The sequence below is a fragment of the Homalodisca vitripennis genome, chromosome 4 (assembly GCF_021130785.1).
Source record: "Homalodisca vitripennis isolate AUS2020 chromosome 4, UT_GWSS_2.1, whole genome shotgun sequence".
Classification (NCBI taxonomy): Eukaryota; Metazoa; Arthropoda; class Insecta; order Hemiptera; family Cicadellidae; genus Homalodisca; species Homalodisca vitripennis.
Genome location: NC_060210.1, coordinates 7,153,623 through 7,436,724, shown reverse-complemented (window position 1 = coordinate 7,436,724; position 283,102 = coordinate 7,153,623). Strand labels below are relative to the sequence as shown.

Below are 283,102 nucleotides of genomic sequence, written 5' to 3'. Positions count from 1 at the left end.
TACTTCATACAAGATACTGTCAAAAATAATACAGGAAAAGATTAGAAGTGTACACAGAAGAAATAATTGAGGATCACCAGGCAGGATTTCAAAAAGGAAGGTTGACCATCGATCAAGTATTTGTTCTAAAAGAATCAATAGCCAAGCACTGGGAATTTGATAGAGCATTGTACGGATTATTCATAGACTTTCAGAAAGCTTATGACAGTATCAGTCGAAATAAACTATGGGAAAAAATTGAGCAGTATGGAATACCTACAAAACTAACGAAAATGGCAAAACTTAGCTTAGAAAATTCCAAATGCAAAGTTAAAGTGGAAAATGAATATTCACCCGAGTTTGAAGTAAAAACAGGGGTGAGACAGGGAGACAGCCTCTCTCCATTACTGTTCAATTTAGCCCTGGAAGAAGCGTTGAAAGAAATAAGAAATAGGAAACTAGGTATAAGCATTGGAACTAAGATAGGAGCACTGGCATTTGCGGATGACGTGGTGTTTGTTTCCAATGACAGAGATGAACTGATGGAGATGACAGGAATATTAATAGACAAAACCCGGTCAATAGGACTAGAAATTAACGACGCTAAGACAAAGTTGATTTATTTTAGGCGAAGAAATAATGGTAGAGAAGATTTGGAAATACTGAACCATAAATTCGAACAGGTTGAAAGATTCAAATACCTCGGAGCAATAGTTAATTCAAAGAGTAATGAACTAATAGAAATCCAAAATAGAATAAATTTGGCAAATAGAAGCATGTACGCATTAAATAATATTTTAAAATCAAAATTACTGTCTTACAAAACAAAATTAAGAATTTATAAGACTGTTATAAGACCAGTTCTTCTTTATGGAGCAGAGACATGGATTATAGATAAACAGGCAGAAAAGAAATTGGTTACATTCGAGAATAAAATTTTGAGGAAAATTTTCGGAGATGGAGATGGATGGAGAATCAGGCACAACCAAGAAATCAGAGAGATGTTTCAATATCCAGACGTTGTAGGAGAAGCAAAGAGCAGGAGACTTCGGTGGGCAGGCCATGTGATGAGGAGGGAGGATGATAAATTGATTAAAGAGGTTTGGAAACACAATCCAGTTGGAAGAAGACCTCGAGGTAGACCCAAAAATCGCTGGAAGGACCAGGTGGAGAAAGACTTGCGGAAATTGAGAGCGGGTCAGGGGGATTGTGAAGACAGGGAGAGATGGAGGCAGCTGGTTGGCGAGGCCAAATACCACCTAGGGTATCCATGGCCATGGGAGTAAGAGTAAGTAAATTGTTCTAGGTAAACTAGTTTCTTTGTTTGAAGGTTATTTTTGACGATGGAAGGATTGTGAAGGAAACAGGATTTTTTTATTTGCCTAAGGATGGCAACGTGAATACGGATGCAAATAATAAAAATGTAATCAACCTCTCTTCAAAAATCCTGAATGAAGCGGAAATATCAGTCTTATCCAAGGGTTTAAACTTTTCTGTAGCACAAAAATCGGTAAAGGCACTGGATTTCGTAACTGGAATCGAATCGGCTGTTTCACAGTTACCTGAGGAACAGGGTGACCGGTTTCGTTGTGAGGCCAGTCTTTTACTCAGAAAAATTCCTCCCACAAAACCCAATTTGACAATAGAGGAGAAAAAGGCCAGGTCGATCCTTGGGAAAGACGACACGGTCAAAATCTTACCTGCCGACAAAGGCAACGCTACTGTGGTACTTGACTCAGTAGCGTATAAAGAAAAGATTGCGGAAACTTTAAATACTGGCAAATATACAATTTTAAATAAAGACCCGACTGATTCATTTGAACGCAAAGTAGCAAACACCTTAAGAAAACATAAAGAATTTTTTTCAGATAAATTTAGATCTAAATTAACTCCTCACCACTCCAAAATCCCCCATATGTATGGCCTTCCCAAAATCACAAACCTACCATCCCTCTCCGGCCCATCATTAGTTCTCGTGATTCACCTTGCAGGGAATTGTCTAAAGTCCTCTTGGACATCTTAACGCCATTGGTAGGAAAAACTGACTATTTCGTCAAAAATTCCAGGGATTTCGTAGAGAAGTCAAAATCTCTAAAGTTGACTGAAACTGACAAACTGGTAAGTTTTGATGTCGAAAGTCTATTTACAAATGTACCAGTTCCAGAAACTCTCGGAATTATTAAATCACGTCTCAAAGAAGACCAAACATTAAAGGATAGAACTAAACTTCCCGTGCCAGTAATTATGGAACTGTTAGAACTATGCACTCAATGCAATTATTTTGAGTTAGAGGGTAAAAATTACCGTGAAGATGAGGGGATGGCAGTGGGTTCTCCACTGTCTCCTATTTTCGCCAATATCTTTATGGAGGAATTCGAGCGAAAAGCTTTGGCTTCAGCTCAGTTCAAACCGAAGATTTGGTGGAGGTATGTGGATGATACCTTTGTTATTTTTTCTCATGGAGACATTGAATTAAATAATTTTTTGAATCACATTAATAGTATTTCTCCTTCCATCCGCCTCACAATGGAAGTGGAAGTCCAAAACAAGCTTCCCTTTTTGGATGTGTGTGTATTAAGAGATAGGGATGTCCTTAAGACAACTGTTTTTCGAAAGATAACACACACAGGAAAATATTTAAATTATCATTCCAACCATCAAAAATCTGTCAAAGAAGGAGTAGCCTACTCGTTGTTTGATAGAGCAAAGAGCTTGTGCTCAGATAAAGATGGACTAAAAGAAGAATTTAAGAAAATTGAATCGGATCTCAGAAGCAATGGATACCCTCAATTAGTAATTAATAAGTGCAAACGAACCAGAAGAATCATTCCTGAGTCAGAAAAACAGAATTTTGATAAATTTGCGTTTATGTCAATCCCTTATGTGCCGGGATTATCGGAGAAAATTAGAAGAGTTGGTAGAAAGTACAACATTAGAACCGCGTTTAAAACACACAACACTCTTAGACAAAGTCTCGTAAAAACAAAACCAAAAAATGGCACACAGGATTCCAAAAACTGTGTTTACAGTATAAAATGTAGCTGCAATAGGGAATACATAGGCGAGACAAAAAGACCACTAAACATAAGGATAAAAGAACACAAAGAAAACACGAGAAAGGGTTTCACAGAAAAGTCAAAAATTGCAGACAATTGTTGGTCCGAAGACCATCATATGAATTTTGATGAAGCCCACACAATACATCGGGAACCACATTTCTTCAAAAGGAAATTAATTGAGGCAACATACATTAAATTGGCAGACCAACCAATCAGACAACCATCAGTCGAGATTAGGCCGCTTTGGTTGCCAATTCTAAAAAATGAACTAAAGAGAAAACCAAAAGTAGTATCAAACAGATCGGATATTTGTAATAAACCAATGCGGAGTCACAATATGGTTTTAAGAAGTTCATCTCGCATGAACCAATAATAACGAAAGGGCCCATTCCTGTCCCCCTTCCCTTGTATTTCCGCCATCTTGTTTTAGCCAGCCGTCACGATTACCATTGGCTAGTCCCTCTGGTCAGTCGTAGGTGGTTAGTAGACGAGTGAAGACGTATTGTGACCTGTATTCCGTAGTTTTAGTTTTAATGATTAGTGTTTGGTATAGTTTTGTATTAAGTGCATGTCTTTAGAGTTAGTGAAGTTGACAAACAACATGTAGGTTGTGATTCCTGACTTAGGCGTGCCACAACGCTTTGGTAAGATTTGTTTATTTTAACCTAGTTTGTAATTATGTATTAGGTTAGTTCTTTACCTGAAGAAGAGATCAGATTGCAGATCTCGAAACGTAGTGTTACTGATTTCTTGTTTCACTAAACTAGTTTCAATATGCGTCACTCTTTTCCAGTCCACTTCTGCCAGTTTTACTACAGCTTCTTCTACATTAAATTTAGAGTAACCATGGTAACAGATTAGCTGTGTTATGGCTTACCACTTCCATGGACAGCAGGGGAAAACATGATCAAAACTTTTCAAATTAAAAATGAACCTTATCACTGAGTTTTGATAACGGCAAATCAAGGAGCAATTCATTCTAAGGAGGATGAACATATAACTAATTTTATAATTTTGTAAACACACTAACTATAAGAATATCCATGGAAACACAATAAGAAATATTAAATAAGTCGTTATTGTTTATTCCCATGGATACCAAGTGTTTTCATAAAATATTTCTGCTGCAGCTAGAATCCTTCATTTTCTTTCTATTTGAATAGAACGTTCAGAAAGTAAGGTTTATTTGGAGTTCAGAAGGAGCATCAAGAGCATTCTTATTTTCAAGTGTCACTTTGTTGAACTCAAACTACTAACAAGAAAGTTCTCCTGAAACACCCCTGGAATGAAATAAATTTTCCTATAGCCCAAGAGCCTTCTCAGAAAGAACCAACCAAAGGACTACAGCAACCACCACAGAGGTTGAAATTCATGAAAGAAGTCTCCAGAAAATCTTTTATACCTCTTTACCCATTTTCCTGAACATCAATGCATGAGAACTTTTCAAATCCTGCTTGCAGCTACCAATATAAACTACATTCTTGTGGCTGTTAGAAGAATGTGGGGTGCTGTCTTGTCAAAACGAATATGTGAGCGATGCCGAATTTGCTAGATGTTGACCGCGTTGGGCTTGGTGTAACGGCAGGACATCACCAACACCCCGCCCTCATTTGACCCCCATATGAAAAACAAACTGCACAGATTAAATATGGGATGCTAGTATGAGAAGGGGAAACGGGTGGCACTTTCATACGTTCTCCTTCTTCTATGGGGCAGCCTATTGCCATGCACTTAAGCCTCAAGGGCCTTTTGCACACCCCGGAAGCACACCATGAGGCCTACCAGTCTATGGATTCAGCAGTTCCACAAACTGCTGAAAAAAACCTATCTGGTCCTCCGGGGGATATTCAACACTTGTCCAAACTACCAAAGATGGCATACCGCTCCCTTGCTATTGCATGACAATCAAAGAGCAAGTGTTCGGCAGTTTCCTCCTACTCATCACACATTCTACAGAGCGGATCCTCCCGAAGGATGCTGACTCTGTGAAGATGCTTCCTCATGTGACCATGTCATAATCAGACCTATAACTCGAGAAGTCATCATCTATTTAGTGAGAGGTCATACGCCACTACCTGGACTATATTTTCAGAAACATTTGAATATGGTTGTAGCGAATGTCGTCATTTATGAGACTTAGTTTGGTGTGATAAACAAATGTTGTAGGACAGGTTAACGATTAAGCTGCACAAGGTCAAATCTTCAAGTTAGCACTATTCCAAATTTAATAGTGATCTCTAAGCTTTTTCAAAGTTTACACTTCTGTTAGGTGTATTGTTATATTATGTCATGAACTTAGTATCAAATAAATCTTAACTGCCAAGGTGAATGGAAAGAAACTACAACTTGAGGTTTCAAAAATAGTGATCTGTATTTCGTAACAATACTACATGCGACCGACTGTCTTTAGGCCGAGAATATTGAAACATTGTTTCATCACTCTAGCAGTCGCTTCTGTTAACAACAGTCTGTCCATGTGAACCTTCTTGATGTCTCCTGGAACAAGAGGGGTTAAGTCAAAATAATTCATTCTACAACTCAAAATAAAATACAAACACATATAGCACAGAAAATGTAGAAAGTCACTGGAATACTGTTCAGAGTTTTATCTAACAGCCAGACCTAGGACTACCATTGGCAGGATCGCTAGAATGAATACTGTTGACTGTCCTAATTTAATAACTCCGACGAGATGCCTGATTTTGAGTTATCTTAGCTACGTAGGCCTAAGAGTTCTCTACTCTATTCTCTTTAATAGTTTTAAAAACGTTCCTGTTAAAATACTTATGATAAAGAAATATAAATTCTACTCTAAAGATACGAGTTTTTTTGGAAAGTGCTGTTCATTCGACTTCTCATAAATAATAAAACAGACAGTAAAAATATGCTTTTCCCTTATATCTTTGTCTATTAACCTTTTACGATCAGCATCATATTCATATGATTGTCCTCTCACATCATGGGATATTCTCTGCCTCTCTCTGCCAGTGATTTATGACTAGGGCCTGTCCCTTTGCATGGCGAGCCACTCCTAGTGGCCCTTGCTGTTCAGCTCGCCAGACCACTAGGTGTGGCCCACTGTATTACGCAGTTATTAAATTCAGTCCTTTCCCAGTTGTGGCTAGAAAGTGCTGCAATCTCTCAGTCAAATAAGTAACTTAATTAATATTTATCTCTTTGCAACACATACCATATTGCAAGTAATTCTGAATTAATTTTCTATTCGACGTCAGTAGTATCACTGTAGCTGCCATAATGTATCCTATCTACTTATTAAAATACCAGAGCATTTGGTGGAGACGAAGCTCAAAATATGGAAATGAGTTTATTTTCTGTTGATACTAGAAAACTAATTGAGACGGGTTGTATTTTTATTCTGCGAATAAAAATATTTTTAAAAAAGATCAACTTATAGCATGAATTGCAAATTACTTTTTTCGTTTAAAAGCAAATAATAAATACAATCGATAAAATTTCAACCTTGAAGCTAATAAGCTTTGTAAATTATTTGAGAATTTAATTTAAATCTCAGTCATTTAAACAAGCATTTTAAAGCAAAGCTTTCTCCTTTTACATATTGGTCATATTGAATAATGATGACGCTATAATGCAGCCTGGTAATTTCTTTTTCTCTGATTCATCTACGAGTCTCCTTTTTGCGACCTTTTGTCAACAGAAACTGTGTACAGGATGCAGACCTGCATTATGATCCACAAGGTTCTATCCTGTGAGGAGACACAGTAACTGAATGGGAGGCTCTCGTACCGTGGGAAGGTCCCTAAATACGGGTTTGGGGAGGAGCTTATCCTACTTTGGTCCTAAATCGTTTAACAGCCTCCCAACCAACTTCAAAAACTCTTTTATAAATGTTTTAAATTTAGAATTTTGTGCACAATTAGATTTTAAAATTACTAAATTAAATTAATTATAAGATTAATTGGAACCATTAGTAATTTGTTGTCAAATTTTCAGTTTATATTTGTGTAGTTTTAAGTTATTTTATACGTATTTATTGATCTGAGTTCTTCTGGAAAGCAGTCTGTAAACTGAGAAATGATAGGAAAAAGTCAATTTTATTGTTATATTAAATTTACAGTAACAAATGTTTAGATAACGTACCTGATGTAGAATCCTTTTCAACGCAGTAACAGTTGTCGTAGAACTCTGTGAATGTGGAGGCGATCTCGTACAGATACTCACAAAGGCTGTGGATGTACAAGTCTCTGGTGATCTTAGTTAACACTTCTGGAAACCTCAGCAGCACCTGCCCCAAACACATATTGCTTAAATCCAATAAATTTTTTTATATTCAAGAATTCGATGAGCACACTGTCTAATGAATCGTTAGGTCTGTGGTAACAAGTACATTCTTTCTGTAACCATAGTTAATATGAAAAAAATTAAAACAGGGAACAATTTAACCCTTCGAACACCACTAGTAAATCCATTACCTTTCCTATAACGCCAAGACAAGTAAAAGAATATTCTTTTTTTTTAAGTTCAAAGTTAATTTTTACTATAGCTAAATTATAAAAGGTAAAAGCAATAAAAGTATAAAACAGGGCATTTTACTTAACACTTTAAATGCCAAGTCGGTCAGAGTTGACCGACGCCTATGATGTTTGTACAGATAACTGTCGGCCATACCTGACCGACAGCGTTGCTACGCAACAGACAACCATTATGCCCGTCCTGTATAATGCACTACACTCTAGCGGAAATTATCAAAACTACGTGACCTAGAATGACATTGGCTATTTACAGAACACTGTTTCAGTTCAGATACGCTACAATAAAGTGCTGTTATATGGCTCGAAAGATAGAGTATTTCTTTAGCATCTCGTCGGCCAAAGATGACCGACAGATGTTTTTGTAATTTTGGTGTAACATAATTTTTGTTATTTTATTGTAAAAATAGTAGTGATTATAGCAAATACTATTACCCTGTGTTGCATTATAAAATTTAAAGGAAATCAGCAATTTGTATGGTGCTTTTCTTGTTTTTTAAGATTTAAAGATGTTGTTTGTAAAATAATATACGTATTATGCTGTAATAAAATATACGTTTTATTATTACCACACAAAAAGTGTTAATTAATTATTAATCTGTAACCGAGAAGGTTACTTACATGAATATCATAATGTACAGTATTATTTAGAATTATACTGTCAGGAATAAAATATTCATACATAATTCAGAACATTACTACAAGCTTTCTTATAGCTTCTTGTAAAGTTGGCTTCCTTATACCTAAATTACAAATATAATTAACACTTTGTGACATAAGGTTTTTGTTAACTTACCACAAATGAATGATCTAATTTTAATGTCATTTCTGTATTACATAGTAAATTTTTCATTTGTGAATGTCCTTGAAACATGTTTCACATAAAAATGGTTTGTCAGGACACACGCTACAAAATGTAGTGACTTTTGTCATATTTCTTGCTACACTGCGGCCTCTCTGTTCGGACAGTTTTTGATAACACATTTTGCAAACTTTCCTAACTCTGTGTTTTTTTGCACCTTCTCCAACCATAGCAGATGATGTTAGATAGTGATGCCCAGTCCTTGATACTTCAGGAATGCGTGGCGTTTCCTGCAAACACATTAAGGAGCAAGCTAGCTGTTCTTTGAATTTTGTAATCGAAATTAAGTGCTTCTTTTTAGCATTGGGAGGTTTTTTTGTTTTCAAAAATGTATTGTATGCCAACCAGCTGTTAACCACAGAAGTACCAAGAACGAGTTCTTCACCTACTTTGTGGTACCATCTCATAGTCTTTCTCACAGCGGTGCTGTATGAAGACATCTGATCAGAAAGATCTATGCCTACTTTAGCCTTATTGTAGGCTGTGACAACAAGTGGCTTTAGTACAGACGGCTTGTCTGGGTTTTTGGATGGAATTTCTACATATTCCGGTTTGTGCACAGTTGACAACATTAAAACTTCTCGTTTATCCTGCCACTTAGTTATAAGGACCCCTTCATCATTTTCTAAACAAATCATTTCTCCTTTCTGGATTTTTTCTTTTGTCAAGTCTTTTGGAATGCCCTTTCGGTTTCGTCTTAAGGTTCCACAAAGATGAGTTTGTCTCGATAACAAAGAGTTTGCTAGTTGAACAGAGGTATAATAATTGTCAACATATAGGTTGTGGCCACTGTTCAAATGGTTTGCCATGAGCTCCATTACTACAGAGGTAGCTACTGAGTTGTCTGTTGCAGCAACGGTACCTTTCCCCATATAAACTTTTATACCATAAGTATAGCCAGTTTTGTCACAAAGTTTAAATATTTTAATACCGTACTTATGAGCTTTGCCAGGTATGTACTGGCGGAAAAGTAACCTACCACGGAATGGTATCATTGTCTCATCGATGACAAGGTCTTGTTCGGCTTCTTATAGGTTAAAAAACATACCATTTATAATAGAAAGCAAGGGTTTTATTTTGCCGATACGCCCATCTCTTTGCAGATTGTTGTTATCATTGAAGTGCCAAAAGCGTAAAATTAATTGGAATCTATTTCGGCTCATTACTTTTGAGGCACCTGAGAAGCTGTATAAAGCATTTGTGGACCAATAATCACTTATTCGGGGAAGTGTTACTAGGCCCATGTACAAAAGTAGGCCTATAAACTTTTTCATTTCTTCTGGATTGGTGTCTCGCCAATCTTTAAGCCTACTCTTACGGCTCAATCGTAATTTAGAAATTACATCGTGAGCATTCCGATTTGTTTCTGTGACCATCAGATCAATGACATCGGCATTAAGACACTGTTCAAAGAAGTCGATCGGTTTTGAATCATTAGTGGTAATAAATTTGAATGTAGGCCTAGAGTTAAACTCAAAGATCTGCTGTTTACCTTCAAAACTATGCCAATTGTCACCTTCGTCAGGAGTACTGTTAACTGTCGTTATGGTATTATCAACATCGGCGTCTGTGTCTTCGTTTGCAACCATAAACTCATTTTCAGCAGCTTCGTCCGAGCCATCACTTGGTTGAAAGTCAGGGTCTGAATCCGTGTCGTCAACCACACTATAGTCCATGTCCTCAACACTTTCATCTTCACTTAATCCCGCAAATAAATCACCTTGAGATGAGGGAAGGTCAATTATTCTGTCAATTTCCGATTGTCGCAAAGGATCGCCCATTTTACGAACGCACTTCCACTTTCTAGGCTAAAGCTTCAAAACAATAGCAGGTTGATGAGGAAAAGGCGCGAAAGTACAGTGAGGTGTCGTCCGAGAGTGATGTAATACACAGCTGACTACAGCTGCAGTACAATCCAGTGAGCTATTCTGCACTACCAACCACAAAAACGTAATATCCCACACCTAATATTGTGTCGGTCATGTACGACCGACGGCATATTTTATAGTGTACTATGTAACTGTAAATGATCGTGTCGGCCAGGAATGACCGACGATGTAAAAACGTTATATATACAAAAAAATTATCAAATCACAATGGTAAGTGACCAACTAACAGAAAAAACATGAATAGTTCCTAGTTTTAGCCACGGATAATTTTGGCACTATAACGCTAAAACAGAATATTTAGGCTTGGCATCTAACGTGTTAAAATTACCGTATTTATTGATAAAAATAAAAAGAACTATTTACAACACATTTTATTTCAAATCATTTTAAAATTTCATTGTATAATGTAATCAAACTGAAAATTTAATTTCATTTTACCATAAAAACAAGATAAATATTTCAAACTAATCACAACACTACCACACGATGATGAACAACAACAAGATGCGTAGTAGATGCATGCGCGAGCGCACGCTCATGACAACTGAGGAAGCAGTATTACATGCCGCGGATATGTTTGGTTATGGCTCTGTAGGAGACACAGAACTGACGAGCAGGTGGTCAGAGTTAGAAACCAGTATTATTATTAGCTTCTATTGTAAGGAGATTGTAACAGATCATAGATTTAAAACTAAAAAATAACCATAATTCAAGTCTAAATTTTTACATCTAAAATAATGCTATACAACAAAAGCTATAAAACCAGGATATACAGGAACCAGTATAAAACAAAGCAGGAAAATTCCAGAATAATTTTTTTTAAAAGTAGTTAGATGGTGAATCTTTTAGATAAGGAGTGGGGGGGGGGTGAACATAGAGAGAAAAGGGTTCCCTCAGGAAATAATGCCTGACCAATCTTAACCCTTATAACGTCATTATATCTTTTCACGACTTCCAGCAAACGGCACAATATTAAAAAAAAATTTTTAATGTGTAAAGTTCATTTTTATTTTTACTTTCTATAATTATGGTAAGTATAAAAAAGTAAAAATTTTAAAATTATCTCGTACGTACATATATTTATGGGACATTAAATTGTAGATATAAATAAAGTCAAAATAAAAGGCACACAAAATTTTATTAGCTAAACTATAAACATTACCAGACAATTATATAAATATAATTAAAATAAATTATATATAATACAATTAAAAATAAATAAAAACCATATAAACAGAAAACACGACGAAGGAAACCGACTCAGCGATGGTTAGACACGCACTACCTGAAGCCAAACTGCAAACAAAAGCGCGCGCGCTGTACGGCGTCTGTGCCGTGTGGCGGGGAGAGTGTCTAGACACCACGTCTATTGTTTCAAACAATGTAACGCGACAGCTATATTTTGACGCTTGACATAGGTCAATAACCCACACACATGGTTGACGCATACCGTTAGTGACATTGATCGGATTTAAAAGGAACTTAAATTTGCTATAGACGCAGTTTTGTGTCGATGCGCCGTACCGCGTCTTTGCCGTTTGGAGATAGTTTGTCTATGCGCCATATGGCGTCTGTGACGTTATAAGGGTTAAAAAGAGTCCTATTCATCCTTATTTAAGAATATTGGCTCATATTATATTTTATATATATATATATATATATATATATATATATATATATATATATATTTTAATACAAAAACTCTGTTAATATTGATACTAAGTTATTATCATCATGCACTTAATTTGCTGATATGTCACCTTCATCACCAGAACAAATATTTTCATCATCCAATAGTTCACATTTTATTATTGAAACTATTCCTATTTATTTTTACAGGAAGGATTAACATGTTTGCTTTTATAGTTTTTTTTTTATTACATTTAGAGATCTACACCAGATCAATTTTAAGTCATTACAAAGGAAAGTACTAATATATCTAAAAACTTGCTACAAGTTGTTAGTGATACCTTTGCTAATTTCCATTCCTTTTCATGAGTAACGGCCACTGCAGTCGTGTTGGCAGCCTGCTCCAGCTGGGCCACGGACACGTTGGCAGTCCTGGCTATCGAGCAGATTCGGGTGTAGGCGTACAACAGGTACACAGCCGTGTTTCCCTTGTCCTCCAACATCTGAACATCATCACTTACAGTATGTGCTGTACTATGGCAAGTATAATCTGTGCTTTGTTGATGTTTGTGGGTTATATCTGGATGTAAATGACAGCCTTTTTTATAATCAAATAACAATGTAAATACTGAAAAAATCTGTTAAAAATTCAAATTGAAAACTTATATATTCACGTAATAACAAACCGTCTAGAATTTACATTATGCGCAAAAGACAATATTTATAATCTCACAAAGACTATAATCTGAGAGTGGAGAAAAGTTCTACACACTATACAAATTGAAAAGCTATACGGATTTATCTGATCTTTACATCAGACTATACGACACATTATCAAGGTCAAAATAAAACTTTTAGCCAACAACACAGCAATTTGGGGAAGGTCCAACTAAAATTTTAATAAATAAATCACAATTTCACAATACTAGTTATACCACTACATTATAAAAATTGATTCGTTTGTTTTTGAAGATGAAATGGTTGTCTCTTCCTCAGTTGATAAATAACCCAGCACGTAACTAAAATCTAGGTTAAAAAAGATAAATCATACCAGTACAAGTCAGAAATTACAACAACCATGTCGTGTGTCAGTCCGTGCAAACAAACATTAGTTATCACCACTTAGTTCTAGTGGCTGGTTGCCCACTGCGGACATTTCTAGGTCTGTGTTCTTTAGTTCCGATTTAATAATTATTAGTGTCTGTTCTGTAATGCAGAATTCGTTTTAGCTGCACAAATAATTCGAGAAGTAAAAAGGACTTTTCCTTAAAATTAAAAATATTTTTATACAGCTGATTAATTCACCCCAGGAGAGTTAACTTCTGGCTGGTTTATACCTTCCAGTTGAACCCACAGTGGGTACAGTTAAAACTGATGTGTCACTTAAATCTGGGCAACCTTATGGATGTCCGGGAGTGGCACATCACTAACTGCAAATATCGAGATTCTGGGGCGCAAGGGTAATGCAATAGGTCTAACCTACTGTATAAGATGACTGTTGGAGTTGGTGGGGTTTGTTCCCTAAGAGTCAAAGGTTCTTGCTAGCCTATACATAAGGGTGTGCCACCCCTGCCTGCTTTGACTGGAGAGGCTGGTTCACAGCTGGCTACTCCTTCTTCCGGGAGAACATGACTTTAGATTAAGGCCCTAAACTTTTCCTCATCTATCTCGACCCCTACTCCTAACCTTACCCATCCAAAATATCCTGTCACTCTGGAAGCAGTGCAAAGGTCCTTATAGGGCTATGTGTAATTTTCTAAGCTCTTGTCCTAAAAGAACAAAAAAATTATATATGTTGATGACATTAATATTAAACTTTTTCTTTCTGAGGGAAAAAGGACAGTTTGTCCCCGCGCTTAGTCCTAAAAGGACCTTTGCACCTCCCTTACTTTAATTTTGTGTTCTCAAAGTCCGAGGACACATAGTTTATATGTGTAATGTATCAGTAAAATAAAATGCTCTCACAACGTAAGAACTCTGTTTTTTATTTTTCTCCAGATTTTGGTTAGTAGACTTGGTCTATTTTCCATGAACATTCCAATTGTTATAAAATTCTTGCAGTAAATTTGCAATCTGTATTGTAACATTTTGTATAAATGTTCTTTTTTGTTTAAAATGAAGATTGTATAAAAAATGGAAAGTTATCTTCATTTTAATATTTACTTAATTTAAATAAGAAATTACACTCTTCAAAAATGTATTGTAAATAGTTCCTTATGTGAAAGGTGTGTAAGCGAGTAAAGCAGGTATTCTTTGTTTAAAGTTTGTTATTGACGATGGAAGGTTTGAAAGGATAACATGATTTTGGACATTTATCATCATTATATGTTACAAAAGGTATGACACAACGTTTCAAATATTGCAACAAACAGTATTCCATTTTCACAAATGCTGGTGTGATGTGTGATTGTGATTCTGTACTCGTAATTTGAGACCTGGACTGGATTCCAAGCATCTTTCGGGTATATTTTTTCTTTCCCTTCTTTTCTTCTTACTGTTCTTTATTTTTGTTCTTTTTTTTTCTTAAATTTTGTGTCCTCAAAGTCCAAGGCTTTTGCAGAAGCTGATCATTTGAGGGCTCCTGTTCTCTGATATCCTTGGGGCTGAGGAGATATGCTTCCAGGTATCTTTTCCGAGTTTCTAAGATGGCAGGACAATCTAACAAAATGTGCTCTGCTGATTGCTCCTCTTCTCCACAGAGTCTACATTCGTTAGTCTGGCTAAGGCCTACCTTCATAAGATGTTTCCTTAGGAGACCATGTCCTGTCAACATTCCTAATATTAGTCTTATATCCTCCTTATTCTGATCTAAGAGCTGTCCTCCCTTTAACGTAAGGAGAGATAAACATTTTGGATAGTCTTAATCCTGAGGCTCTACTCCAATTAATGTTTCTTATCCTCTTTTCTCTAATTTTACATTAAAAATGGAATAATTTTGATATCTTATACTATAACTAAACATAAAATTGAGTTTATTAAAGGTAGAAGTCTCTACATGTTAACCATCCAGTTGGTGTAACTCGCCAAGTTATTCAGCCAGATGCTGGCTGTCATGGTATTTCAACTCCACTTAAGATGGAATTCTTAAAAGTCTCAAACTCTTTCCACTTTAATGTCAGGGAATACAATATGCAACAAAGACACACACACGAGCTCTGATGTCGGTATAGCCCTATACTTGACATGCCAATGTATTATGATTGTATTTAGAAGACATAGGCTTCTACGAATACTATGAAGGCGACTATCATTGTCCTTTGACACTTGCCTACTTGTTGCCTCTAGATTGCTTCAGAACCATCTACATATAGTTTCACTGCAAAAATACGTTAGTCTTAGATATTGTTGTCTGGTTGCTTGTTAAATAACTGTTAACCCAAACAGCCGTCATCTTTCGTTAATGTTCAGGGAAGGTTTTTTTTTCCTTCTTAGGACAAGAAGCTTATAAATTGCACTTAGTCCTGTAAGGACCTTTGCGCTGCTTCCAGAGTTATAGGATATTCACGATGGGTAAGGTTAGGGAGTAGGGGCCGCCTCCTATCGAGATCCATGAGGAAGAATTAGGCCACTACATCTCAAAGTCAACCCGGAAGAAGGGAGGCCAGTTGTGAACCAGCCTCTCCAGTCAAAGTAGGCAGGGGGTGGCACACCCTTGTTGAGGTTAACAAGAGCCTCTGAGGTAAGGGAACAAACCCCACCAACTCCAACAACCATCCTCCACAGTAGGCTAGACCTATTGAATTGCCCATGAATCCCAGAATCTCAACATTTGCGGTTAGTAATGTGCCGCTACTGGACATCCATAAGGTTGCCCAGATTGAAGTGGCACATCGGTTTTTGCTGTGCCCAGTGGTGGGTTCAACTGGTAGGTATAAACCAGCCAGAAGTGATCCCTGCTGGGTGGTTGGGTTTGCTTACTGTACAGATGTATTTACCCTTGTATTATTTATGTGTTCTGTTATTATTGATCATTTTATTTCCTATTTATTTTATTTTTGGTATAATAGTAATTTTAGAAAAATAAAATGAAAGATGACATTGTCAATCTTTCATAAAATCACGATAGTGCTAGTCAAACCTTTGCTTAAAAATAACATCTTTCTATGAATAAAAATGCTATAAATATAATTCAAAATATAACAGGTTTTTTATCTAAAATCAAGCTAATCAGAAGTTGATGAAATGAAAGAAATACTTTTCAGAATAAAACAAAATATTCAGTTTTCTAAATTAAATTAACCTGACCATTAAATAAAATATTGTGGCAGAAAATATATAATTTATCTACAACATTTCAGAAGCCACTAACTTTAAGACATTCAATTTTTGAAAAACTTTTATTTTTGAAAATTGCCTTATTTATTTTAATCCTAAAATACATTCTAGAAGTACGCAGCATGTAATTATATACATATTAAAATAAAATCTGCATCGATTGACTCACCTTATCAAACGAGAATACGTAATCATTCACTCTGTTGTGGCTTAAATCAGCATATTTAATGCAGCCGTAAGCCACAGCCTCCTGGGCTTCCTTCAGCTCCTCAGGTGTGAGCACCTCATCTCGCCCTTTGGCCTTCAGAGTCTCCAGTGCCTTCTTGAGTCCTACACATCAAGTAATTTGGTATTAATATAATATGAGTATTTACTGTATTGTTTGCCTGTACTTTTCTCTTTTTCATTAAAACTTTCAAATTCTTAATCGAAACTCCTAAACTTAACCTATACTTGGTAAAATATTTGAATTAAACATTAAACAGCAACTTCATTTTTACTTTGTCCAAAATAATGTATACTGTCAAGAACAATTTGGGTTTATTCCAGGGGGAAGTACAATCAAAGCAGTAGAGACTGTAATTGATAATATTCTAATGAGTTTTGAAGAGCGTATGACAACATCTGCTATGTTAATTGACTTAACTAAAGCCTTTGATTGTATAGATCACAAAATTTTAGTGGATAAGTTTCACAGTTATGGAATTAGAAATAATGAGCTTAATTTACTAAGGTCATATCTGAATGACAGAAAACAGATGGTTGTACAACGTAATGATAAATCTAGCTTTAAGAATATTACCAGAGGTGTGCCTCAAGGCTCGATCTTAGGTCCTTTTTTATTTGTAATGGCAGTCAATGATTTCTCATTCAATGTGACATGTAAGTCAGTGTTATATGCTGACGATACTACTCTGATTAACAGCACAAAACATTTAGATGAATTAATGGACAAAGAAAATCAAACATTAAAAATGGCATTAGAATGGTTTGAAGCAAACTCACTTGTTGTAAATAGTAATAAGACGGAGAAAATAGTTTTTTCTTTAAACAATCTATTATTAGAAGAGAGTACTTCAACTGCTAAGTTATTAGGTATTTGTTTGGACAGTAAGTTGGATTGGGCCTATCATATTGATTACCTTTGTAAAAAACTATCTAGAATAGTTTATCTTCTAAGAAAGTTAAGAAATTATGTATCTATTGAAACATGGTTATTAGTTTAGTTTATAATGCCCTTTTTCAATCGCAATTAAGATATGGTGTAACTTTATGGGGAAACAGTACTAGTGCACAAAGAGCATTCATATGGCAAAAAAAAAGCGATTAGGTCAATAAAAAAATGTATCAGACAGAGAAATTTGTGTTCCTCTATTTAGAGAGTATAAAATTATGAGACTGCCAAATCTTTATATTTACTGTTGTTTAGTAAGTGTAAAAGAAGTCCTCCCCAGCTTTACAATTAGGGAACAAGTACATGGGTATAATACGAGGAGGAAGTATTTTATAGATCTTCCTCAAGTAAGATTAGAAAAAACTAGAGGTAGCCATATTTTTATGAAAATTAAACTGTTTAACAAATTACCACAAAATGCATGGATTGTACCTTTAAACAATTTTAAGAGAGTATTAGAGAACTGGTTCAAGAATAATATTTATTACTCAGTCTCAGATTTCTTAAGCAGCGATATTACATGTTTATGCTTTTAAAATTAATATTCGTTGTGTGTCCCATTGATTTGTTAAATTATAAACCGTAATTGTTTGTTTGTATTTGTTTTATTTATTCGTGATATAGTATGTGTTTTAATTTATTAACTTATCTGTATATACATAAATGAATAATTTTTTAAATTTTGTCTCTCAATGTATTTATTTATTCAGTTATTTATTATTTATTTAGTTTTAATATTGTTGAGTTTTAAAATTTTATCCATGTTAAATGTGTTAATAGTTATTTATTATTGTTAATTTATATAGATCTGTTGGTTGTTTGGTTATTATTGTTATTAATTGTATAGATCTATATATTTGCTGGTAGGCTGGATTGAGTAGGTAGAATCTGAGTAGTTTGTTTTTAGTTTTAGTTTAGTGTTTTAGTTTAGAATATTTTAGTAACTTGACGAAGTCCATTGCACTATTGAATGTGTTTAAAGACCAATAAAGATCTTGAATCTTGAATCTCATTATTTACCCTCATCTAGCAGCTCAGTTAGACGTACGGTCTCTCCCGAACGTGTCTTGAATCTCTTTTTGTCCTCTCCTAGTACCACGCCAAACCCTACAAAGTCCATCCTGACTTTGGCTGGGTCGAGGAAACCTGCTCTCTGGGCACATCCGTTCAGCACAACAAAATGGGTAGCCTACACAGCACAAACATACATAATGTAATAGTACGTACTAAGTAACTAGATAGTATATACTAGGGATAGTTTACTTCAATTTGAAAAATAAAACTTGGTACAAGGGTCATTAAACAAGTAGTGAAAAAATCAAAAGTATAACGTTATTTGAATGGAAAGCAGAATTTCTTAAATTTATCATTATCATAATATGATAAAAAAACTTAAACAATATTTCAAGGACTGATATCAGATCTCTTCTTGAAGAGTCTTAAAACTAACACACATTAAGGTTAAGCATACATGATTAGCAAATTAACAAAATATTGCAATGAAAAGTTAAAAATCATACTCAACAATAGAAAAATTATACAGGCTGGCCACTAAAAACCTTTTTTCCAAATTCCCTGTTTTCCCCGGTTTTCCAAGTGAAAAGTTTCCGATTCTCTAGTTCAAACAAATATAAATAACTGTAATACTGTATTTATTCCTTACACTAAGTGTCAATGTGATGGGTTTTAGTCACCAGCTGTAAATACAGCTGTTTACTGTATATGTTGGGAACATTGCCAGATTCCAAGAATTTAACTGGCATCATACAAATGTAGGAGATGCAATGTGGTGGGTTTTAGTCACAAGCTGTAAATACAGCTGTTTACTGTATATGTTGGGAACATTGCCAGATTCCAAGAATTTAACTGGCATCATACAAATGTAGGAGATGCAATGTGATGGGTTTTAGTCACCAGCTGTAAATACAGCTGTTTACTGTATATGTTGGGAACATTGCCAGATTCCAAGAATTTAACTGGCATCATACAAATGTAGGAGATGCAATGTGATGGGTTTTAGTCACCAGCTGTAAATACAGCTGTTTACTGTATATGTTGGGAACATTGCCAGATTCCAAGAATTTAACTGGCATCATACAAATGTAGGAGATGCAATGTGATGGGTTTTAGTCACCAGCTGTAAATACAGCTGTTTACTGTATATGTTGGGAACATTGCCAGATTCCAAGAATTTAACTGGCATCATACAAATGTAGGAGATGCAATGTGGTGGGTTTTAGTCACAAGCTGTAAATACAGCTGTTTACTGTATATGTTGGGAACATTGCCAGATTCCAAGAATTTAACTGACATCATACAAATGTAGGAGATGCAATGTGATGGGTTTTAGTCACAAGCTGTAAATACAGCTGTTTTACTGTATATGTTGGGAACATTGCCAGATTCCAAGAATTTAACTGGCATCATACAAATGTAGGAGATGCAATGTGGTGGGTTTTAGTCACAAGCTGTAAATACAGCTGTTTACTGTATATGTTGGGAACATTGCCAGATTCCAAGAATTTAACTGACATCATACAAATGTAGGAGATGCAATGTGATGGGTTTTAGTCACAAGCTGTAAATACAGCTGTTTACTGTATATGTTGGGAACATTGCCAGATTCCAAGAATTTAACTGGCATCATACAAATGTAGGAGATGCAATGTGGTGGGTTTTAGTCACAAGCTGTAAATACAGCTGTTTACTGTATATGTTGGGAACATTGCCAGATTCCAAGAATTTAACTGACATCATACAAATGTAGGAGATGCAATGTGATGGGTTTTAGTCACAAGCTGTAAATACAGCTGTTTACTGTATATGTTGGGAACATTGCCAGATTCCAAGAATTTAACTGGCATCATACAAATGTAGGAGATGCAATGTGGTGGGTTTTAGTCACAAGCTGTAAATACAGCTGTTTACTGTATATGTTGGGAACATTGCCAGATTCCAAGAATTTAACTGACATCATACAAATGTAGGAGATGCAATGTGATGGGTTTTAGTCACAAGCTGTAAATACAGCTGTTTACTGTATATGTTGGGAACATTGCCAGATTCCAAGAATTTAACTGACATCATACAAATGTAGGAGATGCAATGTGATGGGTTTTTAGTCACAAGCTGTAAATACAGCTGTTTACTGTATATGTTGGGAACATTGCCAGATTCCAAGAATTTAACTGACATCATACAAATGTAGGAGATGCAATGTGATGGGTTTTAGTCACAAGCTGTAAATACAGCTGTTTACTGTATATGTTGGGAACATTGCCAGATTCCAAGAATTTAACTGGCATTATACAAATGTAGGAGATGCAATGTGGTGGCCTGGAAAACTTTCTGGCTAGCGGTTTAAAAGTTAATTCGGTGACGATTTATCACTACCATTTATTTTAAGCTACTTTGTTTACATCTCTCTGTCTTTCAATGAGTCAACATAACATTGTGAGTTACTATAAAATTTCCCTGGAAAACATTTGTATCCAACAAGGAAAAATATAAATAACAAACAATTACTAACACAGTACTACCATGGCTAGACTACAGTCTAGTATTGTGGGTCAGAGGTCCAAGAATTTACGGTACGAGACCATGATTTTTTTGGTTTAGTAAAAGCAAAAAGTAAACAAAAAAAACTTTATTTAAACACAATTTTTAACTTTATTTATCCTTTTGTGGTAACAAATCTAAGAATATCACGCTATTTCAAAGAAATTTGCAGAGGTTCAGAGAAACGGAGATATATATATATATATATTTAATAATAAGTCAGATCCCCTACCATCTACTTTTAAAAAAAATATGACAGAAATGGTACATTTGATTTGAACAGTTCAAATTGTCCAATCGATCATCATGTATGCTGGGAAGTCGTTCAGACGAATAATTGATCAGAAACTGATCCATCAGATGTCACTCAAACAATGCCTCTCTGATAATAAAATCCAGGTGAATATTTAGTTTAGCTCCAGTTCACCTTCCTTTTATTGCAGCATCTGGTATCTAACACCGTCTCAGACTTGACTCTTGGAATTTGGAGTCATGTTCCTCTGAAGAGATCCAAAGAAAGTCAACGATGAAGAAGCTCAAAAAGAAGAATTCAAAGTTTGTGTTATGAAATTGGCTGGCTAGCCATCTGCAGACTTGTGAGTGTTGACAATATAAGTCACAGTTTGGATGTGACTGATATCAAATCATAATCCCAATTTGTTTGTTTTAACCTATGTAATGTGACAACCAATTGGAACATGTGTTAGGAGCAATCATTCACAAACTAAACACACAATCGAACGACCAACTTCACTCATCTTTTAAAATCTGCTGTCCACACACTCTGTAAACCATTTGGCAATGTCATTACCTACATGTTCTCAAACTTAATTCACAATTGCATGTATCACATCGCATAAAATACGATATGCGACGTGAGCTGTCAAATTATTTCTTAATTTCATATGTTATTAGAGATAGAAATTTATTTTTGAGATTCTCCCAGTCCTATAGGGAGATTACTGGCTTATTCCTGGTGCTTCAGATTCCCGGTTTTCCTGATCAGGTGACCACTCTGTTATATTTAATTGAATCCAAGAACAAAAGTCTGGAGAAGTAGAAAATAAATATTACGCAAGAACAACTACAACGTTATGCATTTTCTTTGCACCTATTTCAAACCGATATGCACCTATTGAATTCCGATATGAACCATTTTCAAACCAATATGCACCTATTGAATCCTGATATGAACCATTTTGAAACCAATTCATTGCTTAAAATAAACAGCAACTGCCAACTTACTTACTCTACGCGGATTCAGTGAACACGTTCACGACACAAGCGTTTTTCCAGACTTTTTTATTTGCCGTTGAATGTTTCAATAATAATGGCAAAAAAACCATTATCGGTTTTTTTAAGTCAAACATTTAAGTATAACAAGTAAGGTATGTAGACTTTACAAGTTTTGTACAAAATCAATTATTTAATTATATTTTTTTCAATTTTTTGCCATGCACCCAAGAAATACCTAAAAAAATTCATTTATCTTAACAATTAAGCAGTCGTGCGCCCGAGAGGGTACACAATAGTCTGAGGTATTTATTCAAGTGTGGGATCAAATTTAACAAACCACCAAGACAGGAAAACAATAAAAACAAAGTAATAAAATTCATACCAACATATACCCTATTGGGTGCACAGCGTGCTTTACTTAAGCCTGGTGCATACCTGTTCGGGTACACGACGGCAATTGTGAAATATCCTGTGTACCCGATGGGGTACACATCGTCGTGAACGTGTTAACTATCTTCGTTTTACCCAGCAGGGATCACTTCTGGCTGGTTTATACCTACCAGTTAAACCCACCACTGGGCACAGCAAAAACCGATGTGCCACTTCAATCTGGGAATCCTTATGGATGTCCAGTAGCGGCACATCACTAACCGCAAATGTTGAGATTCTGGGGTTCATGGGCAATTCGATAAGTTTAGTCTACTGTGGAAGATGACTGTTGGAGTTGGTGGGGTTTGTTCCCTTACCTCAGAGGTTCTTGTTAACCTCAACAAGGGTGTGCCAGCTCCTGCCTACTTTAACTGGAGAGGCTGGTTCAGAGCTGGCCTCCCCTTCTTCCGGGATGACTTTGAGATGTAGTGCCCTAATTCTTCCTCATGGATCTCGATAGGAGGCGGCCTTCTACTCCCTAACCTTACTCATCCTGAACATCCTGTCACTCCGGAAGCAGCGCAAAGGTTCTTACAGGACTAAGTGCAATTTATAAGCTTCTTGTCCTAAGAAAAAAAAAAATCCACTGCTTTTTTGCTTCTCTAATACTGAAAGGAAAAACCTTAGTGTTAATAATTTTCACAGAAAGGTCAATACATTTTTAGTTAAATTTAACTTTACAATTACACTTTGTCTAGTTGGACTGACCTGCCCCATGTCCACAACATAGATGACCCAGTCTGCCCCGCTCTCCTCTATCCTGTACTTGAGGGTGGCCATGTCCGAAGTGTCATATGTGAAACCACCGTCGGACTTGACTATTGTAAATGGAATCTGCTCCTTGTTCAGACCCCACATAATGTAACGCTGCTCATCTTCCTCCAACAGTCCTGACAGAATCGCTCATTAAATCATTCCATTTCTTACGTAACTTTTAGTGAGCCAAGAATAGACACAAGCATAGACAAAAAATTGCAAAATACTATTATTTCCTTGCTAACATCCTGTACGTGTCATCAATATCACCAATTGAACCATTAATGAGGAGGTAATAATCAATAGTAGACAAGAGCTCAAACTTATTGTGAGAACGGAAAACTATGGATGGCTATCATTGCTGCTACAAAGCCAATGATGTTCACCCGTAGCCAGGGTTTAAGCTGAGATTTTTTGTAACATTCTCGCTATCATTACAATTTTGCAAAAACGCGACAAATGCGATCGCAGCTTAAACCCAGCCCGTAACACTCTCAATCATTCAGCGGTCACACCTACCAATAAAAGGGGATGCAGGGTCCTCTTCCCAGAAAATTTGAAAAATTAGTGGCAAATGAAGATTTTTAACAGGTTGACTGCCACACTGATATTGTGTCCCAAAGCTTGACCGCCATGAGTATCAATTTTCATCTGTTTACTTCCACAGGCCTTGAGTATCATATGTGATACTCACAGGTCTAAACATATGTTAGTATCTAAATGTAAAAAAATGTGTTATTTATTGGTAATTTTAATATATTATTAAACATATTTATTATTAACTATTATATATACTATTCCTTAACCTTAGCCACTTTTTTTTGCTGTACTGGCTTTGTTTACAACACATGTTTTGGTATCACTGCAGATTGTTTTGGTCAGGCTTATTTGAGGTTATAATAGTAATTAAAAGTTTCATTACTGTTGTGGTGTGTATTGATTAACCATGGGTAATAAACTTTACGATGAATATATTTTAAATGAAAGTTTAAAGACTAATAATGGTTCTTTAGACTATGACAGTGACAACATACTTGAAGTGTTTGAAGACGACACAGATTCAGACCCAGACTTTGTGTGTGAGGTTAATGAGATTGAATCAAGTGATGATGAAAATGTGTTTTGCAGGCCCCTCAACTTCAAAAATGGGTAGGTTTTCTACTAGTACACACCAAAAAAGACTAGGCCTAATTCAAAAGTACTGAGAGGTACTAGGCCTACTCAACATAACCTATCAGATTTAGAAGATAGTGATGTCGAAAGGAATGGTGACATCACACAAACTCAAACAGGTCCTGCTCCACCTAATACATCACATTGGCAGCCTATAGATTTAATTTTCAATGTATATCCATACAACCCTAATAATGAAAAATTTGGTATAAATCCAGATTTTGCAGAAACTTTGAATACAGCTCCACCTAATGAGTTTTTTCTCCTTATCTTTTGACGATGATATAATCAAACTTATAGCTGATGAAACAAACAGATATGCCAGACAATGTGAGAACAACATTTTAACCCATTCACTGCGGCAAAAAATTTTTATTTTAATGTTCCCTAGGTACTAAAAATTTTTTTTTCTTACAGAATAATACTTACCATATGTACCAGTGGTTTAGGCCTGGAATAATGAATGTCCAAAAGTGGTCAGAAGTCACTCTTTCCTCTTCCAGATGGCCGCCAAATATTTGGGACACCATGGGTCCCAGCCGCACCCCCGCGAACGGCCCAGTTGTGTAAGTGTCTATTAGAATCCACTACCTAGCCGCACCCCGCGAACGGCTCAGTCATGTAAGGTTCTTTTAGTATATTACACTAAACACTAAAGAATACATGTTTATTTTCATGTTTTAATTTATCATGATATTTACATGTGGGACCCATGGTGGTCCAGTCCGGCACCCCGGCGAAATGGTCCAGTCATGAAAGTCTCTTTGGGAAGTCACTACCAGCCGCAACCCGCCGATATCAGTCAGTCATGTAAGTTCATCTAAACACTAAAATTAGTTTTATTTACATGATATTTACATGATGTTTTTCGATGATTCATGGCGTGCCACTTATCGAAACAGGCCAATGCACACAAGCCTGGTTCGCCATCACACTGTGCACAGAAATAAATTGTGCGTGTTTCGCGGACCTATCTGGTTTGACACTGTTTGCAGCGTCTCCTGGATATACACGTGCTTTTGTTGGTGCAAGCTTGGGGATTTTAGAGATCACGTGCCGGTTTTGGTTTCTCTGGACAGGTCGCAGTAGAAGTCGTTTCCTATTGGAGGCAGCAAGAGCATGTACACAGGTCAATCCTGAGAAGTCATACAGAGATTTTTTTTGTGGCAGGGTTGGAACATTTTATACCAGTCTGAATGCGTTTTATGAAACCCATTTGAAGAATGTGGACAAAAAACCTTTTTTGTACCACCTCAAGGGACTTGGGTTCAGCCGGGTAGTACGCCATCAATCTGGTCGTGTCTGGTCCACTTCCGACATCTCGGCATTATAGTGGATAATCGCCAAGGGTTTCTGCCTAGGTTGACCATATCCTGTTGTGGGTAAAACTGCCCATTTCATTCTCAAGACTTCAGTAGAAAATTATAGAGCCACCTGTTTCGCTTATCTTTCCAACTTTGCGACAGCTATCCCCTGGTGCATATCTTGCCAACAGTTTCTCCTTTTTTCAGGACCAGCTGTTTTGACCTCCTCCGGCAAGTATATTGGCGGTCTGCTCTCAGGGTGCCTGTGCAGTAGGAGTGGACATCCCTCACAATAAAGTTGCGGCCAGTGAGGGGAACACTGTTGTAATAGTTGTGTTCCATGTACAACGAGTGGCCCACCCCCAATCTGTGCCTCATGATATGCATTACAACTTTGTTGGTGTGGCCAACACCACTCAGTTCACCACCTTTTCCAGAATAGATCGTGAACCTAATACATAGGCCATCGGGTTCACACAGAGAATAAAACTTAATACCATACTTGTGTTTCTTATTTTTAATATACTGGCGAAAAAGTAATCGTCCCCGCCACAACATCATACTTTCATCAATTGACAACTCTTTTCCGGGATAATAGACAGTACTCATTACGCTGTTGAAGGTAGAAATCAACAGGTCCACTTTTTCAAGCCTATTGTCATTTTGTTCGTTGACATTTGACTTGGGCGTTTATTGAGTAATAGAGGTTCATATTCATGATCAAATAGTCCATCTAACTCGGCTCATCTGTTCCCTGATTTGCCTCAAAGATTAAATCATCTATGCTTGTTCCAGTAATCACTCATATCTGTTTGTGCGGAACAGTACCGCCTTATGCAAGAGTACACCAATAAAAGTTTTCAACTCGGGTACTGTCAAATCAACCCATTTATTAATTGTGTCTAGGGACTTTGAGGTGTTCAACGTGGGCTAGCTAACGAAAAACTGTCCAAGCGTAGGCGTTTGTGTAGGGAACAAATTTTCTCCAAAGCAAGTCGTTCAAACAAAACGGAATAACCAGTCTATTAGTCATTGTTTCCAGGTGTAGGATTATAAGACATTTTTATTCTCTTTAGTAAAAAGGAATGTTCCTCATACCTATCGTATTCGGGCTCCAATCGGAAGTCGTAGTTACTTACTCGACATCATCGTGTTCACTTTCATGGTCGTCAGGCAGGGGCTCATGATGTGCCTGTGGGCGTCAATGAGTCTCTGTCGTCTGATAAGGGCCTAGTGCGTCCGAGTCTAAGGTCACTGTCACCAGCTCATGGTATCTCTCGTGAAGTACCAGGTGAAATGAGACATAGTTACAAACAAATAAAAACAAAACACTAATAATAATAATAAATCTTAAGAAAACATTCACACCCGGACGACACGGACGCACACATGGAACGCGCGCCGAAGACGCACCACCACACTAATATGGCGATCAAACTTTCCTGAGCCAACACTTTAACTGGGCAGGGTCGTTCACTTTTAACGCTTTGGCACGATACAGTAAAACCGACCGTTCTGAGGGCGCTGCCGATCCCTCAGGGATGACGATGGCGATCGGAATGACCGTGCGCGGGACCGAAAGGTCCCGAAAAGCAAACTCGTAGAGTAGTTTATCGGCCTGGGACCCATGGGGTCCCAGAGCAGTGAATGGGTTAATGGGGGGGGGGTGGGGGGGGGGGGGGGTGGGGGGGGGGGGGGGTGGGGGGGGGGGGGGGTGGGGGGGGGGGGGGGTGGGGGGGGGGGGGGGTGGGGGGGGAACTTCTCCCACCAGTTTGAAGTAAATAATGCCATACTAAGCAACCATGCATAAACATGTAGCTAACTCCCTAAATTATATTGCAATTTGATGTCATAAGTCATATACAAAAATTTGCTGCAGAATTGCTTTTGTATAAAATCACACCATTTTCTATAAGAACACATAGACCAAAAAGTCATCCATTTTTTTTTTCTACGTGAAATCTGTAAAAATCAGTTACAAGTTTTGGTTATATTGTTAGATTGTTCTTTGGTAAACCTTTTGTATTCGTTCAAACATAATATCAAAACTAAAAAAAAAAGCTTTAGAATAAAAATGGTTTGTTGTACTTTAACAATAATCTCCTTGTTTATTAATGATATAATCAATAAAACTAAAAAAATAAGACTTCCAACAATAAAATCAAAGGAATTAGTTTTGCTTAGTTTGGAGTAAATAACATAAATATAAATTTTTAAATTCAAAGCTAACTTGAACCTGAACAAGCCAAACAAGTGCCAAATCATTCAAAATGGAAATGGATAAAGGTATATGAAATCATATATTGCCATTATGAGAACAAACAAAGGACATTTTCCTAGTCATTTTTTTGGTGAGAGAACATTTTTAATCTTGATTGGAGTCTAAGAGTTCTGGGATAACATGCCTTTGAAATGGCAAGACTTCATTGTCCCTCTTTTTTTTGCTGTACCACATGGACCCGGAATTGTTTCACTACAGAAATTACCCACAATTAGGAATTTTTTAACTAAAGAAATTACCAATAAACACGAATTGTTTAACTACAGAAATTACTAATTAACAGGAATTAAACAACTACAGAAATTCTCAATACAAGCAGGATAGATTTCCCTAATTTAAATTTTTTACTGGATCCTATTATTAAGTATTAATTACTCTGTTTGACAAAAGTAAATGGCTAAAATTAAAGTTAATTTTTAAAATTCCTTTTTTGACTAGAGATATGCGTAAATCTTGACTTCCAACAATTGCAGATTAGGATTTTACTATATTTTTGTGAGACGTAATTGAATACCAAATGCTATAATTAGCCTGAAAGATTGGGATAATATATTATTACTTGCTGAGTCGTAAGTAGCATGGTAATGTGTTCTAGGCACCAGGGCTGTACTGCAACGAGTATCCCCGGTGTAACCTAGGGCAAGGCCATAGCCAACGCCATTGTGACCCGAGGGGGGGAGGTCCGTACAACCACACTCAACTGATTTGGCTTACATCAACCTTTTCACCTACGCACAACAGTTTCTATGGGGCGGGAAAAATGCGGCAACGGATTTCAGGTATATTTTCATGATATATATTACTGTACACATGTTTGTTTTCATAGAACAGCCAGTAGGGTTAACTGATGATCATTCCATTCATTTTGGTTTCATCAAACCGTTTGAAGAATCAAACATCTATTTAAATTGTTTTTTAAAACCTCTAAATACTGTAAACAAGTAGCGCATGGACCATAAGTTACGTTGTTTGAACTTAATTACCTGTTGTTTAATCAATTGTGTTCCATTCTCTCTGTAACCCTTTGGATGCCAAGCAAATTTCAAGAATTCGTTTTGGCTTGAGTAATATGCCATGCATGTGGAGCTGTGGGTGTTTTCCTGAGTGCCCAGTGGTAAATGGCCTATAACAGCCAAGTGTGCCAAGCAACAAAACAGCTAATTTTTTATATGTTAGATCTAAAAAGTTGTATAACATCCCAATCCCTAATAATACTGATAAATGGACAATTATTTTTGTGTTTTTGTAGGTTATCGAAATATTACTGTTATTTTTTGTTTTTTTTTTTTTTTGTTTATAAACAAAGTTTACTGACGAATAATCATCCAAAAATAAAAATAAGTAAACTAAAAAAAAAAATAAAAAATTTGTTTTTCTTTTTTAATTAGAAAACTTATATTAATCTATACTATTTTATGTAAACATATGTTACATTTTACATTATTATGTTTTTAATAAATTATGAACCAATATAGAACAATTTCAGAAAGAAATAGATTGACGAAATCAAAAGTTTTTATGAAAGATTTTTAATAAAACTTTAACATTTGGACTAAAATGCTAATAATATTGACAATTGTAAGTGTAAGGGAGATGTTATTGTAAGGGCTTTTCTAAACAAAACTATATTTATTAAACTAGCATTGAGATGGTTGAAAAACATTGGTTTAAGGACCACTAATGCCATGTTCACAAAAAATAAAATCAATGACAAATAGCCTATTTTTTATATTATTTTGCTTTTAGACTGGTACCTCGAAACTCTTCTCAACATGAACACAAAAAATCATAGCATCAAAACCACAAAGACAAGCGATTACTCGAAACCTCTCAAAAACTCATCAGAAAAATTCAAAAAACTCAATTACTCAACAGAACGTACAAAATTACTCACACAAAACTAAGCCTCCAGAAAACGAGCATCAGCCACAACTCTACTCACTCACTACTCCATAACACAAACACCCTTACATTCCCCTCACCATCGCGAACTCAATTCCAGACATTCCTCCTCCTTCCAACACTCAACAATCCATCACTGCCAATCACTCCTCTCAATACCAATCTCCAAAATACTCGAACTCTCACAGAAGTCAACTCCAACTACGAAAAAAACAAACTTTTCAGCTCTAACAAATCTGTTACCTGTACTCCATCACTCACTCAAACACCACTACTCCAAACTCCAAAATAGCTCAAGGGCACTCGCTAAACTCTCACCGTCCTCAGTTACTTCAAAGGACAGAAAAAGTCCAATCTATCAATCACTCACTATTTTTTTATGTTGCCTATAGTCTATTAAGCATAGGCCTATTGAAAAATGGTTACTAAGTCTATAAAAAAACTATGCAAAGAAATGTTCTCCTATATACAATATAATACCGATCTGTTACATAAACGTTTCTAGTCTATTTTTACACTCGTGGCGGGGGGAAGGAGACAGTCAAGGTGGCAACCCCGGGTGCACTTTGACAACAATACTGTCCTGGACCTGATATATATATATAATATATATCCTGTCCAGACAAAATTATATATCTTAATCTTGTTTAAGTAACTTCTTCCCCTTTCGTTTGGATGTATCTGTTATGGAAGATTCGCTTAACTATATGGGGGGGGGGGGGGGGGGGGGGGGGGGGGGGGGGGGGGGGGGGGGGTATTTAAAAAAAATAATATAATCCGCAAAGCCCGTAAAATATCGGCCGCAGCGGGCACACTATCGTGTTCAAACGTAATGGGGCCGAAAAATATCGGCTCTCGGCACGCTTTGGGTTAAATCAATAGTGAGCCGATAATATCGGCCCCCCCCATGGCACCCAAAGGGTTAATAGCCACAGCTATATTTTGAATACAGTCTCAAACCTCAATGTAACAAATTTCCTTAGATATAACGGAAATTTTTTTTAATCCCCTAGAAGTCTCCCATAAGAATCAACTGCAAATTTCACCTCTACATAAACGAATAAAGCATACTCACAACCTCGATATAACGAATTTTTAGTATTCCCCTGGAAATAATAAAATCACTCCTCCGGTATAAGTGAATTTTTCGTACTTAGAACCTCTTGTAGTGGAAAATTCACCTCTATATAAATACGAATTTTCCCACGGGGACTGGCAAACCTTTGTTGTAACAGAACTGGTAAATCAAATGTCACAACGGCAACAAAGGACAACAAACAAACAACCGTGGTCCTCGACATGAAATATTAGTCAAAGCTACTCCCCCCCCCCCCCCCCCGGGGGGGGGGCCCCCCCCCCCCTGCCTGGTCTGAATTGCTAGATCAATGAGTTTTATTCACAGTTTGTACCGTGGAAAGTTTGGATTGTGCGGTACTTATACAGAATTAAGTTACAGTAGTTTTAGTGGACGATTAGACGCCAATCAAAAAAATAGAAACGGCACGCATATAAAACGTTGAGTGTAAACGAAAAATTATCAAATGCTGTTGAAGATAATCCGGGCAGCGAAAAAATGGACATTGTGATTGAATTTGGCATTCCGCCCAGCAACTTTGAGCAATTTTTAAAGAAAAGAAAGAGAAAGTTCTATGACGAGAAGTGTAACTGTGTTCAAAATAATCAGAAAGATTAAAGTTTCGTGTTGAGCTGAAGGTCGTAAGTAGGAGTGGTGTGCTTAAATGGATTGAAGCAATGCCGAGGGACAAAACATATTTGCAATAAGTTGGACACTATACCTTGCAAGGAAAAAGCCCATTCAGTTTTGGGCTTTTTGAACCTGGGTAACTTCCGCGAGCTAGCAATGAATGAGTTGCGAAAACTTTAATAAAAAACAAAATGAACTTATTTTACCGAAAAAGTGGTGGCGGTGAAAGTACAAAAGTCCAATGATGGGTGTTTGTACCTGAGTGGTAATGGATAAAACTTCTCCCCGAGCTAACCGAGGGATATGAACCACAAGGACATCTTATAAAGCAGGTGAAACTGGAATGTTTTTCAAATGTTTTTACCTGACAAAACATTGTCAATTTAATCGGGTGATTAAATGCTAATGGTGGAAAAAATAGTTGTAAAACACTGTTTTAACAGTTTATGCTGGCGAGCAATCTGTAACAGGGATCTCATAAATTAAAAGCCTTTAGTTAATTGGAAAAGCGAAAAAAAATCAATTGTTGGTTTTTATAAAACGTGAATGAAACTTTCTACAGACTATATAGGCCTTGGATGAATTGTGGTGCTTTCAAGTGCATGGCTTCAAAAGTGTTATGAAATTATATGAATAAGAATAAAAAGAAGAAAATTCTCATCTTCATTAATAACACGGCTTATGGAGACATTATCCCTCAGGCTGAGCTAACATTAAAGGTCAAATATTCTATCCTCCAAACTTAAAAAAAAAAACAAGCCTCCAAACTGCAACCGCTTGACCCAGGGCATTATACCAAAGTTTTAAAGTAAATTATACGAAAAATAGGTACGTAGACAACAGTTCCTTTAAAAGACATGGAAAGCCCAATATTACCTACAAATATCAATGTCTTGAACATCATGTGGATGATTCACAAAAGCGTGGAGTAAAAGTTGATGGAAGAACTACAATTTGTAATTGTTTACAATGAAGAGTAGAATTCACTGTCAAACAGCACTCCCGGAGGAACAATTCAGACCACGCCTCCTACACAAGAAATCGAAACACTGCGCGAGGGTTGGGGGGGGGAAACAGTCGAGAGAAATGCATCTTAGAACTACGAGAAAGATGCACAGTTTCGAAGACTTTTGTTACTTTTGATGGACGATGTGGCTGTGTGGGGAGTTGACGGACGCTGATGTAATTTCTTTTGTGAACCTTTGTTCCGGACAATAAAATGTGGCTGCCGAAGATGACTATGACTCGATGAACCAGACTGTGTAAAGTTCCCGAACCCCGGAATTATACTTAAAGTTACATGGTGGGCTTGTGTAAGCCAGTTGGTATTCTAAAGTGTTTTTTCTTAAAAAGGGTGGTTTTGAGTGAAAGTTGTGGTAAAAATCTATAACTTGAATTGGAATATGCTCATTGGATATTATCAACGTCACATCACGTCAAAAACAAGACTACTGGTTACTGACTTTTATCTCTAAAAAAACACGGGTGAAACAATTTTGCATTATATAATGCATGCACAAATTGAAACAACAAAAATGTAGAATTAGGCCATTTAATCTTTAACGAATTCGTAATTTTTAGTTATAATAATACTGTACCACGATACGAGTACTAGTATTTTTATTCTTACTGTATTTTATTACTAAACTGTTAGAAGTAAAGATTTTTTAAGTTTTGTTCAGGTCAATGTGTTTACTTATTTTCACACTTTTCTTTGTTAATGTGTTTTCAAAGTACCAGTCAGCTACTGTATTACAGTTTTTCTGTTTTACATACTGTTATTCTTAATTGGAAACAAAAATAAAGTCTTCATTGTTCCAATAATAAAATGGCATTTTATTTCGTTTTAGTCCACACTATTTAAATTTACAGTACAAGCATAACGATTTCACACGTTTGTAAACACGACCCGACGCCGATGCGTCTGGTGGTAAAACCTCGACTGGTAGCAGAAAATTTTACCTAACCTAAACCTCAATGTAACGGAACCTACACTATAACAAAATACTCGATTATAACGAATTTTCTGTCCGGTCCCATGAGGTTTGTTATATTTGAAGTTTTTTTGGACTGGTAATTTTTATTTGTAACCTTATTAAACGCCTGCACCAAAATAATGATGGTGGGAAAACGTACAAAATAATATTTGCCTTAAGAACTACTGAGAATCCTAGAGGATGAAAAGCTGTATTGCAAAATATGATGAAAAAAATTAATAACTTGGTTATTTTTTACACTACATTGTCTTGTCTCACACACTAACTTAGTTCTTAATTAAAATTAGCTGCAAGAAGAAAAAAAATGTCTCTTACATATAATTATCTTTAAGAATATATGTATAGTATCATTTTTTATATAAGCCAAAAACCAATAAGCAATTTTATTCTTGAGCACCTTACCATATTACTCAAAATTAATTTTATGTAGCCAGCATGGTTAATACAAAATTATATTGATATCTCTCTGTGATAAACTTTTAGTAAAATTACTGTAGAAACTCTAACTATCCGGACTCCAATTATCCGGAATCGATGAGAAAAAAATTTAAAATCAGAGTTTTAAAGGCACTTTATCCTGCAAGCAGTGAATAATGCAGGAATCATGCTCAATAGTTTGAACCGTTTTCTAACTGCGGAAACATAGTGCAGCGACGATAGCAGAGTTTGTGAGGGGGAGGGGCTAGCAAAGCAAATGACTGTAACTCCACTACAATCTACTATTGGTCAGTCAGTGCATTCTTCAAACCTGCAGTAGGGTGAATTGATAAGTTGGTACTTTTGTGTTTCTTCGTGATTTTGATCATCGTGTGCTGTACTACGATGGAGTTCTAAGAGGAAACTTGTTAGTGGTTATCAGTTGGGCCGATTAAAATTAAAAATTATCGATATAGTTGGACAAAGGTGTCTCGAACGTAAACATCTTAAATAGGTGACCATCACTGCCTATAAGGTATGTTCACAAACTAATGTATTTTAACTGTAAATTTAGTATTGTTTTGTTATATTATGTAATGTATACATTGTTATTGACGTTTTTCATAATAAATACTGTAACGTAAAATGTTCTCCTATTGTGTTGTTGTGTAGGTTTTTTTTCTCTACAAATAGCCTTTTTTTCGAGAATACATCCATTTATCCAGATTTTTTTATTATCTGGATCGGGTATCATTTTCCCAATTTAATCTGTACGATTGGAGTTTTTACCTACACCAAATCGTAAATGTGGGGGGGGGGGGGGGTGGGGGGGGGGGGGGGTGGGGGGGGGGGGGGGTGGGGGGGGGGGGGGGTGGGGGGGGGGGGGGGTGGGGGGGGGGGGGGGTGGCGAAATTGCGAAAGCTATATTAATTTCTAACTATACTAGACATTTTAACACAAAAAAAAAGATTACGGTTTTTTCTACTATTCTACTGTTTTTTAAAATATTCTACAGCGAACAAAAAAAGGTTGGAAACTGTCGTCGTGATTGTGTTAGAAAAACAAAAAGTTATAATAGGAGACAAGACCTTGTCAACGCCTGTAGACGGCTAAATGTTTTTTAAAAAAATCTGGTTATCAATTTAAGATCAACTACTTAACATTACTACTAAGTTGTTTAGCAATCTAAAATGTTTATCTCTCCTTATGCTAAAGGGTGGGCAGCTCTCCTAGATCAGAGTAAGGAGGATATAAGACAATAGACAATAGACAATAGACAATAGACAAATCTCTTTATTTCATGAACTTTGAGTACAGAAATGTCGTCAAAAAGTTTGCAAGAGTTGGAAATTGATGAATCCATGTACGAAAAATTAGTTTTGATTTTGAAAAAGTCGGGTCTTCCCTCCACCGAATGTACTCGTCGATTGAGTAAAAGGGGTCGAACTAGGAGCCAGTTGATAAGCCGCTGTCTCATATTTCTTGATTGGGCCCTGGAGTTTTCAGCTCATCAGGCAGGTAGTTGGCAAGTTTGGCACCGATGTATGAGGGCTTCTTCTCATAGAGTTGCCAGTCTGTGATTGGGAAGAAGAACATAGTCGCTAACCGTTTCTTGTGAAAATGGTTATGTAAGTTGTTTCTTCTGGGGAGATCTTGACGTGCAGCATGGAGGATTACCTCAAGAATGTAGAGAGCTACCACTGTGAGGATTTTTAAATTTATAAAAAGCTCCTCGGCAGGACTCCCTGAGGGACCTAGACCCAGCATGGCTCCTGATGATTTTCTTCTGGTGTAATCAGTTACTCTTTGGAGGTTTGTTTTGGAAGAGTTTTCCCCATAGTACAAGGCCATATCGAAGATGTGACTCAGCAAGAGCAAAGTATGCTGTTCGGAGTATGCTCTGATCTTCTGTGATCGATTTGAGTCTTTTTATAACGAATACACCAGAAACTGAGTTTAGAGCATACCGTATCCACATGGAGACTCCATGACAGGTCTGAGTCAATGGTGAGGCCTAGGTGTTTAGCATATTCGGATTGGTTTAGTCCAGGTATTTCAGTTACTTGGTGTTTTTTTGATCCAAAGAAGAGCTGTGTGCTTTTACTCTCATTAACAGCCAAATCATTGCTATGGCAGTACTCAAGTGCCATGTTAAATGCTATGTATGCTTTAATTTCAAGTTCTTCAGGGGTTTTTGTACTATTTATAAGAACTGTGTCGTCTGCATACATAAGCAATGAGCAGTGCCGCTCAAGGAAATTTGGCATGTCCGCTGGTGAAAATGATGTACAGGGACAGGGCCCAGGACTGATCCTTGCGGGACACCTCTATCTAGCTTTTGGCTTTCCGACCGAATTGTTTGCATTGTCCCTTTGTGATCTGTATGACTTATTTCAACCACTTGGGTTCTGCCTTCCAAGTAACTCTTAAACCAACTTGCAGCAACACCGGTCACTCCGATTCCCTCTAATTTCTTTAAAAGCATTTCATGGTTAAGGCAATCAAATGCCTTGCTGTAATCTAGGAGTATGGTTGTCACAGTGTTTCCTGCCTCTATATTGTCTATAAGTCCTTCTATTAGGCTGATTAATGCTGTTACTGTTGACCTACCCGCAGTGAAGCCATGTTGATGAACTGTAAGCATATTAAAGGTTTTGATATGTTGTAGGAGTCTGTTCAGTACTATTTTTTCTATAATTTTAGAGAAAGCTGACAGAAGTGAAATCGGCCGATAGTTTGATGGTTGCTTTTTATCACCTTTCTTATGTTTTGGTAGCACTTTAGCGATTTTTAGCTGAGAAGGAAATGTGCCCTGTAAGAGAGACTTGTTGACAATATTTACTAGTGGTTGTTGCAAGTTCGTCTTTACATCGCTTCAATGTTTTTGGTGACAGTTCAATCTATTCCTGAGGAGGTTTTTGATTTCATTGACTGGATGACTTGTTTTACCTCTATTGAAGTGGTTGGGTGAAGTACCAAGCAGGGACAGTTAGTAATCCTGCTCGTCATTGTGTTCTGTCTGGGCTTAGGTTGTTGTGCTAAGGTTGTTTTAGCAACACTAGTTAGGTAGATATTCAGTTGGTTTGCTATATCCATAGGGTTATAGATTATTTTTCCGTTCACTTCCAGCTCGGACAGTGTGTTATGGTCTTGCTTACTTTTCCTTTCACTATTAATAATTTTCCAGATAGCCTGACTTTTGTTTTCAGCTTCATCGATGATCTTTGCAGTTGCTTCTTTCCTTCTCCTTTTAAGTAGTTAGTAGTTTAAGTAGTAAGACTGATATTAGGGATCTTGACAGAACATGGCCCCCTAAGGACACATCTTATGAGGGTGGGTCTTAGCCAGACTGACGAATGTAGACTCTGTGTAGAAGAGGAGGAATCAGCAGAGCACATTTGGTTAGATTGTCCTGCCATATCAAAAATTCGGAAAAGATTCCTGGGAGCATATCTCCTCAGCCCAAAGGATTTTAGAGAACAGGAGTCCTCAAATCTGATCGGCTTCTGTAAAAAGCCTTGGACTTTGAGGACACAAATATAAGTAAAGGAGGCGCAAAGGTCCTTTTTAGGACTAAGCGCAGACTAACCGTCTTTTTCCCTCACGATTTAAAAAAAAAAGTTGTTTAGGCCTCTGACGGCCAGTGAAGAGTGCACTCAACATCTGCACCAATCACAACAACATAACAATTTGGAATTCCATTGATTTAAAAAGGATTTAATTTTAAAGTACTGAAACCAAATTCTTTAATTGGTTGGTCAATAAAACTGGCATCTTCTCTGTTGGGTAGCTTCTGGCATGTCAAATCAAACTCTGATTTGTAATTGGCTAGACAACCGCAATATGAGAATAAATGTTATAGTCATAATATACCAAAGAAATAGTACTCAGGAACGTAACGGGTAAGTGATATTACAATTTTACATAAGAACTGTTTATAATATAAAAGATATGTAAAACTAGCAAACACTGATTATTTAATAATTTTGAAATCAAAGATAGTTTAACCCTCCAACTGATGACCGACGGCACAGACAAGTATTATATTATATTATTACATTGTTATTATATTATATTTATTACATTGTTATTATATTATATTTATTACATTGTTATTATGGTATATTTATGGATATTACACTAGTTACTGTAAGAAAAGTAAAGTAAAGCCAAAAGTAAAGAATTGTGCTATGGACTTGAGCTATAACTCAAGCCACTGATGCCCTGTTTTGGAATTTTTGTGAACTGCTATAATATTATTAGGGTAAATCCTGTTTTATAGCATGTAAATAAAATAAAATAAATAAATTTGTATTATTTTAATATTTTCTCTGGTTTCTAACAAAAAACTTTATACATAACACTTATTACTTAGCATTTAGCACATATTTTAAAAAAATATCCGAAAAATATGCTGCGTAAAGACAAAAAACCAGTCATCATTCTGGGAGTTTCTTATTATCAGTCGGAGAGTTAAATACCGCATGTTTCACACAAAAGTGTGGAAAAATACCTTTGAGGTAGGTGATCTCAGTGGCAGCGTCTTCTTCCTTGGCTACAGCCACCACGTAGTAGTCGTCTGTTCCCAGGTTGTATATCTCGGACATGAATGGTATCAGGTTGTAGTTGAGGCCAGCTGTGTACACATCTCCTGCATCGAACACGGCGACATCGGCAAGCCTGGACATCACAAAGCAATACGTGTGTTACATCTTAGTGGCTCAACTTGGAGAAAGATATGGTGAAACTGAAAGATATGTATCTTAAGCGGTTAGCCGGGCCAGATTCGGTCTGAGATGCTGTGGGTGTGACACTGGTAGAGGGATGAATGTGATATTGTTTATAATATACTAATATAATAACTACTTTACTTGTATATTAAAAGTAAAGTAGCCACTACTTTACTTTACTTTATTTAGTTTACTACTAAACTACTTTACTTTATTTGTATATTAAAAGTATAATTTTATTTTATATGTTTTAAGAATTATAAAAGTAGTTAATTTATTAATTTGTTGAATTTTTCATTTTTAAATATTATAATGTTTTAACATTTTAGAATATATTAATAACATATTAATTTCACCACATTATTTCAATGTAATTATTTCTTAAAATTTTTTTATTCTTAAGGTAATATATAATTTTTTTAAAATTTTATGTTGTTGCAGGTAAAGTGTGAGAAAAGGCCATGCGGCCCTAACTTTGCCTGTATTAATAAAGAATTTTACATTTCATTTCACTCAATTGTTAACATCTCCTTCAACAGTACACGTACGGCGTCAATGAGGAACCAGGATTTACTAATGTGAATAACAGTATACCATATGAATAATATGAAGCCATCTTGAAGAAGGAAGTTAACAATTTTATAATTTGTGAAACAATTTGGTAAACATAACTTGATTAAATTTTAACATTAAGTTGGTGTTGAACTATAAAAATGCTGCATACATCCTGATAATGAACACTTCAATTTAATCCCTATAAGTAACGATTTACAATGACTAAACTTTGAAAAATCACACAGATGTTATTTGATCTCATAATGAACAATGAGAGAAGTAGGAGAATGAGATGGGCTGGCCATTTACTAAGGAAGGAGGACAACTCCTTAGTCAAGAACGTCCTTGTAAACAATCCGGAGGGCAGAAGACCACCAGGAAGGCCCAAGTTGAGATGGCGAGACCAGATCAGAAGAGACATAAGAAAACTGGGAAGAAGAGGCAATGGATAGAGAGATCTGGAGGCAGTGTGTTGGCGAGGCAAAGTACCACCACCTTGGGTACCAAGAGCCACGGCAGTAAGTAAGTAAGTAATGAATAATTAATTACATCATTGGAAAGAACTGTTTTTGTTGATCTTTCTGTTTTCAATAGATGTAGGAAATTATGGTTTTCAAATTTTGAATTATATCAATTAGCTGTGCATTAGGATTATTGTTATGGTAAGAGGTTGATAGAAAAGACTGGGTTACAATTTCACTTACAAACAATATATTACAACATTTGGAAGATGTAAAGTGCTTAATTCGCTGTACAGTTGCTTTATGGAAATTGCATATAATGTTTGTTATATAAAGAATTTTGTATGTACATGTCAAGATATCAACACACCAATATTGATATAACTATGCAAGTGTTATACATGAAGTGGTATCAGAAAGTTCCCGGACTGTACAAGCTGGCGTGCCAGTAGCCTCTGCCGTAATACCCGCTGAGTCATTGTGCTGAGTTTCGTTGTAGTGAGTGGTTAGGTTATGTCTACAGGTAGTTTTGTTGGTGTGTGTTATCATTACGTAACTACTTTGTAGTTTTATAAACTATCTGTTAAATTCTATTTAGTATTTATTGATTAATCTAATATATATCCATGGTAAACAATTAAATAAAACAAATTATTGCAAAAACAATTAGTAACTTGGCTTTTTAGCGCTAGAAAAATGCTTAAACTACCCAGTTACTAATTGTGTGTCATGTCCAGTGTTAATGACATTGTTGAAGTTGTTTAACTTTCATGTATTTAACATTATGAATAAACTAGAAAATGGTGGAAAATAAAAATTGCAAATTAAATATTCTGAGGAAAATTGTTCTAAGAATAAATTTATTCAAAATCACTTATAACAAATGGTGGTCAGGACTTTGACAGATTGGGCCAGGCAAGGTTCAGAGAAAAGCAAACTTTTGGATCAGTACCAAGAGAATTTCATGTAATTATATAGCCTACTGGAGTTCGAGTTTCCAGTTCTAACATTTCTTACATCATATTTCGTAATAAACAATTTGGTGAAGAAACAAATTTAATCATCTCCGTTCTTTTCCAAATGGTGGTCTAAAGTGATAAGAAATAGTTTTTGTTTTTATTGCAACTCATGTGAAATGAATCCACTCCAAAATATAATTTCTTTGTAGATACTTGTGACACAAGCTTTCAAATGATACTATGCATAATCATTTAATTTTCCATTTATTTTTTTGAAAATAAAAAAAGTTCAAACAACATTAAACCTACAATGTGACTTTTGAATAAAAAAGATTGTGTTCCTAAATTAATATTTGTTCTTGGTTTTTGAAGAATTAAAAATAAGAGTTTAACTAAAAAAAGAGAGCGAACACTATGAAAAATATAGCTAAATTTTTAATTTTTACTTATGTAATAATTGTATCTTAAATCTCAAGGCTAACTACTGATGTCTTACCCATTTGCAATGGCTTGCATACAGTTGATCTGACTGTGACCCTTGTGGCACACCATCTCCGGTTTGAGTAGCTGGGCCTTCAGGGCAGTCTGAAATACACACGATAGCTCAGGTATTGGTGGCAGTAGCGCTAATATACTTTCATTTCTTGTTGTACTTAGTGCAAAATTAATAATGCTGCTTTTTTCGTTTAAGCAAAGTGTAAAAATAATTCTTGTAGGTCAAACTGTTACTAGAAAAGATATATGAATAAAAGTAAATTTTATAGGAGGTAAAAATTAAAAGCATCAAGAACACAAATTGATCAACTTTGCTTAAACTTGGTAAATATGCCTTATACAGTGCTGTATAAAAAAATCAAATATTTAAATCAAAGAAATTAGAAAACAGAACTTTTTATGAGAATTCAAATAATGTTTGTAAAATTTTAACCCTATGTATAGCAGCAGAAGATAGGTAAAATGCCACAAATACATGTTCATGAATTTTTTTATAACAGTCTATAACATGCCTAGCAATATTACTTTGTCTGAAAAACAGCTACCACTCCCGCAATGAGAGAGAATTTACGTTCCCAGGGTAAAAACTTTTTGAACTTTCCTTGTTCAGTGCGCTCTCTTTGTGAGAACAACACCTAAACAGATTTAGATACAGTATTATAATTTGTAGTCCATTGGATGTCAAACAAAATGAAGCAGGATTTAATCCATTATTAGTCAGAAGGATTAACCATTCACATGTTTCTACAATGTCTAGGATTTAAATAGTATTGATTTTTGTTAGTCCAAGTTTATTTACGGTATTGATAATTTTACCTTAGAGTATTAGCTAATCTTACTGATTGTTGACATTGTAATAAAAATTGTTGATCTATACAATACACATATTTGATTATTGGGTGCTTAAAAAACTCTAAGAATGATGATAATGATTGGAAAGTAATCAACTCAGCAGTTAGCCTAACTTTCTTACCCTCATTTTGATACACTTCTCTTGCTCAGGGTCAGATGTGACACAGAGGGTCATGCTGTTGACAGGACACTGCCGTATCCCAAGGATAATATCCAGGTTATGGCCCAGGTATCCAGAGTAAGTCTGGGTGTTCTCATCCAGAATCCTCAGGTCCTCCGCTGCATCCTGCCATGAGAAATAGGTGCTATAATGAATGAGAACAACATATGCGGAGAAACCACATATTGATAAATACATTTGTATGTATAAAGGCAATTCCAAAAGTAAATGATTTCAAGAAATGTTTCTGCAAAAAAGAGAGTGGTGGACGAAGGCATTGGCTAGTGTAGGGTGTAGGGGGGTCATTCTACATCAAATCATCCACGAAAAATTATAATTGTCACCAACCATCTCAGATTTTGATGAAACTTGGAGATTATGATCTTCCTACTAAGATATGAAAACATTCCAAGTTTTAACTTTTTATTTCCAAAAGTTATTGATTTATAGCATTTCAAAGTTTTGAAAAAATTGGTGTTTTTGCTCTCTCCGAGATTTAGAACAGTGAATATTGTCAGATACAAAATAATCTGTATCTTAGGAATTTCTGGTTTAAATCTCTGGAAAAATCAATACTGTCATATTAACTATGCTGATTAGAGAAAAAATTATTATGTTACTCTATCTTCATTCAATTAATGAATAAAACATAAGTTTGATTTATTTTCTGCATTTTTTTGGGTGAAAAAGGTATTAAAAAAAAATTAATATCTCCTAAAGGCAGAATGATAATCAAGTCAATTAAAAAAAATTGATCTACCCAACATGATCTATCTGAAGAACTAATAAAACTTGGAGAGTACTTTAAAGAAGACCAGATTGCAATTATAGTTGATTGACTCATGGTCTTGAAAATGTCAATGTTGATAATTTGGTTATGCAAACCATGGGGCTCAAGCCACAACTAAAGCAGATTTATGAGATCTTAAAGCTCAAAAATGTCCTAGGGGAATATTTCCGAAGAGGTATTTTATACTTGCTATACCACTCAGTTGTCAGCCGCCTTCAAATAAATTTCTATATAAGGGTGAATCTCACAAAATAGGAGAAAATGATTATGTAAAAGAAATAAAAATAATTAAATCAGAAGTTTGTTATTATTGGTGTAACTGTTAGTACGTATTGTAAGGAATAGTTATTTGTGAGTAGCAGAGCTAAATTTGAATAATTTCTATTTTTTTTCAATTTTTACAAAGTTCAAGACACCATATTTTTACAAATCGGTAACGTTTAAAAATCTACGATAAAATTGTATTAATATTAATTATTACCAATAATTAATCATTGTTTTAAGATTTGAAGTCCTAAAACTATGAAAGCAGTTACTGTCACAAAGTTTGTAATAATTTTTGCCATTTTTAATGCCTTTTAAGTGGAACCTGTAAGCTATCTAGTCATTTACATTGCAAACTTTGCAAATAAAACCCGAAATTCTTTAAGTACTTTAACTAGCTTGTTAAATATGAAAGGATAAGTTCTTAACACTAAACAATTTATAGGATTAAAAAAATAAGAGATAAAAATAACCTCAATATTGCCGATTTCACGAGCGTCACCGATTTGTAGCAGCCGTCACCGATTTGTAGCAGCCGTTACCGAGTTGTCGCGAGGTTACCGATTTGTATAATCAAAGTGACAGAACGAATTCTAATGATAAGGAGTAAGAAAAAGCACGCAGTGAGTTTTATATGTTTATAATCTATAACATATACTCTCAAATGACAATAGTCAAGATGATGTTTTTTAAGAATATTCTGAGGGAAACTAGATGACAAAGTGTTATAAATTCAAAACACTCTATACAAAACCCCATTGAAATAATTATAAACTAATAACTAATATGATTATCTTAAAAGGATATGTTACATAGTTAGTACTACAGCAAATAATAAAATGTCCTATGCTGTTAACAATATCTGGACATAAATTGTTTGAAAAAACGTCTTACTTAGTGTAATATTTAATATCATAGTTTGAGAAAAAATGGGTAACAGAATATTATAAATTCAAAGCACTTGATATAAAAAAGTAATGCAATAATTATATCTTAGTAACTAACACAATTATCTTAGAAAACTATGTTGCATAGTTAGTATTACAGAAAATAATAAAATATCCAATGCTGTTTACATCTTGACAAATTTTGCTTGAGAAAAGTTTCTTTTGAATGTAGTGTAGTATAATAACAAATTAGAAGGATATTTTGTTACAACTCATACAATAAAGTGTGTTACTATTATTAACCTGTGTGATATTAAAATCCTTCATTGAAAACAAACACTTAAAAACTTAATAGTAATATTTAAAAAAATTAGTTAGTCCACATTTGCTTTTTTAAATTTGTAAAAAACCCGATTCCCTTTCATTACTACAGTTGGGGTTGGTAATATGGCCTTAATTTGATCACCATGAACCGAAACAACATCTTTTTCATTAGCAAAATATAATTGGTTATCTTTGTTGCAAAATTTCAAAAACATCACGGTGACATCTTCTTGAGAGAGGTCGTTCTGACATACACCAATAAATTGTTCAATCTTCGATTTCTTTCCTTTGTCAATTTTGTATTCAACCAAAACATGAACTCCAGAAGTAACTTTCTTTGCAAAATCTTCCTTGTTCGTGTTACATTTATACATTTGGGTCAAATCCTTTTGTTCCTTTAATTCAGGTTGGTCATAGTGGTTGCTATACTCTTCGTCTTCTGAAGATGTAAATACGTCATCAACTGACAATTTTGAGGGGTTTTTTTGTTTTGAATCGATCTTATTTTGAGTAATTAATAATTGATCATCAGTTGGCAAGACTTCAGAGAGTTTGTAGTGTCTACAGGATGTTTCTGCTGAACACTCAAAACAAGAAAGTGTACGACAATACATAATGCCAGTACAAAGTCCACAAGTTACCTGATGAACCTGCATAATCCCCTTTATAAGGGGTATGCTGAGGTTATTCACTTCCAACTTTAAGTCTTCTATAACTGCTGATGGGATTTCATACAAATCAATGTTAAAACTACTAAGAGCATCCACAAAATCTTTGGCACAAGTTATGTCAGATCCACGTAACACCTTTTTATCAGCTTCCCTTTTAAGAGTACCGCCCACCCCGTCCATTGGCCCCTTACCATGACCGGCCTCAGTGAAGTTCCAGGTGAACGATTCCATTTGGGTAAAGTATTTTGGCAGAAGAGTCTTCAGTAAATAAAGGTTTATCCTGTTTCTATACTGACTAGATGGACTGTCAGTAAATATATGAACAGCGGTAGTTGCAGGGAACTGTTGGGATGCGTTTAAAAAAACAGGTTTCATGTGACCCCAAACGGCGTGGGCTTGGTGGTCCAAGTTATCGGAGGCAGAGGCAAAACATGATGTTTTTGTGGTGTCACCTACTTTAGCATACCACACACCAGTATTTAAGGATAGCTGCCTTTTACTAGCACCAAAGTGAACCGATTGTACTTCCTTTTCGTACTTGGCTACATAATTTTCAGAAAAATCTAATCTGAAGAGAAGCTCTCCCTCTGAAAGATTTTCAATTTTGTTTTTTAGAGCACCTGCTTGGTGTTTTGCGTAAAAAACATGTTTTTTAAAGATAGCTAACTCGTTTTTTAAATACGTTTTTAAGACAGATACTTTAGCTACTTCTTTCACCTTGACAGTTTTCTTAACAATTTTCTTTTCATTTTTTATTACTTTTTGCTCTTCTACCATTTTCCACTTCTGGTATTTAACCAAAAAGTCTTCTTCATAGCAGAACTTGACTTCATTACTTTTGCACTGTGAACACATATTTAACATGCATTTTTTGCTATCAGTTGAACACACAACAAATTTCACTACTTCAGCAGGAGACCGCTGCGCTATAACATTAGTTAATTTTAATGCTTTTATTAGCAAATCCATATTTGCGTGTTTTACGCAGGCACATGTTTCCCTGTCAATCATTTTGGGAAATGTAACCCAAAAGGGTCTGGAACGACAGAATGATGCCTTCGAAATATTTCCATGAGTCTCCTTTTGAAATTTTTTGTGAAGATTAGATAAAGTGTCCAATAGAATTCTTCTTTGTTTTTTAATGCCACCCTTTTTAACAAACTCCTTTTTCCCTGGGCACATTTTGCTCACACGGTCGTCTTCAAAAAATTTCATTAATTTTTCAGACAATTCTTTAGTGATGGAAGTTTTAGTTGGCTGTGTATACTCAAAAGAGGTACTGGGGCTGTTTTCGATCACTTTGTTTGCAGTATAAGGCACTATATCTCTGAAGTGTGTTTGTACTCGGTATTTTTTCAATATTTGGTTACCGACCACTTTGTGTAATATTTGATTTTTTATTTTTGAATGTGCGACTTCCTTTGTTTGGGACTTCAGCTGTTTTTCCAGGGCATAGCCCAAGAACAATTGTTTCCTCACTCGCGGGGAGACTTTTTCACCTCTTAGTATATTACGTACTTCTTTTCTTGGAGATGGGGATGAGTCAATTAAATGTTTTTTTTTCTCTCTGTGCAACCGCTTTTTATACTTTCCTAACTTTTTTTCTAATTCTTTAATCTTCTCTTGTTGCTTGGCTATAGTTCTATAGGCCTTTGCTTTGTCTCTTCGGATTTTTTTGCGCCCTCTTCTTTTTTGTTCAGATTCCTCTCTCACGTCCTGTAAAGGAGAAGCTGGGGGAGTATCTGTAACTTCTTTCAGTGATTTATTTTTCAGGCTTCTAACAAGATTTCTTTCTTTCCAATACTTTCGCATTTTTCTTTGTTCTCTAGGAGTCATGTCTGATATTTTCTTTATTTTATTTTCTGCTTTCAATCGAGCAAGACGATCTCTGTCATACTTCCTCTTTTCTTCTTTCTTTTCTTCACTCATTCGTTCTCTATACCTTCGCTGACGTTCCTTTGTCAATGCTTTCTGTCTCTCATACTTTTCCTTTGCTGATAGCTTTGAGGAACGTACCATGGTTCTTCACGACCTAGAATCAAAAACAGAGAAAAGTGTTGCAAAGTTTTTAAAAACGTATGTTTTAAATTAAAAATAAATGTATTAGAGATTTGGTTAATTTAAGATTTTTGAGGAAAATCAAAAGTTTCTATAATTACAATATGCCAATAAATAGTAATTTAACAAATTTGTTGTTAATTTATAATCCAATTGTTTGTTCTAAATCAACATGCTACAGAGCATATGAAAACTGTTAAAGGCTGTTTATACTATTCGTAGTAATCACGTTAATTTAGAAAAAGTAAAAGTAACATTAAAATGAATTTTAATCATAACTTTCAAACATTATATAAATAAAAATTATTTAACAACAGTTATTGCAAGTCACACAGTTTAGAAGTGTATTTCCAACAAATCGATAACGCTATACCTCATCGTTAACGTCACCGATTTGTGCGTCACCGATTTGTAATATTCAGATATAACCTAGTACTGCCGTGTTTAATGTTGAGAACAAAGGTTAGGAGATTGAGGGTATGTTCGTTACTAATAACGGCGGCATATGATAGCTTTCAGAAATGTTTTAACTGTATAGTTTACAAAAAAATAGCGTTACCGACTTGTTGAGGAATTAAGGTACTGATAGTTTCTTACCTGAATATTAATTGTTTGAAGCTTCTGGATTCGATGCAATCTTCACTAAAACAGCAAGTAAACTCGATACATTCACCTCACATACAAAGACGTAATTTTTACCGCTCAAATCAAGTCTTGCTAACTTTTCGCGGGATCGTAGCTTAGTGGTCGTTGACGTAGACTTCCCCGGTGACAAGGACCAAAGGCAACTGAATATTATTAATGAACTAAATTTCTTTTGTAGGACTTTGGTTTCTCTGAGCCACTGTCTTTAGCTGTATTGTTGACTAATAGTTTTTATTTTAAACGTACGTTTTATGACTTATATTTTGAGGTGAATTAGCAGACGATAGCTCAAAGACAGTTACCGATTTGTATTTTTCTTCCAATAAGAAGGCATAATTAAGTAAATCATATGAGTTATTGTTTTAAATTATTAAAGAGCTAAAGAAAGGTGTTTAGGTAAATAAAATAACAGACTTTTACCTAAAATAATATATTTATTTATGAAAAAATTGCCAAGGACTTAAATTACTACATTTGGTGAGATTCACCCATAAGCCAATGATAATAAATTGTCTCAATAAACGAATGTTTTATTTCATTTCTTTATTTTGTTTCTGAAACTTCAGTAATAGTTTAATAATACTTGAACTACTCTTTTCTTCACTTCTGTCTCCAATGGTACCGAGGCTAAAACAGGATTCAATGCTAAATCAGAACATGTGCTTCTCACTCAACTAACTTCTCAACTCAGAATTTTGAGATTCAAATTTTATTCTGGATTCGTAAATTCACAGTCAATTTATAAACAAAACAGAAAACATACCTGAAACATGAGATTGTGCTTGAGGCCATATCGAGGAGCGGACTCAAACATGTGGAACTTCTTTAGCTGAAGATTGTTGGTGTCATAAGGAGGATTAGGCTCGTAGTAGTTGTTGTTATTGTTGTTGTTGTAAATAAAAGTGCTCTCTGTGGTTGTTGTGAATTCAGAACTGATGTTGAATGGTCCTCCAAATTCCTGTATAGCTTTCTGTAAATTAAAAAAAATTATAAGCTAACTTAAAATATTTCTTTTAGCACAATTAGTCTTATGAGATAAATTACAAGAAAATAAGATCATTATACACAGTTATACTCCCTCACTTTTCACAAATTTACTTTGAAGTAAAATATTTAAAACAATTTTACCTTATGTGTATTTCTAGGTCAAGTACGACAAAATTAAAGGCGAAGTAAAAGCGTGATTTATAGCAAAGTGCTTTCAGTTTTATTTTAAGGAATGACTTGATTTAATAGTCATTACGCATGATACATTTTAGTGAAATCTTTTGAATCTTTCCAACATCATAATCTACTAAACTATCAAATACTACAACCAGGTTGATAAAATTTATCACTTCATCATGGACTTTTCACCCATATTAATAACTGCTCATATCAGGTCTGTGAGGTGGATGGAACAGAACATTCTATCAAAAACCTTCTACAGTTCTGAGCTTGTGGGAACATTGAACATTTTGCCACCATCAAATAGCAAAAATTTTGGTATTCTAAAAAGTTTTGAAATTGTTTTCCAAAAATGATTTGTCAAACCTGTGAATATTTTCAAACGTGTATATATAAATCAAATTTCTATTTGTAATAGATGTCTTTTACTTCCTTAAACTTTTGAGAATCAGACATTATTTTAGTTTTGTGTAAAGCTGCTCACTACCATTTAATTGGCAAGTAAGCTAAAAATTTCAGGCTGAAAATGGAAATTAGGTTGTTGTTTGGTAGAATATTATAAATTTCATTAGTTTTCATGAGTTTTTTATTAGTTTTATAAAACACTTGTAAACTTCTATATATCAATGTCTGCCACAAATAGCCTTGATATATCGAATTTTCATTATATCAAAACTCTCGATATATCGAAATGTTATACTTCCCTTTGAGGTTCGATATATTGAGGTTCCACTGTAATGTTATATTTTTGTATTAACTGTATACGGGTTGTCTAGTTCTATTGATTTTTAAGTTTTATACAGTTAAATATAGATAAGTGGTGAATAATAAAACAGAATACGGTTCTTCCACATGGTCTCATCTTCACTGAAGCACCACTATATTATACATCTACAAGCAGCAACTATTTTCACCAGCCTCAGTCCAGCATAATCAACAAAATGATAGTTCTAACACCGCTAAAATGATATAAGTAAGGTAAACATAATTACTTATAATTTTCTGCCTTTGTTACCCAACTGAGTTTCTAATGACTTTATCTTAAAACTATTTCTATTCACATAAAATTCAGTGAATTTGGATGTTAACTTCGGTAGACATACTTCCTATTTAGCATGTTGTTTGCATATACTCAATACTTCCCAAACACACAAAGTCAATAATTGACACTCAATACTGTAACGAGTACCCACTCGGAAAAATCGTTGATAGCGCTGCCGCTGCTTGATGTTCTTGGCTGATGACGTGACGACAGCGTGGGATGGCACTTTACCCCAATTGCATGTCTGGAAGTCATCCACAGGTCTGCGTGTGCCATCCGTGCACAGCAACTCGAAGTTGTCCTTAGTCTGACCCACTGTTAACAACATCCAGCTAATATAAACTGAGGATCTCAGAGTGCGTATAACCGTATATTACATTGAGCATGAAAATTCCTGGATTTCTCACGTTCAATAGATTGTAGTCTACTTTTGATCAGAATGAAATATTACCGAAATTCAGATTGTGAGCAGTCATCTCGTGGACAGTAGTGTGCTTGAGAAAGGCCACCTCGCCCACCTCCACCAGACACTTAAAGGCTCCCTCGAAGTTGGCGTAAGGGTCTGCGGGAGTACAGCGTTCTCCTGGTACACGTCCGATACACAGCTGACACAGCTTGTCTGAGTTGTCACCTGCAATATGTATCAGTAATGCGTTACTACACATGAACATGAATTTAAAAACTAACAGTTACAAAAGAACTGATAACATCCAATAATTATGGTGGATGAGACAGACAATAGAAACTGTCTTACCGATCGGGTTGTACTTGTCTATGAGAGAGTTGACAGCACAGCTGGGACCGAAGTACTTGATGGCTGACTTGACATGGTTATTACAGTCTACTACATCCAGGCCTCCAGATTTCATGAGCTGTGTTAACAAATTACATTTCAATTAGTGTATGTCACAAGGAACAGATAAGAAACTTACCTGGAATAATCATGTTGATGAATTAAGCTATAAACTCTGCTACTTTTGCTCTCAAAAAAGTGAAATCCATTGATACTCCTGAGGCAATAATTATAGGTTAGCATGCACTTTTTTGACATTAAGTATGGTATAATTGGAGAAACAGTTCTTGTAAAATCTGCAAAACATCATGGTTCTAAAGAAGAAACCTCTGAGAATCATAGCTAATGTACTGCCATATGACAGCTGTAGAGAAACGTACATGAATCAATATACTGATTGTTGTATCCCTGTATATACTCGATGTCATTTCATTTGCTTGCAATTTTTAATTACCAAAAGTCGGAGACTTTCATGAACAGCCTACACAACATGTAGTGGATTTCAATATTCCATTCCACAGAATTGATGTGTTTAAAAGAAACCTTTAAATGCAAGGGCAAAGCTCTTAAATCTACTTCCCGTGGAGCTGAAGACATATATGTTGAAAAATGCTAAAAACAACACTGCGAAAATAGCTTGTGGGAAAGTTCAATTTACACAATAAATAAGTTCCTGGCTCACTGCTAAGCTTAATGATTATCAAATATTGTTTGTGCTCATGTGTTTGTTAATTAAAATTATTGTATTGTTTATTGACACCCATTCTGTACTCTATGTTCAAGAACAAAGCCTTCAGATTCTGATTAAGTCAACCCAGCTAATTGAATTTCCAAATGTTGATGGATTAAAGGATTCTACTAGTTTGTTGTGATAAAATAACAGTTCATCGATACATTAAAATTTCATTTCAATATATAGATTTTTACTTTAATTTCATTTAATTTTGTATCGGTTAAGCATTTTTGCTATTTTTTTTTATTTAAAGCATAAGTTAATTGTATCAAACTATTGTAAATTTTCTGTATACAATATGAGGTTGAGTGGTAGAGGATTTGATAGCCCTAACACCGCTTCTTTAATAAAGACATTTTTCAGTTCAAAATAGGTCAAACCCTTCTTAGAAAACTTGGTTAACTCTTCTCCTTGGAGAAGTCTTGACTAATATTTGTTATATCGAGTTTTGTTGAATTTTACATTGGGAGGTTCCATCTCAGAGTAGGAGTCTTTAGAAATAGATTGTCTCTCTGATAGTGAAAATGTTATGAACTATGCAGTCAATATTTCTATATTGCATCCGTAAGCATCAGGTGTACAGCCTCCTCATAAGAATACACGGAAGAACAGCATTAAGCCACTGACAGAATGGGTACAGACTTTAAACAGCTTCTGATAAGATATGGCATGAGGCAGCTAAGAACTAAAAATGAATGGTGAGGTTAATCAAAAAGGCCTCTCTAGAACTGCGAATAAGTGTCTGATGCTTGATCCAATTGCAATATAAGTTTATTTATTGCTGGTTAAGATTCTTCATAAAAAGTATGGATAAAAAGTGCTCCGATATTATAACTAGCACTTCTTCTAATACAAATACAATGACTGACTGATACCGAACTTTACAGTAATCAGATCTCCCACTGCAGTTAAGAGTGGTGTAAGAACTATTATAGCATCTACGTTCAAATATATATTAGTCTCCTTAGTTCTTTATGGACCATATTAACCCATTCGTGACTGAATAAATTACTATAATTTTTGGACTACAGAACTGGATATTTTCCATGCTTTCGTGTAAGTACAGGTGCACATTGCATAACACTTAATGTATAACATGCTATGAATATTATACATTTACTCTAGTTATTCCTTGTTATTTTATGAACACAAAATGTTAGTTTTTTTATATAAATATATTTACACCATCTACAAATTTTTAATATACATCTTTAGAAGTTGGTTCGGGTGTGAAACACCTCAAAAAATGTTCCCAGATGAAGTGGAACATGACACTTTTTACATTGGTACACTGTTTCACTTCTTTTCCCCTGTGAGGCACAAACTTTACATTTTCTTGAGGGCCTGGCTTTGGTGGTTGGAGGTATCTTTTCAATAAAATGCCCCCAAACTTTCCTTGAAGGCGCAGTGGTGATTCTCCACAAGCGGGAAGCCTACCAAAGGGTTACCTGAGCCCAACAGGTTTCGTCACAGAAGTGATTGAACACATCTGATTCAGTGCAGTTTTCTCTTAACTACCTCGAAATGATAGGATTTATTCCATCATTGCCGGTAAAACGCATTTTACTAACAGTATTTGGTCCAACACTTCACGCAAAATCACAAGGCCTAGCCGGTGGGTTATCGTCACTTTCATTATCACTGCTGTCAACGTTTGTACCATCAGACATTTAATTATTTTCATGTATCATGTCATCTTGTTCACTGTCACATTCCTCATCACCACTTCATCTAAAACATTACCAACGTAAGCCGCAAAATCATCCGAATTTACGAACACATCATTCCGGTCGCGAGACGCCATCTTGACTGTTTACAAACGAAAGAAAGCTGTTTTGCCAAGATGATTTGAGGCAATATCAGATGATTTTCATCAACGAAGAAGAAGAAAAACATAGACTACAATATTGAGCAAATGTGAATGCCTCTGCGATCTATCGGCAATATATTCAACTACGTCGATGTCGTGTCTAGCGGACGGGCGCGGCCCGTCTTCAGTCGTTGGGCCGCGCGAAGTGAAGGACGGAAACTGCCCGTCCAATGTCTTGAATGGGTTAAGGAGATCATCGATATAGCTACATGAAAGGCATCTATAGTATTGTCTGTGCGCCTAAATTATTTAGTGCAACTGTGACTGTATTCTTAACAGTTTTGTTAAAACTTATGGATTTAACGAAGAAATTGAGTTAAATTAGTATAAGCTACAATAAAATTTATCAGAAGAAACAAAGTAAAACTTGCCGTATGAATTGGGATAGTCCAGCCTGCCAAGGAGCCGACACCAGGGAAGCAAACCTTTTTACCTCTCAGTTGTCGAATACTGTTCAAATCTGGCAGAGTACCTTTCTTGATCACAGCTGTGGCGTAGTAATGGTATTGTGGCCTGTACAGTAAAAATATTTTAGTGACCCATATTTACATTTCAGAATTAGTCTGGAGAACCATCAATTTTATGTTTAATAATAAGGTATATCACAATTTGATATCAACAAAAATGTCCGCACTCCACTAATTACATTTCCTCAAAAAAGATTAACTGGAATTTTGGAATACTTTTAATTGTTTAATGACATTAAAATTACCATTTTCTTATTTTAATATAGCAATAACAATATCACCAGTTTGAGTAAGAGATGAAGAGTTGTTTGTTACCTGGGAACTCCAGGGTAAACCTCTTGCATGATGGGAATGAGACTGTGGTAACGACCACCTACGAACACATCTCCTGCATCCAGTGTCGTGAGATGAGCCCTCTCCTGGTCCAGCAGAGTCATACATTCTTCTTTGTTGAACCCCTACACAGAGAGAGAGCTCAACATGAGAGTTGTTACCTTGAACCTCTTGGGTACACCTTTAGCATGATGAGAATGATACTGAACAACTAACAACGAACAATATAGTATTTGTTCTTTTTGTCTTCAAATAATAAAATTAATTTAGTTTTGTTAATTGAACTGGTTCAGGAACTAGGTCAGGAGTAGTTCATGAAAAAGGTTAGGATTCGTGTCAGAGGATTAGTTTTTTCTATGAATGGAATCTACGGGCAGGTTCACTATGCTTTTCATAAGAAGAATGTTCCACTTAAGCAATCCAACTGTTATAAAATTAGTTTATTGCACTTATATCTTATGCAATGAGGTTATATGGGCAAAGTATAAGGAAAACCTACATAAAATCAAAAGTTGAAAAATGTCCAATGAATAAATCAATTACTCTATTAATTAGTTTAAGTTATACTTACCCGGACACATTTTAATTCCAGGTAATCAAGACCGATAAAATCTTTGTTCCGTTTAACTGCTTCTGAAAAATTCTGACACTTCGCCATTTCTTCTACTGATACGGCACACCAAATTATGGAATCATCGCCCATGTCAACAATTTTATTTTGAGCTGAAAAATATTAAGATTATAAATAATATATTCTTAAGAATATTAAGGGTATAGTTTAATTAACCCTTTGCGATCGTCATCTAATTCATATGATTGTCTTCTCATATCGCCAGGCTACTAAATGTCATCCACTTTAATGCACAGTTTTAAAATTCAATCCTTAACCAGTTCTAGCTCAACATTGTTGCAACCTCTCGGACAAACAAGTGACTAAATTAATATTTCTTTATTTGCAGCATATACTTTAGTAAACACTGTTCAGAATTATTTTTTATCCGACTGTCAGTGTCACTGTAGTGTACCTTATATACTGTACTTGTTAAAATACTAGTGCATTTGGTGGAGACGAAGCTTAAAATATGGAAACAAGATAATATTCTGTTGATATTCAAGATATAGATGTGACGGACTGTATTTTTATTCTGCAAATCAAAATACTTTTAAAACAGATCAACCTATAAGTTAAATTGCATATTACTTGTTTTGTTTAACAGCAAATAGTAAATAATCTATCGTTTAAATTTCAACCTCGAAGCTAATAAACTTTGTAAATTATTGCAGAATTTAACTTAAATCTCAGTAACTTAAAGAGCCGAAGGTCAAATGCATATTTTTGAGTCCAAATAAAAATGATGTACATGGTTAAACAAGCACCAGGTGGTGACAGAACAAAGCCGGCTATTACGCATGGCCCAACGAGCTGAAAGAGGACAACCACCTGAGCAAAAATGTTGAGGCCACATTTATGGCATCCCAATCGCAAAGGGTTAAAAATAATTTAGGTTACATAAAAATTAAGAGCCGACTCTAGTTAAACGAGTTTTCCACATAAGAATAATGTTAAACCTCATGCACTTTTATGCCCTTATTTGAGACCATAGCGTTATGGGTGATATATATCTCATGTTAAAGATATAAAGAACATGCATCTGAGTAAAGAATGAGTAACAAACTAAGTGTTATTAGTTACTTATTTAAAGTATATAGGCCTACTTTTAGAATGTTTAAAATATGAAATACGAAAAGCTTTGAATAACATATCAAAATATTTTATTATGGATGCATATTAATTATATCTTTAAAATGTGAGACATTCCATCATTCTGTGAATTATAAAAATTAAGTTGTAAAAATGAACGAGGTTTAAAAAACGCTCATGGGGCTATAATTACATGGCTGCCAGTACAGCCACTCCGTAAGAACTTTTTCTGATATAATAAATATTAATTTTTGTATCAATTAGTTCTGTTGTACAAGAGTGATAAGAGATTAATGACTTTTTGTAGATGTCAAAAAAAGAAGACAGAGAATAGGCTATGAGTGAAATGCATTAGAACATTTTGAATTCTTATAGTTAGGCTATATTGACAGCTATGAATATTTTTATAGGAAAAATATTGCAGTTTTAAACAACTATTCAGTTCAGCTTAAATTATTAGGCCTACATAGTGTTTAAAGTTTTGGTACTATTTAGCCAATAAAATTGAAATAAATATTTCTGGGTGAAAAGTTAAAAGTTAATGTTTTATATTAGTTAATAAGTTTAATTTTCTAAATATTAATAATTTACAACATTCGTTGTAGAATAACAAAAAGATAAATTTTTCAATAAAAATGTTTGTAATGTAGACAACACATTGGAAGTTATACATTTTTTATATGAAAAGTCTTAGTTATTTTAATTTAAATTTGTTTACAGTTATATTTATTATTTAAATATAACTACTGAAAATAATTGCTAAGAACAATAATGTGAATAGTTTTAAAACCTGTTGACAGTTCATGAAATAACAAATTAACAGTCTCGAGAGTAAGATTTGGTTCTGAATGTAACAACATGTGATGTATGTCTATGTAAACAACATGGGCAAGTTAGAACATGAGAGTACAATATGAAAATGATGTGTTAGGTGAGCTGTTTAGATGTAAAAAAACAGAAACAGAATTTTACTTATATTACTAAGATTTCAGATTGCATTAAGGGGAAGGTGAAATAAAGCTAAAATAAAAATTTACATGACCATAGTTTAAAATTTTATGTAGGTCTATTGAATTTTTTTTTTGATTAGTATTTGATTCTTTTGACAGCTTGATATCGAACTGAAGCCATATTTGCCTTTATGTTATTCTTATTCATATGCAGATTGATCTTAACTGGTTTTGATAATAGTCATCTAGCTATTAATTTGTACTGTAAGCCATGCTGTAAAAAGTTATCACTTAAAAAAAAACTTTGTCTTTCAATACTAGGCCTGTTAAAAAATTATATTGCTTGTGGTACTTTGGTATTATATAGAGGCCACTATGTTTGAAAGAATGTTTCTATCCAAAGGACCTACAAAAATTACATTAATAGAACCAACAGACCTTATTTGGCTTACTTTAAAAATTACATGTAATTATGACGATTGGTTCAGGTTTTATGCCTCCAAAAAGAAAGCGTTGTCGGCAAGAAGGAGGCTACTCTGTCCCTATCTACTATTTGTTATTAGGCTGGTACTATCTCTAGGGAGGTTTTCTTTTCTCACCAGAACTGCGGGAAGGCACCACCAAAGGCCTCACTGATGGCCAGGGGTATTTCCAATCAATACTTTCCCGACCTTAGATCATGACAGATCGTCTAACATTTCCGATGTCAGATCATGTAGGACAATGATACTAACTAGTATAATTGTTATGTTTCATTCCAGTTATACTCCTCTTTAGTTTTTATAATCCCACACCTAAAGCCCTGTCCCCTAACATGATGGGAATTGAGATACAACCTGAATTCAAACAAGTTAGTAATTTTAATGTAATGTATTAATATATCTGTCAGCGCCTAAATAGTTATAGAAATAAACGTATACAATTGGCTATAGTATAATAAGCGGCCACCAACACAATCGGATTATATTTATTGATCTAAAATATTGATACTATCAAATACGACATTTGACCTATAGCCTAGATATTCATAAGTAATCATTGCCAGCTTTCTTTATTTATACTAGTGACATCATGACCGGCTGCTCCTAGTGACAACAGACACAATGGCAATGAATATGCAGAAATTGGCTCAAAATAATTTTATAAACACTGAACAATGTTTTAAATGGTTACAAGACCTTGCTCCTTTAAATCCGAATTGTCCAGTTTGTATTGAGAGATGAAAACTAGAATTAAAGGGTGAAAATAGAAGAAAAGTAAGAACAAACATGACGTATCTAAATACGATCTTGAGAAGACTTTTTTAATATTCTAAATTTGGTATTATGAATATAATGAAAAACCGTGTACTATTTTAGTTGAAATCAAACAAACTATGACTTTTAATTATTAATAAATGTACTTTTGACGGCATCAGTACCTGGAAATGCCATTTTAGATTGGCTACAGTAATTGTAAGTACTACAATGCTTAAACGTTGATTAAATATAGTTTAGCTATTTTATGCAATCAGAAACAAATACATTTATTTTACATATAAAAGTATAGCTTCACCATAATATGATTTTAAAAGCATAAAACTTAATTGAGTTCGCTCAAAATTAATTCAAAAGTAAAATCATGTTTGAAATACATTTAAAATTAAAATCATGTGTTTCGTTACTGACTAATGATGGCAAGAACTGTTTCACAAGCAGTCACGTTTATCCTTGAAAATACATCAGGTAATGAAATGTTATTGTTTTTTTTGTAATTATATGAATGATATATTAATCATTCGATAATCATAATCACTTATTATACTGCAGCCATAAAACTTTTTTTAAATGTGGACAATAGTTTTAGATAATTTTAGGTGTGTAACTAAACATTATATCATATCTTTATTTTTAAAATATGAATATCCCGGACTAAATGTTATATTCCAACTTGTGCAATGTGTAATACTAAGTATTAGGCTAAAAGCCCAAAACAAGGTTGAACTCCTTTTAGTATGTAACCTATGTCTACAAGAAAAGCAACTGAATTTAAGCTCTCTCTATAGATATTAAAAAATAATGAGGTGTTTGTTTAATAAAATGTAATTAAACAACCAAGTATACGATCGCTACCAATATATTAACTATTTTGTATTAATATAGGCCTATTAGGGGTTAGGTAGGCGTGCCCAGACGCTATAAACAACCCATCGTATTATAAAATACTCACCAGAACATTGGCTTAAAATAAATATTGTTATTAAAACTAAACATAATATTAAGTTTGTTCTATCCATATTGTAAATTATTTCCACTATGCATTAATAAAAACAAAAGTTACTTATGTAAATAAATAACAAAATGACAATGACACTCGTTTGGTTTTGTATTTGACTCATCTAAGAGAGCGCTAGAATCGCTACATATGACACACCCACCTTTTCATCTGAAGACAGGTTCAAAAATAATACAAATGTACAATCTGTTTTGCATCAGCGTTATATTAGTCCATAAAATTGTTTACCTAAAACTCTAAAAATCAGTTAAAGATAGAGGCCATCATATACTGATGTTAAATAAGGATACCGGTTTAAAATTTGGAACACTGGAGTGAGTATTAATTTTTTAAATTGAAATTTTATTCTTTTTTAATCTATTACTACATTACAAATCATTATTTTTATAAGATATAATCGAAGTTATAGAAGGAAAGGGAGTAATTGTACTGTGTGCTTTACCCCAATTCCCTTCGTATATTATCTTGCCCAATATAATGTATTTCTGGTTTGATTATTACCAATGGTATCAAAAGTAAATTAGTTTTCATATAGGCCTACTAATTCTATATGAACATTAACTCACAAAAGCACTTTTGGAGGTGTAGTAACTTTAGTACATCACTACAATATATAAACCTTTAAAAAGAAGTTTTAAGATGCTGTAAATATAACATTTAACTTTTCTCTTTCTTCTGAAGTTATCTCTGGTTTCCTTTAAAAACAAATACATTTGCGCCTTTTAGTTATTACTGAATGGGTTTATGTGTCTAATTTATGCTATTTGTTGTTATTTGTTCATGTTTTATTACCTTTGTCTTTAACTTTAATGCAGCTAGATTTCTGAAACATACGATAACAAGTGCACGTTTAGGCTATATTTCTTGATTGAGACTGGAATTGCATTTGAAATAAGTAAAGATACGTAAATATCCACCTTTTTCTGTAAGTATTTATTCTCATTACTTATGTTGTTTAATGTCGGTCTCTTGTTTTTTTAATTATTCAAATAAATATGTGTATTGAAGTCTTAAAACAGTGTAATTAAAAATATAACAAATTTTGACTTATTCTATGTAACTTAACATCATTTTGAGAAATGTGTTTAAGAAGAGCTGATGGATGATAAATCCACCGTGAATAGTTTTATTATTGGCAGAGTCAAAATCACATTACTCCCGTGACAGCAGTAAGTATTTCTATGATAAAGTAATCTCTCTACCATATTTGCAAATTTTATCTCACTTATCGGGCTTAAAACAGAAAGTTTCTTGTTATACGTCGGTTCAAAAGAGGTGGCCATTTTGATCAAACAAAATTCTGTAACAAAACGACTTAATATCTTGAAAACAAAGCAATCTGGTCTCTGGAAAATAAAAGGCCCAGTCATATGAAGTTTTTGTCCAAAAATTTAGTTAAGTAAAAGCAACATTCTTGTTAAATTCCATATACGAATGTCCATCCCCGGATTAGATATGTCAGCAGAACCGATTTGAATATTTTTTGTTTGTGTACAAGAAAGTAGAGAAAACAAAACAATATTGACATTATTGTTCTAGTCTCCCCACTAGTTTGCAAAAGTCTAGAGGTTATCAACTCATTTGAGCAAATGGTTGTTCACAAAAGGAAGCGTCTGGCATACATCTTCACATCATTTCGGATCACTGATTCTGGATATAGATAAAATATGCATTTACTCACGAAGTGTATGAACAACGAATAGTGACAAAATGCTGTTTATTATGCGTTATTTGAAGTAACATAGAGTATGCAAAAGGGGATTCTAAATAAATGCAAATGCCTTTATAAGGAGGTCTTTTGACAAAGCAAGCTTATCTTTTTACATGATAAAACTTTTGTCTTTGGATTTATGTAGAAGTAAGAAGTAAGAAAGTAAGAAGTAAGAAGTAATTTGAATTTTGTTAAAGTATACCTCAAATCTTATCTGTCTTTGAATTCTTAAAACTATTCTAAATGCTTAAAATTTCTATTATTTTCAGTGTGAAAATAAAATACAAGTAAGTCTTCTTGCTGAAAATACAAAACAAGACTCATATTTATGACACTGAGCAACTGAAACATTCGGAGCCATTATAGGAAAGATTTTTTGAATTTTTGAGATATTCAGATCCTCAAGATATAATTTATAAAACCATGAAGAGAGTAATGGACTCATCAACGTTTAAAAGAGCTTATACGTTTTCTAATTGTTTCTACTGTTTCCTCATTTAACCTGTGCTTTCTGTTAAAATGCATTTTTAACTAATACTTATGCTAGATGCCAGTAACCTTTAGGTTACTTAGCAAGATTTCAGATTTTGTTAGTTACTTCATGGATAGCAGTAAATGGTTTTCTGCAGACAAAGTATTTAGTACATTAATTGCCTAGTTATTACATATCGCACCTTATATTTACAGCTGATCTTTCTTCAATGTAGTGCTTTTGGAATAACTTCTAGACCTTCACTTTTGAACAGTCATTATATTAGACCTCTCATAATTACAAATTTGCATCATTTACAATTTCCAGAAAATTGAGTTTTATTATGGTGCCATACTTTACCTGCAGAGGAATAGTTTTAAAGAATAATTGGCGGTGCTTTCTGTCTGCTTCTGCCTCTTGTCTACACGAAAGTTTTTTTTTAATGCATCGCAACTCGGAAAATACGTGGTACAAGTGTAATTATTGTATTTTATTTACTAATCACATAACTTCTATCACTATTTTTATAATCACCAATTTTAGACTAAAACATTTTAGTCTAAGGTCTTTATAGATAAGAAACAACTAACCAACAAATCAGACACAAAGTTGTTGACTTTTCAAACGGTATAAACTATACTCAGTTCCACGTTCACCGTGCAGTACAGTACGCGCGCTGAAGGTTCGGCTCCGAGTCAACCGAGCAGACTACGGCGGGGGACGGGTGGATTGCCCGATATAACAACTGTTCTGCAGACATCCGCCAATGTTTGGCCCGCTGCAGTCTGAATATTTATTGTCCCTGTTCTCAGGATTCTTTATACATCAGTGTTTCGTATTCATTCATCTGTCATAAAATTAGTGTATAAACAATACACCCCAAAACACTTTCTATTCGAATATAATACAATGAAATTCAACATAATTTCATTAAAGTTTAAACTTTTAATTTATAACAGATCACCACTATGGCCTAAAGTGTTTTTTTTTTTTTCAGAAATAAACTATTGCAAAGTGATTCAATGTTAAACTTTCAAATGGTATTGCCGTGTTGCATTTACGTGAATGGGCCATAAACTGTAGGGCAGCGGTGTCGGCGATACATTCCACTTCAGACTAAGTTACGGCTAACCTAAACTATGTATCTGAAAAAAGTTAAATCTAAAATTAAATTCAGTTCATTCAGAAAAACTTTCCCACTGGTGAAAGTTTCCTGACCAAATAATAAAAAAATTCCTCACATACAAACTTTTTTGTATCACAATTTTGGCACAGTTAATTTTAAAATATATTTTATTGAAGAAAAGTAATAAAACATTGAAACTTAATACATCCATTAGCATTGGCATACACAGGAAAATAGATCTGCGAAGTTTCAGAATTTTATTTGTACAGGAAGTTGGTCTAACCATAAGTTGATTGTCGAGCGAGAATTAAACATTGCCGTCCGTGACGGATCATTGGAGAGTCAATGTTTTTATTTGGTTAGTAGGGCAACGACAGGGCCGAACCTTTAGCGCGCGTACTGTACAGGTCTAATGGACATTGGACATAACACTCACGTTACTACCTTTACTGTGAAATATTTATGCCTAGTGTAATGCGGGTTGCGTCAACCGTCTTCGCGACCCGTGTGAAGGCGCTTAAATAGATTTTTACTGTACCCTACCTTTTGTACCTTACTCAGTTTATATGTGTTTTATTTATCTGTGATGTTTGTATCACTATGAAAAGTTTAAAAAAATAGGCGTGGAAGGAACTTATAATTTATTATGAAACAATAAGTAAATTAATTCACACCGAATTAATGTTTAAATGTTAAAACATTAAATTAGTATGATTTGTTATGATAGTTTTTAAGAAACATTTTTGTTGTAGTGACGGTAAAAAGGTTTTAGCTTTTGCACGTGCAAATATAGGTACAAATATGATGTATTTATATTTATATTACACGACGTTTATCCGCTGATTCCCTCCGAGTATTTTTGAACTTACATTGCAAGATGTCATTTTGTTCTGAACAGTTTAAAGGCAGGGCGTGAAAGAATTTGCTATCTTTCTTACTGACATTACAACTCCCCAGCCTAAACACAACAATAACAGATGATTGCGGATAGAACGGACTGTAAACAAAGTCAAAAGTATAAGTGTTCATTAGTTTAGTGGGGGTGATGGACATTTGTGACGTGCTTTGTATAGGTCTAAGCTTCCGTACAGTGTTCAGTGTAGTATTTTTTTAAAGTTTATTGTGTTTATGACCTAATTAAATAGTGTAAAATATTTTTAATACTTTTTATTTTCAGGGTCGGTTTGTTACGTTTCTTACTTAACTGTAGTTTGTATGTTTGGTATCAAAAGCTTCAGGAAAACCTATACAAAAGTGGCGACCTTAAAACAGTATTGAATGTTTTTAAATACTTTCAAAAAGCTTTTCCCGAAGAAAACGTGTCGTTTTGGGTAAAAAATCTAGTGAAGCAACTTTAACCAGTGTATGCTCAGTTTATAAATTATCAAATTAATAAAAATATAACGTGAAGCAAATAGAGCTATTGATTGAAAATGTTTAAAGCCGTCACAAAGGAACAATGGAAGAACTACTGCAAGCGTGAGAAAATATTTGAAGAAGACGTGTGGAAGATAGATAATTTACAAGATGAAGTGGAATTATTAATTATTAAACTGTCTAGATCTTCAAAACACTCGGATTGTGACAGAGAAGATAGTTCAGCGATATATCTGGAGTCCCTGTATTACAGTAAATAAAGCAAGGTAACCAACATAGTAACATGTAATATAAATATAACATAAAATAGTACAAACATGGAAATAAAATTGAGTGTAAGGTTGAATACAAATAATTACTTTCGTAGTTTAATATTGTTTATGTTTCAATAACTACTTTAATACTTAAAATTTATTACTTTTACATAACTGCAAAATTTATTTACCGTGTACACAATGTACCCTTTACTTCTATTATCAATTTACATAAATAAACACATTTGTAGTTTAAGATGCATATTTTTTAAGTTATAACTATGCTAATACTTTATCACAGTAATTTCATTTAATTGAAAAGTAATGTAAATTGTACTACGTAAGTAGGCCATGCCTGGAACAAGCAAACCTGCTTCTTGAAACATTTTTTGTCTTAACTTGAGAAACAAGTTTGAGACGTACAAAATTTTAGTTTGACCGAAATTACGTATTTAATCCCAATGTGTTTACTAGCGTGGCCCCGGGGAGTCGCTGTCTTCAGGATGGCTAGTACCACGAGAATTGCCTTTTGGATAACAAGGTTTAGGAACGCTCCTTACTGCACGGTGAACGTGGAACCGAGTATAGTCATCCATTTTAATCAAATTAAGGGTATTTTGTAGAAGAGGGCACCCAGTCTTGAAGTATGTTCTATAGCAATGGCATATTGTTTGAAGGGTCTTATTCTCCCAAACAAAAACTAAACTCTTTATAGAAAAAAACACACAAAACTTGTTTTTATTCTTGATCAAACTCCGCCACCCAAAATGCGAGTGCACGAAAGAAAAACATCCCTTGAGATAGTACCTATCAGTAAAATATCAAATTCTAGAGGGGCTGATCAGAAATATAAATTGAATTGTAATGGAAAGGCAGGGTTCAAACAATATGCCATTGCTATAGAACATATTTTAAGACTGCTGGCCCTCTTCTACAAAAGACCCCAAATTAATAGTTTTCAGACTATTATAATGCACACATTCTGTAACTAAATTTAAACTAAAGCACTTAATGTAAATGTAAATAATATTATAATATCTTACGGAATAAAGAAAAAGGCGGTATTGTTCTATGATTACGCTTACTTATTGCGTTATGAAGAGTATGTCCAGATTTATTGCTGTATTCTTCACTAAGTGCTGAGTAACTTTCACTAGATCTCTACTTCACTATGAGAGTTACTGTAATTGTTGTTTGAAAGGCACATGTGGGATGTCCAACTATAGTTATAATTATTGTTAGTGTAACATCTGCATTAGATGTAATAATGTGACATATGCACAGTATAAATAAAGAACATAACTTTGCTGTTAAACACAATGGTGGGGACAAGAATAACAATCCTAAACATAACGTAGAGCAATGGTGGGAAGGGTTGATTCAATGAGAATGTTAAGTTAAGCTCCCAGTTCACCTTCCACTTAGTGCAGCGTCTGAAGTCTAACGCTGTGACAGATTTGACTCCTTGAATCTGGAATCAACATCTATCTGAAGAGATCCAAAACAGACAGGCGACGAAGAAGCTCAAAATGAACTCCCTACATGGTTTCGGCATCTCTTGGACACTCTGTAGTCCTGGACTACAAGCAATAATGTAATCAAGATGAAGTGGTGTTATCATTATATCACCAGATACACAATTGAGTACACTACGTTGTTTTTGAGACGATTTCAAATCACGTTGGAACAACCGAATTTTCTACACATAACGTAAAACAATGGTGGAAAGGGTTGATTCAATAAGAATGTTAAATTAAGCTCCAGTTCACCTTCCACTTGGTGCAGCGTCTGAAGTCTAAGGTAGGTTGTATTTATACATTTGGAAACACGGACGTCCAGAAGCTCTGGATATATTTGCGTTTCGCGAATGTTTCGACTTCATTCCATCTCGTCAACTAATGATTGTTGGCTATAAGTGACAGATTACTATAAGTTACTCTACCCTAGGACAAGGATGTGGAGGGATCAAAACATCTTTATCTTGATCACTGAGTTCACCCTTTCACCATGGAATTCGGTCAGCGGACAGATTCACGTCGTGCGCTGAAACAAACAAACCGTATGAGATGGTGCACCGACCTATCCACCTTTAGTAGAAAAAGATGCATCTCACTCACGGTTCTATGGTGCAAGTACGTAAATAAAAGTTTTAGCTATTATTCTGTAGCAAGCTATAAAACAGCTGTTCAGGATTAGCATTGTACGCAATACCATAAACTTTCATTTTATGCCCTAAAATGAACGGTTTAGGACTGCAAAACCAAACTACTGCAATAAAAATGTTGTCACTAAACGTTCCATAATATTCCGTACAGTTTCAAAGTAGTTTTATTTTTAGTCATAATATGTTTACCCAAATAAAATTTTAAATATGTTCCTAGATTTTTAGCAAAGCCCTTCTCTTACTCTAGGCAATGGTGATTATATGTATTCAACTGTGATTAAGGGGGATAAGCCGAAGGAGAAGGGTAGTTGGAGGGAAGGGGGTGGAACAAGACGTCGATTCTACCCCGTGACTGCGGCACTGCTACACTAAAGCGGGGCACGCAACTTGCACGCGACGGGAATTACACAGATTGTACGATATACCTTAATATGTTCGGAATCAGCTCCAATTTTCTTTCTCCCTTAGATTCTGTTTAGTATAAGAAAAACATGAGGTGGTCCGAAAATTCAAGTTCAGTTTTTAGTAGAAATTCTCGTTTTAAGACCACTCAAGTCACGTACCAATATATCCGTCTGTCTGCTGTGCCTGACGTATATATCCGTCTTGCTTGGACTGCATAGGGTATAAGACCTGGAATTCACTAAGGCAACAATACCAACTACAGAAGATTAAATGAACTTATCACAAGGAAACGGTTAACAGGATTTCATACATTTTCCGTCGTACATGTTACCAAAGTAGAGCAATGCGTTTCTAGAATATTTTCAACCGGCCAAAAACCTCACGGTGTAGGGTTATGCAAGCACAGATAAAAAATCTAAAAAACTTTAAGATTGAGAACAAAAAAATGAAGGTCAATAGCCTCTGCCCTCTTAAAAGTATGTATAATGATCTTTAAACATTCAACTTGTTCTGTTGCTAATTTTGACTTTATCGAGTTTTAAGCCACACGCTTGCCAATTTTTAAAAACTATTTATACATTTTTGTCCTCGCGTAACCTTATACTCTAGGCCGCTATTACACAGGTTTTATTTTCTAGTGCACAGTTCATAATGCGTGTCCACTGTTACAGAAGACTGAGATCATCCTTAGCTATGACATTGCTATGAGGCTGACAACCAAGTATGAAGCAATAACGGTGTTGACGTTTAACCTGTTCACAGTACAGGTGTAGCAAAACTCCTCATGAAATTATATTGATTTTATCTCGTTGTATGAATTCTATTGTCAAATGGGATTCACTTTAATTTCTTAATTGTTACGATCTTTATACAAGAGACCTTATTTCGCACATTCAGTAACAAACGAGATGCTGGCCTGACATAGAGTAAACACCTTTCAAAATCTTCCGTCGTAGCCTAATCTACAAAAAGATTGTTTAATAAACTCTGAATAAGAAATTGTTGCATAAACCTAAAAAAGACTAATTGAGTACATGGGAGAAGTAGATGGATCAGATCAGATGTTGTACTGTTACCTGGATGAGCGAAGAACACTCAGATATTGGAAAAAGGTTACTTTCAATGTATTTGCCCGCATGATTTTGAATTGTTACATACTGTACAAAGAGAATTGCACTGGGAAGCAGTTGTCAAGGCTTCAGTTTACAATAAGCATAATTGAAGACCTATCCCAAGAATGGCTTGACACAAACAATCAACCCCGAAATATGGCCGGTGGAAATGGAGTGAATGGTTTTGCTATGGAACACTTACCTGGAAATAAAGAAAGAAACTGTTGTGTGTGTAGTAAAATTAGCACCGCAAGTGAAGGTCCTAAAAAGAAATCTAGATTTATATGTAAAAATTGTCAGAGAGGTATTCATCCTCTCTGTTTTGGACAGCACCGGTGTTAGGACATTTCAACCTACTTGTAAATAATGTAAATATGACTATTAGTGTTAGTTTTTTTGTTTGAAAAGGACAAAAAGACAAGTAATATTGTGTGTGTGTGCAATTTTCAGTTTTTTAACTTATTATATATGCTACAGTGCTATTAGTTTCCACCAACATCACATATGATTATACGTAGAAGATATTTTGAAAAACCAAAAAACATACTTTCACATAAGGTAAGCTTTTCAAATTTTGCACAATAATAGATTATTAAATGTAGTTTACTGATACGTGTTGTTTTTTTTTTTACAAAATATGTGTTTCTTGACCACTTATTTTAATCACAAACATTTTTTTGTTTTGATTTTTTGTGTCAAGAGGATTTTCAAATACATGTAAATTTATGCTAATAATACATTCCAAATGTATGTTTAATTAGATAAACAACAGTGAAAGAATCATTAAATTATGTTGAAAAATAAAAAAGTTATGGTACATTATGTAAGCCCATGCAACAGTCTTCAAATTTGCCTTGGCTCTTTAGGCACGTACTTATTGAAAATGGGCCGGCGTGCAAAGGGTTGACAAAATGTTTAATTGTTAAAGCATTTACTTCCTTATCAGCAACTCGTAATAAAATATATTTACGTATCCATTCCATTTTATGCCATTTGATTTAAATATCAATAAAAACCTCACAAAAACATATAGAACTAGACGTATTGGATCTAATATCTATAAGATCACATAAAATTAGTTTGTTGCCTGAGCAGTTAAATTATTATTACGCTATTCTTGGCTTTAATAATAAGAAGAAGAAACATAGTCCTGACATCTTGTCAACTGAGACATTAAAAGGAGATTAGAAGAAAGTAATTATTATAATAATGAAAAAGAGAAGAGTAAGAGTTTGTATATGGTTTCACACAAATTGATGTTGAGAGATATAATTATACCGGCTTTGCGTATTGTGTTGGGTCAAAGTTATAACACAGTATGATATCAAGAGTGGGGCACCATCTCATTATACACATGGCGTGAGCTGCTGGACAGAGAGTTTCCCAGTCGTTGGATAGGACGAGGGAAAACAGTAGAGTGGCCACCTAGATCACCACGTTTAAACCATTTATGACGTCATCTAAAACAAAGGTTTACATATCTAAGCCTGCCATCACACAAGAACTAATTCATCGCATCAATCAAGAAACTGAACAAATACCTTTGGATATGTTACAAAATATTGTTACACAAGAACTAATTCATCGCATCAATCAAGAAACTGAGCAAATACCTTTGGATATGTTACAAAATATTGTTACACAAGAACTAATTCATCGCATCAATCAAGAAACTGAGCAAATACCTTTGGATATGTTACAAAATATTGTTACACAAGAACTAATTCATCGCATCAATCAAGAAACTGAGCAAATACCTTTGGATATGTTACAAAATATTGTTACTGGTTTCCACCGCAGATTGTGATATTGTCAACACATTTGGAGAGCATTTTGAACACAATGTAACTGCAAGTACTTGATTTTATGTAAATTATTATAATTTTTATGTTAAATGTTATGTTATGTAAATTTTCAGTAAATTAAAGTTATAAATTTGAAAACAAACACTCCAAAAATATACTTTAAAATTTTTTAGGCCTTTCGTGTTCAAGGAACGCATCATCAGACCCACAATTCAGTTACGTCATATTATGAAAGACCTCACAAAAATAAAAAGTACATTATTGTAATGTTTTTTTTTAAAATTATTTATAAAGGGATTCCAATAAGAAAAGAGCTTCTAGAAAATAAATTGAAGTCATTTTTAAGAAATAGAACAGTATGTGTTATACTAATTTGCACAAGTTAAGAGACATTTTAAAACAACATTTTGGATAGGGTAATTGCGGCATTGTGTTCTACTATTAAAGACCTATAATTGTATGTACATCTTGACCTATGCTCTAATTTAAGACTTTCTTTGACTCCTTGCGGGCCGTCCTGACATAAATGAGACATCCTGACAACTCTATAAAAAAATTATATTTGTATGGTTCATATTGATATGGCAAGTCTTATTATTAAAAAAGATGATTAAACATTATTACACCGTTCTGGGACATTTAAAGCACATTGTATAATGAATTCCGTTTAAAATGAAGCAAGACTACCAGGAGCTTGCGTGTAGGCGTGGAACCCGATAACTCACCTGTTTATTTTGCTAATGCCGTCAATTTTCCTCATAAAGCGTTCGCCCAATCTGTACACAAGTCAATACTCTTGGACCCAATGAATGCCTACTTTGACAGTATACTCATCATCCCATCTTGGTCTCTACAGTTGTGTAATATTAATTGAATGAGCCTGTAAAGTGTAATCAACTGTTCTGTGTAAACACTGTTCATATTTTCAGTTTGTTTACGTTTATAATTCGTAAATTGTCAAAAGAGTGACCACATTTCTTAAGCTAATTTAGATTTCAGCAATTAGGTAAGTAAGATCTATATTAGAAAATATTCTAAAGCATAAGAAGGTCAGAATTTGCTGCAGTCCACAAGAACTATGCTAGATGAAATTTCACTGATCTGTTCTTTTGAACTAATGTACCATCCCCAGTTCTAAATGTCCCAAAATATTAAAAAAAACTTTTACTATAAATTTAAAGATTAATCTAAAACCCATATGAGTTCTCTTTTGTCAAAATAGACTTCTGTGATATATATATATATATCGTATGGGGGACAAAAACAGCTATCCATAAATAAATAAATTAAAAATTACAATTATTAAAAAGTACGTAAGAACAAAGTTCTTGAGTCATAAATTAAAAATAATATTAAGATCTCCCGTCACAAAGCTAAATCCAAATTACTGAGCCAGTTTAGAGACCCATCCTCTAAACCACTCAGACCAGCCAGACCACCAGAAAACAATCGCAAAGGGCAGTCGTTTACAATGTTCTCCATTGTCTGAGAGTTTGCGCCACAATCACACATCTGGTTGTCAGTAATACCCCAGGGCCAAACAAATACTGATTTTTTAAATATTGGCTCTGTGATATATATTTTCTTTATTGTGAAACACATCACAATCAACTGTGGAGCAACACATACTAAGAACAAAATAAATTATAATTACATAATTATAAATTTTCGGATGTATTTTCTTGATTGTGGCAACAAGGAAAACGCATCATAGGCATGTAAAAGACAATGTTATCTGTTACGTTACATTTAATTAAAGACTGTTATGAAACATAAATTAGTTGTCTTTTGACAGAAATGGGCTTCTCAGAACTGTGTATTTATATATACTTTGTTACTCGGTAAATAGGCAAAATCAGCTACGGAACAAAAAAATACAAAGATCGGAGTAAATTACAATGACCATAAATACACACTTTCAACATATTTTCTTGATCGTTGGAAGAAGTCAAACACAACATTGGCGTCGGAAATATAATTCACTCGAACCAGAAGGGTTCAAACAGGTGCAAAACCTACGAAAACGAGTGCGAAGCCACGGGAACTGCTAGTTTTTAACATTACTTTGTCTACCATTTACATGCAGTGTGTTACTGTAAGCTTGCGTGTTCACGTACACAGTAGTAGCCTATACTAGACTATCGCCCGAAATTACTAGTGTCACCCACACACATACACACACAAAACCACATCGGTTAGAAACTCCTCTGGATTAAATCATCAAAAACACGACACATTGATATAGATACAGGAAACGCTTAGTTTCGTCTTATGATGCGACATCGTCTGTTAAACAGTTTTATTAAAATTAAGTCGAATGGCATTTAAAACACACACACACACACACACACACACACACACACACACACACACACACACACACACGCGCGCGCGCGCGCGCGCGCGCACGTGACACTGTTAAGTGTTTGGAGTCAATTTAGTTTCAAATACAAAGAGCGAGTGGGATGAACCGAACCTTGGATAATCATTCCAATTCTCGTCCTTTGAACTGCTTATCGTGCTGGGTTTGAACACAGATGAAAGCATCAGTTCATCAGTATTTTGAAAGTATGACGTTATTAAGAAAGTTTTCCTGTCAAAATTGAGCACTAGTCTCCATGGAAGTCTTTAATTTATTTGCGTTGACATTCTGGAGCTTAATTTAAACTTAAAATTTTAATTAAAATGGCAAAACAATGTCGCGTTCGCAATCATTAAGAACAGCGGGAAATAAGATTTAATTTAAGTTTAACCACTACACCTACAAGTTAAACGGAACATACTTTTTTCTTATACTATTCTTAAGATTACTGCAATTCTGATGAGCATAGTAAGAGTAATTCCCTAGCTTAAGCGGAATTGCGATTATCAGTTATGCTGATACAATACTTATAACCTGTTACTGATTCTAAAGAAATATTGATTGCAGTATTTCTTTTGATCTTGTATTTTAAAATTCTGGATTCTTGTTACTCGAGGTTGTCCAGGTTTGATGTAGTTGTAGAAGCCCATCACTGGATAAACTACCCTATTTTATTGAGCGTTGTCTTGGCTGGTAATCAATGGAATCGGAGCATTCTCATACAGGGTAATTGATCCCCTCACATGTATAATTAATTATTAAACAGTAACAAAGAAAAACAAAAGAAACTTAGGCAACATTTCTATGTCAAAGTGCCGTCGAAATTAAATTTTTTTATTATAATTAAAATGATTGTTCTGCCTTTATATATCTAATTGCATGATTACTTACTTTATTAATCAATTTTCAAAATTAAAGTCGGTTGATATTAAGGGAAAACATAGAGGAGAGGTAATATTTGGCCACGTAGGAGCTGCCATCAATCGGGTAAATTGCGAAACATGTTCCGGTATTAGGTAGCAACACCTTAAGATAACAATATCTCTTTAGTATCTTAAGATAAAAACTTCTTTTAACGAAAAGGAAACCAAATCCAATAATTTTGACTCATACCGGAGGTTTACACATTTATAAATATTCAAATTCGAACATAAAACATTCTTAAGTAAAGTAATTTTCAGATAACCCTTTCTCCCACTATTCAAAAGCCACAGAAACTGATAGTTAATTTTAAATGTCTCTTTTGTTGGTAACAATTCTTAATGGAGTTTCATCCACATTTCATCGTTGAACATCGTTCAACGTTTTCATCATAGTTTAATTTTTGGACATGTTTGAACAAAACAACAATTGTTTAGTGGGTTAAATTTTTATTTTTATTTCGAGAAAATTAATGAATACAAAAGCATTTAATTTGAATAAAAATGCCTTGATTACGTTCCTTTTCAGTTAATATATGAGAATTATTTTGAACGCTTTAATTGGAGCTAAAACATATCCTTAAAAGTGTTTACAAGCTAAGAAGTAGGCTACCTGTTAATTTGAAAATATTCTTAAGTTTCATTTCAAACTTGTAATAATTCGTTTCAAAAATAGTAATACAAAGGTGAATTTTGTCATTATTCTATCTATATTAGTGTAAAAGCTTATATTAAAATTAAAACACCAGTTTTGCACTATTCAATTTTACTGTTAAAAAATAGTCGATCAAATAATGTTAAGTGTAAATAAACTTTTGCAACCACTGATTTTACATTCGTAATTTACACTTGTTTCAAATACTTCTGTACCTGTAATAGACCACTTTTATGTTTTAATCTGTTTGGGTTAAAATTTAATTTTTTTATATATTAATTTAAAAGAGACTAGTTTTAACATTCTGGACTTAATTCATGATTATAATAAGAAACAGTGCATGGAATGTTGGTCAAATAACTGATTACCATACATTTAAAGTTTGTGTATGTTGAGTTCAGCTCCAGCTCACCTACACCTTGTTGCAGCGTCTGGAATCTGATGCTGTCACAGACTTGACTCCTGGAGTCTTGAGTCATGTTCGTCTGAAGAGATACAATAAAAGTCGGCGACAAAGATGCTTGAAATGAGCTCTTCACATCGATTCGATATCATATACACCTAGACTACAAAATAGTGTGATTTAGGTGAAGAGTTATTTCATTGTCTCACAAGGTGGACCAAAAGGAAATTGAACTGAATCTAAACTAAAATACACATTGAATTAACCCTTCCCACCATAGTGTTGTTATTTAAACCACACAAATAAACCTTTCCATAAGGCATGCCAATAAACTTCGATCATTGGTATAAAATCCATGGGATAATTGAAACGGATACGTTGTCACAAAACGTAATGAAATAAAAATCCTGGATTAAAAGCAGATTAACGCTCTGTCTCATCGCAGTGACAATCAATAACAGTGCTATCACAGCTAACATGTCTGCAGTTGCTCTAGGGCTCTAGGGTTTCCGCAGACTGCCATTGTAGCACATATTCACTTACTAAACATGTTATTTTCAAATCACGATTAAAGACTTAAGTTTATTCGGTTTTCTTCATTTTAAAGGGGTTTTTGGTTATTGATTCAAAACGAGTTTCTTTATTTTCTCCTTTACACTAAAATGTCATATAGTATACAAAACACTATTTTAACGCGTGATAAATTAGTTTTAAGTTTTACTTAAAGGTGCAGGTTCAATGAACATTTTTAGTCTAATTCTACAATAAATGTATAAAATATTCTTCTTGTGCTTTATGTTGTGTGAATGCTATTGGTTATGTACATTTTAGATGTAAACAGAGTGATTTTATACAACTTCGTGATGGTCTTCTCCAAGGTCCAGTCTTCGCCTTAATTTCTTTAAATATTTATACTGCCGGTGCTCTTGGAGTACAGTCTAGAAAGTGTATTTAAGGCGATGATATTGCTCTTACGCCACAACTCAAAGAGATAGCCATGTGACGGAGGCTTACTCCCACATCTCTCCGACGTTTTCAGCAATTCTTTTACAAATTGAAAGCTAAAACCTAAATCTTCAAACATTTTAGTGGCCTGATTCCATTGCAATAACAGTATGAATATCTATAAACATAATACTTGGTTTAATTATACCGTAAGCTCAAACAAAATGACTAGTCACATTACTTTTGGGCCATTCTAGGCTGAATCTGCAAAATACAGGAAGCATTTTGCTCTTAAATTGATGACGCGTGAACTTAACTCAATATATTGAGATAATAATAGTGTGTTTTTGCCGTCGATGGCGCATGTTTTATTAAATAATATACAGTTTTAAAATTATAATGGAAAGCTCTTCTACGTTATATCAAATTCTTCTTCTCTTGTACATACCAATACCATAATTTCATTTTTAAATCTCACCTTTAACATTATCCACATATTTATGTTTACCGATAATAATATTTCCTGTGGTATTTCCTTTATGGTTTCACAACGGTTTAGTTTATTTCTCAGGAAATGGTTTCACCATAGAATGTAACACTTTCAAGCAAAGTTTAAGATCGACCTAAATTGATTAAATATTGAGTAATAAATTAAAAAATAAATCAAGATTTTAAATTACTTTATTATTTCTTGAGGGACATCATAATTGTAATTACAACCAAGATGGTCAGATGAAATGAGATATTCCTTAATATTGCCTGCTGTAGAAATAATACATTTAAATGCCATAACAATATTACAACTTTTTTATAATTGACTAATAATTTCCCTTCCTATTTTTCTCCATTCATGGAAGAATCGGTATAATAATGATAAATAAAGCAAATGAAACGTAGTATTTGCACAGTAATTAGTGAATCTATTTAACACAACGCGACTTTTTAATAGAATAGAATATTTTTGGAAAATGTAAATATTTTGTGTTCCTCTGTTGTTAATAGAATTTTGTTATAATAATAAACAATAAAGTTTTGTCTTACTGTATTGTAATTTAGTAGAAGGAGAATAATTAAAATTAAGTCGACTTTCTTTACCAACCTACTCAGGTATGATTACAGTTTCAAAGAATATCCGTATTTATTCAGTGAGTTGAATATTAGCATTTAAAAAATTTAACATTTGAATTAAAGTTATTGAAATTTGGTTCAATAAATTATATGATTCAGTAGCAAGTAAAGAGATCATCTTATAGCATATTTTATGTATCGTAATTTTATCAACAACAGCTGGCATTTTGGTGAATACGGAATTCAATATTCTCGAACTTGCATGATATAAACAACTAACATGGATATTGATATAATACCTCCGTTCCTAAACAATGGTTTCGTATATTTTTCAGGAAACGGTTTCATCATAAAATGTACAACTTTCAAACAAAATTTGAGATTGAACTACATTGTTCAAATATTGAGTAAATAATTTAGAGGTAAAAAATCTATCAAGATTATAAATTGCTTTGTTATTTCCGAAGAGACATCATAATTTATTGTAATCACAAACAGATGGTTAGATAAAGTAAGATATTATTAAAAATGTTCTTCGAACATTTTCTCAGTGTAGGCAGAAGATAAACGTTGTCATTATATAAATAATCTGATTATAAATTATTCAAAAATAGTAATTGAAGTGATAAAGTGAACTTAAAGTATAATGTTAACAACAATTTCTAAACCAAAATAAAATTTTAAGAGTGGATGAAGTCTGATTTCTACCTCCTTTTCGAAAAGCCTCGTTATTACAGTAGTTGTAAACTTGACCACTATGTCTTGTAGAAACCTTTCTAGAGCATTAATAATTAAAAATCTTATAAAGTACTTATAATAAAATTCATAGTTTTCAAATTACGTTTATTGGAGAGGAATATTAGTATTGTCTGATCATACCTTCGGATTTTTTAAATGCAAAGTGGTGGGGGTGTAAAGTTCACTCCCGAACCACAACCCTCCCCGCATCTTCAATGCATTCGAGAACACTCTGTAATACATCTAAATTTGAGATGCAATGACGTCATTGTGGGAGCCAGCTGTCTCGCATTACTCTTCGTCACTGACAGCGAGCGACTTGTGAATAAAACATGACGTAATACCATCCCCTCACATCGTGAAGGTAAACCTCAAAATAAACCCTCCCTGGAGGAAACCCGGGATCCTGACTAGTCAGCGTCTTCCTAAAAATCCTAATCTCCCCATGAGGCTGCCCGGTGAATCAAGCGAGTATGACAACTGGATTGACGAGCTCTAAAAGATCTCCTGAGCGTAAATGACCGGGTGTTTATAAATAAGCGGACTTCGCGCGGGTTCGGCAATTTTCGTCGCCGCGGAGATGTTACCCACGCTGCGTTAGCTCCTCAGTGATCGTCGGACAGTTCGGGCGTGCGGACCTCAAACCGCCGTTCTGCTTTTGTTTCTGTTTCGTTTTGGTTATCTCGCCACGTGTCTGTTATGAAATGTGACCTCGTGTTGACAGCCTCTCGATTCTGTCTGAGCTGGCTGTTATAGTCCAAGAGGTCCACTACGATATCAAATAGCACATAAACTTTTTTATACCACTTTCTTGTTTGGCGATTTAAAACAACTGTTTTGTAGAAGACACATTAAGGACCTGTACAAGTGTTGTTAATTCTAGTTAGACGTTTTCATACATTGTGCTGTGCTAGTGTAGTTGTGTGCGATTTACTCGTGTGTCATTAGCATTTATTGATTAGTACACGTGAAGCTCATGTGGTACGAAGTAGACTCGTTTGAATGCCAGACCCGGCGCCGTCCTAAGCAGTATTGACCCATTGCAGTGCGGCATCCCTTGATTGACCCTTGGTCCATGACGGAAATCAAACATTCTTGACGCCTCGCAAGCATTTCGATGTAATATTTAAGACTGAATATAGTTTACGCATTTGTATTGATTTTTTGACCTATTTTTCGTTGACGTGTTTTCTTTTGTTTGCCTGTTTGAGTGCAGTGTACAACGTCGGTTGAACTGGAGGAGAAGGAATTCTTTAAAGGATTGTTTGCGAAAATCAACATGGATCCTAACGAGGACAAGACCCCGTCGAGTGAACTCTCAGATCGGTCCCGACTGACAGACCCCGGTCCCCCGCCTATACTACCCCCCAAACCCCGACCCCAAATTTCTCTGAAGATCCCTCTGCAACCCACAGGGTCCATCCCCTTGCAGACCTCTCCCCCGAGACCCATGAGTTTTTACTATGACCCCAGGATGGTCGCGATCCCCATGACCCCAGTGGGGAATCACAATTCTAACCACAATTCCAACGAGATCCCCGCAATTCCCATCCCCCTCGGACTGATGCAGGCGTACCCCAACAAGGCGTCTGAGTTCATGTTCAAGCAGTTCGAGGGTAAGCATATTTTATTGTAAGTTTTTCCACAACAAGAAATTATTTAGTATTATTTGGGCTTTACTGATACATTGTTTAGTAATGTTTATCGCAATGCAGTAAGATTTAAAAATTTGCGAAATATGAACGCACACTGTGTTTAATTTGGTTAAATTATCCAAAAAGTCGTGTACATAAATTAACTTTTTAGTGTTATTTGAGCCCGAAGGAAGTCTAATGGATTGTATTGGTTGCATCCCCCTATACTGAGTACATATGATAAATTTCAGTGTTATTGTATGGACGTATGATGTATTAAAGCTTGAACTCCATGATTTCCATGATTCGCTCATTTGATTGAATAATTAACACAAGTTCACTCGATTGCATAATACGTGTGACACTGTAAACACAAATCAATGGTTTGATGCATGCATAACAGCAATATTTAAAGTTAAGTGAATCTAGTAATCTTTTTTGTAGGTCTTCAATGGTATGTAATATTTCATGAGGATTCTTAAGAGTAATGAACAATAGCACACGTGTTCTTTATGATTGATTTAGTAATACTTATTACTTTTGTTATTATATTGATTTTACAGCTTTGGCAAATGCATAAAACATGATTATTTAGTATTTAATAAACTAATTGTACTTCCCAAGACCAAAATTGTCTTCGACCTAGGCTCAAGAAAGTATTATTTTAATATAAAAATATTAGTTTTGAGTTTAAACTTTCATATGCACGAAAAGCAGCACAAAGTGTCTAGCCTTTACTATAAATAAAGCAGACCCAGTTTCTGTACAGTTTTCACTTTTCGCTGAGAGACTAAACTAAAAGTTGTTTGTCGAAGCTGAACATTACAGTATACGGGCTTTTTAGTATATAACATTTTATAGTTACAATACTTTAAATGTACTGTACTGTATTAAATAAAGTCTAAAATATTTATTCTCATTGATATAACTAGTTTGAATTCTGAGTTTGTACATGCACATATATTTTTTGAATTGATAAAATATGTATATTTAGTTATAGAAATCTAACTACTGTAGCTATGAAATATAATGTTATCCTTTAATTGCTATGGAACAACGCAATAATATATCTGTACAGAGGCAATAGCTGGAACTACAATAATATCGATTAGATGAGACACAATGTTGTCCTTTAATTGCTATGGATCAACGCAATAATATATCTGTACACGGGCAAAGCTGGAACTGCAACAATATCGATTAGATAAGTACAATGTTGCCCCTTAATTGCCATGGATCAACGCAATAATATACCTGTACAAATGCAATAGCTGAAACTGCAACAATATCAATTTGATGAGATACAATGTTGTCCCTTAATTGCTTTGGATGGACACAATAATATATCTGTACGAAGCTATAGCTGGAACTTCATCAATATCAATTAGATGAAACGCAAAGTTGTCCTTTAATTGTCATGGTTCAACAACATAACACTTAATATCCGTACAGATGCTATAGCTGGAACTGCAACAATATAGATTAGATGAAACACTATGAGCTTATGTAGGGAATCACCATAAATTATTAGTTGTATTGAAACACAAAATTCCTTTTTTAATTGCTTTGGATGAGTAGACTAACTGAATAATTCCCGCTAGAGGAATAAAGTTTGATGTATTTATAAAATTTCACCTTAATGATTTTTTCCATTTGGCAAATTTTTACCATTTTAATTAGCATAAATGAAAAATTCAGTTCTTTTCAGAGCTTAAACATGTCCCAGTCTTAATTAATTTAAGATAAAATTAGAATTCAAATATTTGTTATAGTAAATTGTGGGCTACATGCAACAGAACTTATAATTATGATAGATTAAAATCCTCCTGGAAAAGGTTTCGAACTTGTACTTAAGGTTAATGAAACTGTATGGATTATTAACCTAGATAACAATAATTTTAGCTTTTCTGTACTTCTAGAAGAACAGAACTAATACAAAAAATAAGAAATAATCATGACGACAATGGGCTTAATTTTGTTATTAGATACGAATACAAAAGTTTCAATGTTTATGATCTAAACTGTGTGTCATGTAAAATGTAAAACATTTATCTAGGAGTAAGTAGGTCACGAGATCTGAGTGAGTAAACTCTTTGGTGACTTCACGAGCTCTACGTTTTGGTGTATCGATTTTGTGTAACATCTCATTTTAATAAACACAAAGTCTGTCTGTGATATACAAAAATCATCGTGTTATAAATTCGTAACTTAATCAAACTGCAGTTTTCGGATTTATATTTGCGTTTTATACACCATGTTTACATGAATAAATAAAATATTTCACGTAGTTCATATATGGAATAAGGTCGGTATGGAATATGTAGTTTTCAGTATAATATTACATTAAAAGTAAATGAAATCCATCTTATATTTGAACATCGAAGTAATCTTTTTTGTCAATGCAGCAGTTTGGATTCCAGTGTTATAAAACACGCAATAATAAATATAAACATATTAATAACGACAGTATTATAGAGCATGAAAATATATTATAGCTTTGACATTATTATTGTTGACTAAGTTCATTTAGACCTATTATAGTAGTAGAAGAAATAGGATCACTTCTTAAATTATCCACATTTGATTCTCTCGTTCTCTTATCTGTATTGAAGCAGTCTAATCCACAAAGATAAAGTCACGCTCGCAAGTTTTATGTATCTGATAAGCCTTAAGTCTGATAATTATATTGCCTGTACTTTTGTGTCTTCTGTCATCGTCGCCACAAATTTCTCAACAGTTATTGGTTTTCTATGTGGGAGGTGAACTACGAAGTTAAAACGTTAATGTTTGCTAATTGTATGCCCTCTAAGTGAGGCACTTTGGAATAATTTCACAAACAGTTATTAATTTTCTCATTCTTATGAGCTAGCTGGATTTAATAAAACAAATAATTTGGGCAGATCTAAATTTCAAGATACAAAGATTAGTGATACTGTACGAAAAGTAAAATAAATTTAAATTCTTAATTGTAATAATTAACTACAGTATTCTTTTCTATTAAGATGTATTATCACTGATGAATAGAAAGGGCAACAGTATTTCGGACATGATTATAAACACGACGTTTCGAGGATTCGAATCCATCTTCTTCTTCAGGGCAAAAAACCTGATGACAATTAACTAAAGAGCAAGTTACAGAGTGAAAGTACAGAGGATTCAAACGTATACGTTAGCGCCCAGGGCCGTCAAAAAGTGGTAAAAACCATGTTACGACTACACTATAAAGGCAAAGTGCCTATTTAATTATTTCGTTGTAAATTTTGATTTAGGCTAGATCATCGCAATGTATTGAAGTGTGATTATTTAACGTTAATTATGGCTTAAGCTTTTTTGAAACCTGTAAAAGAGCGTTTATTGTAATCCTCAAAAAACAGTGTTATATTTTTGGAACACATCACGATAGTAAATGTCCAAAATAATTTGATTATGATTTTTTCTTCTTTTCAGTTGAATGAGCTGTAAAATTGATATATTCTTAGCCTTAAAGTTAGTTTCCATTAACTATAGTAACGTATTTCATTAATAATGGAATCCCGAAATATGTCTCAATTACTTATGTCACAAAAATGTGTATTTGACAAATGTACGTACTAAACCGTGCAGATGAAACACGTTTTGTAAGATTTCTGAAGAATGCCTTAAATAAATACTCTTTGATATTCGAACGAGTTCATTAGCGAATCAACTTTGATTGTAGAGGAGTATTTACTGACGTTGTATAGATTTGCCTAAATGATTAATTAGTTAATTACAAAGAAGACAAGTTGCTACGGATTTCTGCAATAACAATTAAGTGACAAAACATTCATTTCTGTTTATTGAAAAGAAGAGGCGTCTTGGACATTTAAATCACAACCGAGTTTTTTTCCAAAAGAAATTAATCGCATAGGACTGTTGCGTACTTAAGTAATTAAAAGGAGTGTGAGATGGAGAAAACACGGAGATAGTCGGTTAGTTAAATTTAATTAAAAGCTAATGGGTTAACTCTGCCTGGAAGATGGGAGTTTGTTGAACAACAGGCGATACGCGTTAATTGCAGGATAGGGAAAGTTTAGTGACAATCGCGATAATCACTTTGATACTCATCTCATTTTGCATTGGACGAACTTGTTATTAGGAGGAAGTTAAAATGTTTTGTATCACCGTAAAGCTAGGACTCATAAGGAGTTCAAGGTACAATATTACAACAATTAATAAGTAAGAAATATAGTGTTAATACATCTAAATAATATTATAAATGCGAACGTCCTTTGTTTTGCTTTCACGCGTAAACTATTCAACCGATTGTACTGAACTTTTTCATAGACTTTCTTAGAATCCCTAGGATGTATATATTCTTATTTCAAAACTTCCTCCAGGCTACGCCCCACTGGTCTTTAAAGTAGCGAAAATCCCATCTTGGTCTCTAAAGTTGTAAAATATTATTTGAAAGAGCCTGTTAAATGTAATCAACTGTTCTGTGTAAACATTGTTTTATGACAGCACAGCCATATGTTTAATTAGTTTAAACAATATTTCCAAATTGTTTACATTTATGGTGTGTAAATTCTATAAGTAGTAAATATTTACGCAGTTTTTTTTTGTTTCAGCGATTAAGTAAAAGTCCTACCTTATAAAATGTCCTAAACACAATATAGACAGAACTGACTCCAAAGACTTCCTTTGAAGCAGTCGGCATAAAATATGCTAGATGAAATTTGCTGGACTGTCCTTTTGCACTAATATCAATTCCAGCTATAAATTGTTCTAACACATTAAAAATATTTTTCAATTTGTAAGGATACAAACACGTATCTAATTTTTAGTACAAATTGAAAGACGGTTACAAAATCAAGAAATTGCGTGCGAGGCCGCGGGTAACTGCTAGTTATTTATAAGCAAAGTTAAATTTTTTTGTTTGAAGTTTCTTTTTGACGATGGAAAGATTGTAAACCAAATTTGCTATAGTTCAGTGGCACAAAAATACCGATTATTCGTATCACTGAACGATGCCAAACGTCCGTAAAAATCCTGTTTTCCTCACAGAAGTTAAAATATTCGTAGAAACTTCGGGTCTTTTTCGTTTAAGTGCTAGCACCTTACAAACATACTATACCTGACTGACAGTGCATTTAATAGTTTTTTTTGGGTGTTATTAGTTCGTAGGACAGTAGTCCAGGTACTACTTCTATTATAAACTCGCGCCGCTTATATTTTGCCTGTAATGAAACCTGCGTTAGTTCTGTCTGAGTTTTGTGTTCAATAAAACGTGTTGAGTTGATTTGGGCTTGGACTTTGCAAGTTCGAGTTAATTTTTTTTCTAAAAGAGCAAGCAGCGCAAAGCGCTGCGCAGCGGGCAAGCATCGCGTGATCTGAGTTTTGAATAGGCAAGCTAGGGTCTTTTGTGCTGGCCCTTAAACGAAAAAGACCCGAAATTTCTATAGCCGTTCATATTGGTGTTTCATGTGAACATTTTAATCTTCAAAGCAGAGAGCCAAGGTTCATAAGTGCTCTTGGAAGGATATTGTAAAGCCTTGGCGCCATTATAATATGTAATTGTCTCCATTAAATAATTTCCGTCTCAGGAAACGATCTCCTTCATTTCTGTCCAATAATAAAGATGTAGCTCTCTGAGGTAGAATTTGTTCCAGCCGTCCCAAAGTCTCTTTTAATTAATAGCTGTAGGAGTAATCGCACCGACTGTCAAATGATTTTGTTTCGCCTTTATTATTATGAGTAATTGTAATGTAATAATCTTTTTACTGTCGAAGGAACATCTTTACGCGATGGACGGAGTAAAATGTAATTTCTCACAGCCTCGGAAAGGCTGTGTCATAAAGTACAATGTTACTACTAGCAGTTTATATGTTATAGGCGCATGAATATCACATTTGCATGTAGTATTTTAGAAGATGAAAGAATTTGAACTGATGAAATTTGAACTTACATTGTTGGACATGTAAGTAAATTTTCATATGATTAGCAGCGAATAGATGAGAAACAAACTCTTTCACATTTTCTCTTTACATTAGAAATATGTTATACAGAAGTGTATGTTTTTATGTGTTTTCATATTATTTATCATTAAGTACTACTAGCTCTATAACCTGCTGCAAGTGATCGACAAACGTTGAAGTCAGCACTTTTGTTAGTTATATACGAGTTGTTGTAGTTTACTCGTATTTAATTTACATTAAGTACACTTGATTCATAACCTGATGCCAGTGCTCGTGCATGTTGAGGTTGACACTTATGTTACGTTATATACGAGTAGATGTAGTCTACTCGTGTTATTTGACATTAATTACTATTTGCTTCATAACCTGCTGCCAGTGATCGTGCATGTTGAGGTCGACACTTATGTTACGTTATATACGAATAGATATAGTCTACTCGTGTTATTTGACATTAATTACTATTTGCTCTATAATCTGCTGCCAGTGATCGTGCATGTTGAGGTCGACACTTATGTTAAGTTATATACGAGTAGATGTAGTCTACTCGTGTTATTTGACATTAATTACTATTTGCTCTATAATCTGCTGCCAGTGATCGTGCATGTTGAGGTCGACACTTATGTTAAGTTATATACGAGTAGAGGTAGTTTACTCGTGTTAATTCACATTAAGTACATTTGCTCCGTAACCTGCTGCCAGTGATTGTGAATGTTGAGGTCGACACTTAAGTTATATACAAGTAGATGTAGTCTACTCGTGTTATTTGATATTAAGTACATTTGCTCCATAACCTGCTGCCAGTGATTGTGAATGTTGAGGTCGACACTTAAGTTATATACGAGTAGATGTAGTCTACTCGTGTTATTTGACATTAAGTACATTTGCTCCATAACCTGCTGCCAGTGATTGTGAATGTTGAGATCGACACTTATGTTACGTTATATACGAGCAGATGTAGTTTACTCGTATTTAATTCACATTAAGTACATTTGCTCCGTAACCTGCTGCCAGTGATTGTGAATGTTGAGATCGACACTTATGTTACGTTATATACGAGTAGATGTAGTCTACTCGTGTTATTTGACATTAATTACTGTTTGCTCTATAATCTGCTGCCAGTGATTGTGCATGATGAGGTCGACACTTATGTTAAGTTATATACGAGCAGATGTAGTTTACTCGTATTTAATTCACATTAAGTACATTTGCTCCGTAACCTGCTGCCAGTGATTGTGAATGTTGAGATCGACACTTATGTTACGTTATATACGAGTAGATGTAGTCTACTCGTGTTATTTGACATTAATTACTGTTTGCTCCATAACCTGCTGCAAGTGATTGTGAATGTTGAGATCGACACTTATGTTACGTTATATACGAGCAGATGTAGTTTACTCGTGTTATGTAATATTAATTACTGTTTGCTCTATAATCTGCTGCCAGTGATTGTGCATGATCAGGTCGACACTTATGTTAAGTTATATACGAGCAGATGTAGTTTACTCGTGTTAATTCACATTAAGTACATTTGCTTCGTAACCTGCTGCCAGTGATTGTGAATGTTGAGGTCGACACTTAAGTTATATACAAGTAGATGTAGTCTACTCGTGTTATTTGACATTAAGTACATTTGCTCCATAACCTGCTGCCAGTGATTGTGAATGTTGAGATCGACACTTATGTTACGTTATATACGAGCAGATGTAGTATACTCGTATTTACTTCACATTAAGTACATTAGCTCCGTAACCTGCTGCCAGTGATTGTGAATGTTGAGGTCGAAACTTATGTTACGTTATATACGAGCAGATGTAGTTTACTCGTATTAATTCACATTAAGTACATTTGCTCCGTAACCTGCTGCCAGTGATTGTGAATGTTGAGGTCGACACTTATGTTACGTTATATACGAGCAGATGTAGTTTACTCGTGTTAATTCACATTAAGTACATTTGCTCCGTAACCTGCTGCCAGTGATTGTGAATGTTGAGGTCGACACTTATGTTACGTTATATACGAGTAGATGTAGTTTACTCGTGTTATGTGATATTAATTAATTACTGTTTGCTCTATAATCTGCTGCCAGTGATTGTGCATGATGAGGTCGACACTTATGTTAAGTTATATACGAGCAGATGTAGTTTACTCGTGTTAATTCACATTAAGTACATTTGCTCCGTAACCTGCTGCCAGTGATTGTGAATGTTGAGGTCGACACTTAAGTTATATACGAGTAGATGTAGTCTACTCGTGTTATTTGACATTAAGTACATTTGCTCCATAACCTGCTGCCAGTGATTGTGAATGTTGAGATCGACACTTATGTTACGTTATATACGAGCAGATGTAGTTTACTCGTATTTAATTCACATTAAGTACATTTGCTCCGTAACCTGCTGCCAGTGATTGTGAATGTTGAGGTCGACACTTATGTTAAGTTATATAAGAGTAGATGTAGTTTACTCGTATTTAATTCACATTAAGTACATTTGCTCCATAACCTGCTGCCAGTGATTGTGAATGTTGAGATCGACACTTATGTTAAGTTATATACGAGTAGATGTAGTCTACTCGTGTTATTTGACATTAAGTACATTTGCTCCATAACCTGCTGCCAGTGATTGTGAATGTTGAGATCGACACTTATGTTACGTTATATACGAGCAGATGTAGTTTACTCGTATTTACTTCACATTAAGTACATTAGCTCCGTAACCTGCTGCCAGTGATTGTGAATGTTGAGGTCGAAACTTATGTTACGTTATATACGAGCAGATGTAGTTTACTCGTATTAATTCACATTAAGTACATTTGCTCCGTAACCTGCTGCCAGTGATTGTGAATGTTGAGGTCGACACTTATGTTACGTTATATACGAGCAGATGTAGTTTACTCGTGTTAATTCACATTAAGTACATTTGCTCCGTAACCTGCTGCCAGTGATTGTGAATGTTGAGGTCGACACTTATGTTACGTTATATACGAGTAGATGTAGTTTACTCGTGTTATGTGATATTAATTAATTACTGTTTGCTCTATAATCTGCTGCCAGTGATTGTGCATGATGAGGTCGACACTTATGTTAAGTTATATACGAGCAGATGTAGTTTACTCGTGTTAATTCACATTAAGTACATTTGCTCCGTAACCTGCTGCCAGTGATTGTGAATGTTGAGGTCGACACTTAAGTTATATACGAGTAGATGTAGTCTACTCGTGTTATTTGACATTAAGTACATTTGCTCCATAACCTGCTGCCAGTGATTGTGAATGTTGAGATCGACACTTATGTTACGTTATATACGAGCAGATGTAGTTTACTCGTATTTAATTCACATTAAGTACATTTGCTCCGTAACCTGCTGCCAGTGATTGTGAATGTTGAGGTCGACACTTATGTTAAGTTATATAAGAGTAGATGTAGTTTACTCGTATTTAATTCACATTAAGTACATTTGCTCCATAACCTGCTGCCAGTGATTGTGAATGTTGAGATCGACACTTATGTTAAGTTATATACGAGTAGATGTAGTCTACTCTTATTATTTGACATTAATTACTGTTTGCTCCATAACCTGCTGCAAGTGATCGTGAATGTTGAGATCCACACTTATGTTACGTTATATACGAGCAGATGTAGTTTACTCGTGTTATTTGACTTTACGTACTATTTGCTCCATAAGTGATCGAAATGTTGAAGTCGTTACTTCTGTTAAGTTATAGACGAATAGTTGTAGTTTACTCATATAATTTTTAATTTTTGATTGTGATGTCATAACGCACGAGTTTGAGGTGAATTGCCAGAAGTAATACCGTAGATTTCAACAAGGCTCGTTATATTATATAATCCGTTGGTTGTGTATGTTATTTAACTAATTTGCACTATGTATAAAAGTTCCAACAATATTAACAGGTATTTTTAAACAGTTTCGTCGTTATTTTTAGGCCGGTTAACTCACGTATGATGACCGTGACCATGATTCATATCTTCTTCTTCGGTTAAGTGTGCTGGTTATGTACCATGCCGAAAGGAGCACGAGACATAATACCCTCTCCATTAATTGTTGTACTGCAGTATTAATCTCAATACCAAAATGTTTTCAATGCAACATAAATATTAATTTTTTATAGTATCAGTACATTAATACTGAAATATTGGCGGTACCGGATACTAAGATCTCCAGTTTCGAACTAGTGACAGTACTACAACACGAGAGTGCGGCTTCAAATCTGTAACGGCTTTTAACATTGACTTTCCTCTCTATTATTTTTTTTGGTACTCTTTGACCGTTATAATAAGTTAACCAAAGATGATAGAAGCACTCATATCACTATGTTAATCAATCTATAACACGTTTTATAACCTTTAAGACAAGTGTAACATAACAGACTTATCGGGCTAATATTTGATTGAAGTTATTGTAATAAAATAGTTTAAAATCATGCATAACTTTTTATCTCAGCATTAAAAACTTGATAATCACTCCTTCCATGTTTCCTTAAACAGCCAACAAACATTTAAAGGTAAACAATAGTTTCTTAATTTGGCATAGAGTAAAAAAATATAACAAACACAGCAGAAAGTCAACTTAAACCGAACTTGACTACTACGAACTGCTAAGCTATGGCATCATCACCGTAGCTAATAGGAAACTGGGAGCCGTAGCTAATAGGAAACTGGGAGTCCTCTAGTTTCCGCCTCCTCCCTCTGACGCCGATACGGATCATCAGCAGTATATTTATCCTGACAAAAATTAACAACCAGTCTCCTGGCTTTGGTTTATACAAAACGCAATGAAAGTTTGTTAGCTACGTTACAATATTTATAGTAAATATAAGGGATGAAGCAACGTTTATCATAATAAACCATGAAAAAATAACAACGAATTGGACATTCGCCACCGAGAGTTTATTTCTTCATGTGGTAAATCCACAAGGACACAATGTTAAACGTACAAAAAGATATTTTGACACCTGAAGAAGAGAGAATTTCTAATCCTCGAAACGTAGGACCTGTTTTATAAAGTTATAATAGAAAATGTCCGAAAACTGTCATTTATTTAAATCATCCATCACCAACAATTAGTTTAAAAAACAAATACAAATATACAGTGTAAATTAAGTCCTGATACGCCTGGATATATTACAAACGGATTGAGATACTGATGTAGAATGTTCTCCATTACATATTAAAATACTTTTTTGGAGGGTAAAAATATATCTCCCCTTTTTAAAGGGGGGTAGATAGAGGTCAATTTAAATTTTCAAATTGCAACCCCTATCTTGTGACATATAATTTGAGAGGTAAATTGAAAAGAAGCAAAATGGGATGAACGAAAATCTCTACGACGATCCTAGAAAAAGTTATGGGCAAACAACCCCTTGGATCCAAAAGTGTTAATTAAGCCCTAATACGCCGGGGTATATTCCGTTCCGAACGGATTGAGATATCAAAACAATCTTCACTATACTTACTAAACTATTGATTTATTTTTTGAGGGTGAATAAATGTCACCCCCCTTTTCAAAGGGTGGTAAAAGAGGATAATTTTTAAATTTCAAACTGCAACTCCTTTCTTGTTACATGTCATTTTAAAGGTATATTCAATATTCGAGAAAAACCATTAGCTCGGGGCGAAAGCAAAACAAATAAACAAAGACACTTCTACGTTTATAATATTATTAGAATTTTTGCTATCATGTTGGCATCTTGATTACATGATTGTTGCGAGCTACACATGTGACATTCTCACTCTGGCGCTAGCTGTGCGTGTGGAGTGCCACGTTCAGCAGGAACCTAGCTTGGGCGTGCAGCCCGAGCTATTGAAAGTTCTGTCAAAGCTATCCACAATATCCACAAATAAAAAACAAAAATGTAATGAATCGTTTTTGAAGTCGTGATGAAAATATTCTAGCAGTGAGTTCTAAGGTTTTCTGGTGACTTTTTTTTGGAAATGTATACGTCTTTAACCGGTTGAGGAGTACTGACGGATATAACCGTCGACCTACCTAGGTTCTACAACACTATCATTAATGGAATTTAGGGATTAAATAACACTTTTTAGTTGTATTTAATCAAAATGTATTGAAACACCATAATATCTTATTTGATAATTATCAAATTGTGATAATCAAAATATGATCTTAATGATAATTTGATAATAATTTCTGACCTTCTTCGCCTTTAACCGGAATATTTTGGTGTTAGAACTTTGGAAAAGTATGGCAGTTTTCAAAACTTGGGTACACGCAAAGTGCTACTTCACATTTAGTGTTTCCAATATTGTCTGATGACATTTATTTTGGAAGTCCATAGTGATAACTGATAACTCTCATTTAATCATATAACCCGACATATTCAAATTATTTTTGTACTGGGTCGGTTGAAGCAGTGCACTTCGTTGGGTTGGGTTTTTGATTGCATGAACTGCCTACAAATACAATCATTATAAATAACCTATAAATAAACTTGCCACAAAAAGGGCATTTGGTGATAAAGCTGTGATTACATATTCTTGCGTTACGGTACAGCAATAATTACTTAAAAAATTTCGAAGTCGAAATAGTACATAAGAAAGCCACTAGAGAATACAAACAGCCCTAATATGGATTACTTGAATAAGCCCACGATGACGGTTAAAACCGTCACTACTCTTTTAGGATCAAACGGATATAACCGTCAGTACCCTTTTGGAACCACTTTTATGATAAATTTTTCACAAGGTGAGCTAAAAGGTTTCCCTCTAATGGTTTTATCTACGAAGAACATTAATACACACTTACTAGAGTTAATCAAGACAATTCGTGTTACTTCCAGCACTGACACCAGGATGGGCGATAACTACGCTAAACACAATAGTTCCATTTTAGACCATACTCTGGACAGGGCTTTAAAAACTGCCTAGAAATGTCAAATTGAAAACCTAGGCTTTAGCTGTGAAAACTTTGTGATTCAGCTAAACACCCGACTGCCGAACCAGTCGAAGGATTCTTATGCAAAAAAATGTTTTAAGGAAAAATTACAATTTTCATGACTAGGAATTTGGTTTATAACTCCCATTTAATCATATAACCCGACATATTCAAATTATTTTTGTACTGGGTAGGTTGAAGTCAAAGACCATGGACGTAAAAATGTTGTTAATTAACAATACCGTAAATGAATACCCCAACTAGTAAAATCTAATTTAATCTTTTTTATTTCACAGAGAGAAAAACCAAAGCTTACTTTATGGCTAATGTCCTTTTTCATAAACTTACAATTCATTTGATAAATTGAGCAGACCAGCCGTAACATAAGCAAGAGTTATGTATTAATTTATTCACTAAGCCTATGCAAAAAACGTGAAAGATGGTTAGAAAAGTCGTTGTCTTTCTTTTCACGTGTCCACAAAATAGCGACCTTGTGCTTGGTGTTGCATACAAATTGTTCTCACCCTCACAACATACTAAAATGTTATCGAACATTACATTGAATGCGTGTGCTTTGGACCAAAAGTGTCTCATGAGAATTGAGTTAAAGTGATCAAAATTGCAATCTGATACATATTTATATATTTAATTTAGATGTATTTGTATGTTATTTATGAATTTTTAGCGATAGTACCCTATACATTTAAATAACAATCATGCAAATATTATAAAATTATATATTCAACAATGGGGTAAAACTATAAGAGGCATTTTGAAGTTCATACCAAAATAATATATTCGAGCATTCAATAGTTCAAGTATGAAAAATATTTATTAATTTGTTCACCTATGAAAATGTTTGAATCTCCCCTTCCAGAATGGGGTATTGTGGAGGTAAGTCAAAATGTTTAAATAGAAACCCCTAGCAAGTGACTACCTATTTAAAGGTATTATGAAAAGAATAATGGCGCAAATTTGAGGTCTCTATTGTTACTATATAAAATTTGGTGGCCAATGTAAGTTTGAATTTTGTATGAAATTCTCACAGTTTAAATTGAATTTAAAATTACCGTAAGGCTATCAAACATTCACTTAATAGTTATTTTGTGAGCTTACTCCACGAAATCATAAAATAAGGTATTGCAAGGATCAACAAACATCAGCAATAATGATTAATGTAGCATTTGTTTTGATTTGTCTGGCCGAAGCCCATTAGGAAGTTCTGGGAATGCCAGAAGCTAGTTTTGCCATGTCATTTGGCTGACGATCCATGAGGGATGACGTCCATGGCTTTGGCCCCTGTGAGTGGGGGGGGGAGGTGTCTCGCGTCTTACGGAGTCTCAAGGCGAAAAAGTCCTGTGACATCCATGGGGTATCGTCATGGTTAGTTAAACAATGCTCCAAGCAAATGTTTGCACCATTGACCAAACTGATAAATTTTTCATTTGAAACAGGCACCTTTCCAGACAAATTAAAAATTGCGAAAATCACTCCGATTTTCAAAAAGGACGATCCTTGCGTGACTAGCAATTATAGTCCAATTTCTGTTTTGCCTGCCATCAGTAAAGGCTTTGAAAATTTTTTTTGGCACGACTGGAAACCTTCCTTTCAAGATTTGAAATTCTGGATCCAGAACAATATGGATTCAGAAAAATAGATCAACAGTCGATGCAGTCACAAACCTTGTTGAACTCCTCGTCGATGGGTTGGAGAGAAGAGAACATATTTCTTGACCTCTCCAAAGCCTTTGACTGCGTGCATCATGCGACACTGCTGCACCAGTTAGAGGAATGCGGCATTCGAGGTTTGCCGCACAAATGGATCATGTCTTATCTCAGTGACAGGATCCAGTGTGTACAGATCGAGAATCTCCTGTCAGACAAAACACAAGTAACCCAAGGTGTTCCCCAGGGATCAATTCTTGGCCCAATTCTTTTTAATCTCTCAACGGACTGAAATCATCTATCCAGCATGGTAAAGTGATTCAGTACGCTGACGACACGACTATTTGTGTAAAGGCAAAATCAGCTGCTGAATTAGAACTCAAATCATTTCTTGATCTAAATCTTTGCATTCAACATTTCAATGAAATGAACTTGCAAGCAAACAATTCAAAGTCAAATTTCATCAAATTTTGTTTTCAGCAGCGCAATGAGCAAAACAAAATCACTGTGATGGTGGATGATGAACTCATTGAGGAAACATCTTCCACAATGTTCCTTGGAATATATCTTGACAAGGAGTTGACTTGGAACGGTCACATTGACAGCGTTTGCTCTAGAGTTAACTCAGGCATTTATGCTTTGCGTAACCTAACACAATTCTGCTCCCTTGAACTCTTAAGAACAGCCTATTTTGGCTTGGTCCATACTCACTTGGAGTACGGAATCAGACTTTGGGGTAGCTGCTTTAAATACAAGCTGGAAAGGGTATTTAGACTTCAGAAAAGAGCTGTCAGAACCATCTTGAAATTGAAAACAAGAGAGTCGTGTAGAGAAGCATTTAGGGAGCTTAGATTATTGACTTTACCCTTCCTCTATATCTTGGAGGTCGCCCTGTACTGCAGGTCATGGTGCACTTTGACTCAAGGCAGGGATGTTCACTCATGTGATACTAGAGGTAGGGACAACTACAGAATTTAACCACACCGAAGTACAGCCTTCGAACGGCTGCCATCTCAAGTTGGTGTCAAAGTAATCAATTGCCTTCCTGAATGCATCAAAAATCAAAACCTGAATCTTTTCAAGGCTCGTTTAAAGCATCTTTTGGTGTCTAGTGCCTTCTACACGATTGAGGAGTTTTTTCAATACCGCTGGGACAATTAGTAACCCGCCTACCCGATATTATGGCGTTGAGAGTGTGATTGTTTGCATAATTTTTGAGAGATGTACATATGTTTGAGTGAGCTTCATGGTATGAATGGCTAGGAAGAATATGACGCTTGCAACACAATTGTAAAATTGTAACAAATGCAATAAAGAATTTATTATTATTATTATCTCTAATTGGTTACCAGTTAGTACGTGAGACACATTCAGCCCAGTTACTGTGTCAAATAACCCATTGGGGGGGGGGGGGATTCAAAACCTTTTACACATAAAAAAACTCCTTACTTGGTCATATAAACATCCTCCAAAGTAAATCACTCTTGGAGGGTGGGACTTGTATGACACATGGTATAAATATATTATTTAAACACATTCTATTGCGTACAATCAGAAAGTAGACAGAGCATCATGTTTTATATTTTACTAGTTCACACAAAGTAGCGAAACAATTGAACAACAAAACACAACCACTGTGCTGGTCATAACAGTATTAATGTATCACAGTTTGTACAGTCGAAGCTGAATGGGAAACTTTAAAACAATTCTTATTTTATCCATCTAATAAAGATAATGCAAACTATAATCAACCACAATCTACATATTATCATTGCCACTCAGAGTGTGGAGTGATCAAAGGTTCGTCTGCTACAGACGAGAGCACCTTGATTCGCAGCTGACAAACGCTGAGTGATTAAAGTGATTATTTAAACATGCGAGAGGATAAAGATATAACTTTATTGCTTTTGAATTGAGTAAAAATTAAACACGCGTTTTGTAAACCCTACTTAGATTTTGTTGTTTAACCTTACTTAGGTTAGGTTAGGAAACGATCCAAGTATTAAAAATCCATTTACAAAATTAAGTTTAGTTTTAGTTTTTACGTTGTATGTAGTATAAAAGTCATGTCCTTTCAGAAGCATCAGAGGCTTCTCAGTGTATAGATTGAAGCAATTTTAATGATCTGACCATACTGATACAGCTGCACCAATGGCACAGTGTAGCGGGTACAACGATTATCGCAAGATAATCGAATCAAGCAACGTAGACCGTGACTGCTGCTTGGATGGGACTGCTGAGCGATCCTGTTCTTGCAAGCAGCCCTCAGTTTTGGTGGACTTCTTAGCCCTAACTTTTTATGCTAAAATAGAACATTCTTTTCTTTATTATTTTTACAATATTATTAACACTGTTGTTGCACATAATGAAGCAGCTGGACAGTGAGGTTTCTTAATGAAATTGATAGATATACAGGGTGAGGCAGACCACCTGTATACGTATAGCGGCCAAATCAAACGAGGTAGAATTATTCGTAGCACCTTAAACCCCCCTATTTTCCACCCCAAAGAATTTGGAGAAATTATTTTTGAAGTCTCTAAAACTCCCCAAAAGGGTAGTTTTTTGGGGGGTAGGGGTGGTTTTTGGAAAATTTTTCAAATGTAGAATAATAGAATTTTGAAATACTTAACAGCTCCATTCTAAAAAAAAATCAAATAGCAGCCTAGGTTTGTGTTATACATAATTAGAAAGGTCTTTAAAAAATAAACATTTTCTACATTTAAAGTTTGTCTCTATCTCCAATGGTTTCAAAACTGTAGTACAAAAATAGATTTTTTAATAATTTTACTAAGTTAAGTTTGTGTTAATATCAAAATCTAATGAAACAAATGGAAAACAAGTTGGACTTTAAGTTTAATTTGTTTTTAAATAATGTAGTAAAAAACATAATCAGGATTTTCATCAGTGTAACACGTTTCCAAAAGCAATCTAACCGTGGTGTTCATGTTTTAACAATCCCAAATACACGAGTTGCCCCTGTAAGAATTTTGGAACCAATTCCTTAGTCTCTTATCTAATCTCTGTTTATTATCGTCTCCCTATTCAGTTGTTCTTGTGACCACGTGGTATGAGGTAGATATTAATTTAAATTTTTTTTAAAGTACGTAGTGTAAGTTTTGTTTTGTTCTAAAATGCCGTTCTCAAATGAGGAGGGATTCCAGATGCTTATGGTATTAGGGGGATGTTTCCAAATTTACTCAGCTGCCGCTCTTCTTTATGCCCAACGTTTACCCAGACCGCGAACATCACTCCAGGAACGTTTTTTCAAAGACTTGCTAGTCGAGTTCGTGAAAACAGGTCATGTTCAACCTGACCACAACAAAGGAAAGGAACTCGCCAGACCCGTGAGAAGTGATAGGGCACTCGAAGTTTTGGCAGCCTTTGAACTGAATCCGCATGATTCTACACGAAGAGTAGCTCTTGATTCTGGTATGAGTCAAAGATCTGTTGTAAGAATCGTTCACGATCATAAAATGCACCCATATAGGATGTCATTACATCAAGAACTCCATGGAGATAATTACCTTCATAGAATGAACTTTTGTTTGTCGGCTCGAGAAAAACTACAACAAAATCAAAACTTTCACCGTAACATTCTGTGGTGTGATGAGGCTACGTTTAGGAGTAATGGAGAAGTGAAACCGTCACAATATGAGATACTGGGCGTTTGAAAACCCACACTGGATGCAAGAAGTGGACAACCAAAGGTACTACTGGACACTAAATACCTGGTGCGGTATTATCGGTGACAAAATTGTAAGGCCATTCTTCTTTGACAATCGCCTAAGACCGAGTAGTTTTATATCAACTTTCTCATTGGTCACTTGCCTAATTTATTGATCGAAATCCCTGAGGAAGTCTTACAACGTATGTGGTTTATGCACGATGGGGCACCAGCACACTACGCCGAAGATTCTCGATTAATTCTAAACGAGCAAATACCCTGACAGATGGATTGGAAGAGGCGGCCCTGTGTACTACCCAGCGAGATCTCCTGATTTAACGTGTATGGACTTTTACTTGTGGAGTAGACTAAAAGAACTAGTGTATAAATCAAGACCAACAACTAGAGAGGACATGATGCAGCGGATAAGGGAGGCTATAAACACGATCAGTAGAGAAAGAGATAATTAGAGCTGTAGATAGCTTCACCTCAAGGATTGAACTCTGTCTGGAAAACAATGGGTTGTAGTTTTGAGCACCGGTTTTTAACTCTTTATGAGGTCAGTTACTAGGTTGTTGTTGGTTTTAGTTTTATAATTGCCATATTGATAATTTATCATGATGCTGCTGTAACATGGTAGATTTGTTTTCAAAGCCAGTTTGAAGTGTTTATTATTTTTAATAATGACAGGATACTACTTCCTTCCATGGCACTCACATGCAATGATTAAATAACAACGGGTTTTTCTCCTATACATTTTGTGTAATTTAAGTGTAAAACTTTTTATAATTGAAAATTTACTAATTTAATAACTGGGTAATTTTCCTGTTTCATGAGAGAACTCAGCACTTATCGTAAGACATTGTAGTTTACGGTGTTCCAATACCTTTTTAAATTTTAAAAGACTTTTAAAAAATTGGATACAGTTTTTTTTTTCAATCAAAAACATAAAAGACGAGTTTACTGTTGGAACTTTTTTTTACTTGCACATTGCACTGACTTTTATAATAAATACATTGAGTAAAATTATTAAAAAATCTATTTTTTGTACTACAGTTTTGAAACCATTGGAGATAGAGACAAACTTTAAAATGTAGAAAATGTTTATTTTTTAAAGACCTTTCTAATTATGTACAACACAACCTAGGTTGCTATTTGATTTTTTTAGATTTGGTCTGTTAGGTATTTCAAAATTCTATGTATTTTTAAAATGTGTAAATTTTGGGGTAGGGTGGCATTTGATGATATTTTTTCAATAAGCCATCTCATCATTAATCTTCAATAAAAATATCGCCTATCTACATTTGTGCAGGTAGTTTGCAATAAATTTACCCACAAACCCCTGATTATTTAACGTTTTTGGTGTACCCTGTACATAAGCGGCAAGATAGGTTCAAAATTTTTGCATCTAAATAATCAGTGAAGAAATACCTTTAAAATGAGGTGTAACTCAACATACCTTTACATTTTAAAATTTTTCCAAAACCCACCCCTACCCCCCAAAAACTACCCTTTTGGGGAGTTTTTAGAGATTTTCAAAATAATTTCTCCAAATTCTTTGGGGTGGAAATAGCGGGGTTTAAGTTGTTACGAATAATCTAATCGTTTGGTTTGACCGCTATACGTACTGTACGGGTGGTTTGCCTCACTCTGTTTGTGACTGTCCATATTAGCTGAGTGAATATGATATTCTAGCTTCGCATGAAGCTAAATATTGATTAGAAAATGGAGGAACTTGGTACACTGTTAACTCTTAAGTGTTAATATCATTAAAGGCATTCAAAACGCAGGTAATGCACTTAAAAGTGTAGCATTTTAAACAAGTTTAGAATTGCGTGAATTTAATTTAATAAGAAGATACAAGGGGTTTTTAGTGTTAAGTAGTCTTGACAGACGGTAGGTAACGATGTTGAAGTGCACTCCTTTGACAAGTCTACATATGTTACTTGAGAATAGTAGTTCGATTCTGAGTTGAGCCTTTGTTGCACGGGTCCTTTATCCATCTATTACTGGATTTTCGTTGGTGCAGATCAGAAAATCTGAAGGCTAATTTGTCGGTACGGCTGGGCCAATGTATTAGTTCGTTAATGGCATCATTAACTATGGGGGAGGGGGTATTAAAGCCTTCTCGAGTTCCACCCGATTTTTCTGTTGTAATCAAATCAGCCCGTTAAGTGTGTGTCAAAATTGTGAGTGATTTTGGGCGAGTACAGAATTTCTATCCGGTATACTTAAATAATTTTCATGGCCTTAATTACTATTTAAGTAAATAGTTTACTTAAATAGTAATGAAGGGATTTTATTATTATAGGGAATTTCATCTGACTAGATTGCAGATTTATTAAAATAATTAAGTAAAAGGATAGCCATTAGAAAAAACAAACTGTTGATGTAGAGTACTCGCTTTTTCCTCTTTGAAAATATCTCATATTCAGAAATAATTGGTGAGTTATGAAGCAATAAAATATTATGGTCATAATTACATCAGCTAGAGTAGATCTACACATAGCGTCACTATGATATGAAGGGTTAATTCAATGAAATCAAGCATGGTGAACTTCCCTACCATGTCATAGTGCACTCAATAATTGTGTACCTTATGAGACAATGAGACTCCCACTTCACCTATTTACAGCTGTCTTTGATGTCGAAATGATGTAAATGTTTAGTTTTGAGCTTCTTCGTCATCGACTTTCTTTGGGTCTCTTCAGATGAACATGACGTCTGAGACAGCGTCAGATACCAGACGCTGCAGTAAAAGGAAGGTGAATTAGAGTAGAACTACGATGGTATTACCCTCATTAAAGGGAATTGTGGATTGAAAATTTAAATTAATTATTTTTTGTGCAAAATTCCAAAGATATTTTACAAGTTTTTTGCAAGTAAGAAATTTCGATAATTCAATCCTGGATATTTTGATTAGTTTTATGTTAACTTTGCACATGTTAACTTTGCATGAATATCAATGTACAATAAGTGACAGAATGATGTAGGACACACGAGTGTAGCTGAGGTACACCTGCCCAGTCTGCGACATCGGTTGTAAAGGCACAGGGCCACAATTCTTTTCAGGTCGGATACGTCACAAGCGGATATCGCCGTGTCATTTATTGAACGAGCATGATTTACATTTAAGATTCCAATGTTTGTCGTTTAAATATCTCTTTAGACTCCGTAATTTAACCATTTGTAAAATGATAATATTTTTAGCATCAGAAAGATTTGTGGTATAGAGTTATTGTTCTAACGATGTCTGCGCCAGACGATGTTGAACGATGTTGAAAGCTTTCTAATGATTTTTCATGCATGTTAATGAACTAGTACAACTCGCAATTAATTATGTACACAGAAGTTCATGGATACGTCCTGAACAAATGTAACAGTATATGAATGTTATTACTTAACAAGTACAAGGAAATAGTGCTTTGATTTTATTATGCATGAAGGAATTTGTGTATATCAAGTAACTATACATTAATAACCGCTCTTTGTGTCAAACGAACAAGAGTAGGCCTACACGAACAGCGACGTCAAAGGCCTGCGTCATCTATGTCATGACGCTTTGTTCCTCCTGGACGCAATTAACTCTGAAACTCCATTGAGATCATTATATTCTTTATAAGGTTGTAACAGAGATACGGTCAAAGCTATAATGATTTACATCTTATCTAAATATCAATCAATAACTCAGAATTTGTTAAAGAGTACTGTGAATTTAACAATAGATTATATAAATTCTTGAATAAAATTGAACAATAACTCAAATCTTGAGGGGAATAATTTGATACAAAGTAAATTAATAGCTTTATTGTTATAATATAGAATGTTCTAATGTATATTAACGGTTTTTAATGGTATGTTTACTAACTCCTTCTAATTGTCTTACAATCAATTTCTCAATGTTCCCTAACAATTTTAAAGACACTAAAATTATAAATTGCTTTTCAACCTCAGTAATGAAACGGCCAAAAGGTGTTAATTACGTGAGATAAATTAAAAAAGAACACTTTTGGTAGCAAATGGTAAAATCTGTGGTGACGTATCAACAAAAAATTAAAAAAAAAATTCAGCCTGTTCTTATCCAATCTTATATTTCTTAATCCTAACCGATGTCTAAATTCTAAAGTTAAAATTAAAATGTACCCGTGTTAGAAAACCCAATGACAGTCTCTCACACAGGATTGGAAATACGACAGCTTTGGTATTAAACTTTAGGTAGCTGTATAAAATCCTCTGGGATTCAGATTTTTTTGATACCTTGAGACTACGGTGCAGTAATTAACTTTCATATTTTCCAAACATCGAACGAAATCTTTATTAGACCATAAAACAGCCTTTGAATGCGGTCTGCTGTGTAGGAATGAGCTTACAAATATAGTCAAGAGCATAATTACAATGGATTGGAATTCAAACAAGCTGTTGAGTTCCTTTTACTGATAAGCATGTAACTGATAAAGGAAGGATCCTCGGAGACATAATCTGAGGTAGTAACAGCCAATGCGCAGGTACCTTAAAATATCAACTTGTTATTGTGCCGCATAAGTTGGTAATCTGCCTGGTGAGTAAGGTGTATCCCAGTTAGAATTCATAGGACGGATGTAACAGAATATTGGCAATGGCAATAAAATATCTCTAGCTCTTGAAGTTACTGGATGAAGGTTTTAAATTAACAGTTGCATAGCAGTTGCTCTCCCAGTTACTTTTTGATTCCAGTAGCTATTTTCATAAGGCATTTCTCTCGTATCTCTCTTGCTTCTCGTTTATCTTCCAGGTGGATTCCTATGAGAGTAAACTGAGTTGTGAAACAATACTACACAAGAAACGAGGATAAGTGAAATATATTTTCATCATAACTGATCGGACAGTTATGAGGGTTTCTGTTTGAAAAACAAAGCCGTCCACCCAGACCGCAGTTAAAAGGGGGGTAAGGGAGGGGTCGTTTGCCCCGGGTGGATAAATATAGAAGATTGTCTTACCGTAAAGCGAATCGCTTTATTTGAGGATCAAAAAGTATAAATATCAGAATTAACCACAGAATAAACAGTAAAGCTAGAAATAACGGGAGTCACATTGAGTTTAGCTTGTTTATTTCTGCGTTTAGACATATAAAGCAAAGTATAAATATCAGAATTAACCACAGAATAAACAGTAAAGCTAGAAATAACGGGAGTCACATTGAGTTTAGCTTGTTTATTTCTGCGTTTAGACATATAAAGCAAAGTATAAATATCAGAATTAACCACAGAATAAACAGTAAAGCTAGAAATAACGGGAGTCACATTGAGTTTAGCTTGTTTATTTCTGCGTTTAGACATATAAAGCAAAGTATAAATATCAGAATTAACCACAGAATAAACAGTAAAGCTAGAAATAACGGGAGTCACATTGAGTTTAGCTTGTTTATTTCTGCGTTTAGACATATAAAGCAAAGTATAAATATCAGAATTAACCACAGAATAAACAGTAAAGCTAGAAATAACGGGAGTCACATTGAGTTTAGCTTGTTTATTTCTGCGTTTAGACATATAAAGCAAAGTATAAATATCAGAATTAACCACAGAATAAACAGTAAAGCTAGAAATAACGGGAGTCACATTGAGTTTAGCTTGTTTATTTCTGCGTTTAGACATATAAAGCAAAGTATAAATATCAGAATTAACCACAGAATAAACAGTAAAGCTAGAAATAACGGGAGTCACATTGAGTTTAGCTTGTTTATTTCTGCGTTTAGACATATAAAGCAAAGTATAAATATCAGAATTAACCACAGAATAAACAGTAAAGCTAGAAATAACGGGAGTCACATTGAGTTTAGCTTGTTTATTTCTGCGTTTAGACATATAAAGCAAAGTATAAATATCAGAATTAACCACAGAATAAACAGTAAAGCTAGAAATAACGGGAGTCACATTGAGTTTAGCTTGTTTATTTCTGCGTTTAGACATATAAAGCAAAGTATAAATATCAGAATTAACCACAGAATAAACAGTAAAGCTAGAAATAACGGGAGTCACATTGAGTTTAGCTTGTTTATTTCTGCGTTTAGACATATAAAGCAAAGTATAAATATCAGAATTAACCACAGAATAAACAGTAAAGCTAGAAATAACGGGAGTCACATTGAGTTTAGCTTGTTTATTTCTGCGTTTAGACATATAAAGCAAAGTATAAATATCAGAATTAACCACAGAATAAACAGTAAAGCTAGAAATAACGGGAGTCACATTGAGTTTAGCTTGTTTATTTCTGCGTTTAGACATATAAAGCAAAGTATAAATATCAGAATTAACCACAGAATAAACAGTAAAGCTAGAAATAACGGGAGTCACATTGAGTTTAGCTTGTTTATTTCTGCGTTTAGACATATAAAGCAAAGTATAAATATCAGAATTAACCACAGAATAAACAGTAAAGCTAGAAATAACGGGAGTCACATTGAGTTTAGCTTGTTTATTTCTGCGTTTAGACATATAAAGCAAAGTATAAATATCAGAATTAACCACAGAATAAACAGTAAAGCTAGAAATAACGGGAGTCACATTGAGTTTAGCTTGTTTATTTCTGCGTTTAGACATATAAAGCAAAGTATAAATATCAGAATTAACCACAGAATAAACAGTAAAGCTAGAAATAACGGGAGTCACATTGAGTTTAGCTTGTTTATTTCTGCGTTTAGACATATAAAGCAAAGTATAAATATCAGAATTAACCACAGAATAAACAGTAAAGCTAGAAATAACGGGAGTCACATTGAGTTTAGCTTGTTTATTTCTGCGTTTAGACATATAAAGCAAAGTATAAATATCAGAATTAACCACAGAATAAACAGTAAAGCTAGAAATAACGGGAGTCACATTGAGTTTAGCTTGTTTATTTCTGCGTTTAGACATATAAAGCAAAGTATAAATATCAGAATTAACCACAGAATAAACAGTAAAGCTAGAAATAACGGGAGTCACATTGAGTTTAGCTTGTTTATTTCTGCGTTTAGACATATAAAGCAAAGTATAAATATCAGAATTAACCACAGAATAAACAGTAAAGCTAGAAATAACGGGAGTCACATTGAGTTTAGCTTGTTTATTTCTGCGTTTAGACATATAAAGCAAAGTATAAATATCAGAATTAACCACAGAATAAACAGTAAAGCTAGAAATAACGGGAGTCACATTGAGTTTAGCTTGTTTATTTCTGCGTTTGGACATATAAAGCAAAGTATAAATATCAGAATTAACCACAGAATAAACAGTAAAGCTAGAAATAACGGGAGTCACATTGAGTTTAGCTTGTTTATTTCTGCGTTTGGACATATAAAGCAAAGTATAAATATCAGAATTAACCACAGAATAAACAGTAAAGCTAGAAATAACGGGAGTCACATTGAGTTTAGCTTGTTTATTTCTGCGTTTGGACATATAAAGCAAAGTATAAATATCAGAATTAACCACAGAATAAACAGTAAAGCTAGAAATAACGGGAGTCACATTGAGTTTAGCTTGTTTATTTCTGCGTTTGGACATATAAAGCAAAGTATAAATATCAGAATTAACCACAGAATAAACAGTAAAGCTAGAAATAACGGGAGTCACATTGAGTTTAGCTTGTTTATTTCTGCGTTTAGACATATAAAGCAAAGTATAAATATCAGAATTAACCACAGAATAAACAGTAAAGCTAGAAATAACGGGAGTCACATTGAGTTTAGCTTGTTTATTTCTGCGTTTAGACATATAAAGCAAAGTATAAATATCAGAATTAACCACAGAATAAACAGTAAAGCTAGAAATAACGGGAGTCACATTGAGTTTAGCTTGTTTATTTCTGCGTTTAGACATATAAAGCAAAGTATAAATATCAGAATTAACCACAGAATAAACAGTAAAGCTAGAAATAACGGGAGTCACATTGAGTTTAGCTTGTTTATTTCTGCGTTTGGACATATAAAGCAAAGTATAAATATCAGAATTAACCACAGAATAAACAGTAAAGCTAGAAATAACGGGAGTCACATTGAGTTTAGCTTGTTTATTTCTGCGTTTAGACATATAAAGCAAAGTATAAATTTCAAGCAAACTACAACTTAGAGAGTTTATAACTCGGAAACTTGAGATTTAATTAAGACTAAAGTTTTGTACAGGATAAAGTACAAGTGTTATATGTTGTAGAGTTTCAAATGTTATGTCTACAAAATCGTAGCACAAATGTGTCCTAGTAATTTGAATTTTAAACTACGTGACAACAGTGGTTTGTTGCCTGATTTTTCAAAAAGTTTAAAATATTTTATACATATTTATAGTAAAAAAGTAAGGTTCATATAATAGTTTAGATTTAATTCTTTGTGTTTCTTGAAATGTTTAAAATTAACTATAAATACGTCTAAAACATTTTAAATTTGGCCAAATGTTTCTTGATTTTTTACGACAAGCAGTTGAAAAACCTCTCATTGCACTTAATACTAAAAGGATCGTTGCGCTTGCTTTCGAAGTGACAGGATACTCAGGGTGGGTACGGATGGCGTAGGGGACGCCTCCTGTAGAAAACCATAAGGAGAGAGAGCGGCCACTATATATTGGTCATGTCGCCATAGGAGACCAACTCTGGACCAACTTCTCCAGTCAGAGTGGGCATGAGTTGCACGTTATGTTCAAGCTAGGCTGCATTGGACACTAGGCTGGACGCGCATTGGAAGAGCAAACTGTCGAAAGCAAGTGTCGCGAGTCAGTTTGCTCCTACGATTTTGTCGGGCACTTACTTCTCAATGCATTTGCTGCCAATGAATGGGCCGCCGCACACGGAGGGTTTGTATCGAAAATACGTTAACTCCCGTCTAAGGACGTCTTCGAGAGAGTGTAGAACGCAAAACTCAAATTTTATGTCTCACGACAATCGTTAGTAGCAAAAGATCCATGCGCATTCAACGGTAAATTCACATGTCATTACTTTAGTCGCGTGCATCGTATGCTTGTTTGTGTTGTTTTGTGTCACGTGTTCTTTTCAAAATGTCAGAAGAAGCTATTGACGAATTGCTACATGTGGAAAAACTTTCGGTAATAATAGAGACCAAACTAGTGCTGTACGTTATCACTAAAAAAGATCATCGCAACCAGGATGAAACATATCTAACACTTTCTGCCGTAAGCACTCCGACCGTATTGGATAAACTGCCATAAGCAAACTAGCAAATGTTGGCAATATGCCGTAAGCAAATTGACAAACTGCCGTAAGCAATTGACATACGTTGAAAAACTGCCATAAGCAAACTGACATACGTTGAAAAACTACTGTAAGAAAACTGACAAACGTTGACAAACTACCGTAAGCAAACTGACAAACGTTGAAAAACTACTGTAAGAAAACTGACAAACATTGACAAACTACCGTAAGCAAACTGACAAACGTTGAAAAACTACTGTAAGAAAACTGACAAACGTTGACAAACTACCGTAAGCAAACTGACAAACGTTGAAAAACTACTGTAAGAAAACTGACAAACGTTGACAAACTACCGTAAGCAAACTGAGAAACGTTAGTAAAAAGCTGTAAGAAAACTGACAAATGTTGACAAACTACCCTAAGCAAACTGACAGATATTGATAAACTACCATAAGTAAACTGACACATACGTTGGCAAACCGCAGTAAGCAAACTGAGAAACGTTGAAAACCTTCTGTAAGTAAAGTGACAAACACTAAAAGCTTGAAGTAAATAAACTGACAAACTGCCTTAAGCCCTCTGGAACATTAAATTCTTCTTGTTCTTCTACGGTGAGGGTTTATCCGGGAACTAGTTATCTTTTGACCTATAGATTCAAAATTTCTTTTTCGCAAGTCATCACCACTGTAGGAAAATAGCTGTCAAAATGCTTTACAGTAGGGACCACCAGAAAGTGCGGTTGAGGGAGAAGCCTATTTCATTTCAGAGTTAGTGTGCTTTTAATAAAAATGTCGTGTCCTTGTTTCGTTGATAAAAACGCTAGTGGATTGTCTTAATTTGAAAGAATGCAGTATTCTGTTGGTCGCGCCTTTGTGAAAATTTGAAAATAATAAGTAGTAAGTAACATTAGTGTCCTAATATATAATCATAGCAACATCAACATTTTGTAATTTTTAAAACGTACGTAATCTAACTGCAGATATAAAAAGTTTGGTTTGTCCTAATCTGTCTAATAAACCCGTTATACTCAAGTGCTATCACTGGTATAAAATACCGCGACCATAAAAATAATTATTAATTACTTCTGGACGTTTCATTCTCTGCAGTGACAACGCCTGGACTGGACTCCAAGCAGCTTTTGGGAAGGTTCTAACCCTTTCTTTCCCTTCTTTTATTTCTGTATTTCTGTTCCTTTTATCCCTTGTTTATTTTTGTATGCACACCTACCCCACCTGACGAAGAGGATAGATTCCAATCCTCGAAACGTTACCTTTTGTAACAATAACGATGACAAATGTCCGAAATCCTGTTATCCTGTCGCTTCTGGACTTCTAATTTGCAAGCTAATTTACAAGCAGGATAAAAGTAATTTTTAAACTAACTGGGTCGATTGGTAGGATAGGGTGGTAATTTCCGAAATTTACCCCTTTGGAAAACATGTAAATGCTGCTCTGCGTCCACATGTCATAGCGTGGCGTCTACATGAATGTACACCACGCGCTCTGATGGGTTTTGTCTTTATTCTTTGTTGTCAACTGCAATATTGACAGGTAATTTCATCACACGGACATACAGGCCCAAACAGGAATACAGTCCTAAATCTGTACGGGACCTTTGTTGGTGGGGGCGTTTTTAAAAATTGTGGTTTTAGACGCTACTTTCAGTCTCGATAAACCTTTTAATGGTAAATTTAAAGGACAAAAATTAATAAATAATAACTGCTGAAGCTCTCTAGAATTTTAGAGGTGACACATTAATGACCAAGTAGAACATTTTTAGATCATAAACTTGTGTGCAATTATGTTGAATCATACGTTTTTATATACAGCATTGTAATGTATAAAAATATCTTTTCTCACTTTAATTTTTATGTGGTTTACATTTTATATTTTTGCGAATATTTATTTTTTAGATTGTGAAAAAATGTACCATTAAAAGGATGTAATATACCTTTAAATGTAAAAACCACAATTTCTTTAAACACCCACACCAACAAAGTCTCACCATCTAAAAAGTTAAAATTAGCAAAAATATAAAATGTATGCCACATAGGGCATACATGTATGCCATAAAGTGTGAATAGAAATGTGTTATACTATAAAACGATATATTTAAAAACGTATGATTCAACATAATTACACACAAGACATCATATGTGTCAGAACAAAATTTGAGTTCAAAATAAAAGTGTTTGGTTTAAAAACAGGATCGAAAAGCATTAAACAATTTTCAAATTCGTTAGGTAAGTTTTTTAACGTTTTTAAACAAAAAAGTTAACATTCCCATTGTAGAAACAAAATAATTTGTGAATTTTTATCTTTCAGTTGTAATCTGTACATCCAATATAAAATCAATTTTAGTTTTTTGGAAATTCATTTGCATTAAAACGAGTACAGAAATAATCGAATCGCATTCTATTTTACTCAAGATTGTCACCTAAACATTTAAAACCCATTCTGGCGCATTTAGTTTGGAAACCATTATATTATCTATTCAGTAGCATGTACTAAATGTGTAACAGCCGATGCGAGATAAATTTAATGTATTACGGCCGAAAAAACGATCGAACAAAAAGTCAGAACAAGTTGGGTGACGCGGGTTTTAATACTCTTGTTACAAGCTAATTGTTACAGACAAGCGGTTCAGAGCGTCGACTATGTGCCGTGTCAAATGAACGGCAATGACACGGTTGAGGGCGTGACACTGTGACACAGGCACACTCAGATCTGTTTGTTGACGGAGTATTCACGTGTCACCGTAGAGAACATTACAAGCTGTCTACTTGTAAACAATCCTTCTCGCCTTCTGTCACGCTTGCGTACTCCAACAAACGAATTCGCCGACAACTTGAACTCGCTTCTACAAGACGTCATCTCGCGTCGGTCATTGTAACAGTGTTTGGACATTGTAACATGTAACACTTTTAACACAACGTAGGAGTACGCCACCCCATCTGTAACTGACTACGCTAAGGCTGAATGCAAAATTTCAAACTCCTTTCCTTCTTTGAGCTGTCCCTTGGACAGATAGATAATCACAATGAAAAGAAATGTTTACACCCTGCGGCAGAAAATAGATAAATTACGTCATTCTAATGAGTGATAGGCTTCAATGATGCTGAGCAAAATCTCTAAGAAGCACATTATTTGCATGAGTAAATGAAATGCACGCTCTTTCAAATTCATTCAGTATTTTCCTTTATCTTTTTTTTTTTTTTTTTTTTTTTTTTGTTCTCTTAGGACAAGAAGCTTATAAATTGCACTTAGTCCTGTAAGAACCTTTGCGCTGCTTCCGGAGTGATAGGATATTCAGGATGGGTAAGGTTATGGAGTAGGGGGCCGCCTCCTATCGAGATCCATGAGGAAGAATTAGGGCACTACATCTCAAAGTCATCCTGGAAGAAGGGGAGGCCAGCTCTGAACGAGCCTCTACAGTCAAAGTAGGCAGGGGGTGGCACACCCTTGTTGAGGTTCCTTTATCTTACTAGCTAATCAATCATATACTTTGATAATTATAGTTATTTGAATTATGCAACGATATTCCATATTTAAAGAATCACTTGCACTTCACACCTGTTATTTTTTTATGATTGAATCGAAAGTAGTATATGATATGTTATGGAATGTACTGGCAAGATGTAATGAATAATGCTAATAATTTCAATTTACTGTAGTTTTAATTTGCTGTATAAACAATAAAATAACACAATCCATGGCAATTTTACGTAGAATAGTTTCATTCAAAATCTTAAGTATACAGACGCAATCTTTCTCGTAACATCTTGCAAAATTAGATTACATGTTTTACTTTGACGCATGTTAAAACCCTATACGATTGAATTAACCCTGTTTACAAATGTATTTATTCTGCAATTTTTTCAGTACCATCATTCTTACTCACAAGACCAATGTAAATATATTTGTTAACGCTTAGCCAAATCCTATACATTGAATTAGATGATGGCTATATGGAGACATGGAGTTTAATACAAAACTTCGAGTCTTTAGTTCAGTTCTTTCTTTAGATGTCATGCGGACAGACGGTGATAAATTAGTTTTATCCAGTAAAGTGATAGGCTTCGCTATCGATCAGCCAACCGTTGTATTCTGCTTCACGGTTCCCTAATGCACATTGATGAAGACGAAGTTGTTAGTAGTGGGATTACCGCATTGTCTAACTCTAAAATTACACAAATCGAGTTAAAAATTACACCATTAAACTCACATGCAATTAAATGTGGAGGAATTTGATAGTTTAGACATTTTGAATCGGGTTGGGGAATTGAGACGTTAATACGTTTTGAGACAAGAAAACAATATTTTCAGAACCATTATTGAATATGAACTGGAAAAATTATCCACAATCCTAAAATTTCAAACATTTTATTGCCTTAACACGTGTTTTTACTCGGTCTTAGCGGTTTTTTGTGGGGGGGGGGGGTGTTATCCACTCATTCCCTCGTAGTTACGCCTATGGTTGTAATAATTTTTGTTTTCTTAGGACAGGAAACTTAGAAATAGCATCAGTCCTATAAGGACCTTTGCGCTGCTTTAGGAGTGACAGTATATTCTGGATGGGCAAGGTTGGGAGTAGGAGCCGCCTCCTGTCGAGATCCACGAGGAAGAATTTAGGGCATTAATCTGAAGTCGTGTCATCTCGGAAGAAGGGGAAGCCAGCTCTAGCCAAAGCAGGCAGGGAATGGCGCACCCTTATGTCTAGGCTAGCAAGAATCTTTGAAACTTATAGAACGAACCCTACCAACTCCAAAAGTCATCTCTCGCAGTGGACCTATCGAATTACCATTGCACCCCAGAATCTCCCAGAAATGTTCGGTCAGTGATGTGCCGTAACTGGACATCCATAAGGTTGCCCAAATTTAAGTGACACAGCGGTTTTTGCTGTGACCATTATTGACTGCCAAAGTAACCTATTGTTTGACACTAGCGCAATCACTGATCATGCACACGAATAAGGACTCAGAAAGGTCTCACTGCAAATTATTTGCTCTTTTGTAGGAAATATTTACTTTAAGTATTTACTATAAAAAATAAATAAAAATCGCTCACATCACTAATTATACTAGCAGCTATTATTTGCTAGAAATCCAACTTATTTTATGTATTTAAGTTCCTTTTTCCTAGAGAATAATAGAGAATATAATATCCTTTGTAGAGTAGAGTAGTTTCAAAACTGTACTGTGATGTAATCACACATTTTACAGTATCAGAATGCTACAAATAAATGAGATAGGATTATAACATAGCCCCTTCCCCTATATAGAGGTATTCCGGTTATCTTGCAATAATTTTCACCACTATCACATCACATTCATTCAGCTTAGTCGCCCAGCTATTTACCATAGTTCTTGGTCTAGTATACGCCCATTTATATTCATTACACTATTTTCCTTTATCTTAATAGCTAGCCAGTCATATAGCCTACTTTAATAATCATTATTATTTTAATATTACAATGATATTCCATGTTTAAAAAATCACCGACAATTCACACATTTTATTGTTCTCTGCCAGTTATTAAAAGATACATTACAGACTTTACCAACAAGCTATCATCAGGAAAGCTAAAAATTGTAAAATTAAAATTCTCGGCTTTACACATGAGAGATTGTGAATATTTTATCCTGCTGGTCAGCGAACTCAATATGTTCATAAGATCACTTTGTGTACCAAGTTTATGAACCTATTTCAGCATTCATATCTCCAGTTCTGATTTTTTTTTAAATTACTGCAGTTTGAATTGGATTACTAAACAAATAGAAAACATAGCAATTTTAAGAAGATTTTGAATTCAAAATCTGGCTTCTTTGGTCAGTTTGGTATGTTGTTTGCGGCCGTTCAAACTATAAAAAAATCACAATTCCGGTATATATGAAGCTGTGAAACAAAAAAAGGTGTTTTGGAATGTTCATAACATCCCCTATTTTGTATATATAACATTTTTCGAGATATGAAGTGTAAATCCCATGAGAATAAATCAATAATATTTCACTTGTCTCAAAAACTATTTCTTCTGACTGAACCAGAATGACTATTTTATTTTTAAAGGGTAATTTATAATTCTTGAAGTGTAAATTGCGGCTTTTTCGTTTACTAGTAATGAATTCTTAAGGTAGTTACTTAAAGAAGTAGATTTTTAGGTGCAGTAATGATGTACCAAAATTTCTTTACCTGTAATCGTTCGGGAATTATGAAGCCAGTGGTTGACTTATTAGCACCCTGTATAATAATGGAGTTTTAGTACCTTGATATCACGTACTCATGTCCGGAATTGTCGCATTTCACTAAAAAATTGTTGGGTTTATTTCAAAATATTTCAATACGAAGAGTAAGAAAATATCTTTATTTAGCAGTATTTGGCGAAATAACATTAACAACTGACAAAAATTACATAAGCGTACAATTTATGAATTTAAAGTGTACTAGTATAACTGATTTTTGGAGGATTTAAAACGTGGACATCACTTTAATATAGCATAGCAAAGTTCTAAATTAAACTCTAGAGTTATAGTGCTATATTGTAAATTAAAACTTAAGGAATATCGGATAAAAGTCAAGAGCAGACAATTTGTGCTTGATGGGTTTTGTTTGTCCTGTCTTTCACTTTCAGCCTCTAGTGCGAATATTTGTCATAAAAAGAGTAATTGAAAAAGTTAAATAATTGTTTTTCAGGATCTATTCAGTTTCTGAAGTCGTTGGAACGAGTAGTTGAATAGTGAATGAAACACTTTTGTTCCCAAAAGTAATCAACATTTCTGTAGTTATAAATTCTACAGCATTGTTCAGCATAGTGCTTAAGGTAAGTAATACATTTTAAATATTAACGTAGTAATAATAACGGTGTTACTCTTAATATTGACTTCTTTAACTAAGATGACGAAAAAGGCATAAGAGCGTATGCCTCCTGTAAGTGAACTATCTTCTAGTATTTAACGTTTTAACGTATTTATTTACTTAGTTAGTTAAGCATGATTTAAATAAATGCGAGTTAGGCCTATATAATAATAAAAATATTGAATTAAACTTTCTATACACACAACATTTACTGTATAACATTGCAGATTTAATTTAAAAAAATCCGTAATAAGGTTTTTCTTTCCAATACCACTATAGATAAGACTACTTACGGTAATCACTACATAGATAAAATATGAAAAACCTAATATACACAAATAAAAATTAACAAATGTTGAGTGTTTGCCATAAAATAATCAATATAACAGCATTAATTCGAGATAATTTTATACATTAAAAAAAATGATTAGTTCTATTTATCTTACTCTGGATTTTAAACTAAATTGAAAACTGTTGTGGTAAAATAACGAACACTAAAATATTTGTAATACAGTTATATCAAAGCATATAACCACATTCTTGGAACTCTTTAACACTTTGACTTCTACCTCGCATTAGTGTTTCCGCCGCAATCGACGTTTTACAGGAAAGATCATTAAACCATTACACCATGAATAGTAGCATACCCATATTAAAACATATTATTTAGGTTTTCGGTACACACATCGTTCGTCCCTTGTTGGTTCTCTTTCATGAAGAATTACTATTCAATATATTCTAATAATATAAGCAATGATAACCATTTTACAGTCTTAATTCAATGGGCAAGGCAACTTTCCTAGCAAGTAAAGTACCTAGCTTACCCACATTAAAGAGCAATTTTTAGTCGTTCGTTAGTTCCTAATAAAATATCGTTATTTCAAGAATAATCATTTAGCAAGCAAAAGCTCAATTAATACATTAAATTGCTTATAATGATTGGAAATAGTCAAGCGTTACCAAGTAACTTGAGCTACAGTTGCAGCTCGCCATAAATAAAGTAACGCAGTTACTAGTAGTAATAGTAACCACTTAGCAAATACAGAAATCTAGCAGATATGAACTTAAGTGCAGTAGTAAGTAGGAAGAGAATTGAAGTACACAATAACGCAGCCATGGTGGGAAGGGTTGATTCAATGCGAGTGTAGAGTTTAGTGTAGAAGACTCGGTTGTTCCGCCGTGCTTTGGGATTGTCATCCCACAGTGCACCTAATTGTGCACCTGATGAGACAGTGAGAATACTTCTTCACCTAGATTGCACACATTTTTGTAGTCTGGGTGTTGAAACGATGCGAGGGGTTTTTTGAGCTTCTTCGTTCTTCGTCGCCCACTATTTTTGGATGATCTCTTCAGACGAACATGACTTCAGATTTCAAGTCTGCAACAGCATCAGATTTCAGAAGCTGCACGTAAGAAGAAGTTGAACTGGAGAATTGAATTTGCACTATCTCTGCCAATACCAAATTTTTGTCGGAAGAATTCTTTTGAACCTTTCAATGCCCTAATATTTTATCTTTGACCTTATCATTCAGTAACTCCGACATGACATGGCAAGATTTCGCAAGTCGTTGTGTCATGTCATGGCCGAATGAAATTTCATATTCATGAAAGAAGAATCTACTCTTTATAGCAGTTTTATTACTATGTAATTCAATTTGAAGTTGAATGTATTTATTTCCTCAAAATACAATAAAAATTTACATGTGATTCATTTTACATAGAAAAATTAACACTCAAATGTCTTGTTGCCAGGTTTGTTTTAGGCTACACAAGCCCTACTTAAGAATAAACTTAGATTAAATTAAATGCTAGTTTAATTTAATACTTTTAAAACAAAATAAAAAAGACAGTGTTAATATGGTTGAGGAAATAACAGGCTAAGCCTGTTTGGAGGTTCCTTCAACGTATTATGACAAGTGGTATACAAGAATTCAAAGACAATAAAGAAATTACAACAAAAATAAGATTCAACTTCGACTTCTCGCTAAAAAAACAAACAAAACAAAACACACATCTATTTAATATGCTTAAATTGTGCCATAGAATATAAAATAAAATAACTCCTTGTAATACATTTACACACATACCCACAAACATAAATACACACATACTACATATATACATATAATAATAAAATAATATTAATACAGTAGCTACGAATATAAAAGTATAAAAATCAAACAATTAATTAACAATAACGCTGCAATGTATGCTATTATAACTGTAATTTACTTATATATTATATTTATTTACATTTCAACACCAACAACTAATTGTGGGAGCTTTAGGTCCGAAATTTAAATAACAAATGGTCGAAGCAATAAATGACACATTTCGGATAGACGGTAAAATTAGTGACAGTGTTATGCTGTTAAATCCTTTGAACAATGTTTTGAAATAGATAAACAGACGAGGAGCCGATAGCCTACCGAGTGCCGTGTGCCAGAAGTGCCGTGGCGCCTACCGTCGCCAGTGCCGCGTTTGTACTTGGCACTGGTTCCAAGAGAACAATGACTCTATCCGGTACTGGTGTGGATAAGTGAGACGCGCACTTCAGCCCTCTGAAATGTTGGGCTGACTTCGTTTTACAATTCACCATAGTGTGTGCTTTGTACCAATCAGGGTTCAAGACTGCCGTTTAAGTAAATAATGCAAAATAAACTACGTAATTTCTGGGGTGCTGAGTCCGACGGACGTTTCTACCACGTAGAAGTTCGACCTCGCAACAAAAAAACTGTTGCTGTTTGTTCAGATTTTTGCTGATCCATGATTTCGAGTTGCAGCTCTGGGAGTGTTCGAACAATTCCGCAGAAATGTTAAAAAGTCACTGTTTTAGCGCGATCTCATACCGCTCATTATGAAGTAAGATTTGACGATTCTCTTAAGTTTTTAGGAAAGTGTATCTGCTTAATTTCACATTTTGTACTTATTTTGAACTAATAAATAATTTTATAGATTTCCAAGGAAAACCATAAAGATTGTTGATAGTTTTTACAACTAAGCCAATCTTCAAAGCAGCAAACTTGATTTAGAATTCTAAAAAACTCCTGAGAACTTCTACAATGCCAGTACGGAAACAAATACAATTTGAGGCAAACAGGCTGGTAAACTGGAACTAGAAGTGGCCAATGGAAAGTAAGATACCTACAACCTTATACGGAACGATATTCATGTTGTTATGTAATATTCCATTCCTTCTCCACTAAATACTGATCTGAGTCGTTGCGCAATTTCAAGCTATTAAAAGGGGCAGAGTCATTATTTTCTGGTGAAAGATTCAAACATAGGCCGACGTCATCCATATTGAGTAGGATCTTGATTATAGCTCCAGAAATTGTGAATATATTGGGAGACAGTTCATTAAGAAGAGTTATTAAAGGCTCCATTGTAACATTTGGACTCTGTATGTGACATCCTGATAATATATTACAAATGCGTAAGTGCCTTTGTTTGTTTTGCTTTCACGCGTCTCTTGTTCATCCGATTGTACTGAAAATTTGGCATGGGCATTTTTAGGATCCGAATATAAGCGAATATAAGCGTATTCTTTAATTAAAATCTCTTTGAGCTACTGGTCTTTAAAGTAGCGAAAAATCTCAGCTTGGTCTCTAAAATTGTGAAATATCAATTAAATGACCATGTATAATGTGATCAACATTGTTATGTGTAATAATTGTTATTATATTCGATTTATTTACATTTACAGTGAGTACATTATAATATGGTAGAAATAACCATTATTTTAAAGCCGTTTTAGATTTCAGCGATTAGGTAAGTACTCTTCTACCGTACAAAATGTCCTAAAACATAAGATAGTCAAAATTTGACACCGAAGACTCCCTTTGAAGCGGTCGGGAGAGCTAAATGAAAGTTACCTAAACTGTGCTTTTGAGCTTAAGTACCGATTCTAGCTCTAAATTTACCAAAATATTTTTAAGTTTCCAATGTAGAACAAAACATACTAAGTACAAGTAAATTACAATACCCACAATTATAATCTGTTTGTAGTATTTTCTTGATCATAGCAACAAGGCAAACTTAAATTTGGCGTCGAATATATATTTTACTCGAATCATACACTTGCAACGCCTACTAAATTGCTTGCAAAGCAATGTAGTGTAACTTTTACTTTACATTTGAAGACTGTTATGGAACATAAATTAGTTATGTTTTGACAAAAGTAGGTTTCTTAGAGCTGGGTATGTATATATCTTCTTGATCAATAAAGAGGGAAAATCAGCTATGGAACAGAAAATACTAAGATCGGAGTAATTTGCAATGACTATAAATATAAATTTAGACTTTTTAACATAATTTTCTTGATCGTGGGAAAAAGGCTCACTCAACATTGGCGTCGGAATTATAATTCACTCGAACCATAAATAACAGCTTGTTTTGCTTAAACAGGTGCAAGAACCCTACGCAATTGCATGCAAAGCCACGTTCAACTGTTAGTTATTTATTAGCAAAAACCTTTTGTTTAAAGATGGGTTTTTTACGATAGAAAGATTATGAGGTAAACAGGATTTTCCGGAAATTTGCCATAGTTCAGTGGCAGAAGATTTCGATTATTGGTATCGCTAAACGATGCCAAATGTCCGTAAAAATCCTGCTTTCTTCACAAAATTTTAAATATTTGTAGAAACTTCTATAAGTGTTTGTGGTGTTAACATTTGTAACGCTATACACAGCTTTTATCAGTAGCCGCGTTTAAATGAACATTTTAATCTTCAAAACCATAGGGCCATAATCATGAGCCCTTTTGGAAGCATGTTGTAAAGCCTTATACCTCTATAATATACAATTGTTACCATTAAATCATTTCCGTCTCAAGAAACGGCCCTGCTTTGTTTCTGTCTAATAAATAAGGATATAGCTGTCCGAGAGAGATTTTGTTCCAATTGTCTCAAAGTCTCTTTAATTAATAGCTGTAGGAGGAATCGCACCGACTGTCAAATGATTTTGTTCTACCTTCATTATTGTGAATAATATTATAATGTAGTAATTTTTATTCCTGTCGGAGAAACACTTTTATCCTCTAGACGAAGTGAAATGTAATTTCTCACAGCCTCATAAAGGCTGTGACATAAAGTACGATGTTACTACTAGTAGTTTAGATGCTACAGGCGCATGAATTAGTGACCATAACATATTTGCGTTTTGAACGATATGGATATCCCTAATAAAAAACTATTGTCGTGTATTAAATGTATTAAAAAGTTTTGTTATTGCGTGCCCCCAATAGATTTCCAAAACATTCTGATGTATTTATTTATCTTTAGATTATACTTAATTTTAAATTGGTTATTTGTTTTAAATTTGGAATAAATCGTATACCTATATTATTACTCTTGTCTCCAATAAAACATCATAGAATATAATGATCTCAATGAAGTTTCAGAGTTAATTGCATCCAGGAGGAACAAAGCGTCATGACACAGGCCTTTGACACGTCGCTGTTCGTGTAACCTTGTTCGTTTGACACAAAGAGTGGTTATTAACGAATAGATGTTCGCAATACACAAATCACTTCATGCGTAATACTTTCAAAGCTCTATTTCTTTGCACATGTCATGTGTTAAAATTCAGATACATTTGTATATGCACAGCTTATACTTATACAGTTTATGTGCGCTTAATTACTTCCAAATTGTACAAGCTGATTCAAATGAAAGAAAAAATATTACGAAAACTTTCAAAACCACTGGTATTTCTTGCTAAAATTATTCTTGAAAGACAAAACCGTGTGATTAATCATTTTAGGTTTTTAGTGTTCAATTAGATTAATTCAGTAAAAAAAACTGTCTAAATTTCGGTTTGTTTCGAAATGTTATTTTCAAAAATTGTCCTCGTATTAAGTATCATAATAAATTAATGAAATTTGAACATTGAAAAATATCTTTGTGCGAATCAAAGCGTCATCGCAGACTGACATATATAATGGAACAGCGCATGATCAGAAAAATAATAAAATGGTTTGTCATAAGAATTATTTCAATATAAATAATTTAACGGTGAAATAACAGTTCTTGATACCGCGGCAATGGTAGAAAAATATTCAACATGAAACCTATTAAACTAAAACATGTTCTATGTGTAATCTAGCATCTTAAACACTGTTCATGTTTGGAAGTCAAAGTAATATTTGCCAAAGCAAGTGAGCATAGCGATTAGAGGGATCAGTGACGATGATCACAAATATGTCTTCTAGTTTTTGTTATAGGCGGTTTGGTTATAAGCATTTTTGTAACGTTAAATCGTAATAGTAATGTTGCATAATAATTAACAGTTTCATAGTGAATAATGAAATTATATATTGTAAAACAAACATACATTCGGAAAATTCATTTTGAATTAGTTTACTGGTATGGCCTAATACATTTGCTAGTTAATATGGTTGGCCTCCTAAAGGATTGAATTGAAAATCAAACATACGAATGATAATAGTACAAATTCTTCCAATTAACAATAAATTATAGCGAAGTAAGTGGATTGTGCCAGAATTAAGCCTTTTTATTAAACGTTACAGTGCCAGAATGGCACGTGGCGCAGACATCACTAGAACTTCATACCGCAAACCTTTGTGACGCTATAACTACTATCCCATCCGGTTAAATTACCCAGTCAAAAGGAGATCTAAATCACAAGCTAGATTGAAACATCATCATTGCACATAATTCATACAATTCATGTATACTGGAATGGGAAAATAATAACGGTATAAATTTAAATAGTAGTAAGGCTTAACCAATCATTACTACTTATTTCCGGCTGCAAAATTCAATAAATCTTAAAAACATTGACAATATAAATGTACAAGTTGTGCCATACTGTACCAAAATGAAGAGTCTTTGGGTAACTATCAACACAACACCCACATGGAACAATGCCTTAGTTGAGATCTGCATAAAAGTCTTAGCCAGTATGCACTCGCTGAAAGGTCAAAAGGTCAAACTAATGGTGAAATCACTATAGATAAACCACTTGCAAGTTTTTCTACAATGCAACTAATTACCTATTCTATAATTAATTGTATTGTATTTTTGTGTGTAGGCCTATACAAGCGTAAAATATCAATTGAACGGACTAATGCAGCCATAGTCGTATCCAAGAAGCTTGCGTTTTAGTGTGTGGTAATGGCAGTGGCCAGGTCAGGGGATAGAGCAAGCGGGCGAGTGCCGAGCAGTGGTGGGGATACTGGGAGATATCGGAATCACAGCGGCGGAGGGAAATTTACCCCACTCTGCGTGAACTAAAATCTCCCAGTGTCTTTTTGTAAGCGGTTTACCTATAACATTCCGTTACTTTATTTACTGCATTTCTGTCTTAAACGAAATGACTGTTTCATTTGATGAAATACTGCAAAAGACTCAAAATGACTGTTTGCGCTTCGCTTTTGACGTACCGAGAGAAGAGCACATTACTCCATACTATATCCGATCAAACATTTTAAATCTAGCTGATCAGGGATCTATAAAAATTCTTTTACTGATATTTACATTAGACTTAATTTTAAATTGTGTATTTGTTTCAAATTTGAAATAAATCGTGTCTTAATCTTAATACCCTTTTCTCCATTAAAATATCAAAGAATATAAAATGATCTTAATGGAGTTTCAGAGTTAATTGCATCCAGGAGGAACAAAGCGTCATGACAAACGACACAGACCTTTGACACGGCGCTGATCGTGTACTCTTGTTCGTTTAACACAAAGAGCAAAGTGCTCTGATTGTGAATTTGAGTGTTTCAAAAACGATACTTTGCCAAAATTATAAAAAAATGTACAGTTTTATCCACTCGAAATTGCCAAAAAACTTTTCTGATGATTTTGAGTTTGTAGCACAAAGTGGGTCAAGATCCGTATCCTCAGTCCTGCGTATGCCCCACCATAGAACTGTTGCGTATGATAAGTCAATTAGTACCGGCATGCCGACTGTGGAATCCCCCGCCTGTTCAGTTCACCTCAATATGCCCCACTATAGAACTGTTGCGTATTATGTCATCTACAGTACCGGCATGCCGACTGTGGAATCCCCCGCCTGTTCAGTTCACCTCAATATGCCCCACTATAGAACTGTTGCGTATTATGTCATCTACAGTACCGGCATGCCGACTGTGGAATCCCCCGCCTGTTCAGTTCACCTCAATATGCCCCACTATAGAACTGTTGCGTATGATAAGTCAATTAGTACCGGCATGCCTACTGTGGAATCCCCCGCCTGTTCAGTTCACCTCAATATGCCCCACTATAGAACTGTTGCGTATTATGTCATCTACAGTACCGGCATGCCGACTGTGGAATCCCCTGTCTGTTCAGTTCACCTCAATATGCCCCACTATAGAACTGTTGCGTATTATGTCATCTACAGTACCGGCATGCCGACTGTGGAATCCCCCGCCTGTTCAGTTCACCTCAATATGCCCCACTATAGAACTGTTGCGTATGATAAGTCAATTACAGTACCGGCATGCCGACTGTGGAATCCCCCGCCTGTTCAGTTCACCTCAATATGCCCCACTATAGAACTGTTGCGTATTATGTCATCTACAGTACCGGCATGCCGACTGTGGAATCCCCCGCCTGTTCAGTTCACCTCAATATGCCCCACTATAGAACTGTTGCGTATTATGTCATCTACAGTACCGGCATGCCGACTGTGGAATCCCCCGCCTGTTCAGTTCACCTCAATATGCCCCACTATAGAACTGTTGCGTATTATGTCATCTACAGTACCGGCATGCCGACTGTGGAATCCCCCGCCTGTTCAGTTCACCTCAATATGCCCCACTATAGAACTGTTGCGTATTATGTCATCTACAGTACCGGCATGCCGACTGTGGAATCCCCCGCCTGTTCAGTTCACCTCAATATGCCCCACTATAGAACTGTTGCGTATTATGTCATCTACAGTACCGGCATGCCGACTGTGGAATCCCCCGCCTGTTCAGTTCACCTCAATATGCCCCACTATAGAACTGTTGCGTATTATGTCATCTACAGTACCGGCATGCCGACTGTGGAATCCCCCGCCTGTTCAGTTCACCTCAATATGCCCCACTATAGAACTGTTGCGCATGATAAGTCAATTAGTACCGGCATGCCTACTGTGGAATCCCCCGCCTGTTCAGTTCACCTCAATATGCCCCACTATAGAACTGTTGCGTATTATGTCATCTACAGTACCGGCATGCCGACTGTGGAATCCCCCGCCTGTTCAGTTCACCTCAATATGCCCCACTATAGAACTGTTGCGTATTATGTCATCTACAGTACCGGCATGCCGACTGTGGAATCCCCCGCCTGTTCAGTTCACCTCAATATGCCCCACTATAGAACTGTTGCGTATGATAAGTCAATTAGTACCGGCATGCCGACTGTGGAATCCCCCGCCTGTTCAGTTCACCTCAATATGCCCCACTATAGAACTGTTGCGTATTATGTCATCTACAGTACCGGCATGCCGACTGTGGAATCCCCCGCCTGTTAAGTTCACCTCAATATGCCCCACTATAGAACTGTTGCGTATTATGTCATCTACAGTACCGGCATGCCGACTGTGGAATCCCCCGCCTGTTCAGTTCACCTCAATATGCCCCACTATAGAACTGTTGCGTATTATGTCATCTACAGTACCGGCATGCCGACTGTGGAATCCCCCGCCTGTTCAGTTCACCTCAATATCCAGTCACCCCGGTTTGTGACGTCATTAAAACGATAATTCATGGAGTGGATGATCGCGACTGATGCGCCCTAGGTCTCGGACCTTGCTGGGGAGGTCATGGGGAGAAGCGGTATGAATATGAGAGTGAATGGTTTATTCTTGTTCATTTATAATAAGTAATTTATAGAACTATGAATGATTTAGATTTATTGTCATAGTTACTGTTGTTAAAGAATTTTTTTGACTTTAGCCTTTGAAAATATATAATTGTCCTTAATTTTATTACTTTGTAGTTATTTGATATGGTTAAGTGTAACAAAGGGCTATTGCAAATAAAGAAATTTCTATTCTATTTTACACCATGCTTGTTCAATGAATGACTCAGTGCAACAGCACACTCATGAGGTATCTGACCTGAGCAGAGCGGTTCGGTACGGTTGGCCCGGTGCCTCTACAACAAATGTCGCACTCTGGGCAGGTGTAACCTCAGCTACACTCGTTTGACCTACATCCATCACTTCTCTTGTAGTAGGGGGCAATCATTTTTGTAAAATAAACGTAAAAGTTGATTTAATCTGGTGAGGAGTAGCTAAAAGTGGTTACAAAAGAGTACTAACTAACAGCTATAGCAGTTTGATCCCAAAAGAGTGATGACGGTTTTAACCGTCCATCACGAACTTGTTCAAATAATAAATATTCCGGCTGTTTACGTCCTCTAGTGGAGTTCTTTCGTACTATTTTGAGTGTGAAACCTTCAAAGTAATTTTGCCTGTAAGGTACTGGCCCTTAGTGACAATATATGTAATCACAGCTTTGCCGCCAAATTTCCTGTCACTTTTTAGCTAAGCTCACTTTCCATTTAGTTACTTTGGAATCTGAATAAAGTGTTAAGGGTTCGGATCAGTAACATTTCTTCAATCAGTATTCAGAGAGGCATCTTATTAGTTTGGTTGTCACGTCTCAAGTGTTCAGGGAATCGCCCCAACACCACAAACTATGTATGTATAACTGCCCACCCTCCTCCCATTCACAAGTACCACCAATACTGTAAAGAGTGATACTGTTATTTGTTGTTTGTCTACGACTTGACAACTAAATTGTTTCAGAGTTAATAAGGGTGATACAAAAATTGTCACTTTTAAACATTTAGACAATCCTACCAACTTTAAATACACGTAAATTATTAAAAACTTAAATAAACCTTGAAATTTACGATGTTTGTTATTTACCTTCAACAATGAAACTGCATTTAGTATGAAAACAATACGAAGCCAATACAACATGGCGTTGTGTAACCTAATTAAATGTTTGTGTTAATTATGTTAAGACAAGGTGTGAACTGTGATCTTTCAAAAGACGCCGGTCACCTAAATTAAGAACTTATTGCATAACATCACTTTAAATTAATCAAATAACTATTAAAAGTAATTTGCATCCAGTATGCACTATAATTATTCTAACTAAAACAGAGCTCGTTTATTCATTGATAGCGATAAGATATAAAATATGTTCAAATGATTAGTGTGATTCAAACCTAATCATTCACCGGCTATTTATAACTGTTACCGACGGCTCCGTACTATTATACCTTGAGCACAATAGTAACTACAAGTATCAATTGTGCACAATTGTAACTACAAATATCAATTGTGCAATATTGTGACTACAATACCAATTGAGCACTATAGCCACTACAAATATCAATTGTTCACAATTGTAACTACAATTATTAAATTTCACTATTGTAACTACAAATATCAATTGTACACAATTGAAACTACAAATATCAATTGTGCAATATTGTGATTACAATATCAATTGAGCACTATAGCCACTTCAAATGTAAATTGTGCACAAATGTAACTACAAATATCAATTGTGCACAGTTGTAACTGCAAATATCAATTGTGCAATATTGTGACTACAATATCAATTGAGCACTATAGCCACTTCAAATGTAAATTGTGCACAAATGTAACTACAAATATCAATTGAGCACTATAGCCACTACAAATATCAATTGTTCACAATTGTAACTACAATTATTAAATTTCACTATTGTAACTACAAATATCAATTGTACACAATTGAAACTACAAATATCAATTGTCCACAATTGTAACTACAAATATCAATTGTGCACAATTGTAACTACTAAAGTTTCTGTACTATCGGATAAATTATTTATAATTTAAACAATTATCAATTAATTTTTATTCACGCGCGTATCAATGTCTTTCGCATTATTTATTTATTACTTATACAATCAAATAACGTACGAATTTTCAACTTTTTGGCACAACATTTGTAGTCGTCAACCTGTTACGACACACGGGATTGGCTCGGGGACAGGCTTGTGGTTTGTTAATCTCTTCTCTGTTGTACCCAAACTAAACCAACTTCGGCTAGCTTATTTGTGGCCTTTTTGCTTTGAAACCTGAACTTTTACTTTTACTTTGAACTAGATATAATATGAAAAAAAAAACTTTATTGAAGTGACTACTTCTTTTGGCGGGCTATGGGTGTATGTTTTGCGCTGATACAAAAAAGTTCGTGTCACGTCATGGAACTTCACGCATGTTTATGTTTTTGACACCCTTTCAATGTATAATGATAGATTTACCGACACGTAAACAAACATCTGACCTGAATTCTGTAACAATAGTTGAATTTAATAAACCACAATGACATGCAACATTATATACGATAAAGAAAATAACGAAACGCTCCTCTAATCTAGTAGTGGTTTTATAATGATTTGTTGCCAAACTGTTCGGCCAGTTTACTCATATTATTATGGACGCAAATTTCGTTCGAAATATCGCATCGTCTGGATCTATCCCTGCTTCTGCAGAATTTCCTTGGTTATGAAATGTTTCAGGTTAGTTTACTTAAGCTCCAATTTAAAAGCTGTTAAAATTAACAAAATCAATTTATACTCTGCTGTTAGCAGCTATGTTGCTTTGAATAAATCTACAAACTAATAATTTATTTATAAATTAATTCAACGTAAAATTGATTAATTCACTGCATAATTTAATACCAGTATTTAAAACTCATCGGATTGTAAATAGAATTTAAGCACGGTTAATACCCTGTTCCAGTTCACTAATACTTTCGACCTGACGATTATTATTCTTTCTGTTGGTTATAATTTGTTGTTGTTGTTGAATAGCCTTCACTCAGTTACAGTGGGCCTTATCATTCACTTAAAAAATACATTACCAAAAATATTTTACCGAAGAAACGCCAAAAGAATTAATTGACGTTTTGAAACATAAATTAAATATAACAATGTCAAACGATAAAAAATAAAAAAGATACAATTAATTTTAGAAACGATTATAAAGTAGATATATAGATATATAGATATTTATTACTTTAGTATCAAGAATCAGTGATCATTGTAATATAAGACACGTACAAAAATATTACAAATTTATTTTAAGGAATTTAATGTTTCATATTATTATAATCTTAGCAAACGTTCTTTTTTAAGATATATATTCACAGCCCCTTATTTAGACGTAGTCACTCCTGTCGGCCAGTCTCGCGACTGCCTTACTTTTTTCTTTTTTAAATTGTTTTAAATTATTTTTTTACACCGTTTCAAAAACAATTATAGTTACGGACAATTAACATACACGTCGGAGTTTTTAAAGGGTGTGTTTTGTTTTGTTTCACTCACTTCAAAGGCAATAAAGTTATATCTTTATCCTCACGCATGTTTAAATAATCACCTTAATCACTCAGCGCTTGTCAGCTGCGAATTAAGGTGTTCTCGTCTGTAGCAGACAAACCTTTGATCACTCCACACTCTGAGTGGCAATGATAATAATATATAGATTGTGGTTGATTATAGTTTGCATTAACTTCACTGTTAAATTATTACTTCGCCATTAAAGTAGGTAATAGCATGCTCTGTTTATTTTCTGATTATAGGGGTCAACTGAATAAGTTAAAAAAAAATTGAATATAATATTTAATAAATATACTGTAGTTTAGTTTTGAATCAATAAATTCTCCGATTAGAATAATTTTGAATCAATTTGAAAATGTACCTCTTATTCGCCTATGTAGTTTTCAGTATTGAAGTGATTGCTATTTAAATCGAACTGTTGCTCTATCAGTGATTACACGAGTAACAAATAACATCCAAATTAATAAAAATAAATATATATCAAACTAGTAAATACCCGCTTCGCATGCAGTTTCTATGTAACATCACATGTATTTGATTGAATAGCTCCCACGGTTTCAGTAAGAGTTGAACTATTTTTAGACCAATATACAGGAACTCCCAAGTCGAAGTTCATAGCTTTGTTAGTGATAGCATTTATGATTTAATACAATACTATGATATTTTTGTTTTGTTTGTGTGTTCACGATTAAGAGGACCACGATTCACGTTCAGGTTTACGATTCAGGTCAGGTCTTGCACTTCTAGTTCAAATTAATTATTTTTCATTGCAAAAATTGGTGTTTTATTTTGGAACCTATACAACCTATATGTAATATACAAATACCTATATAATATTTTAATGAGGTTGGACTCAAAACAGCACAGTTTTCTAAATTTTACAGATATAGATATTTATATTGAAAATTAGAAACCAAAACCAACAACAATAATACCAACACTTTTCTTATACTTATGACAGGCTGTCATCCATACTGTGATGAATCTGATTGAAAGAATGAATATCGTAAACATTACATTAGTCATAAGTTTTTTTATATAGAAAACTTTTCATCTCGGCAAATAAATAAAATTTATAAAGGAGGACAGATTTATCTTTTATATAGACCACCTTTTTGTCCTAATTTTAAAATTAACTGATTTTAGGTTAAAACATTCTTTCATTTATAGCATTAAATAAAGTTATATATGAAAAAAATCGTTTTCGATAGAGACAATTTCGAAATATTTAGGTTATTTTGGAATGCATTTTTATCTCTGAATGTTGGTGAACGATATCAATTAAATGATTAATATTACTCTTAAAAGGGTGATTGGTTTCTTAACATATTCTTTTTGGCCCAACTTTATAGGTATGTTTTGGACTAAGAAGCCTACTCCAGTTAAAATGTGTCTACCTCTGCGCTTGTATTCAACTTCGGGTAAAAGGATAGAATGAGAAATCCCAACTTCCTGCTGTGCCTTACTCTTCAATAGTTGTATACATTGGTGCAACATCTCTTTGATGAGAAGAGAAAATATATACTTCAAACGGCTTTCCAGATAATTTATGCACCAACCTCCGTAGACACACACACACAATTAGTTAATTGACTAAAGGAAAATGTATATATTTGCGGAAAACCCGCTGCCTTTGTTTGTACCGTCAGTATTCGCTTTACGAAATAACAAATATCTGTAAGCCTGATAAAATAAAGAAAATGTTCTTGGTTCTCAATGCATGTTCGCTAAACATACTATTTCCTCGGTCCAGTCTAGGAATTATACTGGTATTTACCTACTAAATCAGTATCGTATACCTTTGACGATGTTCTGTAACAAAACTTGAATTTAGTATCTCATGTTTCTTGTACCGGGCTCTGCGGTTCTACTTGCTATGATCACGAACTCTCAGCGCTTGTTTCCTCAAATTGTAGTCACGGAGCGAATAATTTGTTGAATCATGCTAATGCCCAGTCTCAACGGTTTTGTTCCTTCATCTACTGTAAATATCCTGTCCCACAATATCTAAGGAAACCAAACCCAGTACCCATCATGTACACATTCACAATGTTGTCCATTAAGTAAAAATCCAGAATAAATTAATTGGTTTGTCTTGTTCCATGATGTAGAAATAAGTGTTGTTACTATCAAGCTTGGTTTATTAATTCACACTATAAATGTGAAAATAGTGGTCAATTTGTTGAATATATGGTTGTGCTGTCATAAAACAATGTTTACACAGAACAGTTGACTATATTTAATAGGCTATTACAATTAATATTTCGCAACTTTAGAGAAAAATGGGATTTTTAATTGCTTTAAAGACTAGTGGGGCGTAGCCCGGAGGGATTTTGAAATAAGAATAGGACTATATTCATCCTAGGAACCTTAATAATGTCTATATAAAGTTTCAGTACAATCGCTGTAATAGTTTAAGCGTGAAAGCAAAACAAACAAACAAAGGCACTTTCGCATTTATAATATTATTAGGATTACAATTCTTATCTTGTTCAATCAATTCTCGTGGGACGCTTTTGGTCCAAAGCACATTAGTTTATTGTTATGATAGGTAAACACTGTAGTATTTTGTGAGGGTTGAGAACAATATGTACGTAACACCTAGCTCAAGCCGCCTTATGTGCTATTATGTGAACACGTGGAAGGAAAGACAACGACTTTTCTTCCCTTAATTCATACGTTTCGCATATAACTAGAATTTATTAGTTGGTATATTGATTTATACTGTAGTGTAACATATCCTTAGATTTTATCCCAACCCTGCACAAAAATTACTTTACTGTTTTCGGTTATGTGATAAAAAGAGAATTATTAACAAAATAATTTATTAATTACTAATAATTATTAATAATTTATGTGTTTATTTGTTAATTTTGTTTGGTAAAATAAAATTATCTTAAAGAAATTCTTTGCGTATAGGGATATTGTGAATACGGCTTTGACCGCTTAATACAAGGTGTTGACGAAAGGGTGTCACAAACTACTGTGGGTAATAGTGCTCATAATTTCAAGCAAAAATGTCCTATAAATATAGGTCTAGAAATGTCTCGTTTAGCCGCTAGCCATTTTGTATTATTTTTATAAAGAATTAATATCTCTAGAACTAAGCTAAGGGGAAACAAAGTTTGGATTCACAAGCCAGGAGTGCAAAACATATCACAGTTGAGAGGTATCAGTTGAGTGTTGCTTCCGGCTTGTGCAAGCGTACTTTTAAAGTGGCCTTGCTATGCGTTGATTTTTTTGAAATAAGTACCGTTGAAATTTCCTAAAAATTGTAAAATTAACTATTATTTTTTTCTAGCTTATATAAAACAGCTCATGCCTATGAAAGGGCAAAATGTTTGCTGCTCCCGGCTTGTGCAAGCGCTCCTTTAAAGTGGTCGTGTTCGCTTATGCACTGACGGATTTCGTTAAAAAAGGAACTTTAACATTGTAGTGAAATTTGTCACATTTTTGGTGTCTCTTAAAATTTTTATAACAAACGGTTTTTTTTTATTTATCTTAAAGTATGTTCAACACACCATTCTATTAATATTAAAGAAAATAACGCAATTATTTTCTAAATTTACTCTTATCTAGTCAAACCTATTTGCTAAATTTCGATTCCTTAGCTTAAATAGTCTAGAAATATTATTTTTGTATAAAAAACAAAATGGCAGCTAGCGTCTAAAAGACACATTCTTCAACCTATATTTATATCACACTTTTTGTTTGAAATTATAAATACTAGCCCCCATAGAAGTTTGTGACATCTTTTTTAAGAACACCCCGTATTCAATTATCTTATAATGCAGGATAAATATTTCTTATGCAGTAAATCAGTAACGTTGAAATATTAAAAAGAACTCAATATATACCTAAATGTCACAATTATTAAACAAGTTTAAAGTTGTGTTAACATTGGTGAAATAAGCCGTACATGGAAGGGCGGAATGAATACAAACAAGTGCCTTTCACAGACCGCTCCACAAACAAAACGTTATTTTGATTGCCACACTTGTTTGTTACCCACTCTAATTATCGTGTTATACAGTATTAATGTATGTTACAATATATCAACACGTTTAGGTTCACAAAAGCCAAATCAATTTTAGAATCTTGCCTTTTGGAGGCCAATATATAAACGAAATTATTATTTGATTACCGGACTTGTTTGCTATATAGGCCTATTGTACTTATGTGGATACATTTTATTATATGTGTTGTATTTGACCATTTGTTTAGGTTACAAATGAGTTTACAAGTTTAAGTAGGATATAGATATCGTAGGCACAGCCATTACAATCATAGCGATGTACTATATCAAACGTAAATTGTATATAATTATATAATATACGTAATTTAAATAAACATTGAATCACAAAAAGTACTTGCTCCGCCGGGACTCGAATCCGGATTTCTCACTTACCGGGTGAGTGCGCTACCACTACATCACAGAGCCCTTAATTTTTACGATTCAATTAATTTAATTTTGACCGTTTCTGTCACATATTTGTTTAAATAATCAAACTAACGTATGACCAAAAGACTAAATACCTGTCAAACGGCGTTTATTTACATTAAAGAAATTCTTATAAATGGTAATAGCCGAATTTAATTTCAATAAACATTGAATCACAAAAAGTAATCATATATATTTAATGTGATAATTAACGAAGATTGTTTTACATCTTTCTAATATGAGTTGATTAAGTCCATGTACCGTAGTTTGAAACGTAATTGTTCAATAAGCGATACAAAATTTGTAATAATATCGCATTAATAGGTTTTATTTACACAATAGACATGTACAAGAGGTGCGATATAATTGACTCCTCCACATTAATGTTAGAACTCGATTAGTATTGGCTCATCACGAACTGTAGAGTACACCATATGAGACTATCATCAGGGCGTCATCAGTCATCAATAACAGCAGTAATTAGCTTCTGCAATATTTTAACACATTTGGCTGGCCTTTTTCACCTAATTTTGATCTAAACATTGATATTATGTGTACAAGCTAAATTACATAGAGTTCAGCTGTGTTTTGCGATTTTTTACGAAATCAATTTATTGTGTACTAGCAGTTACCAATGGCTTCGCAAGAAATATCCTGTAGAAAAAGGACATCATGGGCATATTAATTTCTCTTTAAATGATATTATAAACTCTTTATTTAAGTCACTTATAGACACTTCCGATATCCTGATCAATTTTAGATTTATGTTTAGAGTTATTGTAAATACTGCTTTGGGACCCTTAAGTTGGAGAGTAAACAGATTGTATGAATACCAGTGAAATAATTCAACTTAATCGCTACTAACACTGTATGATTACTTAGATTCCTCGAGAAAAAATTTCGGATGTGGCTTGCTCGGGTGCAGTGACAAGCAGCTCTCAGAGTCGCATCAGCATATCGTACAGTTTCTGAGCCTGCCGTCCTGGTGATTGCTGGAGTCATCCCGGTCAAACTTCTGGCTGAGGAGAGGAAAGCAATATACCAGCGAAAAGGCGAGATCGGCAAGGAACGTGCCACATCAGAAGAGCGCACCCGCACCTACAGGCAATGGCAGGAGTTGTGGGATCAAGAGACCCGAGGACGTTGGACAGCACGGCTGATACCGATGGTCCAGCTTTGGGTGAAACGGCGACATGGTGAGGTGAACTATTACCTCACCCAGTTTTTCACCGGTCATGGATATTTTCAGTCCTACCTTTTCTTGATGCGAAAGACCGGTTCACCGGACTGCATTTATTGCCCGGGTGTTCCCGATGATGCGGAGCATACATTCTTCCGCTGCCCACATTGGGAAAGGCCCCGCCTTGAGGCAACACGCACTCTGGGTGTTTTTTCGGTGGACTCTGTCTGCCAAGTGATGCTGGAGGGTCAGGACAACTGGAACTGTGTGTCTCATTTTGTCCAGGGTATTCTCCGCGCTAAAAAGATTGATCTAGACCTAAATGCGGTTTAGACCTTTGACTTTCTGATGGCTGGATAGGCGCGAGCCCTGAGTGCTTAGGTAAAATTCAGACCTAACCTGAAGTAATGTGACAAACAGTTTCCGGGTTAGGATCCTGAAGTATAGAGGAGGTTTTTAGTGGGTAGTTTACCACCTTGTGAGAGTCCCACACTACAGGCTGGCCACCTGTGTGCGTAAGTGCTTTTTCCTTCCTCTCCCAAACACTGTATGATTGATTTTGAATAGCTCCAGTGAGTTTATTAATAATTTCACTATTAACTAATATTAACTCCCGTGGATGAATCCTAAAATCGAAGTCCTTAGTTGTTCAACTAAACGCACATAAGATGTAATGAATGTTGGGGATATATTTAGTTTAGAAACGGAAGTAGGCATATTTTTAGGTACATATTATGTCAGTTTTAATGGTCAACAGCTTAAGATATGATGTTTGTAGTACATTTTTTGGGTTGAATATAGTTTAATTACAGTTTTCACTTTGAATCTGTACCAAAAATAACATGAAGTGACACACGTTGTACAAAAAAATTTTCAGCGATGTTTTAGCTCAGTTTCATTTGACCATGCTTATAATAGAGAAAAGTACATTTCATTTAGAATAAAAATAAAAACTATTTCAATTTTATAGCAAAGTTGTTTTATTTTAAATCAAGAAGTTAAATTAAATTATTTGTATTTAAAACAAGAAAGTATGATGATTAAATATAAATATATAACTAGTACGCAATTTATTTAATTTAATGCTGATTTAAACTGAAGTTTATTAATAATAATCAATTTTTAAAGTGATTCAAGAGCATAGTTTCCAATCTTCCCTAATAAATATAACTAATTATTATTTTAACACGAAAAATAAGTGCAGGTAAACTAATAAAAAGAATATGTAAAGTTATTTTGCAGATTTTGTGGATCCCTTTACAAAACCATAACTATGCACTAAGTAATAGTTATGGTTTAAATAATCTGGAATTATAAAGTTGCCTCAGTCAGTATTCAGAGAAGGAGCTTGTAAATTAGCTTGGGCATCACGTCTGAATTGCTTAGGGAAAATGGCCACAACAACGCGGATGTCAATTTTATTTTAAGAGACATAACTCATTTTAGAAAAACTGTTATTGCTTCATTTGTTTACGACTATTTTGTAAAGATTTTTTTGTATTTTCTGTACTCTTTTAATCTAAATCTAAATAATGAATTTTGACAGTTCAGAAATTAGCTAATCCTATTTACTTATATAAACTAAAAGTACTTATAAAGTGATTTAATTTATTGAAGTCGTTTTAATAAAAAAATTAAGTGCAAAAATGACTTCATTAAACAGCCAGGGATAATGCTATTAAGCCCTTATATATAATATACGGTGTATTGTAAGTTAACGTGTACTTGAGATAAAGAAGAACACTCGAAGAAGTAGACTCGCTATCTTGCGATACACCTCTTTTTTGCTTCCAAACAGCCGAATTGCTGATTTTTAATACCAGTCACTGCTTAAAAAGAATTTATTTAAAAACGGATTTTAGTTTTAGACGATTTTTCAGAGCCACGGAAGTCGATTCCTAAATAAAAATGTCAAATAACAACCACGAATTACAAACAGTTAAATAAAACAAATCTAAACGTAACAAGGTCTTTCATATTACTTGCATAACTTAAAAATATGCAAATTAAAATGAATTCCACATTAAATTTCGTCTACTTGGTAGAACACCAGTGCTCGTCAAACCTTTACGATCATAGATATAACTATAGAAATGTTACGTGAACGTGGCTCACGTTACTTCACTATCCTTCCTCACTTTTGATTTTAAACTCAAATAAAATTGAGCTTAACCTTTTTTGGCTTATGTTAATATCCTTGATACCTTAATACTTACAAAATAAAAATATAATTGCTTATATTTCATTAAAATAGTTGTAACTTTCTGGTTTTTTCAACGCAGACCTTTAAGAAATAAAGTAAACAGTTAAAGGATGTCGCTGGGGACCAAATGCTTAAAGAATTAATATTATAGCTAGCTTAACAGTCCAGATAATAAAGTGAGAAATGAACACTCTGTGCGAGTTGGCAACATATCCCTTTGTCCATAAAGATTCACTAGGATGTAACTGGTAAAGCCATAATATTTGAAGGAGAAGCCGATACCCTTTTAAACCTTATTCCGCTCGTCCTCATGGTCCGCTGACTTGTGCGAGGATCTTATATATCAGAATAATGGTGAGTGTCCATATAGTACACGGTGGATCCTACTGATAAAAAGTGCAAGGGTCATAGACAGGATTCGAACCTGCGCTGTCTTGGGCTGAAACCGCTCGACCATTGGTACTCCCAACTACTACCATCGGTCATTGATATACTATCTAGTTTAAAGGTGACTTCTGAACTACCACTAATGGTCTGAATGCAAGCGTGGTATCGCTCAACTATCGTCCATCCAAGGAGCAACCACGTTCAGTATGATAATAATAATAAACTTTATTGTGAACAGACAATGCACACATTGTATCACAATCGTCCTACCTAACCTAATCATTCATACTGACAATATACCATTCAGACATACATTGTATCACTCACGCCTCTTTCACACGATTTACAGGCCCGGCAAATTTATTTGTTTTGATGGTCTTTGAGAATTTTAGGTTTTAATCATCCCAGCGACCCATCATAAACTCACCAACTGAGTAAAATGCCCCCGAAATTAAAAGAGGTTTCAACTGAGTTTTGAAATGCTTTCCATTTTGTTGTTTGATGTGTTCAGGGAGACTATTGATCAATCTGACACCAACCTGGGATGGTAAATTTCTGAACGCATTTGTCCTGTACTGTTGGACGCGCAAGTTGTCCCTGCCTCTCGTCCCGTGTTGGTGAACATCCCGTCCCCTAACCAAAGCACACCTTGACACGGAGTAGAGGATCACCTCGAGAATGTAGAGACAGGGCAAAGTCAGAAATCCCAGCTCCCTAAACGCGCTTCTACACAACTCTCTATTGTTTAAATTCAAAATTACTCTTACGGCCTTTTTTTGGAGCCTGAAGACTCGCTCCAGCTTGTGCCGTGCACAACTGCCCCAAAGTCTGATTCCATATCCCAAGTGGGGATAAATTAAACCATAATAGGCCGTTTTTAATACCGTAATAAGGCAGTGCTTTGCCAAATTGCGAAGGGCAAAGATGCCCGATGCAAACTTGGCACAGACATGATCCACGTGAACGTCCCAGGTTAGTCCTCGATCTAGGAACATTCCTAGGAATTTTGTTGATTCCGTTTAGATATGATCCAAGCCATTTTAGAGGCAGACCTCGTACACCACTCCTTTCCAACTTGTGCAAAAGTATTTCATGATGCACACAGTCAAATGCTTTGGAGAGGTCGAGAAATACGCTGAGCACGTGTTCACGCCTCTCCAGTCCATCGACAACATGTTCTATGAGGTTAGTTACAGCGTCTACTGTACTCCTTTTTTCTCTGAATCCGAATTGGGTCGGGCTGAGAATATCAAAACTTTCGAGGAAACTGCTGAGCTGTTCCAGGAAAAGTTTCTCAAAAATTTTGCTCAGCACCGGCAAAATAGAAATTGGACGTTAGTTGTTGGTTTGTAAGGGATCATCTTTTTTGAAAATCGGAATGACTTTTGCAGTTTTTAATTTTGATGGAAAGATTCCGGTTTGAAATGAACGGTTGATTAATTTTGTTAGTGGTGTTAGTAAATGCCTGAAGCAATGCTTTAACATCCACATTGAAACTCCGTTGATGTCGCAGGATCTTTTGGAATTCAGTCTCTGAATGACACGAACCACCTCCACCTCCGTCACAGGGGTCAAAGCGAAGGATGACATTGGTCCCTGCAGGTTGTGAGCACGAGGACGATGAACTGGTAAAACTGGATCAACAACGGCCACGTTTGAGAAAAAAGTGTTAAATTTGCTTGCTATTTGGATTTTTAAGAATTGTTTGATCAATTTTTATTGAGATGTTTTTAGAGCTATTTGGTTTATTAGATTTAGAGTAACCATTTATGATTTCCCAAGCTGTTTTTGATATGTTATCAGAGTTTTGCAAACATTTATCAATTTCATAGGATTTGGCAGCTCGGATGACTCGTCTGTAAATTTTCTTGTAATTTTGATAAAAAGTTTTAAAATTCTCATTATCAGATGTTATAAAAATTGAGTGTTTATCCCTTGGGACAAGAATGCCTTTTATTGTGATCCAGGTTTTTTTTTGTAATTTTTACCTATTGTTCTGATTTTTTTCAATGGACAAAACATATCCAAATGAAAATTTAAACACTTATCGAATGCCGTAAACATTGCATCCGGACAGTCAAAATTATTTAAAAAATTCCAGGATTCCTTCTGGAGACTTTTATTTAAAAGTTTGACATTTTGGGGTCGGACGTCTCTCTTAATGCTGAAGGTGCTTTTGTCGTTTACGAGGGAACATCCAGAGACCACAACCTCCTGCGCGATGTGATCAGAGATCGCAACGTTCAAAACAGAGACCGAGATGTTTGAGAGATTCGTGACCATGTTGTCGATTGCTGTGTTGTCGAGTGAGCAGTCACCCTCGTTGGCGAGTCTATGGACCAATTTAGATTGAATGAATTCAGAACATCGCGTAATCGCTGGGTTTGGGGATTTGTGTTGTCTATTACATTAATGTTAAAATCACCGATCACAATGAATTTTTTTGAGATTACTGAATTTAGAAGAGAATCAAATTTTTCAAAAAAGGAGTTTGTACAGCCTCTTGGTGATCTGTATAACCCTACTATTATGATTTCCCCTTTTGTTTTTGTATTAATCTTTAAACCTTCGGCTTCAAAGTTCAGGTCATTACTTTCATGTGTTTTGAAACAACAGAATTTTATTGGGGATTTTACAAAAATAGCAACAACTCCCCATTTGAAACGTTTTCTTTGATAAGAACATGCCAATGTGAAATTTTCAATTGTGACGAACTGGATTGTATTCTCTGAGAACCCGTGTTCAGAGATGACAAGAATGTCCGGCTTCAACTCGTTACACATAAGTGTTAACTCGTCCCGTTTATTTGTGGCAGACTGAGTGCTCAGATAAACAATTTTGAATTTTGATGAAAAATTTTGAATTTGATCTTTTAGAAATTTTTTAGAATTTTGCAAGTAAAATGGTTTTTTGTTCAAAGAAGCCGGGCCTGATAACCCTAATCTATTTTTGCACTGGACATTACTAGGCAGTTTTTTTAAACAGTCTTCATCGAAGCGTTCAGGATGTCGGTAGTTGTGATGTCCCGATGACAGCCTCGGCATAGGTGCTGTAGGGCAAGGTGACGGGGTCCGGTGTTGGAGAGAGTGTGGAACGGATCGGCGCAGTTACTGCAGTGACGCGGCGACGGGGCCGAGGCATCATACCGGAGATCCTCTGAAGTATGAGGTTGGCCAGCAGTTGTTTGCCACTTGCACGCAGATGGAGGCCGTGTGGGGTGAAGTGGCTGCGATCCATGTTGCTGAAATCCAGCATTTCCGCGCCCTCGTAACGGATACACGAGGGCAATATAATTATTGACGAGAGCCGTGGTCTGGTGAACTGGGCTGTCAGAGGGCAGGTCGTGCCTCGTAGATAGCGACAACACCAGGAGCGCGGAGGACGAACAACAGTCTTTCACAATTTTCTCCAGTTTGCTGAAGATGATGTCCTGCTTCCCAGCAGCCACGTCATTTGTCCCGGCCAGCAGTACACAACAGTGGTCTGGAGGATGGACGAGGGCCGGGGTTACACTCAAGAGACCCGCGCCAGGCTTGCAGATCCCGCCGATGTTGGTTCCTCTTGAATTTTTGCACATTAGAGAGGCAAGATGGCGTGAATGACTATCCCCTATCACAGTCACATCCTTAAATGGCAATTTAACCATAGGTGTTGTTTCAGGATTACCGGTTTTTATTTGATTTCCTGTCCCGGTCTCAGGTTTTGCGGAATTGTAAGTTTTTTTTACTCTGTTTTTTGGGCTTTCTTTTCTTTTTCTTTTCTTACTTGTTTTTTTGGTGACTACTGTAAAGGCGACTCCCTCTTCAGCCGGTGCAGCTGTGGACTCCGACTCCTTCTGCAGATAAATCTTATCGTTTGATATTTTAAAGTTTGAGGAGTAAATTTTTGCTTTCAGTTCTCTACTTTATGCTTCAAACAGTCTTAATGTACTTATCATCTTCTTGGTCTCTTCTTCATATATTTTACATTTTCTACATGTCAACTCAACCCTTAATGACAATATTTGTATTCTCAATTCTTCATTTTTATCCCTTTCCAGTTTTAATAAATTTTCTAGGGATTGAGAGGAGTGCTCAGCTGGAATGGTTTAATGCACAGCAGAGACTGCCGCCGTCTCTGTACCTGGTGAACCGGCAACGTGTGTCGACGACTCGTGGACGCGCGCGGAGTCCTCGTCAGCGTCATTGTCCTCTACCCGTGTCCCGAGCTGTTCATCGACTACTGTAGTTATAGAAAGACATATATTTCCAACAAAACCATGTGGCAACTCAAATACTTCATTAGTGTACTGTAAGAGTCGCGTGTCTGAGGCTATTGCGCGATCAGTTACATCTCGTAATTGTTTTTTCAGGTCAGTGATTGTATTCTTAAGAGAAGAATTTTCTAACTCTAATTGGTCTATATTTATTGAGACATTATTTTTAGTTGGTATATTTGGAGTAGAATGGGTCAAAATGTCAGGTGTTTCTATTATATAGTTCTGTGTGGTATCTTGAATGTCTGGTGGTGAGGTGGCAGTTCGACTGGGAGGCGTGGTGGAGGTGAGGTTCGTCTTGGTCTCGACTACAGCAGCAGCAGATGGTGTTGTGCAGCCAGCCTTGGGCGAGGCAAGGCTGCGCATAGTGACCGGGTGATGGCCCGAGTGCTGAGGTTTACAGCTGATCACTGCAGTCATGTCAGGGTTGGTTGTAACAGTGGCACAGCAGGTTTTTCCAAGGCATCTCCTTTTTTCTCCATTTTTTCTACAGCAACTTTCTCTAAATTTATGTCCATTAAAAACAATATGTGGTTTGCCGTTCGTAGTTGCCTGTATTTCAATTGTAATTTTCGAAAATAAAAATGATTGCACATGTATTAATATAAGTTAATAATATATATAGTCCAGATAAATAAATAATTTCTTAGAGACACGACGAAAATGACAAATACAACAAGAATAAAAATAAAAATCTAAAAACAATGATTTAAAAACAACTACTTAAAAACAACGATTTAAAAACAACAATCTAAAAACAACGATCTAAAAGTAACGATTTAAAAACAACGATCTAAAAAACAACGATTTAAAAACAAAGTCCAGATTGTGGTCAGGTACGTAAAAATAAAATCAATAGCGCCTGCGAGTGACGGACGCAGTCAGTACAATCAGGATGTTGCGGGTTGACGGACAGCTATCTGTATTGTATTGCTTGATTTGGATTTCTTACGATAATCACGTATCACTAGACTGAGTCACCGGCTTAACGATATATATATATATATATATATATATATATATATATATTCAATTTGGATTTTACTAAACGCATATTTGCTCAACTTTCACGAACTTTAACTAAAATGAAAATTTGAACATATTATACAAAACTTTAAATGTACGAACGTATGGATTTTATCTTTGTATATGTTTGGATATTATCTTTAGCAATGACAGCAGATAATCAAGTTATAGAATATAGACCATTTGATAACTCGACAAGCTGAGTGGCACTGATTCTGATGAATATGCAAATTGGTTAATGTATACAACCTGATCCGTGTGTAATTAAAGTGTCATTTGCTAGATGCATTGTTTTAAAGTGTTCTACTTGGACAGTATATTGACACTGCCATGAATACAGTTACACACAATTCTTGGTAGAACAAATTATATTCATTGCGCTGAAAGACCAAATCATAGAAAGAGGCAGGAACCATAGAATGTTGTTATTTTTAAGTTTTACAGTCACTTTGAAGCTTTGAAAGTGTTCTCTCCAACGAGTTACGTACATGTGTTCCCTCGATTTTGTTTTCTTAGTAAATATATATATGCCAGAGGTATGCAGATATGTTGTTGGAGTCTTAAAGGCTGTTAAGGTACAGTAAAGATTTACAGGTACAGGTAAAGAAACCCAGAAAATAATACACGTGATTCTAAAACTTGTATTATGTTTTTGACAATATGGGTCTAATCTTTTTTAACCAGATATTTTATAGCAAAAGTTTCTAATTTTGTACGGGTAAAACTTAAATTGAATATAATAGTATGTTATAGTAACCGATTAAAACTTCTTATCCTGTCTGCCGACTTAAACATCAATTTTTTTTATGTCCCTTTAAAGAAACCCAATCATACAAATTTCAGTAGTGAATAGCCTTGTTTAGTAAAAAGTTTCAAATATTTGGGTCAAGATCATTACTATTAGAATCATTATTTTGATAGTTTTTCGAATAAGAAATTTGCTGTGAAATGATAATAATATGTTGTAAGGATGGTAAAATTAGATTTCAATTACATTTTTTATATTAATTGAAAAATAACTATAGCTTTGTAAATAGATGTAACAGTAAATAATCAACGAATTGACTTCGTGTAGAAAACACACACACACACACAAACACACAAAACTGAACTCTCTTCTAATGCAGTGTGTACACAGGATATCCATGTTTCGAACAAAAGTAGTTCACAGAAAGCTAGTATATTGCAGAAGCTAATTATTGCTATAATTGATGACTGATGACGACCTGATGATAGTCTCACGTGGTGTACTCTACAGTTCATGATGAGCCAATACCAATTAAGTATTAACCTTAATATGGAGTACTCAATTATACTACACCTGTTTTACACGTCTATTGTGTAAATAAAACCGATTACATCGATATTAATACATCAGTGCATAGTTACGCGTTGATGATTGAACAGTTTCAATTTAAACAATATTAAAGGGAATTAATCAACTTCTACGATGGTAAAAAATCTTCTTTAAAATAACATTTAAATAATTTTCCTGTGATATATTAAACCAATAATGATCAGTCCTACGGTATATCAAAGCAGTATTCGTAAATTTATATGGCTTTTGTTCACCTATACGTGTTGAAATAATGTAACACACATTAATACTGTATAACAATATAGTTATTAGAGTGGGAAAAAACAAGTACGGCAATCAAATTAACATTCTGTTTGTGGAGTGGTCTCTGAAAGGCGCTTGTTTGTATTCATTCCGCCCCCCCCCCCCCGTGTATGGTTTATTTCACCAATGTCAATATAAATTTAAACCTGTTTAATATTCAGGTTCAGATGGTATTACCATACAATTATGAAGTGATCTATGATACCTATGTATTTATGAAAGAACTAGCTATTTCCCGCGGCTTCGCACGCTTTTCGTAAGCTTTGCCCGTGTGTGTGCACTTCTGGTTCAAGAGAATTGTACATGTATTTCCAACGACGATGTAGAGTTTGTATTGTTGCCACGATCAAGAAAATCTGTCAAGAGGAAATGTTTGTAGCCATTGTCTACGTACGTGTACTTTATTATAAAGTGGTCTAACACTCAAGCTTCAAGTTCAACCAGAAATGTATTTTGAAGACAAATATACATCAAAGCTTAGCGCCTTCATATAGTTATTCGCTATTTAATATACGTAACTGTCTCGTAATCGCAGTTTATAGTGTGCAGGTGCTTTAAAAACTTTTAACTTTTGCAGCGCCGCCTGGTGACGAGATACATCAATGGGGATAGCATATAAACCTTTTTTGTCGAAAAATACATTAATATACACATTTTCGTAATGATCGGTCAAATAGTTTACGATTCTATAAAGGACATACACACAAACATTCATTTATATATAAGAATCTGCTCTTTTGTTGCTGTTTTGTACATAGCTAAGTAAAACTAAAAAAATAATTATGTAATTAATTAGAGATGTGTTAAAATTAAGAAATAGTGTAAATGTTTGCAATAATTATTTTGATTATCTTTCTTATTTCAAAACTCATACATAGAATTTAATTTTCAAAACTACTGTTTACCTATAGTACATGATCTGGCATAAATAAAATGTATAACTTAAATAATATGTTTTATTAGTACGCACGGTGTTGGCAGATTTGATACTTTTATGTCAAATGGAATGTTATATTTTAGTATAAGAAAAAAAACATGCAATGCTGTAGAAAAAGGTGGACAATTACTATTTTTAAAAGTAGGTGAAATAAGAATAAGAAACTACATTTTACTAGTCTGTATGCGCAACAAACTAATATGAAAGTTATAGTTACTAAGTAGGAAAAATCTACGAACATTACGAATTTTGGTGTTTTAGTGTTATTTTTATTTTCGTACACGGTTTATAAGCTTTTCGTCAAATTATCTTGAAATGATAATAATTGTCATCTTGATTATTGTATTTAGCTCCATTTTACCTTCCGTTCTGTACAGCGTCTGGAATCTGAAATTGTACACCAGACAATGAGAACCATCTAGATTACACTGGATGGTTGGTGGGTATACCAAACGTAGCTCTTGTACTCTAGTGTTCCTGATGTTGAAATTGTACACCAGATGAGACAATGAGAACCATCTAGACTACACTGGATGGTTGGTGGGTATACCAAACGTAGCTCTTGTACTCTAGTGTTCCTGATGTTAAAATTGTACACCAGATGAGACAATGAGAACCATCTAAATTACACTGGATGGTTGGTGGGTAAACCAAACGTAGCTCTTGTACTCTAGTGTTCCTGATGTTGAAATTGTACACCAGATGAGACAATGAGAACCATCTAGATTACACTGGATGATTGGTGGGTAAACCAAACGTAGCTCTTGTACTCTAGTGTTCCTGATGTTGAAATTGTACACCAGATGAGACAATGAGAACCATCTAGACTACACTGGATGGTTGGTGGGTAAACCAAACGTAGCTCTTGTACTCTAGTGTCCCTGATGTTGAAATTGTACACTAGATGAGACAATGAGAACCATCTAGACTACACTGGATGGTTGGTGGGTAAACCAAACGTAGCTCTTGTACTCTAGTGTTCCTGATGTTGAAATTGTACACCAGATGAGACAATGAGAACCATCTAGATTACACTGGATGGTTGGTGGGTAAACCAAACGTAGCTCTTGTACTCTAGTGTTCCTGATGTTGAAATTGTACACCAGATGAGACAATGAGAACCATCTAGACTACACTGGATGGTTGGTGGGTATACCAAACGTAGCTCTTGTACTCTAGTGTTCCTGATGTTGAAATTGTACACCAGATGAGACAATGAGAACCATCTAGATTACACTGGATGGTTGGTGGGTAAACCAAACGTAGCTCTTGTACTCTAGTGTCCCTGATGTTGAAATTGTACACCAGATGAGACAATGAGAACCATCTAGACTACACTGGATGGTTGGTGGGTAAACCAAACGTAGCTCTTGTACTCTAGTGTCCCTGATGTTGAAATTGTACACCAGATGAGACAATGAGAACCATCTAGACTACACTGGATGGTTGGTGGGTAAACCAAACGTAGCTCTTGTACTCTAGTGTCCCTGATGTTGAAATTGTACACCAGATGAGACAATGAGAACCATCTAGACTACACTGGATGGTTGGTGGGTAAACCAAACGTAGCTCTTGTACTCTAGTGTCCCTGATGTTGAAATTGTACACCAGATGAGACAATGAGAACCATCTAGACTACACTGGATGGTTGGTGGGTAAACCAAACGTAGCTCTTGTACTCTAGTGTCCCTGATGTTGAAATTGTACACCAGATGAGACAATGAGAACCATCTAGATTAAACTGGATGGTTGGTGGGTAAACCAAACGTAGCTCTTGTACTCTAGTGTCCCTGATGTTGAAATTGTACACCAGATGAGACAATGAGAACCATCTAGACTACACTGGATGGTTGGTGGGTATACCAAACGTAGCTCTTGTACTCTAGTGTCCCTGATGTTGAAATTGTACACCAGATGAGACAATGAGAACCATCTAGACTACACTGGATGGTTGGTGGGTAAACCAAACGTAGCTCTTGTACTCTAGTGTCCCTGATGTTGAAATTGTACACTAGATGAGACAATGAGAACCATCTAGACTACACTGGATGGTTGGTGGGTAAACCAAACGTAGCTCTTGTACTCTAGTGTTCCTGATGTTGAAATTGTACACCAGATGAGACAATGAGAACCATCTAGATTACACTGGATGGTTGGTGGGTAAACCAAACGTAGCTCTTGTACTCTAGTGTTCCTGATGTTGAAATTGTACACCAGATGAGACAATGAGAACCATCTAGATTACACTGGATGGTTGGTGGGTAAACCAAACGTAGCTCTTGTACTCTAGTGTTCCTGATGTTGAAATTGTACACCAGATGAGACAATGAGAACCATCTAGATTACACTGGATGGTTGGTGGGTAAACCAAACGTAGCTCTTGTACTCTAGTGTTCCTGATGTTGAAATTGTACACCAGATGAGACAATGAGAACCATCTAGACTACACTGGATGGTTGGTGGGTAAACCAAACGTAGCTCTTGTACTCTAGTGTTCCTGATGTTGAAATTGTACACCAGATGAGACAATGAGAACCATCTAGACTACACTGGATGGTTGGTGGGTAAACCAAACGTAGCTCGTGTACTCTAGTGTTCCTGATGTTGAAATTGTACACCAGATGAGACAATGAGAACCATCTAGACTACACTGGATGGTTGGTGGGTAAACCAAACGTAGCTCGTGTACTCTAGTGTTCCTGATGTTGAAATTGTACACCAGATGAGACAATGAGAACCATCTAGACTACACTGGATGGTTGGTGGGTAAACCAAACGTAGCTCGTGTACTCTAGTGTTCCTGATGTTGAAATTGTACACCAGATGAGACAATGAGAACCATCTAGACTACACTGGATGGTTGGTGGGTAAACCAAACGTAGCTCGTGTACTCTAGTGTCCCTGATGTTGAAATTGTACACCAGATGAGACAATGAGAACCATCTAGACTACACTGGATGGTTGGTGGGTAAACCAAACGTAGCTCGTGTACTCTAGTGTCCCTGATGTTGAAATTGTACACCAGATGAGACAATGAGAACCATCTAGACTACACTGGATGGTTGGTGGGTAAACCAAACGTAGCTCGTGTACTCTAGTGTCCCTGATGTTGAAATTGTACACCAGATGAGACAATGAGAACCATCTGGACTACACTGGATGGTTGGTGGGTAAACCAAACGTAGCTCGTGTACTCTAGTGTTCCTGATGTTGAAATTGTACACCAGATGAGACAATGAGAACCATCTAGACTACACTGGATGGTTGGTGGGTAAACCAAACGTAGCTCGTGTACTCTAGTGTTCCTGATGTTGAAATTGTACACCAGATGAGACAATGAGAACCATCTAGACTACACTGGATGGTTGGTGGGTAAACCAAACGTAGCTCTTGTACTCTAGTGTCCCTGATGTTGAAATTGTACACCAGATGAGACAATGAGAACCATCTAGACTACACTGGATGGTTGGTGGGTATACCAAACGTAGCTCTTGTACTCTAGTGTCCCTGATGTTGAAACGATGCAGAGCTCTTTATAAACGTCTGTGGAACCAACCATTATCGGATCTCTTCAAGTGGACATGGACTAAAGATTATAGTAGTTGAGTTGAAAAAGTCAGATTTCAGATTCACTAAGCGGAGGATGAAATGAAGAAACTCAATATTAACAATATTCCACAACATATGACTAAAAATTACCAATGTCAGTGTTTTAGAGGGAAATTGGGATCGTTGAAAATTGATTTTTCTATATTTCTAAAATTATGTTTATTGAAATAATAGAAACTTTAATATTTTCTCTCACAAAAATAAAAATGAAATAAATAGCATTGTGTAGTTTATATGTGCTTGAAACTTGAAATCTCAGAGTTGTATTTCCCCGTCTGTGAGATATTATTTGGTAATAATAATATTTTATTATTAACAAAATAATAATTTATTTTGGGCAGTTCAGATTTTTTGCCAAAATTATAAAGTATTTCTCTACAGTTATTTTATTCTGAGACCGAATTTCACGCAGTTTTATTGATACTTATGCATCTTGCGATTGATGTGAATGTTTTTTATGAGTGAAACTGTAATTTTGGAGAAAACCCGAGAATGTTCGTGTAATTCCTATTTAAAGTAGACTATTCCCTAAGCAATCGATAAACTTATTAAGAAGCGTCAATAAAATAAAAAGCAATGTAATCGTAACACGTATAACGAATTATTATTTGCATTCGCCTTTCTTGAAACCATTTTGGCCCCAAAACGCATTCATTTCAATGTTATGATCAGTAATATTGTAATATTTTGTAAGGGCGAGAGAAACGAGTATGGACGTTTAGGCTCCCCAGATATTATAGCTTGTATCCGTCGCTATTATGTATACACGTGCATAGAAAGACAACGGTTTACCTTACATCCTTTGTATGTTTTAGTATGCTAATTCAATAAATATGGCTACAACTTTTGTATATGAAGTTTGTGGTGTTCAGTTTGGCCTTGTATAAATTGTTAGCTTTCAAAATAAGTACAATGGTGTGTTACATTAAAAAGAGCCATTTCTTTAAGTCATACTGGTGCTTTGTTATTATCCGGTGATCAATATTTTGAAGTGACCTCGTTTTGGCGTGCTATGGATGTATGTTTTGCACGTGAGAATTTCCTTTCGCGTCACGGAACGTCACGCATGCTTTTAAAGTAGAATTATATCTTAACCTAAACTTAAACAAGCCGTTATATAAACATCTGATCTGAGCTAACATGTAAAGCATGTTTTACTGAAACTACCAGCAGTCAACAAGTAGGCAATGAGAATGTTGTCTGTAATCAGCTGTGACGGAGCGTACATATTATTATTATTTGGATTCACAGGTAGTAAGTATTCGTTAATTTATTTTTCAGATAATAATTATTGTAATACCGGAAAACGTAGACAATTATTCCGATTTATCCACAAAATCAAATAAAAAAGTGGTAAAAGATCTGAAAACTGCGAAGCGGAATTTAAAATTTACAAAATGCAGAAAACAGAATTAAGTGTAAATGAAAATACGACTGATAAAGTGAAGCATATAAAACAATAACCATTTAATAATTAGCAAAGGTACTCTTTCAAGATATATATTCACAGCCTGTTATAAGAAGTAGTTATTTCTGTCGACCAGTCCCTTGACTGCCTTACCTTCTTTTGGAAGTTTTATTACCTAAATAAACTATCTAAATAATATATTAGAAATAACAGACTATTTCACTTACTATGAAAATTACATGCCATATAGAAGATCGGTTATTTTACTGCCTATCTAATATTTGCTATTAGGCTATATATTTAGGTAAATACGTAGTATAAATATTAAAAGATAATGGGCGCTCACTTGACCTGAGCTTGAAATTAGGTACTATATCGAGGGATGTTTTTTCCGCCAGAAGTTCGCTCTCAGTTCACTTTTAATGTCATTCTTTCTCATAGATCTATCAAAAATCTTTAAAAATATGTTTCCATTCTCTTAGAAGGCATCCTAAAAACATTATAAAAAATAAAAATAAGTCCATATAACCACATTCAGTGTGAATTTATTTCAGTAGAGTTAGCTGGCTGTTAGTTTACTTCCCAGTTAGTCTCATCGTAAAACATAAATTTTATTCTGCGTATGATGCAAGTAAATGGTTAGTAAAAATAGCACAACATTGAAATTATCTAAAAATACCATCTGAACTTAAACTCAATCATTCAAACGTTTACTGTAATGTAAATTTTGGTAAAATGAAACGTACACACGGAAGAGAGGAATGCATGCAAACAAGTGATTTTTAGAAAACAGTCCACAAACAATATTATTTTGATTCCTGTACTTGTTTGATATTCACTTTAAATTATCTGGGTACGCAGGATTAATGTGTATTACAGTATTTTAACACTATTAGGTTCACAAACGCCAAATCAAACTACTAGTATTGCTTTAATATACTGTATACCAAAGCATTATTAAAATAATACGGTTTACCATATCATTGGAAACTTAATTAAATTTTCTTTTATCAAATACCGATTAACATGGTTGTAGTAGAAGTTTATTGGGTTAGTGTACTCTAGTTTAAAATGAAATTGAAAGTGATTTACAATAATTTGTTTTAATATAGATTTAATTAATTTTATTTACACAATTAAAGTGTACAAAGGTGCAGTGTAATCGAATCCTCCATATTAATGTTAGCACTCGATTAGTATTGGCTCATCATGAACTGTAGAGTACACCAAGTGAGACTATCATGAGGGCGTCATCAGTCATCAATAATAAAAGCAATAATTAGCTTTTCCAATATTCTAGCACATTTGGCTGAGCTGTCCCTCAGTTAATCATAGATATCATTTGTGTACACTGTATTAGAAAAATTTATATTGCATATTTACTGTTCTATACGGAGTCGATTTATTGTGTATTTACCATTTTGTATAGTCTCAATCAAAGGCACTCTAATTTAAAAAAATTATCCAACTTTGACATAAAATGTTGAGTTAAAGACTATCAAATTGATGATTCCAATCTTGTCCTTATCTAGGCCATTTTCAAAATTACTTGCATGTTTAGGTTTGTTAAATTGTTAGTTGTTGCGATCAGCTTTAAATTCCAGGCAATTGAGATAAAACAAATTTGCTGTTTCAAGAAGACGAACACATGTGACTCAGAGTGTTATCACAGGTAGCTGCCTAAACTTTGACGTGACTTTTAAAAATAGTTTGATGCTTCCTGTTCTCTCCCGTGACTAACTTAAACTTATCGCAGTGCATTAAATTTACAGCTTTTGGGAAGATTTCGTGTACAAAATAAGCTTACTGCAATTGTTCTCATGATAGGTACTTACCGGAGATTTCTGTTTAAATCCAACGAATAAAATCCCCAGACCCAAAAACCATCACTTCTACAACATATTTTGTGCAGAGCGTTCCATATCATTATTCGGAGGAGAGTTTGTAGACGAAGATGTCTTCTGATGATTCTGCCTTACTTCGGAATTGCTTGGGTCGTTGTTTGGGATGAGTCAGCTTTCTGTTGAGGAGCAATACGTGAAACACAACGGGAAGCAAGTAATATCGTTTAAACACCGCGCCCGCCATGCATGCGCGTGCGCGTGCTCACTAAGAAAGTTGGCGCCTCCATCCACTCCATCCACTAGTTGGCACACAGTCCAGCATCTAACAATGACTTCTGTGTATCAATTAAGGACGTCATCTCTTCTTGAACTCTACGTTTATAACCCGTGTTCTCGTCACTGTTATTATAACAAACACTTGTTTCAAAGTGTTGTTGTTTTTTTTGTATAATGTAGTGAAACATAGTAATCTTTTTGGCATTTCATATATATTACTTGAAAATAGCACACACTTGTGTTGTGACGTGTACAAATTTTATTTTGTTGAACGGTGGTAGGGCCGAGCCTTCTTCCTAATCTTAGCTACAGCTGATGGATTCTTCTGCCGGCTCTGGAAGCTAACCTCGCTTCGCTTCGAGGTGGTTCAAGTTGTAGTTCCAATGCGCTCGCCGTTTAGGTTCTCTAGCTTGATACGTAGCCAGCTTTCTTGCCTTCCAAATTCAATAGAGTGAACTTCATTTAGTGGTAAGGTGTGTGCAGAGTTTAACCTAAAGCTGAAAAGATTGGTCAAATCACTCTCTCAACTTCCCGCCACGGTGTGTGTGGGTCTAGTTATCATCAAAGATCCTTTAGCTCAGAAAAATTTCTAAATTTTTTTGTGAAACAGCATACACACAATGAGGTAATCACATCTTATTTTAATGTTTTCATAATATGAACGTTTACATGTGTAAAGCTTTAAATTAGCTGTTCGTATTTCCACGGGTTGACTATCAAGATTTTCAAGACTATCAAGATTGCACAGAGATTTAGTTTAAATCTCTATGGATTCATTTTAGCCAGAATATGAATGTTGCCTTTAGCTCCAGTTCACCTTTCTCTTGTATAGCGTCTGAAATCTGACGTATCACAGACTTAACTCTTGGAATCTAGAGTCACGTTCGTCTGAAAGCATCCAAAAGAGGGCGATGGCGAAGAAACTCAAAATTAACTCTTTACTACACTTTTACGGAAACATTACTCTAAAAAATATAGTGTAATCTAGGTGTAGACGTACGTGAAAATATCCTTTCCGTCAACAGCGAGAAGTGCAGCTTGGCCAATAGTATGACTACGTAATACTTTGTTTATCGCAATAAACAAAAATGATTACGTTGTCAGTCTCAAGAGTAAACGTAAACCACGTAGTCTTTGAATCCGTCGTAAGTTTTAGAGCAAGTATGTTGTTTACTAATTAGAGTTGTAGAAATTTAACGGATTCGCAAGATTTGAATAGAATTAAAAGCGATATTTGCTGATGAGTATTGTGAAAAAACTCTTAATCCTACACGTTATCCCAATTCTGGAAGCGGTCCTCCAAATTGAAAAAAGTATTGCAAGTCCGTAAATATGACTTTCAATTAATAATTAGACACCAAGGAGTTACATAGAATAAGACCAGATTGTAAGTAAATTTTTTTATTATCCTACCTATTTTAATATAATTCACCACTATTAATATAACAGAAACCACGCCAACTAATTTATTTTATTTCATGATGATACCAATTAAGTTTTAACTATCTAATTCATCAGTCACTGTTAAATGCTGTTGCATTGGAAATTAAATGATTTTGCTCTATACATTTGTTTTGTCATCTCTCCTGGACGCTCTAGTACAGATAAACAAATGCCAGCGTGAAATTCAACGGATATATTTTTTTTCAATTCCACCCATTTGACAACTCTCTACTAAAACTGAATAAGTGAATGCTAAGTAAATCTAGAGGTTTCACCAGTCCACAGTGAATAGCTTAACTTTTTAGCTAATGGGCCAACTTAATGGTGTTAAAATGTTCAATTTGCCTTAGGAATTTCTCACTAACAGTATATTCATAGTTATTTAAAACGCCATATAATAATTTAATTCATTGTACTTGCCATCCAAATGATGTTTATATTAATTTTGTGAACAGTTAAGTATGTGTGATCTAGCGGGGGGAGGAGTGTATGGACTTATCTACCCACTGAAACCTCAAGAGAAAGAGTACAACTTGCCTAAATCCTTCAAAGATAATATGTTATACATCCAGTGGCATCTCTCCAGTGACACAGAAAGGAACGTAATAGAGTTTTATCACCAACATCAAGCTGCCGTAAGACACGAGAAGGTTTTTAAGTTAAGATATATTTAGACTGGAGAGTTCCATTTCCTCACGAGAATTAATTCTCCCAGCAGATCTGCCAAAAGCTAAGTTACACGCTGCATTGTACTAACACTAATTGTACTCCAGCATTAATATGAAAGACATTTTGTTTTCTTGCATATTGAACCAGTGTAATTAAAAAATTTATTATTAATGGTTTGAAAAAACATTATTTCTGTCTGTATGTCTGTCCGCACAACATCTCGCGAAGTAACTGACCGATCTATAATATGCTCTTGAAATTTTGTATGAAGCTTTATTTCTACATACGCAAAACTGAGTTCGATAATGGTACATATCATTCCAAGGGATTTGTCAGAGAACATTTTACTCATTGGTCCTTTCAATAACCAAAATAGCAACGAGAAAATAGCAGAATAAAAAGATTTGTTAGCATACTAAGTACAATCACACAAGATTTAATATGTGCTACTATAACACATGTAGCCAATATGTGTTCAAACACTACTCTATTGAAACAACTGCCCAAACACGTACACTACCATAAGTTTGTTGCAGACTTATATTATTCAATAGTATGAAACTTAACGAACAAATAAACAAAATTGTATACGTATTGGTTATATCTCAAAAATATTTAATCCCTACTTTAAATTGTACATGAAATTTAATTTCTACATAAACAATGAGTTATATATATATATATATATATATATATATATATATATATATATATATATATATATATATTATGATATATCATATATATGCATGACCAACTGTAGGATTCGGCTGTGCGTCATTGAAGCCTATTATTCAGTAGACTGACGTAATTATGTTCTGTATTATTGATTGCTTGTCTGTCCATCCGCAGGACATCTCACATCTGAATGTGTGTTACTCCTGTCTTGTTTCTCTACATAAACTAATCTGCAGGGTGAAGTTACTCAGTAGACTACTGAGTAACTTCACCCTGCAGATAGTTTATGTAGAGAAACAAGACAGGAGTAACACACAATCCGATGTGAGATGTCCTGCGGATGGACAGACAAAACAATCAATAATACAGAAGATAATTATGTCAGTCTACTGAGTTACTTCACCCTGCAGATAGTTTATGTAGAGAAACAAGACAGGAGTAACACACAATCAGATGTGAGATGTCCTGCGGATGGACAGACAAGCAATCAATAATATAGAAGATAATTATGTCAGTCTACTGAGTAACTTCACCCTGCAGATAGTTTATGTAGAGAAAACAAGACAGGAGTAACACACAATCAGATGTGAGATGTCCTGCGGATGGACAGACAAGCAATCAATAATATAGAAGATAATTATGTCAGTCTACTGAGTAAAACTTCACCCTGCAGATAGTTTATGTAGAGAAACAAGACAGGAGTAACACACAATCAGATGTGAGATGTCCTGCGGATGGACAGACAAGCAATCAATAATATAGAAGTAATTATGTCAGTCTACTGAGTAACTTCACCCTGCAGATAGTTTATGTAGAGAAACAAGACAGGAGTAACACACAATCAGATGTGAGATGTCCTGCGGATGGACAGACAAGCCAATCAATAATATAGAAGATAATTATGTCAGTCCTACTGAGTAACTTCACCCTGCAGATAGTTTATGTAGAGAAACAAGACAGGAGTAACACACAATCAGATGTGAGATGTCCTGCGGATGGACAGACAAACAATCAATAATAAAGAAGATAATTATGTCAGTAACTACTGGAGTAACTTCTCCCTGCAGATAGTTTATGTAGAGAAACAAGACAGGAGTAACACACAATCAGATGTGAGATGTCCTGCGGATGGACAGACAAAACAATAAATAATACAGAAGATAATTATGTCAGTCTACTGAGTAACTTCACCCTGCAGATAGTTTATGTAGAGAAACAAGACAGGAGTAACACACAATCAGATGTGAGATGTCCTGCGGATGGACAGACAAGCAATCAATAATATAGAAGATAATTATGTCAGTCTATGAGTAACTTCACCCTGCAGATAGTTTATGTAGAGAAACAAGGACAGGAGTAACACACAATCAGATGTGAGATGTCCTGCGGATGGACAGACAAGCAATCAATAATATAGAAGATAATTATGTCAGTCTACTGAGTAACTTCACCCTGCAGATAGTTTATGTAGAGAAACAAGACAGGAGTAACACACAATCAGATGTGGAGATGTCCTGCGGATGGACAGACAAGCAATCAATAATATAGAAGATAATTATGTCAGTCTACTGAGTAACTTCACCCTGCAGATAGTTTATGTAGAGAAACAAGACAGGAGTAACACACAATCAGATGTGAGATGTCCTGCGGATGGACAGACAAGCAATCAATAATATAGAAGATAATTATGTCAGTCTACTGAGTAACTTCACCCTGCAGATAGTTTATGTAGAGAAACAAGACAGGAGTAACACACAATCAGATGTGAGATGTCCTGCGGATGGACAGACAAACAATCAATAATAAAGAAGATAATTATGTCAGTCTACTGAGTAACTTCACCCTGCAGATAGTTTTATGTAGAGAAACAAGACAGGAGTAACACACAATCAGATGTGAGATGTCCTGCGGATGGACAGACAAACAATAAATAATACAGAAGATAATTATGTCAGTCTACTGAGTAACTTCACCCTGCAGATAGTTTATGTAGAGAAACAAGACAGGAGTAACACACAATCAGATGTGAGATGTCCTGCGGATGGACAGACAAGCAATCAATAATATAGAAGATAATTATGTCAGTCTACTGAGTAACTTCAACCCTGCAGATAGTTTATGTAGAGAAACAAGACAGGAGTAACACACACAATCAGATGTGAGATTGTCCTGCGGATGGACAGACAAGCAATCAATAATATAGAAGATAATTATGTCAGTCTACTGAGTAACTTCACCCTGCAGATAGTTTATGTAGAGAAAACAAGACAGGAGTAACACACAATCCGATGTGAGAGATGTCCTGCGGATGGACAGACAAACAATCAATAATACAGAAGATAATTATGTCAGTCTAATGAGTAACTTCACCCTGCAGATAGTTTATGTAGAGAAACAAGACAGGAGTAACACACAATCAGATGTGAGATGTCCTGCGGATGGACAGACAAACAATCAATAATAAAGAAGATAATTATGTCAGTCTACTGAGTAACTTCTCCCTGCAGATAGTTTATGTAGAGAAACAAGACAGGAGTAAACACACAATCAGATGTGAGATGTCCTGCGGATGGACAGACAAACAATAAATAATACAGAAGATAATTATGTCAGTCTACTGAGTAACTTCACCCTGCAGATAGTTTATGTAGAGAAACAAGACAGGAGTAACACACAATCAGACTGACATAATTATCTTCTGTATTATAGATTGCTTGGTCTGTCCATCCGCAGGACATCTCACATCTGATTGTGTGTTACTCCTGTCTTGTTTCTCTACATAAACTATCTGCAGGGTGAATAGTTACTCAGTAGACTGACATAATTATCTTCTGTATTATAGATTGCTTGTCTGTCCATCGCAAGACATCTCACATCTGATTGTGTGTTACTCCTGTCTTGTTTCTCTACATAAACTATCTGCAGGGTGAAGTTACTCAGTAGACTGACATAATTATCTTCTATATTATTGATTGCTTGTCTGTCCATCCGCAGGACATCTCACATCTGATTGTGGTGTTACTCCTGTCTTGTTTCTCTACATAAACTATCCTGCAGGGTGAAGTTACTCAGTAGACTGACATAATTATCTTTCTTTATTATTGATTGTTTGTCTGTCCATCCGCAGGACATCTCACATTCTGATTGTGTGTTACTCCTGTCTTGTTTCTCTACATAAACTATCTGCAGGGTGAAGTTACTTAGTAGACTGACATAATTATCTTCTTTATTATAGATTGCTTGTCTGTCCATCCGCAGGACATCTCACATCTGATTGTGTGTTACTCCTGTCTTGTTTCTCTACATAAACTATCTGCAGGGTGAAGTTACTCAGGTAGACAGACATAATTATCTTCTATATTATTGCTTGCTTTGTCTTATGTCCATCCGCAGGACATCTCACATCTGATTGTGTGTTACTCCTGTCTTGTTTCTCTACATAAACTATCTGCAGGGTGAAGTTACTCAATAGACTGACATAATTATCTTCTGTATTATTTATTGTTTGTCTGTCCATTCCGCAGGACATCTCACATCTGATTGTGTGTTACTCCTGTCCTTGTTTCTCTACATAAACTATCTGCAGGGTGAAGTGTACTCAGTAGACTGACATAATTATCTTCTGTATTATAGATTGCTTGTCTGTCCATCCGCAAGACATCTCACATCTGATTGTGTGTTACTCCTGTCTTGTTTCTCTACATAACTATCTGCAGGGTGAAGTTTACTCAGTAGACTGACATAATTATCTTCTATATTATTGCTTGCTTGTCTGTCCATTCCGCAGGACATCTCACATCTGATTGTGTGTTACTCCTGTCTTGTTTCTCTACATAAAACTATCTGCAGGGTGATGTTACTCAGTAGACTGACATAATTATCTTCTGTATTATAGATTGCTTGTCTGTCCATCCGCAAGACATCTCACATCTGATTGTGTGTTACTCCTGTTTCTGTTTCTCTACATAAAAACTATCTGCAGGGTGAAGTTACTCAGTAGATGACATAATTATCTTCTATATTATTGCTTGCTTGTCTGTCCATCCGCAGGACATCTCACATCTGATTGTGTGTTACTCCTGTCTTGTTTCCTCTACATAAACTATCTGCAGGGTGAAGTTATCAGTAGACTGACATAATTATCTTCTATATTTATTGCTTGCTTGTCTGTCCATTCCGCAGGACATCTCACATCTGATTGTGTGTTACTCCTGTCTTGTTTCTCTACATAAACTATCTGCAGGGTGAAGTTACTCAGTAGACTGACATAATTATCTTCTATATTATTGCTTGCTTTGTCTGTCCATCCGCAGGACATCTCACATCTGATTGTGTGTTACTCCTGTCTTGTTTCTCTACATAAACTATCTGCAGGGTGAAGTTACTCAGTAGACTGACATAAATTATCTTCTGTTATTATAGATTGCTTGTCTGTCCATCCGCAGGACATTCTCACATATGATTGTGTGTTACTCCTGTCTTGTTTCTCTACATAAACTATCTGCAGGGTGAAGTTACTCAGTAGACTGACTTAATTATCTTCTTTATTATTGATTGTTTGTCTGTCCATCCGCAGTACATCTCACATCTGATTGTGTGTTACTCCTGTCTTGTTTCTCTACATAAACTATCTGCAGGGTGAAGTTACTCAGTAGACTGACATAATTATCTTCTGTATTATTGATTGCTTGTCTGTCCATCCGCAGGACATCTCACATCTGATTGTGTGTTACTCCTGTCTTGTTTCTCTACATAAACTATCTGCAGGGTGAAGTTACTCAGTAGACTGACATAATTATCTTCTGTATTATTGATTGTTTGTCTGTCCATCCGCAGTACATCTCACATCTGATTGTGTGTTACTCCTGTCTTGTTTCTCTACATAAACTATCTGCAGGGTGAAGTTACTCAGTAGACTGACATAATTATCTTCTGTATTATTGATTGCTTGTCTGTCCATCCGCAGTACATCTCACATCTGATTGTGTGTTACTCCTGTCTTGTTTCTCTACATAAACTATCTGCAGGGTGAAGTTACTCAGTAGACTGACATAATTATTATCTTCTGTATTATTGATTGCTTGTCTGTCCATCCGCAGTACATCTCACATCTGATTGTGTGTTACTCCTGTCTTGTTTCTCTACATAAACTATCTGCAGGGTGAAGTTACTCAGTAGACTGACATAATTATTATCTTCTGTATTATTGATTGCTTGTCTGTCCATCCGCAGTACATCTCACATCTGATTGTGTGTTACTCCTGTCTTGTTTCTCTACATAAACTATCTGCAGGGTGAAGTTACTCAGTAGACTGACATAATTATTATCTTCTGTATTATTGATTGTTTGTCTGTCCATCCGCAGTACATCTCACATCTGATTGTGTGTTACTCCTGTCTTGTTTCTCTACATAAACTATCTGCAGGGTGAAGTTACTCAGTAGACTGACATAATTATCTTCTGTATTATTGATTGCTTGTCTGTCCATCCGCAGTACATCTCACATCTGATTGTGTGTTACTCCTGTTTTGTTTCTCTACATAAACTATCTGCAGGGTGAAGTTACTCAGTAGACTGACATAATTATTATCTTCTGTATTATTGATTGTTTGTCTGTCCATCCGCAGTACATCTCACATCTGATTGTGTGTTACTCCTGTCTTGTTTCTCTACATAAACTATCTGCAGGGTGAAGTTACTCAGTAGACTGACATAATTATTATCTTCTGTATTATTGATTGCTTGTCTGTCCATCCGCAGGACATCACACATCTGATTGTGTTTTACTCCTGTCTTGTTTCTCTACCTAACCTATTTGCAATGTGAAGCAAATTTCTTATAAGCGAATCCATGTAAATATTACAGTTTAAATAAAGAATCACATTAATGAATCTTTTTCGAGACCCAGAGTTATTTATTAAAACTAATGATATCCTTTTACATAAATAAATGTCAAGATAAAAACAACACAATTGATATTAATTTAAAACACTAATTTATTATTGAACTATAAAACTCTTTAGTTTATGAATAGGACCGGTACACATTGATTATAAGAAAAAAATCATGATTGATACTTTGATACACATCTTGATACTTTTTTTAAGACGGGCAAAATAAAATAAATTTTCATAACACCACGAAGAGATTTTAAAGATAATTTAGGGGCATATTATAATCAGGCTAAAAGGAAAATGGTTCAAGATAAAGATACAATTTTATACAACATGTATATGAAATACAAGTAGAGAGAATGACGTGGTTTTTATTAAAAAGAAACTTTACCAGAATAATTATTATTTAAAGAAGAATTACTTATTATTTACTTTAAGTCATAAATCATTCAAAACAAAGATATTCCATGAAGCTATAACTCAAATACGTACTGTAAAAATTCGAATTTTTGTCTTTGGGATCTTTTACAAAAATACACAAATTTCCTGCTTAAATGCTTGTAATTTCTCCTGTAGTTATTTATCTTTTCAATGTTTGTGATATGGAAATTAAAAATATTATTCTAACCAAAAACCAGTTGACACCATAATAAATGGATAAGAAAACTATTTATTTGCGAATATATTGCGGAAATTATTCGTTCTTATTATATAAATATTTTATTACTGTGTCTTGTTTCTAAAAAAAGAAACTAACAATAAATCATCACCCGTCAAAGGTTGACGAAGATGCATGTTAATAGAAATGCATGTTAAATCCAAAGATTTTGCTTCTTATTTTTTCTGAAAACGACAGTGAAATAACATAACACTAATACTCACTGTAATACCTAAACGATTCTCTTTTCAACTGAAACAGTTAAACATGAAAATAAAAATATAGTTAGTTTATATGAACGGTTATATTCTTCACCAAATGATAAAGTCAACTAAAGCAAGGGCTTTAGACCCTTTCACAACTTTAACTCAGCTCAGATGTGACATAGAGTAGCCTGAATTTCCCTCGAGCCCTTATAAATAATTGAACGTCTCGCCCTTAAAAGACTTCGATAGTAGAACTTTACCGACTGAACGGACCGGTAAACTTCATATTAGAGGATGTGAGAAACGGTTTCTTGATCTAGTCTCTAAAATTTCTCATTTAAGTACAAAATAAGTTTCCTCTAATATTTTTTTCTATTATTTCACAAAAGAAAACTCACAATTATCCAATAATTTGTGTATTTTTCACGAGGCCTTTCGACATCTAAGATGCCATTATCAGGTTTGAATCAACAATTTCCATTGTGTGAAATAATAGAAAATTTATATTCCAATAAGAAGAGCTCCTCCTCCTTCATTCCTCTAATATGTTTAATGTTACAGAAATTTATTTTGGTGTTGTATTAACAAGCATGTCAGAATCATGATTTTAACTTACATTGCCTGTTTACCTAGTCAGTAAAACATCTACTTCTTTAAGATGTACTAAATTGTATAAAAATAAAATAATAAAAACACTAAAATGCATCTCTAAGAAACATTTAAAATATTTACAATCCATGGACGTATATAAGGGGAGCTCAAGCCCCTCTCCCCAAAATTTTCAAAGACAAACACAAAATATGCACCCAATAGTTTATTTTCATCTAGAACAAATTGATGAAGTCTTAAAGCTCGTATCCCAGAGGGAGATTGCCGTCATTATTAGAGGTATTTTACACCTCCTAAACCATCCAGTAAATCAGCCCCCTCCGATATATGCGTAAGTTTTACTACTGAAACTTTAATGGAGTTTCTCCAATCTCAAACACAAAATATGCACCCAATAGTTTATTTTCATCTAGAACAAATTGATGAAGTCTTAAAGCTCGTATCCCAGAGGGAGATTGCCGTCATTATTAGAGGTATTTTACACCTCCTAAACCATCCAGTAAATTAGCCCCCTCCGATATATGCGTAAGTTTTACTACTGAAACTTTAATGGAGTTTCTCCAATCTCAAACAAAATATATGCACCCAATAGTTTATTTTCATCTAGAACAAATTGATGAAGTCTTAAAGCTCGTATCCCAGAGGGAGATTGCCGTCATTATTAGAGGTATTTTACACCTCCTAAACCATCCAGTAAATCAGCCCCCTCCGATATATGCGTAAGTTTTACTACTGAAACTTTAATGGAGTTTCTCCAATCTCAAACACAATATATGCACCCAATAGTTTATTTTCATCTAGAACAAATTGATGAAGTCTTAAAGCTCGTATCCCAGAGGGAGATTGCCGTCATTATTAGAGGTATTTTACACCTCCTAAACCATCCAGTAAATCAGCCCCCTCCGATATATGCGTAAGTTTTACTACTGAAACTTTAATGGAGTTTCTCCAATCTCAAACACAATATATGCACCCAATAGTTTATTTTCATCTAGAACAAATTGATGAAGTCTTAAAGCTCGTATCCCAGAGGGAGATTGCCGTCATTATTAGAGGTATTTTACACCTCCTAAACCATCCAGTAAATTAGCCCCCTCCGATATATGCGTAAGTTTTACTACTGAAACTTTAACGGAGTTTCTCCAATCTCAAACACAATATATGCACCCAATAGTTTATTTTCATCTAGAACAAATTGATGAAGTCTTAAAGCTCGTATCCCAGAGGGAGATTGCCGTCATTATTAGAGGTATTTTACACCTCCTAAACCATCCAGTAAATCAGCCCCATCCGATATATGCGTAAGTTTTACTACTGAAACTTTAATGGAGTTTCTCCAATCTCAAACACAAAATATGCACCTAATAGTTTATTTTCATCAAGAACAAATTGATGAAGTCTTAAAGCTCGTATCCCAGAGGGAGATTGCCGTCATTATTAGAGGTATTTTACACCTCCTAAACCATCCAGTAAATTAGCCCCCTCCGATATATGCGTAAGTTTTACTACTGAAACTTTAATGGAGTTTCTCCAATCTCAAACAAAATATATGCACCCAATAGTTTATTTTCATCTAGAACAAATTGATGAAGTCTTAAAGCTCGTATCCCAGAGGGAGATTGCCGTCATTATTAGAGGTATTTTACACCTCCTAAACCATCCAGTAAATTAGCCCCCTCCGATATATGCGTAAGTTTTACTACTGAAACTTTAACGGAGTTTCTCCAATCTCAAACACAATATATGCACCCAATAGTTTATTTTCATCTAGAACAAATTGATGAAGTCTTAAAGCTCGTATCCCAGAGGGAGATTGCCGTCATTATTAGAGGTATTTTACACCTCCTAAACCATCCAGTAAATTAGCCCCCTCCGATATATGCGTAAGTTTTACTACTGAAACTTTAATGGAGTTTCTCCAATCTCAAACACAATATATGCACCCAATAGTTTATTTTCATCTAGAACAAATTGATGAAGTCTTAAAGCTCGTATCCCAGAGGGAGATTGCCGTCATTATTAGAGGTATTTTACACCTCCTAAACCATCCAGTAAATTAGCCCCCTCCGATATATGCGTAAGTTTTACTACTGAAACTTTAATGGAGTTTCTCCAATCTCAAACAAAATATATGCACCCAATAGTTTATTTTCATCTAGAACAAATTGATGAAGTCTTAAAGCTCGTATCCCAACAGGGAGATTGCGTCATCCTATTAGAGGTATTTTACTACACCTCTTAAACCATCTCAGTAAATCTAAAATTGAATGAAGTCTTAAAGCTCCGTAAATCTCCAGAGGGAGATTGCCCCACCCTCCTAAACCATCCAGTAATTTAGCCCCCCTCCCGATATATGCGTAAGTTTTTACTAATCTCAAACAAAATATATGCACCCAATACTGAAACTTTAATGCCGATTAGAGGTATTTTAACACCTCCTAAACCATCCAGTAAATTAGCCCCCTCAATCTCAAACACTCCAATCTCAATATATGCACCCAATAGTTTATTTTCATCTAGAACAAATTGATGAAGTCTTAAAGCTCGTATCCCAAGAGGGAGATTGCCGTCATTTTATTAGAGTATTTTACACCTCCTAAACCATCCAGTAAAATCAGCCCCCTCCGATATATGCCGTAAGGTTTTACTACTGAAACTTTAATGGGAGTTCTCCAATCTCAAACACAAAATATGCACCCAATAGTTTATTTTCATCTAGAACAAATTGATGAAGTCTGTAAAGCTCGTATTCCCCAGAGGGAGATTGCCGTCATTATTAGAGGTATTTTACACCTCCTAAACCATCCAGTAAATTAGCCCCCTCCGATATATGCGTAAGTTTTACTACTGAAACTTTAATGGCTAGTTTTCTCCAATCTCAAACAAAATATATGCACCCAATAGTTTATTTTCATCAAGAACAAATTGATGAAGTCTTAAAGCTCGTATCCCAGAGGGAGATTGCCGTCATTATTAGAGGTATTTTACAAACCTCCTAAACCATCCAGTAAATTAGCCCCCTCCGATATATTGCGTAAGTTTTACTACTGAAACTTTAATTAATGGAGTTTCTGTCCAATCTCAAAACACAATATATGCACCCAATAGTTTTAATTTTCATCTAGAACAAATTTGATGAAGTCTTAAAGCTCGTATCCCAGAGGGAGATTGCCGTCATTATTAGAGGTATTTTACACCTCCTAAACCATCCAGTAAATTAGCCCCCTCCGATATATGCGTAAGTTTTACTACTGAAACTTTAATGGAGTTTCTTCTCCAATCTCAAACACAATATATGCACCCAATAGTTTATTTTCATCTAGAACAAATTGATGAAGTCCCTTAAAGCTCGTATCCCAGAGGGAGATTGCCGTCATTATAAGAGGTATTTTACACCTCCTAAACCATCCAGTAAATCAGCCCCCTCCGATATATGCGTAAGTTTTACTACTGAAAATTTAACTGGAGTTTTCTCCAATCTCAAACACAATATATGCACCCAATAGTTTTATTTTCATCTAGAACAAATTGATGAAGTCTTAAAGCTCGTAATCCCAGAGGGAGATTGCCGTCATTATGTAGAGGTATTTTACACCTCCTAAACCATCCAGTAAATCAGCCCCCTCCGATATATGCCGTAAGTTTTTACTACTGGAAACTTTAACTGAGTTTCTCCAATCTCAAACACAAATATATGCACCCAATAGTTTATTTTCATCTAGAACAAATTGATGAAGTCTTAAAGCTCGTATCCCAGAGGGAGATTGCCGTCATTATTAGAGGTATTTTACACCTCCTAAACCACCAGTAAATAAAATAGCCCCCTCCGATATATGCGTAAGTTTTACTACTGAAACTTTAACTGAGTTTCTCCAATCTCAAACACAATATATGCACCCCAATAGTTTATTTTCATCTAGAACAGTAATTGATGAAGTCTTAAAGCTCGTATCCCAGAGGGAGATTGCCGTCATTATTAGAGGTATTTTACACCTCCTAAACCATTCCAGTAAATTAGCCCCCTCCGATATATGCGTAAGTTTTACTACTGAAACTTTAATGGAGTTTCTCCCAATCTCAAACACAATATATGCACCCAATTAGTTTTATTTTCATCTAGAACAAATTGATGAAGTCTTAAAGCTCGTATCCCAGAGGGAGATTGCCGTCATTATTAGAGGTATTTTACACCTCCTAAACCATCCAGTAAATTAGCCCCCTCCGATATATGCGTAAGTTTTACTACTGAAACTTTAATGGAGTTTCTCCAATCTCAAACACAATATATGCACCCAATAGTTTATTTTCATCTAGAACAAATTGATGAAGTCTTAAAGCTCGTATCCCAGAGGGAGATTGCCGTCATTATTAGAGGTATTTTACACCTCCTAAACCATCCAGTAAATCAGCCCCCTCCGATATATGCGTAAGTTTTACTACTGAAACTTTAATGGAGTTTCTCCAATCTCAAACACAATATATGCACCCAATAGTTTATTTTCATCTAGAACAAATTGATGAAGTCTTAAAGCTCGTATCCCAGAGGGAGATTGCCGTCATTATTAGAGGTATTTTACACCTCCTAAACCATCCAGTAAATCAGCCCCCTCCGATATATGCGTAAGTTTTACTACTGAAACTTTAACGGAGTTTCTCCAATCTCAAACAAAATATATGCACCCAATAGTTTATTTTCATCTAGAACAAATTGATGAAGTCTTAAAGCTCGTATCCCACAGGGAGATTGCCGTCATTATTAGAGGTATTTTACACCTCCTAAACCATCCAGTAAATCAGCCCCCTCCGATATATGCGTAAGTTTTACTACTGAAACTTTAATGGAGTTTCTCCAATCTCAAACACAAAATATGCACCCAATAGTTTATTTTCATCTAGAACAAATTGATGAAGTCTTAAAGCTCGTATCCCAGAGGGAGATTGCCGTCATTATTAGAGGTATTTTACACCTCCTAAACCATCCAGTAAATCAGCCCCCTCCGATATATGCGTAAGTTTTACTACTGAAACTTTAACGGAGTTTCTCCAATCTCAAACACAAAATATGCACCCAATAGTTTATTTTCATCTAGAACAAATTGATGAAGTCTTAAAGCTCGTATCCCAGAGGGAGATTGCCGTCATTATTAGAGGTATTTTACACCTCCTAAACCATCCAGTAAATCAGCCCCCTCCGATATATGCGTAAGTTTTACTACTGAAACTTTAATGGAGTTTCTCCAATCTCAAACACAAAATATGCACCCAATAGTTTATTTTCATCTAGAACAAATTGATGAAGTCTTAAAGCTCGTATCCCAGAGGGAGATTGCCGTCATTATTAGAGGTATTTTACACCTCCTAAACCATCCAGTAAATCAGCCCCCTCCGATATATGCGTAAGTTTTACTACTGAAACTTTAATGGAGTTTCTCCAATCTCAAACACAATATATGCACCCAATAGTTTATTTTCATCTAGAACAAATTGATGAAGTCTTAAAGCTCGTATCCCAGAGGGAGATTGCCGTCATTATTAGAGGTATTTTACACCTCCTAAACCATCCAGTAAATCAGCCCCCTCCGATATATGCGTAAGTTTTACTACTGAAACTTTAATGGAGTTTCTCCAATCTCAAACACAATATATGCACCCAATAGTTTATTTTCATCTCTAGAACAAATTGATGAAGTCTTAAAGCTCGTATCCCAGAGGGAGATTGCCGTCATTATTAGAGGTATTTTACACCTCCTAAACCATCCAGTAAATTAGCCCCCTCCGATATATGCGTAAGTTTTACTACTGAAACTTTAACGGAGTTTCTCCAATCTCAAACACAATATATGCACCTAATAGTTTATTTTCATCTAGAACAAATTGATGAAGTCTTAAAGCTCGTATCCCAGAGGGAGATTGCCGTCATTATTAGAGGTATTTTACACCTCCTAAACCATCCAGTAAATCAGCCCCCTCCGATATATGCGTAAGTTTTACTACTGAAACTTTAACGGAGTTTCTCCAATCTCAAACACAAAATATGCACCCAATAGTTTATTTTCATCTAGAACAAATTGATGAAGTCTTAAAGCTCGTATCCCAGAGGGAGATTGCCGTCATTATTAGAGGTATTTTACACCTCCTAAACCATCCAGTAAATCAGCCCCCTCCGATATATGCGTAAGTTTTACTACTGAAACTTTAATGGAGTTTCTCCAATCTCAAACACAATATATGCACCCAATAGTTTATTTTCATCTAGAACAAATTGATGAAGTCTTAAAGCTCGTATCCCAGAGGGAGATTGCCGTCATTATTAGAGGTATTTTACACCTCCTAAACCATCCAGTAAATCAGCCCCCTCCGATATATGCGTAAGTTTTACTACTGAAACTTTAATGGAGTTTCTCCAATCTCAAACAAAATATATGCACCTAATAGTTTATTTTCATCAAGAACAAATTGATGAAGTCTTAAAGCTCGTATCCCAGAGGGAGATTGCCGTCATTATTAGAGGTATTTTACACCTCCTAAACCATCCAGTAAATCAGCCCCCTCCGAAATAATTGTCTATATACGCTACTGCTACAATCGATATAATGCGTAAGTTTTACTACTGAAACTTTAACGGAGTTTCTCCAATCTCAAACAAAATATATGCAATTGAATATCTTTTACGAACTATTTATTACTATTATCCGACACATTTATGTATCGTACTAATCCAACTCAAAGTGTTTTATGTTATCAATTGGATTTATTTCAACAAGTTTTATATTTTTGCGGTGATCCGAACCAACCCTTTAATCCAACCCTATTTTTTCAAATTGAATTATAGTATCCCCAGAAGATTTAGTCATAGAACATACAGAATAAGTGGATGGAACCTACATTATGTGCATACAAGTTGCTACTATGAGCTGTTTTTTTAAATTATATTTTCTCCCACCATACTCACTTAGTAGACACTTTCCTCCAGTGACAGGATATTGCAGGTATTGAGAATTTCCAAATGAACAAATGGACCATTCCATGCATGTGAACTCAACACACTTAATTTACTTCACAATTTTAGATTTCGCTGAATTTTAGTACACTCACAGAGCTCAAAGTGGGAAACTACAACTTTTTAATTTTAATTTCACTCAGTTTCCAAAAAAATGTCATTTAAAGTTTTCAAAACTAAAAAAAAACTATACGAATGTTTCTAAAATTGCTCCAGAAGCTCTCTAATTGACTAACAGATCTGAGAGAGGTGTAATTTTATAACATTCTTTTGCTCTTTCCAGTGATATATAATACAACTTGGGTTATAATGAAACAATTTTTCAAAAAATACATATAAATATTTCGGTATTTCTTTAAGTGCATAGTTTAAACTAAAAAATAATTTTCATGATACTGTAGTAAGTGATATAGTAAAATGTAAGATAATAATTGGTTCATGGTTAAAATAAATATTTATGACACTTTTTCACAAGTAGCCTGTTTTCAAATCAAATCAAATCAAATCAATTTTTTATTGCCAGGACATAATCACATGTATAGCAATAGTCAAGATATTCTAAAATTAATATCTAAAATTTAAAACTTTCACATCGCCTCAAACCACATTCAAACGTACAAATTTTCAGCCAACTCCACATTCATCCAGCCAATATTCCCATTTCCAGCGCCGGTAGTCAGTTTGCTAATTGTGCGGTCACCCAGTCGAATGCCATAATCTCGTCAGCACTATAAAATGCTTGCGACACTAAAAAGCATCTTAAACGAGTTTTTAACACCTTAGGCGTTGGGGCATTTCTTAACTGATCTGGCAACTTGTTGATGAACCGAATACCTGCCTGGGAGGGCAAGTGTTCGTAAACCCCCGTCCTGTGTCTTCCAGTTCGGTAGGCATCTCTGCCTCTTGTCTCATACTCGTGCATGTCACGGCCCCGGGTTAATGCACATTTGGACAAACAAAATGAGCTTGTCTCAAGAATGTAGAGACAAGGCAGAGTCAACAGTTGCAACGTTTTGAAGGCTTCTTTGCACGATTCTCGGAATTTCATTTTTGCGATTATGCGAATCGCTTGCTTCTGAATTTTGAATGCTCGGAAGAAATGGTTGTTTGCGCTGGCTCCCCATAACACCAGACCGTAAGTGAGGTGGGGGTAGATCAAGCCATAATACGCCGTCATCAGTACCTGAGTAGGGCAGTACTTGGCTAAAGACCTCAAGACATAAATGCCTGAGGACAGTCTGGAACAAACGTGGTCAATGTGAGCATTCCAAGTCAATCTTCGATCAAGGAATATTCCCAGAAACTTTGAACATTCGACTTCATCCAGCACTGTGTCTTCCAATAATACGGCTGCACCGTCATTGAGATTTCCTGATCGCAGTGCGAAAGTCAGGACGTTTGACTTTGAAGAATTTGCTTTGAGGTTGAGGCTATTGAAGTGCTGGACACAACTGTTGACGTCGAGAAAGCTTTGTTGTTCCAGAATCATTTTGGATTTGCTGGTTTTGAAAAATAATAATACTTATATTTAAGTACTGGAATTTTGATTTGAGGTGTTTTAAAACACTACATAGTTTAAAGTAGGCCATTCAAAGTATGTCAATAAATGAAAGTATATAATGATACAGTTCAGTATAATCTAAGATATAAACAAACAAATAGGCAAAAATGTGTATTAAACACATTTGTACAAAGAAGAGGTTTATTAATAAAAATAAATTTGTATCAAGCATAAGCTATTATTATCAATATTCGGTTAAAAGTAACAGGGGTTTTCGGACATTTCCCAACATTAAATGAAACAAAACAAAGTAGCATTAAGTTTCAAAAATTTGACTTCTGCATGTCACCCCGACAGAACCTTCTTCTTTTTCTTCTATGGGGCAGCCTATTGCCATGCCCTTAAGCCTCAAGGGCCTTTTGGAAGCACACCATGAGGCCTTCCAGTCTACAATTTCAGCAGTTCCGAAAACAACCTATCAGATCCTCCTGGGGAAATTCACAACCCTTTCCAAACTACCAAATATGGCATATCGCTCCCATGCTATTGCAGGACAATCAAAGAGCAGGTGTTCAGCAGTTTCCTCCTGCTCATCACACATTCTACAGAGCGGATCCTCCCGAAGGAGATACCGATCTACTTAGTGAGAGAAGGTCAGACGCCACCTTGGAGGAAGGCGACTGTAGTACCATTCTGCTCATTCTCAAACCAGTATGCAACCTCCACCTTCTCTCACCTCCAAATGTTCAGTGCGAACCCATTTTGGGACAGCCCCCAAAGGATTCACACCTAGAAATACCACAGAACGGTTAAGAATCCATCGTAATTGACGCTGAACCTAGGTTGGCCAGGGTATCAGCTCTTCATTCCCAGGAATCCCCTTCTGACCAGGAACCCAACAAATAGCCACATTGCGACAGAACCTTCCTCTTTGACCGTTCTTCTGCGTGTATTTTCTCTGGAGGACTTTTGATAGAGAGATCTTAGTTACTTGAAACATAGCACATAGGTTCTTGTTAGTCCAAGGAAGAGCTGCATAGGGGTCGAGGTCAAAAAGTAATAGTTTTCGTTCATCTGTGCATTTAATCTTTCATTATGCCTCTGGGCTCCTTCAATACCATTGTATGGAATATTCACTTTGACCTAGCATGTAAATTCGTGAAATAAATCAGATTCTAGATCTCGATACATAGTGTTACTTTTTTTATCCGCTTCAGTATGCAAATGCTTAATTCAAGTTACTTTAGCAAGCTCCCCACTATTAAAATAAATGTTAAACAAGAAATTTAGATTAGATTGTATTTACCAATTATAGAAACATATCCTTTTAATAAAGGCTCATAACAGCCTAGCACTAAAGCGAGAACGAGCACTGGTCGTTTTCAGCAGTTGTATCGTTAACGATCCTGTCGTTCACCGTCAGCTACTTATTGAGAACTTGAACTGCCAGGGAAATGAAGGGATAAAATCTCTATCGTTTAAATAACTTTAAATCCTTGCAAGCTTCAGAGCTTTGTTCTGTATCGTTTTCTTCTTGAACTTTCTTCTCTGAGGAAATATAAAACCGTTATAAGTAGTCATTAAAACAATGCAATCCCTATTGTTTGGATGTACTCTCGAGAACTTTTCAACGCAATAACAGTATACAATTTAAGCAATGGCTGATATTTAGACAAGTAAACTATGCGATATATATATTTTTTCGATATATATAACTCCGATCCCTCTCAGAAATAACGGAACTTATTATTCTACAACAACAATTAATTGTAAACAGTTTTGGGTTAGTTAAGTTAAAATCAAAAAGCTTATCAGTTTATTTTTTACATTAACCTAAGTTGCAAACTCAAGCCATCTTTGAACGGCTGTCATTTTTGACTCGGTTATCCGTTTGAGGTCGGGTTTTTGCGGCTCTGTATTCTACTAATAAAGACCTTTTATTTGATATGCATATCAACCTATGCTCACATTTAAGAGTTTCTTCTGACTCCTAGCGGGCCGCCCCCCTGAGGAAGTACCGGATCACTGAATATGTGATAAAATAGATTTTTATGTCCAGTAACTTTGTGTAAGGTTTTGTAGCTCTATTTTAAATATTTTGAAAAATATTTAACCGACCCGGGACTTTTTGGACACTCTGTGTATATATATATGTATATATATGTATATATTGGCTATATGATTTAAAAATTATACGATGTATTGTGTCTCTAAATAAAGCTGTACGAAAATTGAGAATCTGTAAAAACAATAATGTTTGTTGAAGAATCTTGGAACAATTCAAAAAGTTTTTTAAGTTGTAGGAAATGATATTAAAACAATACTTTTCCAATATATATTTTTTATGAGACCTTTCGAAACCAAAGGTTTCATTATATTTTATTTATTTGTGGAGTCGCCTGATTATGAAACCTTTGGTTTCGAAAGGCCAATTAAAAAATAAACTATACTGGAAAAGTATTATTTTAATGAACAATGTAAGAGTTGCAGTTACTCACTGTCCAAAGTGGTCGACCAGGAAGCAAGCGTTGGCATTTGTGCTTTCAAACAGATCCCTGCGGAGGACTTTCCACCAGGACCTTCATTTCGTCCGGTTAATAATAATGTTATATTATTAACCCTTTACCTAGCATTATCCATTTAAATACATTATCCTGACTGTTTAAACTCGCTGTGTTGTCACACACTCACTATACATTTTACACTGTTACTGCCAAGTAAAGAGTTAAACAAGTCAGTAAAATAATTGGTTATTGCAATCTTAATTGCAGTCTCTTAATAATAGTAGAACAGTTTCGTCTTTTTAGTCACATTTTAATGTGATAATTCAATCATAAGAGAGTTTTTCAAGATAAACATTGGTAGCCATTAAGTTTGAAACAGACATCATAAGTTTTCCAGTTTTAAAATTTAAGTGAACATAAAAGCTTTATATTCAAAGCGTAGTTAATGATGAACAAGATAAGGGGATTGAGAAGATTCAAATGTGTAATTCTTATTAGTATTATCTGTATTAGCAATGTATTAGCAGAGACGTAATGATATAGAATTTTCCTAGCCTAAACCCTGTATTCCTTTGTGTTGACTGAATCAAAGTATAAAATAAAGTCAGTATTAAACTAGTGTTAATAAACTCTACTTTTATAACTTCATTCAAACTTTCAAGGTTTTTTCATTTTTCATAGTATTTTTTTATTTGCATTCTCACAGAGATTTACATTGATTTTTGTTTTCCAATCAATATGTTATCCAAATTTATAATAATACCATCCAGAAATATTATAATATAGATAAACATTCACTAAACCTCAACGAAATAAAAATTTGGTCCTATACGATTGTGTTCTTTATATAATGTTATTTATAGTTAAAATTTCAATTGCTAAAGAGCAATAAGACTTAGACATTTGTCATCGTTATATATTGTAAAATAGAACACTTCATTTATTGGAATCTCTCATCAGCAAATCTTAAATGTTTCAACACCAGAAAAGGGGAATGGAGAAATGTAGTGTTTTGTTTCTTGTTATCATATAACGATAGAAAATGGCAGGTATCCTGTTAGTCTTTCAAACCATTATAAACAAACTAAATACAAACGAAATGTTAAAGATATTTGAATTTATTGCCTATGATACTACATTTATTTATTTTATTTATTTTTTACAAGAAACAAAAGGGAGATACACAGGCTAAATTGTTGATATTTATTCTTTCTTAATTTTTTGTTCATGACGTAATATTTATTAGTGAAAAAACCAAGGAATTTCAGATTCTAAGTCTGAAATTCGTAGACACCAACAAATCTATAACTACATGGAGAACTATCATACCTTAAATTCCAGATATAACGAGTTTTATATAAACACCAACAGAGCAGTTAGATAGGGCTTTTATAAAAAGGTTTCTAAGGGTTTTCTTACCACGTTGTATAAAATGAATCTAATAATTGAATTTCATGTAGTTGTAATAAGTTTTTGTTCCTTATTATCTATTATTATATATTATATTATGTATTATTTCTCACAGCGTAAAATCATTTTAAGTGAAGAGAAAGATGAAAGACAAATTGAATTTGGAAAGAAATCTTAAAGTTTGGTCACGCACTCAAACGTTGTGGTACCGTGCCTATCTCAGGAAATCTTAGTTTAACTATACTACAGTATATAAATTATGTGAATTTTCATTCAAATTCATCAATATTAAACTAATTCCACCAGCAAATAATTAATGTCCAGGATTTATATGTAAAACTTTTCATTCATTTAAATTCTCTACTATATAAAAAGCGTTGGTACGATAAGAGGATTGAGATTAAACGTTAAAAAATAAATAAAAAAAATGGAAAGGCAGTTGTGGGACTGACTGACAGAAGTGACTACTTCTTATAACGGGCTGTGAATATAAATCTCGTAAAAATAAAAATTTCTAACTATTAAATGGTTATACTCTATGTTTTAAAATAATATGAGACTATTCCTTAACATAACAATTTTTATATTTTTATTAGTTGTAAACATATTTTTGTAATATCTTTTACATTTCATTTATTTGCAACGATCACTGACTTCTTAATATTAAAGTAATAAATATGTATACATTTTCATTATTATCGTTTGTATTAGCTTCTATAATTTGTCGGTGTCATTTTCACTACAATCTTGTATTTCCGAAATAATTACTTCATTTCTATTGGCATTCTATTCTTAATATGAAATCATAAGCTTATAATAAATGAAATAAGAAATAACAATTTTGGAATAAAATCTTGTTAAATATCTTGTTTTTCCACGTACTTAGTTTTTATAATTTGACATTGTTAAATTAAACTTGCCTTTTAAATAGTCAATTCATGAATTTGACGTTTTTCAGCAAAGTTTGTATTAAAATAGTTTTTTATGTAATTTATTTTTTCAAGTGAAAGTAAGGTAAAGCGTAATTGAGTAAAGAATATAATTATAATCAACAGAAGCAATTTTATTCTAGGATTAAATTACACTACGGCTTTGTTAGCTAAAAAAAAGATCTAATAAATTTATTTTAAATCATTTTTTCAAATCCCGTCAGGACAAAACTAGAAGTGAACTGGAAAAGGAATTAATATAATCGTGCTGAGATTACATTTAGAATCCGATGAGCTTTCATACTGCTGTTAAATGATTCAGTAAGTAAATCAGTTTTACGTTGGATTCATTAATAAATAAAGTAGTAGTTAACGGATTTATTCAAACCAGTATTTTACCATATATTTTAGTTAGCATTTCAATAACAATTTTGATGTTCTATAATTAGAACTACAAAACCCAAAATGGCCCAACCTATTCATTAATAACAGATGTCCATGAGAGACATTGCTCATGGACGAAGGAGGAGGAATTCTTACGATGATCACCGAGACCGCTTAACAAAGACTGTTATAATTTAACAATTTTGATCAACTAATGTTAGAACTTGCAGTTTCAGTGGTTAAATGAACTAAACCTACGTTTGTTCTTTCATAAAACTATCTTTATGCAGAACAGTTGATCTCATTTAATAAGTTCTTTAAATATATACTATTATATACAAATAATTTTTATTTACCTAATTTATTACCTAAAAGCTTATGATATTTTAACAGTTATTCTTCTATTCAAGAGCGGAGACGAATGCAACAAATCAGACATCAACATTATCGGTACACACATTCTTGTGATATAAATTATGTAACTAAAACGACTTTATTTTATGTCCACATTAATTTTTGATACCTCAAATTTTCATTAAATTCTGTTTTATATATCCTGTAAAAACTTAATTCTTATACCTTTCAATAATTTCCAACTGAAAATACATAAAATGCTGTTCTAACCCATAACAAAATGTGAACAAACATGGATTTATGAAGTGAATTAATAATGAATAAATCAGTCAGTCAATCGTGGTGTTTTATTTACAGAGAAAGTCACTCAAAGATGACACAAGTCATGTTTACTGGGAGCGAAGTTACGACCAACGCAATGCGGGGCAAATATGGCTCTGCGTCTCTCACGTGTATCACTGTCATAAAAACTTTTTTCATTTGGATGCGTCCTGAAAGTTTGGTTAGCTACTGGCTGAAAATCGTGCCAGAAGCTCAGTGCGTTTATGATTCTATTTCTTTAATGAAATCGCATATTCATGGGATTAAAACTAACTTTGTTCTCTGCATGTAAAGGAAGTTTTGAATGGTGTTCATGCCGTGTGTGGCGTATGTGTGGTCCCTCACAATAGCCAGAAAGTGAAAAAGAGTTTCTCCTACTCCCCTTCAAGTGATTGGGGGATTCAAATTTCAAATATAACATGCTTATACAAAGTAACATGTAAATCTTTTCAAAGTAACAGTATCACTTATGAAGGAAACAGGATTTTTCCGTGATACAAAAAAATCAGTAACACTTCGTTTCGAGATCTGGAAATCTGATCTCTTTTTCAGGGAAATAACTAACCACACGTAATTAGAAACTAGGTTAAAATGAACAAATCATACCAGAGCTTTTTAACACGCGTAAGTCAAGAATCACAACCACCATGTTGTGTGTCCACTTCTCTAACTCTAAAACATGCACTAAACAATATCACTTAATTCATGTATTTCATGATTGATTTTGTGTAAAAACCCCCTTAAGAATCATCTGTTTAATATGATTGAATTTAAAATTAACTGTTATTGTTAACTGAACAATTGAATATGCCTCCTTCGTTAATTAAGTTCTTGTGTATTCGAATTAGATATAAATACTTAAGTAATGTTAATATATTAGTATAATATTTAGTTAGTTATAATAGTTAATATAATATTAAGATTAGATGTGTAGTATTAATGGCAGCAATATCAATAATTCTTACTTTACATGGTACTAATACTAGAGTCGTTCAATAGATCTTTAGAAAAAAATTGAAAAACTAGTTTTCTCGACAAACATTTGCTATCAACATAATCTTCTTTCAGCTAAGTCGTCCAAAAAATTACATTTCAAAAGTTGTTCAAACTAAGCATTGAAGAACTTATTGCTCCTCCTCGTTTGAAGTTAGCGTCGCCCACCAAGCCATTTTTTCAAATTAAAAACATGCAAAAGTCACTGGAGACCAAATTTGGTGAATACGTTTGTTCTAGCAATGTTTCGAACTTGCCATTTGGCCGCCTTAATATCATTGTTCTTGGTCAGCAAACGCAGCATCCACCTCGTGGCCAAATTTTGGCTACAAATTTTTTCACAGGAATTGAAGCGACTGCACCTTGTGATATCCCTCTAGCCTCAAATAATTCGCACACTTTAATTCATCAATTGTTAAAAATCATTTCCCGTATTTTTCCAATAATTTCGGCAGTAGACATTTCCACTGGTCGTCCCGATCGATGTTCATCATTTGTAAATGAAACCTAAATAACCCAACACCCAATTGTAAACTGTTTCAAACACAGGAGCAGATGTGCTATGGACTGCATCCAACTCAAATTAGATTTATTTCACCATTAAGCCTTTCAAATAAGAATGTTCACCTTAGAGCGGTGAAAACTCACTTTTCTCAAACAATATGAACAAACAAAAGTTGTTCACTTCAATCGTCAATAGTAACGATAATACGCGATGGATCGAGCTTAAATTTTGACAGCTGTCTGTGCATAACGAACTGTGTACACATTTTGGTCTTACCTCTTAGGTGCTTGCTAAGAAACGGGTTAGAAAATTTTGCAGCTCAATGTGAAACTCCAAAGAAAAACCACGATACTTCTGACGACAGTATTAAAATTAACATTAGATTCCCATATCACTGCTTTAGTAGGGGTTGTCTTAATGTTTTTCATAACAAATCGCGGAAACTCGCGGTTTTACTTACATTAAATTAACATTCTTCCTAAAGTATTGGATACAGAAAATTGAAAATTTTAAACGTTTGCATACGAAGATGAATGTAATGGTGTTCGATTATATCCATATTTCAACCAACGAGATTGCGGACGTATTTCTGACGGAATAATTCGTTTGAAAACTTTTTGTAAATAGGGATAACGTTTTTGTTTGTAATCTGAACCCAACGAGAAAATGAAGACTTTAAAGGCGTTTTCAATAAAAGAGTAGATGGATGTGTACGTTAAAGAAACATAACAAGCACGAAAATGAATGTTCTAATTGTTTTAATGCAGAAAAGAATTTATAAAAATTAATATTTTGAGTTGGGGTTTAATTAAATTTTAAGTAAGAAATTCGTCCAAGCTTCATAATAATCTTGAGTGTTGGTAACGACACTTTTATCAGCAATAGTGAACTAACTGGAAATTATATGGTGTGTTCATCAAGTCATTTATATTCGTAATAACGTTCATTATAAAAATTACTCGTATAATAATAGTTAATTGCTTTTGAACGTGTTATAACAATTGTAAATATATAAATTAGGCTAAAATATTGGATTCGTACATGACAACTAGATTACTTTCATGCATACAATGTGTTCCATCCATCCTGTTTCTCATTCATTGGAATTTCCCACTCCAGCACCAGCGTCAGTTACCCAAACATGTGACATGAACTCGTCTGTACTGTAAAAAGCTGTTTTAAATGCCTTAGCCATTGCGGCACTTTTAATCAAATTTGGCAGTTTGTCGACGAACGGAACTCATGCCTGAGAAGGCAAACACTCATGAGCTAGCGTCCTGTGTCTCCCAGTTCGGTAGTTGTCCCTGCCTCTGGTCTCATAAGAGAGTGGTCTCATTCAGACTTCTGAAACTGCTTAAACAAAATTTGTCTCACTAATTATTTTTAACAATAACATGACGACTATCTAAAATTTCTTGAAAGACAATTACATGAGTATTTGCGGAAACGTCCCAAATAATAGAAATGTCTTCAATGCGAGGCCAGTCTTAGTGTATGGACGTGTGCAGACTTAGTTGAACACGGCCATCTAACAAATCTCTAACTGATATTAAAAAATACACATTCATTAAAAATAAAAGTGAACCTTATAAGTTGTTGCTTTTGGCAATAATTGAATAATACAATACCAATATTTGTAACGTATCGTAAAAAAACATTAATTAACATATTTTAATGATATGTATTAAAGATAAAAAGTATCATGTTTAAAAAAATACGTTATGCTCAAAGATTTTTTAATTCTAAATAGTTTGTTATAGTAAAGTAACAGTTATTGCAACAGTTTGCCTGCAGTACATACTCCTGAACTGTCCCTGGGGTTTACACTGGCCCAAGATATACAAATATTACTGTAAAGTACATTACGAAGCAGAGAGAGATATAGAACTTACTACGTACCTTAAAACTTGTATTCCTTTGTGTTGGGTATATTAAAGTAAGAAATAAAGTCAGTATTAAATTGATGTTAACATACTCTACTTTTATATCTTCATTCAAACTTTCAACTTGTTTACTTTATATAGTATTGTTTAATTTGCATTCTTTCAGATATTTACATAGGTTATAGTCTTCCAATCGATATTTTGAAGAATTATTTACAAATAAAAAAATTACACCCAGAAAGATCTGTCAAAGCTGTACGAAAAATTCACTAAGCCTCAGCAACCAAAAAATCGATTCTATGACTTTCCGTTATGTTAGCAATACGGTAAGTGGTAACAAGTCGCGTGTCCTAGAGTGTCGAGATTTTGCAGGAGGAATCGGAGGGTGAGGTGAATGGTAAGTGTTAACAGTGTTTTGTATATAAAATATTGAGGAACAAAAAATGTATTCAAATTAAATCGGAAACAAAAAAGGTGTAACACATTTTTAAAGGTACAAGGTGTAACGGAGGTATGGTTTAACACGTTTACGACGATGCCTTATTCCCGGAAATTTTCATTTTCCGTTGATTTTTTAAATAATAATCGTAATCTTTTTTTACGTTAAGCGTCTAAGTATAACGAGAAATGTATATAGGCTTCGCAATTTAAAAAGAACCAACATTAAAAAAAAACATTTCTCTGTGTACCTTAAGGAGTACTTAAAGATTTACGCAATCGTGATTCTGAGGTATTTATTTAAGCGCGAGATCACTTTTAACTAACCACTAAGACAAGCAAACAATAAACACTCAATAAGGAAATGCACAGCAACGTGTACCCCATCGGGAGCACGACGCGTTTTACGAAAGTCCGGCGTGTACCCGATGGGGTACAAGACGACAGCTGTGAAAGACAGCGTGTACCCGATGGGGTACACGTCATCATGAACGTTTTAAGGGGTAAATGCCATTAATTTACAATTTTGTAAAGCCAATGGCTCGCTGAATAATGTGCTTCATGGTCGGTGAATGACCGACCTTCCAAATGGTGTCTTGACTGTGTCACAGACCACCAATCTCCCCTCACCGAGCATGAATCTCACTCAATGGTCCTCTAGGGTCTGAAAAATTTCGTGTGGAGTAGATAAGGAAACTGCATTTTCTTAAGTTGAGTTTGAGGCCATGTCTGACTGAACACCTGAAAATACGAGGTTCCTCGAGGTCGAGGAAGACCCAAAGGACAAAGGCAGTTGGCAATCATCTGCATACTGGGGGACTGGGCAGTTCTGCAAAAACTCTAGAAGTCAGATTTGAATTGCACAGGTCCCAGGCAGCTTTGTATAGTACTCGTAAGTACCGATGGCCATGAGTTGAAACTCATGAGAGACGAACTGTAGGTTTCCGCCATTCTGTTTTTATGAAAAAGGGTGAAACATATTAAATAATTAAGTATTAGAGCTTATGGAAATTATAATGTTATTGGTGTAGTAATGGTGGTGAACATCTAGATTTTTCAACAATATACTAATACGTTATTTTCACTGGTTGTTGATATAAATCACGGAAAATGAAGAAAATTCTTTTGAGTAAGATCATCGCTACACTCATTGAAATGAAAGATACACATTAGGAAATTAGTATTTTCTTTTACGGCAAGAGCAAGTACAGCTGATTATCTTGGTACAATACACTTCCATCGACCTGATTTCACGTTATTGTACACATGTCATAAGAAGATGCCAAACTGATTTCAACTGATATCTCTAAATTGTAGAATCGTGCTACTATAAATGACGTTGACAAAGTTTATGGGTCTTAATGGCTAAGAGTTAACGAAGCCTATCACTCGAGTGGCTAGAAAAATTATATTTCTGTTAACACGATGTCTCGAGAACTAACTGACCTATTTTGCTTGAAGTGCCCTTTCTATACAAGCAATATCGAGTTTGATGATTGTGCATATCATTCTATAGGATTTGGTGAGAGTTAGTTAATATATCCGCATTTATCTTATGGGTAATCATGTTAGAAACAAGAAAATTGCAGAATAAATAAATGTGAAAACAACTGAGTATAATTAATTATTATCGCATTTTAACACATGTAGCGTGTCAGAAAGAAATTAGCTATGAACTTGAAATTCTGCACGCAACGTCAGGAAAACCTAAGTAACATTGATTCAGTTCTAGCTGACTTTATTAACATTCTTAACCGTTCACACCAAGCGATGCCTAATCGTAGATTTATTAAGCTGTCTATTATAACACAAGATTAGTCCTTTGTTTAAAGTTTTTATTGATGATGAAAGCTTTGAAAGTGTAATAGGTTTTCGGACATTTGGCCTCATTATAAGTTTCAAAATGTATAACATATAATATTATTCTTTCTTAAAATTAGTCTTACTTTTACACATCTTAATGGAATGGTATGAAGTCAACAGACGCGCCGCCGCTCAGTACGATGTTGACCGTGCAACAAAAAGCACAGTGCGTGATTTGGTACGCGGAGTCAAAGTCAATTGTCAGTGTACAGCGGCTCTTTCGGAGAACATATCCGGGTCAAACAGCACCTGATAACAAAGCTATCGTTCGATGGTTTAACCAGTTTAGGGAAACAGGGACCGTCGGCAAAAAATCTAGACCAGGCCGACCAAGAACATCAGAAAAGAATGTTGAGCGTATCCGGCAATCTTGTGTTAGGAGCCCAAAAAAATCCATTGCTCGACGAAGTCTTCAAATAAACATTCCAAAAACTACAATACAAAATGTACTGCACAAACGGCTAAGACTTCATGCGTATAAAATTCAGATAAAAACAGCAAATAAAACCTACCGACCGCCCTAAACGAACTGAATTTGCAAGTTTTATGTTAAATGAAATTGATGATAATCCAAATTTTCTACAGAGAGTGTTGTTTAGTGATGAAGCTACGTTTCACATACATGGATGAGTAAATCGTCACAATTGCCGTGTATGGGGATCGCAACAGCCAAACGAAATCCACGAGTATGTGCGTGATTCTCCCAAACTCAATGTGTGGTGCGCGTTATTTCATGACAAAGTTATTGGACCTTTCTTTTTTGTAGAAAAAAAACCATTACAGGCCTAGTTTACCTGGACATGCTTGAACTGTTTGTGTTCCCCCAATTAGACGATATCGAACAATAGACTGGACAGCGAATCATTTTTATGCAAGATGGGGCTCCACCTCACTACCATCGCGAGGTACGCGCTGCACTAAACGCACGCTTCCCAAACGGTTGGATTGGTAGAGCAGCCCCCATTTCATAGCCTCTTAGAAGTCTGATCTTACCCCTTTGGATTTCTTTTTCTGGGTGTACATAAAAAATATAGTTTACGCAGAAAAGATTCGGGATTTGGACCATCTTCGGGAGCGAATTTCTTCCGCAATCTTAACTGTTACGCCAGATATGATTGGACGCACGTGGCAGGAAGTTGACTACAGACTTGATATCTGCAGGGCAACGAACGGTGCTCACATTGAAACATACTAAGGTATGAAAAAAATTATTTCTTTCCGCACATTTTAAGACTACAACCTTTAAATTACCTTTAATAGTTTTTTTATGACAGTTATTTAAAATCTAGCCATTATTTTTCGATGACCCTGTATGATAGTTGAACTTTTAAGGATAAAATAACAGGGTGTGTCTTTATTTTTTCAAAGTAGTGGTATTCTTTTCCACAGCTTCTTAATGATATGTTCATATATATTGATTGTAAGGCTGTAAACATGTCTATTATTTGGATTGGAGCCAAAATGTTCATCTCAGAATAGCTTTGTTTATTATTATTAGTTTGTTTCTGAAAGGGTCCATTAAAAGTTCCACTTCGCCACTTTCTTTATAGATCACATCTTCTTCGATGTGCCGCCGCACAATTTTGAGAATTCCTAGGTACCCGTGACAATTACTTACCATGTCGGATACCTTTTCAAGTACATTATAAATTAATCTTGCATAAAAAAGCATCTTTCAATTTATGACTAAAATAATATTAGCATTTTGATGTTTATATATATCCTTAAAATCATGTTTTGTTTATTTAGATTGAAGTTCTGAATTTTTAATTACCACTAAAACTATACATGCAACACGAATATAGCTAATGATTCTGTGATTTTAAGCTCCCCTAAGTTGTTTAAATTTCAGGACAACTGGTTGTCTGATAATGCCCTTGAAAATTACTAAAAAACTGTTCACGTGTCTGTCATACTTATTGATTTCCAAAATTACAGTCACTAAATATTTAATTTCAAATTATTTAACAAAATTGTCTGAATGATAATTGTATCACTATCAAATCACTCCTACCCGTTAAGAAAATCTTCCACGTTATGAATAGTTCAAAATGTATTTGGAATATAATTCGATTATATTTTAGTCTTAATAGTTTTATTTATTTTAGGTAATAATAGTTTCCGCATTAAACGAAAAAATCTTTATTATTTTATAAGTTACTATTTATGATTTAGATAATTAAGAATTAAATAGCTTCTATGAATTTATTCTTTATGTTGAATAAATTCCATTATATTTGTGGATAAGCAGTGTTGCCAACAGCTGTTCGTCTTGGCCGAAAATAGTTCGCGTATGATCGCCGCACTCCGTATGTTTACTAATATCAGCTGTTTTCTTGGTTGACTTTCAATGTCTGATCAACACTGGTAAACTCATGCATATTTTGCTCTGCCAAATTTAACTTAGCGCTAAACAAATTTACCGAGATGCAACCGATAACTGAAATAGTTTTCCGCCCGATAGGTGACGTACTTTTCCTTTAAGTACGAGCATGTACTTCTTTTGAGGTAAATCATACCGAGTTCGAGGAATGATGTGGTCACAAAACTTTTCATGCAATGAATGTACATTGTTTCCCATTATAGTACGATTATGTTTAATAATAATGCTTGTACAGTACAAAGTACCGTATGAAATCCAAATAAACTTTCCTGTGATAATTCAACTTCATCGAAACTTTCTTGTCGCCACTTGTTATACTCGAAATGGTTGATGGTTAAAAATAAACAAAAACACATAAGAAATTTACATGAATTTTCATTAGTTAATCAGGGATAACTGTGGTTAAATTATTATTCAATAGTTTTCTTCCTGATTATAAATTTATGTTCTCAGCTCCTGAAACAGTGAATTGCAATTAGACTGAACAGAGCCCCTATAATAAAACATGATATCAGAAGTGTGAATATTCTGGTCTTTTATGCTCTGTTGTTTATTTTAATAGATAAGCAAGCATGTTTATTGGATAAATGCTTTAAAAATAGAAAACGGCATCAAATATGTTAGAGAAAAATACATAATTTGAGTACAGACTAAAAATCAATATAAGACGCTAGAGGGTATATTATCTTGTTTATTATTATTATTTTTTTATTTTTTTATTATGATTTTTGACATAAGGGTGGCTGTTAAGGGCCGAAACTGATTAATAATCATAATTATATTACAAATAGTCAATTGACGTACATTAAGCTGATATAAATATAATTTCAATTAAAAAAGAGCAACCCTTGACACAGGGTAGATTTTGAAATTGATGTTCGTCATAAATCGGTGATGTATGTGATAAATACACAGTTTACACTTCTTTACCGTCATTGATTGGACTAATAGAGAAAGTCTTATGTAAAGTTGCCATCTTAAACTATTTGATAAGAATAAGAAGCTAATTGTTGGTCAAGTTATAATTATTCTTAAGCACCCTTTTACTTCCACTTAAATTATATTTTGTAAATGGTTACAATAGTACCTGATATAAGTTATTATTAACAAATGTTTTACAATATATTGCACTGGCTTTCAAAACTGGCTTTTCTTTCATTGAATAACGGACAATAACTATGATAGATATTGCATAAAAATAAAATAACTGCCTCATGAATAATATAAGTTATCAGATCTGCTTATAAATTCAAGACAGATATTAAAGTGACCAAGTTGCTTTATCATTTCACCAAGTTTGGATGTAATCACGGTTACAACTGCGGTGTGATCATGATCACGTGATCAAAGGTCACGTGATATCGCATGAGGCGGTGTGTTTCTGTATACTGAACAGATTTCAGGTACGACAGATAATATGCCTGAAATGCATTTATCCTTATATAAGGATGATGACAAGGTTCAGCCTCATAGTAATTTGTAAAAGATAAAAAGAGGGATTTCCATCATAAATTCCAAAGTCAACAATAATAAAGTTTATTAATATTTTCCATTAAAAGTTTTAGACGTTGAGGGACATATGACCAGTGATGATCAGAGTTTAAAATTCATGTTGTTGACACTTTAATGAAGAAAGGTTTCTTGTTTTTATCAGGCTTTACTATGTCAGATCAGGTCACAACTTAACAACCGCCGATAAAAACTGTCATTTTTATCTGTACATTTATTTAAAACAGGAAAAATTAGAATTTTATAAATGGGTGTATTATCTTTTTGAACTGTAATAATATGTATCGTACGTAACGGTGTGTATTACGGAACATAAGTATTATTACCAAATATTAAAAATAGAATTCGACTGTTCGATTCATAATTCAATACGATTTATTAATATGTATTTTTAATCACTAAATTAAAAGATTGCTTATATAAGGTGGCTTATTTTTACGTGAGCTTAGTATTTTAAATTTAGAATGTATTGCTATATTGCACTATCAAATATTTGATAACTTTATGGGCTTCAAACCACGTATTATTATTATCATATCTTTCTATCATAGTGTTTAAACAGATTTAAGTATTTTATTTACCTAAACATGCCAGTTACTTAAGACTTGCAGTTGACATACAATGTAGAGATTGGTAGAATACCGTCGACTAGTAGTTTTGAAACGGTTGCGCTCAGACAACGGTTTCGGCTCGGAACCGTTGTCTGATGTTGTTAGTTACAGTTGTAAGCTTGATGGTGGTACTAACGATGTATACAACTGCTGTCGTTGCGCTGCACTTTACATATCTCTTGAAACCGAAACTAGACTCAAGGCTGTCGTTAATGATCGTTACCTACAATAAATTCAAATATCATTATTCAATAGACTTATTCACTACATTATCCAACAAGGTCATGCAGTGATATTAGTTGCGATAATTTATTGTGCAAGTGTGTTACCTAAAACATCCCAAATAAGTACAACTCATTACTCAATACTCATTGAAAATCATTTAAATTTGTTGTATGTTTTTTTACATTAAGTAGGTATCTTTATATATAACATGAAGTACTTAAAAATCAAAATATTATTAAACCTACCACGAAGTGAAATAATTGTATGATTAAAAGGTAAAGTATCAACTAAACCTATTGATTTTCCAATTTTTTAGTACTTAGTTCATTTTGGCTTACTTCGTTTTAATGGCACTACAACTAATTTAGCCACTTCTGTAATCGGCTTTCAGAACCGTTGAGTACTACACAGTACGCTCGGTTCCATGTCACCTTTTGGTGGAGCAGTTGAACACACAACTATTCTTTGTACACGATTCCTGCAACTGAAAAAGTCATGCGACGTCCAGAGACTATGTGAGTTTACCGCTGCAGAGAATTGCTTCTCCCCACAGTTGCGATCCGTCACTTTGTGGAACAGTTGCGGCGCAACGGTTCTTTGCAACCGTTGTCTGGCTCACTATTGCAACTGTTGCGGAGGATTCTCGGTTTTACTCGTGCATAATGCCATGTACCGCAATTTTATGTTAATAACAAGATATTGAATGTTTTATGTTTGTAATAATTGAGGATTTAAAATTAAAACGTGTCAGAAATGTTGTGGGAATATTCGTTTTTCTTCGTCAACTCAGTGAAGAAGACTTTCAACAGAATTTCCGAATCAATCTGTTTGATTACTAGACATTGAACCTTGTGCTCAGTGATCTTTACAAACAAGATTGGTCGTATTTTTAGGATCATTTCAGTTTATGAAGATAATTATTTTAAGGAAATACTGGAAGGACAAAAATTAATAGGCTTATAATTATATAAATATTTGTAGTACATTAAAAATAAATTTAATAAATAGAGGAATCAGCAAGCTTCGTGACCCCTTCTAGACTGATTGATTTGCTTGTTAACTAAAGTAACATACCGAAGGATGATAGAAGATTTAAAAATTTTTAAACTCATACGTACCGTATCTGACAATAAAATTAATTTTTTATTCATGGTAAAAATGTTAATACATTTTTGAATAATAAGAATTAAAGTTGCTTAGACAACTAATGTTGGACAATGCTAGACAGCTATAACATTGAAATATTATATTTAAATGTTCTTAATTAATTCAGGAAACGAGCAAGTAAAGAATTACTGTTTTTTGGAAAAATTAAAAATTCGATTCTCTATTGTATTATTGTATTATCCCTCATGCATTTGTAAAAATATGTGTCACTACATTATTTACTTCTGTATTTTTAAACATAAACATGTATTCAAAATGTCCTGACTAATATCAACCGGCTGTATTGTGCCTTATAGCCAGAGTTTATAGTGTACACGGTTTGATGACACCACCGTCAGCAAAATGTCCCCATGGCGTCAGCAGATTCACTTTAATGTCCCCAGATACTGTTTACGACTCACACAAGTTAAATGCAGCAACTTGCATGCATTGGCTATTAATACTCGTCTCAAGGATTTTTCCCGTTTTATGTTTTGTTTTACGGGTTGGACTAATTTATGATAAATAACACATTGCATATAACCCAGTAATATAACAAAATCTGTGTGATAATAAAATGAATTAGTAATGAAAGAAAATTTTGTATTAAAATATTTGCTTATGGCGTGATCCATTATTACAATATTTAACTTTTTGTAATCTATCATCATCCTAACTGCGAGTTGTACAGTCTGGCGGGATCATCCTATATGCGTATGGCACAGTCTAGTGGGATCATCCTAACTGCGAAGTATACAGCCTGGTGGGATCATCCTAACTGCAAATATCGAAGTCCAGTGGGATCATCCTAACTGCGAAGTATACAGCCTGGTGGGATCATCCTAACTGCAAATATCGAAGTCCAGTGGGATCATCCTAACTGCGAATTGTACAGCCTGGTGGGATCATCCTAACTGCAAATATCGAAGTCTAGCGGGTTCATCCTAACTGGGAATGGCACAGTCTGCGGACACTACGTGGAGGTTATCGCAAGATAAAGATTAGCGTTAATGAATATTTTTGCATTGCCTTATGAGTAACCATGATCACAACGGGAAAATAGAAGAATAAATAAATCGGTAATTAAACTGAATAACACCATATGAAATTTTAACATTTACCATGTGAACTCATCTAACCCATGTGACTTGGTGTGTAGACTTTATTATTTTGACACTGCCAACCCAATTTAATATAACTGAATTCCAACATAATTTAAGACATCATATTACCGTACTGGAAATCTGTTTTTAACTTAGAAATCCTTTAATGCATTTGTGCCAAGATATTCAGTATTTTAGGGGTGAGGATAGGAGCTGACCCTTATCGAGGCCCCAAGTTATATTTACCTTGAAGAAATAACGGTGACAAACCCAATCATGTCACATTGGAAGAAGGGAAGCTAGCCTTGATACAGCCTCTCCATTCAGTGTGACAATATTTCCTCATGTTTAAGCTTACAAAAATACACTAAGGGCGCCCCATCAAGTCCGACAGTCATCCTTCGCAGTACACTGAACCTATAGACCAACCTTCTGACCTAAATATCTCCTCAATTTTTGTTATAGATCCTTGTTCCAGGGTTGCCACATCGAGTTTTTCTGTACCAAGTTTAGGTTCCACTGGCAGATGTTATATCTGCCAATCCGTCAGAGTTATAAAAAAGTAGATAAAAAACATCATTTTCATAAGCATTCAGCTAATAGACCTATCATTCAGTCTCAATAGATTCTAGTTCCAAACGAGTACTAAGCACTATGAAAACTAAAACTCCAAAACCAAAATTTTCATTCTATATCATGAATGTTTATTCTATCGAGTGCAGATGGTTCATGCACTAAATACAATCCGGTTGTCTACAGGGTTCCGGGACTTCACTATGAACACGGCCAAGTCCGGACTCTCGGTGGGGGAGAAGTTCTCTTTCTGGGCGTACAACAAGCTGAGGGCCTGGAGCCGGAAGTGGTTCACACACTTCTTCCTGCTGCTGGTTATCGCGCTGTACTCTCTGGCCGGGGCCGCCATCTTCGTGGCCGTGGAGGGCAGCGAGGAGAAGAAGGCCGTGGCGGAGATCAGGAAGGAGAGAGAGATCGTCATTAGAAACATCGTGCAGGTGAGAGATCAATACTGTCACGATCATACTGATGAAAATCTACAGGGTTATCATAAAAGAATGATGCAGATTCAGTAATTCGTAGGAAGATAAGTAGAGAAATTTCTAGATGTTATATTGGTATCTCTGAAAGCCTCCAACCCAAAAGTTTGTTTATAAGCAGTTCTAACCTCAAAATCAGTTCTTTTATTGCTGGTGCGGTTAGTTTTGTGAGTTACTACGTTCTCGGATAAAGATAAAGCAAGGGGTTTTTTATTTCTAGCTGAATTAAAATCCGTGATTTTAGTTCAACGTGCGTTCCGACGTGATTTTGAAAGAGATCCACCACACAAAAATAATATAAAACGTTGGTTTAAACAATTCGAAGAAACTGGATCGGTTAAGAAACAGAAATCAACTGGCAGACCAGGTGTACCAGACGGAACGGTTAAACTAATTAAACACTTAGCAATTAGAAGTCGTGGGAAGTCCATCTAACGCCGAAGCGTTGAATTTACGTATTCAAAAAGTATTACATAAAAACTAATTAAACGCTTATAAAATCCAGATACTGCAGGAATTACAGCCCAATAATTGTGTAAACCGTTATAATTTCGCTATTGAAATGTTGGACACAATAAGTGAAAACGAATATTTTTTAGATGATATAATTTTTGGAGAAGAAGCTAGTTTCAGTATGAATGGATGTGTTAACAAACACAATTCATGAATATGTGGCTCTGAAAACCCACATGTAAATGTTGGGAAAACAACGTGATTCGCCTAAGTAAATGTTTGGTGTGGTATGATGAAAAATCGCGTAATAGGGCTTTTCTTCTTTGCTTAAAAAAACAATTAATGGAGTGTATCTGGATATGTTAACAAATTGAAATGTGTTTTAATTGCTGTAAAGGCTACACTGGAATACGTTTTAATTGCTGTAAAGGCTAAATTGGAATGTACTGTAATTCTGTAAAAGTGAAATTTGAATATGTTTTATTTGACCAAACTTTCCTTGTATATTGTACATCGGTAATGAAACGATCTTACATTGTAGTTAGTAGCTTGTCTAACTCTACCAGAACAACAATCAACTGTAGAGATAACAATAGTAACTACGACGTTGTAATCATGCTGGATATATCTTCAGTCTCTCTAAACTGTCCTTGTATACTGTACATCGGTAATGACACGATCTTACATTGTAGTTAGTAGCTTGTCTAACTCTACCAGAACAACAATCAACTGTAGAGATAACAATAGTAACTACGACGTTGTAATCATGCTGGATATATCTCCCGTCTCTCTAACTGTCCTTGTATACTGTACATCGGTAATGAAACGATCTTACATTGTAGTTAGTAGCTTGTCTAACTCTACCAGAACAGCAATCAACTGTAGAGATAACAATAGTAACTACGACGTTGTAATCATGCTGGATATATCTCCCGTCTCTCTAACTGTCCTTGTATACTGTACATCGGTAATGACACGATCTTACATTGTAGTTAGTAGCTTGTCTAACTCTAACTCGAACTACGACAATCACCAGTAGAACATATAGTACAACTACGACGTTGTAATCATGATAGAACTATACTGTACATCGTCTCTTACATCTACTGCTGTAATCATGCTGGATATATCTCCCGTCTCTCTAACTGTCCTTGTATACTGTACATCGGTAATGAAACGATCTTACATTGTAGTTAGTAGCTTGTCTAACTCTACCAGAACAACAATCAACTGTAGAGATAACAATAGTAACTACGACGTTGTAATCATGCTGGATATATCTCCCGTCTCTCTAACTGTCCTTGTATACTGTACATCGGTAATGAAACGATCTTACATTGTAGTTAGTAGCTTGTCTAACTCTACCAGAACAACAATCAACTGTAGAGATAACAATAGTAACTACGACGTTGTAATCATGCTGGATATATCTCCCGTCTCTCTAACTGTCCTTGTATACTGTACATCGGTAATGACACGATCTTACATTGTAGTTAGTAGCTTGTCTAACTCTACCAGAACAACAATCAACTGTAGAGATAACAATAGTAACTACGACGTTGTAATCATGCTGGATATATCTCCCGTCTCTCTAACTGTCCTTGTATACTGTACATCGGTAATGACACGATCTTACATTGTAGTTAGTAGCTTGTCTAACTCTACCAGAACAACAATCAACTGTAGAGATAACAATAGTAACTACGACGTTGTAATCATGCTGGATATATCTCCCGTCTCTCTAACTGTCCTTGTATACTGTACATCGGTAATGACACGATCTTACATTGTAGTTAGTAGCTTGTCTAACTCTACCAGAACAACAATCAACTGTAGAGATAACAATAGTAACTACGACGTTGTAATCATGCTGGATATATCTCCCGTCTCTCTAACTGTCCTTGTATACTGTACATCGGTAATGAAACGATCTTACATTGTAGTTAGTAGCTTGTCTAACTCTACCAGAACAACAATCAACTGTAGAGATAACAATAGTAACTACGACGTTGTAATCATGCTGGATATATCTCCCGTCTCTCTAACTGTCCTTGTATACTGTACATCGGTAATGACAACGATCTTACATTGTAGTTAGTAGCTTGTCTAACTCTACCAGAACAACAATCAACTGTAGAGATAACAATAGTAACTACGACGTTGTAATCATGCTGGATATATCTCCCGTCTCTCTAACTGTCCTTGTATACTGTACATCGGTAATGACACGATCTTACATTGTAGTTAGTAGCTTGTCTAACTCTACCAGAACAGCAATCAACTGTAGAGATAACAATAGTAACTACGACGTTGTAATCATGCTGGATATATCTCCCGTCTCTCTAACTGTCCTTGTATACTGTACATCGGTAATGAAACGATCTTACATTGTAGTTAGTAGCTTGTCTAACTCTACCAGAACAACAATCAACTGTAGAGATAACAATAGTAACTACGACGTTGTAATCATGCTGGATATATCTCCCGTCTCTCTAACTGTCCTTGTATACTGTACATCGGTAATGAAACGATCTTACATTGTAGTTAGTAGCTTGTCTAACTCTACCAGAACAACAATCAACTGTAGAGATAACAATAGTAACTACGACGTTGTAATCATGCTGGATATATCTCCCGTCTCTCTAACTGTCCTTGTATACTGTACATCGGTAATGAAACGATCTTACATTGTAGTTAGTAGCTTGTCTAACTCTACCAGAACAACAATCAACTGTAGAGATAACAATAGTAACTACGACGTTGTAATCATGCTGGATATATCTCCCGTCTCTCTAACTGTCCTTGTATACTGTACATCGGTAATGACAACGATCTTACATTGTAGTTAGTAGCTTGTCTAACTCTACCAGAACAGCAATCAACTGTAGAGATAACAATAGTAACTACGACGTTGTAATCATGCTGGATATATCTCCCGTCTCTCTAACTGTCCTTGTATACTGTACATCGGTAATGACACGATCTTACATTGTAGTTAGTAGCTTGTCTAACTCTACCAGAACAGCAATCAACTGTAGAGATAACAATAGTAACTACGACGTTGTAATCATGCTGGTTGTATCTTCAGTCTCTCTAACTGTCCTTGTATACTGTACATCGGTAATGACACGATCTTACATTGTAGTTAGTAGCTTGTCTAACTCTACCAGAACAGCAATCAACTGTAGAGAGATAACAATAGTAACTACGACGTTGTAATCATGCTGATATATCTCCCGTCTCTCTAACTGTCCTTGTATACTGTACATCGGTAATGACACGATCTTACATTGTAGTTAGTAGCTTGTCTAACTCTACCAGAACAGCAATCAACTGTAGAGATAACAATAGTAACTACGACGTTGTAATCATGCTGGATATATCTCCCGTCTCTCTAACTGTCCTTGTATACTGTACATCGGTAATGACACGATCTTACATTGTAGTTAGTAGCTTGTCTAACTCTACCAGAACAGCAATCAACTGTAGAGATAACAATAGTAACTACGACGTTGTAATCATGCTGGATATATCTCCCGTCTCTCTAACTGTCCTTGTATACTGTACATCGGTAATGAAACGATCTTACATTGTAGTTAGTAGCTTGTCTAACTCTACCAGAACAACAATCAACTGTAGAGATAACAATAGTAACTACGACGTTGTAATCATGCTGGATATATCTCCCGTCTCTCTAACTGTCCTTGTATACTGTACATCGGTAATGAAACGATCTTACATTGTAGTTAGTAGCTTGTCTAACTCTACCAGAACAACAATCAACTGTAGAGATAACAATAGTAACTACGACGTTGTAATCATGCTGGATATATCTCCCGTCTCTCTAAACTGTCCTTGTATACTGTACATCGGTAATGACACGATCTTACATTGTAGTTAGTAGCTTGTCTAACTCTACCAGAACAACAATCAACTGTAGAGATAACAATAGTAACTACGACGTTGTAATCATGCTGGATATATCTCCCGTCTCTCTAACTGTCCTTGTATACTGTACATCGGTAATGAAACGATCTTACATTGTAGTTAGTAGCTTGTCTAACTCTACCAGAACAACAATCAACTGTAGAGATAACAATAGTAACTACGACGTTGTAATCATGCTGGATATATCTCCCGTCTCTCTAACTGTCCTTGTATACTGTACATCGGTAATGAAACGATCTTACATTGTAGTTAGTAGCTTGTCTAACTCTACCAGAACAGCAATCAACTGTAGAGATAACAATAGTAACTACGACGTTGTAATCATGCTGGATATATCTTCAGTCTCTCTAACTGTCCTTGTATACTGTACATCGGTAATGACACGATCTTACATTGTAGTTAGTAGCTTGTCTAACTCTACCAGAACAACAATCAACTGTAGAGATAACAATAGTAACTACGACGTTGTAATCATGCTGGATATATCTCCCGTCTCTCTAACTGTCCTTGTATACTGTACATCGGTAATGAAACGATCTTACATTGTAGTTAGTAGCTTGTCTAACTCTACCAGAACAACAATCAACTGTAGAGATAACAATAGTAACTACGACGTTGTAATCATGCTGGATATATCTTCAGTCTCTCTAACTGTCCTTGTATACTGTACATCGGTAATGACACGATCTTACATTGTAGTTAGTAGCTTGTCTAACTCTACCAGAACAACAATCAACTGTAGAGATAACAATAGTAACTACGACGTTGTAATCATGCTGGATATATCTCCCGTCTCTCTAACTGTCCTTGTATACTGTACATCGGTAATGACACGATCTTACATTGTAGTTAGTAGCTTGTCTAACTCTACCAGAACAACAATCAACTGTAGAGATAACAATAGTAACTACGACGTTGTAATCATGCTGGATATATCTCCCGTCTCTCTAACTGTCCTTGTATACTGTACATCGGTAATGACACGATCTTACATTGTAGTTAGTAGCTTGTCTAACTCTACCAGAACAACAATCAACTGTAGAGATAACAATAGTAACTACGACGTTGTAATCATGCTGGATATATCTTCAGTCTCTCTAACTGTCCTTGTATACTGTACATCGGTAATGAAACGATCTTACATTGTAGTTAGTAGCTTGTCTAACTCTACCAGAACAACAATCAACTGTAGAGATAACAATAGTAACTACGACGTTGTAATCATGCTGGATATATCTCCAGTCTCTCTAACTGTCCTTGTATACTGTACATCGGTAATGAAACGATCTTACATTGTAGTTAGTAGCTTGTCTAACTCTACCAGAACAACAATCAACTGTAGAGATAACAATAGTAATAACTACGACGTTGTAATCATGCTGGATATATCTCCCGTCTCTCTAACTGTCCTTGTATACTGTACATCGGTAATGAAACGATCTTACATTGTAGTTAGTAGCTTGTCTAACTCTACCAGAACAGCAATCAACTGTAGAGATAACAATAGTAACTACGACGTTGTAATCATGCTGGATATATCTCCCGTCTCTCTCTAACTGTCCTTGTATACTGTACATCGGTAATGACACGATCTTACATTGTAGTTAGTAGCTTGTCTAACTCTACCAGAACAGCAATCAACTGTAGAGATAACAATAGTAACTACGACGTTGTAATCATGCTGGATATATCTCCCGTCTCTCTAACTGTCCTTGTATACTGTACATCGGTAATGACACGATCTTACATTGTAGTTAGTAGCTTGTCTAACTCTACCAGAACAACAATCAACTGTAGAGATAACAATAGTAACTACGACGTTGTAATCATGCTGGATATATCTCCCGTCTCTCTAACTGTCCTTGTATACTGTACATCGGTAATGACACGATCTTACATTGTAGTTAGTAGCTTGTCTAACTCTACCAGAACAACAATCAACTGTAGAGATAACAATAGTAACTACGACGTTGTAATCATGCTGGATATATCTCCCGTCTCTCTAACTGTCCTTGTATACTGTACATCGGTAATGACACGATCTTACATTGTAGTTAGTAGCTTGTCTAACTCTACCAGAACAACAATCAACTGTAGAGATAACAATAGTAACTACGACGTTGTAATCATGCTGGATATATCTCCCGTCTCTCTAACTGTCCTTGTATACTGTACATCGGTAATGAAACGATCTTACATTGTAGTTAGTAGCTTGTCTAACTCTACCAGAGCTCTAACACCAAACAACATAGTACTGACGTCTGTGTATACTGTACATCGGTACTGTAGTTAGTATATCTTCTAGTAACTACGACGTTGTAATCATGCTGGATATATCTCCCGTCTCTCTAACTGTCCTTGTATACTGTACATCGGTAATGCGATCTTACATTGTAGTTAGTAGCTTGTCTAACTCTACCAGAACAACAATCAACTGTAGAGATAACAATAGTAACTACGACGTTGTAATCATGCTGGATATATCTCCCGTCTCTCTAACTGTCCTTGTATACTGTACATCGGTAATGACACGATCTTACATTGTAGTTAGTAGCTTGTCTAACTCTACCAGAACAGCAATCAACTGTAGAGATAACAATAGTAACTACGACGTTGTAATCATGCTGGATATATCTCCCGTCTCTCTAACTGTCCTTGTATACTGTACATCGGTAATGACACGATCTTACATTGTAGTTAGTAGCTTGTCTAACTCTACCAGAACAGCAATCAACTGTAGAGATAACAATAGTAACTACGACGTTGTAATCATGCTGGATATATCTCCCGTCTCTCTAACTGTCCTTGTATACTGTACATCGGTAATGACACGATCTTACATTGTAGTTAGTAGCTTGTCTAACTCTACCAGAACAACAATCAACTGTAGAGATAACAATAGTAACTACGACGTTGTAATCATGCTGGATATATCTCCCGTCTCTCTAACTGTCCTTGTATACTGTACATCGGTAATGAAACGATCTTACATTGTAGTTAGTAGCTTGTCTAACTCTACCAGAACAACAATCAACTGTAGAGATAACAATAGTAACTACGACGTTGTAATCATGCTGGATATATCTCCCGTCTCTCTAACTGTCCTTGTATACTGTACATCGGTAATGACACGATCTTACATTGTAGTTAGTAGCTTGTCTAACTCTACCAGAACAACAATCAACTGTAGAGATAACAATAGTAACTACGACGTTGTAATCATGCTGGATATATCTTCAGTCTCTCTAACTGTCCTTGTATACTGTACATCGGTAATGAAACGATCTTACATTGTAGTTAGTAGCTTGTCTAACTCTACCAGAACAACAATCAACTGTAGAGATAACAATAGTAACTACGACGTTGTAATCATGATTAACGTAGTAGATCTTACATTGTAGTTAGTAGCTTGTCTAACTCTGTCAACTGTAGAGATAACAATAGTAACTACGACGTTGTAATCATGCTATATATCTGTCTCTCTAACTGTCCTTGTATACTGTACATCGGTAATGAAACGATCTTACATTGTAGTTAGTAGCCTGTCTAACTCTACCAGAACAACAATCAACTGGAGAGATAACAATTAATAGTAATGACAACGTTTTAATCATGCTGTAGATATCTGTCTCCAGTCTCTCAAACTGTCCTTGTATATTGTACATCGGTAATGACACGATCTTACATTGTAGTTAGTAGCTTGTCTAACTGCACCAGAACAACAATCAACCGGAGAGATAACAATAGTAACGACGACGTTGTAATCATGTTGGAGATAGGCTGTCTTCGGTTTCGTCTTGAAATTGTTGACTTTCACCTCGTGAATGTATTCTAGCTGAAGATAAACTGTTGGGTACAAATTTGGAGGAAGGCCGTTGTCCCCCTGGGACCCCCTTATGTACGCCCATGTTTGAAATACTTCGATAACAAGTAAGTAATTGTTTATGTCTATTGTTTGTATTAATGTTTGTAAGATTTAGCTATATAAAATTAACTGGGTTTAATTAATTAATGTTTATTTTTAAGTTTCAAAGGTATATGAATAAATTATTAATAATTTTGAGAATTTTATTTCAGTTTTTTCATTTCACAGCCTTTTAAATGTGTGAAAAAGGCAATAGCGTGTATTCCTTAAATTGATAATTATTTTCAGAAGTTTAAAAGATTTAATTTTGCGTATGTTTAATTTAATTTTTAAAACTGTGGTTTAGAGATCAAACTTTTATGTGTCACCATCCCCTGAATTGTAGATTATTTTCTGCAGCGAATCTTAAACGAGCTAATACAAAATGAATACCAAATGTACAAACACACATTTTATATCACATATTGTGTTGAATACATTTAATTGTTATTAATCGTATTTTATGGTACGAGTGTGTTCTAATAAACTTAAACAATAACGACATTTTATATAAAAAATATTATAGTTAATTTAAAAATAGTTTCTATAAAATTAAATGTTAATAAAAACAAGATCAAGGCATGTAATACAAATAATTAACAGAAGACAAGTGTTCTATTTGTTAAGTTTGGGCAAAATAATTCAACATTTGCCATAATGTGAGGATGGGCCTGTTTATCCTTTACCAGCTCATGAAAGTAATATTGTGCCATTACAACATTTACCTCCATACTTAGAACTGAAATTAGAGAAAAATCACATTCGCAAAGCTATTGGAGAAAGGTGTGAATTCTCGAAGTGTCCTTTGCTTACTATTGGAGTCTTAATCTCGATGCAACGGAATTTTAACAGATTTAGGGAGGAATTCGTTTTTAATGCCGAGTCTGTATAATGTTGATTGCACCGATTAAATTTTGTCTTTCGTGAATGGGTGATGAGCAAACTTTTCCGTTTCTATTTTAACATTAATTCATTTTCATTAATTTCATTTTGCCAATGGCGCAGTGTAGCGGGTACGGCGGTTATCGCAAGATAACCAGATCAAACAACGTCGAGCGTGGCTACTGCTTGGATGAGTGACCGCTGAGCGATCCTGTCCTTGCAAGCAGCCCGCCTGCCCGGCCATTGGTGGTGGTTCGGAAGTCACCTTTAAGCCGTTGGTCCTCAGGTTAAGGGGGGTCGGCCCCAAATTGTGTTAAAAAATTCAATTGTTTTATTTTTTTTAATTCCAAATTTTGTTAGCTTTAAGAACATACTTCACTTTTTAATTTCTGTCAGTTATTAAACACGTTATGAATATTTTTCAAAACGCATGTCATCGCATTTTTTCGTCCCAGGAGAGCATGAGGCGTTCATTTACCAGAAATCTATTGCTGAAGGGAAACCTTATGACCCATACTCACCTACCAGTGTCTGTTATGGGTGAAATAAAACCCATTTTCAGAGAGACTTGTCTAATGAAGAACTCCTTAGGAAATGCCTTCACGGTGGGACACAGAATTCTAGTAAATCGCTAAATTTTGTAATGAAAAGTACCTTGGAACTAGGTGTGCATGAGGCTGTGGTAACTTTTAACAGGGGAAACATAGTGAAGTGCCAAGTGTTGGAAAAGTTTGGTATTAATCCTGGCTCTAGATGTGTGCAAGAGATGAAACAGCAAGATCTACGCTGAATTAAAAAAGCTGAAAAAGCGCAACAAGAAATAGAGAAAAGGTGCAGAAAACAACTTTCTATTGCAAAGAAAAGGCTAGAGGATAGATATGAAGAGTTAGAGGACCCAGACAACCCCACTTATGGGGCAGGAATGCACTAGAGGTAGGCCTAATTTTAATTATCATATATTTTTTGCTTTAAACACGTTTTTCCGAAAATATAGTTTTTTTTAACACAAAGATACATTTATCTAAAAAACTATTGAAGATATCTGAACAATTTGTTTTATATTTTGTTTATTAGGTCTTCCTTTACATTTTGTATGAAGCAAATTCCTTATTTTTAAATCCTATAAATAACAAAAATATATTTTATACAAAAAATTCCTGGAAAAAAATTAGTTTGGAAAAAAAATTTTTTATATCCAAAATATATATATATATATATTTTGAAGTTATACATACAAAACTATGCAAAAATGTCCAAAGTTTCTAGTAACACAAAAATTATGTACCTATCTTTTATACTTTTTGAGAAAAATGTACCTTAAGTAGAGGAATTTAATATGGGCTAGATAGGCCTGGCCGACCCCCCTTAAGTGGTAGAGAGGGCTTCTTAGCCCTAACTTCGCCTGGTAAAATAAGACACCTTTACTTTACTTTACTTTAACATCAATTTCGTACAGCAATCGGGATTAATAGGAAATAATTCTCATAAACTGCTATCAGATAACTAGTGCACATTGCAAAGCCGTTGGGTCTCTTGTCCATGTATTTTTAGCAGCCATTATGCCCTCTGTAGCGATTAATGGGAAATTTATAAACTTAAACATTAAATGGAAGGTAAATTTTAAAAGTAAATCATGGTATGCATATTGCAATAAAAATCTACAATTAACTGTAATAAAATCTAATGTTCTTAAACGATCATTTATTATCTTTCCATCCTTAGCAAGAGAGCTACATTGTTCGCCACACTTTGGAGTTATTCTGGCACAAATTCTTAATCTTAGTTTAAAATATGGGAAATACAATCCTTATATTAATCCTTATATCTTTATAAGAATATAAAGATAAAATCCATTGTTTTGATCTTATTCTGTAACATGATAGTTTAAAAATAAGAATACACTTTTTAAGGTATAAATAAATATTGTAGTTATTTAATCTATTTTCTAATAATACAAGATTTGTTTGATTTTTATAATGTTTGAGGTGTATTGATATGAGATTGTATTTTTATTGAACTCAATAAAACATATTTACAACTCTTTAATAGTTTGAAACAAGTATATTGTACACGTTAATAAACTAAGCATCATTTCCAGAATCCAAGAGGACTTTTACGACTACAAAATAAATAAATATTATTTTATTACTTTAATTTCAGGTCGATTTTGTTTTTTTTAAAGTAAGTACGTCACGCTTGCCTAAAATATTATAATATATAAAATACATTGTACATACTGTAGCTCGGTAGTTTTCACTGGCTCTTGTAGTTCATGTGCGTATATCTCGTCCGTTGGTCAAGGCACAATTGTAGAAGTTTGGCAGAGTGAATACAGTTTCAGCTTTTTCAAAGCTGGCCCCCACAACTCAGAATTGTAATATTGAAATGACGCGAATCGCTCGTTTTTGAAGTTTGAACGCTCTAAATTGGTTGGTTGCACACTCGCCTCACACCAGTCCGCAGGTGAGACGGAGATAAATCAAGCCATAATAAGTCGTCTTCAGAACCTGAATAGAACAGTGGTTGGCTTGAGACCTCAAAAACAAATACTTAACGCTAATTTGGAGCAAATGTGATCGATGTGAAATTCCATGCCTACCCTTGATCAAGGAGTTTTTAGGAGTAGACATCGTAAAAGTCCTAGAGTATGGCGCTATCCATCATGTTGGCAGGACTACTATTCGCGCAGAATATTGAGCGAAAAAATCAATAAACCAAAAACAAAACCAGAACAAATTTTGAACGTCTTGAAAGTGAACATCGTTCTCTTCACAAGTTGAAATATAAACTGTATAAATAAATGTGACAGCAAGGTATGGTGCTTGAAGGATTACATGTGTATCCTGATAACAAAACCACTGATAACAAAATATTAAAACCCTATAAGCTTCCTGAGTTATCAACTGGTACCTGGGTGTAGAGAAGAAGCATTTTAAAACTACGGTTTAATTCATTGGTAACATAATATATCTCAATAAAAACATAAATTTAAATACGGCTGTGATTTAATAAAGTAATGGAGTGATTACAAACCTACACAAGGCAATTTTAGCTTTACCACTTCATAAGTATAAACGTATATTAGGACCATTTTGATTATTTTAGTATGGAGATGACTTAGTGATAAAATTATCTGTAATAAATAAGAATTTTGGTAATTGCACATCTTGAGTACTGTTGATGATCTAGAGTGCAGCCCCCACTCTATCCAACTTAGGTCATGGTTTCACCCAACTTGGTCGGATGTTGGACCGGGCTGGGTACAGTTCGAGGACTTTAGCTGCGCGCGTGACCTTGAGTGTGTGGTGATTGGCGGGAGGGGTGGCGGGGTAGCATTATACAATGTGTCCCGAAAACATTTCCTGTGACTCATGGGTAAAACCCTCGTTTCAGGAATCGTATTGGCCAAAATAACTCATAACACTCGCTAAAATCAGTATTTTTTGTGACAGTGCTGATTGTGGTGGAATTAAATAATAAGAGAATACCAAATAATAGAAACAATAGGACTTATCCTTGCTTTTCAGTTATAGTTTTGTTTAACGTGTTTTTGAAAATAACGTATTTGTCAATACTAATCTGCAAATCTAAATCGTGAGTTTAAAGTCGTTAAAGAGATTGTTGCGCCTTCATCTCAGTGACTAGCACGTAAACGCAACCCGCGACACAAATAGCGTTTCTTTTTTTGTTGAAAGGGTAGTATTTGGGCCCTACGAGCACAGCTAAATTCCTCCAACTGTACCCTAAGACATTGAGTCGGCCCAAGGGTGGAGAGTAAAGTTGCACAAGAACTTGCGGAACTGCTGTTGTATACATGTGAACAGGAGTGAGGAATTCTGATCTAGAGTACTGCGACAATGACTTGCGACAGCTGCTGTCGTTCGTTCTTACGACAGTCAATGTAAATTCTGTTCACACATAACAGACAATGTTTATAAGTTAAATTTTAGTGTCTATCACTGCCCTCTAATTTTTGTGCATTTTAGGCCCCCCATCCACTTACAGTTCGAACTGCAGTTCTTGACTGCAGTCAGAACTGTGAACGGTGGACTGTGGACTGTTGAAAAATGTTCACGTCAGTACGGACTGCAGTCGCGGACCGCAGTCCGTTCGGTGGCGTGGTTGTCGTGGTCAGTCTTTCCGGTGTTTTGCCGTAGGTGTGTACTTTGTAGTTATTATTCGTTATATTATTTATTATATTTTTAGTTATATTATTCGTTTTGTGGCTGTAGGAAAAGTGCATTCTAAGTTCTTATCGTATGTGAAGTTAAAGTGCAATGTCTACGTTTGAAGATTTGGCAGCATACGCTGTAATAGCGGTAGCTATTAAAAAACGCAAGAAACGAAGGCATCAAATGTGGAAAAAAGAATGGCTTCAGAGGAAGAGATTTAACCACGTTCACCTTCTTAGGGAGCTTGAAGCATATCCTAGAGACTGGAAAAACTACTTAAGAATGGACGAGAAAACGTACTTTGATTTATTACGTATAGTAACACCATTGATTACCAAACAAGATACAAAAATGAGGGAAGCCATTACACCACATGAAAAACTGACTGCGACATTGCGGTATCTAAGCACTGGCAGAACAATGGAAGATTTAAAGTTTTCAACGAGAATTTCCCCCCAAACATTAGGAAGAATAATTCCAGAGACCTGCTCAGCTATTGTCAAGGCCTTGAATGACTATTGCAAGGTTAGTAGCCTAATGTGTGTTTCAAGTAGTTTTGAAAAATCCAAAATATGAAACCAGATAAAACTCGACTGTGGCCTGTCACGGGAGCCTCCACTAACTAGCAGTTCCGCCTGCAGTCCGATCGTTGAACTGTCGCACCGTGCGACAGTTGACAGTCCAACGATTCGCCTGCCGGATTCCCCATCCACTTACAGTTCTAACTGCAGTCCCGGACTGTCTCAGTCCAGGACTGCAGTTAGAACTGTAAGTGGATGGGGGGCCTTAGGCATATACCTCGCTTATTCTTAGTATTTATTTCAGTATAAGTACGATAGTACATACAAGAAAATTGCTTGGTTCCCATGAAACCATATGCCGGTGGTCGTCTTACAATGCTTTAAACAACTTTTAAGAGTTTCACTGGACCTATATTATTATTTAACGCACAATTGAAAATCTATCATACAAAAAATGCGCCATTGGCAAAATGAAATGAATGAAAATGAATTAATTTTAAAATATAAACGGAAAGTGTGTTCATCACCACTCCCGAAAGACAAAATTTAATCGGTGCAATCAACCTTATACAGACTCGGCATTAAAAACGAATTCCTCCCTAAATCTGTTAAAATGCCGTTGCTTCGAGATTAAGACGCCAGTAGTAAGCAAGGGGCACTTCGAGAATTCACACCTTTCTCCAATAGCTTTGCGAATGTGATTTTTCTCTAATTATTATTATGTGATTTTAATGGTACAATATTACTTTCATGAGCTGGTAAAGGATAAACAAGCCCATCCTCACATTATGGCAAATGTTGAATTATTTTTTCCAAACTGAGTATGGAGTTAAATGTTATAAAGTTACAAACAGTAAAAATATAACTTTGAAAATTGTATGGTGAAAAAATTGTCATAAAAACATGTATTGTTGATATTTTATGCAAGTGAGTCTTGAATTACTTTGGAAGGATTTGTATAATTGACGCATTATTATGAATTGTCACTCCTTAGATTTAAGAACAGAACTTGTAAAAGATTAAGGTTGAGTATTGAAAAATCTTTTCCATGAGGAATATATTGAAAACGGCATTGAATATCCAAGTATCAGACTTATGTATGAATATAGATCCAGTCACTTATTTGACTATGATGTAGTATGACATATTTGTGAATTTAAGAACTCTTTCATGACGTGAATCGGTAGCCGGAGTCCAAAATTGATTGCATCATCTGCCCCATTGTGCGCATTTGGTGCAATGATGGAGATTTAATATGTTTGTTGTTATTCGCTTTTATTTCATTTGGTAGGAGAAACACTAAGGTTACATTGCTCGTTGACATTACTTTAGTTATGATGGTGCGCACCGCTGGGAAATTCAAGGATGCAGATCAGAATATAAGAAATCATCCATGGACCGACCAAACTAGGTCTACGCGAATGGGACATTTTAAAAAGGAAGTTCGTGGCACAAAGCTGTTTTTGAAGATCAAAACGGTGATATTTGTTACAAGTACTTTTTCCCAAAAATAGATAGGTTAGCCTAAACAGAAACGGACGTCGCACAACCATCCTTCTGGCATACCTTTAGGCAGACTAACGATAATCACCAGGAGCGCCGCGCCGGTCCAGATTAGGAGAGGTTAAGCTCTGGGTAATTGGGCAAATCCGTACAAATCGCTTGGCTCTGTGACTTTCTTGGTTGATGAGTAGAACCTCCTCACATATGTAGTGCCATTTAATCACGTGTAATCACATGTATACTTATTAGATTTGGAAATATATACCAAATCAAATAATGCGTAGCTTATATAGGATATATGTATACAAAAGTTTATCTATCATAACCCATCTAACTTTTATTGTATCATTAGATTCTGAAAGATCTAGACAGAGTTTACGATTTTTTCAAAGAGACTTGCCGATGATATATGTCCTCCTTGCTACACATAGAATAATAATATATCACAAGAATATTATCTTTTGTAAAGTACAGAGTATCTGAATTGTGTTTTCGAAAACGGATCTTATATAATAGAAAAATACACCTTAGATCCAGCTATAAATATTGTATAAAAAAGTATATCGGTGAGTTGATGTAAATGGGCTTTGAAAGGATATAGTTTTTACATTATACGATTACATTATGTTGGAAACAATACGGAGTTAGTTTAAAATAAAACAGTAATTATTATACTTGAAACATTTTGAGTTAGTTTAAAATACAACAGTGATCAACATGCTTGAAACTATTTTGAGTTATTTCCAACTAAAAATGTTTTTAATAGCCATTTCTATTGAATATCGATTTAATAATAATTGTAATACAATTGGGAAAAGAAAATTTTATTTAACACGTACTATAAATACGAATACTATTCTTCAAATTTTGAATTTTTGATAAATTCCATTCAACTTTTTAATTCCAAGAAGTTTTTTAAGTCTCCAAAATCGATTAGTGTTTTTCCTATATGGATAGAGAAATCAGTGACAAATTTGAAGCTTGTGCCTATGTTCGCTCAACCGTTATCGTGTGGAAACAAAGAGAAATCATAACGGACACAGACTTTCCATTTGAATTTGAAAGAGAAATACAATAGATAGGCCTAGGTTGTATTTGTAAGTTAATATCATTATGTACTTAAAATTCTTCAAAGTTCTTTCAGTATTACAAACAGATATCCAATAATAATTAAATACATATAATCATTTAGTTGCTCTAGATGGCAAATTATTAATTATGGTAGACGTATTTTTATAGTAAATTGAAGGGCTATCATTTAGTTGACTTCCGATATAGTTTACAACTAGTAATTTACAACAATAGCAGATTACGAGTGTGCACTCTAGGGCATGCAGATTAAGTCAAGAGCTGTTCAACTACAAGTTGAAACTTCAAACAGAGTTTTTAAACTGTAGTTATACAACTAAACATAATCAATGGGATACATTTGTATATTATAAAACGTACAATGTGGATAAAATTACATCGTATTACGTTTGGGAGTTTAATTCAATAACTCTCAGGCAGTTTTAATATTTCACGACGAAAGATCTTAGTTTGAAGTTCGTTTTTGACAATGTTGGATTGTGCAGGATTTAAAATTTTCCGGACATTTGCCATCGTTCAGTGATGCAACAAATGTGTAACACTATTTCTAACACCGATCTGGTCACATTGCTGATCTCGAAACGTAGTGTTACTGATGTTTTGTATCACTGAACGGTGGCAAATGTCCAGAAAATCCGGTTCCTTCACAAAAATTTAGTATTGAAACCTAAATTCTATAATAATAATAATAAAATTAATTAAATAAGATTAATATTAAAAAGAAGTATTATGGTTAAACCAAAGTAGTAGTGTTATGGTCTTGCATTCTAATGTTACTTTGCCAAATAAACGTCTGTTTTAAATTGTATAGATCATTTAAACATTTTTGTCAAGTTCATTTTGTTAATGTTATATATTTACCGTTATATATTATAATTCATCTTACGTGCGCGTAATAACTGTGTTTTCCAGACTTATTGAGTATGAAACTTATGGTATAAATTTTAAACGTCTTGAAAAGGTAAACATAGTTTTAAAGGGTTAAGTACATAGGACAAATCTCAAGGTGGGAGAAATGGACTAATTAATGATCCTAAGGACATATTTTTCTCAGTAGGACAAGCACGTTTTGTCGTTGCTGTAAAAGTTCCTTTGCATAAGGACTCTGTTGAAGAGCTTAACTGAAGACAATTACGTTGCAAGCTTCCTCTGCCGTAATAGGATTCGGTCGCAATAATTACGTAATGTCCTACTTATGTATCTCTAAGTATACTTACTACGATTTCGTATTTATCTTATGCTGCATCCAATTCAATTTCGACTTACTAAACAACTGCTTATTTAATAACTATTAGTTTAGTCGACGCAATTGATGTTGGAATATTTTAAAATAATATTGAACGCTATTTATGTATTAAAATAAAATATTTTATTTAAATTTGTAGACTGCGCAATAAACAATAAAATCTCTGTTATTGTCAGGAATTTACTGATTGGTTTAATCAAATATTTTACCATTGAAACCAAGAAATTTAAAAAAAATAATGGTAGTTGTGAAATTTACCTACGATTTGCCTAAGTTTGTAATTAAATAAAACAATAAAATAAAGGATGTTTAAATATTTTTTCAAAAGTGCAAAATAAAGTTTCTGCATTTTTTTAAACAAAGATCGCAAACTATGAACCTACTCGTGTTGTTTCCTTTGATCTCCAGCTAAAACGTGAAGAAAGCGTGAAAGTAAACGTTTAACCAATTAAACAGCAGGCCTGTTGAGGAAGCTTGTATACAAACACCTTGAAAAAACAAACTCAGTAGGAAGTGTCAATTATTTGTTGCCTTCTGGATTTGTTGTCGCTGTCTAATCGGTTTGTTTTCTTTTATGTCCAAGAGTGAGTTTATAAAAATCAATCCATTTGCGAGAACCCGTTTTGGAATATGTCCCCCAAAACTTTTTCTTTGTTGATATCCAACTTTTTATATGTCAACGACTCAAATTATGATGAAATTTCAATACAAATATATCAATAGTCATAACTAAAAAAACTCAGCTACATGATGAGTTGTATTAGTCCAGACATATGAAGCAAAGAAACTGGGTGAAATAAATTGAGAATTAGGTGCACTCTAAGCCAATACTCAGCAAACTTAGAATAACTTAGACTATAAACTAAGAAGTAATGATAATCTCTCTCTCTCTCTCTCTCTCTCTCTCTCTCTATATATATATATATATATATATATATATATATATATATATATATATAAATATATATATAAATGAATGTTTGTCAGTATGTCCTTTATAGACTCAGAGACGGACTGCCCTTTGACCTTGAGGTGAATGATTCTTTTATGGCTCAAGAGGAACCGATGCAAAGGTTTCAGTCTCTAGGATCTTTCTGTCAAGAGATTTTCTACAAACGAGCAAATGGGCAGACAAAGATATTATCTTAAGAAGAATCTGTAGGGTCTTTAGTAGCAGATGAGGATTTAGAGCATTCTTTAGTTTTATCTGTTCAGAAATAACACCCATTTAAAAACATTCTCATCCACGATGTTTACAGCGCACTGTAAAACTGTTCCGTTGATAAAATCAATTTGTGAAGTCTTCTTCTTAAAACTACAAAGTTTCTGGTGCTTGTTACCTTTTCTTTCACGGCTTCAACTATCTTAATTTTTTTTTCTTTCTGTATATATTTGATATTTGTACAAAAATGATAACCTACGTCACAAGGAGAATGATCTACGAGTGGGATGGACGTTCCATGCAGTTTATAATGCCTTGAATGTTAACATTATTATGTACAATTATGATAATACAGATATTTTACGAACTTTCTTAAAAGATATGGTGTACCTTAAATGTTATTTTAAATTACCAAGGTAAAAATATAAATATTAAAATTCTTACGTCGCATTTTGTATGAATAAATAACCGATGATGCAATCTTTTTGTAAAGAAAAGTTTTAAAAAACTGTTTTTTTTTGTTGTTGCAAAATTAGCTTTAACAATATTCTAATAAACTAATGCAGCTTCGTAAACCAGGTTTGCTGTAAATAAAGTAAAATAGTATTAGTACTGTTCTATAGTTGTTTTGAAGAAGGTAGGGTTCTTCTTTCTACTTTCCATACCTGTATTTATAGAATATTTATATCACAGTACTATTTTAAATATTTGAGGACTTTCAATCCTACAATTATTTACTTTTATAAGTCGTGACACCAACTGAGATGAAATATTTTTTCACCGATTTCTGCGAGTCTTTATTGGTTATAGATAACAGTTTCCAATAAAGTTACGTTGTAAATTCTTTATTATTAACAAGACTTGAACAAGGAGGAATTGAAAATCCGGTTTAATCACAATGAACTGTCTTTCGATCTCCCATTGTTTCCCATCTAGCATAGAGCTCTTTATTTTGATTCGTTGTAATAATAGGCAAAACCATAGTAATTAACGCTCACTGCACGATTGCACTCATCAGACTTCCAATTGAACTTTGGATTTTTGTTCAAAGAGTTAAAGTACAAAGCATTTTCTCTACTGCTCAGTCGATGTTCTATTGATACTTAATCTTTGGTTTAAAATACAGTGCGAGAAAAAGTATAGCTACACTCTGGTTAATTTTTGATGGATAAAGATGGAGTGTTGGAACTCGGGACACTTTTATAGGACACGGAATTGACCTTTTCAGTCTCTGTTACAACTTTGCCCATTTCCCCAAAATGTAATTTTTGTGGGGGTGGGGGCGGCTTAAAATGTCTAAATGTAAAGAAACATGAGCTGCCATTTTATACTGGGTTGAGATAGAAAGCTCTAGTTTCCGCTGTTCTTCATCTTTTATCAAGACATTTCAAATGAGGTGACACTTAATGTTAGCAGTTAAAAATATGATTAAAAAATCACAGGTTAGTAAGTTTTAGCTATTTTCTTGTTTAACGTAATTGTAATTACTAGTGCTACTGTAACTTTACATTAAAAATTGTAAACAGCTTCCCAAAAAGCCCATTTTGGGAAGATGGTTTCCTTTTGTTTCCTAGAGGGGTGTCCTGAGTTTCATTTTTCTATCTTTGTCCATGGAAGGTTGATCAGGATCCATTCATGCTTTTAACTTAATTGATTTCAGTGAGCTGCCATTTTGCACTGAGTTGATAAAAATCGCTTAAAAATTTGAGCCATCCCCCAAAGCCCATTTTGAGGAAATGTAAAAAATTGTAACAGTGACTAAAAAGTTTAATTCTATTTCCTAGAAAGGTGTTTCGAGTTCCATCCCTCCATCTTTATCCACCAAAACCTAAACAGGGTGTATCCATACTTTTAACTCACACTGTATATATATATTCTATTTGTCTGGCCACGTCTCTTCCAATTCAATTAGAATCAAACAGTGCTTTCAGTGTGTGAACGACGAATATAGTCAATGACGTTCGTTATACGAACAGAGCAGTCAGTTAGTCTCTTAAAATACACACGCGTGCCACGCCAGTGTAATAACGTGTATTTATTAAATTATTATAAAAAAAAAAAAAACAGTAGCAGTCGTGGGACTGCCGATAGAAGTGAAAACGGAACTATTAAGTTGAGAGTAATTAAAACTATATGCAAAAATTATATGACATTTTTTATGTTTTATTTATTAGTTACATATGATGGGTTAAACAAATCATGAACAAAATATAAATACAAATTGGTTTAAATAATACTCATTTCATGATGAACAGGTTAAATATTAAAAACATAATTAAAATGAATAATGCTAAATTTTAAATACAAATATTCGTACAAATATTAAAAATGTTTAAAAATATATTCGTTGTTTTAATTATTCATTTATCTGTATAAAAATATTAATATGTTTCATACTCACTTTTATACTGAATTCAATGAATTTAAATTCAATAAATAAACAGTAATCCTTCAATTAAAAACTCGCCGCTCCATTGTAAAAAAGTACTGTAGGTATTAAAGAATATTATTTTAATGCAAAAAAAATCAATGCAATCATTATACTTGTTGTAATTGCTCAATATTAATAGTTAGTTAAACATAGAATACAAGTGAGTTAACACTGTTGTAAATAATACAGTTATTGCTACGGATAAAGTATATAATTGCAATAACAATTATACCCACAATATTTATAAGACTAATAAATTAGTTAAATTAACTTGGTTCTTTCGTAAAGGTATTTTTATTGCACAATAAACTAATTTATTGAGTTAATACGGTATCAGTGAGCCAATGCGCCAACTACAGTTCCGGCAGAAAACGTTCACTCATCACTTCATACGCTACTACAGGCTAAACTAAACTTCCAATAAAAAAATGATAAATTACAAAAAAATATTCATTTATTCTCACACAACTTTCTCGCTGACAAATTTTGTCTGACCAAAAAAATAAAAAAAAAAATCCTCGCTTACTACTTTTTTCTTGTCATTGTAAACGCTATGTAAAATGTAAACAATAATCAAAATTATTTCGACATTTTTTTTAATATTTAAAAATGTAACCAATAGATTGCCAATATTAAGAGCTTTAATTTGACGCATCTTAAATAATTGTACGACATTGGCTTCACTTTTAAATCGCGAGAGGAAGCCGTAAAGGTCACTGATTTTCGCAGTCTGTTTTCATACTCCGCCGGGACAGTTTTAACACAGCGAGACTGACTTTTTCATGCAGGTTAGTATCATTAGCATGTCGGTGACGCGAACCGAGGAATTTTACCCTCTACCAAAACGCTCAACGCGCCTAAAGAAGTTTTCACTTCAAAAAAACTATATGATTTGTTAGGTGACAGACACATACTTAATCTAAAATACAAACATGTGGAATAGGACAAGTTTTACATCAAAAGTTTTCTGCCTGGGTGAACTGTGTTCAGTCGTACTGTATGTCGCCATAAAGCCTCCAAACTTCTAGAAAAGCAACTTTGTTTACTTGAAAACTTTCTCAAGTGCTAAAATTCAAATTAGTGTTTTCGTTTGATTTTTTTGTGAACTGCCTTTAACGTTTTGGCGAGTTAATGATATCATAATATATAATATTTATTCTGCATTTTCCTCGTTGCTATTATGAATACCCATATAACCAATGTAGAAATGTTTGCTAATGCTCAGCCATTTCCCATAGAGTGACATGCACAGTCATTGAAATCGATTTAACTCAGTTTTCCTCAAATAGAAACTAAGTTTCATGCAAAGTACATAGATCAGTTTCTTTTCGAGATAACGTTTGGATAGACAGAAGTGGAGTTTTTCAAGCCGTAGACTTCGTTAACGCTCATCCAACCAAAAGTTGGACTGTCCATTTTTTGTTTGGTTGTGATTAAAAACAATTTTTTTGTTGCATAATGTGTATTGGAGGAATATTACTTGTCACATTAGATACTATTTTAGAATTTTACTTGATTCGAAAGCTGTTTTCAAACACTTTTTCACTTCTAATGTTCCAAGATGGTTAAATTATATTTCCATAAAGATTTTAAATTTAGGCCCATTGTATAGCTATTAAAACTGTAATTGTTTATTTAAATGATTATGAGTGCTCTCTGAAAACGGTTTAAGGAAATAATCAGTTTTATGTTGTTTTAATATATCTTATGGTTTGAACTCAGTAAATATTTCTGTTATTTACATTCATGACATATATAATATATTATTTAAAGAATAGTATTGTCATTCTCTGAGACTGTTCCGGTGTTCGTTTTTATACGTATCTTTAATCTGGAATTTTCCTATTGGATAAACTACTGCATTAATTATTAAATTTATTTGAGTCTGTAGTTTGAGTTCTCCAGTTTAAAATTACGTGTTGATCGTTTTGAAGTGGTAAATATATTGTTCTGTATAAGTTTCGACATATATCACTTCACAACTTATGGAGTGATTAAACTGTAGTTTACTTGATTTAGTTACACTCTTTATGATTTTGTTGTGAAATTATTTTTCTAATCCAAAAATGAAAGTATAGTTGTACTTACGCACTAAAACATGAAGTGCAAAAGAATCTATTAGGTGATAAGAACTTTTCACGTAGTGAAAAGTGTGGTGGACAAATCAACATCTAGCATCTAAGCGGAAAGCTGTATACAAAGGTCTGCAAGACTAGACAGCCAGATCTGTTGGACAGAGACAGAGCGCTCGGCATTTCTCCCTCTTTCAGTAGTGTCTCCCAACTGTCTCAACATCTGAGTCGGTCATCTGTGAAGTGTCAGTTTGTTCTGAACAGATAACGGATCTCTTCGTTTAGTGGCAAGAAAAATACTTTGATACTAGAAAATACATTGTGTTATGGCCTTAAACTATTCTTTATAAAGAATTAGGAATGAAAGCTGCTCCTTGTCATTTTAAAATAATAACAACTTGGAAGAGAGATATTATTGTATAACTGTTTGGAGAGCTGCCAAAGATGTTAGCAGCTGTAGTGTCAGCTTTATATCGTAGGTTTCCTTATGAACAGTTAAATAGAAAGAATGACTACATATTACTCGGTAATCTAATTATAACTTCTGACTTGATTTACTTTTCTATTACTATTACTGTTCTTAGAAATGTCACTTATGAGACAGCCAACTAGAGTACATTTTCTAGAGGGGCTGCTAACTTTACATTTCAGATGCAGAAATATATATATATATACATATATATATATATATATATATATATATATATATATATATATATATATATGTGTGTGTGTGTGTGTGTGTGTGTGTGTGTGTGTGTGTGTGTGTGTTTAAATTACTATTTTTTGAGATTTTTGAGGGTAAAAAAAATTAAGGAGTAGAAGGGGGAAACTTTAAATTGACAAATAGCAACCACTATCTTGTGACATGTCATTTTAAAGGTCTATTAAATAGAAACACAATTACACTAAGACAACACCACTACGCTGTTTCTCGCAAAGGTTATGGCTAAACAACGCAAAAATTATCTGTTGGGATAATGCTAATGCATATCAACACAAACCACGAGTAATATCTTTTTGTAAGACTTTGAGGTGCCCAGCGTATCCTTTTACGTGGTATCTAATGTTTCTGGTGTGCATAGTTTGGTAAGGGGTATCTTTTTCTAGGTGGTATTACAACGGAAGGGGTTATTTGCCCATAACTTTTACTAGGATCGTCGAAGTGATGTTTTGTTCATGAAATTGTGTTTCTATTGAATAGAGCTTTAAAATGACATGTCACAAGATTGACGTTGCAATTTTAAAATTTAAAGTGCCACCCATCTACTCCGTTAGAAATAAGGAATTTTGTAATATGTTGGCATGACAACATTTCACGGTTTCAACGTTTCATGTGTGACTTAGTACGTTTTAAATATTCTTATGAGCTCTCATTAATGAATCTGGAGTGATGTGAAAAGTTATTTTTTATTAAAATAAGATTTTTTCATATATTGAAATTTTCGAGACATCAAATTTTATACTCTCTTTACATTTTAGTAGTACTCCTGCAACTACTTACGCAATGAACCCTTTTGTCCGATGAGTCAGCTTTAAATCCTGAGAGAGTATGAAATGCTTTTAAGTTGTTATTTGTATTAGGCCATTTCTGACATAACAGTTTTGTAATCTTTTGAAGTTCTAGTAGTTTCTATTGTTACTTATGCAGTAAACCCTTACTTATTATCCATTAAACCTTTACTTCGTGTCATATATACAATAAACACTTTCAGTCTTCGACAGTTGTAGGAAGCATAAAAAACCTCCTCCAAAGGTAGTCCGTTATTGGACTAAAGGAACCCAAGTTGTCTTGACAAAAATGTCATTGGGAAGGCCATAAATGTATTCCATTTTTATAAACTCAACGTACCAATAGTTATGGAACCGGTATAAAAATTCATGTATCAGTTCAAAATTAATGTCATGTTCAGATAAGAAATATAAACATCTATTTTTTCCTTAAATTTTAAAAACCATTAAGTTTTTACAGTACTAATATTTAGTATTATGCATAAAAAATAATACACATTATCTTACAACATTTAAACTGTCTCAGTTTTAAAATAACACTAAAATATTTAAAATGTGGAACAAGGAAAACACAATTTAGAATAAATTTATTTTCTCCCCGCCCCTCCAATTAATATTTTAAAATGACAAGGTTTTCAACTCCTTACTACTTTATAAGAAGTATTTTGTAGGCAAGACATGACACATTTAAAAAACCCTCTGGTCGATTAATTGGCCAAAGGTGATTGACTATAAGATCTTCTTCGCAGGTTCTAGGATACTGTTCTTTCATCTATTGTTATCAGCCATGTGATTGGGCAGTCAGATGTCCATCTATTCAAAGCCAGACTCAACAAAACGTTACTGCGATCAAACGGTATTGGCGTAGAGAACGTTAAACTGTAGAATTTCGTTTATAAACTCATTATAAAGACTTCAAACCATTTCGATTCTAAGAATCGAGTTGTACATACCTCACCGTATACAGTACGCGCTGTCAACATTTGCACGTCCGGCGATTACGTAATACGCACAGTGCTGTACACAGCGGCATGAACATCGCCCGTTGGTAGACCCATCCCCCGATGTTAACCCGTTGGGTTAATTGCTATACTTCATACTTCACCGTACAAAAGGCTTGCGATTATGTAATTAGAGCTAGTAATAATGATCTAATATGCATTTACAGTACACAATACCAATGGAAAATATACGCTGGTCATCGGTATATTTGTATTCCGATTAACGCTGTATTCTTCTTTCATTTTTAATTTTATCCTTTTAAATATTCAAAAAATATTTAAAGTTGAGCTATATAATACCGTTGTGAATTTTCACCTGATCTTGAATCCTTATCGTTTTTTGTGGGATAAAATTTTTTTAATAACAAAGTATTTTTATCTCATCTAATAAAGCATACAAAAATAAAGGGTATTTCCATAGCTGGTGTCTAAAAACGGGAATCTGATAAGTTAGCCTTTTGTTTTGATCTATGTCCATCATTATTAATTTATTGCGAAATAAATAGTTTTAACGGGAAATGTACGAGTAGATTAATAGTCTGTGTATTCCTCCTGGATGTGTGAGATTATTAATAATTAAAGCTATAAGAAAGCAAACCTAAAGAGTGATTTATCCCATTCAGTAAAGCTCTTATTGCTTGTTTTGAGAACCCTAGCCATGATTCTTCTTCCACCCACAATTTCAGGATCACACTCACTTAAGACTTGCTTCGAAACAATATGATGAAAAATCAAGCGATCCTGTTCGATGAGACAACGCTCTGAGTTAATTTAATCCAAAACCAATTGCTCGTGTACGACGAATTGACCATGCCAAATTCACCAAACAATCGGCGTTCTGAGACAATACGACCTAATTGATTGTACGAGTCTAAACGTGACTGATCTCAAAGTTTACTTTTAAGATAAGGGTACTATTAATAATTGGATGTATGCTTGAAACTACCATTCTAGTCTGAAAACCAATCAACACAAGAATTCCTAATTCCACCAGAGTATTATATCGTGCACAATGATCAAAATTCCAAGTTTTGTAGTATTTAGCACAAAAGTGTGATTAAAATGTAAAATAATATACGATTGATTGTAATACCACTTTCCAGAACAAAAGGCTACTTATAAAGATTGATTACAACTTCTCATTCTCGAATTAGTTGTTCAACACTATGCAATAGAATTAAACTATACCTAAGAAAAGCTTGCAGAATTCTCTATCATTGAAGAATAAAGAAAGACTTTAAATTCATCCGGAAAAAGAACTTTAGCTATAAAATTGTGAAAAAGCTAACAGCCTGTGATAAAAAGCCAAATAGATCCCGGTTATTGTACGGTGTTAGTTGTTAGTTAGTTAAACTTAGCCAATAACGATACAGATCCGCCCCTTTTTACCTCACCAGTAAAGATGAATGATAATATTGGCAGTTTCAACTTAAAGCCTAACGGCAGATTGCTCTCCACTATGTCGAAGTATTTCAAGAATTAAAATGGATGAGCAAATTTTAAGTGGTGTGAATCAGAAATGTTACACCAGATATTAATAAACTTACAACTTTACAACAGAAATGAAAACTTATAGTCTTCATACCCTACTCTTAAAAATCATTTAGAAAGTGTGCTATTCTATTTTAAGTAAGTATATTATTACTATCGTAACGCTTGGTGCCGTCTCTAATAGCTAGATTTTTCACAAATCTTCTCTATGATTGAGGAAGGACTGCACTTAAAATTAAAACAATTAGCTCTCACCAAATCCTGAATCAAACTATTTCAGAGTGTAATTTTAATCCTGAATAGACCAATATGCGATTTCGTGCGGATAATCTTAGGTTTAGCTAACAAAGATTTTCTTCGAACTGGAACACTCAGTGATACGTGACTGCAGCATGAATAACGGAGAAGATTGGCATTAGTGATTTATGGCAGCACTTAACTCCGACTTACCTTCTGAAGCGAAATGCCTTTAAAATGTCAAGGTCACACTAGAAGTAATATTAAGGGATAACCCTTTTCGCATGAAAGGACAAGAAGTTTTTATGTGATAAAGGATTAATTAAACACTATATCTCGAGAATTGGAATATCCTCTTGAAATTAAATAATATATCCTTTTTTTTCAAGGAAGAATTTCTAGCCTTAAGGTTTTGTATATACATAATACACATAAAAAATGTATATCTGGCGATTATGTAACTAAACCTAGAAAAAGAGAGAGAGAGAGAGAGAGAGAGAGAGAGAGAGAGAGAGAGAGGAGAGGAGAGAGAGGAGAGAGTGAGAGAGAGAGAGAGAGAGAGGAGAGAGAGGGAGAGAGAGAGAGAGAGAGAGAGAGAGAGAGAGAGAGAGAGAGAGAGAGAGAGAGAGAGAGAGAGAGAGAGAGAGAGAGAGAGAGAGAGGAGAGAGAGAGAGAGAGAGAGAGAGAGAGAGAGAGAGAGAGAGAGAGAGAGAGAGAGAGAGAGAGAGAGCGTGTGTCTTATTAATGCTACCTATTATCAGGCTACGTTCTAATCAGTTTCTGGACAAGCATAAACAATATTTTATATCTGATACTTTCACTGTTCTTCTCGCGGTACACCAAATCGTCTCACTCAAATTTAAATTTACGAAGGTCAAGAAAATACAAAAAATGACAACTATTTAAAACATTAAACCAAACGGGGAAGGGTTGATTCAGCGTGAATTCCAAGTTTAGATCTTATTGCAGTCTTTGCAGTCGGACGCTGTCACAGACTTGACTTTTGGAATCTGGAGTCATGTTAAAAAAATCGGTGTTGAAAAAGTTCAAAATGAATTCTTTACATTGTTCGAGATCAGAGACACCTAGATTTCAACAATTTCAATTAACAGGTATTCTCATAGTCTAATCAGTACACGATCAGATGCACTCAGATATTTTAGATACGATCTCTAAGCACAATGGAGCAACTGAGTTGTTTTACACATAACGTAGATATAGTGGGAAGGATGGAATATATAGGGGCCATGTCTGTGGACAGGGTCTTATTCCAAAATTCTGCACGAAGAGGAACTGGAGCTAAACTCAAAATTCACACTTTAAACGTGTTTTCGATGCGTGTACACCATATTACAGAGTAACAAAGAACAAACGGATAGGCATCTCATGTGATAGTTCATAACTCATACCTGTATTTTTTGAAAGAAGTATTTTTTTCAAATTACAACTAGTTGATAGATCAGAGGAAGAAAAACGTACATGTTAATTAATTCTGGAAATTTCCATAACATTCAGATAAGGAATTTGCTTTGCACAACTAGATATCTCATCACTATTCGCCCAAGACTACGAAATCACCGGGCTTTGTATCATTGAATCTTTGCATTTGGATAACACAAGTTAAATATGTTTCTATTTGTGAGTTAATATATACATGGACTATAACATAATTATCATCTATTATATTATTGTAATATAAACACACACTATCACAAATAAGGGCTCTATGGTGTAATAGTAGCACATTCACCTGGCAAGTGAGAGATCCGGGTTCGAGTACCGGCGGCGGAGCAAGTACCTTTTTGATTCAATGTTTATTGAAAAAATTATATATATATATATATATATATATATATGTGTGTGTGTGTGTGTGTGTGTGTGTGTGTTTTGGCTCTATGTCCTTTATAGAATCGTAAATTATTTGACCGATCATTATAAAAGTTTGTATTTATGTGTATTTTTTCACGGAGAAGGTTTTATATGCTATGTCAAATCAAATCAAATCTTTTTTATTGCGAAGATAATATTTAGATTGTATGGCAAACGTCATGGGGTTTTTTTTTAAATTTCTAACATTCATACAACAATACACACTCACACATACAATTTTACAGTTACGCCTCTTTCATCCATCGCCAATGCTACTCACTTAGTACAGTGGAGTCAGTCTTCTAATTGGGCAGTCTCCCAGTCGAATGCCAAAAACTCACCTGCATTATAGAATGCTTGTGACTCCAAGAGGCGTTTAAGGCGAGTCTTTAACGCCTTGGGCGTTGGGGCATCTTTAATTGAATTGGGCAGTCTGTTGAGGAAATGAACACCCGCCTGCGAGGGCAGGCGTTCATAAACCACCGTTCTGTGTCTCCCAGTTCGGTAGTTAGCTCTCCCACGTGTCTCGTGCATGTGTATGTCTCGGCCTCTGGTTAAGGCACATTTACTCATACAAAAAAAGTTGTTTCCAAAATGTAGAGGCACGGCAGAGTCAACAGCTGCAATGTCCGTTGATGTAACTCGCCACCAGGCAGCGCGGCGCTACAAAAGATAAAATTTTTAAAGCACCTGCTCATTATAAACTGCAATTACGAGACAGTAACGTATATTAAATAGCCAAACACTATTTGAAGGCGCTAAGTTATGATGTATGTATATTTGCCTTTAAAATACATTTATGGTTGAACTCAAAGCTTGAATGTTAAACTACTTTATAATAAAGTACATGTACGTATACTATGGCTTTTTGACAGTTTTCTTCATCGTGGCAACAAGACAAACTCTACATTGCCATTTGAAATATAATTCACTTAAGCTAGAAGTGCTCAATATGGGCTAAGCTTACGAAAAGAGAGCGACGCCGCGGGCAACAGCTAATCTAATAATATAAATTAGAGCGTGGAAAAGCGAGCGATCTCACTGCCCTCTGTGAAGTGAGAGGCTAAGGTAGCTCAGGTAGTAAATATTTGATCGGGTACAATAACGTTGCCCAGCGTCGGGCGTCAGAACTGACTGAAATAATCTCTCACACTTCGTGGGTACGAATGATGGATCTCTTGAGTAACCAATACAATACAAACTAACAACAATCACCTGACACGTTTCATGGTCATTAGGTACGGGGAAGAAAATAAATATCGAATACATGAGATACTCTGTTTTATTGTCACAAAATGTCACACCCTATTGTTATATTTTGAAATTTATACGGAACAGAAAGTCCTGTATCTAATTGTACTCATCGCTGACACACAAGCCCTTGCTCTGGCCGCCATGATCATCACAGTAGGTACCGGCGCAGCAGACACACTGTGTACAGTCGGTGGAGCACTGCAACAAAACATTTATAGCCGTATTCAGACAGTTCACGTAAACCAAACATACAATTACAAAATAAAAATATTTGATGTATGTGAGATACGTTTTAAATATAAATATATTATACAGTGTGAAAAGAAAGTCCCGCACAGGTTGATAGTTTAAGACAGCTTGTAAGCCTTATTCTCGTATAACGTAATTTTGGACACAAATAACTACCAGTAGCAATATTCGTTAAAGGTAGTATCGACATGTTTACGTTTTAAATATAAATATATTATACAATGTGAAAAGAAAGTCCCGCACAGGTTGATAGTTTAAGACAGCTTGTAAGCCTTATTCTCGTATAACGTAACTTTGGACACAAATAACTACCAGTAACAATATTCGTTAAAGGTAGTATCGACATGTTTACGTTTTAAATATAAATATATTATACAATGTGAAAAGAAAGTCCCGCACAGGTTGATAGTTTAAGACAGCTTGTAAGCCTTATTCTCGTATAACGTAACTTTGGACACAAATAAACTACCAGTAACAATATTCGTTAAAGGTAGTATCGACATGTTTACGTTTTAAATATAAATATATTATACAATGTGAAAAGAAAGTCCCGCACAGGTTGATAGTTTAAGACAGCTTGTAAGCCTTATTCTCGTATAACGTAACTTTGGACACAAATAACTACCAGTAACAATATTCGTTAAAGGTAGTATCGACATGTTTACGTTTTAAATATAAATATATTATACAATGTGAAAAGAAAGTCCCGCACAGGTTGATAGTTTTAAGACAGCTTGTAAGCCTTATTCTCGTATAACGTAATTTTGGACGCAAATAACTACCAGTAACAATATTCGTTAAAGGTAGTATCGACATGTTTACGTTTTTAAATATAAATATATTTATACAATGTGAAAAGAAAGTCCCGCACAGTTTGATAGTTTAAGACAGCTTGTAAGCCTTATTCTCGTATAACGTAATTTTGGACGCAAATAACTACCAGTAACAATATTCGTTAAAGGTAGTATCGACATGTTTTACGTTTTAAATATAAATATATTATACAATGTGAAAAGAAAGTCCCGCACAGGTTGATAGTTTAAGACAGCTTGTAAGCCTTATTCTTGTATAACGTAATTTTGGACGCAAATAACTACCAGTAACAATATTCGTTAAAGGTAGTATCGACATGTTTACGTTTTAAATATAAATATATTATACAATGTGAAAAGAAAGTCCCGCACAGGTTGATAGTTTAAGACAGCTTGTAAGCCTTATTCTCGTATAACGTAATTTTGGACGCAAATAACTACCAGTAACAATATTCGTTAAAGGTAGTATCGACATGGGCGAGTGTATCGATATATTATTTCTCACAAGTCCCCACTTCTCCCCCTTGTTCAAACACCCCCGTCCATCTCAAAAATTGAAAGTGTAGAGTTCATTAGAGTGTTATTTTTGTCGTAGTAGATTAATCTATTAATCGTTTAATCGTTTAAAGGTTAATTTGTATACACTACAATATTAAAATATACAATTTGTCACCTAAATAATAATAATAATAAATCTGTATTTTGTTCACAATTTAAGAAGAATTTTATACAATCGTCAATATATATGTACATTTCAACACAATTCAACTGTGTAAACCAATTGAAACAAGTTATTTCACTTATTAAACAGTTTTAAGGAATGTTGATTATAATTTAGAACAGAACTAAAAGATTTAACCAATTAATTTCAGATTTCTTCCCAGGAGCTCATCATAAACAGAGTAGAACACCCTCGACAATAATGCGTTTCTCAATCAAGCTTTGAATCTTTTTTTGAATCATTTAAATTTTTATCTCGTCATGTGAAAAAGCGCACTTGTTGATCTGCAATTCTTTAATCAACGAAGTTGGAGAAAACCGTTTATTACACGCATTTTTGTCTATTAAATGACACAGGTTTCATTCTGGTAGCATGTGCACGCTTTGACTGAAGCGCTACGAAAATGATCTCTGTTCACGCCGCATTGTGGAAGGGAAGGTGATTAATCTTAATCTTTACAGTAATAATCAAGTTACTCTTATAAAGTCGTAATATCCCTAAAATTAGTATAAACTTCTTGGATATTAATGTCTTGGTTTATTTTTGCACACCTTAATAACTGCAGTACAAGACTATCCAAACTCTATCATATTCTGAAGGCATTATTCGCGCTCTAACTATCTGTAAAATATCATCTATAATTCTATTCACTTATTAAGACTTAATACTGAAATACTGTGTGATCCTGTAAATGTGTTCTAACTACCATTGATTTTAAGCTACAATAGTATCACTGCATATCTACTTAAAATAACCCACATCTAACGTTTTTTTGTACTACTAGGTACATAATTATACAGTTACACAATTTTATTATTGGTAAATATGTGTGTACACAATTTCCACATTTCTTTAAATATAGTTTGTTTGATTTAAATGAATTTCTGGATGCAGCCCTTCGTTCTTGTTTAACTTTAATTTTTTTGCATTTCTCATGTTTGAATATAAAACTTTTGCTTTATGAAATGTTAATGAAACAAATTGTGATGTTTATATAAAAATCATATTTTTGTATGGTCAGTAGGATTTCTGAAACAAAACAATTTGTATTGAACTGTTATTACTTAAACTTAAATATAAATAATTAAATAATTGGTAAAATAATGACACAAATAAAAACTACAGGAAACAAACTTATACAAATAAATGATAAGGAAAACAAATGATTGATATTTTCCCATTATAATTTAATGACCATAAACGCATACGGGCAGTGGTACACTGTTTTAGTACTAATAAAGTCAAACCAAACCACAAAAATCTAAACTACGTAGTCATGTTTAATCATGTTCAGAGTTTCTTCCTAGACGCTTAAAAACTGTTCAGATGGTAAAATGAGCAGTTCCCAGTACTTCCTCGGAGTCGTAAGGTATCAACGATATGATATAGTGTTAAAAAGAATAATTTTGGTTTTAACTCTGAAAACGCTATAAAACTTAAAACATTCACGAAACATTCTGGAAGAAAGCATTAAAACAGAACACTTTTAGTAATTAAACTATAGAAATTTGCACTATATTTTAAAAGTATTTATTATTTTATAATTCGATGTCAGATTTCCGTTAAAGATAAAAAAAGAATATTCACCGCAATAATTTGTTCGTCCACTTTTAATCGATTGGTACGACTAAACATTACATCTTACCTCCGAGTCATATTTGTGTTGGCTTAAAAGCTATTCCAATTATACTGATTGAAAAATAATTGTAAACCATCAAAGGAAGATGCTAGACGAAGATAACGCCACTCGTCGCAGCTATTACAAGCAGACATAGTTATCGAGTACGTACGGATATTTAAACGATGTTGTGAAGAGCACACGGTGTATTAAAATGTAAATTTACATCTCATGAATATTCAATTTCACTGAAACGACTTTAAAAAATGCTGAGGCAGCAGTAATACAGCTTACTTTTGCAGGATCTTTCTGGTCATAAACATATAAACGCGTTATCGCCGGGTGGTAAAAATTGTTCAGCTGGAGGACGCCACTGCTGTAAACGAAACCAGCGTAATAAAACTTTTCACTTACACAAAAAATATTTTGTTTTATATATTTTGTTTCCATTTCGTACCCCAATGATTTGGAGTATCTGGCAGTTTTAGTTCTAAGTTTAAGTTTAAGTTGGTAGTGTTTTAGATCAATTGTAGTGATATCAGCCTTATCAGCTGTGCCTGATGTAGACGCCACAGAGAGCAGCCTGGCTGAAACAATTATCTGAACTCTTATCTGGACACAGATAAGATACTGGTAATTTAAGTACTCTAATTGGCCACGCTACTTGTAAAAGTGGTCAGTCTTTCAAAAGATTGTATCTTGATAGTAACTGTACATATTATTGTTGGAATACATTCAATATATTCAAGTTTTATTGAGAAAGAACCACTATAAAATACCGAAGCGCTGCCCTTGATGCATTCAACACGGCTTGTATTTAAATCTGAAACTATTATATTATTCCTCATGTTGTATAATTATGACAAATTATTAACTCGATTTAGAAGGAAATGTTTTATTCCACTAAAAAAATACCTTAAAAAAGGTATCGTTTGGGAAAACTCTAAAACAAAATGAGTGTTTTAAAATTAGTATAGATATGAGGTGCTTCAGCACCTAATTTCAACATTAATAGTGACATATTTTCAAAAATATCCTAAAAGTTTTGTAGTCATATAGATTTAATTTATTAATAGCTATAAATAATAGTTTTATTTATTTATTACAAAGGTGTTTTCTAATTTTTAAACTATTCCATTTACCCCTATTTTTGATTTCACATAAAAGGCGGAATCGTAGCCCCAAAAATAGTAATGAACATTATTAAGTTTACGTTAATCAAGAATTTACTTGCTGTGTACAGCTGTGCCAATATACAGCTGTATACATAAATTGGCTGTGTACTATTGAAACAAACTGAGAGCTGGTCTAGTTGAAACAAAGTGTTCAGTTAAGATAATTTAAATGGAAATTGGAATGTGGAGCAACCTTTTATTGCATCGTGGAAGACGAATAAAAGGAAGGTGAACTGGAACTAAACTCAACAAACCCTTCCTACTTAAAAATATCATAACATCTTCGGCTGATTACTATTGAAATGACAGTTTTAGTTTTCCAAGTTGAATCTCGCAAAGTAGTTTAGTTTTTATGATTTCAATAATTTCTAAAGTTCAGCTTCTCAGTATTATTTTCCCATTACAACATAGGCGTACCCCACACCAAAAGGTGCGCAACAGGCTTCGCTGAGGTTGCGTACAAACCTACAATCATTTCGGTATTGAAATATCCTGCGAACAGATAGACGGAAACGAAATTTAAACATCCCCGGCAGAAATAGAGAAATTGTGCCCGCCTACTGAATGATAGGCTTCAATAAACGTTTAGCCAAACCCTCCTAATGGGTATTAATACAATAAACTCAGTCTTGTCTGTGTAGAAATTAAGTTTCATGCAAAATTTAGTCTATTGATGAAGTATTTCTCGAAATACGTTGCTACATGATACATTCACATTTTTGTTCGTTTAGTTAGATTTCATATTAATGTAAGTCAGATGTAAAAATATTACAGCTAAATCTCATAGAGGGACATGCACGTCATAAAACTCAATTTTGCCTACATAAAAACGAAGCTTCACGCAAACCAGACCTTCGAATTATAACCTTCGCTGACGCTCAGCCAATGACTCCAACTTTTTAACTTGTTCAATCGATAACATACCGTTGAAAGTAGAAGTTTATACTTTTAGATGTTCTGATTCACGTCACTGAAAATTGAACGTGAGAAGCAATTTAGTATTTGATTGCAGAGAACCTTGATTGTTTCTTTTAGTATATAAAATAAGTTTTTGCTTAAAATGATAAAGTTTTTTATAAAAACTATATGAAAAATTGGTTTTTAATTTCATATTCTTGAAATAGCTTTTTTACTCCCCGTTTTAGTAAAAAATCATAATTATCATAAAATTTATTTCAAAATCAGGAGAATTTGGAATAAGTTTTATAGTTTTTCTTCTTGGATTAAATAAAAGTTTAGATATATATATATATATATATATATATATATATATATCTAAGATTTTATTTTTCTAAGATATATATTAGATTTTTTTAAACTGGTGTTAATTTCAATTAAAACATCTCAAATTCAGCTAACATCATCTTGTTCAATGGTGATTTAAACTAAAAGTTTTCTTAAAGGCGTATTAGTTACGTACCAAAAATTGTGTAAATTGCTTTATTAGTTTCTCCCAAAATTATAGATTCCCCGACGTATTAAAAACTTGTCGGAACCACATATTTGTAAGACAATGCGATTTAGTAGTTGTAAAACCCAAGTAGCAAATGGTAGTAAATTAGTAACAATTCGCTAAAAGCTGAACTGAATAAAAAGATGTTGTATGCCAATTTTTAAAGAAGGCCCTATGGTTACTAAGTTCACTAACTACTTCAGTCTTTTTTGTGAAAATTAACAAAAAATGAGAGAAATGGAGTAAAAAGTTTATTATTGAAATAAAATTCTGAGTTGCCCGGGCGACTGCTCTCTTCAATTGGAAAACAATTAATGTAATAACGTGGAAGTACAAAGATAAGAACGTTTACCGAGTAAAACTAGATAACTGTACGATTATTACGGATTTTTTATAGTATCCGAAGAGATAAAAAAATAGGATTACTACATATTTGTTTACTACATTACATACAAGTCCAGATAGCAATGGAACTGGTTTTAGTAATTTTGGTTTATATAATAACTATTTGGTTAAATCGACTCTAGTCTTTAATATGGATTAATATGCTGGGGTGGTACAATAATATCTGATTAAAAACCTTATGGTACTTAAAAATATTTTTTAAAGAATAATATTGAAAAACAAATAAAGGATTGTTTAAAGAACTAAACTTTTACCTATTCATAAATTGCATGCTTACAAAGTGTTAAGGTTATTTTGTATCGGGAGTGCAGATCTGCTTTATGCAACAAGAAATATTAAGCGTTAATAATAATAGCAAAAAAGTACAAACATCACTCTTTAAGCAATCTTTCACGTGCAATGGTTTAAAATGTTTTAATTAATTCCTAATTAATATAAACGAATCAACATGTTTTGAAATTTCTGTTTTAAATTAATAACGTTTATTTTTATTTAAATTCGTTTGAATATTTTTAATTTCAAAAAATCATTAGAGCAATGAATTTTAGAGTATAATTTTGACGTATTTTCTACCTTTTTGTTTTTCCACTATACGCGTAATGTTTTACTGTGCTAGAGATAAATTTAAGTGTTGTAAATAAATTGTATATATTTGTACATTTGATATTTTCGCTATTGTATGTATTGTTTATAAGTCGTAGAATAAATTTTCTTTAATTTAGTAAATTTATTTATTGGTTGTATTTTTATTATGTTACTTTGATAAGATGTTTTGTTATACGTAGCCTACGTCACAGTGCGCGGCTCAATGGACTTATACATAAAATTTTAGTTTTATTATTTACTAATGGTCAATGTAGCGAGTTATTTTCTTAGTTACCTATTTGTTGTACATTTATATGTTTTAAGGATGGAAGTAATTCATTATTTGTTATGTGGATTTGTTAATTTTTGCTCAATATTCATAGAAGAAAAACATATTGTTCTGATAAAAGTTGTTATTCTGGAATTCCGTGGCTGTATATAAGTTTACAAAAGCATTTTCATAAGATTAAGCTCTTGTATTAACTTCATAAAAATGTATTATTTAAATTACTCAATTAATGGTTTCACTGTACAACAGGATGATGGACAAGAGATAATCAACAGTTTGCAAATGTTAACAAAATAACCTGTGACATATTCAAGGTGACAAAACAACTGATGTCATGTTCGGTAAATATTTATGTATATTTACCGTGCAGTAGTCGAGGGTTCCCGCCCAATGAACATTATTTTTATATTTCCCTCTTATAAAAACAACTACAGGCCAAGAGGAAATTCCTACGCCGCTCAATAACTCCCTAGCAGTAATTATAGGAGTTTAGCTTGTACACCATTACGGTACAATTAATTACATGAGAAAAATATCTCGTTAAATGAATTAATCACAGCATTTAATTGAGTAAATAGAGCTAAATCACACATTTTTTCACTTTAAATTCTAAGGAACTATTATAACTATCCCCCATGCCAAAGAGATTTTTTTAAATTTTGATTTACTGGAGCATTTATTATTTAGGTCTTCATGTGTTGAATAAAATTGTAATAAAAAAACAACATTTCATAAGTTTGTGCCATCTTTAAAACAATACATATACAAAATTTAAAAACTTACGCACTATTTTTGAAAATAAAAACGCTTATTTATCAAAAATATTTTTTAAAATGTTTATTGATATACTACTATTATGTACCATATACAGACAGAAATGTGTTTAATAGTAGAAATTAAATAATCAAAAATTAAACCGAATCTATTATTTTGTTAAATCTACACGCCACACTTCATCAAAACAGAATGGTACAAAAGATCTCGACCAACTGCTTTCTAACTTAACTTCATTCAGCTTATTTCGATATTTTTGAAGCAGTACAAATTATAGATTTCTGCCACGCACTCAATATATCATAAAATAGTAGATAATTAAAAACACACAAAATCAAAATTCTAGGAGTTTTTGCAATCTTAAAAAAGATTATGTACAAAATTTAGAAAAATATTATTCACTATTTTGGGAAAAACGCTTATTTATCGAAATTATCGTTTTAAAGTTAAATATTTTACTATTATCAATTATATGTAGACAAAAATGTATTTAATAATAGAATTTTAAATAAAAAATTTAACCAAATTTATTATTTTATTGAATTCTGACCACAAATTTCATCAAAACAAAATGTTGAAAAAGTTCTCGACCAAATTTTTTCTAATTTAATTTCAATTTATTTAGAATTTTTTTGATTAAGTGCAAAATATAGAACTCTGCCACGCACTCAATATGTTATAAAATAGTAGATACTTGAATCATAATCTCATTTTTGAGAAAACGTAAGTTTTAGAACAAATTATGATTTAAAATGCCTGTAATACATTTAGAATACAATTAAAAGCTCAATTTTAGAAAGTAATGAGGCCAAATTTCCAGCAAATAAGTGCTCTCTCATCGAGCATCCTAATAGGATCAAGTAATGTCAACATGCAGCTTACCTCAAGTCCTTTCGAGACACAGAAGGGCATCACATGATATACACAAAAATTAAACACAACTGCCAACATAACCACAACAAATAGTAGTACCCTCATGACGGTAACTCTGCCAAACATGCCTGTATCAAGCTGCTTTATAATCGCGGTGCTATTTCAATCCCATGAGTCATACCAACTGATCGTCTGGCCCATTGACTCCATTCACTTTTCGCTATAAAGTAAACACACTATTTAATTTTACTTTCTGAAGCATACAAGTTTCAAACCGTAATCATTTAATAAATTCGCATTAACTCTTTTGCAAATATTGTCAATAGTGCAGTAATTATGTTAGGTCGCGAAACATTTGTTCTTACAGCACTGAAACATATATCGTATACGATATGCTACGTTAGTAAAATTTTAGATGAAGAATGAACAAGTCTTAAAATTACTTTTCATTTCGAAGCCATAAATAAAATACAAACCTGAACAACATATTGGAAAATAATGGTAATTTAAAAAAGTTTGTGAAGTAGGCTACATATTGTTAAATGTCTCTAAAATAAAGGAGAGATTATCCGTTCTAATTTTGCTTTCAGAATTGCAGTTTTAAGACGGTGACTCATATAAAATACACTGTTTATACAAACTATAAATAATATCAATGCCTAGAACCAAAAGCAACCAGGATAATTCTAATCGCAAAAAGAGCAGAAACCTCTGTCATTTAGTGCTCAGTATGCAGGCAGTGCAGCGCTAATCTTTTCCGAGAATTAAACCGAGTAGAATACTTGAAATCTGTACTTTGTGCTTGTTTTAACGAGATCAGCGAACTTTAATTCTTTCCTGATCCCTCCATCATTATATTTATTATCCAATCATTATACGATGTTCGTTTGCGGTTTACGTCAAACTCATTAAACCCCCGAAACACATTATTTATATCACATTACGCGGTGTTGTGAAATTTTTTATCTTACTACAAAATTACAGATGGTTTTATACTTGCGTTGGCCCATACAGCGATTGTTTTCCGTTACTTTATAACGAGATCCGAAAAATCAGCTGGCGCACAATTCAAATTTTTTCAGTGCAATAACATCAAAGTTTGTTGTTTTAGTAGAATTCAATGCCAAAAACACAGCTGCCTATTATATGTAAAGTTTAAATTTGTTTCCTGTATGATAAAAAGTCTTTTTTACTACAGCTGAGTCATATTTCAAATTATTTTCAGTTCTTAGGTAAACAATTGATTTGTTAGAGTACTGTTAGTACAATTATTATACCATATTAAATAAACCTTTCACCAACTACTAGCTAACCCAATACCTCTTACAACTATCTAACCCAATAACTGGCTAAAGAGGCAATCAGGTTAACTACTGAACGCTCGTAACAGGAGCTACAATTTAAAACAGCTTTATAAATATAAACTATTCTCAAATGAAAACATGTTTTAAATTAAAAACTTATATTTTAATACTTCAGTGCTAATTAATTTATAAATATCCGAATATCTGTTAATATTATTGATTTATAATGTATAATATTCATCATTTCAAGCAAAAATATACGAGTACATACATATGTACATAGGTCGAGGAATATGTCGTTTAGCCGCTAGCCGCCATTTTGTATTTTATATAAATTAAAATCTGTAGAACTATTTAAGCTATAGAAACCAAATTTGGTACATAGATTTCAATTAATAAGAGAAAAATGTAAAAAATAATATTAATATTAACAAAATGGCGTCTGTTGAAAACATTTAAAGTCAAGTAACAAAAAAAATCCGTATAGTTATACATCTTTTAAACAGCAATTATTTTAACAATTTCATTATAATTCCAACGGCACTTGTTTTAACGAAGCCTTCAATGCATAAGCGAACATGACCACTTAAAAGGTACGCCAGCACAAGCCGGGATCAACAAACATTTTGTCTTTTGTATGCATCAGATGTTTTACATAAGTTATAAAAATGTTACGAGATACCAACAATTTTGCAATTTTAATAACAATTCCAACGGTACTTGTTTCAATGAATTCCGTCATCGCATAAGCGGGTGTGACCACTTTAAAGATACGCTTGCCCAAGCCAGGAGAGCTAAACATGTCACAGTTGAGAGGTATCAGTTGTTTCCTGCTCCAATCTTGTGCAAGCGTACCTTTAAAGTGTTCGTATGCGCTTATGCATTGACGGATTTCATTGAAATAAGTACTGTTGTAATTATAATGAAATTTCTCAAGTAACTGGTGTTCCGTAGATTTTGCTGTAACTATACGTGTGTTTGTGTTATTTGTATTTAAATATTTCAACAGACGCCATTTTGTTAATATAAAAAATCGAGCAACAGTGTAAGAATTTCAAGCATGAGCTATTGTTGTAAAAGTCATGTTAGGAAACAAAAGTTATAATTAATATAAATTACAACTTGGACTAGAAACAACAATTTGCTGGGTCGTAAACCATTGTTTACTCTTGTCACTGTGAAAGTCAACGACTGGTGGAAATAGCGGACGCGGCTGACTGAGGCATTCCATGCTTCATAGCATCGCAAGATGACAGCCCTGGAGTGTTGGGGAGAGAATGGGTGGGGAGGTGGTAGGGGCGTCACTCTTGTACCCTCATCGTGGTACACAGGAGGGGGGTTGTCAATATTCGATACCAAATTGTGTATTTTAATTATGAACTTATGAATTAATGACCACGGAATGCTTCTTCCAGGAGCTACACAACACAACTTTGACTCCCCCCGAAATGGGATTTTTTGGGGGTAATTCAACATTTTTAAGTAGGAATTCCTAGCAAGTTACTCCTTATTTTAAAAGTATTACAAAAAGAAGACGAATGGCTCAAACTAGTGGTCTCTTTAAAATAATGGCCATGCACTTTTGCAGCTTTTAAGCGTAGAATTGTAGCAGTGGTCTCTGATTAAATATATAATTAATTCGTATCCAAACGTTTTTTAGTTCGATATTATAACCTCCATCTCCACAGATGGTGGTGGAGACGTGTCTGTATTCAAAAAATATATTAATTTAATTTCCTTATATTAAAGATGTCGTATTAATTTCGACATAAGATGCAGTTGAAACCATGAATAAAGAAGCACCATAACAGCCTGTACATTCAAAAATTTCTCGTGGACTGGAAACGGTCAACTAAAATACTGGGTGTATTAAAGTTACCCCCCTCCCCTATTAATTTTCTTATGAATAGAAAAGTAGTGATTTGCTTTGGCGGATGTTTATATGACTAACTGAGTAGTTTTTTTTATATATGAACATATTTTACTCCCCCCCAAATACTCCATAAGTAAAATTTATAAATAAGAACTTCTAGCAAATGCCACCTCATTTTAAAGGTATTACATAAACGAGACGAATGGCGCAAGCTAGTGGTCTCTAATGCTACTTTATCACGTGTGGTGGACAATTAAATTAAGAATTGCTTTATAAAACCCCCAAAGATTAAGTTACATATAAAGTTATATTAAGGCAGATAATACATTGACTCATTAGTTATTTTGATAATTTTCGACTCGAAATCATTAAACGAGTTACTACAAGAATCAACAAACATCGTACACCATGATTAATTTATTAGGTTTTGTTTTGTCTGACCGTAGCTCATTAGGAAGTCTTGGGAATATCAATTGCTTGGCTTTGCCATGTTATCTTTTATTGATTACCAGTTCGTATGTGAGACTAATTTGTTTTGAGACAAAAATTGTCTCAAAATTTAGTATTTTGAGTTTTATTAGTGGAGAAGCAATTTAGTATTTGATTGAAGAAAACCATTATTGTTTCTTTTAGTATACATATAAAATAAGGTTTTTTTTTTAAATGATCAAGTTTTTTTTTAAACTACATGACAAATTGGTTTTAATTTAATATTCTTGAAATAGCTTTTTTACTTTCCGTTTTTGTGAAAAATCATAATTATCATAATAATTTATTCCAACGTCGGGAGAATTAGGAATAAGTTTGACAGTTATCTGGACTAAATTCATTATTCTACGTGTGTAACTTTGCCACATATTGAAATCATATGATTGTACACAGTGTGATTACAAATTTATTTATTCTCCAATTTTCTCGTTGATACCGTGTGTACCCATAAGACCAATGTGAACATGTTTGCGAATGCTCAGCTAAATTCCCATGGAGTCACATCACCATCGTGCTAGAGATATCGTGCTAACAGACACTGAAACTGAAGCATAAGTGAAACTTTTCCACATGAGTGATACGCTTCACTAACGCTCAATCCATTAACAACTGAGTGCAGGTTGTTGCAATCCTACTTTGAACCTGCTATGTTCGACCGGTATTGTGTATACCGTGTAATAAGTACACGGTTATTGTAAGATTCCAGTCTTTGAGAATTGTTAATGATGGTCTGATTTACAATGCTAAAGATCCATTACGTTGTCTTAATTCTGAAAATGTTTTATTAACGTGGTTCTCAAAATAATGTGCCACCTGACTTAACTCAACTGTTAGATCATACGGGCTTCAAATCAGTAACAAAAAGTGCTCTTTCGAAAATAATTACATCAGTAATTAAAAAGAGATAACGCAATATTTGCGATATAGATTTACAGTTCAGTACGTAAGACTGTTCAAAACATGTGTCAAGTCGCCTTAGGCGTAAAGTACAAGGCTGAGGTTCAATACGGTGAATTTCAAGAAAAATTTTACATTGAAATAAATACATCAAACACAGTTCAAAAGTAGATTAATTTCACTAAACTTGATGTGTCAATATGAAGCGATTTTACTTTATATAAACATTGGCTCCTTAATATACAAGCATAGTTAAGTAGTTGTCTAATAATTTTCATTGAGAGGAAACTTACTGATTGAATTTGGATTTTTGGATTCCTGGTCAAGCGTAATATTGTTTGTATTACCCTCCGTTGTCTTATCACAAAAGCCACACGCTTGAGATAAATAAAAATGCATCGTTTATTTGCAATCTTCAATATAAAATGCATAGCAAAAGTCATTTATTAAATCTAAAACATTTACATTCATCCCACATCCAAGACACATTCCATAATACATTCAAACATTCACACCCCATAGCGCTGGAGTCAGTTTCATCAAGTGACAGAAACTCGTCAATACTATGAAAAGCGTTTGGGACCAGCAGAGCTAGAGACGAGATTTGGAAACCTTGGGCATTACGGCTTTTGATGAGCCTGACAATCTGATAATAAAATGAGCACCTGTAAAGGCAAAAGTTCAAAAACCTCCGTTCTGTGCACTTACGTATGGTAGTTACCTCTGCCTCTTGTCTCACATTCATATATGTCTCGTCCTCTGGTCAAGGTACATTTAGACATAACGTTGTTTCTAATAGTAGAAAAATGGCAAAGTCAACAGTTGCCAATTTTTAAACTCCTGCACGACTCTCTGAAGTTCAAGTTTTCGGTAAAAATATCAAAACCTTATCTTTCTTCGCTGAAATATCTTTCTTTGTGAATAATTCGGTTTGTAATCTTTCCGGTAATAGATAAGCTTTGAGCACCTGGCTTATCTTATCGCTACACGATAAGCCGTGCGGTGATTAGTCTGTTAGGGGTGGTGGAGGCGGTTAGTTACAACATATTGCTGAAGTAGCGACAACAAGGAACCTTCTCAGGATCAATAGCGAGTGTGATTCGAAGTGTCGTTATCACCGGGAGAAACATTTTCACTGCGCACCAATTTTAGATTAACAATAATTTTTCATAAACAGTGAACGTTTTTATTCTTACAAAAAGTAAGAGGAGTATACCACACTACAAGTCACGTAACAGGCTTATCTGAGGTTGTGTATAATCAAATAGTGACATTTGTAATGCTGTACACTAAATAAGTAAATCATTTTTAAATACTAATTGTTTTCTTTATTATTAAGTAATTTTACTATAAGGTATAGTTTATGAAACTCATAAATAGTACTTAATCACATATTATTATAACAAAATTAGAAACCTAAAATAAAATAATATTGCCGTGATAGCTTTGATTTATTGGTAAGGATCTGACAAAATTGAAAGGTCAGATCGCTTGTTTATAATTGGACAATGGAAGGTCAGTAACGAACAAAATAGCAGCAAACGATAACGATGACAGACGATTTCAATTATCCAGTTTGAATAGGTAGGCTGATAAAAGTTTTTGTCCCTGAGGCAGTCTATTATTAGGTTATCAAAATAACAGGTTACGATACACTAATACCATCCAATAACGTATTAGGTAAAACCTAATATAACAAAAGAACGATAATTCCCATCTCCACAGCAAACACAAACAGTCTATTTGAATTTTAGAATCTCTTTGTTTGAAAATAATTAAACCAAACAAATGGACTAAGGGATGGTAAATATCTGTATAAAACGAACATCGTTTTTCTGATAAATTCAATACAGAATACCCAAGTACCCCATTACTCTACTGGTTTTACCAGGCACGATAGCCTACTAAATAAATATACTTGGCCTTAATTACAGCAATATCGGACTCAGCGGTAAATCCTCAGCAACGCACTCGATTTATGTCTTGGTGTTTCCTGTCCAGCTTTCCTTAGTTTATCTGTGTTATTTAACAATGATAATTCGCTTTCAAATATAATATTAGATTAAATTACCTTAGTATATATAAAAAAAACTTTAACTCTTTACTTCTCATGTATTCGTTTAGATAAATCACTCTCGAGACTCTGTCTTACTCCTTAATTAAAGAGTTAAACTATCTAGAAAATTAGATTAAACTAGCTAGCACGTTAACTAGTTAACTCAATGGAATTAAATATTCGTGAGATAATGTTCAATCAGATTGGTTTTTTACTATAAAGTTGTTCAGATATACATTTATAATGCTTAGTAATCCTTTAGAGTAATAATCCAAGACATTTTTTAAACCTATTAAGCCTCAGCGTTAGCTATGCCGGCTTCGAAGTGCACAGGTTTTTATTAATATTATTACATGATAAGACCTCCCCGGGATTTGAATCCGTAATCTCTCGGTTAGAGAGCCGATACTATAACCATTAGTCTATGGAAGAGGACATCAAAGACATTATGCAGTGTGTGGTAAAATTTAGGTAACTGAATACTTTTTTGGACACTGAAACGGCAGGTCTCCAACACGTTTCAGTTTTATGTAAAACTGTAAAATTTTGAAATAATCACATGCTTAAAACATAAACATCAGAGAGATTTGTTTCGCTAACCTTCGGTTAACGCAAATCACTAAAAGAATGTTCATTGATTGCTCACGCGGACTCTCGTTGATCTCTGAATTGTTGTTTATCCAAGAATATTTCAAACTATAATGTGAGCCGAAAAATCAAAAATCCGAAATAGGTTTTTCAAGATGATAGAAGTTTTAACGTTGATGTACAATTTAATCCCTAGTAATTAGTTTTATCGTTTTTCTATTTCTACAGTTCTGCCTATTTTCTTGATTCATTTTATTGGTTTGATAAAATACTCGCACTAGGTTTTGATTCATAGGAACTGGTAAAGTATGAGAATATAAAGAAATTAGCTTTTAATTATTGCATGTAGTAGACCGTGCTGGTCAGGAGATGAAGATCTATAGGCATATCATAGTGAACACAAACTATCTTTTATTGACAGATCCTTGTTGTTCCAGCTGGTGAAACCGTTTAGACCGTCAGAGAGTGAGCAGGATGATGAAGACCTCATGGGCCGTGCTGTCCAGGAGATAAAGATCTAGAGGCATATCATAGTGAACACAAACTATCTTTTAGTGACAGATCCTTGTTGTTCCAGTTAGTGAAACATTTTGGACCGTCCGAGAGTGATCAGGACGATGAAGACCTCATGGGCCGTGCTGTCCAGGAGATGAAGATCTAGAGGCATATCATAGTGAACAAAAACTATCCTTCAGTGATGGATCCTTATTGTTCCAGCTGGTGAAACAGTTTGGACTGTCCGAGAGTGATCAGGACGATGAAGACCTCATGGGCCGTGCTGTCGATGAGATGAAGATCTAGAGGCATATCATAGTGAACAAAAACTATCTTTTAGTGACAGATCCTTGTTGTTCCAGTTGGTGAAACAGTTTGGACCGTCCGAGAGTGATCAGGACGATGAAGACCTCATGGGCCGTGCTGTCGATGAGATGAAGATCTAGAGGCATATCATAGTGAACAACAACTATCCTTCAGTGATGGATCCTTATTGTTCCAGCTGGTGAGACAGTTTGGACCGTCCGAGAGTGATCAGGACGATGAAGACCTCAAGGGCCGTGCTGTCCAGGAGATGAAGATCTAGAGGCATATCATAGTGAACACAAACTATCTTTTAGTGACAGATCCTTGTTGTTCCAGCTGGTGAAACAGTTTGGACCGTCCGAGAGTGAGCAGGATGATGAAGACCTCATGGGCCGTGCCGTTCAGGAGATGAGGGTCTTCGAGAGGCATATAATAGAGCACTTCAAAGAGGGACATATCGATAAGGACGATAAGCCTCTCTGGAACTTCTGGAGCGCAGTGTTTTATTGTGGCACTGTCTTCACGACTATTGGTAAGTCAGCCTACCAAGATTATACAAATATTGAGGATAGCAATACAGAGGGGTCGCTAGAATTTTTTTTGCCCTTTTTCTGTCCAAACTCATTGGGCATTGTACTAGTCTTCTCTATCAAATTAAGGCGATGAGTCATCTCTTTATTTCTATTTCCTGCAAGTTCAGATATTCAAAAGCGCACTACATTGAAGTATGTGCTGTATGTATTAAAAAAACGGAGAAAATTTTATATTAAGAAAATTGGCTTTTATTTTGGAAGCAATAGGAATACTGAAAGTTAGTTACTGGGTCAAGAACGGTAAACTATGTTTGACTTGAAACATAATAGCCAAAGTATTTTATATAATAATTTTATTTTTCCTCTGATATTTGTGGACTATAAATTCGATCATGTCACACTATTAAAACATCTGAACATTAAAACACTGTCAAAGATATGCTAATGAAATATAAATGTTCCTGTTACTTATTCTTTATTGTTGAAACAAGAAATTTAAAATTAAAATTTTACTAATTAAAAAAAATTAAACTTAAAATGTTGGTGGTATTGGCAGTTTTATTTTAACATCTGTTAAAATAACTAAAGCAGACTCTCCACAATCCGAGAGCGAAGTATTTAAAGAATTTAATTACGTTAAAATATTTCGACGCTGGGTGAGCGGGAAAACTATATACATGAGTCATGATCAGGGTAACCAGACGTCCGGCTTTACGAGGACATGCCCTCCTTTCCTCCCGGCTTTTGAAAATTATGAAAACGTCCGGCTTTTTGGCAATACTTACATGTTCTAAAATAGTAGCACCATATTAAAAAATTCTTCCGATTTCCGAAGATAGACCACAAAAAGTTATTGCAGCGCACACATAATGCCGTGGCATTTGAACTGCTGTTAGAGTCAGTTGTATGTTGAGTGTTGTCTATAGTGTCACTAACTATTGCTTATAGTGATAATTTCTTATATATGTCTGTTAGATCAGCTTACTAATAATATAATGAATAAAGCAATGAATTAATTCTAATTATTTAACACAATTTATTTTTAATATAATTTTACAAATTTGGTTTATAATTCTTACAGAAGACAATTGTAACAATAATTAATTCAATCTAAGGCCATATCAAAAATAATAGCATCATATAATCAATATATTCTTTATTAGTATTTAATTTTTCGATTGATATGAAAAAACAAATCCAGTACTTATTTTTATTGCGCAATTTTTTAAATAATGTATAAATAAATGTTTTTCGCAAAGCTTATAGGAATATTTATTGATGTCCTCCTTTTCAACCCCAAAAGTCCTCCTTTTAGGAATTTGAATTAGGTCACCCCGGTTGTGACACTAACTTAAACCTAAGAGCTATGAATATCAATCAACAACATAACACGCTGAACTATTCATACAATGTATAAAAAGAATTAAATGCAAAAATTTTTATTATGTTAGATATTAAGGACTGTGCTTGCAGAATTTGCAACCTGGTATATTTAATAGTAGAGCAGAGAAACACTGTATGTACGAGTACAATATCGGGATTTGATCGAACTCAATTGTAGGATGCTATGCTGCAGATTCATGCTGCAGCATTTTTTTTCATTGTAGTGCAAACTCGGCTACCTTCTTTTTGTTTTTAAATGCTTTGTGTGTGTACACCTACCAAAGAGAATTTTTTGTATGTATCGAGAATAGGTCACTGTATTCACTTTAATTATGTAATTAATAAGCATCCACACTGTTTAATGTTTTTGTAAAGTAGTATACTTTTTGGATATTAAATTATGAAATTCAAACAAGTTTGAAATTAATTTATGAATTGATAAACATATTGGCAAAAACTGAAAAGGATTAGTATGTATATAAATAAAATGTTTAAAATTATGTATCTACGAGAGTCATTCACTAAGTAACGAAACAAATTACTACGGCTCAAAAACGGCTGAAACTTTCAAGACGTAAAGTTGGAAACCTTGCGTTGACATCTGATCAGCTGTTAATTCGTATTTTGTAAACATTGCCTCATATAGCATTAATCAGTTAACACTGGCGAATCTGCTAGAGAGTTGCATCGTCAAAGACCAATGTTCCTAATCAGATTTTTAGTCGTGGAAGGAGAAAAAGGTAGTCAGATGCACAAAACAATGTCAAAACTGTTCGAAGAGAATGGTTTGAGTCAATCGAACGTTTAAACATGGATAGAACAGATTCAAACTGGCTGAACAAAAGTTTCTGACGGGCAACGAAGTGGACGACCAATCGAAGTTGGGACTTCTTCTCTCGAATCTCGGATTGACGCGTTAATTCGGGACAAAAGGTGCATCACGAACAGCTTTACAGAATCAAGTACTTTACACAATCGATAGGCAGTACTACAGTGACATGCTGGAAAACAATACACGACCTGTCATTAAAACGAAACGCTGCAGACTCTTGACTGAAGGCGTGAATTTGTTTCATGACAACGCCCATCCACGTTCAGCACATCTGACCAAAGAAGAACCTCAGAAATTGGGGTTGGAGTCTCCCACACCCTCTATATAGTACTGACCTTGCCCCATGAGACTTCCATCTGTATGGTCACCTTAAATAGGCTATCCGAGGGAAACATTTTAAACCCAATGAAAGGTTAAAAATCAGGAGCAAAAGTTGCTTCAAAATCAACCCAAAGACTTTTGCTAAGATAATTTAAAAATGATGATAAGTATGGAACAAGTGTATAAATGTTGCTGGGAACTTAGTCGAAAAGTACCATTTTTGAGCTGTAGTAATTCGTCTCATCACTTATTGTATGACCCTCGTATCACAGATCTTTGACCAAGGTTTTAAAAGTTTAAGTTTTGGAGCTAAAGTCACGATACCTGCCGGTACTCTTGTACTCTTGGGTAACAGTGAAACTAAAACATCGCTCGATTAAGAGGAAATCAGCAAATGCAAGATAGCGTATATAAACTGCTGTACGCCCCTTTTGTATGCAGGAAACTCACTGCGACAATACCATGATACTGCAATGTGTAGTGTAAGCTCCAAGCACAGCAGACAGTCACTAAATGTTATTTGAAATAGTTCTGTGAAAACTCTGCGTTTTATCGGAAATGTATACTTTCAATGCTCGTTGTAATAAAAGCATTCTTGTAATACTTTTGTAATACTTTTTTATGTATAATTATTGCACAGATTGCTATGTGCAACATTTCGTCAATCATCCCATGTTATTCGCTTTTCCAGTATAAGTGTATACAGCGTAGTCATTACCAAGTTTTAATTTGTCTAACAAAAATAGTAAATAAATTTGTTCCTCATTGGCTGAGCGTTAACAATGCCTATGACTCAGCGGGCTGGTAAATATTTACTTTTACCTGTTTATTTGTTTATACGTAAGTTACCTCGAAAAAGAATAGGCCCACAAACTTTCAATTTTTTATGCAGCTTTATTACAATATAGGCAACATGAAGGTCAATGATAATGCATGTTTCTCATCTTGAGATTTGGCTGAGCGTTAACGAAGCTTAATTTTCCGTGTATCTTGAAAATGAACTGAGCTATATATTTGAAACTTTGTATGGGTCTTATCAATATGTAGACTAGTGCCATCCTTTTTTCTCTGTCTTTCTATGTGTCTGTGTGTCTACCACTTTTCTCCAGACCAATTGAGTCTTGGACTTGAAACTTCTACCTAAATAAGATCGAGTTTGATGATGATGTTTGTGTCTTGGCGATTTGGCTGTGCGTTAACGAAATTTATAACCTAGATGGATATCTCCAGAACGAATTTAGTTATGGACTTGAAATTTTGTGTATAGGACCAGACAGGGTTTCCTTAATTCGTGTCGTTGTCTGCAAGTCTGTCTGTCTCTTTGTCGTAAGTTGACTCTTGAAGGAAAGGCACTGGAGATGTGAACCTTGGTACAGACTCCTCTTAGTCTTGGAATGGACATTATTGATTTTGGTATCAAAATTAAATTTGCAAATAAAACATTATTACATTAGTATAATTGATAAACAGGATGGAAAGAAAAACCAGCAGAACAAATAAAGTTTATGATTAAATTGAGTAAAAGTAGGTTACATTTTATCATAAGAAGTAATAAAACTTTTATAGTTTAAACTGACTTTGATTGTAAGGCATCACGTTCATAGATACTCAGTTGTGTTGGTTTATTTGTTTATAGGCAAGATAGGATTTGTTGGTAATGTATGATCCTCAGCAGCATTTAGCTGACCGTCATTGACACCTATCAGTGATTAGGCTGACAAAATGTCCTTTTCTCTTTCCCTGGTGGATATTTACTTTTCTGCTTTATTGTCTGTGTATCTTTAAGACCTCGGAAATGAAATGAGATATAGACTTGGAATCATGCACGCAACTTTAGCGAAGCCTCATACGCTACACGTGGTCTGGCGTACTCCTGCCTTATATAAAACAGCGTGAACTACAGTACATGGGAACTGGTGTTATCTTTACCTGGCTACACGTGGTCTGGCGTACTCCTGCCTTATATAAAACAGCGTGAACTACAGTACATGGGAACTGGTGTTATCTTTACCTGGCTACACGTGGTCTGGCGTACTCCTGCCTTATATAAAACAGCGTGAACTACAGTACATGGGAACTGGTGTTATATTTACCTGGCAAGCATAGTTTGTACCGAGTGGACGAAACACATGAGGTTGTATACTGCTGAGGTCGTAGTAATGAATACTCGATTTGCAAAATTTACTTAAATGTTTAAATGTGGTAAATAAACATAAAAGCACCACTTCTAGATATTAAAAGTAAAGTAATGTATTGCTACTTTGATGCTAAATAGAGTGATAATGAACTAAATGATATCATGGGGGTGGGCCTAATGGTTCCACTGTTCTATGGGAGTTTTGTATACGAACTTAATAATTATTTAAAACTTTAAAATTGATTTTCCTTCACGTTGATGTCGACTCACAAGCGCGGGTGTCAGCATCTTGGCTCGACATTGCAGCTGTAGTCGGAAAAAGTGAAGATTAGTAGATTAGAAGTCTAAAACGTGAATGCTGGAAATACTCAAAATTAAAATTAGATACTCGAAGTTGAAATAAAGGCCCCGAAAGTTGAACTCGCGGACATGTGGCGCGAGATGTTGCTCGGCAGCTACAAAATTATTACGCGTGCCAATTAGGTTTCTAATCCGCCAAGAATTTAGTTCCAAGAACATCGGATGTAACTTGTATTAAACAGTAACGAGTAATAGGATTACGTAAATATGTATTATATAAAATACAACTGAATAACGGTTCAAGTTTGTTTCAGAGGAAAATTTATATTTACAAGGTAGTTTTTATTTCGATATCTAAATACATTTGTGATAAATAGTGACGATTTAGAAACCTTTAAGTACTGTATCCACTCGTAGAACCATTCAGTTTGCAATAAACATGAATCTTCTACTAATTAATACCAAAAGATCTTTAACATAAGTGACACGTACAAGAAATTAAAAAAAATTAAATATTTATTTATTAAATAAGATTGTGCACAAGAACATTATATTATACAGAAGAATTACAAAGATACAAAGAGAGGTAAACTGCTGCGACGTTGGGTTCTCTGTAAATCAATCACAATGCCGTTCGTCTTATATCTGAGGCGGTAGCTACGTGGGCTTCCCCCTTTGTTATGCTCTTCTACCTGGTTTTCTTTTAAACCTGCGGAAATATTTTTATTCGAGAATCTGTTATTTGTGGACGAAATACAAAATAACAATGAAACAAACGTATTAGTGTAAAATAATACATTCCTGTTAAATAGAAAAAATTTAATACACAGCATCCTCGTTTTTGGACAGGAAGAGTACAGTATAGGTATGATAATAGAGATTTATAAAAATTGGAATAGACTTTATTTGTTCAGTTTTTATTTGTCAATAGGAATAAGGAATATTTATAATTTGTTACAATTCCAAATATGTCTACAGTAACATGTGGTAAACAGGTCACAGAACTGTAAATTAGGCCGTTTTTGAGAAACCCAGTGTCGTCAATTTTCTGCAAGTTTTACTAAAATTTTGTTCTGTTTCTTGGTGAAATAAAAGGTTATTGTTGCTCAAACATGATAGAATGTGTTTTATAACTCAATTTTTTCATCTGACACCGGTTTTCTAAAAAAACGACCTAACTTACAGTTGTGGGACCTGTTTTAGTTAATTTATTAGCTCAAAACCATAGCAAACGACTGAATTCTTTCCTTAACCCATTTTACCAGAATTTGAGAAAGACACATTTATGTGTTTTTTTTTTTACATTTGACAGGTTCTGACAGGACGTTTCATGTAATAATAATTCTGTTTTATAAATATTTATTTTTGTTTAAACATTAACTTTAATGCCGTTACCAATCTTTGAAATTGTATTTTTTTAATCGATTTACTGTGAAATAAAACTGAATTCATAAACTCCAACTCGAACCATCTATAACTTTTAATAGTTTGTCAGAAAACATAAAAACCTCACCCAAAAATATTTTTCATAAGGAAAATATTCACAATGAAGTAAAAAAAATGGTTTCCTGAAACCGATTTTTAACAAATACTGCTGATAAAACAACGATTTCAATATTTAATTTATGTTATAAAGTTATTTAAGTAAAATAACTAAAACAGTAATACAGGAAAACGTGTATTGTGTAATTATTATTTTTATAATTAACATAAACCTTTAATATTTTTTAAAGAGATAGCATATAATTATTTTTAGTTTTAGACCACTTTAAGAATGATCGTATAAGAATGACTTTTGTCTGATTGCACATGTGTACGTACTAATGATGGAACCTCTAAACAGGCTTTGTCTTAGAGGCTCTAAATTTGCTCAAATGATGTACCGTACATATGGATAAATTTGTTTGAGAAATAGTGATTTACTGAAAATGTATTTACTTTTTGGTCCACAATTAATTGTTATAGAATTTTATTTATATTTGATGTACACATATTTATATGAAAGTTGCAACATTGAGGAGACAATATATTGATCGAAATTGAACCAAACTGTTAAAACTTGAGTTGCTATGTATTTTTAACTAGTCAAGCTTTGTATATTTTGATAAGGTAAGTTTAATACAATACTTTACGTTCTCGTATAGTTTGTCAGTATATTTATGTTAATTTCCCAAATTAACAATATGCTAACACAGCATTCAGCCCATAACCTTTTGAAATGCCAAAAGGTTAATGTTGGCATTAACCTGCTACACTAAACCCTTTGCCAATGGTTTAGTGTAGCGGGTACGACAGTTATCGCAAGATAACCAAATCAAGCAACGTCGAGCGTGGCTGCTGCTTGGATGGGTGACCGCTGAGCGATCCTGTCCTTGCAAGCAGCCCGCCCCCCTGCCATTCATTAGTGGTGGAATAATCAATTGGCATGTGATTTGTCCTAAGCAGGTATTCTTCTCTATAGCTAATACAATTTACATATGTTCTTAAATTTCTCTTTACAAAATCATAAAAAGAATTAAAATATAACATTCAATAAAAAGAAATCATTTAATATAAACAACTATGTTATTCAATATGAAATTTAAAATCTAATATATATAGTAACAGTTACTAGTTCATAAAAATTTAAATATAATACGAATGAAGAAATAAATATTAATATAAATAACCAGAAAAAAATACTTAGAATTCAATAACTTCTAACAGCTAATAGAGCTGGATACTGGTCTGGGCATACTCGCTAAAAAAGGCATTTTGCAATCAAAAATTACACGAGTACCAACAGCAGCTGAAAATGGAAAACAACAGCAACAAAATAAAACAACAAAAAAGCAACAATAAATAAAATTACTAAAATAAAAACAACAAAATAGCTGAACGAGGCAACGTGGTATCACCTCATACATTCTCAACGGTAACTACAGGTACGTTGCTACAACTCTACTACAGTCATGACAACACTCCATGTAGTATTGCGGAATAAACTCTGTGTAATAAATTTATGCAAGTTTTCCAATTCAGTTCCATATTGTCAAGTGAAATTGCTATGTTACTCAATGAAAGCAATGGTGTAAATGTTATTTTGTATGAATTTAAGAGTTATATCAATATGGTGTTTAATAAAGAGTGCCACAAACGTCTTTGACTGGTAATACACATCACGAAAAAAATGTACTGTAATCATAGGTCGAAAAATGTTTCATTTGGCAGCAAGCCGGTATTTTTTATTAAAAAAATAATATCTCTAGAAGTAGTAAAGCTACAAATACCAAACTTTGCACATAGGTGGTGATAAATAAAATAAAAATGAAAAGTTGTGTCATTTGCTTCAATGTGAACAAAGTCAATATAAAAAAGACTAATATCGGCCAAACATCAAGACCTGTGTAATCGAGGCTAAAAGAACATATTTACAATTATAAAAAAGAAAACATTGAAAAATCTAAATTAGTTGAATCTAAATGCTATAAAGGAAAATCACCATATAGATTTTGTATCATCAAGTTTAGTTTTAAAGAATCTTCCTGGACTAAAAGAAACAAAATTGAAAGTGCATGTACCTGGTTGACGGTTTTGAAAGATAATTGTATTTCCCAACCTTCCTAAATTTCATTGAAATTTTACTGAAATAAATTTTATTGTGGAAGAAATACAAATGTCTTATATTAAAACCTGGTGACTTTCATCAAGCATACAAAGCAGAAAAATTTGCACCTGTTCAAAATTTTTGAAGTCAAATAATAAAAAAATAGATTCCAACTATTTTTCAATTTGTATTACAACTCCAACGGTACTTTCTTCAATTTGTATTACAACTCCAACGGTACTTTCTTCAATTTGTATTACAACTCCAACGGTACTTTCTTCAATTTGTATTACAACTCCAACGGTACTTTCTTCAATTTGTATTACAACTCCAACGGTACTTTCTTCAATTTGTATTACAACTCCAACGGTACTTTCTTCAATTTGTATTACAACTCCAACGGTACTTTCTTCAATTTGTATTACAACTCCAACGGTACTTTCTTCAATTTGTATTACAACTCCAACGGTACTTTCTTCAATTTGTATTACAACTCCAACGGTACTTTCTTCAATTTGTATTACAACTCCAACGGTACTTTCTTCAACGAAATCCGTCTACGCATAACAAAGCATGACAACTTCAAAATCATCAGCTGCTTTGACATGTCTGTTGCTCTGGGGTTTGTGCAAGATAAGATGTACAAGGTAATGAGATAAGGTGATAGAGATAGATAAGTTGTACCTCATAAGAGGTACACCTTGTTGCAAGCTGCGTAACAGGATTTGATGAGAATGGATGCCAAGTTTCAAATCTATACATCATTTCACGTGTTGGGTTAAATTTCATTTTATTGTTCTCAGTTTGTTTAAAAAATGTATTTATTGTGTGAGTTATTTAGTGTTTTGAAACACCACCAACGACAGTAAATTAAAACTGAATTTAAAACAAGCAAAAATAATTATTCTTCTAGTAAAGAGTGCCAAAGCATGGAATCCACCAACGATTTACAGCAAACGGACCGAACCTGTAGGCAAATTTAAAGAAACTCCTTCATCCCACACAATTGGAAGGATGCCCTGCATTATTAATCGAGGAGTTAAAACAACAAATCCTTCTGTTTCTTCTCGCTACGTATTTTACTTTTTTCTGTCTTCACGCTTCTCCTTCCTCAAAAAATAACGGTTTATTTTGTGACCGTTATGACTGGTAAAAAGATTTGTTAATGCAAATATTGTTTATTAAATACCTCTGTTTTTAGTATTTATACTTACCTCCCCCTTCCTATTAATTTCTTAACATACAAAATATCCACTAATACCCTTGATGGGTCCAAGACTGAAACCGTGACGCTTTTGGAACACCCTTAAAAACTAATAAACTCAAGAAAAATAAAATAAAATTAAGAAGATGCCGTGGTACCAAAGCCACGTGAATTATGATTTAATCAACGACCAAAAGCTTTCCATTCTTTATGACTCTCTAAAACTTCATTATTTTGAGTGGGACGTCTACTATTTTATGATAATTTCACATGGATAATAGAAAATATAAATTTAAAAAAGTGTTATTCTTTGCATTTTTTTTAATGAATGGATGTTTAAATCTGGATACTTATATTGATCGCAATGCTCTAAAAACAAACATTACCTTGACGAAGAAGAAGAAGAATTAAGAAATTAATCGAGGAACATAGTGGCAATATACATTAAATACTCAAGTTGGGAGCTTAAATTAAGAGTATGGATGTGAAAATCTTTTTCTGTATATACCACCCAAAGTATTCATTTTTTACGTCTTTCCTGTGCTACTGTAATAGAGATCAAGTTCACAATGAAAAAAGTTTCTTGTATGTTCAGTAAGCGGCAAATAAATTAAATGCTTTGTTTGCGCGAGAAAACTGTAAAAATCCAGTAGCGTCCTCAAGTATGACCTGTGCAGTAGTATGTTGCTGATAACAATAAGTTTTTACAGATAACAGTCTCACCATTCTTGTTACGTTGCGTACGTAATTATAAGGTCAAATACCTTCAGACCCCGTGCCCTCTCGCCTCCAGCCAACATCTCGTCAACAACATCACATCCAATTGAGTCTTAGAGTAAAGTCGAAATTAAGATTCCAGAATATATCTACGTTCAGGTTATTCTGGATGGTTGGGGTAGGAGCCTCCTGCAGACAAGAGTCATGAGGAAATATTTTGGGCGTTCTCCTTGAAAAAAGTCGAGGCCAGCTCTATACCAGCCTCTCCAATCAAAGCTGGCCGGGAGTGACACACCCTTCTTCAGGCTAAAAAGAACCTTTGACTCTTTGGGTACGATCCCCACCAACTCCAACGCATTGTATCCCCGCAGAAGACTAGGCTTATCGATCTACCCCTACACCCCAATATCTCAACGCTTCCGGTTACTGGTATGCCGTTCCTGGACGACCACAAGGTTGGCCAGATTGAAGCGACACACCGGCTTTTGCTGTACCCAATGTGGGTTCATGTTAAAAGTGAGAAACCAGCCAGAAATGAATACTCCAGGATAATGAGGATTAAGGTTGCAAGATACTCTCCCAAATATAAAGGACCAATTTTTTGTTGAAATCAATCTGATAGAATTTATTGTAATTTAAATCTATTATATATCACATTAATTTAATATTTTTATATTGAACCAAGTGGTATTAATTGTATTGAAATTAGCCCATTCACAGTTGGATTGAACTCAGAACACACTGTCTGCGAATGCGTAATGGAGTTAGTGACCACAGGTTGATGAACTATTTGGCCTCTCTGCCCAACCGCGATCAACAATGGACCAACCAATCTTGTCGGCGTGAGAGTTATTTGGGCTCTACTCGGTCCAACGACTACTCAATTAATCTCTAGTTTATTTCAGTAATATTAACAGTTAATTATTAAGCCATATGACTTTTCCGTATTCTATAAAATCGTTTTTATAATTAAAAAAATAATAATTTATTTTTTGCCGTATTATTCAAAATTCAGATATAGATATACGAACATGATTATTATAATGTTTAATGAGAACTAAAAGTTTAATAGTGAAATATCTTGTATCTAAATTATGTAAGGATTAGTAATGTAATTTTTTCATGGTGGTTTCTTGTAAATTAGGAAATACGGTTTCTGACACCGGGAGAACACACATAGGAAGAACAAGTTTTTTCAAGGGATTAATTGTACATTGAATAAAATTAATTATCTACTGCGTAAAAAAACTCACGTATAAATTAATTATATCAAGTAATACAAATAAGGTTTGGACAACAAATTCTCTATCTGTCACTCTGTGTTATCCGCACATTATTTTAGAGTTTACCTATATTGATATCAACGTGCAATATACTCAGTATTCATATGACAGATTGTGATTGGAAAGAATCATGGTTGAAAACACATTCTTAAACTAAATAACTAAAAATGTAAAAAATAATAAAATTTGGTAAACAATTTGGCTGCAACGTATGTGCAAATTTTCAATTCACGCAATAGTAGTTTGCTCTGCGTTAGCGAAGTCTATTTCTCGAGCGGCAGGAAAAGGTTCACCAGTCTTTATATTAGTCCGAGAAACAATTTACATATAGATTTAAAACTTTACGTGAATCTAGATTTCCATATGATGACTACCGTGTTATATGATGGTATTTCACTCCATGGGGTTTGGTGAGCATTAGCGAAAATTTTAAGATTATTCTTATAGGTAACCATCATGGCAACGCAAAATTCGCCGAAAAAATGTGAGCACAAACTGTGTGAACTGTAGACTTGAGATAGATGTGGCACAATCCATACTACACGAACAATTCAATCAATTAAAATCGTCAGGTGTGTCAATCAATAAAGATCAACTAGAGACAGTAAAGGATTGGGTGGATCATTAGAGGAAGCCATATTTTGGCACCATTTATTCAATTCAGCATCCAGTTCGGGCCCATTTATCGTAGATGGCGTGGGCGGCCTGCCTCTGGCACGGGAGACCGAGGCGGTAATTATCTCTTTCGCAAGCCGCCGTTCTCAACAAACTTTGCCCAGAATAGGTGACAAAATTCTCAGTTTTTTAAGAACTATTAAAAACAAGATCTCGACGTCTTTTATAGCAATCAGACAAATTCTGTCTTGAAGAACGGACTCTTTGGCGTATAATATAACTAATAATTACCAAAAAATATTTCAGCTTTAGACAAAATTTCAATGTGGAAATCCATAATTCAAACAACCATTTGAGAATGCATATTTGTGAGTTTAATATTGAACTTTTTTACAGAAGATGATCATTTATTCTGTTCCACTGATGGAGAACACATGACGTTTCATAGGTTAAATCTTTTACAAAGTGTTACCGAAGAATATTTCAGCTGTAGAGAAAACGTTTCAACTTGGAAATCCATAATTCAAACATCTATTTGATCAAACATGTGGAAAACGGATGAATACATATTTGTTACAGTATTAGCCATAATAAACAGTACTGAAACTGAATTAGCTGTAGTTGCCCTCTCGATCAGCTGATTCAATTGTCGATTGTTGCCACGGCTTCGTGTTCATTACTTATTTGGGGTTAGTTTTTGCTAACATGGTGCTAATAACGGTAGAGAAAGGTTTTATCGTAGAGCATTATTTTCGCTCATACGAAATTGGACGTGTGGGTGGGCCAAGCTTGTCATACACTGCATTACGTTTTCAGTAACATTTCCACAACCCACCAACTAATGCTGTGATTCTTAGTGTTGCTGAAAAATTTCGAAGAACAGGTAGTGTTTTGACACAGGGAAAGGGCTTTTCAGGTCGCCCAACTAATATGTGTACAAATGAAAACCACGGAAGAGTGTTGCAGAAAGTGTTACAGTCACCGAAAATAAGCCTAATGCGACCTTCTCTTAAACTGAATATTAGCAATACGTCAATGCGAAGAATGTTCAAACACATTGGTGGTTTTACAGGATAAAAACTGGACAACCTTTGAACTGTAGAAACAAACTAGCCAGAGTTCAGTACTGTGCTTCAATGTTAGCAATATACTTTGAAGAACCTGAGTTTCTGAATGGATGGTTTACAGATGAATTTCATGGGCACCTTAATGGTTACATAAACAAGCAGACAACACGCTTCCTTGGATTTGAACTTCCTAACATTGTTTTACAGAGGCCACAGCATAGTACGCGTGTAACCATTTGTGCGCTGTTTCTGATTAGGGTATAGTGGAACCATACTTTTTTGAGGACAACAATGGAAAGTCTCTTACTGTAAATCAGTATCGATATAGGGCCATTCTTAATCGTTTTGTGAGAGACCTCAGGAGTTTGTCGTGCACGAAACCTGTCGTTAAATTCACAGTGGTTCCAGCAAGATGGCGCAACCAGTCACACTGCCGTTAACAACATTGCTTTCCTCCAACAAACCTTTGGCAATCGTCTCATCTCCCTTAGATCAAACTTTCCTTATCCAGCCCACTCCCCCGATCTTACAACACCGGACGCCTACGTCTGGGGAATGTTGAAAGAAAACATTTTCCGCAAGGCCCCACCATCTACCATCGTTCAACTAAAAGAAAAATAACCGTGTGTATTAGGAGAATGGAACAACCCTTATTCATAAAAATGATGCAAAACCTACAAAAACGGTACGATTGTTGCCTCAAACTGAACAGGGTCATATTGAACATGTTAATACCCGAGTTAAACCGATTTTGCTTCCTTTGACTTGTATTTATTGGTAAAATCTATATGTAATGTTACCGTGTTTAAAATAAGAAAATATTACAATTTCAGTACTGTTTATTTTGGCTAATACTACTGTATTTTATCTATCTATTTCCAACAGTTTACTTATCCAAAACAGTTACGTTGAGAAATAAACAGTGTGTTAACCTTTAGTTTTATTCTAATGAATAATCCATATAACAGTAACTACTGTGGTAGATGTGTCAGGAATGTGGTTAAACTACGTACAGTATTACAATATTTGGTTAACCCTTTACGTAGCATGTATCCATTTATATACATTATCCTGGCCTGTGATGCTCTCCGTGTTGTCACACACTCACTATATACTGCCAAGATAACAGTTTAATTAATATTAAATTTCCTCTTGGCAAAACAACAGTTATAAAAGAGCTTAAATACGTGCAATTACCTAAGTACGTTTGGCTTTCGGCATTTATTCATCAGCTAGACGAATAAAGCTTGATCCAGAGTCATCTGGATCCGCATTCAATTATCCAACACAATCTAAGAATCCAACAAGTCAATACAATGTGTTAGAATGTATGCTTGCTATATAAATTGAAAGCTGTCTTGTACTAGAGAAAATTCTTGAACTAATAATAAATCCGCATGATTTCCTATCTTTGTTAGTTAAATGGCCAGAAAAAGTTGTTTAAAATTTGATACAGGTCATGTTTTGCTTAAAAACGTATTTTATTAGGATTTAAAGGTGCCCATACACACTCTTGTGCCTACAGCATTTAAACCACTTTAACATTCAATCAGTTTTAAGTTTGGTTAAAAGTTTCCTGGGAAACTTAATAAAGCTGGACGGACGCATGAGGTTTTAAAATATTAGTACGGGAACTAAAAGAGTCCCCGCACATCTTGCATCTTGTATATTATGAAGTAAATGCACAGCTTCTGCAAAATCATCTTCTCATATCATATTGGACACTAAAAGTATTTTATTAAGAAAGGTTTGTGGCTACTTACAAGACTTACTAGAACTTGTGGTTTATCAAGGCTACTTGGCCAGAGATTTAGCCAAACCTCTATTATTTTGTAAGCCCCATGAAAGTCTGATTTACAGAAAATGGTTCATGCACATTCCAGTTCTTTCCGATCCAGAATTATTATACGTTAGTAGCGTAAAATCTACATTTTTATTCGTAGCATGAGATTAATTTAAAATTTCCAACCCATTCCTATGCGATGTTTATGTCAGGTTTAAGGACTCACTAAAGCTATTAGATACACCTTTTCGTGGGATATGGTACTGTCACCGGATAAGAGATCTATATGGGCAGATAAAAGAACTGGTGTTTAGAATAGGTCAAGAGGTCAATGGCCTAAAACGAATGTCAGCCGCACCGTTGCCAAACAACCTCTCTGCTGGAGCTCCGTCTACTGCATGTCTCTTCTGTATCTTTTCAACCAGACTTGGATTGATAAAATTTATTAAGGTCAATGGGTTTCACAACAATTTTTTATTAGTTAGATATGTTAAATAAACGTTTAAGTAGTTAGTAATTGATAGATTTTTTTGTTCTCTTAGGACAAGAAGTTCTCTTAGGGGCGTCCGGGGTCCATTTTGGGTCAAATTTTAAATTTTTATTTTTTGACATTTTTGTATTCTTTGGAATATTACGAGTAATTTGACATATCATACATACAATTTGGACGAGTGCAACCTTATGTAATTAATTTATTTATTATGGTCTGCATTGTGTTTTTCGCTGGCAGGGGCGTCAGGGCGAGGGACGTATGTTTATACTTACTACAGTTGTAATAATATAAGCTACACATACTTGTTGTGTTGGTAACACTGTTTGTTCTTTACTGTCATATGATTCTTTCTCATTTGTTGTCATCTGTTATAACCAAGGTTTCTGTGTTATTTGCTTTGTGAATTGTGTTGTTTACACTTCCTGATGATAAAACTATTGGGGGGAAAGGTAGGTTGACTCTTGATGCTATAAATGAAATTTAAATATGCTATGGGCTGGCCATTAGAAGAAACGTTTACAGTCTGGAAAATATGAAGAGGGCTGTTTGGGCGGAGTATTTCCATCTCATTTCAACAAATAAAGAACCAGCGCACAGTTTGTGTCCGAAAACTGCTGATACGTGGTGCAAATACCAACAAGCTATCCAGAAGAAAGAAGCCTATGACCACAATGAACACTTCCACATTGCCCCTGTAGTAATGGAACATGTTAAACAAATTTTCAAGGACTTAACTAACTCCACGCTGCTGGCGAAATGTCTTCATGGACAGACACAAAATCCGATCGAGTCTCTAAACAGTGTGGTGTAGTCGCGTATTCCAAAATCGACTTTAGTTATGAAAAAGACCCTTGAGTTTGGTGTTTATGAAGCCATTGCCTCTTTCAACAAAGGAAAAATTGTTAAATGTGAAGTACTCAAGAAAGTAGGTATAATGCCAGGCAAAAACTGTGTTGAGGTTATGAAGCGATTCGACAGGATGCGCACGCAGGTGGCACACCCTTATGTCTAGTCTGGCAATAGCCTTTGACTCTTAGGGAACAAACCCCAGCAACTCCAGCAGTCATCTCCCGCAGTAGACTAGACCTTACCCTTGCACTCTAGAATCTCGTTTAGTGATGTTCCTGGACATCAATAAAGTTGTCAGATGTAAGTGACACATCGATTTTTGACGTCCGCACTGGGGTTCAACTAGAAGGTACAAACCAGCCAGAAGTGAACCCTCCTGGGCGAATTAATATGTTAGTAATCACTAATACAGAGCGTAATCAGCATCGTTCACAGCACTGAAAGGGTTAAATTTTATAATATACTTATAAGTAGCAAAAGTGACATAGTTATCAAACGCCGCGTCGTGACCGCTATGTCGTAATTGTCCTCGTGACGTCATGACGGAGTCGTCACCCTGCTGGAGGTGTCAGCTTAGTCACAGATTATATTAATAACACTTGGCACCGCCACACATTCCTTAGCGCAGTCTGTCTGTCCTATCCCTTCCTTGTCCGCGTCTCTTCAAAGTGATCTTGTCCACATAACACGTGGGTCGAATGCGGTTTTAGTTTACACGCGCTGACATACAACCAGTGTTTCATTTCTTCCGCAAACGTTGTTGGTACGAGTGTTCTTCTTCACTGCACAGCTTAGGTATTCCGTTTCAGCAATTTTAAATTTAAAAGTCATACACGAGATAAACTGTTTAGCGAACCTTCATTGAACAGCAATAAAAGGGTGATCTCCCAGCGTAATTGTCTTAAATGAAAATGTTACGAAATGTTACAAACGTCTTACGAAGTTCGAACAAAGTTACGAAGATCTTGAGGAATGTATCAAACAAATAAGGTCATGCAACTACTGCATGTTTCAGATCCTGTTTTAAAAACATAATATTGGTTTATTATAAGTGCCTTTCGAAAAACTAATTAAATAATAACAACCAAAATTCTGTTAAGAGTGTTTTGCTGGAGGCGATATCAATGTCTTAATAATTTATTAAAGAAATAAGGTCAGGCAACTACTGCATGTTTCAGATCCTGTTTAAAAAATAATATTGGTTTATTATAAGTACCTTTCGAAAAAATAATGCTAAAAATAATCAAATAATAACAACCAAAATTCTGCTAGGAGTGTTTTGCTGGAGGCGATAACAATGTCTTGATAATTTATAAAACTAATAAGGTCAGGCAACTACTGCATGTTTCAGATCCTGTTTAAAAAATAGTATTGGTTTATTATAAGTGCCTTTCGAAAGTATAATGCTAAAAAATAATTAAATAATAATATTAAAAAATACTTTTAAGTGTGTTTTGCTGGAGGCGATAACAATGTCCTGATAATTTATAAAACAAATAAGGTCATGTGACTACTGCATGTTTCAGATCCTGTTTAAAATAAATAATACCGATTTATTATCAGGCCCTTTCGAAAATATAATGCTAATAAATAATTAAATAATAATATTTAAAAAAATACTTTTAGTGTTTTAAGTTTTGTTGGAGGTGATAACAATGTCCTGATAAATTCGCTAAAACTAATAAGAGCGTTCTGTGTTACCTGACCACTCTGACCAGGGTGGACTTTGTTGTTCTTATCACCCTGTATGTGCTGGGTGGTAACCTCCCAGTTATTCATCCCTGTCACTATGTGTCGGTAATGTCACCCGACTGAGCTACCCCCTACATAGACCGACACGTGATAATTTTCATGTATTTTTCAAGCTAACTTTGGAAGTCTCCCTCCACAAAGCAGGATTGTTCCAGGGGCTGTTACGGCCTTTAATACTACTTTTAATAGTTTATTTTTTGTAATTTTTATTGTTTTCTGGATGTGTTGAATTTTAAGTATGTGTATGAAATACGTTATTTATTTAAGCCTTTTACTATGATCACTCTAATTGGCTTTTACAAGTTGAAGATTTGGAACAATATGTTGCCATTGAGTCCTGGACTGATATTTACTAACTTTGGTTCAAGCAGAGTATCTAATATATTTAATTTTTCTTTTTCTTTTTTGATGTAAAATTCACATTTTTAAGCTAATTTGTATTATTTTATTGATCCTATTATAGTATCATATAAGGTATAACACCTTTTATTTAGCTAGGATTGTTAAAGTAGTGTATTAATTATCAACTTTGTATAATAACTTCCATTTTGAGTGCTGATATATTTTTTAAACCTAATGTTCATATACCGGAACCTCAAATCAGGCTTAGCCTTTGAGGCCTAAATTTACTCATTTAACTGTAAAAATGTGGGAAATATAGTGATAGTCTTATACTTTTATCATATGTTGTATTCTTAATTTTTAAGAAATGTTTATGTTAATTTTTTTATAAATAGACGATTTTGGACATTTAGTCTAGTCATTTTTAAAGTACGGTAATGTACACTTATCCGATGTATGATATATTAAGACCCTTACTTTGTTTTGTGTTGGAGTGAGAAAATAAATTCTTTCTTTCTTTTAATATAAAGACCCAAACTTAAGATATAATTGAACCCTGGATCACAAGTGACCTATTTCGGACAGTTCATTGAAGGAGGAGCTCTTCTTATTGGAAAACACTATTTTCTATTATTGGATAAAAGAAAACTGATAACTTAATTATACAATAATTTTACTTTTTTCACACGAAGCCTTTCGAAATCATAGATACCATCGTCAAGTGTGAATCATCAATTTGAATTTGATATAAATATTTATAAATAAATAAAATAAACCAATATTTATTATGCATATACATATATATTATATATAATATTTATATGAATAAATATTTATTTATATACTAATAATATAAAATGTATATTATTAAAAATTGTTGATTCACACCTGACGATGCCATCGTTGATGTTGAAAGGCCTCGTGTGAAAAATTAAAATTATTTGATAATATGACTTTTCTTTTATCAAATAATAGAAAATAATTTTTTAGACAGGTTTTGTAATACAGATTCATACCTAACGGCCTATTACAAGTTAAAAAACTAATAAAATTAAACACTTCAGACGTTGCTATCGCTTTACACAATGTTGCATGGCTAGCAGTTAACAGTGAGAATGTTTATGTGCGTGTGGCGAGAAAGCTTCAGTTTATAGGTTGCGGATAGCGTATCTCGCTGAAGTGGCTGACGTGTGTGGGGCGGGGGTGGTGAGGGGAGACTTACGTGGTCGCTCTATTAGGTGATTACATGTGCTCGAGTGATATGCACATATACTCTCAAAAATTGACTACTTATTAATACATTCCTATTGTAAAAGAACTTTAATTTACAATGGATACCTTTTTAATTATATTCTATCCTTATCTGATCTTCGTTTCTAAAAGCTAGTTAAACAATATAAAATTATTACAATGACTTAAACCCTGAGGGAAATTGTTACAATATTATATTTTAATATACATTTTGGTATATACTCGTATTTTTATAATATTTTAGTATTTATATACCGTACTTTATAAATACAGTATTTTTATTAATCTTAGAAGACTGAAAATTATATAGAAACGTGTTTTACATTTTGAATGCAGAAATACTTTAAGGTGGTACAAGAATATATTTTATTTTCAAAATATTCTCTTTTTGTTGTAGAATATTTTTATTGTTTATTCATAGCCCTAAGGGTGTCTATAAATTGAAAATCTTTTATTTGTATCTTTAATGCCTCGTGTCCTTCCCGTCCACAAAACAATAGTCTTAAAGGGATGGGAGCAAAAGTTAAATTTTAAAATATTATTCTAATCGAGATCTGATTGCACTTCCTTAATTATATTAATTGATCAATTTAATTATGTAAGGTTTATTTTTTGTTTTCTTACATATTTTAAACTCTAGTTTTGAACATTGCTTCTGACTTTAGAACAAATAAAAAAAAGTTCCTTTGTATATTTTATTTTTATGAGTTCTGAAAATAATACTATCATTTTTAACCATTAACTGATTGTTACAAGTTTTTATTATTTTTACTATCAGTACAACAATTTAAGAATGTTACTGACTTCGTCAACTTAAAAAATTCGTAAATTGAAATATAAAATATAGAAATAAAGTAACAATTTCATAAAAATAAGCTATAGCAACTAATCAAGTACAAAGATCGTATGAGGGTTACTAATAATGTAATAACGTTGTAACTGAGGAATTAAATATACGATAGTTTTCTTGAATTACTCTCTAGATCTTCACAATTAACCTCGATAACTCAACTTACTTTGCAGGAAACGAGTTTCAAAGATGTATCTCAATTGTGATGTTACGACGTTTCTTGAACCGGTATTTTCTGTCTTCTTCAGGTGTCAAGCTCTAAAATAAAAGGTTAATCACGCAAGAAAGTTAACCGGAATACTCTCAATGCTCTTGAGAGCCGGATGTAGTAAAATGATCTTGTGTTTTCCCCCATAAGAAGAATGTTAACGCACATGCAGTTTTAGGCCGATAATTTTGATCATAGCATTATGAGTGATGTCCCAATTTGAAGATGATTTAACACACATCCAAACCATTTTTAGTTTGTTGTAAAGTTTATACTTTTTTGAGCATTGTTTAAAAAGAAAGTACAAATAAGCTGTGGATTTATTCCTGAATAACCCAAAAAAATTGAAAATACGAAATACGTTTGGATGCGTATTAACTATATCTTTAAACGTGACATATCCCATAATAATACCACTAAAAACTGTATTACGGTTGAATTTTGTTTATCAAGTAAGATTAATTGCATGTTTCTTTCATACATATATGTAGGCTATGGACACTAACGCTTTGCATTTAATTTCTCAACAGCTCTTCTCCTCAGATAATACGTGTTTTTTAAAATACTTCCAAGAACAATTTCTGTTTAGAAATGTATGTGTATATATGTGTTGTCTAGAAAAAATATTCTCGTCCTACAATTTTCAACATTTTTTACCTCAGTAGTTTGGTCTAGCCAAATTAAAATTCCAATGTTGCAAATAATATTTTAAAACCAATTTCTACACCTTTATGGTGTACAGTTAGATTTACCCAAACCAATTACAATAGTTATTCTCACCGTTAATAAAGCAGATGTAAGTAACACATCGGGGTTTTCTGTGCTCAGTGTAGGATTTAATAGCAGATATAAACAAGCCAGAGGTAGTCCTTTCTGGATAAAAAAGTCGTTAATCTCCTGTTAACTTATATATGGTTCTTGGTGCAGCTGTACGAGCCGTCGTCTTAAGGCTTCGGCATCTGAATTTTTTTGTGTGGATAAAATATAAAACTCACTGTCACAAAAACTTACAAGATCCATATATTAGTGTGTTAGACCACGATAATTATGAGATTACTAAAGTTTTTCATTTTATGAATAATATTGAATACATAAAAACTGTAAAAATTATAAAGTTTTTGGAAAACTTTTCCAAAAACATATCAGCTATGCGTAGTTTATTTTGTGTACACAATTTCACTTTTTCAAGAATCTAAAGCTCAAATTAAAAACATTTATGGTTAATAGTAGTTCTAGTTCTACTTGGTAGAAGAAAAATGTTTTAGGAAGAAAAGAAACATCGAAATATTAACTCAAACTAACTTAAAGTGATTACTATCCATATTTGATTTGGTTAACTTTTATTAATAAAATATCTTTGACTACTGTCTAGATGCCCGTTTCGAAGACATACATTGTTGTAATACCATGAAGAATTGTAGGAAGTAGTAGTTTTGTCTTGTAACGAGGCCAAGAGAAAACTAGCATAAGATGAGGATAAGAAAAATTATATACAACATGCACATGAGTATTTCACTACTTTGTACGCAATTATGGTTTTAATTTATAATTGAATGCATTTTCCGTAATTATAATATCATTAAAAGTGTAATTTTCTTTAATTATATTTAGTTAAAATTCCCTATGAGGTGGTTAACAAAACTTTACCAACTTATCTGTCTGTGTCTAAGAAATGTATGTACAAGGACTAAGACTGAAATAAAGAAAGTAACTTTATATAAAACCAATTCCACCACCGTAAAGCGGAGAAGCGGAGAAAGTTTCAATTTACATATTTACTAAAAAAAACCCTGATTGCTATCTTTACAGTCCAATAATTACAACGATATTAGACTAATAGCTTCGAAAATAGAATAAGAAAAGTTTAGTAATAAACTATGAATACAAAATATACAGGCGGAAAGGAATAAATAAATAACCACCCACTATTTATAACGCTTCAGATTGTCCTTTGTGAGTTGTGGTCTACTGACAGCTTTATTTGACATTTTGAAAGAAATAAAGTTGACACCAAATTATTTAGACAACCACGGACTTCCTTATTGGAAAAAAACAGCGTCAACAGACTTGATTAAAGTATCAATTACTTAAAAACATTAAATATTAGCTCGTTACTCAGTGTCGACAACTAATCAACATTTGTTTACAGGATCTAATCGGACATGGTAATTAATATTCTTATTTATAAATTATATAATGAATGAGTGTGATGTTTGGGTTTATTGTTTATTGTCTTCCAACGGCTTGGCCATTTAATTACAATGTACCTTAACAGTATTATATACATATAGTAACTGTAATATTGTACAACATAAGGAAGAAATAAATGATAATGAGTAAGAGAGAATAAACAAGCGTGATAACAACAAGATGATGACGTTGCTACATATAAAAAAATCATTTAAAAAAGTAAAATGTGCAAGTACATAGATATAGTAAACAAAATAAGAACGAAGATTTCAATAGATTGTGACTTGAATAAGGAAAGACCTTATCACAGAAACGTGCTTCGGTCTATTATCACAAATTTATTTGTTTATAATTTAAAATTTTTATGTTCTGTCTAATAAATTATACGGTCTATTTCAATTTGCAATTTTAGGATAAAAATACAAGTTTGCAGATCTCGAAATGGCTGTTGTTATTATCTTGTTATTGTTATTAAAATGTTATCATCGGTTATAAGTCAATCGTTACTGTTATAATTGTTTTTATTTTTATGGTATTTATATTGTTATGCTATTATTATTCAAACTATTTATTATTATTGTTTAAAGATTAATTATCATTGTTTACAACCATATTGTCTACTTTATAGATTGTTAAATTTTTATTGGTCTTACTTTTAATTCAATATTCAAAAATCTATTTCAGCTGAACTGTCATATTTTTTAATATACGTATGTAACCGGTTTGTCGTGAATAATTAAATATAGAATCTTTCTATTGCTAAAACCTATCGCTAAAAACAAACAAAACAAAGAATGAAAATATCAGCTAAAAAACCAAAATATTCAACCAAGGTCAGCGGTAGACTCCGAGTAGAACAGCAGTTGATAATTGAGTTATGTTGACAGTTGAGGAATATCATGCTAACACACATTCAAATTGAGGGACATTTTATTTCAGTGGACCATTGCTCAACTTTCGTAATGTCATCCTATAAATGAGTCACATCCCGAACAGAAGAAATCGCAGAAAAAAGTTGTATGTCCTCTACAATGAGCGAACAGTAATAATTCAAAGGAGTAACAATGTCATCTATGAATATATTAAACAAAATGGGTCCAACATGTGATCCCTGAGGTACTCCACTAGAGGCATGAAACTCCCTCGACAACCTGCCGTTGTATTTGACAATAAGTTTGCGATCGCATAAGTAACTGATAAACCATTGATAAAAGGATCAGGATCTGCATTATTCTCAGTTAGAAAGCTCTCAGGCGGTTGAACGCTTTTGAGAAGTCCAAACAAATGAATCGACTTGATTCTTTTGACTGAATGCCTCAATAATGTGAGTTTGGAAGAGAACGTGATGGTTGTGCTGGACGTAAAGTTATGCTGGATAGTGGACAAAGGTCTCAGAATTTTGAAGGGAAATGTATTGAGGAAATCTCGAAAACTGGTAATATGTTTACAGAAGTGTAGTTTTTAATGTATTTCTTGTGGATAGGTACTACGTTGAAAGTTTTAAGGATATCTGGAAAATACCAGAATACGTTGAATACAGAATGGCTGAGCAATTATATCTGAGCAGTTTCAGCTTTTTATTATAGTATAGGGTGGTTTAGGGTCCGATCCAGGTCCCTTCACAACATCCATGTTCTTGTGTGCTTTCAAAACATCCATGATATCTGTATCGCAGGAGGAGTACGAGTCACATGATGATGACCTAGGTTGATTGGAAATATTTGAGTTCTCACTAGACGAGAGGTAAAGAAGTCATCGAACAAGTTTGTAGCTTCACTACTGGAATGTGCTGAAGTGCCGACAAGCTACATTTTGGTGGGTGATTGATTAACTTTTTTAAGAATTTGATCCAACTCCAACACATCTTTGGGTTATCCTTCATGGATCTACGGACTCTGTTCATATATTGACTAAAAAAGGTCCTGGAGAGGGTCTTACATTGTGATCTTATCTTAGCAAATTGGATGCGGCTGTGGGGGTATCTTTGTACTTTTTTTATCATTGTGGTGGGTTCTTTTTTATTTAGTAACTGTACCACTGGTTAAGATTATTATCTAACATCATGCACATCGCGTTGAAATAGTTTTTCTTGACATATTCTGTCAATAGATGTAAACCAAAACTGCTAATACGTATTCGCTTATAGAAGTTAGATGAAGAGAGGGGAAAAGTTTTACCTTGATTGATTGGAGCAGAATCAATCAACGACCAATTTCTAAGGATCAAATCTCTATCAATATGGCTTTTGATAGCTGCTAGCTTACTTTGTAATTCGATGCTATCTTTTACCTTAACTATTTATAAGGGATTTCTTATTATTCTTGGAAATTAATTTGGAATCTTTGCAAGCACTTTTATTATTTACGGTTCTATTGTATTTTTTGTGTTTTAAGAAACATCCACTGTGGCAGATATTTTCCGCTTTGTGACGTTTCTTGCATTTAATGTGTTCACTGAACTCAATGTCATGGAATTTATTGATGGAAGGATGAGGGCAAATCTATTGTCCCACATTTTAATGGAGACGGGGAAAGTCAACCTCTTCTTTGTTTGACTTTTATATATTATATTTCCCAAATATTACTCCAAAACTTAATTAATAACGGATTTTATAAAAAAATCTCACGTTTTGTGTCATACCCGTCAATGCTTTATGGGAGAATACGTTCCTATCTACTATTTTGTGGGAATTTTGAAATAAACTAGCATATTCCTAATGTTATGCAGTTCGATTTCCTTTTACAGAATATCAAAATAATATTTCAAATCAAAAGAATTATGTGTAATTATTATTATCCGTAAATCTAAAAGCATATGCCATAGTTACAGATAAATGAAAAGCATGCTCGTACCATGTGCATGCGAATGTGCTGTAATTCCGTTAGTTGAAGGTGTCCCAAAATAAACATATTCACCAAGAACTAAAAGTTTTCTGTGCTATTTTGATATTTTCTTCTATACTAAACCAAAGTTTATATATGGTTCCCTTAAAATATTAATAACCATTTAAACAAACAATACTACTATTTTTAAATATTTTAATTTCACACGACTTTTATTTTCTAATGTACTGTAAGAGCAAAGCCAGATTACTACAAATCACACTTTTACGTTACATTATATTTTTCAGGCTACTGCCGACACACATTCTTTGAGTCCCACTTTATAAAACTTTACTCATCATCAAACTTTCTTGAAGCCAGACACAAGCTTCAAGAAGGATATTCATAAGATTTAAATTATCTTTGCAAACTAAAATTGTTTCATTTCATGTGACATGACAAAATATAGCGATGCAATTAACCAATTACACATCTAGGTTGTTAATTTATTTAACCAGTTAATAAACCACATCCAATTTGCCCAGTATGTACGAAAAACCTGGCTTTCCTTGAAATCGATAGAGAAATTTTTCCTAAGAAAGACATTGATCATGAGCACCGGTAAATTTAGTGGAGGTCGAAATGGAAGGTTATTGAAAGGTTTAAAAATATAAAACGACACTTTTTCTTAGATTATATTTTTACTAGTTTTATACATTTAAAACCAATCGTAAGACACATAAGTAATAACACCGTTAGGCAACTCATGATTAAGAGTACGTCTTTACTAAAGAGTATGTACGCTGATTTAGCATATTACTTGTGACGGAAGGTCTTAAGTATGTATGTCAACCTAAGAAAAATATTGAAAAAAACTTGAAAAACTATTAATTGTTCTTTTTAACCCTTTTTGGTGGTCTCCCACTTTGAACTTTACTAAAACTGGAGTGGTCGATAATCGGTTTCTGTCTTAAGTAATATTTCCCTAAGGATTAAAAAAACCCAGGGTATATGTTTACGCATTGCAAGTTAGGTATCGGTTCCTAGATTATTATATTAGTAAATAACCTTGTCAACAGGATATTCAACTGAAACAATTTCCAGCCACCCATTGTTGTATCATTCCATGATGAGATATGTTACAAAATACCTACGCTAAACTTGCGATTAGATTCGTCAAATCGTAAAAGACCCAGTCCTGTCTCCTGTAAACTACGGGAAAACAAGTCAAAAAGTGATGTATTGGAAATCTTTACATGAATAATGTATATACAAATAAATAAATTACAGCAGTAATTGGCAGTAGTTGGCAATTATCTGGCCAACTTTTTCAGCAACAGAGTCCATCATTTGGGTAATTTGGTGTGCCAGCATCTGGACTATTTCGCATTAGCATCTATAGCTATTTTAGAAATAGTCTTTTCACCATGCTCAATGATGCTCAATTTATTTATTTTTTATGTTATTATTTTTTTCTAATAGCTTGGTGGTAAACTTATTTGTTTTGTAATTTTTTAATGAATTAATAATTGTTTCTATAATTCCACTGCTGAATGAGATTGTACATTGTTAATTGCCTGATTTCTTGTAAATGTATAGACTTTTTCAAGTAAATCTACTACTTTATTTCTTGTTGTTTGTTATTTGCTCTAAATTTATCTTGTTAATTCTTAAATTTTTATCATTGTTTTTATTTTATCTTGTTGTTGTTGTTATTGTTATTATTATACTCAAGTTATATTAGTTTTCGAGTTGGTTAGTGTTATTTATGATGTGTTATTTTTTTATACTTATTCCATAGTCAAAACTAACACACCATGTTTTATTGTAAATTTGTTCGATTATGCTGTCTGTCTTGAATTAACTAATTTGTATTATTCTTATAAAAAATGGTTGTCCGTTGATAAATAAATAAATAAACAGTCAAATACGCTTTCTGTCTACGTTTACTAAATCGTACTTACGTAAGACGAAGTGGGTACAGGTGGTAAATAAAATTTTATAAGGCAACTTTGTTATCCCAGATAGCATCTTACTAGCAACATGCAACCAACATAAAAAACGAAACCCCTTTATTCGAGCCTCTTACTCACGTCACGATGTGAGGATTCGCCGAGTGTTCAGGAAGACTGAAAAATCGTTGTGTCGAGCGATGATGACCTAACTTATTTAACAACGAACGTGTGGAAGTGATCTGCACTCTGCGGGTTTGAGAATATCTTTTCTCAAAGCTGCAGCGAAAAAAATTTGTTTTATTGACCTCCATGTGAATTGAAACCGTGACCTTTTGACCAAAGGTGACTGAGGGTCAACCATTAAACTTCTTTTGCTGTTCAATAATAATACCAGTAATCTCACCAGTAATATGACGGGATCAGATTTTAACCATTTGGGGTATAAGTAATCAGTATAGGAATCAGTGAACTCTTAAGAGGCACAACCATGTTCACTTGTAAATAGCATGCTTAAATAATAGCAGCTCCCGTAGCCTGTGAGTACAACAGTAAACCGCCATTCTGGTTCAATAGTCTACGTCAGTTTACGTTATCTCCGATCAATAAGCTACGATCAGAACCATCGTAGTTGCCACCCTTCACACATTAATAGGGTGGGATTGGCTCCAACTTTCCCATTACCACAAATTGGGACAATTCAAGGCAATTGGAAATGGTAGGGGCGTTTCGATCATAATTTTGTACAATCAGTTACTCTAAGAGAGTATGTAAATAATTTGAATTTAATAACAGTTTCCATTGTATTTATTTTTCAAACAGTTCGTTGGTAGGAATTGTTTATTTTTTAAAATTTTCAAAGTAATATTTATAAAACGTGTTATTTGTGAAATAGTACTACTGTTTACACAATTCCAGAGGAAAGTGCAACCCAAAAATAAATACAATTTATTATTGTAATATAATGGAACAGCAAGCTGAAATGTCATAATAAGCGTCCTCTTTTATTACGAAATTAGAACAAAGGACCAAATTGTATCACACTATATGATCAGTTTTGTTTCAGGATATTACGGAAGTTTTATTGCATCATAGTTAGGTCTGGTGGAATTGTTAAGACACACGTAATTTCGTGTAAATTGCGCGTTGTGGAGAAGTTGGTGAAACTTTGTCAAAGCCACAGTCAAGTAAGAATCGTTAGACCGTCTCTGACAGCTTTGAGTGGCCGGTTCTATAATTTTGGAAACTTAAGTGTACATGGTTGACAGAGGAAATTACAACTCCGCTTTGCATTGTGCTAGCCAATGTTGATTTAAATATTGACCGATTATAGAACAGACTATTTTTTAGCAAAGCATAAACCAGCAAAAAACTCCACAAACGTATTTTTTTGTTCTATCGTTTCCAGAGTAATAACAAAATTAGGATGACGCAACTACTTTGTAACTTTTTGTATCACTTTTCGCTTTTGTACCTGTGAACTTATATACAAAATTTTGAGGATTATTAATTAGGTTCTTCACTATTAGAAACTATCAAGTCTGATGCAACTGCACATTTGGTGAATCCAGTATGATTTTTAGCCTCCAGCTTTCTGAGAATTTATGTGCATTTATGAGGAGGAAATGTTTATTTAGCGGCCAAATCATGCTCAAGGAAATAAAAGTAAAACTAAGGGTGTAAAACTTACGACTTTAGGGAATGACGTTTATAAATAAATTTAATTTAAGAAAATTACATTCTTTATAATGAAATATTACTTAAGTAAATTGCATTTATATGAATGAAAAGAAGTTTCTTTCTTCTGTCATCATTAATATAGAAGTCTAAAAAATATTTTATCATCAGGTTTAACTATTTTTCTGTGGGCCAGATTATTAGACATCATAAAATACTGTTTCCTGTTGTGATTACAATTTTATATCCTTAGGTCTGCTATTTTCTCTGAGCCAGATTATGAGACATCATAAAATACTGTTTCCTGATGTGGTTACAATTTTATATCCTTAGGTTCTGCTATTTTTCTCTGAGCCAGATTATTAGACATCATAAAATACTGTTTCCTGGTTTGATTACAATTTTATATTCTTAGGTTCAGCTATTTTTCTGTGGGCCAGATTATTAGACATCATAAAATACTGTTTCCTGGTGTGATTAAAATTTTATATCCTTAGGTTCAGCTATTCTTTTATGGGCCAGATTGTCAGACATCGCAAAGTACTATGTCGTCGTGTTTTTAAATCTTTCAAGTTTTTCAATTTTTTCTTCAGGAAAGGTATATGAAAGAGCTGCGACGAGAAATGTGTTTAACTGTTTTTAAAATTTAACACGAACAAACTCTAATTGCACTACTAACTTAACTGGTATATGGTATCGAAGAAAAATGTTTACCTAGTAGTGTGGATGTGTTTAGATAGATTTCGTTAACAAAAGCAACCTAAAGCACATTCCTAGGGTATAACTCATAGAACTTTATCAAATGTGACACCCAAGCTTACACCCACCCTGCGTTCTTAAAATTTAATGTTTCCAAAAATTATTAATGTTTCAGTTATCACAAAATCTACCTAGATCATACGGACTGAGTCAGAAGAACTCTATGTACTCACGTTGGAGCGATAGATGTTTATTATTAACTAACCTAATGTCTTACTTAACAACGTAAAGTCAACTCCATCTGTCAAATATGTTTGCCACAGCTGGCTAACACGTCCATTATTCATCAGTTATAGGGATTAAATTTGTTCTCCATTGTCTATACAATGTCTTGCTTGGAAAACGTCCTTGACGGGTTTTCTACTTCTCTGTAATCTGCCATAACCGCACTTGCAGACACAACACGTGGGCGTGCTGTGGTCAAGTTCTCTACCACAAATCAGAGGGTCGCGGACATCCAAGTGGTTTAGATTTGTGGTCGTGTGTGAATACTTTATTACAACGCCAGCTGAGATGTTTGCTTGTGTTTGTGGCTTCTCATAAACGTCTCTACAGACGGTAAAAATACCGCAGGCAACAACCACCTCTTTCTCACTTTCTCTGTTGAATGAACACAATACAGATGTTTCGGACGAGAAACAAACCAACTTCCATTGTTTAAAACTTTGTTTGATTACTTTCCTCGGTGTTCTATCCTTTCATTTCAATTTGAATGAGCCTCCTCGTGTTTGAATTGTGTTACCTCCCATCGTGAAAAGTTTTATTGGGTAATCTTAAAAATGTATTGCTCTTTTTAAGGCACACTAAAACAGAATACATAGAAATATTGCGTTTGATCATGTCTTAAATAGAGGTTAAGACACATATTTTATAGTGTTTCGTAATATCGATTTTGTATAAACAATCCTGTACATATGATTATATTAGCAGTTAATTTAATGGACAGGTCAATGTAACACTGACTGTATGTTGATTACTACAACTTTTAACAAACGCGTTTATCTACTGCTACTACTAATTGCGACTATTTAGGACAATTGATCTAATATTATTTAGTATGATAACTGAATTCGTTTTAAAAAGTCTTTATAAGAAATCAGGTTTAATGGATTTCCTTAAACTGAACGACACAATCTGATTTACGAGGAATTGTGATTAAAAAAAGCATCAAGAAATTAATTCACAATTTCGTAAATGTATATACTTATTACATAAAAAATTAGAAGACATAACTTTTAAAGAATTCGGTACGTAAAATTGATGTGTAATTGGTGCAAACTCTTCAGACAAACAATGATAAAGTATTAAAAGTTTAGAAATTGTATCACTAAAATGAGGTCACTGAAGCGTATAATAAGCTGGTTTAAACTGAACAATTAGAAATTCAATAACCAGATTTGATAAGGTTACTTCACGCATTTTATAAAAATAAAGCAGAAGCGTAGTGGTGGAACCTCATTTTTTAATTTGCAATTCAAATACTCTTCAGGTAAGTCATGTCCATTGAAAAATATCCTCATTTCCAGAAACGGAACCGCCTCCGATTTAACAAAGATACTCAATATGCCTCATTGAATTGCACGTGAATGAGCAGTTTCTAATGTTTCAATAGTTGCATATTTTCAAAAGTCAATAGGGAGAGAGGGTCTAAAATAGGATACCATAGTATATACTATACTAGTACATAGTATACATACATACATACATAGTATATACCATAGTATAGTACTTGTTGGCTAACTATGAAACTCCATGAATAATGAGAAAAATTACAAAGTATTCGTTTGAGTATTTCATTAAATTTTCGTCATTTACAGCTATAGCCGAGCCATAGACAGCCGAGTTGTATTATACTTATTTTTGTATGATCCTACAAAGATCCAAGTAAAGAAAGTCTATTTTGCTGGCTATCATCGAAAGTCATTACAATTAGTAAAAGTGTTTGAGCACCAAAAATAATGTATACGATATGCGTGGAGTAATATTATTAGATTGTATTTGACCAATTTTAGTAACAAAGGATGTTTAATCTTTAGGAGAGCTTTTTCCAATCATCCAACCAAATAGAGGCTATTTTACACCTCGTAGTCGGGTATAGGACATAGCGTGACTAAAGTCAATGAGCGAACTGATGACGATGGCGCCAGGAAGGATGGAAGGGTGGTTAGGGGAAGGTATTTGCTGGCATGATTCCAAGTTAGCCGTGAGCCCGGTGACGCTTGTTTACCCTTTGTCGAACTAAAAAGAAACTATTTCTACTTTCCAACAAAAACAGAGCGTCGCCACTGTTGTGTACTGAACTATTTACACAGTTGCATTACATTCAGAAAAGTAGTCAGGAAAAAATTGGGGGGGGGGGGGTGCAGACAACTGATGTTTTTCCGTAGTGGACGGAGAGTAAGGCCCCATTCTTAAAAGTTCTTGACCCGTTTCTTTGTTGAGAATGATCTTTTATTAATTAATTATTTAAATAATAATAACAGTTTACTAAAAAAGTAATTGTAAAAATTGAAAACTTAGGGGGCGGGGGTCCGGAAGTCTTGGACTCCCCTCGCTGGTTACGTTCCTATGGTTTCAATGATTTTAAATTTTTTTTTAACTTTAAAGATTTCGACATATAGCAGTCTTGAAGCTTTGACCACATTTTCTGTTTTATATTCTAGTATATAATTCTCAAATAGGCCGTCTAATTATGCAAAATAGTATACATAATAAAATTAAAATGGCTCTTTTAAATGAATGTTCTAAAATGCTCAGTTGACTAACTATATGTCTGTTTGTGGGTAGTATTAGCATTAACAGGCAGTGAACATTTTTATCTTACTCATGAAATTTTGATAAATCTTTAAGTATTAAATAAAAAAATAGTAAAAACGTGTTATTCTTCTAGTTTAAGCGAATGTACTACAAGTTTGCTCATTCTTCCCGTAAAGGGTTTCACGAAAACGAGCGGTCCGCATCTGACGTGTTCTAGTGTATGTAGGAACAATTCTGGTTCAAATTAACTATTTTTTCCGGTGCTATAGTTAAGTTTGCCTTGTTGCCCCTGTCAATAGAATGTACGTAGGTCCGAAAAACCCAATTCGGTCAAAAAGCTTCTACTTCCGACCCTTATACTTCCAGTGTATCGTATTTTTCAATAGACCAACATTGGTGCTAAATTCTAAGATCCACGTCAAGTCGTTCTAGAGATAGTGTGACCTAGTTAGGTGAGATACGCGTAGTTATCTTGATACCAATATAACTATATCACACAAATAAGAATTATTCATATTTGGCCAAGTTTAATCATAATATAGTTATAAATTAATAATATTATTTAAAAAATGCTTTGTTCAACTGTAAATATTTCTGAAAATAAATTTGTCATATATATTTTTAAGCAACTGAATATTCAGGTTGTGAGGCACGATAGTCAAGTTCATCATCTGAGCGCCTAAATGATAACACGGAGGGAAATCGATGTTACTCTAGTGCAAGACCGCAATTAACGCTGCGTTGTAGCTCATAGTGCAAAATATTGCTGGGCCTCACTCCAAACCCTTCAAAGTTGATAAGTCTAAACTATCCGATAACATTAAAACGCGATGTGAACAACCAATTTTTTTCCAAAAAAATGGTAATTTCCCAAACAATTTCCGCTAACAAAAAACTGTAGTACTTTTCCAGCACGAAGCTTTACAAGTACTCCTAAAGTTAAAAAAAAGTAAAATCATTTTGTTTTACTAACACGATTGACCGCTATGCCTGATAAAAAACCCTTCTCATCTTTGAATTTGTTTACTTTTATAGAAAAGTTAGTTTAGAATTCCTGTTTCGTACGATATTTACTGTTAATGGTTTCAAAAATTCCTTGTTGCCAGTAGTCAGAGGCTACTTTTAAAATGAAATGGTAACAGGATCAAAATTATTGCACGTCTGAGGGAACGAAAACTATCGTGCACAGAGTGGAGATTGAAAGAACTCGTTCATCGTCAAGAAACGGTGCTCTGTCGACTCGGGTTACAGAGTGGTTCCAAAATGGAGTCAGAAGACGGACAGACGAACTGTCACACGTCTCAGAGTGGTAAGTGATGGTACACTCGTTATTTTCACACTTCTTGCACCATCGGGTGACTCACACTCGGGTTTTATATGTCAGACACTTTTAAGAATGAAAATCTAACAAACTGTAGTGCAAATAGTTGGTAACGTGCAAACAGGTTAACGGTACGAATTAAATTAGTTAATCCCTCTTACATACGTAATTATGAATTAGTAAAATGAACATAAAGTATATAATTAGCCCCATAATTCTCATTCAAAAATGGCTGATCAAATTAAGCTGCAAGTAATTTCAAATATAGTCTAAAAATGGTCAGAAAGTACGAAAATTCATCCTAATGTAAATAAAGTTGAATTTTGGTTTTTCACGCTTTGCTGTATTGTTTTTTATTTATAAGTAATAAGGTTAATAAGCAACGCCTTTTAAAACTATTGAACCAAATAATTTGAGTTATGTTGATAAATTTGAATAAAAATTAATTCGTAAATAGTGTTATGTAGCCTAGAAGAAAACCTGGTACGATGGCAAGTGAATTGTTGTTGCAATTGTTTTAAATGTAGAATGAACTAAGTGTATAGTTATTTTATTTTGAAGAAATTAATACATTTCACTACTTCTACTTTATATCTGAACTTTTGTAGCATTGGACGGTCGAACGAAAACAAGGAAAAACTATGAGTCGTATACAATTTACTAGGAACAATAATAAATAAAAAATTGGTGAGGTAATGTATACGACAAACACGTAGTAATATTGTTATTTGCACCTTGGAACACGTCTTCTACGATTAACTACTTTTTTACATTCACCTTTCCCCGCCTTTTTTGACCCTCAATCATAACGTTGCTGCCTTACCCCTTGGCAAGAGATGGCGAATATTAAAACTGTTTATAAAAGTGTTTCTGTCATACGAAATACAATTAAAGATATATTATCATATAAACATTCGTAATTTTCTTCTTTTCTCGATGTACGTGGACGTATTTATACCATCAAATATTATTAAGTTTAAAAAAAGCAAGTTCTGCAAAAAGTACTGGGAACTGATTATTGGAAAAATTGCATTTCATATAAACATATGAATTGGTTTGGAATTGACATATGAATATCAAAACAACCATTTTGATACCCTCCTTTTTAGACCTCCGCCAAAAATAGCGCGGTGGCGATCGATTTTTTCCTACGAACCATTTTTTATCGATTCCAAGAAGTTCAGGTCGTATGCTTATGCAACGCAAATTGGCCCTATATGAAAAAATATTTTTATTAATATTTTAACAGCTGATTCTGACCCCCAATACAAATCTTGACACAACGGAAAACTTGCTTATGTTTTCTAGAATTGGAAACCAAAAATCATTAACGAAGTTGCCGAGTAAGAAAACGCGAGCAACCAATATTGTGATTGGCAGGCGAGTGGTTGCGGCTTGTAGGTTACAAATAACCACTTGACATTTCTATTTCTGGTGCTTGACAACTGTTGATTTAGAGTCCAGTCAGTTCTGCCGTAGTAAATTTACACGGCATGCTCAGACACACATTGGAATACAATAAATTATTGCATCGGTCATATTGTCTAGTCTTTAATACCGTACTCGGGTTTTATCCATCTCATCTCAAAAGTAGAAACTTTTCAGCAAGATTGTTTGATGGTACCTGTAAACCAAGCTCAGGAATTCATGTAAGGATGCAATCGACTTTTGGTTAGACATTTATATGTTTTAAGCAAAATTTTAGTCACAGGTTTTCAAGATACCTTTCATGAAGACAGTAAAATGACAAGATTTCTGACCATTCCACGAAGAATGGTCGGTATATCTGAAGAATTGAGATGCATTTTATAATAAAGCCGAAATAAAACCGTTATCATATAGGCTATGAAGATATGAATATAATATTTTTTAAATTTGAAGATAAAAAATGAATGTTGGGAATACATTTTTTGTATTAAGAAAGATAATTTCATAAAAGATTTCATTTTATTATGATACATGTATTGTAATAATAATAATTATAAGTAATAAACCATTGAAAACACTAATTTTTGGAAGTTAATGTACATATTCATACTGAAAAATTACATCTTGATCTTCAGAAGTAAATAATTACGAAATTTACTAAACTATCTGCTTTTTAAATTCATGGAATTCATCGTGGCGTGGTAAAAAGATTTTCTACTTTTTCTATGAATGTTATTTTATAAAGCTATCAATCACTTTAAAAAAATTCCAATAAACGCCCGGATGCACTGAGTGAGAAAATATTACTTCAAATTGTGTTCCACAATTTTAAATACAATTTTCTCCTATTTTCTATTTTTCTACGTGAAAGTCATCTTAAAGAGCTATATATCACTTTAAATTAAAAAAAATTCCAACAAAACCCCGATTGCACTAGCTTAAGTAGGAAAGATTTGAATCAACATATATGTTCCACTGCTTATATAATAAATATATTAACGCCGAAGATAAGAAAACAAGCACAATAATATAACTCTAAATGGCAAATAGTAATTAATATAAGTAAAAACAGTGTTTCAAGGAGTGCAACTAATCAAATTTCAGTATCTTTAAATTAAGTGACTGAGCGTTAGTGAAGTCTAGGACACTAGGGGTGAAACATTTAATTTCCATCTGTATGTACGTCTACGTAATATCTTGAAAACAAACTGACTTATAGAGTTGAAATTTTGTTTCGAAACTTAGTTTCTGTATAGGCAACTAAGATTTCGATGAAAGTGCATGTTATTCCATGTATTTAGGCCAAATCGTGATTTAGAAAATAATAAAATCGCAGAATAAATAGATTTATAAACTAAGAGAGTTACAACCGTATTATAATTTAACGTGTGACATAATGACATGTGTATCTAAACTTGAAATTTTGCATGCAAGCTCAACTAAATCTGTTTCGCAACATTTGGTGAGCCGTATTGCTATATTGTTTAGATACAAGTAAAGTTAAAACATAACTAAAATAATATATAATAGATATAACCACGCATTATTTACATCAAAGACTCTAGACGTCTCACCCAGGCTAGTAACTAGAACCTTTATATGTATGTATGTATATATATATATATATATATATTTATTTATTTATTTATTAAATTTGTATAAGTGGCAATAGTCTAATTTAATTTCAATAAACATTGATTCACAAAAAGTACTTGCTCCGCCGGGACTCGAACCCGGATCTCTCACTTGCCGGGTGAATGTGCTACCATTACACCACAGAGTCCTTACTTTTTACGATTCAATTATATTTTATTTGGCCGTATCTGTCACACATGCGTTTAAATAACCAAACTAACATATGATCGGAAGACCAAATACCTGTCAAATTACTTGCTTACATTTATTAAATTTGTATAAGTGGCAATAGCCTAATTTAATTTCAATAAACATTGGTTCACAAAAAGTACTTGCTCCGCCGGGACTCGAACCCGGATCTCTCACTTGCCGGGTGAATGTGCTACCATTACACCACAGAGTCCTTACTTTTTACGATTCAATTATATTGTATTTGGCCGTATCTGTCACATATGCGTTTAAATAACCAAACTAACATATGATCGGAAGACCAAATACCTGTCAAATGACTTGTTTACATTAATTAAAATTTGTATAAGTGGCAATAGCCTAATTTAATTTCAATAAACATTGGTTCACAAAAAGTACTTGCTCCGCCGGGACTCGAACCCGGATCTCTCACTTGCCGGGTGAATGTGCTACCATTACACCACAGAGTCCTTACTTTTTTACGATTCAATTATATTGTATTTGGCCGTATCTGTCACATATGCGTTTAAATAACCAAACTAACATATGATCGGAAGACCAAATACCTGTAAAATGACTTGTTTACATTAATTAAATTTGTATAAGTGGTATTATATATTTGTAAAATATTATATATATATATATATATATATATATATATATATATATATATATATATTCCAAGTATGAGTGTTGCCTAACTCCTTCCAATCAGGTGCTGATGTATATACTATACATTTGAAATTATACACATTAGAATGTATATTGTATGTATATGTATATTTTTACATAATTATTTATGAACAGTTTTTAATTTTTTTAAAGGTTTAGGTAGTATAAGTAGTAGAAAATACTAACAATGAAACTGACGAAATGACGAAAAACATATACCCAGACTATAAACGAGTTAAGTATTTATTTATGTTGTTTTTCTTACAAATTTCCTTTTTACTTTTTGATCAATGTAAAGAGTATCCAGCTCAAGACGATGGATATACTACCTGTGAATTATGTTTACTATTTAAACGATGAAGTACAAGAAGAGCTTTTGTTCGCAGATAACAAATAAAAATTTTAAATCTAAGAAGAGACTGATTATGTGGATTTTATATCTTTTAAACTTACATCTTTCATCCTTCTAAGACCAAAATTAGTCATTGAAATGTTTGAAGATTAACTTTGTTTTATGGTACTGAAATCAAGATAGCTGTAAGTACATCCGCTTGTAAGTAGAAAATCAATTTATTTTGTTATAAAAAGTTTGTTATGTACTTTGATTTGATAACCAACATTGGGTTCAATAGCCAAATGTTTACATAAAAATAATAATATTTTATTAGAAGATAGACCGAGGACAGTTTAAAATAGAAACAAATTTCTTGCTGTTGTGCAGTGAACTGTATAAAGATCGTCTCTCGTTCTCTTCAAGTAATAGCGGAAAGAACTGACAAATCAAGAATATGTCTTGTCATTTGTGACCAAAGATGTACAATCAACTATCTACTGGATAGAGCTCTAATTTTATAAATCGATAAAATCACAAACTCCCTGCTCCCTTCTCATAATAATGGTTATATATTTTAATATTTTTGCTGAGCGTCAGAGAAGCTTATAAATCGAGAGGCTGGAAAAAAATTATTTATGTCTGTCTGTCTGTCCGCACGAACACGAACTGACCAGAACTTTTGCATTTAGCTCCATTTCTGAGTTCTATTATGGTACATTTCACACCACGGTATTGGGCTGAGAGTTACCGAATATTTTTATGTTAATATTGTGGGTAACCATTTTGGCAACGATAAAATTAAAGAGTAAATAAAATTTTAATCAAAGAGTCCAATCACATGAGATTTTATATAAAAAATAACAGAGTGGGAAGTAAATAGTTCTTGATTTGACTTCAGCGGATTAAGTACACCCTCCCGCCTCACAGGAACTTTTATTATTTGATGCTGCAATAAAAAATAACTTAATTAACACAATTGTGAACATATCATGTGGAAAGGTAAATCGAAATGTTTTCCATATGTAGACTTCACATTTTTAAACTTCTATGATTGTGCATGTCCTACTACCATGCTGGCTGATCGTCATTGAAGTAGATTAACACAATCTCTTCTTTGTCTACCTGAGAGATAAAAAAAACTATTTTCTGTATTATGTCTGTCTGTCCGTAAGAAATCTCAAGAATAAAATGAGCTATAGATTTGAAACTTTGTACATAACGTCAGCGACGCAGGTTACACGACACGTGGCGTAACGTATATTACAACTGCTGATTTTATAATTATTTGTGTGTATAATACATATAGAATTAATTTTATATTACCATTCAAATTTAATAGCATTTTACTAATAACATCAATTGTAGTAATATTGATCAAAAGCACCAGATATGTAACATTTAGTGTATAATGTAAAATATGATACGTTCAACATTTATACACTTTCGTACGGATTAAAATTGTGAATAGATGTATTTCTACTAGTAGTTATTTTGTCATTACATACTCGGTCTATAGAACTGGGAGGAAAAGGGTGGAACAATGTTTACAGGTTACGATGAACGATCCAGTCCAGTTTCTGCATACCTCGAATATTGCGTTATTTCTATCACCGACTACTCAGATATTGTGAAAAGCTTTTATGAAATATTTTCCGAGCAGAATACTCTATACAAAAATTATAAATACTTCTACACACCATGAAACAATAATAATAATATTCTTTTGGAAAAAGGTAATAGAATATTGTATTACGATTTAACCTGATTATCCATTCTAGCAATAAAACATGCAGACACACATACACATAACTCCATTTACACATATGTTGCACAGTAACAGGTCCGACATTTAATGTTAGTCGTGAGGCATTGTAGTTATCTATCAATCAATTACCCCAGTATACCCCATCATAAAGCCGTCAACAGAGTAAAATGCTTTTGACACCTGTAGGGTTTTAACTGAGCTTCGATTGTTTCTTTATTTAGTTATTAAGTAATTTCGGGAAATCTTCATTAATCCAACTTGAAAGGCAAAGTTCTGAATCCATTGTTGCCTCTCTTTCCGTATTTATGAACATTCACACCGGGGCGCACCACGATACAAATTATAGGATCATCTCAAGAATGTAGGGACAAGGCAAAGTTCTGAATCCATTGTTGCCTCTCTTTCCGTATTTATGAACATTCACACCGGGGCGCACCACGATACAAATTATAGGATCATCTCAAGAATGTAGGGACAAGGCAAAGTTCTGAATCCATTGTTGCCTCTCTTTCCGTATTTATGAACATTCACACCGGGGCGCACCACGATACAAATTATAGGATCATCTCAAGAATGTAGGGACAAGGCAAAGTTCTGAATCCATTGTTGCCTCTCTTTCCGTATTTATGAACATTCACACCGGGGCGCACCACGATACAAATTATAGGATCATCTCAAGAATGTAGGGACAAGGCAAAGTTCTGAATCCATTGTTGCCTCTCTTTCCGTATTTATGAACATTCACACCGCGGCGCACCACGATACAAATTATAGGATCATCTCAAGAATGTAGGGACAAGGCAAAGTTCTGAATCCATTGTTGCCTCTCTTTCCGTATTTATGAACATTCACACCGCGGCGCACCACGATACAAATTATAGGATCATCTCAAGAATGTAGGGACAAGGCAAAGTTCTGAATCCATTGTTGCCTCTCTTTCCGTATTTATGAACATTCACACCGGGGCGCACCACGATACAAATTATAGGATCATCTCAAGAATGTAGGGACAAGGCAAAGTTCTGAATCCATTGTTGCCTCTCTTTCCGTATTTATGAACATTCACACCGCGGCGCACCACGATACAAATTATAGGATCATCTCAAGAATGTAGGGACAAGGCAAAGTTCTGAATCCATTGTTGCCTCTCTTTCCGTATTTATGAACATTCACACCGGGGCGCACCACGATACAAATTATAGGATCATCTCAAGAATGTAGGGACAAGGCAAAGTTCTGAATCCATTGTTGCCTCTCTTTCCGTATTTATGAACATTCACACCGGGGCGCACCACGATACAAATTATAGGATCATCTCAAGAATGTAGGGACAAAGGCAAAGTTCTGAATCCATTGTTGCCTCTCTTTCCGTATTTATGAACATTCACACCGGGGCGCACCACGATACAAATTATAGGATCATCTCAAGAATGTAGGGACAAGGCAAAGTTCTGAATCCATTGTTGCCTCTCTTTCCGTATTTATGAACATTCACACCGGGGCGCACCACGATACAAATTATAGGATCATCTCAAGAATTTAGGGACAAGGCAAAGTTCTGAATCCATTGTTGCCTCTCTTTCCGTATTTATGAACATTCACACCGGGGCGCACCACGATACAAATTATAGGATCATCTCAAGAATGTAGGGACAAGGCAAAGTTCTGAATCCATTGTTGCCTCTCTTTCCGTATTTATGAACATTCACACCGGGGCGCACCACGATACAAATTATAGGATCATCTCAAGAATTTAGGGACAAGGCAAAGTTCTGAATCCATTGTTGCCTCTCTTTCCGTATTTATGAACATTCACACCGGGGCGCACCACGATACAAATTATAGGATCATCTCAAGAATTTAGGGACAAGGCAAAGTTCTGAATCCATTGTTGCCTCTCTTTCCGTATTTATGAACATTCACACCGGGGCGCACCACGATACAAATTATAGGATCATCTCAAGAATGTAGGGACAAGGCAAAGTCAGAAATCCTAGTTTCTCTTGCAAGTTTGGCTCTGCTGCCCCAGTTTCTGATTCCATATCTGAAACGGGGATACATTATACCACAATAAGCATTCTTCAGGACCTAAGTTGGACTATTGTCAGGAACGGGGATACATTATACCATAATAAACATTCTTCAGGACCTAAGTTGGAATATTGTCAGGAACGGGGATACATTATACCATAATAAACATTCTTCAGGACCTAAGTTGGACTATTGTCAGGAACGGGGATACATTATACCATAATAAACATTCTTCAGGACCTAAGTTGGAATATTGTCAGGAACGGGGATACATTATACCATAATAAACATTCTTCAGGACCTAAGTTGGACTATTGTCAGGAACGGGGATACATTATACCATAATAAACATTCTTCAGGACCTAAGTTGGACTATTGTCAGGAACGGGGATACATTATACCATAATAAACATTCTTCAGAACCTAAGTTAGACTATTGTCACCAAGAAAAATATCTGAGCCAATCCTCGTGTGACAAAACCTCTGGATGATTGAAACCAAATTCAGTATGGGGATTGAATTACAGTTTTTTTTTTTAAGATTGCAGAGGGTCACATTTCCGAAAAAACTGTTACTCAATACAAAACAGATACCACAATTTTACAATTTAAAATTCTTTTAAATTTCAAAAGCAATACGAATTTCCAAACTATTTTGTTCTCTTAACATGGTTCCCGTTTCAATATTGGTAAAATAATAGTTGCATCCCAATTATTAATCAAAAAGAGTACAATTTGTAAGATTTCTATCGGAATATTTTTTATAAATTATTGATAAATATTTGTATGGATGGGTCGTATACACTGTTCAATAAAACATGTCAAACGTCGAGCTTTTACATCCTTGCTGCATTTTGCATCTATAATATAACATAAAAAATGAAGTGTTTCATAACGTCTAAATGTATAGAAACCACTTCTATGTTGTAGCCATTTAGAAATCTGGCAATGACTCAGTATGGTCAACTTACAAATGACGTAACATTATTTTAAATTAAAACTTGATGACCCAAATATACTCGTAAAGTAAAGTAAAGAAGTAAACGTAACATTTATTATTTTACCAGGTGAAGTTAGGGCTAAAACTTAACCTGGGGACCAACGGATTTAAAGGTGACTTCCGAACTTCCACCAGAAGTTCTTGCATGCAGCCCACCGGGTAGGGCAGGATCGCTCAGCGGTCACCCATCCAAGCAGTAGCCACGCTCGACGTTGCTTGATCGACTTCGAATCCCGAATCCGCCGTTGCTTGATCCTTATCATCCCGAAAATGATAATCTCTGTGGTGTACAAAACCACTTAACGGAGGAACCGTACTCACTACCGCGATTGATATTACGTCGCTGTCTTTATGTTCATACCTTTAAGTACGTAAGAAATAATACCTACCTGAAATGTATCCTACAGACTCTCAACTTGGAATTAATGTCCGTTTACCACGAGTTCAAGTTTAAATCGAATCATGATCGTAGTTTCAAACTTGAACCATCTGTTCTTTATAATCATCTCTATCTAGTACTATCCTTATATTGGTTTGTGTATTGTTAATATTCCAAAACTTGAGTATAGCTGATTATGATTTATTCAAGGAAAAAAAAAACCAGAATTTTGAATAGCAGAGCAAGAATAGAAACAAAGCCTCGTTTTATTTTCAAACCCAACTTTACTGTTTTCAGAGTACACGCCACGCCAATTACCTCACTCCCTCTTTCAATCAATTTGCCAGCTTGTTTTCTCCTTGTCGGCAGTTAAAAGCCAAATTGAACAAGTCCAATCTAAGTTCAATTGGTTAGTGAACAGTTCAACTTAAGTTTGTCACTCTCAGTGATTGGGACTCAACTTAAAGTTTCTATCACACAAACAAGTTTAAGCAGAAACAAAATTGACATTGTTTTTAATATATTTGCCTTCTTGTGTGATTAAAACTGTGGTTAGTCTATATACAAATTTAATAATTAGTGTTTTCACTGTAACTACTATATATATAAATATATATATATATATATATATATATATATATATATATATATATATATATATATATAAACTCTATATTAAATAGCCAAAAAATATGAAGGCGCTAAGTTCTGATTATATAACTTCTGTTTTGTCTTCAAAATAAATTTCTGGTTGAACTTAAAGCTTGAACGTTAGACCACTTTATACTAAAGTACATGTAGGTGTACAATGGCTATAAACATACACTTTTGACAGATTTTCTTGATCGTGGTAACAAGGTAAACTCTACATCGGCATTGGAAGTATAATTCACTTGAACCAGAAGTGCTCATATACTGGCAAAGGCTACGAAAGCGTGCGAAACAGCGGGAAACAGCCAGTTTAATATAGAAGAGAGGCCGGCATAATTTAACATTATTATATCCACCCTCGTAGGACATAAGAAAGCGGGAAGATCTTATCAAATAGAACGAGAGGGAAAAGTCAGAGATGTATAGTGTACTGATAAACGTGCCCGGGCCAGACACAGGATTTAAACGCGCTATCTCTAATTCAGATCCAATGTTCAACGCTTTGAACCGTGCAAACATCGGCTTTCCCAAATTCACTTGTCTGGATTTTTGTGTTTTTCACATGCATTTGCCAGAAATTTTCAACTTTTTCACATAGATTTCATTGGTTTATTTATAGTAGTTACAGTTAAAACATTAGTTTGTTTACATACCGTCTCCCACAATGTGGTTCTAGCTAGAGAAAGGTGTTTTATAGATGTGTGTGTACAGAGTGATTCGGGTAGTGTTACCGACAATTTCTGAACTTATTTTACAATAAAAATTAATGAAAAAGGTCATATAAACATAGGTCCGCAAATGCATTGTTACTGAGTAATGGCCAACAAAACATTTCAAACAAAATTTATTACTCGAGATATTTTTTAGAGTACAATAAGCTCAGAAAGTGCCGGTAACATTACCCGAATCACCCTGTAGATTAACAACAATTTTGATCAGACAAGAAGGCGAATTCATGAAAAAATGTATCACCAAATTCAATTTAGATACATTACAAGTAAAGTAAATTTTGTTTCGGCTTACACATGATCATGCGATAAAAACTTAAATTTGAGTCCCAATCACTGGGAGTGACAAACTTAAGTTGAACTGTTCGCTAACCAATTGAACTTAGATTGGACTTGTTCAATTTGGCTTTTAAGTGTGGACAAGGGGAAAACAAGTTGGCAAATTGATTGAAAGAGGGAGTGAGGTAATTGGCGTGGCGTGTACTCTGTGAAAACAGTAAAGTTGGTTTTGAAAATAAAACGAGGCTTTGTTTCTATTCTTGTTCTGCTATTCAAAAAACAAACCCATATAAGGATCGTACTACATAGAGATGATTATAAAGAACAGATGGTTCAAGTTTAAAGGTACGATCACGCTTTAATTAAAACTTTAACGCGTGGAAAATCAGTAAGTCTACGTTAAGAGTCTATAGGATACATTTCTATGTAGGTATTATTTCTCACGTACTTAAGAGTATCAATATACAGACAGCGAAGTGATATCAATCGCGTTAGTGAGTGCGGTTCCTGCGTTAAGTAGTTTGTACACCACAGAGATTATCATATTTCGGGTCAATAACAGATACAGCAACGGCGGATTCAAGGTTCGGAGACGCATCAGGCAACGTCGAGCGTGGCTACTGCTTAGATGGGTGACCGCTGAGCGATCCTGTCCTTGCAAGCAGTCCGGCCGTTGGTGGTGGAATATCCAGTTCCATATTAACAAGTGACATTGATATGTTACTCAATAAAAGCAATGGTGACAATATTATGCTGTATGGTTTTAATGAGTTTAAGTCAATTCGGTGTTAAAATGGTGTCACAAACTTCTGTGATTGGTAGTACTTTACTTACTAGTACTTTACTTACTTACTAGTACCATTTCAAGAAGACAATGTAATGCCTGGTGGCGAGTTACATCAATGGACATAGCAAATGAACCTTCTCCGTGGGAAAACACATACACATACAAATTTTCATAATGATCGATTCTATAAAGGACATACAGTCAATCATTCATTTATATAGATACAATGCTTCTTGTTAGTAACCTGGGTGGGACTTTTGTGTTTATGGTGTAAATTAAGTTTTAAATTGTTTTAGTTATAGAAAATATATTTTTTTTAATAATTCGGTACAATAATGTGATATTTAAAAATATTAAATATTAACACTAATTAAAGTAAGATAAATGAATACGGTTTTAAGCATTTTAGTCGAAGATTAGCTTCTGGTTTAACAGACTGGAACCAGGAAATATACATTTTAGATTGAGAGCTCCTTCAGAGATAAACCCAGTAGCAGGATTACCGAGGCATATTCTGACAGTTCTGCTGCCAGGAAATTGCAACACGGTCGCTGTCATCGTTCTGACTTATAACCGTATCCTTATGATGAATATCCAAGGAAGGGAAAGTGTTACCATGAACTCATATGAGTTGAACGTCTTAACGTGTCAAATTATTCCTTTTTTCTTGTTTTCCTTAATATTTAATTAACATAGATAATTATTAATAACGATATGATGATACAATTCTGAAAAATAGTTTTTTGAACAGGATATCTGTTTAAAATGGGGCACTATCGTGATATTGGAAAATATAAATCACAGCCATGTTTAAATTGGAGAACTATCCTTGTTTCAGGAGACATTTAAATGAGGTCTATAAAATATAGATAAAGACATTCAAACATTTACTAAACAGCTATTTTCTAATATGGCAGTAACACACAATCAAACTTCAGTTAAAAACCCTAAAGGTGTCAAAAGTATTTTACGCCGTTGGCAACTTTATGATGAATCACTGGGGTAATTGACTGACAGATAACTTCATTGCCTCCCGACTAACATTGACTGTCGGACCTGTTACTG

General features: G+C 34.3%; 3 protein-coding genes across 3 annotated transcripts; 1 reads left to right on the top strand and 2 right to left on the bottom strand.

The window, feature by feature from the left end:
* Nucleotides 1-5,384: 5,384 nt before the first annotated feature.
* LOC124358863 (arginine--tRNA ligase, cytoplasmic-like) lies at nt 5,385-26,209 on the bottom strand. Its single transcript, XM_046811097.1, has 7 exons — nt 26,017-26,209; nt 23,307-23,500; nt 18,396-18,564; nt 16,371-16,531; nt 12,268-12,429; nt 7,158-7,302; nt 5,385-5,534 (listed from the first exon to the last, which is right to left on the bottom strand). The coding sequence occupies exons 1-7, from the start codon at nt 26,207-26,209 to the stop codon at nt 5,425-5,427; spliced, it is 1,134 nt and encodes a 377-aa protein (XP_046667053.1). The 3' UTR covers nt 5,385-5,424.
* Nucleotides 26,210-38,572: 12,363 nt separating this feature from the next.
* On the bottom strand, nt 38,573-59,417 carry LOC124358862 (melanotransferrin-like). Its single transcript, XM_046811096.1, has 11 exons — nt 59,250-59,417; nt 54,961-55,112; nt 54,372-54,514; nt 53,961-54,102; nt 50,948-51,065; nt 50,645-50,824; nt 50,345-50,508; nt 48,748-48,954; nt 42,307-42,471; nt 41,335-41,423; nt 38,573-38,813 (listed from the first exon to the last, which is right to left on the bottom strand). Exons 1-11 carry the CDS (start codon nt 59,314-59,316, stop codon nt 38,573-38,575), a joined length of 1,668 nt encoding a protein of 555 aa, XP_046667052.1. The 5' UTR covers nt 59,317-59,417.
* An 18,033-nt stretch (nt 59,418-77,450) lies between these two features.
* Nucleotides 77,451-249,775, top strand: LOC124358861. The gene is made up of 5 exons (XM_046811095.1): nt 77,451-78,448; nt 187,175-187,425; nt 235,093-235,155; nt 235,513-235,708; nt 249,666-249,775. The coding sequence occupies exons 1-5, from the start codon at nt 78,112-78,114 to the stop codon at nt 249,773-249,775; spliced, it is 957 nt and encodes a 318-aa protein (XP_046667051.1). The 5' UTR covers nt 77,451-78,111.
* The last annotated feature ends 33,327 nt before the right edge of the window (nt 249,776-283,102 follow it).

Bases quoted from the DNA above. Each gene is read 5' to 3' on its own strand.
- LOC124358862 (XM_046811096.1), bottom strand. From the start codon at position 59,316: ATGGATAGAACAAACTTAATATTATGTTTAGTTTTAATAACAATATTT. The intron at 55,113-59,249 runs GTGAGTATTTTA...AATATTTTTCAG, and splicing joins TATTTTAAGCCAATGTTCTG to CTCAAAATAAAATTGTTGAC. The intron at 48,955-50,344 runs GTGGGTACTCGT...TTTAATTTACAG, and splicing joins GCTATCAACGATTTTTCCGA to AAAGCTATACAGGAATTTGG.
- LOC124358863 (XM_046811097.1), bottom strand. From the start codon at position 26,209: ATGAGGCACAGATTGGGGGTGGGCCACTCGTTGTACATGGAACACAAC. The intron at 23,501-26,016 runs GCAAGATATGCA...TGATTTAATGAG, and splicing joins GAAAAAAGGAGAAACTGTTG to CGATTCTGTCAGGACTGTTG. The intron at 18,565-23,306 runs GTCAGTCCAACT...TGTGCTGTGTAG, and splicing joins ATGTTGTGGACATGGGGCAG to GCTACCCATTTTGTTGTGCT.
- LOC124358861 (XM_046811095.1), top strand. From the start codon at position 78,112: ATGGATCCTAACGAGGACAAGACCCCGTCGAGTGAACTCTCAGATCGG. The intron at 78,449-187,174 runs GTAAGCATATTT...GGTTGTCTACAG, and splicing joins CATGTTCAAGCAGTTCGAGG to GGTTCCGGGACTTCACTATG. The intron at 187,426-235,092 runs GTGAGAGATCAA...TTATTGTTCCAG, and splicing joins TCATTAGAAACATCGTGCAG to CTGGTGAAACAGTTTGGACT.